Source organism: Vidua chalybeata, chromosome 25 (assembly GCF_026979565.1).
Source record: "Vidua chalybeata isolate OUT-0048 chromosome 25, bVidCha1 merged haplotype, whole genome shotgun sequence".
NCBI lineage: Eukaryota > Metazoa > Chordata > Aves > Passeriformes > Viduidae > Vidua > Vidua chalybeata.
Window position 1 is genome coordinate 3255947 of NC_071554.1, and position 273353 is coordinate 3529299.

The 273353-nt window shown below is 57.0% G+C and overlaps 12 protein-coding genes and 2 long non-coding RNA genes across 29 annotated transcripts; 7 read left to right on the forward strand and 7 right to left on the reverse strand.

Moving 5' to 3' along the window:
- Nucleotides 1-18271: 18271 nt before the first annotated feature.
- Nucleotides 18272-25003, reverse strand: TENT5B (terminal nucleotidyltransferase 5B). Its single transcript, XM_053964559.1, has 2 exons — nucleotides 24588-25003; nucleotides 18272-20844 (listed from the first exon to the last, which is right to left on the reverse strand). Exons 1-2 carry the CDS (start codon nucleotides 24762-24764, stop codon nucleotides 19825-19827), a joined length of 1197 nt encoding a protein of 398 aa, XP_053820534.1. The 5' UTR covers nucleotides 24765-25003; the 3' UTR covers nucleotides 18272-19824.
- Nucleotides 25004-30822: 5819 nt separating this feature from the next.
- On the reverse strand, nucleotides 30823-57210 carry SLC9A1 (solute carrier family 9 member A1). Its single transcript, XM_053964685.1, has 12 exons — nucleotides 56871-57210; nucleotides 38788-39248; nucleotides 37035-37285; nucleotides 36345-36562; nucleotides 35703-35905; nucleotides 35394-35483; nucleotides 34962-35032; nucleotides 34376-34549; nucleotides 34142-34256; nucleotides 33601-33702; nucleotides 33222-33294; nucleotides 30823-32553 (listed from the first exon to the last, which is right to left on the reverse strand). Exons 1-12 carry the CDS (start codon nucleotides 57196-57198, stop codon nucleotides 32231-32233), a joined length of 2409 nt encoding a protein of 802 aa, XP_053820660.1. The 5' UTR covers nucleotides 57199-57210; the 3' UTR covers nucleotides 30823-32230.
- A 623-nt stretch (nucleotides 57211-57833) lies between these two features.
- LOC128799836 (uncharacterized) lies at nucleotides 57834-60024 on the forward strand. Its single transcript, XR_008434846.1, has 2 exons — nucleotides 57834-58966; nucleotides 59172-60024. It is a non-coding gene; the product is annotated as an uncharacterized LOC128799836 (long non-coding RNA).
- A 2214-nt stretch (nucleotides 60025-62238) lies between these two features.
- Nucleotides 62239-86604, forward strand: WDTC1 (WD and tetratricopeptide repeats 1). 3 transcript variants are annotated; one of them, XM_053964351.1, is made up of 17 exons: nucleotides 62470-62605; nucleotides 63275-63392; nucleotides 67957-68104; nucleotides 70460-70543; nucleotides 71580-71626; nucleotides 72761-72872; nucleotides 73297-73484; nucleotides 73873-74055; nucleotides 74339-74433; nucleotides 75568-75683; nucleotides 76761-76836; nucleotides 77433-77529; nucleotides 78803-78976; nucleotides 82254-82489; nucleotides 82863-83031; nucleotides 83438-83630; nucleotides 83751-86604. In XM_053964351.1, the coding sequence occupies exons 3-17, from the start codon at nucleotides 67997-67999 to the stop codon at nucleotides 83946-83948; spliced, it is 2076 nt and encodes a 691-aa protein (XP_053820326.1). In that variant the 5' UTR covers nucleotides 62470-62605; nucleotides 63275-63392; nucleotides 67957-67996; the 3' UTR covers nucleotides 83949-86604. The 3 variants fall into 3 exon arrangements, with proteins under 3 accessions (XP_053820324.1, XP_053820326.1, XP_053820325.1); XM_053964349.1 differs by lacking the exons at nucleotides 62470-62605; nucleotides 63275-63392 and adding an exon at nucleotides 62239-62415; XM_053964350.1 differs by having other exon boundaries at nucleotides 62470-63392.
- Nucleotides 86605-91352: 4748 nt separating this feature from the next.
- On the forward strand, nucleotides 91353-98162 carry TMEM222 (transmembrane protein 222). The gene is made up of 6 exons (XM_053964704.1): nucleotides 91353-91479; nucleotides 93021-93105; nucleotides 93763-93794; nucleotides 94480-94576; nucleotides 94865-94995; nucleotides 95873-98162. The coding sequence occupies exons 1-6, from the start codon at nucleotides 91364-91366 to the stop codon at nucleotides 95958-95960; spliced, it is 549 nt and encodes a 182-aa protein (XP_053820679.1). The 5' UTR covers nucleotides 91353-91363; the 3' UTR covers nucleotides 95961-98162.
- Nucleotides 98163-101586: 3424 nt separating this feature from the next.
- On the forward strand, nucleotides 101587-107676 carry SYTL1 (synaptotagmin like 1). Of its 3 annotated transcripts, none has more exons than XM_053964672.1 (15): nucleotides 101592-101827; nucleotides 103530-103800; nucleotides 104119-104264; nucleotides 104341-104440; nucleotides 104762-104801; nucleotides 105054-105153; nucleotides 105336-105436; nucleotides 105708-105827; nucleotides 106102-106268; nucleotides 106351-106453; nucleotides 106552-106713; nucleotides 106779-106857; nucleotides 106928-107027; nucleotides 107105-107310; nucleotides 107384-107676. In XM_053964672.1, exons 2-15 carry the CDS (start codon nucleotides 103580-103582, stop codon nucleotides 107521-107523), a joined length of 1785 nt encoding a protein of 594 aa, XP_053820647.1. In that variant the 5' UTR covers nucleotides 101592-101827; nucleotides 103530-103579; the 3' UTR covers nucleotides 107524-107676. The 3 variants fall into 3 exon arrangements, with proteins under 3 accessions (XP_053820649.1, XP_053820647.1, XP_053820648.1); XM_053964673.1 differs by having other exon boundaries at nucleotides 105111-105153; XM_053964674.1 differs by lacking the exon at nucleotides 106552-106713 and having other exon boundaries at nucleotides 101587-101827.
- A 401-nt stretch (nucleotides 107677-108077) lies between these two features.
- CD164L2 (CD164 molecule like 2) lies at nucleotides 108078-113239 on the reverse strand. 2 transcript variants are annotated; one of them, XM_053964679.1, is made up of 6 exons: nucleotides 113058-113239; nucleotides 111335-111439; nucleotides 110900-110977; nucleotides 110653-110718; nucleotides 109848-110013; nucleotides 108078-108523 (listed from the first exon to the last, which is right to left on the reverse strand). In XM_053964679.1, exons 1-6 carry the CDS (start codon nucleotides 113140-113142, stop codon nucleotides 108517-108519), a joined length of 507 nt encoding a protein of 168 aa, XP_053820654.1. In that variant the 5' UTR covers nucleotides 113143-113239; the 3' UTR covers nucleotides 108078-108516. The 2 variants fall into 2 exon arrangements, with proteins under 2 accessions (XP_053820654.1, XP_053820653.1); XM_053964678.1 differs by lacking the exon at nucleotides 108078-108523 and adding an exon at nucleotides 109363-109453.
- A 1756-nt stretch (nucleotides 113240-114995) lies between these two features.
- GPR3 (G protein-coupled receptor 3) lies at nucleotides 114996-117547 on the forward strand. 2 transcript variants are annotated; one of them, XM_053964676.1, is made up of 2 exons: nucleotides 114996-115084; nucleotides 115692-117547. In XM_053964676.1, the coding sequence occupies exon 2, from the start codon at nucleotides 115708-115710 to the stop codon at nucleotides 116692-116694; it is 987 nt and encodes a 328-aa protein (XP_053820651.1). In that variant the 5' UTR covers nucleotides 114996-115084; nucleotides 115692-115707; the 3' UTR covers nucleotides 116695-117547. The 2 variants fall into 2 exon arrangements, with proteins under 2 accessions (XP_053820651.1, XP_053820650.1); XM_053964675.1 differs by having other exon boundaries at nucleotides 115002-115084; nucleotides 115537-117547.
- Nucleotides 117548-122882: 5335 nt separating this feature from the next.
- WASF2 (WASP family member 2) lies at nucleotides 122883-155809 on the reverse strand. The gene is made up of 9 exons (XM_053964650.1): nucleotides 155738-155809; nucleotides 138947-139100; nucleotides 134194-134328; nucleotides 133565-133718; nucleotides 132379-132496; nucleotides 131495-131625; nucleotides 129978-130133; nucleotides 127663-128183; nucleotides 122883-127239 (listed from the first exon to the last, which is right to left on the reverse strand). Exons 2-9 carry the CDS (start codon nucleotides 139074-139076, stop codon nucleotides 127082-127084), a joined length of 1503 nt encoding a protein of 500 aa, XP_053820625.1. The 5' UTR covers nucleotides 139077-139100; nucleotides 155738-155809; the 3' UTR covers nucleotides 122883-127081.
- A 9031-nt stretch (nucleotides 155810-164840) lies between these two features.
- AHDC1 (AT-hook DNA binding motif containing 1) lies at nucleotides 164841-215354 on the reverse strand. Of its 3 annotated transcripts, none has more exons than XM_053964657.1 (6): nucleotides 215184-215354; nucleotides 173910-174072; nucleotides 173106-173146; nucleotides 167666-172723; nucleotides 166947-167556; nucleotides 164841-166229 (listed from the first exon to the last, which is right to left on the reverse strand). In XM_053964657.1, the coding sequence occupies exons 1-4, from the start codon at nucleotides 215317-215319 to the stop codon at nucleotides 167709-167711; spliced, it is 5355 nt and encodes a 1784-aa protein (XP_053820632.1). In that variant the 5' UTR covers nucleotides 215320-215354; the 3' UTR covers nucleotides 164841-166229; nucleotides 166947-167556; nucleotides 167666-167708. The 3 variants fall into 3 exon arrangements, with proteins under 3 accessions (XP_053820632.1, XP_053820635.1, XP_053820634.1); XM_053964660.1 differs by lacking the exon at nucleotides 215184-215354 and adding an exon at nucleotides 173240-173332 and having other exon boundaries at nucleotides 173910-173951; XM_053964659.1 differs by lacking the exons at nucleotides 173910-174072; nucleotides 215184-215354 and adding an exon at nucleotides 173240-173365.
- LOC128799844 (uncharacterized) lies at nucleotides 184278-191503 on the reverse strand. Its single transcript, XR_008434847.1, has 3 exons — nucleotides 191238-191503; nucleotides 186559-186668; nucleotides 184278-184381 (listed from the first exon to the last, which is right to left on the reverse strand). It is a non-coding gene; the product is annotated as an uncharacterized LOC128799844 (long non-coding RNA).
- Nucleotides 215355-222093: 6739 nt separating the features above from the next.
- FGR (FGR proto-oncogene, Src family tyrosine kinase) lies at nucleotides 222094-232620 on the reverse strand. Of its 4 annotated transcripts, XM_053964700.1 has the most exons (13): nucleotides 232459-232620; nucleotides 227822-227882; nucleotides 227341-227593; nucleotides 227159-227261; nucleotides 226783-226881; nucleotides 226524-226627; nucleotides 226304-226453; nucleotides 225718-225882; nucleotides 224617-224796; nucleotides 224429-224505; nucleotides 224199-224352; nucleotides 223497-223628; nucleotides 222094-223265 (listed from the first exon to the last, which is right to left on the reverse strand). In XM_053964700.1, exons 3-13 carry the CDS (start codon nucleotides 227579-227581, stop codon nucleotides 223057-223059), a joined length of 1614 nt encoding a protein of 537 aa, XP_053820675.1. In that variant the 5' UTR covers nucleotides 227582-227593; nucleotides 227822-227882; nucleotides 232459-232620; the 3' UTR covers nucleotides 222094-223056. The 4 variants fall into 4 exon arrangements, with proteins under 4 accessions (XP_053820675.1, XP_053820674.1, XP_053820673.1 ...); XM_053964699.1 differs by lacking the exons at nucleotides 225718-225882; nucleotides 227822-227882; nucleotides 232459-232620 and adding an exon at nucleotides 225201-225356 and having other exon boundaries at nucleotides 227341-227789; XM_053964698.1 differs by lacking the exons at nucleotides 227822-227882; nucleotides 232459-232620 and having other exon boundaries at nucleotides 227341-227789.
- A 1297-nt stretch (nucleotides 232621-233917) lies between these two features.
- On the forward strand, nucleotides 233918-239837 carry LOC128799831 (digestive cysteine proteinase 1-like). Of its 2 annotated transcripts, XM_053964630.1 has the most exons (11): nucleotides 233918-234187; nucleotides 235288-235347; nucleotides 235579-235671; nucleotides 235750-235922; nucleotides 236631-236874; nucleotides 236946-237138; nucleotides 237237-237430; nucleotides 238043-238134; nucleotides 238219-238380; nucleotides 238955-239144; nucleotides 239482-239837. In XM_053964630.1, exons 1-11 carry the CDS (start codon nucleotides 234136-234138, stop codon nucleotides 239667-239669), a joined length of 1641 nt encoding a protein of 546 aa, XP_053820605.1. In that variant the 5' UTR covers nucleotides 233918-234135; the 3' UTR covers nucleotides 239670-239837. The 2 variants fall into 2 exon arrangements, with proteins under 2 accessions (XP_053820605.1, XP_053820606.1); XM_053964631.1 differs by lacking the exon at nucleotides 238955-239144.
- A 6209-nt stretch (nucleotides 239838-246046) lies between these two features.
- LOC128799968 (protein FAM76A) lies at nucleotides 246047-271844 on the forward strand. Of its 4 annotated transcripts, XM_053964851.1 has the most exons (18): nucleotides 246047-246147; nucleotides 247244-247308; nucleotides 248107-248161; nucleotides 248720-248872; nucleotides 249794-249951; nucleotides 250353-250439; nucleotides 251261-251392; nucleotides 256608-256743; nucleotides 257201-257302; nucleotides 266574-266639; nucleotides 267425-267619; nucleotides 267978-268160; nucleotides 268434-268643; nucleotides 268813-268963; nucleotides 269132-269247; nucleotides 270009-270199; nucleotides 270624-270768; nucleotides 270842-271844. In XM_053964851.1, the coding sequence occupies exons 1-18, from the start codon at nucleotides 246067-246069 to the stop codon at nucleotides 270926-270928; spliced, it is 2313 nt and encodes a 770-aa protein (XP_053820826.1). In that variant the 5' UTR covers nucleotides 246047-246066; the 3' UTR covers nucleotides 270929-271844. The 4 variants fall into 4 exon arrangements, with proteins under 4 accessions (XP_053820826.1, XP_053820828.1, XP_053820829.1 ...); XM_053964853.1 differs by lacking the exons at nucleotides 266574-266639; nucleotides 267425-267619; nucleotides 267978-268160; ... (4 more) ...; nucleotides 270624-270768; nucleotides 270842-271844 and adding an exon at nucleotides 258653-260534; XM_053964852.1 differs by lacking the exons at nucleotides 246047-246147; nucleotides 247244-247308; nucleotides 248107-248161; ... (4 more) ...; nucleotides 256608-256743; nucleotides 257201-257302 and adding an exon at nucleotides 264311-264403.
- Nucleotides 271845-273353: the final 1509 nt, after the last annotated feature.

Genomic DNA, 273353 nt, shown 5'->3' on the forward strand with positions numbered 1-273353 from the left:
GGGAGGTTTGAGGAGCTGGAGGGGTCTGGGGCACTTGAGGGGGTTTGAGCCGTGAGGACCCAGGGGGTTTGGGGGCTCTGAAAGTGGTGGGACACCTTGTTGGGCTCACTGAGGGAACTGTGGGACCCAGTGCTGTGGGGGGGTCCACTAGGCCCTGGGTCGTTCAGGGAGTCCTGGGGAGTCCGTTGGGATGGGACCTGGTGGGTTTGGGAGTCCTGGGGCCAGGGGCACCTTGGTGAGTGTGAGGGGCCTTGGGGACCCTGCAGGATCTGGGGGACCACCTGGTGTGGGCTAACCCAATGGGGTCTGGGGTCCTTTAGAGGAGTCTGGTGGGTTTGGAACTGGTGGGTTTGAGGGTTACAGTTGAATTCTGCAGAGTGTGAAGGGTCCAGGGGACCCTTCCAGGGGTGGCGAGACCCAGCAGGGTCTGGGGAATCCAATGGGCTGGAACCCAATGGATTTGGGGGTCCCAGAGGGATCCTGCGGGGTGGGGGAGGTCTGGGGACATGTCTTGGAGTTGGTCTGAGGGGTCCACTGGGATGGGACCCATTAGGCTGGAAGGGCTTAAGCATCCTTGAGGGTGCCAGGGAGATCCTGCAGGGTCCTGGGGACTCTATGGGGTGGGGGTACCCAGCAGGGCCTGGGGACCCCAGCAGTGGCCCAAGGGGTCTGATGGGGGGAGACTTTGGGGTATTTGGGGTTCCATAGGGGACCTTGTGGTATTAGGGCATTCCAGGGGACCCAGCAGGGTCTGGGGACCTTGGGGTGCCCTGAGGGGTTTGGTGGGGAGAGCACCCCTGAGGATTGTGGTGCTCGAAGGACCCTGCAGGGTCAGGGTCCGGGTGTGCAGTGAACTGACAGGCTGGGGGGACACAATGAGGCTGGGGGACCCAGCAGGTTCTGGGAACCTCCCTGGGGGCTGGGAGACCCTTCAGAGTCTGGGATCCCTGGAGGATCTTGCCAGGTTTGGGGGTGTTTATAGAGGAGTCTGCTGCCAGCACCCCCAGCTCGGTCTGGGGTCGCCTCCTCCCTGAAGGCAGCAGGTTTCGGGGCAGGGCCCCTTCCCCGCCTGAGCAGCACGGCCCCAGGAGGGGACCCCAGCTCTTGGGACACTGCTGGGACTGTGACTCACACGGGGCAGCCCTGACGTGTCCCCTGCAAGCCTCCGCGGAGAGTCGAGCGGGATCGGGGCCACCGCGCCTGCAGCACCCCTGGGCAGCGGTTCGGGCTCCAGCCCGCGCGGGGACAGAGCGGGAAGAGACCGGGGCTCGGGATCCGCTGGCACCGGTCACTCCCAGCGAGCGGAGTTTGGGACTGCTCCGTGACTGACCAAACCAAGCAGGGACATTGAAGGCTCCCGGTGCTTCCGTCAAGCGTCCTTGGGGACACCCAATGTCACCTGGTGGCAGAGCCGGTGGCTGCGGGCTGGCAGGAAGGCGCGAGGAGGCGGAGATGGGCTCGGGATGAAGGATCCCCCTCCGGGATGAAGGATCCCTCTCCGGGATGAAGGATCTCCCTCCGGACTGAAAGCCTGCGCAGGGCCTTGGTGCCGCTGTCCCCGTCGCTGTCCCACAGCCCTGAGCCGGCCTCAGGACGGACGCTCGGTCCGGATGGAATCAGCCCGTCCCCGCCGGGAATTGCAGAAGTTCAGGTGGCAAGGCCCGCGATCCTGCTCCTCCTCCTTCCCCTGCCGCCACCCCCAGGGTGACCGTCCCTCACCCGAGCCAGCGGCTCCCGCTCCGCCGTGCCAAGCTTCCGCAATGGCGCTCCCCAGAAGCTGCATGAATCCCCCGGAAAACCTAAGTCCCTCCGCTATTTATTTATTTAAATTTTAAAAACCAAAAAACAGGGTTTGGGCTGGGGTGGGGGCGGGGATTTCACTGACCCCCTGCTATTTATTTCTTTATTTATTTAAATTAAAAAACCAAAACACCGGGTTTGGGCTGGGGTGGGGGGGATTTCACTGACCCCTCGCTATTTATTTAAATTTTAAAAAGCCAAAACCCCGGGTTTGGGCTGGGGTGGGGGCGATTTCACTGACGTCCGAATGTGCCGCGCCTCCACTGGTGTGACAGCAGGTCTGTTGTGTAACCCTGGCTGCGCTGCCCGCACTGTGCTGCCCGTGCTCTGGAATAAACTTTGATATATATTTTATTCATGACGTGCAGTGTCCTGAAGTGCTAGTTGAAATATAACCGGGAGGGTGATTAGAATGGGGATTAGCAAATAAGCCCTGGTAATGGCATGTAATTAATACCAGAGTGGATTTCTCTGATTATCAACCTCTTCCCTCCTCTGAGTGTGTGGGGAGATGCGGAAGACTATGTTCAGAATTTTTGCAGCAGAATGTCACTGTGTATATATATATATATATATATATACATATATATATATATATATATATATATCCATATCTGCAGATATGGTCTGTCCTGAAAAACTCACATAAGGTGGCAAACAAGGCAAACTTGGGTGACAAACAAGACACAGCTTGCACATAAATATCTGCAGAAAATAGGTGGCAGGGAAATATTTAAGTTCCCCTCCTGCCTTTGCTCCAGAGCTCTGCCTTTCCCCTGTTAATCCCAGGTTTCAAACAGCTCTTGCTTTTGTGCTGCCTGGTGCAGAGCTGTGAGTACTCTGACACCTCTCGGTGCTCCCCAGCTCCTGCCCTTTCCCTCCACAGTGCCAGGGGAGATTTTTCCATGTGTAATCCCAGCCGGAAGGTGATTCCCAGAGCCAAGAGCAGAGTTTGCTGCTAAGAGCAGCTTAGGGGTCTCAGCCAGGAGAAGAGACACATTATCTCTCCTGGCTTTCAATTAATAGTATGGAATGCACAGCTTGGCCTTAAATCCCTTGATTTTTTTCCCTTTCTCTGGTGATTATTTGCAAATCAGCTTTTGACCTGATTAGAGTGGAACCGACTTAGAGGAAATGCAGGGAAAGACCTTAAATGTATAATAAATCAACTCCATTAAACCAGAAAGGCCAAAATCATTAAAAATCCCTCTGTGTGATGGTTGCTCCCCACCCTTCAGTAAGGATAGAGTCTCATCCCACTTTGTATTCCTGGAGTATCTTCAGCTGGAACATGACATCCATTACAATTCTGACACTTATTCCCATTTTCCTCCAGGACGGGGGAGGCTGATGCAGTCCGTGAGCACAGGAGGGTTGGTGGACGGTGAGGAGAGCCCAAGGCTCCTCACCACCCTCCAAAGGGCTGAGATGAGGATACCTGTCTGCCCCAGGTGCCCAGGGAATGCCACCCCCAGGAGTTCAAAGGATAGGAAAGGCAGGGGCACATCCATCTCCATCCCCCGGGGACTGGGGTGTCCCCGTGTCCAGCAGGAGGGGCAGAAAGGGCAGCTGAGTTGCACCAGGGAAGGGGAAGGCAGCTGTGGTCACGGGTTTTGGACTGGAGCAGCTCCTCAGGCTGATGCTGGAGTGAGAAGTCTCAGGAACAGGAACTGAAAGGAAATAGAAGCTGGCCCGGGGTTGCATTCCTCGGTGGGAGCAGCCAGGACACCCTGCAGGGAATCTCCAGCTGACACCATCATTGCCGGGGGGTTCTGGGCCAGTCTGGGGCACCCATCAGGGGACAGCAAACACAGAGCAGCTCTAGCACAAGGACAGGAGCCACATCCCTCGGTGGCTCTGGGACAGCCCCAGGCTGGGGAGCAGAGGGATTTACATAACCCCGAGCCTCCCTGCCCTCCTGCCAGCACCGTTACATAAACGGCACCCACACTTGTTGGGTTTATGGGATTATTCTGTTACAGACTTTCTGGGAAAAATAAAATTAACGTGTTAATACCTAAGCCTGGCTTCTCCCCTTTCTGCTGATAATTCCTCCGGGCTGGGCCTGACGGAGTGAGTTGGTGTGAGGGGGACACAGGGGCACGGGCACCCACGGGCAGGGACAGAAAGTGCCCAGGGCTGAAATGACTCCAGGAGCTTGGTGTGGCAGAGGGGGAAGGCAGGGAATGTGGGAGGCCGGTGGAGAGGGGACAGGGACAACGGGAGGGTGATCAGAAGGGACAGAGACCACGTGAGAGTGATAGAGTGGAACAGGGACAGTGGGGAGGTGACAGAAGAGGGATAGAGATGGTACAAGAGTGATGCAGAGGGGACAGGGACAGCGGGAGGGTGATGCAGAGGGGACAGAGGTAGTGCAGAAGTGATGAAGGGCAGTAAAGGGACAGGGCGAGGGTGATGGAGAGGGTCGGACAGGGACGGGGCCAGGGGACAGGGCACAGGGGACAGGGGACTGGGGAGAGCAGACAGGGGACAGGGGACAAGGGACAGGGGACAGTAGACAGTGGACTGGGTGCAGGGGACAGGGGACAGCAGACAGGGTGCAGGGGACAAGGGACAAGGGACAAGGGACCGGGGGACAGGAGACAGGGGACAGGGGACAGCGGACAGGGCGCAGGGGACAGGGGACAGGGGACAGCGCACAGTGGACAGGAGACAGGGGACACGGGACAGAGACAGGGCACAGGGCACAGTGGACAAGGGACAGGGGACACGGGACAAGGGACAGGGGACAGAGGCAGGAGCCGGTCCCGCCCCGCTGCGGTCACGAGAGGGCGCTGCGGGAGCCGCCGCCGCCGCAGCCCCGGCACGGCCGGACCCGCCGGTCCCGCTCCAGCCCTTCCTCCTCTAAGAGGCGATCACAGCCCCAGACAGTGCCAGAGGGTGGGAATTGCCCCCCTGGCCTCTGATTAATCCCTTCCAGCCCTGAGTCTGGGCTCCCCTCGAGCCTCGTGTGGGGTTGGAAGTCCCACCCAGGGACTTTGAATCCTGTTCCTCGACCAGGGCAGTTGCATCTAGAAGGGTCTGCAGGGGCTGGGATTGTGACCTGGACCTGGGAACCCACCTGGCCGTATTTCTGTCTCCTTTTAAGCCACGGTATTTCCATCTTCCCACTCCTTCACCTCTGGGACCAGCAGCCTTGTGCTTCATCCCCATTCAGGGGAGCTGAGAAATGCCCATAAATCCTTTATTTTCAGTTCTGTCCCCTGGGCCTGCCAGGTGGGGGATGCTGCCCAGGGCCTGAACGTGGGCACCTTGTCCTCACCACCTTATCACCCCCTGCCCCAGAGCTCCAGGAGTCTTGCTGTGGCTCTGGGAAGCTTCCAGGCCTCGGAAGCCATTCCCATGGCACCTGGATGCCCTGTGCTCACCTTACTGTGTTAAGCTCCTCTTGGTCCACTTCTCTCTTCCCCACTAAAGCTCTTTAAGTCACTGATCTCGTTAAACCTCAGCAATCGGGTTGTTTTGCCCTGCAAGTTAATGTGCCTAATTCCTGCTCCGCCGACTCCTGACGCCCAGCCCAAGTCCCCGTACCCTCACCGGACTCACCGGCCCAGCACAGGGCTCCCCCTGCTCGTGTCCTGCCTGCTCTGACCACGGAAGCCCCCGTGGATCAGAATCCCAGGGGATCCCTGAGGGATGGGTGGCAGGCTGTGGACAGTGCCATGCCCCTGTGCTGGCAGCAGGATGAGCAGGGATGGGTCGGGGGTGCTGCAGAGCTGGGCAGGGTTGGAGCAGGATGCAAAGCTGTGCCACGGGGTCCCTGTGAGCCTGGTGGGTGCCCCAGCACCAGCCTGGTCTGCCACCTCTCCTGGGGTCTGCCCCGTGCCCTCCATGGCCTGGCAGAGCTGGGATGAGGCTCGGCCGTGGTGCCCACCCTGGCACAGCTGCACCATGGTGTCCCCCCACAGACCCTCTGCTTTTGGGTGATGAACAGTAGAAAATGTCTCAGTCAGCCTCACCCCCCTCCTCACAGCCCTTTTCCAAGCATTTGGGTACTCAGAGCAGATTTGTCCAGGCATTTGAGCCCCTTTGCCAAGGAATCCTTTAAGGGAAATGCAGTTATTAATTAAACAGGGTAATTAATGCCACCACATGTGGGTTCTTAAGGCCTTTCTCCCTCCAGGAAGGCCAGGCTGCAGCTGGGCACAGCCAGGACTGCCCAAGCCACGATTTTCCAAGGTTCAGGTATCCCTGCCTGTCACCTCCACCCCAGGCCTGCCTGGATCACCCCTGAGTTTCCCACCACGCAGCAACGTCTCTGTTTTCAGTCCTGGCTGCCCTAATCTGATCACACGCCTCTGCCCGTGCCACAGCTGCTCCTTCCCAAGGCCCACAGGTGCTCCACGTTCTCAGCTCGGGCAGGATCCGGCGCCTCCTCCAGGGGCTGTGTCCCCTGCAGAGGGGAATTTTCCTCCTGCTCCTCCCCAGAATGGATCCCAAGCACCCCGGGACCTGCACCTGCCCCTTCCCTTCAGCACCAGGGCTTCCCTACAGCCACAGCAGCCAAATCTGTGGATTGGCAAGTCCTGGGAAGGGCAGAGCAGTGAGGAATGGCCCCCAAAATAGCTCCATGATGTGTACAGCAAAGGGCAAGGTGCTGGTGGGTGGTTTTACCTTGCTCACTGTCCCATCTCACGCTGGGGGAGTGGGACAGATTCCCCCTGCAACCTTGATGCTCTAATTTATAATGAATATATAAAATTGAATATATGAAGTGGAATAGGTAGGTATTAAGCCCAACTCCCAGCCCTGCAGCAGGGATGCCCCCTCCCCTGCCTGCTTCATTCCCTGCCCCCGCTAATCCCCAGCACTCTGAGAAGACGGGAGCCCTGTAACCTGATCACGGTTCATTAAGAGGTTTAATGAGACTAATTGCCAAAAGCACCAGTTATTGCTCGCAGCCCTTCCCTCGGGAGGATCCAGAGATCCCTGAGCGCTGGACTGCAGGTGAAGATTTCCTAAAAACTGCAGCAGCATAATCCTCAAAATGGACACATTTGGGGTTTGGGTTTCCCTTCCAGAGACAGCTCCAGGTTTCCACACGTCCCAGTTCCATCGTGTGGTGCTCATCCTCCCCTGGGCTGATGGACACCAGGACCCCGGGCCTGGCTGGGTGGGAACAACCCCGGGCACAGCCCTGTGCCCACCGCCCCCACTTGACCCCTGGGCACCACGAGTGCCACCGTCAGGTCCCAGCGATATCCCCGGGCCGTGCCAACCCCGCGCCTACCCAGTGGCCCGGCCAGGCTGACGCTGGGGACTAAATCGGTCAGTGACAGGCAGGAAAGGAATCCAGGGAGCAGAGCCAGGCACAGGCTCCTCTCGGTTCTCCCCGTCTCGCCTCTTATGGAGAGGAGCAGGAGGGAGAGGGCCGGGAGCAGCTCCCGTTATGGAGAAGCCCTGGGGAAGCCCTGGCTCAGCCGTGTCAGCCCAGCAGGGCACGGGGGGAACAACGTGCTTGGGACACGCCACCACCCCTGGGGACAGCCGAGAGACACGGGTTCCAGCCGTGCTGCTGAGGGGGTGTGGGGGGTTTCCTGGAGGTGCAGCAGGCACCCCCGGGTTTTGGCAGCTGCCAGAGGCTCTGTGATCCCCGCACGGGCAGAGGGACGCGTTGCAATAAAGCACAGAGGGACAGGGACTGGCATCCAGCGGGACCACAAGCAGGCCACACTTCCACCTTACAGCTGATGCTCTTGGAGAGGAGAAGGAGGAGGAAGAGCTCTCACTGGGCACTGGTGGGAGCAGCCAGGCATCACCCTGGCCTCACCCTGGGGTTTCCGTGCCTCAATCCCCAGTGAGCTCTGACCCTCGGTGCTCCAGGTCAGGAGCAGAAGGAGCTGGGGAGCCCCGGAGCTGTTGGGTGTTCCAACACCTCAGGGCTGCCAGTGCACATCCCTGCTCAGCTTCACACACAGGAGGATTTGGGGGGAGATTTGGGCTCTTTGAGATTCTTTAACACAGAGGGCAGGGCAGAGCCAAGCATGGTGCAGTCCCAGCTCTCCCTCAACACCCCCTCCCTCATGTCCAGAAGGATTTTCTGAGTCCATCCAAGAGAGATTTCCCCTCTGGGTTGCAAATCAAAACCCATTTTGTGCAAACCCACGGAGCATAAAGAGGCTCAAAAGCTGAGCAGTTCAGCTCAGTGACAGGTCAGGGCACAGCTGAACCCCACGGCCGAGTCCAGCTCCCTGGGAACCTCCCCCTGGAGCCGGGGAAGTAAATCCTCCTGCTCTTTCCCATGTGTTGTTGTGCTGGACAAATATTTGTTTTGGAAAGCACTGCCTTGCCCCAAGCCCTGCAGCCAAGGCCGGCCCTGGCACCAAGGCTGCTTGCAGGGACGGATCCTGCTCTGACCAAAGCTCTTGATTGCAGGGGACCGACCCCGGGGCTGGATTCCAGGGGATGATCTCTGCCTGTCTGCACCTTGCTCAGAGCAGGAGGTGCTTCCACAGCCCGTGGGGTCTGTGGGCTCTGACGAGGGGATCCCCTTCCCCAGCGAGAAATCACCCGGGAAGGGCAGACGGGAGGTCAGCCCCCCATCTGCAGCACCCCGGCCGTGGGGGACGGGCACGGGGTGCTCAGGGCTCTTTAATGTCCACACCAGGCTCGCAGCCCCCCAAAATCCTAGGAGACAGGCTGGGGATACACCTGCAGAGGTAGAAACCCTGAGAAGCCGCTTGAAAACCTCGGAGGGAAATCTCGCCTTTCTGTGCTCTTTTACAGCCTCTCTTTGCTTCTGGAAATGCGCTTTTGGCCGGCGGGAGCAGCAGAGGGGGCTGTGGCGGGGCCCGGGGGGGTCACCGGGACAGGAATTCGGGGCATGGACCCCGCGGCGCTCCCCGGCGCCGGCCCCCGCACGGCCGGGAGCGGCAGCAGCGCCCGGCGCCGGGATACTGCCCTTTGTTTCGGAGAATAAAGTTAGCGTTGTTACTCAGCCTGTCGCTATTCCAGCAATTCCTGCCTCCACTTTCGCTCGGCGGCGGGAAACATTCCTGCCCGGGGGCTGCCAAGAAAAATACGCACCGGAGGGACACGCAGGGACGGGGACTGGCAGCACCGTGGTGGCAGGGATGGCTGTGGGGCCGTGGCTTCCCGGGGTGGGCACCATACCCGGCTCTGGGATACCGCCCCTTTTACATCACATAAAAACCCATTCCCGTGGGGAGCACCAGCATCCCATCCATCAACAAAGCTTTGGTCTCTTGGGTGACCGAACAGCGGCCAGAGGATGCGGGGACAAGGTGTGTCCCCTCCGTGTGTCCCGGAGGTGAAGCTTTGTCCCCGAGCGCCACCGATTTCCATGGAAAGTTTTGCTGATGCCAGCGAGGCTCCCACACGGAGCCCTGGGTTTATTTTCCCTGCCTGTTTTCAGCTCTTTCCTTGTGATAGGCAAAGCCAGGAGCCTGTCCCCGAGGTCCCTGTGTCCCCAGGAGTGTCCTTGTGCTATCGCTGCCAGCGGAGAGCTCTGATAACTCCGCTCTGAGGGGGGAAGCAGCTGCCTGGAGGAGAAGCTGTGGGCAAATCCCACACAGCAGCACCCTCCTCCTGTGGCCATTCCCTCATCCCAGTGCTCCCAGCTCCCTTCCTGGCCAGCATCCCCTGCCCACAGTGGGCTGGGGCCATGGGACACACAGAGCCTTGTGAGAGCCGGGAGTGGATCCTTTTCTGGGGAAGGCGCTCTCCCCTCTGCTCCCAGGGAGATGCTGGCATTGCATCCCCAGCCCCTCCTGTGGAGACCCCAGAGAACGGCCACCCCCAGCACCTGCACAGTCCTGAAGCTCCCTGAAAATCCTGGTGAGCACCAAAATCCAGCAGCTCCAAGCTGGCTGCCAGAGGAAAAGGTGGAGAGACCGGGGCAGCACAGCCCCTGCTGGGGCTCTGCGCTACAATGCCCGGCCCAGGAACAAAGGGAGGACAGGAGCAAGGCTGGGAACGTCCTTTCCCAGCCCCAGTGACATTAAACAAACCCCGAAAGTCCATTCTCCCTGTGTCAGCCCCACAGGTCACCCAAGGTTTGATCTACAGCCCAGTGCAGCAGATGGAAAAATTCCCAGTGAGGGTTTTGGATCAGGTCCTGGTGTTTCTTCCCGCTGCTGGGACACTCTGTGCCGTGGTGAGCCCCGAAGAGCTCTGCTCATCCTCCAAAGCCCTCCAAAGGGGATCAACAGAGATGTGTTCTCCCCACTCCCCTCTTCCTGAAAGCTGATAAATCCTTCCTGTGACTGGGACTCAAAGTCTGAAGGCTGAGCCACAGATCTGCTCACCAGCCTGGAAACATCCTATATTTAAACCTCAGCTGCACTGTGAGCTCCCAGAATCTCAACCCTCTGAGCTCCCACCACCTGCTCTGCTTTCAGCCCAGGATTTTAACCCAAATCCCCACTTTCTGCCAGAATTTCAGCCAAGCTGAAGCTGTATTTCCACTCAAGAAGAGCTGCTGAGAGCTTTGCAGCAAAAGAAGACAAGGACAAGTGGCAGAAAGGGGAGTGGCTTTAAACTGAGTAGGTTTAGATGGGATTTTAGAAGAAAATACTCCCTGTGAGGGTGGTGAGGCCCTGGCACAGGATACCAATGGCAGGGGGTGGAATGAAAAGGTCTTCAAGGTCCCTTCCAACCCAAACCATTCCATGATTCTGTGAAAACAGCCCAGCCTGGGACATGCAGGGATCCATCTGGGGGGGAAACAGCCACGTTATTTTCCTCCTGCTGCCCTGGCTTTTCAAAGCAGGCAGCAAAATTCCCCCAAGGTCAGTTTAAAAGCCTCACTTGGCTTTGCACAAGTGCAGGGTTGGCTGGGGCCAACCTGAGTAAAGCCCATCCCAGGTGAAGCAGAGCACCATATTCACACTCACGGTGGCTCGTGGGCTCGAGGAACCCACCCATTCCCCCAGCTTGTAACTGCATTTTAACCCAAAGCCATTTTCACGTGGCTCTGTCCCCTGCTGGGCTCTGATAACCCCAAAGCCATGAACAAAAATGGCCCCAAAGGGCTGCAGCCTCCTGCTCTGCACACAGAGCCAGCCTGGGAGAAAACAAAGGTTCATGTAATCCTGAAATACCCGAAAAACAGGGCATGGCAAGGGGGATTTATTACTGCTCCAGCTGGGGCTGTCCAAGCCATGGAGTCACTGGGAGAAATTCCAACAGTGCCTCTGAGAGCAAATATCCCGTTCCTGCTTTGGCTTTTGGGCTGGTTTGGGGCTGTTTGGTGGTGCAGGGGTGCTGCACTGCTGGGCTGGGGCTCAGAGGGGTTGGAAAGGAATTTCTAGGCTCAGCTCACCCCACCATGCAGCAGGGGCAAAGCACTGGGCACACGAAGCAGGGATGGCATGAGGCAGGACCGAGCTCGGGCACCAGGATGGGCCAGCACAGGATGGCCACAGGGGCTGTGGCAGTGGGGATCCAGGGGACAGCTGTGGGCACAGCTGGAAACAGGGAAAGGCTGGGTCAGACCCCCATGCTGGGGCCAGGGAGCTGGAGCACAGCGCAGGGACACCCGTGTCCTTATCTCAGCTGTCCTTATCACGCTGGGGACACATCAAGAGCTGTGCAGGGGATAGGCACACACTGACCACACACTGACCACATGCTGATCGCACACTGACCACACGCTGACCACATGCTGACCACATGCTGACCACACACAGTTCCAGGGATTTGGGCTGGAGCAGAGGGGTCAGGCAGGTGGGCAGCACAAAGGCCCCAGCGCCTCCTCCCCAGGGGACAGTTAAAAGGTCTTCCCTGTGTGTGACATACACGTGGGGACTCCCAGAGCAGCCCTGTCCGGTTCCCCCACAGCCCTCTCCAGGCTGTCCTGCTGCAGGGGTGGCCCTGTCCTGCCCAGCTGTGACACCAGGCTGGTGGCAGCTGCATTCCCCAGCCCCTCTGGCAAGGTGAGAAGGCAATTCCCACTGGGATGATGCATCTCCACGAGGATGAGGAGTAGGGGGCACCTTGTGGATCCAGGGGTGCTGGTGGTGCCAGCCCCGAGGGTGTGCTGAGCTCTGCTGGGCTCCGTGTCCCTTCCCAATGCCCAAACCCTTGTGCTGGCATTTAGGCTCTGCCATGTGGCACCTCCTGGCAGCCCTTTACACCAGAACACATCCCCCACGCCACAGTGGGACACTGAACCACGTCCTGGGGCAGAGCAGGGTGCTCCCCCCAGGCCGAGGCTTTTCCTGCGCTGGCTGTGCTGCAGCACCTCCTGTCACCCCCTGAATCCTGGCATGCACTGGGATTCTGTGCTGCCCGAGCTCCTTGGTTATCTCAGCCTCCTCCTCCTCCTCCTCCTCAGGGCCATGCTGGAGCCAGGGCAGGGACAGGGACAGGGACAGGGACAGGGACAGGGACAGGGACAGGGACAGGGACAGGCTCAGCAGTGACCACAGGCTCCTGCTGGCAGCTCCACCAAGGAGAAAACCGGGAGCAGAAGATGAAGCTTCACCCCCAGCAGTCAGGAACAAACACAGGCAGCTCCTCCCTGAGAGCAGAGAGGGAAAAACCATCCCAACACCTCTGATCCCACAGCCCTCAGGGGCCTGAGCTGGGAGCTGGGACAAGTCCCGTGGCCACCGCAGAGCTATTGGGTTCCCAGACCCACTCGGGGCTGGTGGTGTCTTTGGAGAGGTCCAGGGTACAGGGGAGCAGTGGGGACCCCCGCCCCGAGCAGGAAGAAGGGGAGGGAAGAGGCTGCAGCCAGTGAGGGGCTAATGAGAGGGGGATTTCCTCAATTACGGGACAATGCCGGTAATCCCGGCTTTCCAAGGTTTAGGGAGCGCCAGCCGCGGGATGAGCCGCCTTCCTCCCACACACGTGATGGTGGGTGAGAAGCCGCTGAGCTGGCTGCCCACAGATACGAGCCCTGGCACCCAGAGCCCTGAGCCTCCCCTAAAGCCCACCAGCCTCTGCCATCACCTGCCCTGGGGGCAGGCGCTGGCTCCGCCCAGCTGCCAGTGGGTTTGGCCCTCACCTGGGGCTGTGGGGAGCTGCCAGGGGACCCTCACAGGGGAGAATTTATCCCTCATACCCAACCCAACCCTTCCCTCTGTCAGTTTGAAGCCATTCCCCGTGTCCTGGCACGCCAGGCCCTTGTCCCCAGGACACTGCTGCATTTCTGGGCTGCACAATCCCGGGCCTTGCTGAGCTTCTCACCCCTCAGCAGCCCCAAGCCCTCCTCACCAGGGCTGCTGCCCCTCCACCCCCTAGCCCGTGCTTGTGCCATCCCCGGGTCTCTCCTGGCTCTCTGCACACCCGGGATGGCCTCGGGGCTGATGGGGTAACTCAGCCCGCCTGGATAAAACAAATCATCGGCTCAATAACCACCGGGCAGTTACTGCCATTAGCAGTGCCACCATCTCCGATTCCCTGGGCGTTCGTGGGGGCGGAGGGCCCTGGTCCCTCCCGGCTGAGCTCAGCTCTGACGTGGGCTCTTGCTGAGGATGCTCTTACTCACTGCACCCCTCCGGCACGGCACGAGCGGAGCGGCAGCGCCCTGCCCAAACGAGCAGGCTGTCTTCAAAGGCTCCCCTCTTCTCTGGAAGGGCACGTTCCCAAAGCCCAGAGCTGCTGGTGCTGGGAGCAGCCCCGGCCGGGAGAAGGCCACACACGTGCCCAGCCCTCACTGTCACCCTAGGGAAGGGCTGGGTCTGCCCTTCCCTTCCCACCGTCCACGGTTTGGGGTTTTTAGTCTCTGATCTCAGCTCAAACACCCCCGGGCAGACCAGCATCTTTTGAGGGACCGGTTACTCCCGAGCCCTGCTAGCAAACCCCTCTGCGAAGGGGGGTCCCAGCCCGGGTGCATCGGCCATCGGAGCGTGCCAGCGCCATCCAGGGAAGGAGGAGCAGAGGCAGGAACTGGCTGAACTCGTTACACTGGTGACATTTGGGAAGGGTGACTGTGAGTGGCATGCTAACCATTATGTCCAGTCTTTAAGGAATGCATCCAGGATCCATCAGGGGAGCAGTCGTTAGGTGAGTCACGGCACGGACACGCGGATTCAGCCGGGATTTCAGCCCAAGCCTCCTGTAATTGCATATTAGTAGAGGGATGCTTAAAGTAATCAGCTGTTCCAGCCACGCCGGCTGCGGGGGGAAGGGAGGAGGGCTGGAGGGGTGTCCGTACCTCCAACCCCTCCTTGGATTACAAGGCAGAAATATAGGGCACGCAAACAGCCCGGGAGCGCTGCTTCCCCTTTGAAGGCAGGGTGACACTGCTCCAGCCGAGCCCGGGCTTTGATAGCGGCAAGATAAGGAGGGTAAACACACCGCGGTGGTGGAGAGGGCAAGGATCAACCATCCCAGCCAGCCGGGGCTGTGTCCCCATCCCGTCCCCATCTGCCAGCAAAGGGAGGGTGGGAACGGCCGCGGCGCTGGGAAAGGACCGAGCTGCTGGCAGTGAAAATCTGAGCTCTGTGCTGGCAGCGAAAATGCGAGTTCTCACCTGCATAGGGAGAGATAACACATCTCACACCGCCCGGCGCCTCCCTGGGCTCCTCTCCAACCTCTCGCCCGCTCCAGGGCCACCGTCCCACCCTCCAGCCCTCGTCCATCCCGGGAATGTCACTGTTTCCCCCTGGCATCGCAGGTGGGATGGGGAAAGGAGTGCAAGGACAACCCGTCCTTGGCTTCTCTTGGCTCCCTTGTGCAATTTCTCGAGGTTGCAGTGACAAGGCAATTGATTTATTTTCCTCCTTTCCTCAGGAAACGCCTCTGCCATGGCTGTCAATCATTCCCCTGAGCAACTCGGGATGCCAGCAGAGGATTTCAATCAAATTTGTCAGAGCCATCGTGTTTCTACAAGCTGGAATGTGTGTCTGGGCCGGGGATCCACCCAGGTGAGGGAGCAGCAAACCAACAGCACCTTCCAGCCCAGCAGCAGCTCGGCCACGTGTGGGTCATTCCCCAGAGAAAAGGAGCAGGGAAGAGCAGGCATCTGGCACGCTGGGAGTTTGGGGGAAGCTGGAATGCTGTGGAGTAGGCAAGAGGCTCTGCAGGAGCTGATCTCTTCTTGTGATGGCTCAGGAAGGACGGGAATGCCTGAGCTGCTCATTCCAGGCTGGATCCAAGAAGCCAGAGGTGAGAGAAGGTGGTTGTCAGGGAAATCATGGAGCTGTTAGCCAAGAAGTCTGTGGCAACCTGTGTTTAGAGCTGAACAGAACAAATACTCCATGTAAAAAGGGGAAGAAAGCTTTTTAAAGGTTCCTCTGCTGGTGCACACAAAATATTCTACACCCAGAGGGGGCTGGACCCTGGAACAGGCTCCCCAGGGAAGTGGTTATGACACCGAGTCTGCCAGAGGTCAGGAAGAGTTTGGACAACTCTCAGAAGCACACTTGGGGTTGTCCTCGAAGCTCTGTGTGTCTGTTCCAAGCCAGGGTATTGCACAGCTCCAGCAGGAGCTTAAACCCTCCTTGGAACAGGAAAAGCTGAGCCCGGTCTGGCAGCAGGGCCGGGAGATGGGGTCGGGTCGGTGACAGAGCAGAGGCCTGCCCAGCTGTCAGCTCCCCCGGGCCCGGGGCAGGCAGCGGGGCTGTGACATCCCTGGGCAGCTCAGTCCGGCCCAGGAGCCGTCGAGGAAGGGACACATCAATGGAGCGTTTGTCCCGTGCTTGGCAGCAGGCGCAGCAGCCCCGAGTGCGGCTATAAATGGCCAGAGGAGCCACACAGACAGGCTGTTCTCTCCTCTGCAGCAGCTCCAGGAGCGGCCTTCACACCCAGGGATGAGGAGGAGGAGGAGGAGGGCAGCCAGGGAGAAACACTGGCACACTGCAAGGAAAAAGCTAAATAGAGAGATTAAAATAAAATTTAAATGCCATGCTGGGTCTAGCAAGCCGCCTGCACAGAGCTGGTGCCAGCAGATTAGGGACGGCTGGAAGCAGAAGGGCTGCAGCAAGATGCTTCTTGCATGCTGGAGTCAAGACAAATTCCTGCCATTTCAGTGAGCTTGGAGCACGGCCAGATGTCCTTCCAGGAGAAAAAGCTGCATCCAGCCCCAGGAGTGATCCTGCTCCGCAAGGCTGAGTATTTTTGGATGCTTCCACAGCCTGGAGCAGGCACAGCCCTGTGCAGAGGGGCTGTGGGCACGTGCAGCACTGTGCCACCGTGCCACCCTCCCTGCTCCCAGCACCAGTTACCGAGGTGGGCACTGCATTTACAGACAGCTGCTTGGAAGGAACAGCTGCCACACACGCCTGAGCTCAGAGCCATGCTGAGGGAAGTACTGCAGCAGCACCTGAGTCTGAATTTCACCCAGCAGAGCCTCGGGCACATCCTGACTTACCCATCACCCGCTCTGCTCAAAGAGGAAAATAATGACAGGCTACAGGCTGTGAGAAAATATATCGGGTTTTTTTTTATTTGACAATTAACAAAAGAGGGATCGGAATCTCAGCCGTAAACATTGATAGCTCCTTTCTGATCACAACGAGCACTTTCCACCAACATCCCTTTGTATGGTGTGATCCAGCCAACAATGCTGAGCCAACTCTGTCAGGGCTTTTGTTGCTCTGCTCACGGTCACAAATCCGGCGGCAGCTTATTCACCACACATCCACAGCAGGGCCAGCCACCCACACAGAAGACAGCTGAGGGACTAAGATGCTTCAGAGCTGCTTCCATACGTGAGACACACTTGGAAAAGGCAGGAGATCATGCTGGGTTTGGGCCAGAAAGAGGGAAACCTCCCAAACCCAGCAGGTCTGGAGAGAAATGAGCCCTGCAAAAGGCAGAGCCTACTCAAGCAGGGACAGGGACTGTGACAGTGCCAGCCCAGCCTGAACATCCCAGCCCTGTTGTCAGAGGGAAGCTTTGGCCCAGGACTGTGAAAATTTGGAGATGCAGAGCCAACAAGTTTGTCCCGAAGAGGGACTGGCACATTGTCAGCTCCATTGTGGCAGTGGAACCAGAACTGCCTGGAGCTTGACAGGGGGAAGTGAAACTTCATCTTGGGCTGGAGGGCAGCCAGGGCTGGAGAAGCTGCACCTGGCTGCCAGCTGTGCCACCCGCAGCACACGGCTTTTCCTGGGACAGGACCCTCCCAGCCCTCAGCCTCTCCTCCTCCAGGAGGAAGCAGCCTGCAGGTGGGTCAGCTGCACACCAGAACCCAGCCCGAGGGCTTCAGGCACCTCTTGCTGCTCACAGCAGCAGGGATGGAGCTGTGGAAAGCCAGCAGGGAGGGTCCTGGTGCCACCCCCACCACAGGCACGAGGCTGCCACCCCAGACACCCTCCCCCCCTCCAGCAAAGAACACCAAAGAACAGTGTTTAAAACAGAAACATCCCTGGGCTGCAGGAGGGACCTGACGACAGACATGGCGCTTCCCAAGGCTTAGAGCTGCTCTGGGCTGGGGGAGCACCAGGCAGACCCAGAGCCAGGGGTTCAACCTGCCCCTTTCGAGGTGCCCAGTTGGTTCTGAGCCTGGATTTTGGTGGAAACAGGGTCAGGTCATCTCCTCGTCACACCACCCAGATGGACAAGCAAAAATAATCCAACAAATTTGAATACACTGTATTTATTTGTAACAGATTCTAAAGAATCTAGTGAGTCTATGTCAAGCCCATCGCATGACAAGTGATACAGGTGTAGGAAAAAAAAAAGACATTTAAAACAAACAAAACAACAACAACAAAAAAAAAGAAATCAAGTGCCATTCAAGCTACTGGAATCTCCCAATTGCCCCCTCACAGGAGGGGGCAGCACAGTATCACTGCAAGGTCTAGAAAAATTCAGGTTCAAGCCACTCACGAGAGTCCCACCACACACACTCCATAAAGCCAAAGTGCAATCTCAATGGTAGGTCACCCTGTCGAGCTGTTGGCTGTAGGGGATCTGCTTGGACATCTCAAAGGGAAGGAGGGAATCTCAGTTTAGTGTGTCTGTGGGTAGGAGCAGCCTGTAAAAAACATGCTACATGGCATCTATGTTCAGTTTCAAATGCAAGAAAAAAAAAATCTCATCTTCCTCGAAGCCACAGAAGTGGCACAGTTAGGCTCTCAAAAGCAGCCCCAAACCAGTTTTACCTTGCATGGGAAATCCCAAGCTCCCAGCACAGGGATGAGGCTCCGGGGAGTTGGGGAGTGCCATGAAGGCAGAGCTGAGCTGCAGGGAGGCAGCTAAAACCTGCAATCAGCACAGGGTCAGTGCCACTCCCCCAGCTCCAGCCCTGCAGGGAGCAGAGCTGGGCCAGCTCCAGCCACGCTAGCTCATGCCAAGTGGAAGCGCCACCCCCCCTTACTCCCCGTCCACATTACCCCTACCCCAAAAAAGGTACCAATCTGGCTACGCACATTCCAAGGATCTAGTCTTTATTTCAATCTGCCCGGCTATTACAGTTTTGTCACCAAAAAAAAAAAAAAACCCAAAAAACACCCCAAAACAAAACAAAAAAAAACCCCACCCCCCCCCCAAAAAACAAACAAACAAACAAACAAAAAAAAAACCCCAAAAAAAAAACCCAAAAAAAACAGAAGTTAGTAAAGATACTTGAGTAGGTCAGACTGGGAGGCAGCACCAGGAAGCCGTGGTGCTCCCGGAGCAGCATCCCTAGGGAATGCCTGCTGCCTGCCCGGAGCTCTGCGGGCGCAGCAGCCCAGGCACCTCCGTGAAAAACTTCTGTGCTCCAGACACTCAACAGCTTCAAAGCCACATTGGACTGAGAGAGCCAAAACCCTCAAAACACCAGAAGGTCTGTTTAGAAGACATTTTTTCCCTAAGGCCAACTAACTTCACCCCCCTTTCCGCCCCCAGGCTCCATTTCTAGCTAGAGAATGAATTTCAAATGCTATCAGTGGCTCACACAGGGAATCACAGAGCTGGGAATAGGCTGCTTTGGAGATAGGACCTGCCCAAGGGATGATCTCCAGCATGGAAAAGGCCTGTCCACCTCCCTGGAGGACAGAGCCACAGCTGGAAATGACTGACCAGTGACCTGGATGGTTTGTACTTCAAAGGACAAGCCTCACCTTTCCCGATGGCCCAGCTGGCCTGTGGCTTTGTGCATTAAAATCACACTGCATGTCAAAAAAATTGTAAAAAAAAAAAAATTGGAAGAGCAGCATTTCAAATTCCCCTAGAAAATACAGGATTAGGTATGGCAGCCTGGGGCAAGCTTCTGGACAAATCACCTGCCTCATCATTTAGGAACTCTACTATATTTTGGCACTGCAGACTTAGGAGCTTGAAGAAATCCAAATGTAGGTCCCTGCTGCCTTTTTTTCCAGCAAGCCCTGCACAGCATTTTCCACCTTGCACTCCCCCCCTCCCCAGTGCTCCCAGTTTCAGGCATTTCCATGCAGCCATTCCAATCCCCCCCGGGTTATGCAGCCCCACTTTGGCAGCTCTTTGCTCCAGCTGGTCCTTCACAGGCAGCAAGTGATGCCCAAACCCCTCAGCAACACAGAACCTGCTCTGGCCTCAGCCAGGATAAGAAATGATCTTGCGACCCTCCCCACCCACAACAGAAACATTTTCCTCTTCAGACATTCCCCACTCAAGCTCTGGGCCATCAGCCCCTGCAAAAAATAATAAAGGTTTACAGTACAGTTGTGTTTATATTGTTACAGGCACTTAAACAGGATTCTTTGGTCCTTCAAAGGAATTAGCCACCCTGGCTTCTCTTGGCAGAAACCACAAGTTTGCACACCCATAACACCTCCTGCACTAAAAAAAAAAAAACAAACCACAATTCAGATCCATTTCAGGGCAGTGCAGCTCTACCTTAGCGTAATTCTACAGTCTCCCCTCACACACCCCACCTGCCCCATTGCCTCCACAATTCCATAAGGAGTCATTTCCATAACACTGCACTTCCCATCACAGTGTACAGCAGACAAGGCTCGTCCCAACAATCCCAGGATCAAGAAACTCAAGCAAGAGTCCAGGAAGTTTCCTTTCATTGCAGTTCTAGGAAGGTTGGTAGGTTTTATTTTGTTTCCCCTCCCTACCCTCCCGACCCCCCAAGGCAAAGAAATACCTTGGAGGACAGACCCTGGAGTTTGTCCTGGCTCAGTTACAGGGAAGCCACGTGGGGTAAGACTGATTGCAAGGCAGGAAGGGCTGCACGTGGGTCACATAGTAGTTGAAGTTTATTTCACTGACGTAAGGGGCTGGCTGGTAGTAGCAGGTAACGTTTGTGACGGTGGGGATGATGTTCTGCTCAGCCAGGACCTTCACAGCCAGCATGGCAATGAGGTTCAGGGTCTGCCTCCTCTCGTGTCCCATGAGGCAGACCGTGCTCTCGTTGACCACCCTGTGCAGGGTCATCAAATAGTCATATCTGTTGCTCTCCATGCCCACAAAGTGGCTCTGCAGGTAGCACTCCAGCTTCCTCAGCTGCTCGCCGATGTCAGAGAAATCTATGAAAAACCTGGAGCACATGTACCTCTGCAGCGCCTTCATATCCACCTCGGACTTGGGCTTGAAGCCCCTGACCAGGAGGTTGCAGTACTTGAGGAGCCCCCCGCCCCGGATCTCCTCGGGGTTCCTGGTGGCAATGATGCGGTGGCGCAGGTGCTCCATGGCCTCCTCAAAGTTCCCGTACATGCTCTCCCCGGTGACCGTGGGGTGGAAGTTCTCAGCCATGGGGTTCTCCGAGCATTCCCCGAAGAGCAGGAGCGAGTCCAGGATGATCTGGAAGGAGTCCACGCTGAACTCGAACTGGCGCCGCAGGGAGTCCACGAACTTGAGCTCCACGTTCTTGCCGCTGTTGTTGGAGAGCGAGATGAGGCTCCAGCGGTCGGTCTCGTTGCACACCTTCACCAGCTTCTGCACATAAGCCTCCTTCAGGGTCATGGGTGTGATCTTGTCCTTGTTGACACCTTCAGGGAGGAAGTCCAGCAGGCAATCCATGACCACATCTTTAACCAGCTGGAAAACGTCTTCAGTCTTCAGATCCACCCCAAAAATGAGGTCCAGGTCCTTGTACCCCAAGCCGCTGTCCTGGTGTAGGACGTGACTGGCTGCTGAGCCGTTCAGCCTGACATTGTGGACCGGGATTCCCTTCTTCTCCAGGCGGCTACGGACAACCTGAGACAGAGACAGAGTCAGTAAGAGGTAGGAGGGAGCTCCTGGAGCAGCCTGGGGACAGCAGGAGCACTCCCAGCGCTTACACGGGTCACTCCAGTGCAAGACAGTAAAATAAAAAGCTAATCCATTGGAAATAGGTCACTTTGGAAAAGCATCCTGAGAGCACCTGAGGGGTGGCTCTCCTTTACTTATTCCCTGGCATTAGAGATCTGACTGCACATGATCAGCTGTTCTGCCTCCAGTGCAGTGTCTGCTCTCCCTGCCTTCCCCACTCTGGCCTGGAGAGCCTTCCTGACCCCATTTTTTGGGCTGGTCTCTGCCCTCTACATCCCCTCCCAGTTCCAGTGACCAAGCAAAGACCAGCCGACCCCAAAGAGGAGGTGGCAGCACAGTCTGCAGCAGTCCCTGTGAATTTAATCAGGGTGGCTCACCCCTTTTAGCCATCCCTTTGGCCTGTCAAGATTCATTAAAGGCAAATCAAGATGCCAGAGCAGCTCAGCCAGGCGTATGCAAGTTCATGTCCCAACTAGTAAGTGTATCCTAACAATTTCCAGTGTGTCAGAGCTTCATGCTGAGCTTGGCGTGCTATCAAGCACAAGAGGCAGCTTTCATCTTACGGGTGTTACTCCCGTGATTTTAATGCTGCCTGCTCAGTCCTGGCACACCCAGCAGCCCCTCCAAAGCTTTGTTCATTTACAGGAAAGCTGAATCACCTGCCTGATTACTTAACAAGAAGGAGGCTAAAATAACCCCCAAGACCATAAAATAAACTACCTGGACACCAGCTTATAATTTGAGTTTAACTCAGCTCAGAGATCCCAGGAAGATTAGGTTTGCACCTTCCAGCAGAAGCTCTTCCCACGTCTCATCCTACTTTTGTGTTCCCCTCCAGCCATTCCCCATTTCCCTGGAGTCCCAACCAGCCAGCCTAGAGCAAGGCCATGGCTTGAAAGAGCCAAAGCTTGGGACACAAATGGACAAATTGGCTCACCAAGAGCCAGTCTGACTGGGCCCTGCAGCCCTGTGAGCCTGCCCTAGTTTGAGAGGCCCCACAAACTCTGTGTTTTGGCTGCCCAAAACATGAATTTCAGTTCAAAGCTGTATCACAACATACTCTTGGCTGCCCTGGGCCTGAGCAGTTCTGGGGGAGATGAGAAGCACTGCAGGTCTGGTCTCAGCAGTAAAACTGCCCCTCCATAGGTCTTGTTTGGAAGGAAGAACACACAAAAGGTCAGGGACTGCAGCACAGAGCCCTCGTCACATCCCTGACCCTCAGTGACCACGCCAAGGGCCAGCAGCAAGTTCTGCTGCCTTCCCAAAAACATCCCAGAACAAACCCACCGCTGTTTGCACACTTGGGAGGTTGTCAAGGCTCACAAGGCAGCTTCCCTGGTGGTGCTTCCCCTCTCTCCCTGACATGAGCCATCCCCGCTCTGGCTGGAAACGCAGCCGGGCTCCTCGCCAAGCCGGTGGTGACAGTCACATGTCAGGCAACATTTAACCAGGGACTGCTCAGCACCAGGAGCCCAGGCCACACCAGCATGGCCAGTGAAAAAGCTGTTTTCCAAGGCAGACAGTTTGACAAGAGGAGTGTGCTCCTAGAAGACACACAGGGCTGTTCCCCCAAACCAAGCAAACGTCACACAGGGGAACTGCTGGCCTGCCCTCGCTGCCAGCTGGAGTCACTCACCCGGGGCATGGCTCCAGCTCGTGCAGTTAAAGGGTTCTGTGCTCTCGGGCTTAGAGAGACAAGATATAGGTCACAAAGTCTTAGATGCGGAGCTGGGCCCGGTGCTTGGAGAAGATCTTGTTCCAGATTAATTTCCTAACCCCAAAGAACATCTGCTTAACCCCTTTCTGGGCACAGCTCAGGACCTGCAGCATTCCAGACCCACAGGCTCCAAGCTCACTCAAGTTCCTCTGTCTGTGTAAGATTTATTCAGAAAACAGGGAAAAAACCCAATTGCTCCAGTCAGCGCTGTCCCAAATAATCCCGGAAGTCTCCAACCTGCAGAGCAGCAGGGAGTAGAGCACTTTGCCATTCCCTGGGAGCTTCCACCCACCAACCTTCACCTGGAGCTCGTCCCCCCCGGCTGCAGGCAGTGGGTTCAGGGCCACATTTTCTCCCAGAGGGTTGGATAGTTCCAGGGTTAGGCAGCTGCTGACCTGCTTCCCAAAACAGCAGCTCACCTTCTGTGTGGTTGGGATAATTGACTGTGACAGCCAGGCAGGAGCAAATCCTGCTGCGTCCTGACCTGCGCTTCCCACCTCTCACAACAACAACAACAGGATAAATAACTGCCTTTTGGGTTACTTGTTCCAGCTTAGTCAGCCCTAAACACAGGCTCTGCCAGCACAGCCGGGCACAATTACAGCCCTCAGCTATGCCGTGTTTGAAGCTGCTGCTGGCAGCATCCCCTGGGCAGCAAGAACTGCTGCAAGGTTTGGTGCTGCTCAGGGCCGTGGCAGGGCAGCGTCCTGCCTGCAGCTCTCAGCTCAGCCCAGAGCAGCCAAACCCAGCGCTCCTGCCCCCCACAGATGCAGCAGCAACTCAAGGAATTCCAAGCCAGCCTTTCAAATGCCATCTTTCCATCTCCCAGGCTTAACTCTTAACTATTTCTCAAGCAGCTGAAGCTCCAAAATCCTGGTTATTGTGAAAGCCAGTTGGGTCTTAGCGCTGTGAATAGGCTTTTTAATTAGAAGCCAACATGCCCGATTTTATATTTGATGAGTCATTACTGAGGAATGAAGTCACCTCCCAAATATGAATACGCATCAGCTCATTCGAACTACATTGCTAGTTTAATATTAAACACAGTTATTACTTGATGGTTAAACTAAGAGGAGCTCGTGAACAAGCCAAAGTCTCAGGCAGGCTCTGGAGAATTCAGCCAGGGGTGCCCAGAAATCAAAGGACATGGACATTTGATCCGGCCTTTCAATTAATAACTCTGCCTCTTCCAACACCAGCCCAACATGTCCACCAGCACAAAGCCATTTCATGGACGCAGCTCCAAAAAAAGCCACTTTTGCCCTGGCCACACACATTTCGCTGCTTTTTAGGGCAATAAATTAACTCAAAAAGAGTAGGAACAACCTAAGAGGGAAGGAAGCTAAGCAGGATCAATGGCACAAGCTGCAGCAGTTCCAGGGATGGGGTGAGCTGTTCAGGAGGGTCCTTCCAGCTTTTGGCATTCCTGCTGTGGCTGCTGGCAGGGGCCAGTCCCACCAGGACCCCCAGGAATGGGAACTGGGGCCAGCTGACCACCCCCGGGATGATGGGGGCCAGCCCCCCCAAAACTCTAAACTCCCCCTTGAGCAACCAGGCCAGCCTGGACAGGACTCGGGGCAACCTGCTCCAGTGGAAGGTGTCCCTGCCCATGGTGGAGCAAGAGGCTTTTCCCGAATTCCAAGCCCAGCAGGAGTCAAGCAGCATTCGGACAACGCTTCAAGACACTCAGCGGCATTTCTGGTGTGTCCCGTGTAGAGCCATGCCCGGGCTCCCTGCACTCCCTCCAGCCGAGGGCATTCCCCGATTTTCAGGTCCCTTCCCACCCGATCCGTTCAGCGGCCCCGCGCTCCCGGGGACCCGCACGGGCCAGGCCGAGGTGCCCGGCCGGGCTGGCTCGGGGCCCGCCGGGCCGTGGATCGCCGCCTCAGCACTTTTATTTTCTCCCTGAGTCCCGCAGGAGCGGGGTAGAGTCCAACGGGGCGGCGGAGCCCGGCCCGCGGCCCCCGCTCACCTGCACGATGGTGCGCGGCCGCACCGACAGCGTGGGGAAGTTGCCGCGGCCGTGGATGGGCACGGCCTCGCCCAGGATCTGGTCCAGCCGCTGCACCTGCTCCCACGTCAGGACGCTGAAGCGGCTCCCGTGCTGCTCCGCGCCGCCCGGAGCGGCCCCCGCCGCCGCCTCCAGCATCGCCCCCGCCACCGACGGAGCCACTCACCCGGAACCCGCCCGGAAACCAGCCGGAAGTGCCGGTGCGGAGGGAAAGCGGCAGGAAAATTTAAAAATAGGGGGGAAGCAAAAAAAAAAAAAACACAAAAAACAACCCCCCGAGTGGCGCCGGCGAGGAGCGGCTGCGCGGGGCGCGGCGGGAGCGCGGTCGGTGCCCGCAGGGACTCGCACAGAACCAGCCCCGGCCGCCCCCCGCCCGCCACCGGCTCCGCCGAGCGCTGCGCCCGCCCGCGCCCCGCAGCGCCTTTTATGGACCCGCGCCGCGCCCCATTGGCCCGGCCCCCCGCCAATCCTGGCCCGAGCCCGGACCCAGGGGGAGGAGCGCGGCTGGACCGGGACCAATCGAAGCGGCGATGAGAGGGAAAGGGGCGGGGAGAGAGGCGGGGAGAGAGGCGGGGAGAGGGCGGGGCGGCCCCGTCCCCGCGGCGCGCGGGAATCCCGGCCGTGATTGCCGGGGCGGGCGCGCGCCCGGGGGACAGCGGGGACAGGACCAGCCCCGGTGGCACCGTCCTGGGGTGCCCGGGGCTGGGACTGTCCGGTGGGACCCCGGCCATGGCCCTAGGTGACCCTGAGTCACACTCGTGCCACACCAGTGCCCTTTGATGTCCTGTTGGTGCCCGTTGGTGCCCTTCGAGAGGTCTTTGGTGCCCTTGGATACCCCACTGGTGCCCCATCGATGCCCGTGATGCCCCATGACCTGATGGCCCAGTGATGCCCCACTGACACCCTGGTGCCCCACAGATGCCCCGTGATCTGATGCTCCATCGATGCTCTACAGGCTGGCACCCCACTGATTCTCCCTGGAGTGATGCCCCACAGGCTGGCACCCCACAGATACCCTACAGTCTGTCACTCCACAGCTTGGTGTCCCCATCCTGACACGCCCAGCTGCCCCAGGCCCTTGTCCCTGGCCAAAAGGGCCCCCCTGTGCTAGCTCTGGCAGCCAGGAGTCGCAGGGTCACCCCCCGGGGAGATGGAGCTCCAGGAGCTCAGACCCATCCCCTAAATCCCAGTGCGTGGCCCAGCTCTCAGCTGAGCCACCACCTCCCCCTGGGGCCAGACGTGTCCCCAGCCTCTGACCGCCCATTTCCTTTCATCCCAACAATTCCCGTCCCTTTGCAGTGCTCATTTCTCCAGCGTTTCACCCTGCAGACATTTCCAGCAGGGCCCTCCCTGCTGAGCTGGTGCCCTGCGGTCCCGGGGACGGACAGAGTGACTCCAGCTCCACACCTGCCCTGGCCACTCCCATTTCCCCGGTTCCTGCTTGGAGCTGGGATCCATCCTTAGAAGCCAAGGGCCCTGCTAAGAGATGAGCCAGTGCCGATTTTTTTTTTTACACCCTCACAAGGTTTATTGCAAGAACTCGCCTGAAAACTCCCGAACATCTGCCTTGGGACTTTCCACCTCAGGGAAGGCACTGTAGAGCTCTTCTGAGATGCAAAGTCTGTCTCGGAAGATCTGCCACATCCCAAGGGTTTGCTGCTGGAAGCTGAAGGTGGCTGCAGAAGGAGGAACCGGGGGAATTGGGGTGTTCAGGAGCATCCACAGCTGGGGTTGGAGGGGAGAGAAGGGAAGTGGTGTCCCGAGCCCTGATTCCCTCTGAAACCCTCCCCATTCCCTGGTGCGCTGACAGCCAGAGGGGCTCCCAGGGGGGCTAGAGTCCCCTCTGCTGGGGTCCCCACTGGGATGCTCCTCCTGCTGTGGTGTTTTGCTCCCTGTGACTCCCCCAGGCTTCTCCACCGGGATGAAAAGCTGCTCCCGGGTGCTCCCTGTGAGGCTCCCAACTGGGCCACGGGACAAGGGGGAGCCCTGCTGGAAAGTGATTTCCCAAGGAACTTGATTAAAAAATCAGGCAGCTGCCTCTCATTGCAAAACCCTTCTGATGTTTTGGAGCGAAACTCAAAAAGAGTTTCCAGTGAAAAAGCTGGATCAGGGAGCGTTTCCCAAGAGGCTGAGAGGGGCCAAATGGCTTTAGGGATGAGGATCCATCCAGTCGGGGGACCTAGCGGGAGGAAGGGCTGATCGGGCTGAGCACCCCACGGCCGCGGGGCCTGGGGGACCGCAGCGGTGGCCGCCCGGGGCGGTGCCGCAGGATCCAGGCAGGGACAAGGCGCTGCAGATCCCGCCGGGATGAGCTGGGCTGGACTCTGGTGCTGCCCGGGCCCCAGGGGACAGAGGTGCTGCTGGCTCCGGGGGAAACCTCGGCCCACTGGAGAGAGCTGAGGCGCTCGGGCCGGGCCGGCCGAGCCGCTCGTTACCGTCCATCCCCACTCGATCATCCCCGAGAGCCGCCGGCAGCGAGCCCGGCGCTGCGAATGGCACCCGGGCCGTTTCCTTCCAGCTCAGCAAGGGCCGGGCCGGCCGAGCCGCTCGTTACCGTCCATCCCCACTCGATCATCCCCGAGAGCCGCCGGCAGCGAGCCCGGCGCTGCGAATGGCACCCGGGCCGTTTCCTTCCAGCTCAGCAAGGGCCAGCCCGGCCTTTATTCGTTTGTTTTGTTGGCAGTTAAGGAATAATCATCGTCTTGGGGTGAAACGCGGGCGGATCCTGCCTCCCGGGGGTGGCACGAGGGTGGCAGAGCCCCTTTGGCGATACGGGGGTGGGACAGGGGCTGGGCAGGGGGAAGGCGGCTCGGGACGCCGTGACCCCGCTTGCCCCACGGGTCTGGGGTCGGCAGCACCCCGGGGCTGCCCGACGGACCCTGCTCCGGCCCCTGGAAATCGGCCCGGGCGGGGCCGGAACGCGGCACCGTGGGGAGGAGCGGGACACCACAGTGCCCGGGCACGGCAAGGAGAGGCTGGGGGCAGAGCTGGGACCCCCCAGCTTGAGCTGAGCCCCTCAGGGCGCTGGGGACCCTGGGCAGCCCCGCGAGCCCGGCCAGTGGGGAACTGGGGCTGGGAGCGGCCGGGAGTGGGGCAGTGGGTGAAAATCTCTTCAGCCTGCAGGGGAAGGGACCTCGGGGACTCCGTGACTCGCGTGGGACGGCTCCGTCCCACTCGGCATTAAGCAGGGCGTGTGCCAACTCCCTGAGCAAGCAGGAGGGACCAAGCCCTGCTCCCGGAGCCACCAACGTCACGTAGCCGCCCCGGGGCAGCAGCAGCGCTGCTGTCGGGGTGGGGGCACTCCGGTTCCCGCTCCCACGGCAGCGCCCTGGCACCGCCGCTGTGCTCACGTCAGCCGTGTCCTGGGCTGGCCCTGTCCCCGTGCCCGCAGCAGCTGTCACCGTGCGGGCACCGCTGTGCGTGGCTGCCCTGCGCAGACACAAACTGTCCCCAGGCAGATTCCAGCCATCCCCATGCACAAAAGCCACCATCGCCGGGCAAACCCCCACTGTCCCCAGCACAGCTGCTGCTCTCGTCACTGTCCCCACGCCCACGCTGCCATCCCCACGCACATGCCCGTCTCCACGTGCCCGCTGTGGGTTTAGGAGGTGGAGTCCGTCTCCATGGCCTTGTCCAAATCCTCCCTCGGCAAACACAGTTCCTGGACACCTCCCAGGCACTCGAGCTCACTGTCTAGCCCCGCTCACTCCCACAGCCCGTCCCAGAGGTGCCACCACTCCTGGCTGGCCAACCGTGTCCCTGGGGCAGTGGCACCAGCTGCTGCGGTGGCTGCAGCTGTCCAAAGAGGAGTTTTCCCCGTGCTGGATTTGGCATAAGGGGCATTGTAAGCACCCACTGCATGGCATGAGGGGTGTCACTCTCCTGCCACTCTCTGATCTCAGCCTGGGGCCCCTGTGTCACCGCCCTGGACCCCCAGACTTGGCCACATCCCATCCTGGAAGGGATGATGAGTGATGCTGCTGGAGAGGGGCCACCCAGGAGGCCCTGAGATGAAAGGGAGCGCAGGGTGTCATTACTGAAGGTGACACAGAGCTCGGGAATGGCACCTGTCACCTCCCCCGGCTGCTGCAAAATGCTGCCTGGGGAGTGGGGGGGGACACGGCACCACCAGGCTGCGGGGACAGGGACACAGCAACAGCGTGGCCCCAGCACTGATGTGCCCTCCCTTGAATCTCCCCTAGGGTGTCACTGGCCGGGGACATCCCTGTCCCCGGGCAGTGTGACCTGTGTGTCCCCAGGCTCGGTGGCTTCCCGGTGACACCACGTGCTGTTTTCCTTGGCATGACTTGTGCCTTTACAGCCGTGGCAGAGGATGACCCATCTCAGTGCCACTAATTTGGGCCTGGCAAGGAGCACAGCTGTTCCCTTCGCTTTGGGTTTTTGGGCCCCGGGTAACACCTGAGCGCAGCTGCGGGTGGTGGCAGCTCCTTGTGCCCACGCTGGTCCGGCTGCTCCTCTCGGGAAAGCTGGGAGCTCCGCTCCGGGGGCTGCTGGGCCTGCAGCCAGTGACTCGGGCAGTGATTTCAGGGGCGCTTTGAGGGCTCTCGGTCCTTGCTGGGCCATGGGGACAGTCACTCCTGTCCTCCTGCCACCCGCTGCACCCCAGGCTTCGTTCTGGACCACAGAGGGAAACTGAGGCACGGGAAAGCCCATCTCCTGGCTGGGGCAGTTTCCAGCTGCTGCAGAGGCAGCAGATCTTTAACCCTCATGGATGGGGGCTGTGGAAGTGGCATAAACACGGTGGAATACACGTGAAAGTACAAGGTCATCCTGCTCAGAGTCCCTTTTCTCCCTGCTCTTGGTGCCACCAGCAGTGTCCAAACATGCTTTGGGAGGGAGAGGGGAATATGGGGCACGGGGGGCGCACACAGGGAAAAGACATCACTGCCAGGACCATGGGGCTGGGGGGACATGCTGGGGCCCCTCCAGCCCCAGCCTCAGCACGGCGTGTGCTTTGGCAGTGGCTCAGTGGTGACAGCACAGCCCTGGAGGGATCATTAGTCCTCCTTCATTAAAACAAGTTACTCACCCTTTGAGACAGAAACAAGAATATCCTGGAAATGCCTTGGTTTGGGGAGTTCTCGCTCTAAAGGTATGACTGAAATCAGGCTGCAGGTGATGCTCCCCAGCACGTGGGCAGGTGAGTTACCTGGGCACTGCCCAGGGCTGCTGTGCTCCTGCTGCTCCCTCCGTGTCTGGGATGAGCAGTGTCAGGTGTGGGCATTGTCCAGGGTGGGCAGTATCCAGGGTGGGCAGTGTCTGGGATAAGCAGTGTCCAGGGTGGGCAGTATCAGGTGTGGGCAGTGTCCAGGGTGGGCAGTGTCCAGCACCTCTTGTGCTCCCATCCCTGGAACTGGGATTGCAAAGCTGCTGCTCTCCCCCAGGATGAGCCATGGCCTGGCTTTGCCTTTTCCTGCCAAATCCCCCTGTTTTGGTGTCCCCTGCCCTGGGGACAAACTACCTCAGACCCTGCGTGGGATGCAAGGGTGGCACCCACCAAACTGGCACCACCATGGGCCTCATAGCACCGCCTGCCCCACATCTCTGGCCACCTCATCCTGCCCAGGAACCCCTCGGGTCACCCCTGCAGTGGGGTGACCCAGCCGAGTCCCGCCCCAGGCCAGGGGGACCCCGGCGTTCAGGTATTTTGGGCAGGTGAGCAAGCCAGCGCTGCCGCGCTGCGGGATGGCCGCAGGCTGAGTCATGGCTCCCGGCTCAGGTTTGCAGCCATGGAATGCATTCCCATCACAACCGCCCAGAGCGAGCGGCTCTGGCTGCCCCGGGACACCCCTGGCCCTTGGGCGGGGACTCCTGCTGAGGCTGGAATGATCCCGTGCTGGGACACCTGGCCGGCATCCCGGGGCTGTGCCAGGTGAGCCATGCCCCTGGAAAAGGACCTTCCCCCGGGAGACCCTCCCTACACACCCTCACACCTCACGCAGCTCCAGGATTTGGGAGCCCGGGCTCTGTTGAGCCTCTTTGCCGAAGCTGGGAATGGCTTAAAATGTCCCCCTTGGAGGGGGCTCCAGCTGTCCCTGAGTCAGGCAGGAGGGTGAGAGGCAAACCCTCCATCCCAGCGATGGGGACGAAGCGTCACAGCCACCTTGTTCCTCTGAGACAGCCGGGACCATGTGGCAGGAGCAGCAGGAGTCCGAACAGCTGGAAAAACCCCCACTAAAAATTAACATTAATTTATTAGAATACTTATGATAAAAACCAAGAATCTCTTTACATGTGGGTTTGGTTTTTTTTTTTTCCTTTTTATACAAGAGAATTTCCATTGCTTTTTTTCCTCCTGGAAACAGAGCAGGGCAGCAGGCAGGCGCAGGCAGCGATGTGGGCGCTCGCCCCGGTGACGGAGCCCCGCGGACGCCAGATCTGGGCGTCCCAGCGGGATGTGGAGCGGGTGGGATGTGGGACAGGTGCCCACCAAGGCAGCAGGGCAGAGCGTGGCAAGGCACGGCACAGGGAGGGGACAGCAGTCGGGGTCCCCGGGGAGGGGGTGGTGAGCACCCCGTGGTACCCATGGCAAAGGTGGCACATGGCAGGAGCTGGTTGGCACGTGGGGGACAAGGTGACAGACAAAGGACACCCCTGAGCCTGGGGAGGGCTGCAAATCACCAGAACACCCAGTGATCCCTCACAAGCCTTGGGGAAAGATGGGTCCTTCCAGGACTCCCAGCACCCCCAGTTGTCCCCTTGGTGCCAACCTTCCGTATCCAATGTGTCCCCACGCTGGGGGAGCTGGCACTCGGCTCCCCCCAGCTCCTCTCACTTGCAGGGGGACAAATAATCCCCCTGGCACACCCCGGGCCCCATCTTTGGTTGAGGAGCAGCCGCTGCCGCGCTGGCACAGGGCAAGGGGCCGAGGCTGGCGGAGGGTGCCCATGGGGACAAGTGACAGCAGTTCCAGGAGGGATGGAGAGGCTGCTCAAAGCAAGGGGGGTCCCAGCTTCCCCCCTGCATGGCTCTAGAATATTTCTTTGAAAAGACCTGTGATGAAATGTGAGGCCAGGAGGGAGGACCCCAGGCACAGCCGGTCCCACAGGGAAGTTGCCAAGGTGGGGGAGCAGCGGCAGGAGCCCGAGGTGCCTGGGAGGGTGCAGGGGGAGCATGTGTGTGCCAGCCCCGCTGACAGCTCCTGCTGTCCTATCTCTCCGCTCCGGAGCAAGGCCAGGGGGCAATAAAGCACAACAGGGGAGAGGGGAAGCTGTGTCATGGGGACTGACTGTGGAGACCCCCTGGTCAGAGCCAGCCGCAGGTCCTGAGTGGGTGGGCACCTCTGGGAGAGCCCCGTGGGGGCTGTGAGGCACCTGCAAATCCCAATCCTGGGCGGAAAATTGTCCGTCACCCCCAGGCCACGCAGCCCAAGGAGCCCAGGGCATCCCAGGGCTCCTTCCCTGCTCACTGGGGCCAGCCCAGGGCTTGTTGGGCAGAGCTGTCCTGGCAATCCCAGTCCATCGAGGACAGTCTCCCCTTCCTGAACCCAGTGTGTAGTGACAAGAAACCAAAAACCAAAACGGAGAGCAAAGAACGAATGAATGAAGAGAGAGAGAAACGATTTGGAGGCTTTGTGCCAGCAGCTATTGCCCCTTGGGGATGAAGGGCTCCCCCTCCTCGGGCTCCGGCCGTGGGCCGGGGTCGCTCAGGCACCGCAGCATCCGCTGGTTGCTGGGGCTGTCACTGGTCCCCGGGGTGAAGACGTCGTCAGTCCCTGGGGAGGAAGGCTCCTTCACCCGCATCACCAGCCCCTCCTCATCCTCCTCGGGTGAGGGTGGGAGGCCACTGCAGCCCTTGGGTTCCTCGCTCATCAGGTCCACGGACTCGGGGGACTGTGGCGAGGCCGGGTCGATAGTGATGATGGGCAGGTTCTCCGAGTCCTCCTTGGGCTCGTAGGCCAGCGGGTCTGGGAGGCACAGAGGGGTCAGGCAGGGAAGGGGGGGTCTCAGGGGCCCCCGGTGATGCACCCCAGATGTTTGTTTGGGGCTGGGGTGCCTGGGCTGTCTCGCTTATTTCCAATTCAGCTGTGTAATTCCTTTTCCCGATTCCCACACCCCAGCTGGAGCTGCCGGCAGCCCGGCTCCATCGGGAAGGGCGAAGCTGCCCTCTGCTGATGAACCGCCGTCTCCGCAGCCGCGTCACACCCCGACACCCGACACCCTGTCCCCGGAGCGGGAGGGGACAGACGGGACAGGAGGAACCGAGGGTGCCAAAGCGAATGTGCGATGGACAAAGTGGGAATCCAATGGCAACAGGTTTGGGGGCTAAGTGCTCCTGATGCCCTCCCCTGAGGAGGGCTGGGAGGGGCACGGACAGAGACATGGCTGCGTGGATGGAGCGAGCCGAGCTCCGAAGGGACTGCCCAACCTGACTTCCCAGTGAGAATTGTGCTGGGGAGCCAGCTGGGTGCTTCTGCTCGGAACAGCAACCCTCTGGGGCTCGGCCAGATGGGTGTGGGATGGGGACGGTCGGGGCTTGGCAGCCACAGGGAGCTGAGGAGGTGCAGGACAGCGCAAGCTCCAAGGGCTCCAGGTGCCGGCAGTGCCGCTCCTTGTGCAGCTCCCTCCCACCTACCTGAGCCGATGCGAGCCCGGGACATGGTAGGCGAGTCCACCCTGTGCGCTGGCACCGTCAGGTAGTTGTTCATCTGCAACGGGAGCAAGGCACCGTCAGCGGCATGGCCAGGGCAGGCGAGGAAGGCAGGCAGGGAACTGGCCACAGGGATGGGCAGGGAGTGGCAGCGGAACGCAGAGGACACGGGCACAGATCCTCCCAGCCATGCTCCAGGGACTAGCCTGGGGCCTGGGGCAATCACAGGACCCCCAAGGCTTGGGGTCACACTCTGGCATTTGAACCTCAGCCCCCTCCCTGTGCCCACCCAGGCTGGGAAGCCCCCCTGGCCCCTGTCCTGCCCAGCCCTGGCAGCATTCCCGCCCTGGTGTTCCCCCAACACCTTCTGTTCCAGCTGCCGGGCCTTCTGCCTCCGCAGGAGCATCTGGTTCCAGGCTTCCTCGTAGGGGTCAGCCACCAGCGTGTGCCGGTTGTAGGATCGCAGCTGGGAAGAGATCCCGAGAAAAGGAGACGGGTTAAAATCCCACACGGAGAGGGAAAGAAAGGTCACAGCCCCATTCTTCCTGGAGATGGATGAACAGCCACCAGTGGGCAGAGCAGGTCCAGGCAGGCTCGTGGCTCATCCCTTGTGTGACACCACGGGATGCCTGATCCTGACCCATCCTGACCCACCCTGGCCCAACGAGGGTTTAAAGGCTGGGTTCAGCCACTGACCAAATCAGCCTGCCCCTCAGACTATCCCAGCACCATGCCAAGAAGAAAAGCCTCCTGGGGAAGAAGAGTCAGGCCAGGAGCACAAGGCACAGCAGGGCAGGGACAGCAGGGGTGAAGGCCCAGCTGAGGGCGTCTGGGGAGCAGTGTCCCTGCCCCTGCCAGCGAGGCAAAGGGGACACACACAGGGGACACACCAGGGGACACCTCACCCTCTGCCTGGTTTTCTGCAGGTTCGTGCGAAGGATTTTCCGGATCTCCTCCTCCTTGTCCTTGGACAGGGCTGGAAGGACACGCTCTAAAGGGAGGGTCTGGGGGTTGATGTTCCTGCACGGATAGACAGGATTCAGAGCCACACCACCATGGCCACGCAGCACCCAAGGGCTGCTTGCCCTGTGGCCACCAGCAGGGAGCACTCAGGGTGCCACGGGAGGCAGGGAACTCACTGGATGGAGACGGTGGAGACGGCAGAGGGGATCTTGCCGATGCCCCCGCTCTCCACCAGCTCGATCGCCTGCTTCATCTCCATCTTGTGGTAGAAGGCGATGAGCTGGGGCTCCTTGGAGCGCTCCCCCGCGATCAGGCACTTCTTCACATACTTCTTGTTGAAGCGGTTCAGCCTTCCCGGGAACGTGGGAGAGGAGGAGCAGTCACAGGTCAGCCCTGGCCCTGCCCCAGTCCCCAGTCCCAGGACAGCACTGCTGGGCTCAGTGCTGGGTCCAGTTCCACCAGCATGGCTCAGGCCAGGTTTCCCTGAATCCTTCCCAAGCCAGGATGTCTCCACAACACCCAGCACCTGCTGGTACCCACTAGGGATGGTCCTGAGCTCCTGCAGGGACTGCCCACTGGCAGCTCCCACCCTGCCATGGAGTGGGTGCAAGGGTGCAGCCCTGCAGCCCCACTTGTTCCCAATCCAGGGCCATAATTCCCCACAGTGAGTCTGCGTGTGGATGTTAAAGCCTGGCACAGAGCTGTGAAACCTTCTGGGTGGTGACTGAAACCCTTCCCCAGCCACCAAACCTCCCCACTCACTTGTCCTTCCAGTGGTGATGCCCATAGTGACCACAGATATCCTCGATCCCTGTCAGAAGGTGATCCAAGAACTGGAAGAGATGGTCCAAGGTGTGAGCAGCTCGGAGGGCTCTTGCTCAGCCTCTCCCTCCCCTGCCACCCACAGTGACACATGGGGAGGGCACTCAAGGTGTGTAAAATCAGGGCTGTGGGTCCAGGATGGGCTTTGGGAGGGCAGGATGGACCCACACAACCAGGCTTGGCTCTACAGGCACTGGGGGGTCTGGGTCAGAGCGGGCACCGGACGACACAGACAGGGGAGAGCCCTTGCTCTGCCCCCCCTTACCTTGGGCTCTGGTTTAGGGGCAGGTCCCAGTGACAGAGGTGGAGTGGCAGAAGCAGAGAGAGCAGAGGGCTAAGGCAGCACATGGGGCAGCCGGAGCAGCGCATTACCTGCGTGTGGATCTCCTCGTTGATGGAGCGCTTCGTCTCCTGCTTCTTCTTCACAGCCAGCAGATCCACCAGGGGCCGGATGGTCATGCCCTGGGGAGGGGGAGGGGGGTTACATCTCTGCCTGAGGCAAGCGGTGGGAGTGGGATGGGCTCAGCAAAGCCAAACCGCTGTCAGTGTCACTGTGCAGCATTTTGGGGACGTGGGACAGTGACGGGGTCAGGGATGGAGGCTGGGGATGGGCTCCCCGGTCTCCACACGGACATGAAGAGCCCCTTTTCCCTCTGAAAGCACAGCCTGAGTGCCACCAACCTGCACGAAAACAGTGAAGAAGATGACAGTGATGATGGCTGTGAGGAACATGTCCCTCATGCCGAAGTGTTTGTAGTCTAGGAGGTAGCCGAGGGAGAAGGCGATGGCTCCCCGGAGGCCCCCGTAGGCGATGATGAACTGGTCCTTCGGCGTCAGCTTCACAATTCGGAACTTGTTGATGAACCAGGTGAGGACAAGGACACCTGGGGGAGCAGCACAGTCCTGTGTGAATGGTCAAGGATCCCCTCCAGTCCCCAAGAGCCCACCCTGTAGCCCCTCAGGGCTGTGGGTGAAGGTAAGAGTTGTCTGCTCATCTCAACATCCCTGAGCAGCTTCCACCCCATGTCTGGCACAACCACGGCCTCAGCCCCATCTCCCCACAGCACCAACCACCAGCATGGGTGATGCCCACGGTGGAGCAGTGCCACCCAGCCATCTCCAGCCTCCCCACCAAGGCAAACCATCATGGCCCAGAGGGCTGCTCAAGGCCAGGTTGAACAGGGCTTGGAGCAACCTGGTATGGGGGAAGGAGTCCCTGCCCATGGCAGCTGGAACGAGATGGGCTTTAAGGTCCCTTCCAACCCAAAAAATGCCATGATTCTTTTACCACCCCGAGGGCTTTGCCACCACACTGACACTCACCCAACACTCTGGCGATGAGGCAGAAGAACAGCGTGCTGATAACGAAGGTCCAGTTCCAGTAGTGGTGACCAGCCACGGTGGAGACACCGAGGAAGATGAAGATGAGGGTCTCGCTCACACTGCTCCACATCTTGAGGAAATACTTGATGGTGGTGTGGGACTTGTGGGAGATGTTGGCTTCCACATAGGGCCGCATGACCACACCAGCAGCGATGAGCCTGGGGGTGAGGTTGGGGCCCTCAGCAGCCATGGGGACATGGGGACAGCCTCAAGCCCTGGCCCTGCAGCAGCATTTTGTGTTGTGACACCAAGCTCCAGGGCAGGATGGGCCTTGTGAACCACCAGCAAATATTCAGGGCCTCCAGAGAAGGCAACGTGAGGTTTCTTCTTCCCTTGGCAGGGCAGGAGTGAGCACTGGAGCACAAACCCATGGTGTCCTGAGCGCTCAGCCGGCCCTGCCTGCTCCTGTGTGCCCGGGAGAACAACAACAGGCTGCCAGCACCCCGGGATGTGTGGGACAACTCCCCAGACTCACTCCTCTTTTGTGCCTCCTTGCATATCCCAGCCTCACTGGGCCTCACTGGGCATGTACTGACCACACTGGGCCAGCCAGAAGACTGTGGTTACACCCCATAAATCCCCCAGGGGTCCTGGGGACAGGAGGGCACCTCCTCCCCATTGCCAACTCACGCCATGATGCCGGACAGGTGGAAGAGCTCGGCAGACAGATAGGCCATGTAGCTGTAGAGGAACACGAAGAGGGGCTCGATGACACGGATGTGCGAGGTGAAGCGGGACGTGAAGGCAGCGATCACCCCGTAAATGACGCCCACCAAGACCCCGCCCAGCGACACCACGAAGAAGCTGAGGAAGCCGAGGATGATGTCGAGGATGGTCACCTGCTCGAAGCTGGCAAACTCCTCAAAGAGGTGGTAGAGGACCTGGCAGGGAGAAATGAGAGCGGGGTTCAAACTGTCCCTCTGGTAAGGGACAGCCTCACCTCGGAGAAGACCTACCCAGGGACCTCCCTTGGGAGTGTGGCACACCTGAGCTGAGCTGGGTCACTGCTTGGTGACCCTGAGCTGGGTCCTGTGCTTGACCAAGGCTCACTCAAAACCAGCTGCTGGTGCTTTGCTGTGCCAGACACAGAGCCAAGGGGACTGGCTCCCTGTCCTCTGTGCCCACAGGGACACGGTGCCACCAAAGATGTGTCTGGGACAACTCTGCTCTCCAGCTGTGCCAGGAGGGCCTTTGGTCACCAGCCAGAGGCTGTTCCTGTTTACCCAATGAGCAGGTCAGGACAAATCCATGCTGGGGAGCTCCTGACAGATGCAGGGAGATAGAAGAGAAGAGCCCTGCACAGCCCAGAGAAGAACCCAAACCCTTGAGCCAGCTTCTGCAGCTGAGGGAAACCTGAGGGAAAGACTCTGGGCTGTGCTGCCTTCTCCCACCCCCAGACACTGCAGAGATGTTAAAGCACATGTCAGGATGGGAAACAGGATTTAGAGCATCCTGCAGGAATAGCAGCACCTGCAGGCAGGGAGAGGGGCCAGCTCCTGCCTGCTGGGGCCAGGCCCTGGGGCAGGGGCAGACAAAAGCATTCCCCAGGGATGAGAGTGGGGACACAGACCCTGCAGGCACCCCTCAGCTGAAAAATGGGGGAGAAGTGCCTGGAAAAAGCCCCGTGGTGGGACAGAGTGTTCTTTGTCACTAGGAACCTTGTCAGCAGGGGCTGAGCAGCCAGCTCCGGAATGGACAGCTGGGATATGGGAAAAGAGCCAGGAAAAAGCAGTGCGTTAGGAGTCAGTTTAGAGGTCAGCTCTGCAGAGAGGAGAAGGCCATGCTGATGGCCAAGCCAGCACCTGGACAATGATGTCCTTTGGAAAGGGAGCAGGCCTGGCCCCACCTCCCAAAGGTCCCTGCAAAGCTGTGCTGCTTGGAGTGGGGCTCAGGGGTGATCCAGGTGGGATGCTTGCCTGGCTTCAGCCCCTCCAGTTCTCCCCTTTGCCATGGCTGATGTGCTGCTCTCCCACCTCCTGGGAGCTGGAGGACAGCAAGGGTGACCACATGAAAGGAGACAGAGGGAGCAGCAGCTACATGGCTGTGCTGCCTGACCCAGGGTCAGCCCCTCATGCTTCCCCTGGCAGGACAGGCACAGGCACAGCAACTCCAGCCAGGAGAGCAGATTCCCAGAGCCCATGGCACCAAGAGGCTGACTGGGCACATGCCCTCAGCCTCCCCGGCCCACCAAGAGAAAGACTTCACCTCAACCCAACTCTGCAGTGTTTTAAGCCTCTATTTTTAGCTTTGCACATGGACAAGGTTTGGTCCAAGTGGAGCTGCCAGGAGGCACCTGGCAGCTTGGAATGGCCCTGACAGCTGCCACCACCCTGAGATGCTCCTGCACCGAAGCAAACCCCCTTCCCCGGGCCGAGCCACTCACAACGGTGACGGCGTCGTTGAGCAGGGACTCCCCGAAGACCAGGATGTGCAGCAGCTCGTTGATGTGGATCTCCTCGAAGACGGCCAGCACAGCCACCGGGTCCACGGCCGAGATGATGCTGCCGAAGAGCAGGTTGGCCAGGAGGCCGATGTGGTTGAGGCCGGGCCCACCCAGCTGGCACACGGCATACATGAGCCCCCCCAGGAAAAAGGCATTCCAGAGCGTGCCCACCACGGCAAAGATGAGGATGGTGCCCAGGTTCTCCGTGAACGGGCGCAGGGGCAGGAAGTAGCCGGCATCCAGGATGATGGGGGGGAGGAGGAAGAGGAAGAAGATGTCCGACTTGAGGATGGGGGGCTTTTCACCCACCCCTTTGATGAGCCCCCCAACCAGAAGGCCCACCACAATGAGCAGGCAGCTCTCGGGAACGATGCTGGACACTGATGGGATCACATGGAAGCCTGGAGAGAAGGAGAGAGGAGGAGACACATTGGCTACAGGAATGGAGGATGCTGTCTGCAGGGGGACACCCCTGCCAGAGTCGGACCAGTTCCCAGCCCTCCTTGCACTCCTCGTGACCTGTCACTCCTCGTGTGCCTCAGTTTCCCCTCCTGCCCTGCTCTGTCAAGTGGAAACTGCAACTTAACCAGTACTGCTGGTCTCAGGCCAGAACCCTGGGAGTCCCAGCAGCAGGTGACAGTCACCCTTGGGACACCCCAGGGTCTCTCTGTGGACCCCAGGCCAGTGACAGCCCTGCAGCACAGGCAGCTCTCTCCACACGAACAGTCCCTGGCTCCAGCCCTTCCCACTGCAGCACTGATCCTGAGTACATGCAGGCAGTGGCATTTCCCTCCCATCAGACAGCAGCCTGCCCACCAGTGCCACTATTCCCAGTGTGCCAGGCACAGTGCCCATCCCCAGGCATCCCTGGCATGAGGCACTGTGGGATGTAGATGCGAGCGGCTGCTTGGTGGATTTTAGGATGCAATTCTCCTTCCTGGAGGTTTTACATGGCTGGTTGCAGCAGGGACAGGATGCATCCTTGGGGTGCAAGGTAACAGGGAACACATTTCCCCCTTTTCCAATCACAGCACAACTCCAAATGCAGGTGCCTGAGCCAGCCCTGACCCGCTGGGATGACATTCCCACCAAACACCCCCAGCCGGGCATCTGCCAGCACACCAACACCCACAGAAAGATTTTGGGTTCCCTGGATCTCTTCCCAGGCTTTATAATTATTATTTTGAAGCGAGGCATATTTGTTCCCTGGCAAGGGAAGCAGTTTAAAATAAGGAACCCTGCCTTGGCATGCCGTGTTCCTCCGCTCCTTCTGGCCGTGCCATCTGCAGCAATTCCACAACAGATTAAATCCCCTCCAGAACAAGCCAGATCCCCCCGAGCCCGCAGGGCCACATCTGTGCCACGGCCGGCTCATCGCTCCTCCACCTGCACAGAGACACCCCAGCTCCCACGGGAAAAGGCCTCACTTCCACAGGCCCTCCCTAAGGACCAGCAGCCCCCAGCCCAGCCCCTGGGGGGAGGATTAGCCCCCAAATTTCACCTGAGCTGCAGAACAGGCTCCAGCATGGGCGAGCCCAGAGGATTCATCACACCCAAGACTCCAGGAACCATTCCAGCTGCTCCAGAGGGTCCCTGGTGCTGCAGTGATGCTGGAAGGAGTCTGGCTCCTGCCTTGGCTTTGCCCAGCAGCACCAACCCCAGCAAACAGCTCGATGGCCGCAGGCTCGAGGGGAGGCAGGAGGAGCTGGGAACATCCAAACTCTGTCCCAAGGCACCCCCAGCACCCAGGCACCTGCATTCAGGAACTTCCCAGCCCGGATGCGGCTCCTGATTTACCCCCATGGGATTTTTCTTCTTCCTTGGATCCCCTGGAGCCCACACAAGCTCTGAGCACCCCAAGGCAGCCCTGGCATGGAGCTCCCTATGGGAGGGGAGGTGATAATCCCTTTTCCATGCACAGCTCATGCAAACCCTGGGAACCACCGACCCTTCCAGCACACCGGGCAATTTCTGACTCAAATAAGGCTTAAAGCCACACAAGCAGCGAGAAGCCAACAGCAGATCAGTTTTTGCTTGCTAAGTCTGTTCAATCATGAATAAAACACAAACACTGACAATTAAGCATCTCTCACTTCTTCCCCACAGGCCCCAGGATTCCATTAAACTGGAACATTCGTGTGCTGATGGGAATTCAATGGTTTACAGCTTTTTTGTAGGGCCCTAAAAATACACTTACATGGGCTGCATTTTAATTATGCCTTTGATTTCACTGAATCTCAGCCATTTTTTGCTCCCTGCTTGCTCTGCTCAGTATTTTTAGAGCATTCCAGAGCTCATTGGTGCCAGTCTGTTGGTGGGAGCCAGCATCCCACTTTGGGATGGGGGTGACTGATGGGAAGGAATGCCCTCACTGTGGGGATGAGGCCAGGCAAAGGTGAGCTGCTTTTATCCCAGCCCTGTGCCTGAACTTCCCTCCTGGAAAATGAGGAAGGCTGTGGCAGGATGCTGGGAGATGAGGATGCCCAGCCACGGGCACATGCAGGGGCAGCAGAAAGGGGAACAAGCCTTGATAATGGCTTTAAAGATGATTACTATGATAATAATAATAATAATAATAATAATAATAATAATAATAATAATGTGACCCCAGATCTCTAAATCCCCAGCACAGGGCACACACAGTCACCCAAGCTTCCTCTTTTGGAAAACAAACTCCATGGGAGCAGCTCCCTCTCACCAGCACCAAATACCACCAGAACCATTAAAAGAGACACAGCTGAGTTAAACATGAACCCCAGGAGCTTGAGCAAAAACAGACAAGGAAATCCAGGAGATACAGTTCCTATGAAAACAGCTCCTTGCCTACATCAGCTCCCACGTGCCCAGCAAAGCACACACAGGGATCGCTCACTGGTGAACAGCAGTTCCTTGGGTTGGGCAGAAAGAACCAGGGACAGGAATCCCAGTTTTAACCACAGACTGGTTAGATCCCATCCTTCAAATGAAAGAGATTGCAGGCAAGGAGAGCTGGCTCTGACAAAGTTTGTTCTGCAGCTTCTAAGCATTTCTGGTGTTTATTCTGGGGTCAGTGGATTTGCTGGATGGGGAGGGAGGAGGGAAGGGAGCACAGGGCATGGCTGGAAGGGCCCAGCACCTTCATGGTTAAGCTGGATGCTCCTGAGGCTTCAGCCCACATTCCCAAGCACCCACGCAGGGACACAGCCTCGGAGAGCCTGGATGCTTCCAGGATGATCCTGTCAGCCAAGAGGAGGCACGAGAAAGGAGAGTGGTTACACAAACCCCCCGTCCTCCCAGGCTGCCCAGGTTTATTGGAGCAGCTGCAGGCTCCAGCAGGCAAACTCAGAGGAATCACTCAATTATTAACCAGGGTTAGGAGCTCTCCCACCCCCAGGGATTCTGTTCTAGAAGGAGGTGGCAGATGAAGGGTCAGTCTGGGCAAGGGGGCAGTGAAGCCCCCCGGGTGATGCTCTCTGCAGCCCTGGGGACCCCAGACTGGTTGCTGTTTGGGCTGCAGGGTGGCTGGGAGCGGCACAGGGTCTGGGAAGGAGGCACGAGGGGGAGCAGGCATGCTCAGAAGGGCTGCCCTTCTGAAGGACACTGCAGAGAGCAGGGCTGGAAGAGACACGAGTCTCTGACAGCACTGGGCCCCTCCGAGGGCCACTTTAACCCCTTAGGACACCAGGCTGGCAGGGGCCGGGTGGGCCCTGCAGAGGGGCAGCAGCAATCCCAGGTGAGGGATGCAGGCAGGTGTGCACACCTTCCCACATTCCCGTGTGACACAGGCACCACGGAGAGCCCCAGCACGTTGACACTTTGCTGGCTGAGCCCCAAAATCACAGATGTGTCACCAGCCCTGGGGACAAGTGATCCACGAAGCCATGACTCAGCAGCATGCCCTTCTTTCTCCTGTTGAAGGAGCAGCAGGGAGGGAAGGGAAGGAGGGCTGGGCTGGGCTCCAGGGTCTGCAGAGCTCCAAACCCCTGGGATCTGGCTTTCCCACGCTGTGTTTTGGGCAGGTCGAGGATGGGGGTAAGACCCCAGCAGGGTTAAAGCCCTGCGAGGATGGCAGTGACAGAACATTTCGCAACTGGCTCCCAGGGGAAAATCCATCCCAGTCCTCCAGAGTTTGGCTGCAGCTTCTTCCATTTATCCTTCCTCAGAAAAAAAACACAGTGGATTTCTCTGTTCCCTCGCCTGACCAGCAGTTGGCCAAAGATCAGCCAGGCTCTGCTGATTGCTGTGGCCTCCAGCAGGGCCATCAGGGATGTTGGGATGTCTCTGCTGTGCTTCTCCCTTGGAAAATGGAGCCAGATCCAGCGGCTCCCTGCAAAGACAGGGAACAAGGAGAGCAGAGAGAGCTGCACCAGATGTAATGGGGAAGCCTCGAGGGAAGGGGATGAAAATTGAACTTGCTCAAAAGGAATTAAATAGCTGGTGATTTACACCTATAAATAGAGTGAGGCCACGGCTGGTGTCACCCTGCCAGGAGAGGGGGTAAAACCACTGTACTTAAATTACACTCATTGCCTCTCACAAGCTCCAACGTCACCATGTGCCCTGAAATTCCAGCCCCACAGAGCTCCAAGCTGGCTTATTCCCACAGCCATCTCACTGGGAGGGCACATGTGGGGCCATGACGCAGTTTGGGCTTTGCCAAACCCTTTTCTGTTTCACCAGGGAGCAGGCAGAGTTTTAAAGCAGGTCTGGGTCACCCCAGTGCTCCCCTGCAGCTATTTTTGAGTTGGTTTCAGCAGCTTGGGTTGATTTGGGCAATCTTTTAAGCACCCAGTGGCTTCAATGTCCAGAACGGAAAAGCGTTGATTTTCCACCCCAAAATGCCATTTCCTGGTGAGAAGTTGACTTCTTGTTTTTTGTGTTAAGGCACAGGTACAGAAAGTGCTTCTAAGCAAAACAATTTCCTCCAGAACAAAACAAATGTTTCATTCAAGCCTCATTATTTTGTTGTCACTAATTACGAAGCAAAGCCAAGAACCAGGAAGGTAATTAATTTATGCTGCTTTTTGTGAGTCACTGAGTGAATGCAGATCCCACACGAGGGCCACAGAGCCACCCTCCAAACCTCGCCATGGGCACAGCGTGCAAAGCCAGCACACAGAGAAGGGAAAAGCAAAACATCCAGCCCTGATTTCGGGGTCACTACTGAACCCCAAACTCGGGTGGGCAGGGGCTGCAACCAGGCTGGTGCTCAGCACTGGTTAAAAACCATCAGCATCCAGCAGTGCTCCATAGCCTCCAGGCATTTTCAGGAGTCAGGATCAGCTTCCTCCACATGGGATGGGATGAAACCCTGTGGGACCCCAAGGTGCCCAGCACAGCCTGGCTGTGACCCTGCCCAGCTGGATTGCACACAACGTCCCCAAAAGCCATGCTGTCACAGCCCATAGCCATTAGGACCCCTTGCCAGACGAGGAAGGGACTGTTTTATTTCCCCTTGTTGTGACATTATCACCCCTGTGCCTACAGACCTTGCTCGCCCAGCTTGGCCCCACCCTGCAGCCATCCAGCTGCCCCTGGTTTTACCCCTCTTTCCCACCCAGTGCAAACAGCCCCGGGCACACGGAAGGAGCTCCTTCAATAGGAGCCCGAGGGCTGCCTGGTAGAGCCCCAGCCCCCAGCGAGGCAGGTGTGTGTGGGAAGGTGACAGCCGGACCCTGCCTGCTTTGCAGAAGATAAGAACAGGGCTGATAGCATCAGGCCAGCCCTAGGGTGACTCCCAGCCTGAAAGCCACAGGACAAAAAGCAGACTCTGCCAGGTACCAGCCTTGCTGCAGCTCAGCCAAGCAGCCACAACCCATAACTTGAGCTGGCTCCACACAGGAAGACTCGTGAGAAATGGCTTGGTCGAGGCCTCAAGGTACAGGCACATCAGCCAAAGCAGGAGGCCTGGCTAGTGCAGCCCCAGGCAAGAGCCCTTCATCCCTGAGAAACAACAGATGCTCCCCTGCATCACTGTGAGATCACTGAGAAGGGCTGGCGGGCAGGTGCAGCAGGGCTGTGATGTCTGACAGCTTCACTGTCCTCCTGCAGCAGCAGCTCCCAGGAAATTCCCACTGGCAGGCCCTGAATAAATTCTCTGATGGAAAAGGAGACAAGTGCAGACACCTCATCTGAGGCAGCTGGAGGGAGCAGCAGTGCACTTGCCTTTCCCAAATCTCACTGTTCCCTAGAGGCCTCTGGGGAGCAAAGCCTGCACCCCAGGGCAGGATAAACACAGAATAAGCTGCAGCCAGAGCCTCTCTCCTTGGAAGGATGCTGAGAGCTTCCCATGCTCCAGGCACAGAGGGGATGGATGCCAGGGCACCAGCAGGAGCAATGCTGGTATGTCTCTCTGCAAGGTCCAGGTGCCAAGGACAGTTAAGAGATGGTCTGGGGGAGAAGCCTAGGTTGTTCTGTGCATGGAGCCTGTTGGAGAGCAGCTCTTTAGAGCCATTTCATGCATTGCAGCTGCTAATGGTGATAATGGGATGGGGTCTGGTGTGCTGTCAAAGCAGCTGTTTGGGGCAGGGCACGGAGAGAGGAGGGTGAGCAGGGGAGGGGGGGTACAGCTCCTTCCCACCCAGCACCAGCCACTGGCATGACACACCTGGGGACAGGAAAAGCAGCTGAGCCCTGGCACAGACAGCAACAGCAGGGCAAGGGCAAAGCTTCTTCTGGCGACTGAGTGCAAGGACAAAGTCTCTTCTGGTACCTCAGTGCCTGCAACAACATCATGCAGCAATGTGCCTCTGAGCCCAGGCCAGCCACAGCAGGCACTGCCACGGTCCAGAAGGATGCAGGGAGTGCCAAACTGCAAACCCTGGTGATGCAGCCCCCTCCCAGCCATGGGCACCAGCAGAGAAATTCATCCCAAGGATGATGATGGCACTACCATGAGCTTGTCCTTCCCATGTCGGGCTGGACCTGGAGATGCAGAAAGGTCCCCAAAAAGCTGAGCAGCCTGGGGAACAGGACCAGAGGCGTCCCTGCATCCTGCAGCAGTCAGAGCCATGAGCTGCATGCAGATGAGCCCAGCTCCCCACTGCCCCGACCCCCTCCAGGAGCAGCACACTGTCTCTGCGAAGGCAAATCCTGTGTTCCTACACCAGCACACTCCTGGAGGGGTGCAGGGTACAGTGTGTGAGTGCTGCAGGTGCGCTGGGACCCCGTGGCAGCGCTGCAGTGCTGCAGAGCGGGAGAGGACGCAGCAATCCCAGCTCTGAATCATCCGCAGGCACCCTGGATTTCAGCCTGCCAGGATGGGCGGCCCCCCTGCCAGAACCCACTGTGTACACTCAGAAATGAGCTGTTTACACAGGGAATCGACGATAGCACGGACATCTCCTCCCTGGCCCTGATCCAGGCTCAGCACCCACTCTTTCCCCCAGCACAGGGATGGGTGGCTGCTCCTTGATTTGCTGCACCCCTCTTTCCAAACACCGTGGGACAGCTCTGAGAAGCCTGGTGAGCCTCTGGTGTGATCCAACACCCGGCATTCCTCACAGAGCACACACTGCTCAGCCTGCAGCCAAAGAACTGCCAGCCATCTCTCCCAGTTAAACCTCATTGCCCTGACTCTGGGAAGGACTGGGAAGACCTGGAGCAGCAGCCTCCCCAGAGGGGAAGGTGCCCACACACAACCACAACATGCTCTGAGAACAATCCATGGACAGAGGCCTTTAGCACAAACACTTGAACACATTTTTTTTTGAGAGCAGCAAGAGCACGTACCCTGGTTTTATCTTGAAGCACTCACAAGAAATTAACAGATCAATTGGGAGTCTTTTACAGAGCTGGTATTAATTTCCTCCCAGCTGTAAAAAGGAAATGAGAGACAAAAGACATTAAATGGACTTGCCGAGTCCCCAAGTGAATGGTGTGAGAGCTGGCATGAGAACCCAGAAGCTCCCAGTTTCCAGTCCTGTGTTTAGATAACGCTTCTCCTTCACACCAGAAGGGAAGGCAAGGACACTCTGCAAGAAAAGCACATATTAAGAAAGACCTAATTGCCATTAAAGACTGAGAGACCCAGGGCCCTTGGACTGTCACCCCATGGCTGCAGTATTCCAAGTAGGGAGGAAAACACAGAACCAATGAGCAGCGATGGCTTGGGAGACTCCAAGGCTTGGTGCCACCACATCTCGAAAAGTCCTCTTCCAGCCCCAGCTGTGCACAGCTGTGCATGGAGCAGCTCTCCTCCACCTCTCTCCAGGTCTAGAGCTGCCCCATGACAAGATGCCAAACCCACCCTTCCTGCTGAGCTTTGGGACACCAGTCAAGGGTTTGGTGCTCCGGTAACCCCGATCCTGCTGACTGCATTCCTCTAACGGGCATGTTCCAGAGCCGCTCCCAACCCACAGTCTGCAATCACCAAACCTGTTCGGAGCCTCTGGGCAGGCTTCACACAGCTTTCTAGGGCGGGACCGCAAATCTTTACCAACCCATGGCATTCACCCAGGAGAAGCTGGGCACGGAGGCACACGGGACAAACTACCACCCAGATTTCTGCTGCAGTTGTTTCAAGACTCATTTTGACTTTTCCCCACCAGCTCTGGATGGGCGCAGCTCACAGCCAGGCCTGCAAGGCTGGGATCTTCCTGGCACGGCCCATTTACCCTGGAAAAGTGAGTTCTCTATAGGGCAACAGCATCCTCATCCAGGTTTATATCAGCAGCTGGAGTTGCACATTTTGAAGAGGTTTAAGGTCTAGAAAAACTTCTTTAGCTCCAGGGAAAGGGACAGGGAGTTAAACATAACTCACTCTCACCAGCCATGCTCTTTCCAGATTCCTTCAGCTGCTACAAGGCGCTGGATGCCATGAATAGCTGGGTTAGAGGGGTCAGTGCCAGGGGATTTCTGGAATAGAATCCTCCCAGTTAACATCTGCGTGGTGCAAAGGGAGCCTTCACACTGTTGGATGCAGATGGATGCTCTGGAGCAGAAGGGACTCAAGGTGATGCAAAGTGCCTGGTCACCCAAAATAAGGCTCCAGTTGCTCTCCCAGCTCCTTACCCTCGACCGCAGGACACAGCATTTAATTCCCAGTTCCTGCTGACCCTCAAAGCCTTGGGGAGAGTTAAACCTGAGCCAGCCTGAGGTGACCACAGACAAACTCCCCAGGCAGAGCGATGCCAATCGCCCTTCCCAGGAAGGGCAGATTTCCTACCCGGAACACGGGCAGGAAAGACAAACAAAAGCTTTTCAGGAAATAACCTGTTGGTCTCCACTCGGACAGCAGGGAGGAGGTAATTGCAATTAGCACTGATTACTACCAGGCTTTGCAAGCCCAGACAAAGTGACACCACTCTCAGCACATGCCAGCAGTGCGTCCGGAGCCAGCACAAGCACCCAGCCACTGTCACCTCTTCCCCAGCACACAGAGACACCATTGCTGCCTTCCAGCACCATCCCCAGCCACGATGCTTCTCACACCCAGCCCAGGTCCTGGAGCAGCTGCTCTCCCTCCACGCAGCAGCTGAGACAGGAGAGGAGCTGTTCCTTGCAAACTCACCCCCAGGGACCAAGGCTGCTGTGGGAAAAGCGTTCCCAAGGGAAACTGAGGCACTAACAGGGCTGGAAACACCAGCTCTTCTCTTTAAAGGCCTGTGTGTGCTTAAATCTGTGCCCCTGGTGTGTCTGCTGTTAAATCTCCAGCAGTGGGGTGGGAAGCTGCCTTCTCTCCAAATCCGTGATTAAGATTTAGCATGTTGTGACTCCAAAATGCAGAATAATTCCAGGCACTGGAAATAAACTGCTGCCACGGGGTGTCTGCTCTGCAAGTGTGTGTCTTGCACAAGAGAGGGAATTATTTCCGTAGCAGCACCCTCTGTTAAGTGGGATTTAAGTGCTGTCCCTGGAGGTCGATTGTATTGCAACTTTCTGGAGACAAAGACCTCGGATGCTGAGATGTTTGTGAGTCACTCCTGGGCAACCCAAGAAAATGGGTTAGTTCTCTTCTGACTAAAAAAGTACTTTGCATTCTTCAACTTTCCACTCAAAACACCACCCCAGCTTCAAATGAGCCTTAGTCGTGCCCTTCTTTCGCAGGCAGGTTCTGGGAAGGAACCCCAAGAGACGTGGGGTGATGTAATAGCAGATTTTTTACCACCAGAGGTGACACACCACCAGATTCATTCTCACTGCTCCACTCCAAGCAAAGCTCAGCCTTGGATCTTGCCTTTTCCAACAAACAGGCAGCAACGAGTGTGTGCACGCCCGTCTGCTGAGCTTTTAATTTGGTTTCTTCCTTCCCAAGCAGAAACACCTGAGTTCTGCGGCCCTAGAAATGAGCCAAAGAACAGAACACGACAAGATTTAACACACAATTGGAAGACATTGTAAAATCAGAGCAGTCCGTGAGATATCCAACACCATGGGGAACAGATGCTGGGACCTCACTGGAGTGAGAGGATCAACCACCAATATTGGTTCAACTCAAACCATCCCCTGCTCCTCTGCTGCTCCCTTGGAAGCTGTCTGGCCCTAATCTCAGAACACTGAGGTTTGCATCAAACCTACGCTGGCAGTTTTGAGCCCCAAAAGGTGAGAAAAAGCTGCTACTGACTCAGGCAGTCCAGTGAAGATGGGAGGGGATGAGGTGTAACCCAGCTCCAGCTCCACTCAGCAAGGCTGTGTTTTCACAGAGTATTCCATGTGGATTTCGGGTTTTATTTGAACAAATTAGGCCTTGGGGACCCAAATCAGAAGGAAAAAAAAAAAAAAAAAAGAGAAACCAAATGTTTACAAGGCAGCTGCAGTAATTCATCCCCATTATTGCCACAGCTCCAATGATGTTCTACAAAGGACCAAAGGACCAAGCCCTGCATGATCCTGGGACAGGCTCAGAGCCCCCACCACCTCTGCACCTACAGCCAAAACCAGGGCTTGCAGGAGGGAAAAGGGGAAGGACTGTGTTCTGTGTTACAGAAGTATTTATTTGCAAGCCTAATGAGCATCTGGTTTGTACAAGTGCTAGGGAGATATCTGTGTCTCTTCTGCACAAGAGGGACTGCAGTCCCTCTGTGCCACAGGATTGTTGTCACCCCAAGAACAACCCTCTGCCCTCCACCACCACCTGGTTTTCCCTTCTCCCATGTGTAACTCTCAAACCCCAAAGGAGACTACTTAGCTACATTAATTGCAGACAAAAGACTTGTCCTCTACCCCACTAATTCCCAAGGGAACTCCAGCATCTCTGGGGATCATGGGCAAACTGTGGTTGGGTGATTGGGCAATTTGGGAGAAAGGATGTAAACCAAACAGGCCAAATATTGACACGTTCTGCTGTTCCCCCACAAACCATCCCAGGTCACCTGCAGGTCTCAGGGGAGGAACAATTCCACAGCATCTCCCTGAAAGCCAGGCCAGCACCAGTCTGGGCTCTGGCTGCCACAGCACTTGCAACACCCACATCCCAAATTCCACCCGCAGCCTGTGTGGGAAGCCAGCCCATCCCTGACCCCAGCATCAGGTCTCCAAGCCTTTGTTGATAAATGGGATGCAACAAAAGCTTTGGTTCCTGAGGGCCTTGAGGTCCAGAAGCTGCCACAGGCAACAGGGTCCCTGCAGGGAGCAAAGCCAAGGCTGCAACAGAGTGTAATCCTGCCTTAATGGACATTAGGGCTCACCAGGGAGGAATGGCTGTGATTACAGACCTGTTCTGCTTTTCCCACTCCATCACCATCCTGTATTTCACAGCAGGGATCTTTCACTCTTCCAACCATAATTAAACTAATGGTTTTCTCAGATCCATGGAGGGAACAGTTTGGATGTTTTTTAGCTCAGACACCAGCAATGGGCAGATCAGGGAGGAAAAAATAAATGCTGTGGCTGTTCTTTCTGAGATGGCAAAGCAGGGGAAAAGGGAGCCAGAGCATGTGTTTAGGTCATTCCCAATAAGGAAATGGGAATGCAACAAGTCTGCATTGGAAGAGACTGTTTAAATTCATTATCCTGACAATTTACACTTCTGTGACACCAGCTGCAGCAGCACTTCAAAATCCTTTCTGAACAGTCACTCCCCAAGGCCCAGCTCCTCTGAACAGCTCCCTGGGACAAGTGGGGACACTGGGGCGATCTCCGAGCTCTCACCACCACCGTGTCTGCAGCCAGCAGTGATAAGCCAGGTTGTAAGACAAACATTCCTGCCAGGAACGAGACAAACATTTCCCTCTGGCCCAGTGAGGAACCCACCTCAGCCAGTGCTGGATCCAGCAGGAACAGCCCCTTCCCCCTGCCCGGCTCTGCAGATGGCCATCCCAGCAAAGCTGGCCCAGCACGGCCATCTTGGTGCCCAGGGAAGTCACACCTGGGTGGCAGAAGGGCCACAGAGATAACCCCAGCACGCTCATCCTGCACGTCAGACACACGTATCACCAACAAAGCACTTCTGGGAATGTTTCTTTGCTGTGCCATTCCCACCCTTGCAGGTGGCGCTGGCAGAGGCGTCCCCACGCCAGTGGCTTTGCTCTGGGGTGTTTCTGCTGTGTCTGGTCTCAAGATCCAGCTCTTCCATTCAGTGCCACCACCACAGCAGGTTTCCTACCCTGCTTATCAACCCTCGCCCACAGGAATCCTCAAGTTCCTCAACTTGCAGGGCTCTGTAAGACCTCGGAGTGGCCCCTCCAAAAGCCACGATTTCAGAGCAGGGATGTGGGCTGATAAAAACATTTGAAAAGCACCCAAGTGTTTTAGCACCCAAGTGTTTTAGCACCCAAGAGTTTTAGCACCCAAAGCTCACTGTCAGCCAGCAGCCACCAAACGTTCTACAAACGTTTCTCTCGCAATTTTGAAATTGTCTTGTCTCCTCCAGGCGCAGAAGCCACCCCCCATGCCCTGAGCCTCTGTGGGACTCCACAACCCCACCTGCACCCATCAGGTTCTGCCCTTCTTCTCCCAGCTCCTATCACCAGCTCACAGGCCTCGAGAGCTTCCCTAATCTTGCTCCTCTGCAGGTGCAGCAGTGCTGGGGGACCACTGGTACTCTCCAAAGCAGTATCACCAAGCACTGGCGCTGCGCTGGCACGGCAGGCTGAGATGTGATACCAAAACTCCCCAAGGCACCAGCGTGTCCCCACATAACCCGCCCCGGCACAGCTCTGGGCTCTGCTCGCTGAGCAAAGGCTCCGTCCCCAGCTCGTTTTACACCAGCCCAACAGGGACACGGTGGGGACAGTTCCGCGAGTGCCAGGCTGGCGCTGGCAGCCGTCACTCGGTCTGGAGGGGCAAGGAACACCCCAGACAGCAGTGCTGCCAAGGGGGAAGGAGAGACAGAGCAGTGACTCAGTGACAGCCACAGGCTCCAAAGGCAGTGAGCAGTGTCTGGCACACGGCGAGCAAAGGAGCTCAGCTGCAAGCGCTGCCTCATGGGGACCCCCAGCACTGTCACTGGTGTGGGGACACAGGGAGTGATGTCCCCACGCCCTGGGTCTGTTTGAGCTGGAGCTCATCTGCCCCACAGCAGCCCTCAGAGTGCAGAGCCTCTGTGGTGGCTGGAAGGGGGTTGGTAACACCCTGTGCTCTGGCTGCTGCTCACAGCATCACAGCTGCCCCCACACTCACCTCTCACCAGGAGCTGGGGGTGGGCAGCAGTCTGGGAGGGGACACTGCTGGGACTGTCCCAAACTGACCAAAGGGATATTCCACACCACACAAAGCAATGAGTAAAGAGGAAGAGAGGGTGGGCAGTTCCAATTAGGACATTTGCTTTCTGGAGCAGCCACTATGTTCCTGAAGGTACTTCCCAGGAAGTGGCTGGACATCATCTGCTGATGGGAAGTAGAGAATAAATCTTTTGTTTCCCTTTGTTTTCGCACGTGACCTTTGCTTTTTCTTTATTAAACCACCTTTATCTTGAGCCATGAGGATTTTTCCATCCCAGTTTCTCCTGCAGAGGAGGGAAGTGATGGAGCAGCTTGGTGGGCACCACAAGTCACAGAATCATGGAATGGTTTAGGTTGGAAGGGACCTTAAAGCCCATCCAGCTCCTCACCCCCCACCCTGGGCAGGGACACCTTCCACTCTCCCAGGTTGCTCCAAGCCCCGTCCAACCTGGTCTTGGACACTTCCAGGGATGGGGCAGCCACAGCTTCTCTGGGCAAGCTGTGCCAGGGCCTTAGTGCCTTCTGAGTCTGTTATTTCTTTCTCATATCTAATCTAAACCTGCCTTCACAGAACCACTTCCCCCTGTCCTGTTAGGACAGGCCCTGGTATGAAGACTCTCTCCATCTGGGGGAGAGGGACTCCCAGACAAAAGAAGGAAAGGCACAACCCAACTTTCAAACCTTGGACTCAAAACATAAATTTTAGGTTACTTTCTAGTCAAGGTGAAGCCACCACACCCTGCAATCTCCTTGAGCTGGTGGTGGAATGGCCAGGATGCTCCAGGGAGGCTGGGAAGCCATTTGGTGCAGACAGACAACAGGGCATGCCTCAGTGGAAGGTGGCTAATGGAGTATGACTCTCTGCTTTCTGGCTTTAGAAGGAAGGGCCAGCATAGGCTTTGGAGATGCAGGTAGCCCCAGCTCTTCCCCAAGGTTGGTAAGAGCTGGTGCTCACCACAAAGCTCTGCCTGCTGAGCACAGCCAGCAAAGGCACTGCTGACCACAATCTGTTATTTACATTCCTGACTCACTCCTTCCCTTTCCCCTGAAATGAGGACGTATTTACAGTCAAACTAAACATCTCTGGGAGCCACGTGAGCTGAAAGGTCAGCCGTCAGCGTGAGGAAACCAGGTTCTCCTGCTGGGAAATCCCTCAGCTTCCCAACCACTCCCTGGGCACAGTGTGAGGGAACCCTTAGGATACCCCAGCAAAACCTTGGAGAAGGGTACAGAGAGCTCCTGACTGGGGTGTTTTGTGAAGATCTGACCTTCTGCAACAACACAACAGGTTGAGACAATGTCTGGTTGCAACTTGCAGCTGCAAAGGCTTCTCCTGGCAAAGTCAGGCCACCACCAGACATGATCTGCATATAGCTGTAGCTGCCCCTCACTCTTCCTCTACACAGCCTTAAAATATCATGTGAGTATTAAGTAAAGCAGCCAGCACCAGCTTCCCCTTCTCCATGGGGATTAACAAAGCAGGAACAGCCCATGCCTGCAGGACATACTGGGCAGACACATCCCTCTGCACCCTGTCAGGTGAGGAATCCTCCAGAAACCAACATCTCTGAGGCATTTTACAAAATCTGCAGCAAGAGGGGAAGGGCTCAACTCACACCTTTGATCCCCCAAACAAACTCACAGTGAGAGCTGCTGGAGAAAGGACAAATCCCCTGGATGGGACAACGGGAGGCTGCATTTAAGTCTGAAGAGCTGTATAAAGCATCAAGAGCAACAGGGGGAAACTGAGCAACAGGAACAAGGTCAGGTTGCATCTCCTGGCCTGGAGCAGAGCCCTGTATTTCTGAGCTCCTCAACATGGTCACCCTGCACTACCCCAGGGTGACACCCTGAAATGACTCACAGGGTTGAAGACTCAGTTTTGTAGCAACCTGTGTCTCAGTCACCAGCTTCAGCCCAGCAAGGAGGCCTGTGGAGCTGGGGAGAGGCAGGCAGGAGGTGCCGAGCTATCATGCACAGCCCGCACCGCAGGAATTGCTGTTCTTGGAAAAAGAAGATGTTGGTCCCCTCAGGATCACCCTGATGCATCAATAAATGCACACTGACAGTGTGGGGAGAAAGAGGAAGCACTGCAACTCCCGTTCCATTTATCAGTCCCCTTCTCCTCGTCCTGGAAATGGGATGCTGCAGACCCTGTCTGGTTTAGGGAGCCTGGAGCTGTGTGAGCCTCATCCTGCCATTCCAGGTTGTGCTGCCAGCAGTGCCCAACTGTGTAAGAGCTATCCCTTTGTGGAAAAAAGCCTGTTTTTCTGCTGCTGAACAACGCCCCATGGTCCAGGGGGGGATAGATGGGGCTGGGATATGGACATAGAGCAGTGAGATGTTTTTTGCTGCTCACGAGCACAGGGAGCTGTACCTGCAACTTGGGAACTACCTGCCAAGGCAGCACAGACAAGAAACTCAAAACGCTGGAAAGGAGGCCAAGGAAAAGGGTGTCCCAGGACTGCCCTGCTGTCAAGGCCCTGTCACTGCTGTAGGTAAGCTAAGGTGTGGATTTTGGCATAATCAACATCTCCGGAGCTCTGCAGAGCACCTGCCACCTCCAAAGACCTTTGCCAAACTTGCAGGGCAGCCTCTCCTAAAATACACCCCTTAAAACACGCAGTCTTGCATAGTATGTGTAGCATCAAACACCTGACAGTCGGCAGCCACAACTTTTTCTGCAGCACAAACGAGCCCTGACTGCAGGCAAGGGCGGCAGGAGCAGCTTCCCACAGCACCAGTGACGGAGAGTCTGGTGGGTGTCCCCACCACGTCCGTCCATCCCCCCGAGCCGCTGCCCACTCGGGTGTTTGCCAGCAGTTTCCCCGCGCACCCCAGCAGGGCCGCAGGCCATTGGCCCCTCCTTTCTCCTCCAGCTTCCGCACAGATACTCCTGATTTCATCACTGCTCTCCGAGCAGCGCTGAGGGCGCAGTGCAACAGCGGAGCCCTACAAAAGGAGATTTGCGTTCCCTAGGGAGAGGCACCTTCCAGCTGAACGGGCCCGAGGTCATTTTGGGAAATGCCAGGAAGGCAGAAACCCCATGATTCCCACCTGGTTCCACCCTGTCCTGACTGCTTGTCTCCCAGACAAGCCTCCAGGTCTGAGGTGTTCTCACTCCTCTGCCTCCACGTAAATAAAGCACTCAGGAGGATTGTGGAAATGGGGCTGCACCTGCCTACGCACACTCGCAGCGGGCTGGGAAGGGGATGGGATATTTTGAGGAGTAGCTGAGCAGGAACTATCTGAACTCCTGGGGGTCTCTCAGACCCCTCCAGACCAGAACAGGGCATGGTTTACAACAGGAACCAGCTTTTAAAAGCTCCCAAAGCAAGATTTCCCTCAGCAAGCTGGAGCGCCCCATTTATTAAACCAGTGATGGTAACTGAGGAGCAAAATGAAGGAGTGCAGAGCTCCCATCCCTCCTCACCTCACCTGCTCCAAAGCAAACATTTCATCTGTCCCCCTGGCTTTATTACCAGGGATGGGACTGGGGCCAGCTCAACCTCTGCACTGCCAGAGGCTGGGGACAGCACAGCAGGTTACATCATGTCACAGGTTTGGGCTAATTCGGCTGGTATTGATCCAGCTGCAGAAGTTTGGAAAACACTTTGTCAACAACCCCAGCCCTGGCAGAGTGATGCTTTCCAGAGTGGGTCATCCCAGCGGGTGACTTTTCTAGTCCTGAGCCGCTCTCTTTAATGCGGGAATCTCAGGATGCTTTGCAGCAGAGGCAAACCCACCCTGGTTTGCTGTGGAGGGGGAGGAAGGGGAGGCTGAAGCACCGGGAGGTTTTTGAGTGACTTCTCCAAGGTTACAAAAAGCATCTGTGGTTTAGAGAGGAAGTGAGCAAACTGGGTGCTTCCGCCCTGAGTGTCAAAGGGAGGAAAGCAAACCTGGTCCAAGCAGGGGTCAGGAGCATCTCCAGGCACGGAGATGAGAAGTCTGTGGGAGCAGAGGGACTGGGATGCCGCTGTCCACCAGGCCCAGGACAGAGACCCAAGGTCGTGGGGAGAGCAGTGCCCACCCCGGCCCAGCCAGCCTGGGAGGCTCGCAGGTGTGCAGATTTTGCCCTGGGATGTTTGGGGTGGTCCCACCCTGGAATGTTCAGAGGGGTCTCTCCCTAGGATGCTCGAAAGGATCCCTCTGTGAGATGTTCACAGGAGTCACTCACTCCTTGCGGTGACTGGGGGTGTCTGTCCCACCCAGCTGGGGGGTCCTGCCCTGGCTTGCCCAGGGGGTCCCACCCCCGGATGCTCGGCGTGTCCCTTGTGGCAGATGCTCACGAGGGTCACTCTTTGTGATGACTGTGGGTGTCTGTCCCATTTGCCCGGGGCATCCCGCTCTGTGCTGCTCCGGGGGTCCCTCCTTCTCCAGGCCACCGGCGGCCCCTTCCCAGGCCCTCTCCCACGGACTCCCCTCACAACGCCGCCCACCTACCCAGCTTCATGAGGCAGGCCAGGAGGATCCAGAGGGAGATCTCGAAGGGGATGCGGACGTGCGTGTAATCGATGCCGATGACCGGGAAGGCTTTGCGGGGCTTGGTGTGCCCCTCTCCCGAGCCGTTGGCCGGCTGCTCCTTGAGCGGGTGGATCTCCTCGGGGGCGGCGGGGGGCGCGGGGGTGAAGCCCGGCACGTCGCCGCCGGGCAGCGGCGCGGGCTGGCCCTCGGAGGTGAGCATGGGGTTGGCCTGCAGGACCTGCCCGGGCAGCAGCGGCCCCAGCAGCAGCAGCGCCCAGGGCAGGGCGCGCAGGGCCGCGGCGCCCATGGCGGCAGGCGAGGGGCGCGGGCGGGCGGGGGGCGGCGGGGCCGCCGCGGCCGCGAGGGCTGGAGCCGCCCCGCCACAGCCCGAGCGGAGCTGGGGCGGCCGCGGCGCCGGGCACGGCCCACAGAGCGGGCGGGAGGGACCGGCGGGAGGGACCAGCGGGGCGGGGGCGGCGCCGGCGGCGGGAGGCGGGAGCGGGGCGGGGAGCGGGACGAGAGGGAGGGGAGGGGAGGGGAGGGGAGGGGAGAAGGGAGAGGAGTGAGGGGAAAGGGAGGGGATGGGGATGGGAGCGGAGTGAGGGGAGAGGGAGAGGATGGGGATGGGGCCGGGGCCGGGGCCGGGGCCGGGGCCGTGGCCGTGCTCGTGCTCGTGCTCGTGCTCGGGGAGCGGACAGGGGGAGAAGAGGGGGAGAACGGGAGCTGGGGTGCTGACGGCAGAGGGAGGGAAGGGGAAGGGGAGATCGTGGGAGGGGGCGGAAGGCAGCGTGCAGGGGAAGGGGATGCGGTGTGTGCGTGTGGGAGAGGGGGGTGCTGCTGAAGGAGGGGGTGCAGGGGCGGGGGTGCTCTGCAAGGCTGGCTCGGGGGCAGCAAGAGGGGCTGCACAGGGAGGGGAACTGTGCGGGAATCAAAGGCCCCAAAGCAAGGGTGGGGGTGCCAGAGGACAGGAGGAAAGCGGGATCTGCGAGCAGGTGGCTGCTGCTGCAGGGGAGCAGAGGGGAGCTCTGCGCTGTGCCCGGCAGCGTGGGACTAGCAGGGACATGGGGGTGCCCAGCCACCCTGTGGGGACCAGCCAGGCCACGGGGGACTGGCATAGCTCCCTGGGCTCTTAGGCATGGCTGAGCAGCCACTGCCTCCTGTGTTTGCTCCTTGCAGAGCCACAGCGTGCTCTGCTTGTCCTCAGTGTGCAGCAGGAGAGCTCTGGGGTGGGGGGCTCTGGGGGGACGGAGGGGCCTGGTGGCCACTGGCTGCTGTTCTGGACCACCGTGGGGCTGTAACCCCATCTCTGCTTGCTGCTGTGGCCATGCCCTTCTCCCCGGTGACCGCTTGCTCTGAGTCACCAGGAAATCTGATAAGGCTCCAGTAAAACCGCTGGAGCAGTGTGTGTGTGGGGGGGGTGTCACTTGGCACTGCAGCCAGGCTCAGCCACCCTGATTTCTTGGCTCGTCTCCAGCATCCTGACTGCCACATGTGTGTGACCAGAGCAACCCAAAGCTGGGTTTGCCAAACCTAAACTTTAGGCACCAAGGGGCCTTTTGGTAAAGATGCAGCCCCTAATTCTGGGGAGAACTGCATGTGGGGAAGGCATGGGCCCTTTCCATGACATGTGGCAGCTGAGCCTCGAGCTTTGAAGGTGACGTTTGCTGGTTTGCATCAGTTACATTCTTGATTTAAGCCTCCCAAAGCGTTAGCGGTTAGAAGGCAGGAGGGGAGCCTGTTGCAGCTTACGGGATGGAAAATCATCCCCAGACGTGACCCATCAATTAAAGCAGATGATCAGCCCCAGCAGGAACCCGCTAGGTGTGTCAATTCCTCTTTTCCGTTTGGCTGTGTGCTGGGTAGTCAAATTTATCTGTTTTAGCAATTAAGCAAGAAACCCTGAGCGTTTCTCATTCTGAAGGGCTTAGTCATATCTGGGTGAGAAGCCTGGGCCGGTGATGCAGCTGGTGATGTTTGGGTTGAGGCAGGACTGTGCTTTGGCAGCGGGAGACTCCTTGAGGCAAAAACACGGGGGCCGCTTGGCTTTCAGAAACAGTTCCTAGAAGCTAGAACAGGTACAATGTTCCTGTGAAATAACTGGGTTGTGTTTTGCTCCCTCCTCGTGCCTGGATCAGCCGGAGCTGTGGTGGAGGGCATTGGCCAGGGGGGATGCAACATCCAGGGGAGGCCTCATGGCTCTGGCAGCAGGATCCTGCTTGTCTTGGTTGGACAAGGGCCTGTCAGCCTGTTGAGCTCTGCAAAGGATTTTGGTTGGTGCAGATTCTTGGCCAAGAGGAAATCTCCTTGCTCCAGCCTGACCATTTTAACCTGCAAACAAATCCTAGTCCAGCTCCAGGTGTTTGCAGGACAAGCCACTTACAGAGTAAGATCCGTGTCTGTGAAACTGCATTTGCACCCTGGGACATCCTAACTATGCCACAGGGTGTAAAATTGAACTTTATGTGCGTGTTGTGGGGTTTTTACACTGAATTTCCTTTTTTTTTCTGTGTAGCATAGGTTGCGGATAGAAAAGGAGACAGGTATTTATTTAAATGCCTTTTAAAATTAATAATAATTTAAAATGTCTTTTGTATGACTTAAATTGTTTTCCCTTCAACTGTAAGAAGGGCAAGCTCTCAGGCAGATTTATTCCTTGCTCCCTGTCCCTTTCTTGGAACAGCCACAGCCCTGTTCCACAAGGATCCTCTCCAAGGTGTGGTTCTCCTGCAGGAGCTGTGCTGCTGGGAGAACACCTTGTTTGCATTCCCCAGCTTTCAAGACTGCATCATGAAGCTCCAGGTCTGACAGTCGGAACCAGCAAGTCCTCCTTGGCTCCAGCTCTGGCATTCCTGTCACCAGCTTGAGAAAAAATCAAGCTCCCATGCCCCAATTTTCTCTCCACCAGCGAGGAAAACTTCCATGTCAAGGACATCTGAAGCCTGCCTGATTTTCTGCGTGGAGCTTTGGGTCCCCATGGAGATGGCATCTGAGAAAAGAAGATAAAACCCTTTTGTGAGGATGGATCACGATTATTATTTGTTTAATTAGAGTCTGGACTGATGCAGAGGCAACAATTAACAATTACCTTCTGTAAAGGACTTTGACAACAGCTGAATAGGTTAATGACTTGCAAGATGAAGACAAATTATTGTAGCTGTCATTTATGAGGCTGGAGGTGCAAGGAAGAGTCCTGATGTCTCTGATTTAAGGGGCTTTTCCTCCTTCTTTTGGAATAATCAAGTAGGAATTTTCTTCTGCCATGCAGCTGGGATTATCTGGGAGCCAGGGAATTAAGTTCCAAATGAAAATTTAAACTATTCTAGCAGACTTTAGGAATGTTTAATTTTGATAATAAATTATAGGGAGGTGAATTGGTAAGTTTTGCTTTCTTTTACACACCTCCCCCTTTTGGGAGGGTTCTGTGAAAGATGCCAATCACTTGTTTTACAATTTTAAAAGTTTAATAGTAATAAAATGGTTATAAAAATAGAGTAATAAGAATTTGGACAATCAGAGTTAGGACAACAAAGGACAATAAAAAACAAAGAAATATGGATGGTCTGGGTGCCTTCCTTGGGCAATTAAGCCCCGAAAGCACACAGACTAACAAAGGATTAACCCTTAAAAGCAGCAGCCTGTTGCATATTCATATATCTCATACATGATGCATAAATTCTTTTCAAACAAAGGGTGTTCTCTGGTTATTGTCAACTTCTTCCCCTTAATCAAAGATGGAGAGGAGTTGTAAGAATGTTTGTCTTTTCCAATAAGGAGGCTGTAACTCTTTTCTGGAGGATTTAGGTGTCTTATTGTTGTTATCTCTGTGTGAAGAATTTCTTTATTATCTCATCCCTTTCTTGAGCTAGTTAAAAAAATATCTTACATTACATAGTTTCTATTATAACATTATGTTATAACCTAAAACTATATCTACCACAGTACTTAAAAAAAGGTTAATACAGTAATACTAATTAATACAACATAACACATAGAGTATTCCTTTGCAAAGAGCCAGTCATATAATATCACCTCAATATGATATATTCATGTATGAGATATATGAATATGCAACAGGCTGCTGCTTTTGAGGGTTAATCCTGTGTTAGTGTGTGTGCTTTTGGGGCTTAAATGCCCGAGGAAGGGACCCAGACTGTCTGTATTTCTTTGGTTTTTATTGTCCTAACTCTGATTGTCCAAATTCTTATTACTCCATTTTTTGTAACCATTTTATTACTATCAAACTTTTAAAATTGTAAAACAAGTGATTGGTGTTTTTCACAGAACCCTCCCAAAAAGGGGAGGTGTGTAAAAGAAAGGCATTAGTTCAACGTGGACTTTCCACAGTTCCTTCGGAGGACGCGGACTGGAGGGGACGCCCTTGTCCTCAGTGTCCCCAGGGCCGGTGACCAGGCGAAGGGAAGGGTTTTGCAAACACTGCCACCGCCTGGCTCTTAGCTCTCGATGGCAGTTTTGTTTTTCGAGCACAGCTCGGTGCTGCTGGCAGCCGGGCTGGGCGGTCCCGCAGGCCTCCGGCTCCGGGGGGCTCCGGAGGCACACACGGCCCGGGCAGGCCCCGCAGGGCCCCGCAGCACCAGGGGTACCCAGAGGAAAGGCTGGCAGGGAGGCTTCGGGGTGGCCCAGCTGCGGCTTTCCAGCACCTGAAGGAGCCAGCAAGGAAGAGGGAAAGGGATTGTTTAAAAGGGTCTGGAGTGACAGGACGAGGAGGAATAGCCTTGAGCTGGTGGAGTGTAAGTTTAGATTGGATTTTGGGAAGAAGTCCTTCCCTGTGAGGGTAGGCAGGCCCTGGCACAGGATGCCCAGAGCAGCTGTGGCTACCCCTGGATCCCTGGCAGTGCCCAAGGCCAGGCTGGAGCAGCCTGGGACAGTGGAAGGTGTCCCTGCCATGGCAGGGGTGGGACGGGGCCCTTCCAGGGACAGGAACAGGACGCTCAGTCCCCTCTTCTCCAGGCTGGACAAACTGAGTGATCTCAGCCTATGCCTCCCTGGCTTCCCCTCCCGGCCCTTCACCATCCTCGCCGCTGTGGAGCGGTCCGAGCTCAGGGGGCTTTAACCCTCAGGTTTGGGGAAGGGGAGCCGGCGGCCATCACTCCCCCTCCTTGACTACATCTCCCAGCAGTCCCTTCGCTACGCTCCCGCCTCCTCAGCGCCGATTGGCGGATCTCCCATGATCAGTTTCCTCCCTTTCCATTGGCTCCATGAGCTGTCAGTCCCGGCGTGGCGGCAGGCAGGAAGGGGCGGAATTCACGAACGGGGTTTACGCATTTTGCGCGGGGCGGGGCGCGGCGGCGCGCCGGGGGGGCGGTTGCGCAGTTGGCGTGGCGCATGCGCAGCGTGCGGCGGCGGGGGGCGCAGCGCAGCCCCGGAGAGCTGGCGGGGGTGCCAGGGGCGGGGGGCACGGCCGGGGCCCCGCCGCAGCCCCTGCGCTGCGTCCCGCTCTGCCTTGCATGGATGGAGCCTCGCCACCTTCCGTGCCCGCTGCGCTCGCGCCCGGGAGGCCTGACAGGTAACGGGCCCCCGCGGGCCGGACGGGCCCCGCCGCCCTGACACACACCCCCCCACCCCGATCCCTTCCCTGCCCGCCGCCCCTCGATGCCCCCTTCCCTGGCAGCTGCACCCTGCACCCGCTTCGCTCGCAGCTGCATCTGCCGTGCCCCTTGTCTGTCAGCCGGCCCCGGTGCCCCGTTCCCTGGCAGGTCTCTCTTCCCCCGGTGTCCCCTTCCCTGGCAGCCGCATCCCCCGTTCCCTCCCCAGTCCAGCACACCTCGTCCCCCTTCCCTGTCAGCCGGCTTTCCTTTCCTGTCAGCTGTGCCCCTGTACCCTCTTCCCTGTCAGCTGCCCGCCCTGTAGGCCCCAAACCCTTCCCTGACAGCTACATCCCCACGTACCCCTTCCCTCTCAGCTGTCCCCCCTCACCTCCCTTTTCTGACATTTCCCCCCACCCCTGTCTTTCCCATCAGTTCCCCCCACCCCAGGCTCTGTCAGGTGTCCCCTTATTTCCCCGAGGTGTCACCCCCTTCCCTTTACCAGGAGTCTGACTGCCTTTAAGGATCTCTCCTTTATCCATCCTCCCACCCCAGCCCCTGACCCCTGTTTTCCCCAGGCCCTCTTCCCCCCAGCCCTGCATCATCTGCTGGTGCCCCCCCTGCCAGGAACAGCTCCTGCTTTCTGGCTTCCTTTCCCTGTCCCAGCCCTGGCACTGCCCTGTCCTCACATTCCTCTCCCCTTTCCTGGGTGTGACCGTGCCCTGCTCCCTCCTCTGCTCGCTGTCCCCTGGCTAAAGCCTTCACAGAAGCGTTCCCTGCCCTGTGGGTGTCCTGCAGCCCCTCTCCTTGGAGAGGGGACCAGCCTCTCCTCCTTTGCAGTTAAACTCCTTCCTGGAGCTCCACGTGGGACTTGGCACTGGAGTGTTGCCTGTGCGGGGCTGAGGGGTTGCCTGGCGTCTTCGCTTTTTCCCGTGGACGTGCCAGCTGGGGGTCAGGGGTGAGGCAGGATTGCAGTGGGAGGGCTGGGCTGCGAGCACCGTGTGGCCTGAGCGTGTCAGAGTTTCCCTGAGAGTCCCCTGTGCTGGCTCTGTCAGGGCTCCCACCTCAGACCCTCTTCTTCTGGCTCCCTACTCCAGCCATCTGTCCTGGGGAGCCACTGCTGCTCCTGACAACTCCTTCAGCTGGAGAAAAACCTTCTTTTAACAAGGTGTTTGCTGATAGCCAGGACATTCCCTCTTGGTTTTTCAGGTTTCCTAAAAAAAAAAAATATTCCTATCTACACTTAAGCCTCTCAGGGTGGATTCTGGGTGGTGTTTGGATCGGTGAAATAATTTATAGGTGCTGAAGGGAAGGCTCTAAGGAATCCTCCCTTGGGATGAGCCATGTATCCAGAGGCTCGTGGTGTGCAGAGTGCTGCTTTTTTCCACTGACCTTGAGTTTGGAGCCTGAGACACTTGGGCTCATCCAAGCAGTTAGGAATGGGATTGCTTGTTTAAAAGTGCTGATTTCAGGAGTCCTGCTGCTCTGTGGGGTTCCTTGGGGTGGATGGAGCTTTCCCAAAGAGTGCTGGTGCCAAGGCTGGGGCTCAGCCCCCTCAGTGCAGAGCCCATCGCTGTCGTTGTGTTGCTGTGGGTGGGAGGTGCTCAGGTGGTTCCATGAGAGGGAAATACAAAGCAAAGGAGCCATCCCCCAAATCCAGGCTGTGTTGGAAGCGTTTGATGTTAAGTTGATGGAATTATTTGTGTTATCAGTGTCAAGGTTTTGTTTCCAGGCTTGGAGTGAGTGTTCCTCTCCATGCCCTGGAGTACCCTTTGGAAGTGTACTTTCCCAGGAGCTTAAGGGGCTTTTAAGTGACTGTCAGTGTAAACAGAGCCTGCCAGATTTGGAGCCCACGGAAATCTGTGCCTTGTTAATTTTTGACTGTGGATTTAAGCGTTGCGAAAGTTCCGTTTGTGCCCTGGAGTTCTGTGTGGCAGCGGCTGGAGAGTCCAGGGGAAAGTGCAGGAGCTGCAGGTGGGCTGATCCTCTGTGTGCTCCAGGGAGCAGCTTGAGGAGAGCTTGTCACTGGGGGAGGTGACAGCAGTTACCGGATCCCAGGTTTTTAGTCCTGTCTGGGGTGTCCCAGGCAGGTTTGGAGCAGTGAGGGATGAGGGAAAGTTGTCCTTGAAGGGTGATAGAGAAATGTGCCCTGGTGTCATCCAAGAAATAACCACAAAGAGGTCACGGGATCATGGAATGGTGTGGTTGGAAGGGACCTTATGGATGATTTTGTTGCAGTGGCAGGAGCACCTTCCATATTGTTCCAAAGCCTGTCCAGCCTGGCCTGGAACAGAGAGAAGGAGGGATGAGGTTATCTCTTACGTGTAGCAAAAGTGAAGCTACTTGTGGAGCCAGCCCTAGTAGCAGCAGTGCAGATTTGTCCTAAATTGTCCCTCACTCTGGGACTTAATCCCTCATTCCACCAGGGGCTGGTTGTGCCGGGTTAGTTGAAAGCCAGAAGCTGCAAGAATGGGTTAGAGCAGAATTTGCACGGTGGTTTTGCCTAAAGAGGAACATTCTTTGCCAATTTCCATGGTGGAAGTTTCCAAGGAATTTCCAATTCCTTTAGTGGTGACAAAGACTCTTTGGAGGGGCTTCATGTTTGGAAGCCTTTGTGTCTTAAGAAATTGGGAGGCACAGTTGATTTTTGTCTTAATTTTTTTTTATTACATATATTTTGCAGGAGATCTACAAATCTAGGGAGATTTTGTTTTAATCCAGTTTGACATTGGAGGCTGGATCTACCTGTACAGTGGTGGGGTCAATAATATTTAGTGTTAAGAACACTTAATATTTATTTTATTTGTTTATTTTTAATTTATTTAATATTTGAATGAGGTCACTGTCATATCCATGGGAACTGGAAGTCTGGGATTGTGATCAGTTGTGGCTAATGCTCAAAATGTGATCTGGAATGAGATTTTGGGCTTCTTAATCCTTTGTCTGTGTTTCCATGATAATTTAAAGGTTGCCAGAGCTTTTGTAGTTGTGGAATACCTGCTGAATAACAAAAAAATAGCAAAGGGAAAGGAGGAAAGGCTCTTGGAGCCTTCTTGGCCAAGCAAAGGCACAAGATCTGGGAGGCCTTTGAGCATTTTATTCCATCCAGTTGCCAAATCAAGCACTTTCCTGGAAAGAGAGACACCTTAGACTCCTGCATTCCTGTTGGACTGGGTTTTATCCAAGCCTGTTACCCAAGGTCTGATCTCTTGGCTGATTTTCCTCGCCTGTATTTTTTAAGAAGTAAAGTTAAGATGTGCTGATCTCCTGAGACCTGGGCCACCTCTGAGTTACCACAGCTGGCAGTGACTTGTCCAGAGAGTTGGGAAGCTCCGCAACACATCAGTAATCCCAAAAGCCCTCCCAGAAATAGCCAGCTCCTCTATATTGCTGCTCCCACCCAGGCAGGGTGGGTGTCAGGGCTCCACAAGGTAGAAAATGCTGGCACAGAGGAGTCTTTGTTGAAACACCAGGGAATTTGGGTCTGTTAAGGAGTGGTGGTTTTGGGAGGTTTGGATAATCCTTCTGTCTGTTTGTACAGAGGGGTTATAGGGTGTTAATGGTTTTGCAGTGACTTATTTAGCTCTAAACTGGCCTCTTGGTGTGGGTTATTTATGGCTGTGTATGGGAGATCTGGATCTTTCCATGCACATGCGTTTTTCCACGTGTGTCCTTGAGGTTGTTTGGTGCTGTTGGAGGAGAAAGGAGCTGATTAGAAATTAGCCATAACTAGAGGTAGGAAATGTGACAAAAATGCTCCCAAAAGAGCAGTGGGGTGTTTGTCAGTCGGGAGGTGACAGCCTGCCTGGCACTGGCATAGCGGGGTCCTAAGAGCCAAATCCAATTGCTCTCATAGAGGAAGACAAGAAATCTGCCTGGCAGGGAAGAAGAGGAGGAAGCTGGATGTTGTTTGGAGAGGGGAGACTGTGGACAGAGCCTGGGAATGTTGTAGGGAGGCTCTAAGAAGAGTGGAAGGCACTGAGGTGCTGAGGTGTGCTGGGATATTGTCCCTGTGTCTTTTGAGGATGGTCTTGGTAACAGCTTGAAGCTGTTCCCTCTTCTCCTGTTCTGTTTCCTGGAGCTGAGCCCAACCCCCCAGCTGGCCCCTCCTGTCAGGAGTTGTGCAGAGCCAGAAGGGCCCCCCTGATCCCCCTTTTCTCCAGGCTGAGCCCCTTTCCCATTCCCTCAGCCACTCCTGGGACTCCAGCTCCTTCCCAGCTCCATTCCCTTCCCTGGACACTCTCCTGCTCCTCAGTCTCTCTCCTGAAGTTTGGGGAAGCAGCTCAGAAACCCCTCAGGAGCTGCAAAGTCAGCAGATCCACCTGCCCTTGTGCTCAGATGCTGCTGCTTCCTCCCCTTCCTGTCCTTGGGAACCATTCCTGAGGAAGTTGTTGTGGCTGCCCCGTCCCTGGAAGCGTCCAGGGCCAGGCTGGACAGGGCTTGGAGCACCCTGGGAGAGTGGAAGGTGTCCTTGCCTGTGGCAGGGTGGGACAGAAGGGCCAGTGGAAGCCCTCCCGTGACTGCAGAGAATCAGATGAGGTTTGCCAGGGCTCCTGTTTGTTGCGGCATTCCTGTGAAATGCTCTTGTTTCAATGAATCAGCATTTCCTCATTTAGAAGAGGAAAAATTTGGCTTGTTCTGCTTGAAAATGTTTTTAAGATAGAAGGTTACATAGGACAAAATGGGTGTTTGAAAATTAATTTTCATTCTTTTTGTTATTTTAAGGAGAACTGTAGAAATGCCTAAATGGGCCGGGCTGTGGGATGGAAACTGGGGGAATTGCAGCATTTCTCAGGGACTGACTGATCCTTTGCTAGGCAGCCTGTCCAGCTCAGGGTTGTGACCATCAGTCTGCAATTTGAATGTTTTTTTAGCAGATGTAGCCAATTCCATGGGGTTTCAATTATTTAGGTTAGTACATTAAACTCCATTAAGAGTGTGCAAAACTCTTTAATTTCTCCTGGAAATTCAATTTTAACTGGTCACCTCTTTTCTCTTGCTGAGGTAATTAGGTGTTCAGTTCTGACCTCATGGTTGGCTGTTGTGATTTCCAAGGAATGTCCTTTTGGATATTTTAGGGGTGTTTTGCTGATAATCCAATGTAGTAAATGAGAGAGAAGATGTGGCCAAAAGCATCAGTGCTGTGTTTATTCACGGCATAGTATAATCTTTGTTGGTTGTAGAGTTTGGGAAACATGACATTGGACATGAGTGGTCATGGAATGGTGGGAGGGAAGCCTGGGACAGGAAACTGCTTCTGACTCATAGGGTCTCTGCTGGGATAGAAACATGGATTTTCCAGGCTGATATAGTCCTGGAATTCTGCTCATCATGAATTTTTCCACAAACTGGGAACGGCCTTGAGCCAGACATTCATTCTCCCATTGTTCCTTCCTTGAGTTTCTTCAGGAGCCTTTATTCCAAACTTTCCAGCTCTTAGCCACCACTGTTTCTGGGAGCCTGGCACTGTGTGAGCGGCCTAACGTGTGGTGTCCCTGCCCTGTCCCCCGTGCTGCCCTCAGGTAACTGAACGCCCTCGGTGTGGATCCTGGCCCAGCTGGAATGCTTGGATGCACAGCAGCTCTTCCCACAGCTTCTCTTCGTCTGCCCCACTGCAAGAAGATGGCAAAAGCCAACATCACCAGGGACATCATCCACAGGCAGATCAAGGTACGTGTGACCCTGTGTTCACTGGTGTTGGTAGAGAGGGGAGAGTCAGTGCTGGAGTGGGAAAAACTGGTGTTGCCTTTACTCAGGAACGAGATCTCTGTTACTTACATGTTGATAAGCCCTGTAAGGAGCTTAGGGGAACAACCACACAGGACCTGTCACTGTCCTTAATGGAGAGCTGGGATGAAGTCTGGCATGACAGGAGCACAGTTCCTCTCCCTGGGCTGGTTTGCCATCAGCAGCTCTGTTCCTTCTGAGTTGAAGAGAGAAATAGAGCTGCTTATGTTAGGGCACCACAAAGGCCCTTAGCCAGCTTCCCTCTCTGCTTTCTGTGTTCTCCCCGTGTGATCTTGCCATCAGAGGTATTTCTGACTGTAGTAAAGCTAATGATCTCTGTCACAGCCTCTCTGTCTCCTTTTCTTTAGAGAGTGCTGTGTTACTTCCTTTGTGTAGGGAAAAAAAAACTTGTGCAGTGGTGGGATCAGTCATCTGATGGCTGCTTTGGTGGAATATCAACGTGAAAGGACTGGCTGCAGCAGACACAATAGGCAATTATTGCTGGGACTCAGAGGCCTGAAATCATTTGCAGCTTTGCTGATAATCAGCATTCAGGAAAGGGATCTGTGAGTGGCCAGAATAAGGAACTGGGAGCTCGAGTGCTCGCTTTGCAGTTTGGTACCGTTATAAACTCTGTTATAAGCTTGTAATTCAATCCATGTGCAAAGATTTGTTTTGCTGCCCTAACAAGGAAGGGCTGGTTCTGTGGTTTGAGTCTTAGCCTGGGACTGTCTCAGACTGTCTGCATGTCAGACTTTGACATGTGACCTTGGGAAGATTGCTAAGTCAGGCAGTTCCTTGTAGGAAAAGCAGTATCCTACCCCACAGCCCTCACAAAGCCACTGAGGCTGCAGTAGCACAGAATTATGCCTACAGCACCTTGCATGGGCCTTGCAGTGCTTTAGGAATGCTCTCCACAGAAGTACATCATGGGGTCTGAAGTCTGTCATGGAAGCTCCTACAAAAAGCCTGGTTTGTTTTGCCTCCAATGCTTTTATGTCTGTCTCCATTTTGTCTTCAAATAGCTTTTGGTGTGTGGAGTTCATTACTGAGCATTGGGCTGGGAAGGGAATTCAGCACTTCTGTGTCTGCTCTGGGACTGCTGATGTGCTCCAAGCACCACCAGGGTGATTTCTTGGGCACCACCAGGGTGATTTTGACATTGGTGTTCCCATCTCTAAATGCTGATGACAAAGGATTACGTTGACGAGTGTAGCATGGAGTGAGACCACAGCTAGGTCAAGTCCTAGGGAAGAATCTTCATTTAGATGTCCCATCCAAAATCTGACTGGCATTCTCTCTCCTCCATTCCTGCCTCTGCAGTTGGCCTTCTTTCATCAGAGCCATCTGCTGATGCATCTGTGAGCCCTGTGAGATCACAGGGGAAACAACTGTCCTGCTTTCCTTCACCTTCATTTGTACTGACGCAGTTCTGTGGCAGCTGTTCCCATCCCTCTGGAACAGCCTGTGTGCTGCAGCTCTGCTCCCTGCCGGAGGAATAACCTATCACTGAGGGCAGCTGGCCAGTTCCACTCCCCAGCTCTTCACCCTATGCTGCTGGTGCCTTAGGACAGGCTCTGCAGTGGCACAGTTCTCCTGGGCAGCTCTGGTCCAGGACTGCTGTGCTCAGGATGGAGGTCCTGCTGAAGTCCTTGCCAAGGGATAATAGCAGGCATTCCCAAGTTCTTCCATATCTTCTCTTTCAGGCCCCAGTTAGGGTCCACTCACTCTGCCTCAGTGTGGGCTTCCCAGAGCTGGTTTTGGCTCCTCAGCTGGAGCCTGGCACTGAGTTACACAGCGTTTTAAATCAGTTCAGGGGCAAAGATTAAGATCTGCCCACCTGGAGATGTTCAGAGGATGAGAAGGATGGAGAGAGACTTGTAACAAGAATGTGTAGTGATGGGACAAGGGGGAATGGCCTTGAGCTGAAGGACAGGGTTAGATGGGATATTGAGAAGAAATTCTTTCTTGTGGGGGTGGGCAGGCCCTGGCACAGGGTGCCCAGAGCAGCTGTGGCTGCCCCTGGATCCCTGGCAGTGTCCAAGACCAGGCTGGACGGGGCTTGGAGCAGCCTGGGACAGTGGAAGGTATCCCTGCCATGGCAGGGGTGGTGCTGGAGGGGCTTTGAGGTCCCTTCCCACCCAAACCATTCTGGGATTCTGTGACTCCCTACTACAGTACAGGACCTGTGGATGCCCCAATACCTGGTGTGATTTTTAAAGTTGAAGAATGTTCTCTGAGAGGGCAGGAGGAGTGTTGTGTTTGCCGTGCTCAGTGTGGTGCCCGTTGCTCCTGCAGGAGAGGGGAGCGCTGGGCTTCGAGCGCCACTACCATGTCACCGACCCCTTCATCCGCCGCCTGGGGCTGGAGGCTGAACTGCAGGTGAGTGTCCTGAGAGCAAACCAGCTCCTTGGAGTGCCCCTTGCTGCAGGAGTGTATGAACTGCTCTGTTTTATGAGGTCAGTGCTGATTTCTTGGTCCCCGAAACTGCATTAGAGCCAGGAGTAGCCCAGTGAGAGCTTGCATGAGCTTTCTGCACTACCTGGTGCACCTGCAGGAGAACCTCTAACAGGGTGGGCACACCTAATCTCAGCACTGATGCCTGAAGAAGACAGCTGTCATCTGTTCAATGTGCCCAGCTCTAATGGGATCCCTAAGGAACAGGTTGTAGTGCACTCTGACACACCTTAGAAAAGATTGTAAGAGTATACAGAATATTCTGAGTTGGAAGGGACCCACAGGGATCATTGAAGTCTTAAGTGAAGAGCCCCATCTGGGGGTCAAACCCACAACCTTGGCATTATCAACTGCTCCATTATACCCTGCTCCACCCAACTGAGCCAACCTCTAACACATCAATTACCTTGGTTTGGGGGAGAAAAGGATTCTTTTGTCCCCCTTTTCAGTCACATCTTCCACATCAAATGCTGCTCAACATTCCCCCGCTTCCTGGTGCAGTTGTTGGTTAATGTGGATGAAGATGGATGATATAGTCACCCAGCAGCAAGGTGCTTCTAACAGAGCTATCAAAAGTGTATTTTCCCTGTGTTCCCAGAGTGCCTGTACATGTAATTTGTCAGCCTAGCCAAGGGCTTTGGAAGGAAAGTCACCTTTCTGTGTGTACAGCAGGATTTCAGCTGTAGCCTCTGAGACTAAACTGCCATTTTATTCAACGCTACCTCTTTCTATTTGTTTCATTTTGCCTTTTCTACCCCAACTGCTCTAGCATGTCTGTCTTTTCTGGAGGTGCTTATCTACTGAGCATGTGGAGTTCGTTGCAGGGTTGGAATTAAAAAAAACCTACTTTTATTGGAAGAAGTTATTTGTGAGGAGCTCACTGTGTCCTTGTCTTAGGACAGCTCTGTTTGATACATCTGAAGTTTGAGTAATGCCATCTTCCCTTGCCTCCTTCCCTCAGGGTCACTCTGGGTGTGTCAACTGTCTGGAATGGAATGAAAAAGGAGAGTAAGTATGTGGCTTAATTTGGGGAATCAGCAAAGCCATAACCCCAGGTTTTCCCAAGAGTAGGATGTAGGTCATGTTATCATAAGCAGCTGCTTCCCATTTCTAGTAAAGTAGAGCTCAAGCTCAAATTTTGAGCTGTAGTAGAGCTCACGCTTCAAAAGAAGCTTTATTTTGTTAAATATATCTGGGTATTATTAGAAATGGCCCTTTAGTTGGTTCAGAAGGGAAATGGTCAGACTAAGAAGTGGAGATTGAAGTCTGCTTCTCTTCTCTTCTCTTAAGTGGTATTATGGATTATAATGAATCTTTAGGATTTGCCCAGTGGTGGTGACATTTCCCCACCCCCTTCACCATGCTGTTAAAAGCTGCTGCTGGTGGACAGATATCCAAGGAAGGAGGTAGAGAATTAGCCCCTGTGCAATTTTAGAGGGACTCTAAAGAGCAACTTCCAGTAACCAAGTGAAATGAAGAGTTTCTGTGTGAGAAATGAGTGCACTGGAGGAAGAGTGGGTATTTCTGCACATGCCTCTTACAACATCCAAAGTCTGCCCTCTGATACTCTTCAGAATTATTTACCAGTGAAAATTTCATGTGCTTGAAAGAGAATGGCTATGAAAAAATCTAAGTTTAAAAGACCAGAGAGTTGCAGATGTCAGATTCCTTTGGTCCAGATGCAGATGGATGGACAAGGCCAAGAGCACCTTGCAATGACTTTAAAAGCAGTTTGTGGTTCACCCCCTGAGCCCTGGGACTGCCTGGGCACCTCTGGAGCCTGGGAGTGAATGCCTTGGCTGGGCTTCAGAGATGATGTGGAGCAGTTAACACAGCCAGGGTGGTAGGGAAGGTGGAGACCCTGCATTTTGCTGTTGACCAAACACTCCTGCTTTCCCATCACAATGTGGTGAGATCCCTCAGTCAACTGTGTTTCCTGTGGAGCTGCTATTTGTCTGCTTTAGCTTCTAGACTTGGCTGAAGGGATGAGCAGCAAGAACAGAGAGCTGAGGGAAGAGAGGAAATGGGCTGGTTAGGGCTGAATTAATTTAATGGATGTCTGTGGTCAAACAGCTCCACAGACCCGGGCACGGTGTGGAACAGAAGAATTTATGGTGCATATTTGTCTCCTGTTCCTTTTAGCTTGTTGGCCTCTGGCTCTGATGACCAGCATACCATTGTGTGGGATCCTCTGCACCACAAGAAACTCCTTTCTATGCACACAGGACACACTGCAAACATCTTTTCTGTCAAGGTATGTGCTTAGAAGGAAAGAGCAGCTAACAGAAACAGCAACCTGAGCAGTAAAAGGATAAATCCTTGCTGGGAAACATTTTCCTGCAAGCACTTCCACCTCCCGCAAAAAAAAAAAATTAATATTTCTAATTATGGGGAAAAGGATTAAATCTAATATTGCACTTAGTTTATGCAGATCCCAAGCTTATTCTCTCAGTGAGTTGGAAGGAAATTGTTGTAGCAGATTGGGATGTGGGATGAAGACACTCTTTTATGTCCTGCTATAGCTGGTGACTCTTGAGTGTGCATACTGACCTGTGTAATAGGGAATAACATGGGTTGGCCCACATTCCTGAAGCAGAGTTCCTGCTCTGTGACTGCCAGGGTGTCCATGTGAGCAGCCCCAGTGCTTCTCCAGCTGAGTGTCCAATCCCTCTCTGCAGTTCTTGCCGCACTCGGGGGATCGGATCCTCATCACGGGAGCTGCAGATTCCAAGGTGCACGTCCATGACTTGACTGTCAAGGAGACTGTGCACATGTTTGGAGATCACACCAACAGAGTGAAGCGCATTGCCACGGCTCCCATGTGGCCAAACACTTTCTGGAGTGCAGCAGAAGATGGCTTAATCAGGTACAGAATTCCGGTTGGTTTGGTTTTGGGAACCATTACAATGTGTGCTGTGCACAGACCTGAAGGGAGGCTGTCTCTGTACTAAACAGCTTAAGCTCATCTCTCCCTTTCCTAAAACTGGAAAGATGTATCTTGTAGAGTCATAAAGACTCTCCTCAGCTCCTCCATTTTCCTCACTGCTGGAAAGGGAGGCCAGAAAAGGAGCAGGTCATGACTTGGGAGTTTCATTTGGAATGTGAATAAATCTCTGCACATTATAGATCTGTTTTTAATGATTATCCTGGTACTGAGGCCTAGTGTGTGGTCCCAGCTCAGGACATCGCATGAGTCTCTTCCTGCTGCTTCTGTTCCCCCGTGATATGTCTGCCTCACTCCCACCCCTTTGCAGGCAGTATGACCTGCGGGAGAACAGCAAACGTTCTGAGGTGCTGATAGACCTGACTGAGTACTGTGGGCAGCTGGTGGAGGCCAAGTGCCTGACAGTGAACCCCCAGGACAACAATTACCTGGCCGTGGGGGCCAGCGGGCCCTTTGTGCGGCTCTATGACATCCGCATGATCCACAACCACAGGTAACAGCACCTGGCTGTTGGGGATTTCCTGGTGCAGGGATCTGGTGGGAAGAGGGACTTGCAGGGGTCCAGCACTCGCCTCTTTCTGGGAAGTTTCCCTCCATTTTTTCTGTCACCCAAAGTCTTTTAGCTGAGCACACCGGGGTGGTGTGAGGCTGGTGACCCCATTGCTGTGTTGGCAGCAGGCCTTGTCCTCGTGGGTGGACAAGAAAAGCTGGTGTATATGAGGCTTCCAGCAGCTGAATGCTGGAGTTATCATAAGGCTGTTCCTCTCTCTGGGTAGGAAGAGCATGAAGCAGAGTTCCTCAGCTGGAGTGCACACGTTCTGTGACCGGCAGAAGCCCCTCCCGGACGGGGCGGCTCAGTACTATGTGGCAGGTACGGGCCTCGCTCTGGGCGGCATGGGGGTGACCGGGGACTCCACTGCCTGCAGAGACAGAGTTCTGCCCATCACACAAACCCCTGCTCAGGGGAGCTCTGCCATGGGATGTTCCATGGAATTGCAGGTCATTTCACTGGGGTGGTGAGCTAGCCTTGCTGCTTTTTGTCCAGCATAACTGTGTTTTTGTCACTCCTACTGCACAGTGAAGGATTGGATATAACCTGGGCTCTATAGGCTTTCCTGGAACTGGTCCCAGCAAAGCTGCTGCTCAAAATCTTTTTGGCACAGAAGTGACTTGTCCTCATCCTGCAGATGAAGAATCAGTGATGCAGTATCTGAGCAATCTAGATGACATTTTTCTCCAGTGCTCATTATTTACTCTCTTTTACCCCAAAATGTTTGGGGTTTTTTTTTTGTTTTTTTTTTTTTACAATATCTCAGACCAGCATGTTCAGCAGACCAGTTCTGACAGTCCTGCTCCTGATGATTCCCACTAGAGGATTCCTCAGGTCCCCTGAATTGGTCATGCAACACATCTGCTGTCTGAAGAACAGAACCTGTGTGTGAGCTGAATATTTAGGAGCTTTGGTTTCCTTGTGCTGAGGGCTTTATTAAGGAAACCTAATTAGGGGGTTGAGGATGGAGGTATTTGCAGATGGCCACAAATCACAAAAGCCAAATCCTAGTGAATCCCCAAAACTGAGATTTGCTGGGTTCTGGAGGCTCATTGTTAACAAGGCAGTTATGATTCCTGTCTTCAAGTGGGGTTGCTGTGCAAAATTGGAATCATGGAATCACGGAACGGTTTAGGTTGGAAGGGACCTTAAAACACACCTTGTTCCACCCGTGCTGTGGGCAGGGACACCTTCCACTAGACCAGGTTGCTCCAAGCCCCATCCAGCCAGGCCTTGGACACTTCCAGAGATGGGGCATCAATTCCCAGAACCTGTGAAAAGGCCTCTGTGCATGGTTTGGTTCCTCGTGGAAGGATCCTGTAAACAGCGGGAAATGGAAAATCCCATGGGTGCTTGTGCTCCATGGCTTTGCTCTTGTAAAAGGGAGCAGCTGGGGTAGGACAAAGACAACAGTTAAGAGTTAAGCCAATAATTCTGGACTTGTCCTCTCCACAGGGCACCTCCCAGTGAAGCTTCCAGACTACAACAACCGGCTGAGGGTCCTAGTGGCCACGTACGTCACCTTCAGCCCTGATGGCACCGAGCTGTTGGTCAACATGGGAGGGGAGCAGGTAAGGAGGCAGAAAAGCTTCACATTGGGTCAGTGGACATTGTTGTGTGCTACTGAAAATAGGTACAGCAACTTCTCTGTGGGTAATGTGATTGATTTTAAACTGCTTTCTGATTAATTCAGACTAAATACTTGGGATTAGGGATATATTTGTTACGCTGTCACTGATCAAAGTTAAACCACGTTCTGTTGTGGTTTTCCAATTCACGTTTCACTCTCTGGAAGAGGGGAAAGAAAATAAACAAAACCAGTTCTGGAACTGACCTTTGTTGACCTAGAAAGGATTTCATAACTCATTCTTGAAACATCAAACTGCTTCTATAATAGAATGTAGTTAATGAGGAACTTGGAGAAGCAAAAGCCTTCACCTGGAATATTGATTGCTTTAATTTTAAGCTCTGGGTGATATTCATGGATCTTTTGTAAAGCCTATCAATGGAATGAGAAAATCCTCCTGACAGCATTAATCAGCGTGGATTAAACAGGACCTTTGCTTGTGGGCAGGTTGCACTGTGCTTGTCCTCTCCAGCTCTTTCTCACACGTGCACTCACTCCCTTTAGGAGAGGGTGAACCGTGGGACTGGCCTGGGCTGTCCATTCCTGTCCCAGTACAGCTGTAAATTAGGATTTCACAGAGCTGCCCTGGGAGTTTCTCGGGAAATACTGGTTTCACCTTAGGGAGACTTTTCCTCAGTGTCCTGCCTCTTCTTTGTCAATAGGTGTTTGGTTTCTTCATTATCATGGTGTTAATTGAAATATCTCAGTTGCTTAATTGAAATATGAAGCTTTCTGAGCAGGTAGGTCAGTGGTCAGGTCATCTTTTTAATTCTGCAGGTGTGGAGTAAGACCAGGTTCCTGTTAGTCAGTGTTGTTCTCTCTGAACTGGGCTGGACTGAGACACACCCCAATTACTGCTGCCATCCCTTGTGTGTCTATCTATAAAAAAGATTCCCAGTGAGAAAATTGGAAGTAGCAAACACAAACACGGATCTATGTACCTACTGAGCCCTCTTTTTATTTCTGACCTGAGCATCTCTGTTTTGCAGATTTGTCTCATGCTCTTTTTTCCTTTCCTCAGGTCTATTTGTTTGATCTGACATACAAGCAGCGACCATACACTTTTCTCCTCCCAAAGAAGTGCCACGCTTCAGGGGGTAAGTGTGATGCAGTCACAAAGGGAGCAAACAGCAGAGGGGAGTTCTGTACTGCACAGTTCATTTTCAGGGTGCAGGAGGAGAATGAAGCAGGCTGTGGGTGTTGCTAGGCTGCTTCTGCAGTGCAGTTCATACCCTGGTGCTAAAATCCTTCTGCAGTGGGACAAAACATGAGGGCAGACGTGCCATGTGGAGAGGGTGGGGGGTGTGTGAGTTGAGAGTGCCTGAAGCTGTGCTCAGGGATTAAGTAGACTGTTCAGTGGTTGAGGTCCTGGTATCCTCCCAGACCATTCCAGGATTCCATGATACTCCAACCATGGCCTGAAATTGGTCAAAAGTAATTCCCTTAGCACTTAGTTCTCTGTGTGTCTGGTTTTCTGATCTAGAATTGTATTACAAAGGACACTGCAGAGATTTCTAAATATAAGAGGAAAAATCAAATCCAGGTGGCTGGAGCAGGTGGAATCATGGAAGTTTTGTTTCTGCTCTGAATGGAGCAGTCGTGTTGGGTTGGCCCTGCTGTAAAATAAACCCTGAGCTTGTATAATCTACATTGATACTTAGCATGGCTGTATATATCTTTCTCTAACTTTCAGAAGTGCAGAATGGAAAAACCTCTACCAATGGAGTGTCCAATGGGATCCATCTCCACAGCAATGGCTTCCGCTTGGCCGAGGGAAGGGCACACGTGAGGTGAGGGCACAGCTGCCTCTCCAGGTGGTTCTGTGGCTTTGTCCTTTGCCTCTCTCAGGGTGAGGTGCTGCCAGAAAGGTGTGAGCTTCAAATCCCTTGCCCTGTTCCTGGATTGCCAAGTGGCCTCTGTCCTTGGGGCTGTGTTGGCCACTTGTGCCTGGGCTGGGAGGAATTGTCTGTGAGGATATTTCCTCTTATGATGAATTAAGGTGGACAAAACCAAGAAATGATTTTTCAGGCCTGGAAGCAAAGTGTCCTGAGTGGTAGTTGCTTCCTGGCCTGCAGGAACTGTGTGTTGATAGTGGCGGAGGCTGGCAGGTGAAGGAACCTTGCTTCCCTCTGCCATTTTTTGGGCACTTGCCTGCTGCAAACTTAACTGAAGCAGCCAGAATTGTTCTGTGACAACACTGGAACACTAGTGCCATTCTGCACATGGGAGCTAGGACTGGATGGAGCCTCTTCTATTGCTCCTGCTGATTTCTTTCTTTAGGAGCAAAATGCAGTTGGGGTGAAGGAGCAGCAGCACATCTTGGTGGCTGTTTTTCTTCCAGCTGCTGAGACTTGGTTCAAAGTCAAGACACTTATTTAATACCATATATGGGTAGTCTGGGTTCCTCCGAAGTCACTTTGTGGGCTGTTTCAGCTCCTCTCCTCTAGATGGCCCCTCCACCGCGGCAGCAGGAATGGGGCTGGAATTTTGGGTTGTGGAGCATGGGCCTGGTGAGCTCAGATGCTTCTGCATGCGCATGGTTGTGCATTTCTAAAAGAGCAGTGGAAACGTTGTTTATGCAGTCGAAACAAAGACGTATTGGTGAAGTCTGATGCTTAAAATACCCACTGCTCAATTTGGAGTGTGTCTGTAGATGAAGAAAAATTGGAAACAGTCAAATGATGTAGTGAGACTGCCAGAGGGTGGGGGGCCCTGGCACAGGGTGCCCACAGAAGCTCTGGCTGCCCTGGAAGTGTCCAAGGCCAGGTTGGATGGGGCTTGGAGCAACCTGGGGTGGTGGAAGGCGTCCCTGCCATGGCAGGGGGTGGGATGGGATGGGCTTTACATTCTCTTCCAACCCAGACTATTCTGGGATTCTGTGGTCAAAACCAAACTTTCCTCTTAAACTCCAGTTCTTCAGGTCCAGAATCCCTTCTGCCTTTTCCTGAATCTTTTTTTAGGAAGTCTAGCAAATATTAGCTAAGCTGGAACTAAACACTGCAGACTCTAACCTGGAGCAAAGGACATACAACTTACCTGTGCTGCTCCCTTCTTCTCCTGCAGCCCCCAGGTGGAGTTGCCCCCATACCTGGAGAGGATCAAGCAACAAGCCAACGAGGCCTTTGCCTGCCAGCTGTGGACGCAGGCCATCCAGCTGTACAGCAAAGCTGTGCAGAAGGCCCCCAACAATGCCATGCTCTATGGGAACAGAGCTGCTGCCTACATGAAGCGCAAGTGGTAAGGGGGCAGTGTCACTGCAGGTGACTCCCAGGGGCCACCTTGGTCCCTCTGGCAGGCAGGGTTGGGGTTGTCACACTGAAACATAACTGGGCACCTCTGGCACACAGGGGTGGTGCAGCAGTCTGTGCTGGACAAATTCTGGGGAGGCACAGCCCACCTACTGATGTGCTGTGTGAAATCCTGATCCTTTCCTGTTTAAAAAGAAACCCAAAATCCACATATGATTCACAGCATTCTGGATGTCTCCAAGGATGTCTGTGTTTCTTTGGATGGTTTGGATTTGCATTAAATAAGGGCTCTTAAATCTGCTCTCAACACATGATGTAATGGTGACTGTGCTTTATAATATCCCATGACAAGAAGTTGCTTTAGGGCTACTGGGGTGGCTTTGGTTACTGCTTTATCCAAGAACCTCACACTGCAGACACTCAGACCTAGTGGTTCCTGTGTTACCCCAGTTAACCCACACTCCTTTGACTGGAAACAAACCTCTGGGGGAGTCTGGGGAGGTGGTGGATCCTTGCAGTCCGGAGAGGATTCTGCCCTGCTGCTTGCAAAACACCCTGTCAGCCTCTGCAGTAGGTAATGTCTGCTCTGACCAGTGGCCAGAGCTGCATCTGCAAGATACAGCTGAATTATTTTAGTGCCTGTCCCCTTGAGTAGAGCAAGACTGAGTACCATGACTTGCCATTAACATATTTAAAATAGCTGTGGTCCTTCATCTCCATTTGCTTTGTGAGGATATCCTTCTCCTCTCCCTGCTGAAATCCCCAGTATGAATTCTCCTCTCTTCTTGCCAAGATAAAGAGCAGCCAGCAGTTGTTGTGACTGTTGGTAACTGGCCTACTGGCTGTTTTGCAATAGCGGAGATTTGGGAGCTGCCTCAAAAAGACCTCAGTGTTCAGAAGGAGAAGAACAATAGGTTGAGATTAAGGGATGGAACACAGAAGCTGAGTGCTGATCTCATGAATGACAGTTTTCTTATAGGAATCATTTTTCCCGAAGGGTGCTGGCACATCTGAACCTTTCAGTGTGTCAGCTACTGCTTTGCCACAGTTTTGGGTAGCAGGAAGATGTGGAAAACATACACAGTGGGTTTCTGTGGCATGCAGGGGCTAGGATTTCAATAGCACTGAGGTGATACCTGCCAGGTGCAGAAAAGGGGCACTTTTCTGCTAGGAACAGTTTGTGGAGTGTGGGGAAGGTGGCTGGGATGTCACTGAGCAGGGGGAGAGGCAGACAGTGACCCAGGCTGAACCACTATGTGTCTCTGAGGTGTTCTTGATGTCTGGAGCAGGTACAGGTACAGGCCACCCTCAGAACCCTGCAGGTTCTGCTTTGGCCTCATTCTCTGAATAACAGAGCAAGGAAAAAAGGAAGGTCTGTAATTTCCTAACCTCCCCTTGTTCATCTCCCTTAAGATGCTGCTCATATTTTCCAGCACTTCTAAGGCTGTCCTTTGAAATTTTGCTCCTAAAAGCCAACTGCATCCCCCTCTGGATTGCTTTCAGCAGTCCACGTTGGCAGTACTGAGCTGATTTCTAGTTTTGCACAAGCTGAGTCAATCCTGTAACAAAGGGAGAAGTCAGAGCCTGCTTTACCATGTCCATTTTCACACCAGTCTGTTGGGCTGCCAATGCTGGTAGTTGAGCTTGAAGGATGTTTGAGGGTGGCAAAGCAGTTTAAAAGCCCAGTCATGTGTGCAAGTGTGGGACACCTGTCTGTCACCCTAACAGGTAACTTGCATTCCCTCTTTCTCTGACTAAAAATGGCCTGTTGCTGCGTGTCCTGAATTAACCCTGGCAGTGCTGCAGAGGTACCGGAGAGCCATGTTCCTGCTGCAGATCTCATGGGCAGGGCTGTGCTGGGGAGTGTCCAGGACCCACCTGGACAGGAGGGAGCTGCAGCGTGCATGGATTGCAAAACAAGCTCCTGCAAGATTTGGAGCTCCCCTTAATAAGTCCAGACACTGAGACGCCGCTTCCCTGTTCCACCTGTGCATGAGGAAGAGCTTCTTCACTATGAGGGTGACAGAGCACTGGGACAGGCTGCCCACAGAGGGTGTGGAGTCTCCTTTACTCGAGATAATCAAAAACTGGACACAGTCCTGAGGAATGTGCTGTAGGGAGCCCTGTTTGTACAGGGAAGGGGTCCTGCATGACTTTCAGTGCTCCCTTCCAACCTGAGCCTACCTGTGGTCCCCTGACAGAGGTTTCACGTGATCTAAAATTGCTGCTCTGTGAATTCATCCTCTCCTTGGGAGTGTTTTGGACCTTGGTGGGTGCAGTGCACAGAATCTTGGAATGGTTTGGGTTGGAAGGGGCTTTAAAGCCCGTCTCATTCCATTCCCTGCCACGGGCAGGGACAACTTCCACTATCCCAGGCTGCTGCAAGAACTGTCCAGCCTGGCCTTGGACACTTCCAGGGATGGGTCAGTCACAGTGGGGCATGCAGGTTACAGATATGAAACATTATCATTATTATTACTATTATTAACCATCAAATGGAGCCTTGGCACTCTGTTTAGGCAGCTTGTGGTGTCTGAGCAGTTGAGGTACCCCAGGTGTGTCTGCCCTGCCAGCCTGAGCTGGGCACCACACAGGGCTCACCAAGTCCATCCTGCTTCCAGAACACATCCACAGACAGCCTCACTGCCAGAGCCCTGAGCTTGGGAAATCAGGCTGTAAACGGGATACAAATACCCAGAACAGTCCATCTGCTGTAACGCTCACTTCTAAAACTCTGCCGTTTTTTCCTGTAAAGGTGAGAAAAGGTTCCTGCTCGAGACGTTTGTCCCTTGGTGGTGGGAGGTCCTGCAGCTGCTGGCCGGGGCTCCGTGGGCTGGAGCTGTGCCGTGTGTCCACACAGGGGCACGATTGAGCTGTGACAGGGAGCCCGCCTGGCACGGGAGGGCTGCGCTGCCTGGCCAGAGGGCTGCTGCATCCTCCATCTTCAAAGGACTTCCCGAAATGTGCTGCAGCAGGGAGCTCTGCTCTCTTGGATTTAAAATGGCAGGTCAGGCTGGCGGGGCAGCCTGGTGTGGTCACATCCCAGAGCTGCCTGTGGGCGTCTGCTGAGGCCTTGGGGAGGCTGGGCTGGGTCAGGTGGTGCCCCCGAGTCACAGCAAATGCTGTTAGTGAGCTCCTGGGGTGTGGGATTGTGTAGAGAGCTGGAAACAACAAGCTGTGCAGTGAAATGAGGGCTGGGAAACAGCAGTGGAAAATGTTTGCTGTTGCTGCCTGGGCTGGCTGATCCACCGCTCTGCTTTCCTCAGGGATGGGGACCATTACGATGCTCTGAGGGACTGCTTGAAGGCCATATCCCTAAATCCATGCCACCTGAAGGCCCACTTCCGCCTCGCCCGCTGTCTCTTTGAACTCAAGTACGTGGCAGAAGCACTGGAGTGTCTGGATGACTTTAAAGGGAAGTTTCCAGAACAAGCACACAGCAGTGCCTGCGATGCACTAGACAGGGACATCAATGCTGCCCTCTTCTCCAAGAGTGATAACGGTGAGTGCTGCTCCTCCTGGGCTTCTCCAAGGTTACAGTGAAATCTAATGAGCACACAAGGACTTTCCTCCTTAAACTGCCCCTCTGAAGTAAAGCTCCAACTTCTGAGAGAGATTGATTGTTGCTGTGCACAAAAACTGGCCCGAGCCTGTTCTTTCCTTGTGCCTGGTCCTGGTTTGCTCTTGAGTGAGAGTGTGATAAAAGGAGTCTGATGTAGCCAGGAGATAATCTGGAAGGAAGGAAGCTCATGCTCTGAGCCCTGCTTCCTGCTGGAATTGCCCTTAACTCTTCTCTAAGGCTGCTGGGGTCTCCTGGGGTGTGTTTTGCTTAGAACTCCCCCAGGGGTGCTGAGGGAAACGTGTTGTCCTTGCAGCTGAAGACAAGAAGGGGGGTGGCCCCATCCGGCTGCGAGCCACGGGCCGCAAGGACTCCATCTCTGAGGATGAGATGGTGCTGAGGGAGCGCAGCTACGACTACAAGTTCCGGTACTGCGGCCACTGTAACACCACGACAGACATCAAGGAGGCCAATTTCTTTGGCAGGTATGCTGGCAGATGGTAGCAAGGGTGCAGGACAGGAGTGAACAGCAGCAGGATTATCTGTTCCATGGAAGCCTCGCGTATAGCCCCATGTTACTGTTCATAAAATGACATGGACACACTGGTTTGGAGGGTTGGGAGGAGCTGACAGGAACCCTCCTCCCACGTTGCTGCATGAGCAGCTGATGAGGAGCAGATCCACAGAGGACCTGGTTGGGCTAGCAATTCAGAAATCCACTTGGGATTGAAAACAGGGCTCCTGGGGATGCAGGGAACCAGCATGGGGAGCTTTATCTGGATACGTAAGTGTGAGGGATGTCAACCTGCTGATGACAAGCCATGTGAAATTCTCAGCCTGCTGGAGCCTGGCTCTTGAGTGTGACCCCCAGGCTTTGCTCCTCTGCCCTAGCAACGCCCAGTACATCGTCAGCGGCTCGGACGATGGCTCCTTCTTCATCTGGGAGAAGGAAACCACCAACCTGGTGCGTGTGCTGCAGGGAGACGAGTCCATTGTGAACTGTCTCCAGCCTCATCCCAGCTACTGCTTCCTGGCCACCAGTGGCATCGACCCGGTCGTGCGACTCTGGAACCCCAGGCCGGAGGTAAGAGCTGTAGCCAGAGCCTCCCTCTTTTCCTGCTGTCTTTTCCCACTGGGATCTCCCATTGCAGCAGCAGGAGCAGCCCCTCCTTGGTCCTGAGTGCTCTCCCCTGGTGTCTTGCAGAGTGAGACCCTCAACGGCCGCGTGGTCGTGGACATGGAAGGTGCTTCCCAAGCCAACCAGCGGCGGATGAACGCGGACCCACTGGAGGTGATGTTGCTCAACATGGGCTACCGGATCACAGGACTGACCAGTGGTGGGGCTGGAGGCTCAGATGATGAAGACAGTTCAGAGGGGCAAGTCCAATGCCGGCCCAGCTAAAACAGAGCTGCCTCTCCTTCCTCTAAATGTTTGGCTGAAAGGGAACCGAGTTTCCTTGGTCCTGAACTTTATCTGGTGAATGACTGCACTGTTTCGCACTATGCACAGGGTAGGACAAGCTGGCAGGGACAGGAGCGGCCGTCTCTAAATTATCACCACCTCCTCCTCTTCCATGGCAGTGCAGTCCGGGGTCTGCCTTTAGTGGAATTTAGTCCCAGCAGGGGTCTTTGAGTTGTCTGTGAGCAGTGTAACTGGTGATTATTTTTCCAGAGCTGCTGTATGATCTGGTACAGGGGCTGTTGCCTGCATTGCAGGGGGGATGTTAAATTCCTGAATAAAATACAAACCTAGGGCAGGGGTTATGGAATGAATTTACTGCAGTGATGTTGAAAGCTTGACTGTGCTACCAGCCTGTCTAGAGGCCCCTGGTTTACGGTTGTTGGCCATGAAACACCTGTTTTGTCCCAGAACACCTTTCTTCTGGCTTCCATCTCAGACACGTCAGCAGATGTAGCTGTGCTGTATTGAGGACTGGAGGCTGCCTGTCTTGTCCCCCTGTCATAGCTGAGGGATCAGTGAAGGCACTGGGTGTGTGCAGCTCCACGGGGCAAAACGAGCTTGCCCAGTTCTGATACTCCCTCCTGTGGTCTCTGAGTCCTTGCAGGGAGGTGACAGCAATGGGCACAGGCTAGATCAGAGGCCCAGGACTTGTGTAGCTAAAGCTGCTGAGGAAAAGGGCAGGTGACAGCACCTCTCCATTGCCCAAGGTGTGTAGCTGTGTTCGCTTCCTCTTCTCCATGTCACCTGTGCAGGAGCTGAGGATGTTGTTGCCGTGTGAATGATACAGCTACAGTCTGGAGCTGTCAGAAGCAGCATTTTTGTGCAGGTGGCTGCTCTGTCTTGGCCAAGGTGGGCCTTCCCTGCCTCTTCGTTGGTGTAACATCAGATGGATTCGTGGTCCTCTCAGGAACTCTCCTTCCTGTTCCCAGTCCCCACGGCCTGGCTGGCTGCACAGCCAGGAGCACACCTGGAAACACAGCACTGTACTTCCATTCCTTCCCCCTCCTGTAACACACAGCCCTGTTTTCCCCTCTTGCAGTTGCCAAACACTAAATACCCCACAGATCTTACACAGCTGTGCTACAACCACCTCTGGAGGTTGTTTTTTCTAGGACTATCAACTAAGACCAAAGAGCCCCTGGAGATCTGAACCGCTCTGCGCTGTCTCGTGTCTCTTCCTGCCGAAGGTCTGAACATGTTAGCCTTGGTCCCAGGGGTGTGAAGTGTGTGTCTGGGAGTGTGTGCACATGTGTGTGTGCTGTTCTTCCACGTGGTGCAATCCCTGGTCTTCCTGTTGCTGCTGTGGAAAGATGAGAGGCCTCTCTTTCCTCCCCTGGCTGCCTCTGGCTGCCAGGCACTGCTGAGCGCAGCTGCGTGGGGCTGCCTGAGCCAGGGCTGCCTCTGCCTTCCAGAACAATCCTGGAGATGAGGAGCGAGAGAGGTCAGCTGGCAGCATCTCTCTGTTCCTGCAGAGGGAGGGCTGAGAGCCGAGGGTGCCCCTCGGACAGACTCTCCTGCTCTGTCCCGGGGTGAAGCCCGCGCTCGCCCCGCTGCTGCGGGAGCCCCTCAAAGGGACCAGCTCCCCGTGCTCTGCCTGGCTGTGAGGGCAGGATCGGCCTCCCCTCTCGTGCTGAGGGTGAGTTCACCTGGCTGGGGGCGTGGCCAGGTGCACCCCCGGCATTTGCTGCTCTTCCAAACCCAGAGGCAGCAGAAAATTCTCTTCACTTGGGTGGCTTTCTGACATAGTCTGCCCTTTTCTTTTTTTGCTTAAGGCTTCCTACTAGATGTAGCCTCTTTTTTTTTTTTTTTTTCCTATTCTCCTCCCACTCAAACTTTTTTTTCAGCTTTCAGTAGACAACGTCTGCAGACTTTGATTTTTAAACTGAGAGACTGAGATGGAAAGCTCTGAAGAGAACAGACCTCTCCCTCCCCATTCACCTTTTGCTGTGGCAGCTATTTTTTGGTTTTTTTTTACCCTTGTGAGACAGTGCAGCTCTTTTACCTGCCAGTTGCAGTGTGAAAGCAACCAGATTCCCTGCCTCTGCAGTGGGTTGCTGTTTTTAATGGCTGCTTTGGTTAAAAAAAAAAGGAAGATTAATAATAATAGGAGAGAAGGGGAGAGGAAAATCTTTCTGCCTCTAGCCCCTTTTCCCCTTGCTGTGGGCAGATTACCTGCTTGTCGCTTGTTAACGAGGAATTTGTATTTATTCATGAAGGAAAAAAAACACACTGGGGAAGTCAGGAGAAGATGTTGCTTTATTGACCTCTGCTGTTTACTTCAACCCCCTCTTTGGGAAAGCTTCTTCCTGCTCTTTCTGGTTAACTCTTTCTAGCCTGGGATATGCAGGGATGCCTCCTTTATTTTTGTATTCTAGCAATGGGCTCTCCGTTAGGAGACTCTAGGATTCTCTTAGTGTTGCAGTGACCATTGCTTCTCGCTTTTTTGAGTACTAAAGACGATCATCTCATAAACTTTGCCCCTGCAGTTGTAGAGGTAACACACGAGCCTTACTGCCCTCATTAGAAGGAGCAGAAAACTTGTTTCTCTGGTCCCTGGAAGAGAAAGGGTTAAGCGATTAAACAATTCTTTGTTCTAGTTCTTTCTTGGTGTCTTTTTGTTCAGGGGATCCTTGTGGTTTTGTTCTACCTTTCTCCTCTGTGAGGGTGGGTGGAGGGTGGCCTGGTTGGACCAGGTGCTGTCAGTTCTTCAGAGAACAGAGGCTCCAAACACTTGCGTGGGAAGGGGGCTGGGGAACCCAAAATGTGGCCCTTAAATTGTGATGGCCACGGAGTCAGCGCTGAGTTAATTTATCCAGGTTTAGGAACTCGGAGGTGTCGGTGGAGTGAGGGTTTGGAGCTGCCAGCACTGGGGTGGGGATGGGAGGAGGGGAGGGAGCACATCCTGCAGAGCTGCTCCAGCAGTCCCTGTGTCTGCTCTCAGAGACAGCAGAACTCTGAAATCCTGGGGAGGCCCCTGCTGAGCCCAGGAGCCCGAGGGAAGTGTGGAGGCACGGAGCTGCATGAGCCCATCCTGGCTTGGAGCTGCTCCCAGGGGAGTCCCTTGGCCCGGGCTGGGGGCTCAGGAAGACATGGGGTCACCTGCCCGAATCACCCTTCCTGAGGGAGCTCCCGAGGGGTTCCGGTGTCAGCAGCAGCACATTCCCTGCCGTACATGCTGTGCCCTTTGCACACAGAGCTCTTCCTTTGCTAAAGGATTTCACAAACTCACTTCTTCCTCCGGATTCCTGCTGCAAAACCTCCCAAGTATTTCCTTGCTGTCCAATCTGCAGGCCTTAAGGGAGAGTTAGAAAACCAGGCTGTTATTCTCAGAATCCATTTGAACTCTTCTCTTAAAAATTCCTGTTGGACACCTTTCAGCCGAAGGTCTTTTGAGACCTCTTCATTTCAAATCCTGTCTGATATAAATTATTGCTTTAAAAGGCAGCTCTGCTGTAACAAAGCAATGAGCATCCATAGCTGGAATTGGCAATCAGCTAATTGGGTCAGCTCTTGGAGTGAGTGGTTGGAAGCTGAGTGTTTGAATTGTGGGTGGAAATGGGTAGAAGGACCCAGAAAATGAGTTGTATTTGTCATTTGGATGAGAGGATTGGGTTGAGGAGGGATATGCTCCGGGATGTGGGGGGAGGAACATATTTGCAGCCTGACTGACAAATTCACTTTTCTCTGATGGAACTGTTGGCAGTGCCAGCGACAAAACTGCAGAGGGCTCAAGATGGGCCCTTCGTATGAGCAAAATGGGAGCAGGGTGTCGGAATGTGCCTGCTGTGGGTGCTGGGAGTAGCTCAGCCCTTGAGGCTGCTCAAGCCTTGCCGTGCAGGACAGGAGGCTGGTGGGGACCCCCTTGGGCTGGCCTGGAGGGGAGCTGGGTTCTGTCCTGGATTTCATGGCAGCGTAACCAGCACTCGGCTCTGGGAGCGCTTCCACGTGTGCCCCTTGTCCCTGAGAAACTGGTGGCTTTTCCTTTAGCCAGGGAAGCCGCCCTGTGGGTTGGCTGCGTGGGTTGGAGAGGGAGGAGGAAATGCAGCTTCCAAGTGAGGGGAGAGAGAAAAGCCCTGAAGGCTGGAGCTGAGGGCCGGGGTGGCTCAGGGCCACTTTTGGGGAGGGTGGCTGAGCCTGGCGTGTCCCATGGCAGGGTGTGAGTGGCACAGCAGAGCCCCGAGGGGCGTTTGGGCTCTCACTGAGCCAGGAGAGGCTCTCAGGCTGCACAGACCACAGCAGGGGAACAGCAAAAGCCAGCCCAGCGCACGCTCCCCTGCGGGCCGGGAAGGACGCGGGGCTGGTGTCCTCCAGCGGCCCCAGCCTCGGTGACATTTCCAGTCAGCTCCTGCTGCCGCCTGGGCTGCCAATGTCAGGAGGGGGAGGGGATCTCCTCCTGGAGTGCTTTGGCTCTGGCAGTCCCTCTCCAGTGCTGGAGCTGTCACAACAGTGAAGGTTCCCAAGGAAGCGCTGCCGAGCAGGAGCTGGCCGGGCGCCCGCTGCTCCTGGGTTCTGCCCGAGTCCGGCCGGGCCGGGCTCCAGGCTGCGCTGGGACAAACCCACGGCGCTCCATCGCCCCATGGCTCCCCTCAGGAAGGCTCTGAGCCCGGGGAGCCCGCTGGCACAGCTGGGAGCGGGGACATAGCCCCGTTGTCCTGCGCGTGTCTGGCTGAGGGCAGGCAGAGAAGCCATCGGTGGCAAGTCCTTGGCAAACCCTTTTGTTTCTCCTGAAATGGGAGCTTGCACAAACAATGATGGCACCATTCCTGCTCTGCACATCGATCCAGTGCTGTAGTCAGGCAAGAAAGCTGCAATAAAACCCTGGCCTTTAATTTTATGCATGGAGAACTTCTTACCTGCTCTCCCCTCCCTGTCGTTCCCCCCACCCCCCCACAGTTCCTTTTCCAACTGCAGCTATTTTTCCCTGCTGACTTCAGGTGTTTTGTATTCTGCTTAGATCAATAGCAGCACAACAGCAGCAGCTTTCCAGTTGTCACTAGGAAGACCCTGCTGTCAGCTCCAGCTCAGCCGTGCTCTGCCGGGGCTGGAGAGCCCTTGTGCTTCCCCGACAGACACAAAGAGCTGCACAGCAAACCAGTGCTCTATTGATTTGGGTTTTAATTATTATTTTTTAATCCAGCCTGGGGAAACCTGTGTTCTTCCCGAGCTCCGGCAGCGGGCTTTGCCTTCCTGCACTTGGCTCCCGAGGGAGTGAAGAGTCCGAGCTGCCCCTTGCCCAGGCTGGAGGTGGCACTGCGGAGACACGTCCTGTCAGAACTGTCCCTGCTCTGCGCCTTTGCCAAGGAGCTGCTCCCTGGTGATATCCTGCTTAGCAGCCTCCCAGCCATGAGCAGGAAGAGCAAATCCATTGCCTAATCCGACAGACGTGCCAGGACCACATTTGCTGATGTGAACATTGGCCCTCATTTGTGGCTTTTTCACAATCTCCGATATTTATGTTGGCCTGGAGCAAATCAATGCCAGGGCTTTTTTTTCTTTGTCGAACAAAAAGTGTTCACTGAAACACAACCTTTGTGTGCATCTCCCATCCCCCGTGCCAAAATGGAATCATAGAACGTTAAGGGTTGGAAGGGACCTCAGAGAGCATCTCACTCCAACCCCTGCCAGGGCAGGGACACCTTGCCTTGGTTGCTCCCAGCCCCAATGTCCAGCCTGGCCTTGGACACTCCCAGGGATCCAGGGGCAGCCCCAGCTGCTCTGGGCACCTGTGCCAGGGCCTCCCCACCCTGCCAGGGAGGGATTTCTTCCTCTTATCCAATCTGATTTCCCTCTTTCAGTTTGTAGCCATTACTCTTTGTCCTGAAAGAGGAAAGCAGAAACCAAAGCACCAGCCATGGCTTCACTCTCACGTGTTTGATTTCCTCAGCTTTCTGTCTTTTGGAGACAGACTATTTTGTGTATACCTTTCCCATCAGACAGCTGAACACTCAAGGGGAGTTGCTGTGGCTTGAGGGGGAGAGGCCACCCTGACAGGAAACTTCAGTCACATTTTCTGCTGCCCCGGTGGCCCCTCCAAAGGGAAGGACCCCAGGTGATGGCCCCTCCGAGGCGGGTGGAGGTCACCCATCTCCCGAGCCTTCCCCTGGAGGCCTCAGGGCTCTAAAGCTCGGTGTGAAGTGCTGTTCTGTCCTGAAACACAGAACATCCGTGGCCAGATTCAGCCTAACAGGTGGGACAAGGCAGGGAAGGGAAAGCAGGGCACAAAGCAGGGAGAAGCCTTTGGTGAAGGAGAGAAATGTCAGTAAAAAGTGGGAGCTGAAGGTTTGTGATGAGTGTTGGGAACGGGGTTTGTCCGTCCCCAAATCCACCCAAATCCTCCCCTGTGCCACGTGCAGGAAGGGGCCAGGCCTGTTTATTTTGATTCCCAGGCCCTAGCAGGGCAGCGTGACACCCCAGCTCTCCTGGAGAGCCCTGGCTGCTGCGTGCCTGGACCGCCTGGACAGGAAGCACGGCCACAGCCCCTGGGCAAGGAGGAAACGAGCGGCTTCCGAGGAAAACGGGGAAAGGTGCAGAGCTGGAAGGTGGACACTGGCAGTTCTCCTGCACCCCTGGGGCACAACAGCCCCATCCTGGCTGGGCTGGGGCAGCCCAGGCCCCCCTGTGCCTCCCCCAGCCCCGAGGGTCTCTCTGTGCTCCGAGTGTGTCGTGGTGGGTGGAAATCTGGAATAATCATATTTCTCCAGCTTCCTCGTGTAGTTCCAATTTAACTTCCTAATAAAGCAGTTGTTATTTTTCTAACCCTCTGCAAATGCTGTTGCTGCTCTGGCAGTTCCTCCCCTGTCCCGGGAGGTTCCGTGGGATGATGATTTCTGATTACTTCTGCTCCCGCGCTTCCCTCGGGGGCTTTACGGGGGGGCTCCTCCAGCTCCTGGCCTCGGGCACAGCCCCGGGCTCGTGGTTGCACCAGTGAGGGGTGCAGGGAGCAGGAGGGGTCGTCCCGGGGGCCCAGGCCGGGGGTTCTGGGGCGCTGGGTTCGGGCTTTGGGGTCCAGAGCCGGACCTGGGGTTTGGTCCTGGGGCTGGGGCCCCGGCCCGGGCCCCTTCCCAGTGCAGTCCCGTTCCCGTTCCTGTCCTGTTCCCGGCCCATTCCTGTTCCCGTTCCCGGTCCCATTCCCAGTGCGGTCCCGGTCCCGGTCCGTTCCCGGTCCCATTCCCGTTCCCGTTCTCATTCCCCTTCCCGGTCCGGGCCCGTTCCCAGTCCCATTCCCGTTCCTGTCCTGTTCCCGTTCCCGTTCCCATTCCCCTTCCCGGTCCGGGCCCATTCCCGTTCCCGGTTCCCCGGTTGCCGGAAGCGCGCGCGGCCCGCCGGAAGTGACGCGCTGCGGGCGCGCCCCGGGCATGGCGGCGGCGGAGCCCGGGATGAAGCAGTTCAATGGCGGCGCTGGCGCTGCGCCGGACGCGGAGCGCGGCCGCTTCCCGCACTGCGTGGTGTGGACCCCGATCCCCGTCCTGACGTGAGCGAGGCGCCGGGGCCGCACCGGGGGCGGGCGGCACGGCGGGGGCCGGGCCCGGGACGGGACCCCCTCGCCTCCGCCGCGGCCTCCCCTCGCCTGTCCCGGCAGCCCCGCGCTTCTCCCGGGGCCCCCTTGCCCCTCCGGGTCCCCCCTCGCCTCTGTCGGGACCTTCTCCCGGACCGAGTCCCGCTTGCCCTTCCCGGGGTGCTCGGCCGCCGTGGGACCCCGGCCCGGGGACGGGCTCGTTCTCGCAGCGCTGGCGGGTGTGGGACGGCTCCATGCTGAACGGGCTTGTCCCTGCGGGAGCGGTCCAGGGGAAGGTGGGGAGCGTTTTTGGAGCACGGGTTTGGTCGCCGGGGTCTGGGGGCGGCCCGTGCCCCCGGCGGGACTCGGTGCGCTCCTTTGCACGAGCGGGACCGGCTTTGCCTTGCCGGGCTCGCCAGCCAAGCGTGGGCAGGCGCCAGGGCGAGCCCGGGAGTTGGCTCTGGTCGTGAGAAGGTGCAAGGCTGTGGGGGCTGTCCGGGCACAGCGAGGCTGGTGTTCTTGTTTTCGCACCTGCCTCTTCCCCCGGCATTGCGTCAGGTGATGTTTGCTCTTGTACCTGAGTCAGGTACAAGCTGCGGTGTGGGGCGTGCCGGCATCGGGATCGGCATCGGGAACAGCCCGCCCGGGAGAGGCTGCACTTCGCCTCCTGCTGTCTCTTTTTTCTTTTTGAATCTATTTTCTTTTTTGACTGCTTAAAATTTTCACCTCAGCCTTTTGCTAGAGGATTTTCCCAGAGCTTTTTAACATTCCTAACCCCAGCTGGGAGTGCTGAGGGGAGCTGCCAGAGGCACTCAGGCCCTCAGGGAGAGAGGAGAGGGAAATCAGGGAGATGAGAGGGCTGCAACGGGACCTGGAGTATTCACTCCTGCATGATAGTTGTGGAGGAGGCTGGCACACAGGTCTGACAGGGAAAGGGTTTGGGATATAGATGTGGAGAGGGAAGGGGGCTGGGATATAGGTCTGACAGGGAAAGGGTTTGGGGTACAGATCTGGGGAGGGAAGGGGGCTGGGATATAGGTCTGCTGCTCCCTGGGGCTGTAAACATCCATCAGGGAGAAGGTCTGTGACACAGTGGGATCTCTTAGAGGAGGGAATGCTCTTCCTGGAGCCGGGAGTTCTGTTTTCTGTCTGGAGAGCTTGAATCTGGGTTGCTGTGGGAAGCTGCAGCGTGATGGGAAGGCGGGCAGGGTGACCTGGTTTTTGGTTGCTGGAGTGGAAAGTCCAGTTTTCTGCCGAGGCAGTGCCTGCAGGATCTGGTCTTCGTGCTTGGCTGCACAGAGAGGTTTGGCTGGGGCTGGGGCTGGGGCTGGCCCGTGCCTGCCCTGTGCAGGGCGCTCGGGGTGTGGTGTTCCCTTCCAGCCTCCCGCCAGGGTGGCTGGGGCTGCTCTCCTGGTGTTTTCCCTAGGTCCCTTCCAGCCCCTGCTTGGCTTTGTGTCCCGGCTCCCTACAGTGTGGGCAGGGCCAGGTGCCATCTGACAGGTCCCTGTCCCCCGCAGGTGGCTGTTCCCCATCATTGGCCACATGGGCATCTGCACCTCGGCTGGCGTCATCCGCGACTTTGCGGGGCCCTACTTTGTGTCCGTGAGTACCCCTGTATCCAGGGCTCCTGTACAACTCCTGCCCTGCCCTCTCTTGCTCAAATAACACCTCCAGGGGCTTTCCAGGGGCTGGGATCCTTGCTGTTGCTCCACTGGAGCTCATTTGGGGGCCTGATAAATAACAGCTGGTTGGGTGAGGAGAAGGGGGAAAAACATCTTGTGTTCCAGGCTCTAAATTAGGACTCTAGGACTTAAATTCTCTTAATTCTGAGTAGCAGAAGTGCCTTCAGCTGCCTCAGCGTGGTTGTTTCTGTCATGCTGCTCAGCATCAGGTGTGTGCCAGGCCTCTTAGGCTGCTGAGGGTCCAGGGCATTCTGAAAGTAAAGAGAGTTTTAATTTGGGATAATTAATGCTCCTAATAGATTGAGACATTTGCAACCAAGAGTTAATAAAATATTAACACTTAAAAGGGGGGGAGGGGAACAAGGCACTTGTAGGTAAGTGATGTCACTGTGTGTGGAGTGTAAAGGTGCCCATGCCCAGAGCAGGAGTGTGGAAACAACAGGACTCCTCAGCCAGGCACACCGGAACTGGTGTCTGGGCAGTTGGGTCACTCAGCCAGCTGACTGTGAGACCTCCAGCACCACCCATGCCCTGGATATTGGCTTCAACCTCCTGAGACAGTTCTTTTTTTTTTTAGGAAGACAACATGGCATTTGGGAAACCTGTGAAGTAAGTGCTGCCTGTTTGTATTAAACTGACCAACTGCCCTGCAGTTCCTGGGGACAGACGTGCTGTGACATTGCTTTTCCTGGTGCTCAGCTGCCCTCATGCACCTTGGTGGCCACTGTGTCTCTGCTTTTCGGGAAACCACATTAAATCTTTTTAGCAGCATGACAGCAGCGTGGTGGTGTTAATAACCAGAGCTGTGTGGAGCCTTTGTTAGAGAAAAGGAAAAGAGAAGGCTAAACCGTTCTAGGATGGTGTTAACAAGTGCTCTGAGTAAACACTGTGCTGATGAGCTGAGGTCACTCCCATCCTGCCAGTGCTGGGGCAGGAGAAGGGCCAGGGTTGTGTCTCCCAGGTCAGCTTTGTGTTCGGAATGGCTGAGAGGCTCCTTCGGGAGGTGGGAGCAGCTCAGGCTGTCCCTGAGCTCTGTGATTTCTGTCTGGGGTGCTTGGGGTGCTGAGCAGCCCTTCTGCTGCCTCTGCTCGTCTCCCAGAGCTGGGCTCCGTGCGTGTCAGAGGCAGTGGGTTTACCCAAGTCCTCCAAGCCTATGCAGAGCGAGGAGTTGGACTCGATGATGCTCGTGGCTCCTTTGAGACTGTGATTCCACCATCTTCCTACTGGGAGGAGCAGGCACTGGGGGAGGTGCAGCAGTGGAGCAATGCAAAGGAAACTCTTCTCATCCTTGTAGGTACTGGAAACTGGATCCCAGCAAAGTCTATGCCACTGGTCCCAACGCCTGGGACACGGCCGTGCATGACGCGTCCGAGGAGTACAAGCACCGCATGGTACAGCTCCTGTGCTGGCTGGGAGGGAGGGAGGATCCCCCAGAGGCTCCAGGGAGTTCCCAGAGACATTCTGGATACCCCATCCCTGGAAATGTTCAAGGCTAGGTTGGAGCAAGGAGCTTTAAAGTCCATCCAACCCAAGCCATTCCACAATTCCATATCTCTGCAGTGGTTGGAAGGGATCCCTCCCCAGTATTTGGCTCCTTGCCACAGGGGTGGGACCTGTGGCTCTTCACCAGGACTGGGAGACCTCGGGGACAGGATTTCTAATCCCTTTTTGTGTTCCAGCACAACCTTTGCTGTGACAACTGCCATTCCCACGTGGCTCTGGCCTTAAACTTGATGAGATACGATAACAGCACCTCCTGGAACATGGTGAAACTGTGCTTCTTTACACTCCTCTATGGGAAATATGTCAGGTGAGCTGAGGCACAGCCTGCATTTGGCAGCAGAAGGGGCTCTTTCCTTCTCCTGAGCCCTCTGAAGCATCACCTGGCCCATGGAGAAGGGAGAAACATCCCCCAAACCATGGGTGTCTTGCTGGTGGGTGGGGCTGTCACTGCCTGTGCTCAGCAAGAGGAGTGCTTGCTGGGTTGCGCTAGATGCTGTTCCCAAAATACTGTTTCTGGCTGCTAATTTGGAGTGCCTGGAATTTGGGAAATGCTGGCTAAAGCAAATCTCACTCTGTGTTGTCTTCTGACTGGGTTAGGTCAGAACATAAGGTCGCAGGATGGCTTCTCTCCAAGGATTACTGGTTTCCCTCCCCTCTCTTGAATTTGTTTACATAAAAACTGGTCTGATTTCCAGCTGCTGTGGAGCTTCCCACTGGAGTGGAGAGGGAAACCCTGAGCTTTCTTTAAGGAAAGGCTTATGAAGCTCCACTTCTGTGGAGTCTTCCCTTTTCTGGAAGAGCTTCTTTACCTGCTTTTGGGCAAGGATAACTCCAGCTGTCTTGGTTAAATCCACCAGCAGCTGGAATGACAAGCCCTGTGGTAATGAGGTTTCATTTTTTGGGCCTCCTGTCACCATTCCTGTCTGTGCAGGTATGAAATGGGCTTGTCTTTGACTTAATTTAAGCTGGAAGGAGACTCCAGCCCTGTTGTTTGTGGTATATTTATTGTGGTCCTGACTGAGTCTCAGTTTTTAACACCAAATTTCCAGGCTGGGGTGTGTGGCAGTGCCAGCAGCAGGTAACAGTCAGGCATCTGTCTCCCTCTGATTCCTCCAGTTACTCTCCCATCCTTTTGTCTCTGTTGGTTTCTCACATTTAAACCTTCTTCCCTTTCCCTCCTGCAGCATAGGGGGGTTTGTGAAGACCTGGCTGCCCTTTGTCCTCTTCCTGGGGGTGATTGTGACCATGGTTCTCACCCTCCACCTGCGGTGATGGCAGCCCTGACCCCCCAGTGCCTGAGCACACAAAGGAAGAAACTGTGACTGATCCAGCAGGATGGAGGCGAGGGACTCTGGGAGCCTTTTCCAGGGAAGGTGGCAGCCCCACTCCATCGTGACAGCTCATCTTCGTCTCCTGGAGCTGGCTTCTTTTCCTCCTGTTTCTGTTCTGTCGATGGTCTCTCCCAGTGTCAGGGGTCTGGAAGCTTCTGCCCTCTCCCTTTCTGCAGTTGGGGAGGTGGGAATGGGATCAGGAAAGGAGAGGGATGGGCACCTTTGCTTTCAGTGCCAAGAAAAGCCTCAAGGCAAACTCTGCCTCCTGCAGTGGCACAGGCAGATACACCTTGGGAGGGTCTCTCTGATCACCTGCTTTCCTCTTCACCAGATGCTTCCTCAGATTCCCTGGGTCTCCAGTTAGGAGTCGCTGTTTTCCCTGTGGCACATTTCTCCAGCAGCACACATTCCAAAGGGGAAGTGTGGGGGTCTTCCTGGGAGGGTGGGGTGCCCCAGTGCTCAGCGATGGCCCCCCCCGCAGCGGCAGGAGGCTGTTGAGGTGGGACACTCCTGAGGGACGCTCTGTGGCTGGGCCGGCTCCCCTGGTCCTGCTGGTGAGCCTGGAAATGCAGGAAAGCTGAAGGGCTGCCTTGGGAGTGGCTCATGGCAGGGTGCACCCTTCAGGAGCCTGCTGCAGCTTTGGGAGGCAGCCCCTGGTCCCTTTTAGCTTGTGCCAGAGAAAATATCACTTCCTGCTTCTCCCTGGGCTCTCTGTTGCTAAATCTGCAATCCTCACAAGCCACTTGTTTCCCTTTGATCCCCATGCTCCCAGCAGGCAGCAGCTGGGACAGAGAGCCTGAGCCTGGGGCTGGAAAACCTCTGTGGAGCAGCACCTGAGCCTAGAGCTGGAGAGAGGAGGTGAAGGCACTGGAAGTTGCCTGTCTGGCTGGGCTTTGCAGCAGCAAACTGGGGCAGTGGCTTTCTCCTGGCTGGTCCTGAGTGGTAACTGAGGAATGGTTTAGGGAGCTTTGGGGAGCACACCTGGGCACAGGTACTGTGCAGGGATTGGTGTGAGGAGCACAGCTCGGGCAGGATGGGCCATGGGGCGGGGGGGGTTGTCCCTGAGTTCCAGGCAGGAAGGGAGTTTGGATGTGACCTGGAACCCCTTCTTTGTAGAAGAACCTGAATCTGCTCTGCAGGTGCTGATTTTGGAGGGCTCTGAGCCAGGGGAATTTGAAACCCCAGCCTGGCTGAAGGGTCATGTGCAGCTGAGCAGGTCCCTGCTGACTGCAGAGGGGGGAGAAGAGCTTTTCCACTCACACCTTTACTCCAGTACCTGATGGATTCCAAGGAATCCATTTCAAGGAGTGCTTGTGGCCAGCAGGAAAGCTTTTCTGGGGTCCCTCTGACTGCAGAGCCCACTCACTGTCAGCCCACTAGTTTTCAGGCCCCTCCCCACGTGCCTCTGCCACTTCCCCGACTCCTCCAGCCACGTGGGAGGCTTGGACCCTCCTCTTGAGCTCGTTTGTGTGTTTCCCCCTTTTCCTCAGTCACTTTTAAATCGCCCCTTACACCTCCTGGTCACTGTTGTCCCTCTGTCAGCCGGTGGTGGTCTTCCCCGTCAGCCTGGAGCTGAAGCATTGCTCTGTGCAGTCCCTCCCTTCCTGTGTGGAGAGCCTGGGATGGAGGCTGCTGGGGCTGCTGGGCCGCCGAAATCCCAATCAGAGAGAGCCTGGATGAAAGGACGGAGTGTTCCGAGCTCTGTTCTCCGCCCAGGAGCCGTTGCCCAGTGTGCCCATGGCGAGGCAGCCAGCTGGGAGAGGGGAATGCTTTCCCTGGTTGTTGAGTTCAGTGTGATTCCTTGGAGTGCCGGCCCCGGGGCTGGATCCACCCTCAGCAATAACCTCGAGCCCCTCCGCCCATCGCAGCCATGTTTTAGCCACGAGCTCTGCAAGAATTGCCAAAGCTGAGACTTGGGGGTGTCAGGGGGCCCCTGGACTTCCAAAACCCCACTGTGAAATTCCCTCTCGTTTGCTCCTGATGCTTTTTACCAGAGCGGAGTTTGCAATGGCGAGGGCGAGCCCCCATCCCTCATCCTTTGTTCCCTTCATCTCTGCGGGGCGCTGGATTTCTTTGTAAATATTTAAACTGCTTCTGTGGTTTCATAATCCCGATGGCAGGGAAATAAACTGATTTCTGTGGATATCTCCAAGTGCTGTATCTCTTCCCTGCTCCCAGCCCTCAGCCAAGAGCGGGGTTGGGATCGGGATCTCCCTGCCCCACTGAGCGCTGGCCCCTCTCCTGCCCAAAGGAGCCGTATCCTGAAGCTCCCACACCTTTGGATTTATGAACTCGCCCTTTTCCCTCCTGCAGGGAAAACTCACAACCCTGCTGCTGGGAAGGAGGTTTGGGGGGCAGGAGAATTCCCCGTCCCTGCAGTGCAGGAAGAGTTTGTGGGATTTAATGCGGGGTCTCGACGCCTGGGCAGGGGCAGCCAAGTGTTCTGGGGTGGGAGATGCTTTTCTCCAAGGTTGATTCCCTTCAGCTGTGAACAGCTTCCCTTTTGTCTGTGCTGTGTCCTTTTTTCCAGGAGGCACTGCTTTCCCAGTTCCTTTCCCTTCCCAGCCCGGAGCCCCCATCTTCCCAGGGGAGGGTTTGCCTGTCCTGGCCCTGGGGCTGCCAGAAGCAAAGAGCCAGACTCATTTTCCCCTCTCCCAGCAGGATCTGCTGCCTGAACTGGGAGCAGGGAAAGCTCTGCCTGCTGACTGTGGATGTAGCCACTGATTTTCTGTTCCATCTGATATCCAGAGGCTGGAGCTGTGGGGAGGGACTGCATCAGCCTTAAAATTAGGTTGTGTCCGAGGCCAGGGGATTTCATGGTGCAGCCATTTCATGGAAAACCACCTGGATCCTCCTGCTCAGCCCTTCCAGGCAAGCAAGCTCAGCTCCTGCGGGCTGGCAGGCGGCTCCGCGGGCTTTGTCCCGCACACGTCTGTCGCTGGAAGGTGAGGTGAGGATGCCAAGCCCCCGGCACCACAGGGATCCCTTCCCAAGCCTGGCAGGATTTTCCAAACAATCTCCTTCCTTCTGCTGGGAGCTCGGGGGATCCGAGTGGGATGCGTGGGGTGAGCCGCGTGCCTCAGGTCACAGAATGTGGGCACTGGAGGGAAGCAGCCGGGCCGGGTGTGCCGGGCAGTCCCACTCAGATGCTCCAGGCAGGCTGCTGTGCCAGCCCTGCTCCCCTCGCTTTCCTCTCCGAGCTCCCAGTGCGGCCAGCGCAGTCCCGGGAGCCAGGGGTGCTGCAGAATGGAATGTCAGGATCCGTCCCAGCTGCCACATGGCCTGAGCCCTCCTCCCGGAGCGACCCCGCTGCTCCCCCCACAGCCCTCCTCGCCTGGGGTGGCCGCGTGTGACCGACCCCGGCAGCAGCGGGGCTGGAAATGTCCCCGCGGGGAGCCGGGAATGTCACCGCCAGGGAGCCGCCTTTGAAGTGGGGTCACTTTTCGGCAGCTGGCCGGAGGGGAGGGGTCCCAGGGGTCACCCCCTTTGGGGGGTGCATCAAAGAGCTCCCCCAGGAGCGATATCAGTTGCACTGGGGCACACTGGGAGCTTTGGAAGCTGCCGGGGGCTACGGTGCCTCCCCGGCTGTGCATCCCTCCTTGTCCTCAGCCGCTGTTTCCCAGGCAGGGAGGGAAGGGGGTGTGAGAGCCAGCGCTGGCCTCCCAGCCAGGCCTTGAATGTCATTCCCAGCCAGAGGCACAGCTGGAAACGCTGTGAGGTCCCTGCTCTGGTATGGGGATTTGAAATAAAAAATTAAAAGTAGGTGGAAGCAAAGGGCCCCCAGTCCCAGGGAGTTGGGGTCTGTCACTGTGAGACCTGGGGTCCGTCCCTGTGGGAACTGGGATCTGTCCCAGGGGGATGTGGCACCATTCCTGTGTGTCCAGGGAGCGCTGAATGCCACATCAACGGGCCTGGGAGGGCAGAGGGCACGGGAGGCTGAGATCCCAGCAGAAGAATGGCCCAGGTAGCCCCATGCCTTTGGGGGGACACACAGCAGTGTCAAAGCCAGGGTGCTGTGCTGCAAGGGCTTCCCCACCGCCCAAAAACCCACTGCTGAGTCTCTGCCCAGGCTCCTGCCTCAGTTTCCTGACGGGGAGAACCAGACTTGCCTGTTCCTCCCGGACCTGAGGAGCAAGTCCTGCGGGGGGGGGGGGGGGGGAGGGCTGGGGGCAGGCCGGGACTCGCCCCTGGCCAGCGCTGGCTCGGGGCTGCCCATGCGGCGCCGAAGTGAGACAACCTGTGCCGTGCCTGTGGCACTGGGGCTGCTCCACGACCTGCCTGCAAGGAAAACCATCCCCGAGGGCTGGCTCGGCACCTGGCTCAGGTGTGCCGGTGGCCAGGGTGTTCCTGGGGGTCATCGGGTTGGGGCAGCCTCCGTCCCCAACACCCGAGGCTGTGGCTGAGGCCCAGCAAACTCGCTGCACCTCTGGGCCACCAGGGATGGGGTGGGACACACAGCAGGATGTGTCCCACTTCTCCCCACGCTCTTCTCCGTCTCAGAAGTGTTCCTCACTCTGGATGTTGCAGGAGCAAAGGGTCCAGGATGCCCAGGAAGGGGCTTTGTGCCCACCCCGGGTGACCCCCCACCCCCCCCCCCCCCAGAGCTGAGCCCCCAGCCCAGGAGAAGCCCTGTGGGGACTCAGGTGTCCTCACAGCATTGTCCCTCTGCAGAGGCCTGGCTGCATTCCCAGGACACCCCTGGGATCACAGGGATCCCATTCCTCTGGGACCCCCCTACCAGAGCTGAGCAGCGAGCACCCTGCAAGGGGAGGAGGGGAGTGGCCCACGAACAGACATACGAAGCCACTGCTGAAGTCTCATTTCCTGAGAAACCAGGCTAAAAATAATCCCCTTTTCTTGCGGTCCTCTGCTCGTTAAGTGCTGCCATCTCACATTAAAAAATGGGGGGGAGCCTATCCCCCACCCCCAGCCAGCTGCTCTCCCTCTGGCATCGGGGGAAACTGAGGCACAGGGCCCGCTGTGGTGCTCCTGCCCGGGCTGTATCCCTGCCTGGCACTGCTGGGTGCCCAGGGTGGTGCTGGGTGCTCAGGACCCCCGGCCGTTCAGAGCAAGAGGGGATTGCTGCCGGCAGGATGGGGGGTGTGGGGCTGGATGTATCCGTGGGATAGGGAATGTGGGGCTGGGGGAGCCGTGGGGTGGGGGTGGGAGGGGATGGGGGGGGGAACCACGGTTTGAGGAGGGGGCTGGGGCCATCCCGTGGGCTGGGAATGCATTATGGGATGGGGGCTGTGGAGCCGAGGACACCCTGCGGGATGGGGTCCTGCAAAGCCCCAGAGACCTGATGTTGCTCCATCAGGTCTCTGGGGCTTTTGGGGTGGGGGGCTTCAGGGCGCTGCAGGGGGCAGGTGTACTGCTTCCCCATGCCCAGCACAGACCAGTCCCACCAGTTCCCCCAGGGCAGCCCAGGCGCCAGAGCCACATCCTGCCCCCAGCCCTGCGTGTGACACCGGGGTGGGACAACTCCCACCCATCCCCTTTTCCACACCCTTGGCTTGGAGTCTCCACCAGGCTTGGGGTCCCCGTATCCCGGGGCGCATCCCCACTGCGCCACCCCTTCCCAGGCGCTGACGCCTCCCAGTTCAGCCCAGTTCAGTCCCGTCCGGCGGGTGCTGCTGGCTCCAGTCCCTGCTTTCGTGCCGCCGGGCGCGGAGGCGCTCGCAGGGCTGCGGTTGAGTCACCCCGGGAACAGCACCCAGCCAGGGCCGGGGGCACCGCGCACCCGCCAGGGTCCCCGTGGGGTGCTGGGGGGGGGGGCGCCGAGCCACGGAGACCCCACCACCTGGGCAGGTAAGCGGGGACGTGGGGCTGAGCCCACCGCGGGGGGCGGCACCGGCGGCCCGGGGGGGCTGGCCCGGCCCCTCTCGCCCCGCTTGCGGGGCTGCACACCCCCACACCCCCTCCTCCCTCTGCTCCCCGGAGAGAGGAGCGTGGGCTGGGGGCTCTGGGTCACGCCTTTGGGGTGATTTTTCTTGTCCCCACGCTGTGGCAGTGGCCGGGGTCTGGCCAGGGTCTGATGGGGTCCCTGCTGCTGGGAGGAGGCGAGGGGGTCCGGGCAGCCCTGGGCTGTTCTCCAGGCGACCGGAACCTGTCTGGGGGCTATGGGGGTCACCCAGGAGGGGCTGGCTGTAGGTGTATTTTGGGGAGGGGGTGTGGGGTGTGTTTTACGTCGTCTGAACCTCCCCTCCATCTTGTCGGGCTGCCTGCAATGAAAAAGGGGGGGATGTGCAACCCCCAGCTGCGGCTTGTTGGGGAGGTTTAACTGGTTTGACTGGTCCCCCGTGTAGGGTGCGGGGCTGGGTGCCCAGCACCCCTCTGCACCCTGGAGGGGCTGTGCTGCTTCTTCACGGCTCGGTTTTGGGGACCCCGCAGGGAACTGGGCACCACAGCAGCACCTGGCTCAGACTTCGGTGACATTTTTAGGTGGTGGCTCTGTTCCGGGGTGGGGGGACCTCCCCGTGTGCCAGCAGTAAACAGGATACAAGCGGCTGCGGCGGGGAGACAGCGGCAGCATCACCCCAGCCCCCGGCCGAGCCGATTCGTGGCCTCCAAGACCCCTCCCGGCCCCGGGCAGAGCCGGTTCATGTTCCCGTAGACACCTCCCAGAGCGATGTCGGGGGCAGGGGGCTGGTGGGTGTCCCAGGTTGCCCCGAGGGGGGCAGGGGGTGTTGGGGTTCCCCTGTGTGTGGTGGGGGTTCCCTGGTGCTGGTTTGCTGTGGGCTGTGGCAGGGTTGGCACCCACCGTGCTCAGGTCCTGGGCTGGGGTCCCCAACCCTGGGGGGTATCTGACACCCCCGGGGTTGGGACAGGGGCACCTGTGAGGCAGGGATGGGACCCTTCGAGGGGCTGGGGACAGGCTGGGACAAGGCCACCCGGGGGCGGGGTCAGAGTCCCCTTTGGGGCTGGGGACAGGGCCGCTGGTGGAGGTGGGGCACCCCAGGGCTTGGCTCTGTGGCTGCCCAGGAGTCTGGGGTGTGCCCGGGAGGTGCCCGGACGGGTTCGGGCTGATCCTGCCCCACAGCTGCTGCAATTTCCTGCCCTCGGTGTCACCAGGCAGCGCTTTCCCAACACCGGGGACAGGAAGGGCCGTGGTGAGGCAGCGCTGGGCATGGGGCAAGACCCCTCTGGGAGATGTGATGAGCTGAGTACAGTCTCAGACTGGTTCGGGCTCGGCCCATCGTGGGGGCAGCCAAGCCCCTTTTGCCATCTGTCCGTGTGCCCTGGCAGCCGGTGAATCCCTGGGAAAGCGGGGAGGGGCAGAGCCAGCCCTGAGCAAACACGCTGGGCAAACAGCGGCCGCGGGCAGGGCTGGCCTGGCACGGAGGCGGCAGCGGGAGGAGCGGCGCGGGGTCCCCGAGCCCGGCCTCGGGCTGCCTGTGCCCTTCTCTGGGCTCCGTCGGCATCGTCCCGCTCCTCGTTTGTCGCCGGTGGGGGTCGCGGGGGTGTTCAGGGTGTGGGTGTGGGCTGAGCTCCTCCCCGCTTGTCCTTTCAGCGGGATGACCGGGGGGGATCCTGCCCAGCGGCGCCGAGCTGCCCCTCCAGATGTTGGCATCGCTGGTGCACGCCCGGCACGCTGAGCACTCCGCGTCCCCAGCCGGGCCAGCCCCGCGGGGTGTCCCCGGGCTGTCCTCGCAGCTCGCCATGACGCTGGAGCCCGAGGCGCTGCTGGACCTGAGCTTCCTGACGGAAGAGGAGCGGAGCTCCATCGCCCGGGTGCTGCACCGGGACTGGCAGCTCCGCCGCCGAGAGGAGGGCCGCATCAGGTGGGCTGGGGTCCCTGTCGGCGTCACCCCTGGGGACAGCGTGGAGCCCCCAGGAGCAGTCAGCCTGGGGTCTGTCCCCCCTGGGGACAGAGCAGCCAGGCCGAGGGTCCCTTGTTCCCCCGGGGATGGGGTTACCGCTGAGCTCAGCCGGGTTTGTCGCAGCAGCACCGAGGGTCCCAGAGGCCCGGGGGGCTGCGGCTGGTGTCCCCCAGGCCCTGCTGGGGTGGCTCCATCCACTGCGAGGGCTCTGGGGCAGTGGCACAGGGGCCGATGGCAGTGCCAGTGTGGGGGTCCCAACGTCCCCCTCCCGCCCACCAGCAAACTCCGCAAGTCGGTGTCGGACCCGGCGCGGCTGCGGAGCCTCACCGGGGACTGGTTCTGCGACGCCCGGGCCCAGCGCCACCAGCACCGCCTGGGCTCCGACCTGGTCCGAGCCTCCATCCGCCACAGGAGGCGGCCCCGGGGTAGGCGAGCGGCGGCGCGGGGGCGCAGGGACCGCGGGGCCGGGGCTTGGCCCGCTGAGCTCCCTGGTGTCCCCAGGAACGGGGGACCTGGAATGCGGCCCCAGCCTGGAGGCCACTGATGAGCCGCTGGCAGAGGAGAAGGAGGATGAGGATGGTGCGTTGGAGACAGATGAGAGGTGAGGGAAGGGAGGGTGTCACCCCACAGGTGCCCCGGGGCTGGTGGCATCTCCCAGGTACCCACTGGGGATGGCACAAGGGGGCTGGAGGGGGGCAGAACCCCTGGTGGAGGGGATGGTGCAGTCAGGGCTGGTGTCTGCCCATCATCCCATCATTCCAGGTCTGGCTTTCCACCATCTGTCCACCACTGCCTCCCACCATCCCAGCATCTGTCTGCCCACCATCCCAGTGTCCATCTGTCCATTATCCCAGTGTCTCCCACTGCCCTGTGTCTGGCTGTCCACCATCTAGACCAAACTAATGGTGGTCTCTTCCCACAGTTCCCCCCCAGAGGAGGTGCAGGAGGCCACTGAGCCCCAGGTGGGTCCCTGGTGGGGGGTTGAGCAGTACCTGAACCCCGGTGATGGGTGGGGTTCACCCTGCAGCACCCCCAGTGCCATCCCAAGATTGTGCTGCACTTGGAGTGATGGGAAATGTCCCACAAAATGTCCCATGGGGTGTCCCACGGGTCATCCCTCATCCTGTCCCCAGGAATGCGGAGGGCTGGGCTGGGGGGAGCATCTGGGGGAGGAGGGGGTGCCCAGGGTCCCCTTCTCAGCCTTTTCCTCCCAGCCCAGCCCCCCCGCCCCAGCTGTGGAGGGAACCCCGAGGTCACAGCCTGTACTGCAGGGTGACGTCCCAGCGAGGGAGCAGGAGAGCCCGGCCCAGCCAGGTGAGTGGGGTGGGGGTCGGTGCTGTGGAGGGCTGGGGGCTGGAGTCCCCCAGCACTGCTCACCAGCCTCCTCTTGCCCCCCGCCACTGCAGCCCTTCACCTTGCTGCTCTGGCCAAAAACGGGATCCCCCTCCTGCCCAGCCCTGCTGGCTCGGACCTCCACCCAGCCCTTGTCCTTGCAGGTGACACGGGAGGTGGGACCTCCTTCGGCTCATCCAGCACGGAGGAGGATGAGGATGAGGAGGAGCCGGACTCGGCGCACAGCAGCCACGACGCTGGGCAGGTGGGATGGGGGCTGGGGGTGCTGTGGGGTTAGTGGGGCTGTATAGAATTGGGGTTGCTATATGGAACTGGGGGGGCTGGAGAGGGTTGTAAGGAGTTTTGGAGGGGGTGTGTGGGGTTTTGGGGATCTGGAGGTGTCAGTATGGGGTTTTGGTGACCTGGGGGACTGAACAAAGCCAGCACAGCATGGGCAGTACCCAAGCACCAGCACTGCTGGGAGCTGGGTGTCCTCAGTGGGTCTGGGGGGTGCTGACCCCTCTTTGCATTTCCAGAGATCAGAGACCCCCCAGATGGATCAGAACCCCCCAGACCCACTGTCCTCACAGAATGGCCATGCGCCCCCGAGCCTGCTGAGCACCAGCTCCTCTGTGTCCAGCCTCAGCTCCTCCACGGTATGGGGCTGGGGCTGGGACTGGAATTGAGGCTGGGGCTGCAACTGGGGCTGGAATTGGGACTGGAATTAGGACTGGGACTGGAATTGGGACTGGAATTGGGACTGGATTTGGGCCTGGGACTGTGGGCCTGGGACTCTGGTACTGGGACTGGGACTGTAATTGGGACTGGGGCTGGGACTGGGACTGGAACTGGGACTGGGGCTGGGGCTGTGGCTGGGGCAGGGTGGGCAGGGGGCGCCTCCCCAGTGGCCCTGCCTGTGTCCCCCCGCAGCTGAGTGGGAGCCTGATGAGCCTGTACAGCGAGGGGGAGCTGGGCAGGGTGGCCGTGCGGGGCTGCGTGCAGTTCTCCCTATGCTACCAGCCGGCCGAGAAGGAGCTGCAGGTGCACGTCCTGCGCTGCCGGGAGCTGGCCGAGGCCAAGAAGCAGCGCTCAGACCCGTGAGTGTCCCAGCCCCCGGTGGCGCTGCCCAGGGGATGCCCCCCCTGGCCCCACTGCCCCCACCTCGTTTTTTGGCCCCAGGTACATCAAGACCTACCTGCTGCCGGACAAGTCCAACCGCAGCAAGCGCAAGACCGCGGTGAGGAAGAGGAGCTTGGATCCCGTCTTCAATGAGACCCTCAAGGTTTCTAACCCTCATTTGGGGTGGGTTTGGAGGGTCCCCGTGGTTCCAGTGGGATGGGTGGGGGTGGGTCATCTCACCCTGTGTCCCCTCCCCACCAGTACAAGCTGGAGAAGAGGGACCTGCAGGGCCGGACCCTGAACCTCTCCGTGTGGCACCATGACAGCCTGGGCAGAAACCTCTTCCTGGGGGAGGTGGAGGTGGCACTGGGCACCTGGGACTGGGCCAACACACGCCCCGAGTGGTTCAGTCTCCAGCCACGGGTGAGCTCCTCACCTCCCCAGCCCCCTGTTCGTGCACTGCCCCCATAACCCCCTGTCCTTCTCAGATGCCCATCCCCTCGGATGGCCTCGCCAGCCGTGGCAACCTCAACCTGGCGCTGAAGTTCATCCCCGCCGGCTCGGAAGGTGAGAGGGGCCTGTGGGCAGCCAGGGGGGTCTGGCGTGGCAGGGTGCCCCTGACCCTTCTGGCCCGCAGGAAGGGGGATGCCACCCACGGGCGAGCTGCACATCTGGGTGAAGGATGCTCAGAACCTCATCCCACTGCAGAGCGGCACTGTGGATGCCTTCGTGCAGTGGTAAGGGTGGGGGTGACACCTGGGGGCACCCGGAGGGGCAGCTGGGGTGTCTCCCCCTCACCCCAGTGTCACCCCAGCTACGTGCTGCCGGATGACAGCAAGGCGAGCCGGCAGAAGACGCGGGTGGTGAAGCGGAGCCTGAACCCCCTCTTCAACCACACCATGGTGTATGACGGCTTCCAGGCCAAGGACTTGGCCGAGGCCTGCGCCGAGTTCACCCTCTGGCACCGTGAAGCCTTTTCCAAGCGCCAGCTGGGCGGCATCCGGCTCAGCCTGGGCACTGGTGAGGAGCAGGGCCCGGCTCCCCAGGGTGTCCCCATTGTCCTCGTCGGGGCTGACAGGTGCTCTCTCCACAGGCAGTAGCTATGGGCTGCCCGTGGGCTGGATGGACTCAACGGCCGAGGAGAAGCGCATGTGGAAGCAGCTGCTGCAGCAACCCGGGCACTGGGTGGAGGCGCTGCTCCCCCTGCGGACCAACCTGGTGCCCCGGGCGTAGCCCCCAGGACCAGCTGGTGCCGGCAGGACTGTGGGATCTGAGGGGTGGGGACCTGGGATCACTGTGCGAGCTGGGGTCTGTGCCCTCCCCTTCCAGCAGCAATGAAGTGGCACCAGAGGGCACATCTGACAGCTTTTTATTGCTGTGGGCACAGCTGGTGGCTGTTTATTGCACTGGCCACCATACCCTGACTTGTCCCTCTGCTGTGGGGCTGGAGCTGCTGCATCCCAGTGCTCCCAGTGTGGGGCTGTGCCCTCCATCACCATCCTTCCAGCCCCTAGGCGTGGCCTTGTCGCAGCCCTAGGGGTGGAGGGGCACTGCTCTACTAGGATGTTCCTTTTCTTACTGGGATAGCCCACACTGGGCTGCCCTGTCCCACCGGGACACCCACACTGGTTCCCGGTCACTGGGAGGACTGGAGTCACCTGGGGCCACCCACCAGTCACACCCTGTGGGCAGAGCAGCCAAATCCCCAAAGGTTTTTTGCAACCAGAATCTCCCGGGACAGCCCCACTGCTGGGGCTGCGGGGTGACAATGACACGGACACCAGGAATTACAGGAAAATCCTTTACTGTTTTCTGCCCCCCTGTTCCAGCTCGGGCTCTGCCCGGTGTGGGGCTGGGGCCAGCAAAGGGTCCCCCACTGCCACCTAGGGCCACGTGTCTTCTGATTCCTGGATGCGCCGGGTCCCCTGGGCGTCTGGCAAGCACAGGGTGGGGCCGAAGGTGGAATTCAGGGCTGGATAGCCCCCCCTGCCCAGCTGCACCCCCTGGGAGCAGCCGGGGGGCGCAAAGCCCCGGAGCATCCCCAGCACCCGCGGGGGTGGGGACGGGCGACCCGGGGTGTCCCACCCTGGTGTCCTGGCTTTGCATAGTGCTGGTGGGAGGGGGGGACGGGGGACAGTCTGGCCGCGGGCAGGGTGACACCAGCAGTGGCCTCTTCACCTGGGGAGGACGGGGACAGCCACCTCCCAGCCTGGGGGCGCGGGGACCTCAGATCCTGGTGCGTTGGACAGAGAGGAGATGTAACAGGAAAGGTCCTGGGGGCTTCACCCTGGGGGTCCCAGCCCCTCGCTGCCCCACAGGGAGGGGGTGCTTTTGGGGTCCCAGTGCCCACCCACACCATGGGGGAGGGTTGGACTGCCCTGGAGGGAGAGGGGATCCCCTGCACCCCCCCAGCCACAGCAACCCCCGGACACAACACAGACACCACCTGGCAGAGTTTAATGGGGGGCAGCCTGAGCTACAAGTGTCACCCCACAGCACACGACATGCAGCCCCCTCCCCAGAACAGCACACAGAAAGAGGGTGGGGGAGAGGGAACCGCCCCCGGCCCCCCCAGAGCACACAGAGGCACAGCAAAAGCACACAGCAAGGCCCTGGCTCCGCTCCTCTGGCGGGCACCGGGGGCTAGGGGGCACGGGGGATGTCCCCCAGAACATGGTTGCGTGCTCCAGCCAAAATGCTAGAGCGAAAATTACCCAGCCAAGTCCATGAGGGGAAGAGGGGACCCCCAGGCCCCATGAGCCTCAAGGCTGTGGGGAGGCAGTGGAACAGGGGTGCTGAGAGTGGGAAGGGGGCTGCTGGGGCCAAACTGGGAGCCCTGCAGTCCCCGTGCTGTCAAGGAGGCTCAGGGTGAGGCTGGGGGCACTGGGGACACCTCACCCGGTGGCAGAAGGGGCTGTAAGGGGCTGTCCCCCTGAGGGGCTTCATGCCAGAAAGGGGGCAAGGGGGGACCCCTTCCTTTCCATCCCTAACAACTCACAGGAAACAGCAAAACCAGTTGGGAAACACCCGTCATGCAAACCAGGCGGGAGGGCCCACGCCCCCTCTGCCCGGGGAGGTGCGAGGCAGGGGTGAAGCCCTGGGGGTGCAGGGGGACACTCCCTCCCCAGTGCCGCCGGCACCCAGAACCTACTGGTTGTCCTCTCTGGCAGCGTGGAAGGAAAGAGAGAGGGGGCACGGCCCCCACATCAGACACAGCGATCCCGGGCCGCGGGGACAGCACCGAGCAGCATGGGCCAGCTCCGAGGGACAGACCTGGGTCCCCCCGCCCCCTGCGGGGCTCAGAGTCAGGATCCAGCCAGACAGCGACAGACAGAGCAGGCAGGACAGCCGGACAGCGGCGAGGGGACAGGCAGGGGGGCGTGAACCCCTCCATCTCCTAGATCATCCCCTGCAGCGTGGGGACAGACTGGCACAAAGAGCCACGGGACACGACACAGCGGGGGACAGGACACACCCCAGGGCTACCCCAGGCTTGACTGTAGGGTGGGATTGGCCCGGGTCCCCCCTCCATCCCGGATCCCATGCAGGGCCCTTACAGCGTTTGGTAGGTGCTGTCCTTCGACTTGATGAACTTGATGATGAAGAAGGCGACGGCCTGGATGCACAGCACCAGCACGATGCCCCCAATGAAACTCGCGGTGTCGAAGCCGGGCGGGCGGAACTCGGGGCTGCCCGTCAGCGGGGCACTGGTGGTGGTGGTCCCTGGTGGCCAGGGAAAATGGGAGGTTTGGGGAGTCATGGGTGCTGTTGGCATCCCTGAGTACAGATGTGTCCACCAAAGAGGGGAGATTTGGGGTCCTGAAGAAAACCAGGCTGCTCAGGGAGGAATGGCAGCTCCCAGCTTGGGTCCCCACCAATACGTGGCTGTTGGGATGGGCTCAGCCCCTTCCCGTGCCAGAGCAGCTGGAGCTGCAGGAAAGGAGCCAGCAGCAAGAAGATCCCAGTGGGATCAATAATTCAGCAGTCTCCAGGCTCCGGTTTCCCGCTGTAATGAGCCCAGCGCTCTCCAGTTCCCCCTTACTGGAAGAGGCTCCTGCTCCATTCCCAGCCAGGCTGGAGGTGGCAGTTCCCAGCAAGGATGGAATCAGGGCTTGTTCCTGGAGGGCTGATGGGTGCCATGAGCCACTGCATTGCCCAGTGCAGAGAGAAGGGACAGGGACAGGGCTGTGACAGAGGGGACAGCGGGCACATCCATGGGCCAACACCGAGGTCAGCTTCGCACATCCCTCCCAAAGAGATGTGAACTAGAGAGGGAAGTGCCTTGTTGGGACAAGTCACTGATCCCTGGGGCATCCAGGACCCCCATCCCACTGCCTCCCACCCCTCCCCAGACCCACTCACTTGTGGAGTGTGTCACTTGCTCCTTGCTATGGGATCGTGGAGGCTCTTCCGTGTGAGATTTCAGTGCTAGAGAGGGCAGGGACAGAGGGAAGGGGGTAAAAGGGGTGACAGGGGACATTGCCACACACCCCTGCAACCCCATGTCCCTGTCCCAGTGTTGGGATTTCGTTCCCATGGCCCTGGCACTCGCAGCAGCACCCCTGTCCCGAAGGCCAGAGGGTCTGGGGGCTTTGGGGTCTGGGGTTACCTCGGCACAGGATGCTGCTGTTGTAGAGTGCACAGGTCTCCCGCACTGCTGAGCCTCTCTGCACGCAGCTCCCTGCTCCTGCGGGAAGAGGGAGCAGAGTTTTCCCGGGGATCCCAAACCAGGGCAGCCAGCGGTGTCCAGGCCCAGGGCTGCCCTGGGCACCTGAGGGGGTGAGATGAACAGGTTTCATTCCCAGGGGTGGGCATCCACCTGAGGGTCTGGGAGTGGGGGCTCAGACCTGCACCCCGCAGGGCACAGCCCCGAGCAGGGGCTTTGTGAACAGCTGAGATGGACCCTGATGGTGAAAGCAGCTGGGACTGAGCATCCAAGGGTGCTGAGTGCTGACACCACCCGGGCATGGCCCCGCTCCAGTGACAGGGGCTAGGGAGGGTTGATGAGAGCCCCTCTCTGTGCCCACCCAGCCGAGCCCCTCACCTGGGTCCTCGGGGGTCCCGCAGCCCACCCAGACGCAGTCGGTGCCGTTGTGGGAGTGGCTGCTGGCTGTACACACCTCGCAGGACCTCAGCTTGCCACACTCTCCTGCCAAAACCAGGGAAAGGCGATGAGGGCAGGGCCAGCACCCATCCCTGCGGCAGTGGGGTGGGGCTGGACCCGCTGCCCCATGGTGGGGCAATTCTGATGATGCAGCAGGAGGAACGAAGGCACATCCCACAGCACCAAACCCAACAGCCCCGTCCCAATGGGGTGTTCGTAGCATCACCGGCCCTCCAGAGAGGGGACACCCACAGCCGCCAGCACCCACTCAGCTCACACAGGGCTCCCCCATCACCCACAACGCAGGAAACATCCCCTGGCCCCGGCACAGGGTCTGGGATCTTTTGGTGGAGGTTGAAATGAGCTGAGGCGGCAGCACCACCCTGGGGAGGGTTACCCGAGCAGTGTTGCCCCTCTGCCCACCCAGGTCACCCCGCAGGACCCCCCGTTCCCATCGGCCCGGTGCGGCGGTGAGTCACTGTGGTGTTTGCGGAGCTGCTCTTCCCCCACACACGCTCATCATTAATTTACAGCGCTGGCTGTCGGCGAGGGAGGCTGCGCCGAGCTGCGGCCGGGCCCTGCCTGCACCGCGTTGCGTTCCACGCCCGCGTTTGCTCCATCCCGGGAAAGAGCCGGGAGCCGTTCCCCACGCTGGATGTGTTTCCAGGCTCAGGGCAAACCCTCCTGGCAGGGCTCGCAGGAGGCTGCTGCAAGCTGGCATTCACCCGGGTTCTCTCCCCAGGGGACGGAACAGGCACAAGGCACCCCTGCCGGCAGTGCTTCCCATCGCACCACTTCCCTTTGGAGAGACCACTGAGCCCCCCAGCTTTTAGGGGTCCCTAAAAACCATGCGCGCCTGATAGAAAAGCCCCTTTCCTTCTTTCCCAGGAAAAGCCAAGGGGCAACTGGTGGCGTAAGGCAGGACGTGGAGATGCTGCAGCCCCATTGTCATGGCTACGAGAGGGGGAGGTGGGCACGCCGCTGGCCCCCCCTTCCAGCATTTGGAGACCTGCCGGGAGCCAATGGGAAAGTAGGACTTTGTTCGCGAGGGTTTAGGCAGGTTTGTAATTTATTTTTATCGCGGCAGGCGCAGGAACAGACGTTTAAACACAACGTTGTCAACTCCCGCTCCTGCCGTCAGGTGTGGGGAGGGAGGGGAAGGAAGGGGGGCAGCGGGGCCGGCCGAGGGCAGCCCCACTCCCAGGGGTGCTCTGGGAACACGCGTGGGTCCCGCTGGGATAAGTCAGGGTAGAAACGTCTCCCTTCAGCAGCAGCAGGGGGATGGGAGAGGGGGAGCAGAAGGAAGCCTGGGGTTTGCATAATTAACGCCCGGAGTTGCATCGCCTCGGGAAGGAGGTGACGGCTCCGTTCCCCTCTCCCCACCACGGTCCACGGGATCCCCACACTTTTTGGGGAGGAGCCTGGACCCTGCACGCCGCTCATCCCGCTGTAGCCCAGCGCACCCGCCTGGCCCTTGGGGGTCCCAGCCCCCCGGAGCACGGCTGCGAGCGGGAGCGGGGTCCCTCTCCCCCAAACCAAGGTCGGGCGACCGAGTCCCGTGGGGGCGAGAGGAACCCCTGGGAAAAAAAACAACCCCCGCAAAAAAGTTCAGCTGGCCCAAAGCTGCAAAGCCCCGAGTTCCCCCCCGCGCCCCCCGCCGTACCTGCGCGGGTGGGAGCGGGTCCCTGCGCGCAGAGCAGCGCGCACAGGAGCGCACAGCGCAGCGCCCCGGGGCCCTGCGGGGCCATGGCCCGGCCCGGCTCGGCACGGTCCCAGCGGGAGGTGTGTCCGCGGATCTCCCGGGAGAGCGGAGCGGAGCAGATGCGCGCCCGCGGGAGGCGGCCCTGGCGGCGGCGGCGGGGGAGGGGGGGCGGCCCCGCCTCATCCCGCCCCGCCCCGGCAGGCGCGGCCCGGGGGTGTGGGGGTCTCCCACGAGGTGCGTCCCCCCCATCACACACCCACACACATCCATCGGCCGTGGGAAAGCCGGGGCTGCACGGGCTGCACACGCTGCACACCTGTGCACACCTGCTCACACCTGTACGCACCTGCACACACTGCACCCCCTGTGCACAGATGCGCACACCTGCGCACACCTGTGCACAGCTGTACACACCTGCGCACACTGCACACCTGCACACACCTGAACACACCTGTGCGCAGCTGTACACACCTGCACACACTGCACACCTGCACACACCTGAACACACCTGTGCGCAGCTGTACACACCTGCGCACACTGCACACCTGCACACAACTGAACACACCTGTGCACAGCTGTACACACCTGTGCACACTGCACACCTGCACACACCTGAACACACCTGTGCACAGCTGTACACACTTGCGCACACTGCACACCTGCACACACCTGAACACACCTGTGCACAGCTGTACACACTTGCGCACACTGCACACCTGCACACACGTGAACACACCTGCGCACAGCTGTACACACCTGTACACAAGTGAACACAGCTGTCCACAGCTGTACACACCTGCACACGCTGTATACACTTGTACACAAGTGAACACACCTGCACACACCTGTACACAGATGTACACACTTGCACACACTGAATACAGTGCACACAGCGCACACCTGCACATCCTGCACGCCCTGTACACACCTGCATGCACCGTGTGCCTGCATCCGGCTGTGCCCAGCGCACCGCACTCACTGCCCGCTCTCCCGCGCACCCTGCCCGCTCCTGTCCCGTGCCCGGGACACTCCGGCCCTTTCCGGGGCCGCGGCCGATCCCCCGGGGCCGGGTCCCGGGTCCTGCCGTTCAGCACCGCGAAAAGCTCCAGTCAGGCTGGGCCGAACCGAACCGGACCGAGCCGAGCCGAGCCGAACCCCCGCCCGGGCTCCGAGGGGCGGCCGCAGCCGCGTCCGGAACCACCGGGGTCTCCCGACTCCCGCGGGGTCCCAGCAGAGCCGCACCCCGGCCCGGGCTCTCCGGGACCCCCTCTCTCCTCGGCGCGGACAGATCGCCGGGGAAGAGTCTCGAGGCGCGCAGCCTTCTCCTTCCTCCTCTCCTCCTCCTCTCGGGGGGAGAGCTCCCCTCAGCCTCCCCAGCCCGGCATTCCCGGTTCTCCGGGCCGTGAATTATTCAGCCCGCTATGGGAAAGTCCCACGGGGACCCACGGCGAGAGGGGAGGGCGCTGCGCAGCCCTGGCCGTGCGGGGGCAGGACAGGACTCATCCTCGACCACCCCCCCATCCTCGACCACCCCCCATCCCTCCAAACTGCAGGCCGCCCCCTCCACCGCGGAACCCCCGAAACTCCGCATTGCGGGGAGAGGGGCGAGTCCACACCGCGTCCCCTCCCCGCAGCACGGCCTGCTGCTGCCCCGGGCTGGTGGGGGTTCCCACGGGGGGCGTGGGGGTTTTGGGGGGCCTTGCGGCGGGCGTGGGCCGGCGCGGGCGGGGGGGGGGTGGGGTGGGTTTTTTTTATGAATGAGCTGCGATTACTATGCGGCGCGCGCGCTCCCGCGCTGCCCGCGCGGGCGCTGATTGGCTCCGGCGCGCCACTGACGTCACGGCAGGGCGAGCGGGGCCGGGGGGGCCGTGAGTCACCGCCGAGCCCCGGCCCCCCCGGCCCCGCTCGGCGCTATAACTCGGCGGCGCCCATGGCAGCGGCGCCCCGGCCGGGCAGCCCAGCGCAGCCCGGGCCCGGCATCCCGACAGGTGAGTGCCCGGCACCACCGGGGGCACCGGCGGAGGGGGGAGCCCGCTCTGGCAGAGCGCCGCGCTAGGGGGAGGGTGGCGAGGGGCGGCCGGGCCCCCCAGAGCCCGTCCAGGGGCTGTGCTGCCCGCCCGGGGAGAGGCAGACCCCCCAGGGTAAAAAGGCCATGGTGGGGATAGGAGGGTGTCTGCTCCCGCTAGGGTGCTGATTGCGGGGGTAGGGTCACCCCTTTTACCTGCTGCTTGGGATCCCCTCACTTTGGCCCCGAACTCCTCGAGGGGGAGGGTGTTTTCCACTGCCAGTCCTGCTCCCCTGGATTTACCCATCAAAATCTTGCAATGCCCAACCCCCAGCAGCTAAGGCAGGCAGGAGCAGGGGTGGTGTGTGTGTGTGTGTGTTCCTTCCCCTTTATTCACCTATTTATTTTATTTTAAAACTAAAACATCTCATCCAGAAAAATCCCCTCGGAGCAAACAGCCAGCACGCCCTCAACCTCCACTGCTCTGCCCACCCTCCTGAAGACAACTTCTGGGGGCAGGCAGTACTGCCCAGTCTGGGTGGCACAGGGGCAGCTGGTGGACAGCAGGTGCTGAGGGGCTGCTCTTGCAGGTCACCCTCCGCCATCATGATGGAGAAAGGGCCCCGCAACTCCAGCGAAGGCCAGCAAGGCTGGTTCTCAGCCAGGAATGGCAGTGGCAGCTCCTTGGATCTGGAGTCTATGGTGCAACCCCTTGCCTTGAACCCATGGGACGTTGTCCTCTGCATCTCGGGGACCATCATCTCCTGTGAGAACGCCATTGTGGTGGTGGTCATTTTCTACACCCCGGCTTTCCGCGCCCCGATGTTCCTCCTGATCGGCAGCTTGGCCACAGCCGACCTCCTGGCAGGTGTGGGGTTGATCCTACACTTTGCCTTCGTGTACTTCATCCCGTCGGAAGCGGTCAACCTGCTCACCGTGGGGCTCCTGGTCACCTCCTTCACGGCCAGCATCAGCAGCCTGCTGACCATCACCATCGACCGCTACCTGTCCCTCTACAACGCCCTAACCTACTACTCGGAGAGGACGGTCACCAGGACTTACATCATGCTGATCCTCACCTGGGGAGCCTCCATCTGCTACGGGCTGCTGCCCGTCATGGGCTGGAACTGCCTGAAGGAGCCCTCCGCCTGCAGCATCGTCAAACCACTGACCAAGAACCACCTCATCATCCTCTCCGCCTCCTTCCTCACGGTGTTCGCGGTGATGCTCCAGCTGTACGTGCAGATCTGTAGGATTGTGTGCCGGCACGCCCACCAGATCGCCGTCCAGCGGCACTTCCTGGCCAGCTCCCACTACGTCACCACCCGCAAGGGCATCGCCACCCTGGCCGTCATGCTGGGCACCTTCGCGTCCTGCTGGCTGCCCTTCGCCATGTACGGGCTGCTGGGGGACTGCAGCTCCCCGGCCCTCTACACCTATGCCACCTTGCTCCCTGCCACCTACAACTCCATGCTGAACCCCATCATCTATGCCTTCAGGAACCAGGAGATCCAGAAAATGCTGTGGGCAGTGTGCTGCGGCTGCTTCTCCTCCATGCTGCCTTTCCGCTCCCGCTCCCCCAGTGACGTCTGATGTGCCCCCCCCCGGCATCTTTTACTTACCAATTCCAGCTGGGGGATTTGCTTTGATTCCCCCTTTTCATTCCCAGAGGCACATTGCAGGAGCTCTTGGAATCAAGCAGCTCTTCCCAGCCTCATCCTTTTTGGGCACAACCCCTTCTTTTCCTCTATTTTTCCACTTTTTGAATGTAGAGAAAGACGTATTTTTTATCTGTAATATAATCTATATTTATGAGTGAGAGAGAGGGGGCTGATCCTCATATTTCTTTAAAACTATTTATGATGCTTTATTTTTTTAAGGGTGGGGAAACACCAGGAATGTTCATCCCCCTCTTGTTTTTTTTTACAACCTTTTCATTTACCTCAGATAGTCAAAATATATTTTATACATTTGGAGAAGGGGAGGAGAGATTCGTTGCCAGAGGAGGAGGGACTCAACCCCCTCCCCCCCTTCTCCCAACGATCCATTTATTTATTTATTGGTATTTGAATTGTTATTTAATTTGATTTCCATGCCTCCCTCCCGCCGCCCAGCACTGGGCCCTGCTGCCCTCTAGTGCTTGCTGCCTTCAGGAGGGGGGCTGCCGGAGGCTCTGCACCCCCAAACCCACAAGTTTTGGGGTCCTCTGTGTGCTGCCACCCCACCTCATGGCACCCAGGGCTCCCCCTGCCAATGCCTTTCTTTGCACTGGGATTGGATTTGCACATTTCTGGGCTGGAGAGATGGATGTGAAGGGGGCCCCTTGTGAAGGGGACCCCTGGGATGGGGATCCCCTGGGATGGGGACCCCCTGGGATGGGGACCCCTCTGGACGGGGACTTCTCAATGGGTCAGGGTGGGGGGCTGCTTCTTGTTTACAACTCTGGCAGGGGAATAAATTAATTTGTGGTATGAGGTGCGGCTGTTTGATGCTGGGGAGGGGCTGGGATGGTGTTTCCCGAGGGGGCAGAGAAGGCTGAGCTTCCCGAGTCTCACCAGGGCCATCCCCCTGCTCTGTTTCCCTGCTGCCGGGTAAGAGATGCCGAGTGACAGCGCTTCCCGCATCCATCACATCCTGTTAGTAGGAGCTGGCCTGGGGGGAGCAGCACTGAGGCCCCTGACCATCCTCATCCTCACAGCCCCAGCAGGCACAGGGGCTGCATCCAGCTCTGCTGGTGATGTGTGACATGTCCCCGCACCCAGGGATGGCGAGGACTCATTCCCACTGTGGCCGTCCATTCGAGGGAACGGTGTCTGTGCCTCCATCTCTGCCCCCCAGTCCCTCTCCTGGTGAAGGGGGCACAGGGGGACCGTGCCCAGCACCCCCACACTGAAAGTCACTGCTCAAACAGGATCTGAACACCCATCCCTGCTGCCCCGGCTGCCTGCTGGTCGCGGGGAAGGCGGGGTTAATGATGGCAGAGCTAATTAGGGCAGCTTAGCCCCTCCGGTAGCAGCCTCTGCGCCCCCAGAGCCCCCTGTGCCCCTGCCCGCCCCCCTCGGGGAGCAGCAGGTTTCTCGCAGGCGTTTGTGCATCCACAGACGCGCCGGGATGCGGCAGAGCCCCGGGCTGGGAGCAGCCGGGCCCGGCTCGGTGCTGAGTGATGTGTGCGGCCCCCGAGGCTCCGCTTCACCTTGGGCTCGGGGAGTTGGTGGCAGCCCCGAGGGCTGGGGCTTTTTATTGCAAAGGAAATGAAGATTTCCCTCGGCTGAGCACTGGCAAAGGGCTGTGCTAGCAGGTGATGAGGGGAGATGGGGCTGGGAGGGCTGAAGGACCCACAGATTGTCCCCTGCTCTCCCTGGACTGGGCTCAGCGCTGGGGATGGGGAATTTCGGGCTCCTCCTGTCCCCAGTGAGGTTAAGCTGGAGGTGTTCATTCTACCCCAGAGCTCAGCTGAGATCCCTCAGGAAATAATTCCCAAGCCTACCTCCCCGAGCAGTGAAAAATCCCATAATTCCCAGCTCTGCTGTGTTCACGGGCAGTTTTTACCTGGTGATTCTTATGTCAACATCACATGGCAGCTGAAACTGCTTTTCTCTCCCTCGTGCCTCCCCTGCTGATGTCTTCAGAGGGAGCTTCTCCACGGTGTGCAAGCCCATCTAAGTTCCTCCCACTCTCTGGGGTCCCTGTCACTTCCCCTGGGGACAGGGTGACACACCAGAGGGTGCAAGGCACAAAGGCAGCACCATTCAGGTCTGCTGGAAGCCCTCCTCAGGCTCCCACCCACCACAGCCGGCAGTGGGGGTGGGCACAGGGCTACAGCCCCCCCTTCCCAGCTCCTGGCAGGGCTGTGCCGCTGCTGGTGAGCTCCCCAGACTGACTGGGGGCATGCAGAGGGCTCAGGAGCTGCGGTGACCCACAGTGACAGCGTGGCATCAAAAGCCATCACAGCTCAGGCCCAGGTGTTTCCCCAGGACCAGAAATTTGGGAGCTGTGGGAGCTGAGCCCTCACTGAATCCTTGTCACCACCACCCCAAGAATGTCACCCTCAGCCCCGTCCCCTGCTGCCACCACGGTGGCCATGGCCCAGCTCCGTGTGTCCCCTTCCCAGGTGGGAGAGGCACCCTTTGGCTCCTACCTGTGTCCGGTTCCCTGCAGGATGGATGAGGGAAGTCCGGGTGGAGCACGGGCTGGAGGAAGGCACGGCCCAACCTTCCCAGCACTCCAGCGAGCCCAGAGCCATTCCTGGCTGCTCCGGGCCTTTGGGGGATGATGGAGCAGGCACAGGGTGGGGAGATACAGCAGGGCCCAGCCTGCTCCCTTTTTGAGTGAAGAAAGATGCAGAAAGTGAAGCTATAAAAAAGAGTCAAATCCATCCAAGAAGGTGCCAGAGTGCTGAGCAGCCACCCCCATGCCAGGGATGTGCAGGAGAGGCTCGGGAAGGACCAACAGCCCGACTTTGGGGTTAAAATATGAGCTAAGAGACGTGGGCACGGCCTCACCCCAGCTGTGCTCGCACATCTGGCAGGGCCAGCCCTTCCCAGGCTCCCAGCAGATGCTGCAAGCACAGGCAGCTTTTGCCTCCAAGGGCTGCCCGTGCTGCAGTGCAGGCAGGGGGGCGGGTTGGGGTTTACTCCCCGTCTCTGGTGTGAGCAGCCCTGGTCCTGCTGGCAGCAGTGGGGCTCAGATCTGGCTCCAAGCACTTGCCCTTGGAAACCATGCAGGTGAGAAAGCTGGCAGCACCCACAACAGAGCCAGGGCTGGTCCTAAACCACCCTGCTCCAGCCCTGTTGCCAAAACCACCGGGGTTTTGCCAGATGGGAGGAGGGAAGGAGGTTGCTGCTACTGCAAAACCTCCCCCTGGCACCCTGAACCCCAAGTGCCCTGCCTGGGACACAGCCAAGAGCTGCCCTTCCCCACACCCCATCCCAGGGATGGGTCTCTGCTCTCAGTGCCTTGCTGGAGTGCCCATGATGGGACCACGAGTCCTGACGTACCTCCTCCTGCACCACCCTGGGACCCCCGGGCCATGGGGATGGCTGGCAGCTCCAGTTATGGGCCTGGGTTACATTTAAATGAGAAACCTCAGCCCTAGCTTGGGGGATTTTGTTTCCTTGGAAGCGGCAGCAGGCAGGAAATGAAGAAAACATGGCCCTGCTGTAAGTGTTTTACCAAATGCCGGAGGCAGCAGGAGGCATTTCCCGGCACAGCTCGGCCTCGAGCATTGTCCCCGGCTACCACCACAGCCATGGCTCTGGAGGCAGCCGATGGTACTTCCCAGGGAGGGAAGTCTGTCTGAAAGGGCTGTGCTTGGTGGGAAACAGCAGAGTTCAAGGAGAGGGGGTCAGCAGCCTCCTGTTTTATCCCTGTCACCCAATGCGATGCAGAAGGCGGCTTCGTGCCACAAACCCACGGCTGCGCAGGGACCCGGGGCCAGCAGGACCCTCTGCTCTCCACAGGAAGCTCCCAGAGGACCAGGCTACCATGCTGGCTCAGAGCTGGGGCTTTGTCTGACTGGATGGGGAGAGTAATTCAGCCCTGGCCACCTCCCCAGTTCCTGCCTTAAGCCCTGGCCATGCCGGCACTGGCCTTTGCAGAGCGGCTGAGCCCGGCGCAGAGCTGCTGCCCTGCCAGACTGCAGAAACTTGAGCTCCAAATAACATAATTCCTCTGGCACCCCGTGGTTATTTGTGAGCTGCTGTGAGCAGATGGAAGAGTTACAGATAAAGCCATCCGCAGCACGGGAGCCGATTGCCTTCCCCACACAACCGCGTAGGCAACGGCAAAGGCAGGGAGGAGGAGAGAAAAACCCACCAGGCAGCAACAGCGCGAGAGAGGAGTCAGCCATTTCTGAGGGGCTGAGCTGCCATCTCAGCACACCTACGTGTGAGGAACAGGGACTTTCTGCTGGCACTGGGCCCTTCCCAGGATGCTGGAAGAGGGTAGTGCTCTCCCACCACCCATGGCTGCTTGGCCAGGGACAGCAGCGTGAGTCGGGGGTGACATTGGCACAGTGGAGCGCTGCCACACACTGGGAGAGCAGGCTGTTAACGCTGATCCGAGCTGGCAGCGCCTGCACTTGCTTCGGTCCCAGAGGGGGAATTAAGGGAGAGAAGCTGACGTCAGTGGTGGAAAGGACACACAGCCCACTCGTCCAAGGCAGCCAGCAGCATCTTCTGGGTGTTGCTAACACCACCTTGAAGGAGAAAATTAAATAGGTCTTTGGAGACGGGGGCTCCTGTGAAGCTGCAGCCTGGCCAGCTGTGATCCTGTGCCGAGTCATGTGGAAGAGACAGACGGGCACGGAGAGGGATCAAAGGCCGGGGCCAAGGTGGGTGTGCCAAGGCTGCGGAGCTGTGGAGACACTGCCCCACCTGCGGCAGCAAAGTGCTGCTCACGGACAGGGCTGGGGCTCACACAATCAATCACTCCTGGCCTTCTCCTCCCTGCACCCAGCTAAACCTCAGTCTCCAGGAGCTTCCCAGCTCCCAGCTCTATCTCCCTGGAGGGTGGAAGCACAGGGTAACCCTGTGGGTTACCCAGGAAGGCAGATCTGGAACGATGATTTCCCTGTTGTTTAGGGAGTTAAACCAGCACAAAACTCACCAACACCCTCCAAATTCTGACAACGACTTCCAAGGGCTGTCGCTCCAAAAGCACAAGGCTACCTGTTGTCCTGCACCCCAGAAAAGCAAAGGTACCACCTGGCCACAGCCACGCCCATCCAAAGGCAGCCAGGAGCTCCAGTTGCTCCTCCTCGGCTCCAGATGGAGCCAAGAGCTGGGACATGCAGCTCGAGGGAGTGTGGAAGCCCCAGAGCTCCCTCCTTCCCCTGCCCTCTGCGCCCCTGCACGACTAAAGGCCTTGCCTGTTCAGGAGCTGGCAAGGCCAATTAATCTAATGAGGTTTTGCAGCCAGGGACCATTGTCAGCCAAGAAAGGCACAGTGCTGCGGAGCGAGGCACCGGTGTCTCCTAAAGCCAAGGGAATTTGGCAGAGCAAAGCCGGCAGTAAAAACAGGGACGAGGAGCAGCAGGGACAGAGCCTTTTGTTGCTTTTCACCAACCAGCAAGAAAACAGAGCCCCACAGAGCGAGGCCAGACGAGGCACCTGAGCTCGGGGCCAGCAGCCACCACTGCCAGGCACATTCACTGCACAAGGGAGCTGGAGCTGTGAAATGGAGGCAAAAAGCTGCTGCAGCCCCTTCCCGGCCCAGCTGCAGCAACTCTGCTCTGCAAGATGGAGCCCGGGTTCATTTCCTATGGCAGGGAGGGCTGCAGGGAGTCTGCTCCTTGGTGGGGCTTCCTTGGTGCTGTGACCCTCAAATTCCCACTGGTAATAGCCCTCAGCCCACCTCGGCATGGAAAAGGTGTCTGTGTCTATGGTGTTTGCCGGACAGCTTGGGATGCACCAGCATTCCTTGGCCTCTGCCTGGGCAGCTCCACGGACACTGCGTTTCCCAAGGGACACCCTGGTAGCTGCACTGAGGACACAAGGACAGGCACGACTGGCTCAGGTAGCCCTGCACCTCCCACACTCCCAGGAATGAGCTAGGCTTGCCCAGAGCACCTGTGGCTGCCCCATCCCTGGAGTGTCCAAGGCCAGGATGGACACGGCTTGGAGCAGCCTGGGATAGTGGAAGGTGTCCCTGCCCGTGGAATGAGATGAGCTTTAAGGTCCCTTCCAGCCCAAACCTTTCCATGACTCCAAGTCACACACAAAGCCACAGCAGCCCCTGTGCCAGGCCCAGGCTCACACCCCCCAGTAACACACACAGGCACCGACGGGATAGAAAGATTTTATCAAGTTTTTAAAAAGAATCAAAAAAATTATTACTTTTTTTTTTTTTATATACGTACATTACAAAATATTTGCAGTTGGGATCTTCATCCAGGGGTTACTGAGCTGATTATTAAAAACAACAAAACAAAGCAGCAGGAAATCTGGCTTATACAGCAACCGACAGGGGAAAGCACAGACATTACACGGGAATACAGAAGGCAGGGAGTCTGCACTGGGATGTGCAAGGATGGACCAGGGGTGGGCTGTGATCCCCCACACCCACTGCCTCCCTGCAGAGTCCGGCCATCAGTGTTTATTTTGCAGGGGTAAAAAAAAAATCCTGAAAAATCGACAGTATTTTTCTCACATATTTGGGGTTTTTCATCCTTTTTTCGTCTTTCTAAGCAGAGTTTCACTGCTGAAACTCCTTTGGTCTGAAGTGAGGAACCCCCTGCACCCTGAGAGTATCCATCAAACGTTGCCCTTCCGACCTTCAGCCTGGCTGGATCTGTGGAGGGCATTTTCCATCCCTCCGCTCCCACCTTATCTCCTGCTCAGCAATAAACCCCTAATATATAAGTGGAATAATTACTCTTATAAATATATTTATATCATGTAGGAAAATAAGGCACTTCAGGAGGGGTTACAGCTTGTCTAATTCTATGACATTCTAACCAGGAAGAAAAATGGGTTAAGTTTCTGAAGTGAATTAAAATGAATTTTTATGTTAATACAGTAATAAAAACATCGGATCCACTTCCACTTCAAGGCTTTGTTTAAAAAGGAAGAGAAAGCACCCCCGAAATCCAACAGCAGTGAAATCTGGCCCAGGGTAGCATCATCTGCCCTGCCAGGCAGCTCCATTCCAGAACCCCTCCAGGGCAGGGACTTCCAAAAGAAACACGTTAAATAAGTTGACGTTCTGAAAAAAAAATATATAAAATCCAATCTACCCTTTCCCTGAAATGACATTCCGCACCATTCCTCAGCCATCTGGGACCTCCAGGAGTCCCCTCCCCGGCGCTGGCCTGGTGCTCTGGCTCTGATAAGGAGAGGAGAAGCGGTGAAGGTCACCGGCTGCGGCTCCGGGCTGAGCCCGGGGAGCCAGGACGAGGCTTTCCCAGCGAGGGGAAGGGGGGTGGTGGGGGAGAGGCTGCCGGCGGCAGCAGCCAAGCACTGCAGGCGAGGACACCGGGAGAATGTTTAACCAGGGAAGGGAAGGCAGCCGTGCCTGCCCGGACCTGCAGCCCCGAGCCAGCAGCTCCCAGGATGGGCAGAATGGCTGCTCGGGGGAGCAGGAGACTGCTTGGGGGGAGCACAGCTCGGGGGGAGCACAGTTCGTGCCCTGGGCTTCGGGAAATGCCTGAGGTTCACCCCAGCCCCACGAAAGGGGAGGAAGGAGTGAGAGCCCCCAACACGAGGGCAAAGGTGGTAGGACAGCCCTGCACTTCCAGCACAGCTGCTCTGTCTTGCAAAGGTTGGTTTTGGCACCTCTCCTCCTCCCCTACTGCTTTCAGAAACATCGAGCTCATTTGGTGGCCCAGAGCTCTGCGATTTTGCAAGGATACTCAGAGATGGTCCCTCTGTAGAGCAGCTGTTTCTCAGGGATCCCCACACAGGCTAAGGCAAGCAAAGATTTAGTGTGAAAAAAAAAAAAAAAAAAAAAAAAAGCATGGATCAAAGGAGATTTAAAAAAACATTCCAACAACCAACCTCCCCCACCTGTCCACAACCCCTCTCTTTAGGATCCTGCAGTTTTGATGCCTGCCCTGGGATGGGATTTGGGAGCAGAGGGTGTTTCCAGCAGGCTTGCAGGGACAAGGCAGTGTCCCTCCCGCTGCCTGGAGGCCAGAGGAACCACCTCCACCCGCGGCCCTGCCCACACAGCAGCATCCTTGTGCAATAGGCAGTGTGAGGGATGTGTCCCCAGTGCTCCAGGCATGGCCCTGCCTGACACACCATCCATCGGGGCTCAGGGAATATGGCACTTCTTGGTATTTCAGGTGACAGGAAGACTCGCCTCCCCTCTCCCAACAAGGGCTAAGTCTAGTTAATGCAATCTCAAATTTAGCCAGGTTTGGCATTTGCAGGCTCCTCACTCCCGTGTGTGATCCTGCTGTCAGCCCGGGTTAGCTCAGGGCCTGTTTTTCCTGGGAACCTGTCTCTCAGAGCAGCCGGAGGAGGATGCTCTCAGAAAGAGCAGCAGAATGAGGCAGTGCCTCTCTCATCCCCTCACCCAGCTTGCAGCAACCATCCCTTTGCATTTCCAAGTCTCTCCACTGCACCATGGCTCACCTGCACTCCAGGGGTTTGTTCCCTCTTCCAGAACCTGGCACTGTGCTGCTCAGATGCTCCCAGTCCATGGGGATGCCCGGCTGCCCACACCCCCTGCAACCTGCCTGCTGACAAAACCCGATGGCACTGCCACCCAGGGAATCTCTGGGGCCCCACTGGGTCCCAGCTTGATCTGCACCCCTGAGCCCATCCTCCAGGCCACCTCTGCCCTGGCCAAGATCAACATATACACACACACAAACACACAAGGAATCAGCAAGAACTCGATGGCACAAGCTGAAGCCATCAATCAACTCCCAAGCAGGATTTCCAGCCAGCCTCGGGCAGGGCCCAGCGTTCCAGGTATCAGTAACATCATTAAAGGAGGCGAGGCAGGGAAGAGAGACAGGCACAGGCTGGTGAAATACTTTAGGAAAGGCAAAAAGATGGGAGAGTTGGTCTTAGTGGGACACACATCCCACAACAGCTGGACCCATAACCTCAAAAAGGCTTTGAAATTGTTTTTTGCATGACCCTTACTGAGTCATGTCCAAATTAAAATACACATAGGGTATCTGGGTTAGATTTCCAAGATATGCTCATATTCTATGTAAGGTAACATAAAACAGCAATAAAACCGAGGTCAGCTAGTTCAAATTCCCCATTTTCCCCTGCCAGTACTGGATCTATAGTGAGCAGCCTGGGAATTAATTCACAGGGTTAGTGAGGAGAAAAAACGTTCTCTTAAAATTAACGAATGAATTATAATAACAAAATTAGGGTAGGTTAGGTCTGATGTAACTGATGGGCAACTCAGTTCACACACACCATGTTATTAGGCACACAAACTCCCCTCCCTAGGGGGAAGGGAGAAGAAGCAAAGGCAATACCAGCATTTAAGTCCCTGTGTTAAAAATACAGTCACCCCACTAAAAAAAAGCACCTCTCAAACTGCCCTGGTAGGCCAAAGACCACCACAGTGCCTGGTGTTCAGAGAACCCCTCCCCACCCCACCTCCCTGTCTTAGGCACTGGATTTGGAATTTTAAAACACAATCTCAGCATGAATTGGAGAAAATCAGCCTGGCGAGGCCTGGCCACTGCTCAGAGCTGACTACGGATGTGTCTCAGTGGGGCAGTGGCTCTGCTTTCCCAAGAGTGGGAAGCTGAGCAAGCATCCTGCCCCAGTTTTACATCCCTCTGTGCAAGTCTCCTCTTGGCAAAGCAGTCCAGGAGATTTATGGAAGGTAAAGGCAGCTTCTAAAATAAAAAATTCCCTCCTTACACTGCACCCAAGGCACTCAGCAGCCTTGGAGCTGGGAAGCGCACCCCACACAGGGTGATCTGGAATTAATACTCAGGGGTCGGGGGGAAAGAATTGTGCACTATTGCCAAAAACCTGATTCTTTGACAGTGGGATGCAGCAGAGAACTGACATTTAAAGCCCATTTTCTTGCAGCACTACCAGTATTCACTGGCAAGGAAGAGCCATCAGATCAACTGTCTGCTGTTGCACTGAGAAAACCAGCTGAAAATGTCCTTCATCCAAAAGGCCACATGGCCACAACAGGATCATCCATCTTTACTTTAAAAATCCCTCAGGATGGAGGGCTTATATGCGCTCTGCCTGGTGGCATCAAAAATCTGGAGGTTTAGCTCTCTTTTAAATAAGCAACCGTTACACCCCCTCCAGCTAAATCCCAGCGCCGCATCCTCAGTGTCCGTGAGGAGACCTTTTGGAAAGGCAGAGCACGAAGTCCTGCCAAAGTTGGAGGGGGAGAGAGAGGGGAGATATGCTGCTGGTTGTCTGAAAACCCTTGGCACATCTTTGGTTACAGGGTGAAAAGGATGTGGTGTGAGGTTTGGCCACCTGATTCTGTAAGAAGCAAACCCAGGAGAGAAGGGAAGGAGGGGGTGGGAGCGTGGCTAATCCGACCATTCGTCCTCATCGAACTCGGAGGAGTCGTCCTCGGAGTCGCTGTATTCCACTGCGATGCGGCGGGACAGGATAGTGGCCACGTCGTTGCCCACAACATCCCGCTTCTCCTGCTCCCGCTGCTCTTCCACCTTGCGCAGCTGGAAGCCTGTTGGGGAGAAGGGAACAGAGGGGATCATGCTGAGGGCTTGGTCACACTGAAATCCCCCTTTGTCACAGTGCTCTGAGTGAGGCAGGCTGGGTGTGTTGGGGTAACGCCATTGGTGACAGCCAGGACAGGCTGGGTGGGGAGGTGGAATGGGAAGCAAATCCTTTCTGTGCCCCTCCACAGGCTAACCCCAGTGCTGCACCTTCCCCCACAAACCTGGATCACACCAATTCCGACACTGCCATCTCCAGAAGTGCTGAGGGAAGCGTAAAACCCAGCAAGGTGCTCATGAGGGTGGGGAGACAAGGAGGGACCACAAGGGACAAGCCTTGAGCAGCAAGGCAGTCACACTGCTCCTAGGAGACAGCTCCCAAGGGTTTTCCAGAGGCAAAGGAGAGCGCTGGCCTGGAAACACAGCCTTACCTTGCCGAATAGCCGAAAGCAGATCACTCCTGGCATCGCTCACCGCAGGCAAGGATGACTTGAGCTTGGATGTGGAAGTGTCAGAGGGTGGAGGGGGGGGTGGGGGGCCATCCAGGCCGCTGGAAGCCAGGGGGGGTGGGCCCGGAGGAGGTGGGGGCGGCGGCGGGGGCGGCGCAATCCCAGTGCCCGGCTGCGGCAGCGGAGCTGGGAGAACACTGGAATAGTCGACTGCTGGGGGAGGTGGGGGAGGTGGAGGGGCAGCAAACTCAGGGTGAGGGGGGAAAGAGGGGGGCGAGGGTGGCGGGGGGGTTCCCGGGGAGGGGAAGCCCATGGGAGGTGGTGGAGGGGGGGTGTTTTCCATTAGTGGTGGTGGTGGAGGAGGAGCTGGAGGGGGAGCAAAGCCTGGCCTGGCTGCGGAGGGCGATCCGATCGGAGGAGCTGGTGGTGGGTGGCTTGGGCTAACCAGGCTGGATCGTTTGGGCCCTCCAGAACCAGAACCTCTTTGGTTGTCTACAGGATAGCTGTGGCAACAGAATGAGAGAGAGAGGGAATCAGCCCTGGGGCCAGATCAGACTGTACAGTCTCCATGTTAATGGAAATCATGTGTGTTTGCTGCAGTCCAGACAAAAAAATCCAAGTTCCAGCTTTAAGTGATGTTTCCATAAGACCTCACTCCTTGGTTTTAGTTCCCTTGCACTGTTTCTTTTGGCCTACACCTCCAGAAAACAGAAAGCTTCTAGGGATGGCAGGAATGTTGTCCTCCATCCCATCTCCGAGGCTGACAAGAACATGAGCCACCTCACCTCTGTCAGAGGCCAGGCAGGCACGTCCGAGCTCGGAGTAGCTCCAGAGCCCCTGCCATCGCCCCTCCTCGCCGAGGTCAGGCCCGTGACACGCCAGGCAGGGATCAGGGATGTCTGCCGGAATAAACTGCACGAGGAGGGTGGGGGTGCCAGGAAAGTGTACGCTCAGAACACCTGCTGGGAATGGATCTCCTCCCTGGATTCCACAGCTCGGAGTTGGAGCGCAACAGCCATGTCTCAGAGCTTGCCGTGGGGAGTGAAGGGGAGGACATGGGAACCCAACACACTCTTATTGAAAACACCAAGGCATGAGGGACTGAATATCCCATTATGGAGGCTCTGTTCATTCCACAGGACTCCACTGCCCATGTGACAGTGTGACATCCTGTGCAAGGGAAGCCCAAACTGAGACCTCCTTCCATGGCAAGACAGAAAAATAAGGCATATTTGCCACAAAAACATCAGCATTTTTAACAGTGCTGATCCAAAACAGACTCCCGGAGATCAAATCTACCTCCCAGGGTTCCTTAAAAACAACCATCAAAACAAAACCACAAGAGGGGAGATCTGTGGCGTTGGGCAGAGATCTAAGCAACTGCATAAGGCAGTGAGAGCTTCATCTGAGAGCTCATGTCTGCTCTGCCCAAGAGGCACAGGCTGCAGAGTGCAGTGCTGGGTCTCTCTGACACATCAGAAGAGCCTTTGCTGCAGCCTTGCTGCCTTTGGATAAGATGGAGTGAAGCCAAGCAGCCCTGTCTATCAGACAGACTTTCTCTTGTTCCTCTTGACTCTGTTCTAATGTCTTAAAAAAAAAGAAAAAGTCCACTCTTGTTTCGCCCTTTGCGTCTTGAGCCACTGCTGGACCGTAACTCTCATCTCTGGAGGTGCCTGGGAGTCACCATTTCATTCAATCCAAAGTAAATGACCTGAACTTGCACCCAAGTCTCTGGGAAGGAGGCAGCTGCTGTGCTCAAGTCCTTGAAACTTAAATACGTCTCCATCTCCAGTGCCCACATCGTGCATTTCTCACAGATCAGAGCAAAAGAGGTTAAAGAAGCTGTTCTTTGCAAAGCTCTGTCATGGAATATCCTGAGTAGGAAGGGACTCACAAGGATCATCATATTCAAAGCCTGAGCCTACACAGGACACCCCCAGGAATTCCACTATGTGCCTGAGAGCGTTGTGCAAATGGAACGTAAGGAACATGCTATGGAACAACCATTGGAAAACCATGGCAATGGGGCCAAGCCATTCACTGGGACACTGCTGTGGAATAAATCCACTCTAGTTCTCCCCTTCTGCCTGGGAATGGTGATGGTGGCTGGGATCCATGGAGAGCTGTGCTGCCTGTGCCTCTGTCCCTGCCTGCAGTTGCACTTCCCTTCCAGACAGGAGCATTCTGGTTCCCCAACACCCATTAGGAAGTTCTGCTGAACTATCTCAGCCTGTCTCATGTCATCCTTTTACACCACCTACTACTCCTTGGTGACAGAAGGGATCCCGTAGGCTTACCTAAATTCCACCGGGGGTGGAGGCAGGCTGTCATCTGGGAAAGAGGGAGGTGGTGGCACAATAGAGTCAGTCTGTGGCGGTGGCGGGTAGCAGTTCCCATCCATGCTTTCGTTGGAGCCGATGCTGCCGTTCTGATACACCATGTTGGAGGGGTACCTGGGAAAAGCAAGATAAAGAGTTTGTTTATAGAACTCAAGGCAATGTCTAAAGCTCAATTTTTCCCCAGAGAGTTGTCCAGAGAGGTTCGCTGCCCCTGGATCCCTGGAGTGTCCAAGGCCAGGTTGGACGGGGCTTGGAACTACCTGGTCTAGTGGAAGGCGTCCCTGCCCATGGCAGTGGGTGGAACTGGATGGACTTTAAGGCCCTTTCCAACCCAAATCAATCCATGATTTTACATCATTAAAAAAAACCCTTTACTTCTCAGAGACTGCTATATTGAGAACCACATACACCTGTATGTATTTGCTCGATGTAATTCTGTGGCTAAAATTTGCTCAGGTGCTGCCCTGTTTATGTCTGCTGCACACCAGAATAGCAGGAGTATGTGTTTTAATAAACAAGCAAACACCTGAATAAATGCATTTTTCTTTAACACTTGATTTTGTAAAAGCACTTAAGAGTGTTTTGACCAACTTGGACGTAAAGAAGTTGCAGTTACACCGAGTATCATCAGTGGCAAAAACAGGAGATACTCAAAGATGCCAAAAAATAAGCTCGAGAATAGAGTATCAAAATGGAAACCGCAATGCCATTAAAATAAGTATTCAAAGCTGGAATAGTACCAAAAAGAGATTCTCATGCTTTCAGCAGACTCATTTCACTGTGGGGAGGGGGAACCACCCTATTTTTGGGGGCACTGGACCCCAAGTGAATCTAAATGCAAGAACACACTCACATGAGAAAAGAGAGGAGCAAGAAAATGGTGCTGTTGTGCTGCTCGATTCCCCTGCTAGAAACCAAACCTGTTCTCTTATTAAACTAAAAGCAAGTTTTATTTTTAGCTGGAGAGTGTGATTTAAAGAGAGATTTTTTTTCTTATATGAAAGGAAGCTGCAAGGAAGAAGAGCATTGTGGGGAATTCGGTCTGCTTCCAGCCTTGCTGGTGTCAAAAGTTAAATGAATTCCCAAGCCAGAAGTGCTAAAGAGAGATCTGTAGCTTGAAATACGTGGATGGGGACAGCCCCCGCTTCAACTTTAGGGTGTGAAGAGCCATTTGTGAAATGTAACAAAGCCATCACACAATGGCACCTAGATGCCACCCTCGGCTGGGTGTGAGGGAAGGGCATTGCCCTGGGGCAGAGCCAAAGCTCCCAACACCTCTGTGCCCACAGGCAGCGAGAGCAGCCAGAGCCACCTTGTTCCAACCGTGCAGCTCCCTGATTTATTTGGCAAATTTTAGATCAGCAGGCGGATTTACTTTGGAGAATCTGATTAGTGGCAGTATTGATCTGTGAATCTGGAGGAGCTGCAGCGCAGGGTGAACTGCATCCCAATCACCCAGTCCCCGACCTGCTTACCCAGCAGGACCATGTTTGTCCTTTGACTCGACAAATTCTTGTCCCATTTTCAGCTTCTCCCACTCCTCTTTCCGGGTTTTGATTTTCCGCGGATTCACATTTCCTCGGTTCGGATTCTCCTTTTTCTCTTTCTAAGAGAGGAGGAATCAAACACAAGCTTTATTTTGCTTTAAATTCACTGGGAATAGAGAGGAACAGGACAGACCTGGAGCAATTACAACAAGACACAGTCTCAAAGAGGATTTTTAGTTTACTTTCCTGATTGCTGCACTCTCCAAAGATCTTCCATATAAAAAAGCTAGAGCACAGATAACATAAAAAATGCCAGACAACATCAGGTTGCCCAGAGCAGCCCAGACACGATGCCATCATCACCCCCTGGCATAAGCAGCTTGAGGGCAGGGTAAAAGCTCGGTTTCCCAAATCTATTTAGGTTTTGGCCTCTGTGTTGAGACGTCCAAATTTCACCTTCGCCCTCATGGTGGTCAGTGTTCTGGGCTGCAATATGGGCACTTGCCCACAGAGAACTGGGCTTTAGATGAGCTCACTCAGAATTCTAACACACCCTACATCTCTCCTTTGTTATTTTTCATTGAGGAATCACAATCTCTTTTCATGCTTAATACTCCAGTTGCTCAAAAGCTACGTTAAGACTACATCTCTTATACTATGATATAATTTAAGGCCCAAAGACAGTGGCATTTGGAAAAACCAATTAGAGGTATCTTCTCTTTTTTTTAATTAACAAGGATGTGGATAAACCAGATAAAACTTCACTGAATTGATCCCATAGGAGTCCAAAAGTGCAAACCTGAGTTTTGGACAGCAAATTTGGAGTCCAAAATTTATTAACACTTCCCACTTCCTCCTCCTCCCTTCCTCACCCTATGTTTCCGCTTTTCCTTCATGATATCCTTGGTGTCCTGAAGCATTTTCTCCTTCCAAAGGTCGAAGAAATATGAAGGATCTGTGTAGAATTTAAGTGCCTCTTTGCCATCATCCCTGGAACAGGGGGAGGAAAAAACCACACAGACAAGGATCAGGTCACACGTTTCTTGGAAGGAAACACAAGGCACTATCTCAGATGAGAGTTTAGAAGTGCAGTGAGATGGTCACAAGTGCTGCTCTTGCCTCTGCCCCCCATTTCAGAACAGGAAGAGACCCCCATCTCAGTCATCCCATCTCTCCCACATCCCACTCCTTCTGCCCTCACACAAACCCTCCATTACTCAGCATCTGAAGAGCTTAACTGCTATGAACAATCACCAGGAGAGCAGCAGGTCTCTCACTTCAACTCCCTTTTGTTTGTGCTGTATTTTGGTGTGAAAAAACCTCCTCCTCCAGCTCAGTAACCCTAAATCAGACCAGCAGCATCCTTGAAGCTCCTGAGTGAGCGCACACAGACTCCCTCTCCTCCCACTTTGCAGTGCAGCCGCGTCTAGCAGGAGACAGCTGCCTCCAGCTATCTGTAATTACTTTTTACCTGCTCAGAAGATATTTATGGATGTGGGATAAGTCTCTGGATTCTGACCCCCTTTACTTCTACTACCTACAAGATGGAATCAGAGTGGGACTGCTCAGAACTGGTTACACAGCCAGTGTAGGTCCCACCAGATGTCTCAGAACAGGCAGTGGAGGCCACAGGAAGCATCACAGCAGCCTGCTGCACACACCTGGGTGAGAGCCACCTCCAGGTGAATGCTCTGCATCTCACACTGTTTCTTTGGAAAGGAGCCATTGGGCTACGGAGGAGCACAAGAAAAATGCCTCATCTGCAGCACACCCAGCATGGTTCTGCAGAGCCAGCCACGCCTGGCCCCAAGGCACTCACAAAAGTGACAGCAGAAAACCAAAGAGATCATTTTCTAGCTACGTTCATTTGTTTGACCTCAAAGGCAAAGTTTCACATAATCCAAAGGACAGAGATTTCCTGGCGGGTTTGTTTAGCGACTCAGTTTCCCAGTGGAAACAGCTACTTCAGTCCAGCACAGCATGGGGAGGGACCTCCCCGGCAGGTTGGGAGGAAGAGGTTTTTCTCTGCAAAGGAACAAGGAGGTATTGGAGCCCTACCTGTAAGGTGAGAGGATGTTGAGAGGTGGAGGGGTATTGCAGGTCCTGTAGGTTTCGAGGACAGGTACAGGGAGAGAATCTCTGTCAAAGAGCTTCTGGTCCTGAGTGGTGGAGCTTTTGAAGGCCTTCCTGGTGTTAATGCCTTGCAAGGAGACTGTAAGGAAGAGGAGAGAACAAGTGAAGAGCAGCTTGTCCCAGGCCAACTACACTGAAGCCCAAGCAGTGAACATCTGATTTCAGTTGGAATTCTTGGCATGCTTTGCAGTTCTTAAGGTCAGGTTCCTTTTCCCAGAGATCCCTTGGGAAACCCATCAAATCTCCAGCGTGCTGCCAAGATCTACTGCTCCATCAACAGAGCTCTCCCTCGAGTGGCCCATGGGCTTTGGAAGCCCTGTGACCAAGTTCAAGCAATTCATCCACTGCCACCCAACTGCTGGAGAGTCACTGAAGAGCAAAGCCGAAACAGCTGTCCAAGTGCTCTATTGGGAGGCAGGGAAACAGTCCCTCTCAGCTCCAGAGAACACACTCCAACACCCATGGCAGTGTCATGCTGGGCTCATGGTGCTGAACCAACCATGCTGACTCAACGAGAACCTTCACCATGCTCAGCCTGTGCTCCACTCCATTACCTTCCTCCTCTTTGGGATCCAGCTGAGTGACTTTGACTTGCAAGCGGTCAACTCTCTCGACGAGAATGCTCACCCGAGAGGCAAAGGTGTTGGCTTGAGTAAACAACTCTCCAAATATGTCTTCTGCAGATTTACCTGCAATATTAAAATGTCCACATTACCCTTATGAACCACATCAGACCATACTCAGTCTCCCAGCTTCTTTTCATGAAGAAAGAGAGAAAGAGAGAGAGAAAGAAAGAAAAAAAGGAAGAAAAAAAGGAAGGAAGGAAGGAAGGAAGGAAGGAAGGAAGGAAGGAAGGAAGGAAGGAAGGAAGGAAGGAAGGAAGGAAGGAAGGAAGGAAGGAAGGAAGGAAGGAAGGAAGGAAGGAAGGAAGGAAGGAAGGAAGGAAGGAAGGAAGGAAGGAAGGAAGGAAGGAAGGAAGGAAGGAAGGAAGGAAGGAAGGAAGGAAGGAAGGAAGGAAGGAAGGAAGGAAGGAAGGAAGGAAGGAAGGAAGGAAGGAAGGAAGGAAGGAAGGAAGGAAGGAAGGAAGGAAGGAAGGAAGGAAGGAAGGAAGGAAGGAAGGAAGGAAGGAAGGAAGGAAGGAAGGAAGGAAGGAAGGAAGGAAGGAAGGAAGGAAGGAAGGAAGGAAGGAAGGAAGGAAGGAAGGAAGGAAGGAAGGAAGGAAGGAAGGAAGGAAGGAAGGAAGGAAGGAAGGAAGGAAGGAAGGAAGGAAGGAAGGAAGGAAGGAAGGAAGGAAGGAAGGAAGGAAGGAAGGAAGGAAGGAAGGAAGGAAGGAAGGAAGGAAGGAAGGAAGGAAGGAAGGAAGGAAGGAAGGAAGGAAGGAAGGAAGGAAGGAAGGAAGGAAGGAAGGAAGGAAGGAAGGAAGGAAGGAAGGAAGGAAGGAAGGAAGGAAGGAAGGAAGGAAGGAAGGAAGGAAGGAAGGAAGAAGGAAAGAAAGAAAGAAAGAAAGAAAGAAAGAAAGAAAGAAAGAAAGAAAGAAAGAAAGAAAGAAAGAAAGAAAGAAAGAAAGAAAGAAAGAAAGAAAGAAAGAAAGAAAGAAAGAAAGAAAGAAAGAAAGAAAGAAAGAAAGAAAGAACCATTCTTCTTTTCAAGTTTGTCAGGGCTGAGTTTAACAACCAAGAAGAAAGCGCTTTGTTCCACCAAAACCTGACATTTCCAAGGGATCTTCAAGCAATAAGGAAACAATTGAGACACACTTTAAAGTCTATTAAAGTAACAAACTAAAGAGGGCTGACAACGCTACACTGGTCTGAATGTGGATGGATCTAAAGGTCCTGTAAGATTCTTTGCTGTTCTGTTTATTAGACAAGGAAATACAGTTAGATTTTTATTGCTCTGGAGAATCTCAAAGGCTCTCAGTCTCCAGCAGGCCTGCCTCCAGGGGAGCTGGCACACATTTACAAGCTCAAAGTACTCTGGAAGTAGAGAGCAGACCCAGTCCTGGATTCTAAAGCTGGAGCTGAAACCACAGCTGACAGCACTGACCCTGCTGTTCCTTCAGGTGGCAGTGTCTGAAAAATTGATGCATTTACATTGATTCTAAATCATAACCAAAGAGGAACTTCTCAATCAGGGACATTCTCTCTGGAACACCCTGGAATACCCAGTGGGCTGCTATGACAAGCACCATCCATGGTTTGGGCCATGAGAGCACCCAGGGCTCAGATCAGGAACTGCATCACTCACAGGAGCAACAAGAACATGGCCCCGTCCTTAGGAGTTTAATACCTACAGTGCAACAAGAGACAGTAGACAGAGGTGGGAGACCTGGAAGAAACCCAAGAACTTTCACTGAGTCCTGCTTTTTTGTTCTGCTCCCAGGCACAACCCAAGACAGGGAGCCCCCACCACTGAGGACAGCGTGGAGCAGAGCAGACTTGGCACGGACTGCAGACATGGGCCCGTGGTGTTCCCACTGATGGGAAACATTTCCAGCCATGGCAGCTGAGTACAAGGCTGCTCCCAATAAGCAGTCTGGTTTTGAAGTGCATCATCATATGGTCAACAGTTTGTTCTGGAATCTGTTACTCCTAAAGATCCTCTCCGACACTCAGGAAAGAAAAACCAGTTGGAAGTCTAATTTCAACAACAATTTTGGAAAATGTGGTTGTCTACAGAGTCAGAGAGACAAAACACCCCTTGCACAAGGCAAGGCGAGGGCATCCCCCAAAGCCCAGCTGCACAAACACACCCAGCTATCTAACCTGACATATCAACTCCTTGTTCCTGCCAAGCACAGGGAACAATCCAGGTTAAAATTCAACCTTCTCCACCCCTTTTGGTGGCAATGCCAGGTCCAAGTGTTTGTAGAAAGCAAATGCTGAAGGTTAACTTCAACTGACCTCATTCTTCCACCCTTCTAGACAATGCAGACTCCGCATATGCTCAATTAACAAACCCAAAATCATGAGAAGGATTTTATGATTGGAGATCTAAGGCCAGGTAGCTCTCGTTGTAGCCATGTTTCATGAAGCAATCTCCATTTTCAACATCAGCACAGACCAGCTCTCCTATTTGACCAAAGAGAGTAAAAATTTATCTGTGGGAAAATGCGAAACCTTCCAGCAACAGCTCAAAAAAAGAAAAGTTGAAATTTTGTTTGTACTTTCACAAGAAATGAAAATCAATTCTGAATTTCACAAGGAACTGCAACAAGCACTAGGGGAAAATTAAGTCTTTGGTTTGCAAAGTATATTTCAAGTATAAAATAATATATAACAGCATTTTCTATACTGGTTTTGACCCTGAAGAGAGAAGAAGAGATGGTCTGTGTTCACTTGCCTGTGTAAGTGCACCTGGAGTTACCACCCAGCATCTCACACATCGCCTGAGCTTCACAAACACTTTTAGATGGGGTAAAACGGAGATTAATTTTTTAGTTTAGTTACTTTGACTGCAAAAGTGCAGCTTACAATCAGAATTATCTTTGTCATGCACTGGCAGGAAGACAGACGGCATGATTTAATAGGTCCTTCCATCTTTAGCTTGTGGATTCTGTAAAATCACACAAAACCGTGCAGTCGACTTATACAAAGTGCTCCCAGCTGCGATAGTAACGAAGGGTAAACTCACTGGAATATGAAAGTTTGACAAGATTTATGTTTGTATCTTTGTAAAGAGACTGTGGTGCACCAGGCATGGCTGATTATTCACTTGACAGGGCTGTCACAGCCTACTGAACCTGCTCTACGTTCCTGTAATAGTCAAGGTACAAGGAGAGCGAGAATTTGTTTTTTGGAGAGAGGAAAGGGCGGGGGGCAGGAGTTTGGTCATTTGGGTGCAAGCGTAGTCTAAACATTGCTTTATTTAAAATACTGCTGACCCTGGGGAAGTGGAGGGTGCTCAGCATTTCCCTCCCACCTGCCCTGCTCTCACACCAAGTGTCAGCAGGAGGCACCTCTCCTCAGTTTCCCCCCCAGGTACCTGTGACTGGTCCAGCAGCTCACACCTTTTCCCCACATCCCCACATCCCAGCTCCCAGGGTACCTTCCCAAAGAAGAAACCAGGCTGTGATTTGGCTCCCAGTGCTTCAGAAGCAGAGCAGCTTTGAGTACCTGTGCAAAGAAGGTCTAAACCTGTGGGATCTGGCCAGGGCTGTCACACTAACCCAGAGCGTGTCTCTGAACAGGGATGAGCCTTCCCCGCAGCTGGGCTTTGCACAGCTTTACTGCCTCCTTCCTCACCATTTCACATGCACGAGATGGATTTCACTCACACTGCACAACCATCTTGGCTACCAGACCTAACAAATGAACAACGAGGGCCAGTTGAACGCGAGCAGAGAGCCTGGTCTCGCCTGTGCAGTGACATTTCTCCAACCCAACAAAATGTGACACCGACTGGCAGCAAACACGGGCCCAGATTTCAGTGTCAGCCATGGTTTGCACTGCTGGAAAGAGGCTGCACCCAAACTTTGCCTGCCACATGGCGGAAGACAAGGGCTTGCTTTGCAGAGCAAGCAGAAGGGCTTGCAAACACCCCAGAGAAGCTAAACAATAGATTAATTTGATTATCAAAGTCTCGCTTCAAGGACAAAGGTGGTTAATCAGAACCCAGAGCATTTCAACAGAGTATGGAGTAATCCCGGAGAGACCACAATTAACTCTTCGTTTCTCCTATGGCATGTAGGCCTGTGTTCTCCCTCCAGCTTTTCCAAGGCTATGGGTCAGCCCACTGGAGAGCTGAGCCAGGCATCGCTCCAGCTCATGCTGCCATTTGAGTGAGCAGCCCCAAAGTACCGATGCTCTGGAGGCACCACTTGGCTCAGACAGGTCTTTGGGTCTCACAACGCAGCAAATAGCAGCAGGGGCAAAGTGGAGCTTCTGCGTGGGGGCTTTAATTATCTTTCATTAAAAATAAGACTACTGACATGGTGTAGATTCAACAGAGTCAAGCTCCATTTAGTAGTGCATGCAATTAGAGGCACGTTCTCTGACATAAGATCCTGCCTGCTCCAAGAGCCTCCCATTTTACAAGCCTGAGTTGTGCTCCATCCTTCCATCTGCAGTTGCACTGCAGCCTCTCACATGCACACACACATACACACACCTCCCTCCCCATTTTCTCTTAGATAGGAAGGCAGTGGGACCAGGGATATGAAATTAGCATCAGATTTCTTTAGGAAAACATTTTAGCATTACCCAGGGAAGGCAGATGGGGGAGAAATAGGAACACGGGAGTAGAAAGGGAGCTAAATAAAGAGCAGTAGCGACTCCTGAGGGCAACGCGCAGGCTCGCCATGGTACTCACTCAGGCTGCCCAGCTGTCGAATGACATTTGCCAGGGTGATGTTGGTCACGCATTCCAGCTCGCTCGGAACGCTAGGCAACGTCTGACGGCACAGGTGCCTTGGCTCAATGTTCCTCGTTACTAACGGCATGGTGGACCTGCTTCAGGCACTGTTCTGAAAGATGAAAAACAACCCAAAAAAGAAACAGGAAAGGATTACTCAACCGCAAATTCCAGGCACACCAGAGCCATGGTGTTCGTTTTTCCTGCTTTCAAACGGCTTTACTTATAAGCCTTCTTTCTCCCGCTCCCCACCCTGCGAAAACTGGTTCATCAGAAATAAAGATCCTCCTGTTCTCAGACTTGCAGTGGCAGCAGAGCCCCACCAGCCCAGGTACAGAGGCAGAGATGGAGAACTCCACATCTTCGCCCACACTGCCAGTGCTGCCGCAGCCGTTGTTCCCTTCCTACCTGCCCGGAGCCTGGACAGGGCTCCTGCCTCCCGCGCTCACACAGCGCCTGGCACGACTCTTATGAGCTCCTCTTCGGAAACATTTCCAACTTGCAATCAATAGTTGCTTAAACCATGGAGGTGAAGACAGATGTTATTACACAAAAAAAGAAAGAACAAAACAGGCTTCTCCCAGCTTGCCAAAGCACATGTCGTGCCTCCCTCCTGGAGCAGCACAAGGGGCTCTCCTGGAACAACAGGAAGCTCTTGCAGCTGACCAGGAAACTTTCTGGTGACTGTTCCTTATCCTGCAGGCTGCACCCCTCTTCCCTTGGTAAATCCCCCGGGGATGAGGTTTACACTGGACCGTTGTTTTCGTGCTAGAGCAGTTAAAGGTTGAGGGAGCTCTAATCAGGATGCAGGACTGGAGTGTGCTCAGAGGCAAGTCAGGACTGATTGTACAACAGGCAGGACAAACTTCCAGTTCTTTAAAAAACTAATAAAATAAAAAACCTGGAGAAAACCTAAGTGTCTGGAAGTTATGCTTTGGACACTTTTATGTGCAGGTCAGTGTCTTGAACTAACAAAAATCTCCTTTGCTAACAGGCCCAAATGTTTAAGCATCAAACAGCTCCAGCTCCAAGAAGGAGAAGGAAAGCTGCATGACCAGCTCACTAGAAGGAGCATCATACATGCCTGAAATCTTTAGGACTAAGTGAAAGCAAATACATCCCAAGTTCTTGATTAATTTAGAAGGGAAAAGAATCACTTTTCTAGGTCAGCTGAGGAACAACCCAAGAGAAGCAGGCAGCTCCCATGTGATAGGCATGCGGATCTGCTCGGGTTGGGTGTAAAAATAAAACAGGAAGCGAACAGCTTGGGGAACATGGCTTCCTGTCACCACCAGCAAAAACCCAAGAACCATAAAAAATCAGCTGTTTGCTCTTGACTTTGAGCCACCCTTTGATAGTCTCTGTGGCAGCTGGCAGCTTATCTTTGAGGTCCAGGAGTCCTTCCTGGATGCTTTTCTATCAGGGTGTTAAGAGGAAGAAGTGGGCATTATCCCTCCTAATTACCTGAGAAGCCAGATTTTGAATTGTTAAATTTGACCCATTAAGGCAGAGGAGTTCAAGAGCCTCACCACTGGGCACTGGGATATCTCCCAGACAAGCAGATGTAGGTTGCTGCCATTTTGCAACGCCTCTACATGAGGGATTTCACAGCATCTCAGAATGCCAGGATGGTTTGGGTTGGAAGGGACCTTAGAGCTCATCCTATTCCAACCTCCTGCCACAAGACCAGGCTGCACAAAAAGGGTCCCCAAAACGGAACACCTTATTGAACAGGGGAGCTGGATCTGCATCCAAATAAATAAAAGCAAGACCCTTTGAGAATCGAGTCTGTGTTGTTTTTCCCCGTGTCCACTGCTGCCATCAGTAACTGCTGGGATATTTAAAGAACAGGGTGAACTAAGGAAGGGCTCTGACCTTCCCTTCCCAACACTCTGTGTTTTATCGATTCCAGCCCAAGCCCTACAATCTTTTGTCAGCTTTAGTGCTTCATGCCAGACAAACTTTCCCAGCTCCCCCCAGACTGCAGTCTGCACCAACAAGCAGCTCTCATAAACAAGGCAGCATTTGCAGGCTGCCTGCATCCAGCTTCTCCCCTGTGCTTCCCCAGGGCTTGGCCAGGGAGCACACACGGTGGGATCTGCAGAGCTGACTGGACAGCCTGGCTGGAAACCTTCCAAGGTGGAGGACAGACAGAAGGAAAACAGCAACAGGAAAAATAAGCCTGGAAGTGGGGGATGAGATGTGAGTGTTCTGTATAAAAGGAGAGTAGAAAAGCCCCCAGGATGATGGGTAGCATGGTTGGATAAATGCAGGTAACACCGATCTCTGCAAAGATGGAGAAAACAGGGCAGAAAATGAGAGCAGTGCCTCCAATACCAAAAAAAAAAAAAAAAAAAAAAAAAAAAAAAAAAAAAAAAAGGCTCTGAATACATTGCCTGTATAGAGACACCCCAAAAGTGTTTGCCTTCAAAGCATGTTTTGAAAGTAAAAGCAAGGAGTAGTGGTGAGAACTGCTTTTCTTAAAATAAAAACTAAGACAGAGCACACCTACAGCACAAATTTGCACTGGCGCAAGACAGCAGAGATAAAGGCTAAGAAAAAGGCTCCCTTTATAGCCCAGCTCATCCTGCCAGCCACCCCCAGCCTCCCAGCCACACTCCATTGCAGAAGGAGAGTTTTGCCCTCATGATCACAGCAGCGTTTCCCGAGGCCATGGGGACAGCTCTGCAGCCCCTAAACCCAGCCAGGATCCAGCAAACAAAGGGATTAAATTAACCCTGTGGAGCATCAGAGATGATCAAGGCAGGAAGGGCAGGATGGGCTGTGGACAACCATCCTGTTCTCCCAGCTTTTGGGTAAGAGCCATTTTAAAGCAAAAATTCCTCTCTTCCGAGCAGAAGGATGAGGAGCTTCAAGATTTTACGAAGGAAATCTGGGACCTGCAAAAAGAGCGGGTGATGCCCCTACAAGAAGACTGTTAAGACCTTGCATTTTCCTGGAGTGTTTGGAGGGTAGGGATAGAGATAACACCTAATGGGCTCCTGTAAAACCTTCATGCCTCCTGAGTAGGTGGGACAAAGATTAATAGTGTGGATTGGAAAATAAGTGGTGTATTTCAAAAGCAGGAGTCAGGTAGGGTAGAAAACCAGGTGTGGAGAAGGGGCAAGGTATGAGAGCAAAGGGGAAGAGGAAGCAAAACACTGGAGGCAGCACAAGGCATGAGCTGGGGGCAGGGAGGGAGGAGATACAGTAAATAAAAGAAGGGAGAGAGCTAAAAAAGCTTTCTGGGAGGCTCATGCTCTTATTCTTTAAGAGAGTCATTAGGGAGGTGACTGACAGCACAGTGCCAAGCACGGGCCATCCAGAACTGCTTCACTTTCCGTGCTCAGGGCATGACAGCACAGCAGAATTGCACCCCGACTGGCCAGCTTGGTCATCAAGCATTAGTCACTGCCACACAACGACTACAGACCATATATTATAACTAAATCCTACCATTCAGATGCAACTTAAATGAATTGCAAGGCCAAAAATCCTTATCTTTGGGGCAAAGATTAGCATTTCTATTTGCTTATGAATGCTGGAGATTAGGTTTCTTTCAGGAATGTAGAGTTTTGGGGTGCAGAAACTGTTTTTAAAGAAGCTGCAAGAATGACATGGGCACAGAGGAGTTGCCCTGATCCCAGTGTAACAGGAGAGGAGATCAAGTATATTAGAAGTAAAAGGAAACTGCCTCTAGAAACAGAAAACTCTGCAACAGATTTCTAATGAATATGGAAAACAAAGAAAGGCATCAAATTGAAACATGGTGAGAGGAAAGAAGTTCAGTGATCTCTGTTAGCTGGAAGAGCCCTAAGGAAAATCCACAAACCCTGCTGCATCAATCCATGTTCAAAAGACTCATCCTCCCAACCACTGTGCTTCACACCTTCTTAAAAACAAGGTAACAAATTATTTTCCTCTCCCGCTTGAACCAGACCCTTCCTACCTGTTCCCAAGCACTTCCTCTGAAGCCTCCAAGTTATGACTTGAATCACAGAAAGCTCCAAGAGCCTGGATGATGTTGTGAGAGCAGTGACTAAAAGCCAAACCATCTGAAAAGGCCCAGCTCTTCGCCCTGCAGCTCCTTTCCCCTTGCTGCCCCACCTACAGCTGGGCATTGCCAGGATGCCTCATAATTTCCCCTCTCCCAAAATGCTTATGCAGGCTCTGCCGAGCCCTGGCCTGCTCTAGCCCAGAAAAAAGTTTGCTGAGCACAAAAAATCCCTGGAAGCTGAATTCACTGCTCCTACATTCCTACTGATCTTCCAGCCTCAACTGGCACCTTATTTCCAGGATTCATCAGGTTTTTGCTCCCCATCATCCTTCCCAACAACTCCTGTCCTTTCTCACTGCACACATCGTGGTCTTGGATGCCTCATGTTTTTCCAGGAAAGCAGGATCCATGAGTAGAGAGCTTCTTCCCGTGGCTGCTGATCTGACACCCTGCTCCTGCCACAATATGCTCTCACCTTGAACGTCCTGCTCACCAGCTTTTAAGAGGATTCTGACTTTGGCAATTAGTTCTGTAAATACTCTTGGGCACTGGGGAACAAGCATGGCCCAGCACAGGCTCAAAAAGGGGGAAAAATGTGTGACTTGCAATTCTTGCCTTTCCGAATCCAGCACTTTAAGCAAAGCCAAGGTAAAACCAAGATAAGCGTGCTGCTCCAAGATTTCTTATCAGCAAGCCATCGACCGCTCTCCCCATGAGCTCTGCTGCAGCAGATCACTCAGGAATCCCAGTTTTGGATTAGAATCAAGTACAATTGGTTTGTTTCAAACAAAACTGCCAGTCCATAAACCGCTTGCACAAAGCTGTGTCTTATTGACTATTTTTAATAAATAGGGCTGGCACAGTAAAATTGAACAATTGCTCGGAACAATAAAGGAGACAGACTTTGATTACAACTACTGAGAAGCAATACAGGGATGTTTTAGCATTGAGTACTTGCTTTCCAAGGTGAGTTCTGTCAACTGAAAACAGTGACTCGGAGCAAATACTCCTTAAAAAGTGGTTTGGAGCACAGCAGAAAACAGCACTGCACAGCAAGAGAGGAACCAGACCTGGTTTCTGGGGTTTTTTTTTGTAGAGCAGGCAGATAGCACAGTCACTGTGGTGGTGCAGAGAAGGCAGGCAGGACTCCAAGGCGAGCCCTGCGGATGCAACGCACACAAAGAGCTGTAAATAACAGGTGAGGTGGAGGGAGAGATCTGGCAAGGTTCTCCTCATTGGTATTTGACCAGTTAGCATAGCGTTACTGGGAGTCACCTGGGTAATTCCCCGCTCAATGTGACACACAACCTCTTAGATCAGGGACCATCTGCAAATAAATCTGGACCCCAGCAGTGAGATCATCTGTCATAGTGTCTGGTGTAGCACAAAGCACCTAAGGAGGGCAGAGCGCCTTTTTTGGGAAAGGGAAGGGAATTTAGGCTTGATTTCCAAGTACGTCAGGGTGACCAACCACCCTGCCCTCGGCAGGGCTTACAAAATCCTCTGCCTGGACACAAACAGGCAGCACAGTCAAGGAGACCAAGCCTTCAGCTAAGTGCTTCGGAGAGCCGCCTCTAGGAGTGCCCATCAGGGGACTAGGCACACCAGCAGGTCTGGGAATGAGGGGGAAAGGAGATAATCAGATCTGAAATTCCCATCAGTATGAAATAAGACTTAACTCAGTAGCTTGCCAACGCAGACCGACTGTTCTTTCTAATGTCTGTGACAACTCTGCTTCAAATTTCAAGCTTCTCTCAGCAGTAACTACTCCCCCATGTAGCTGTAATGGCCAGAAAGAGACTGGCTTTTATGTAACCCCAAAAGACTTGCAGAAAGGGAAGCAGCAGCCACACACACAGGGAGAACTGAGGGGGGAAAAAATCAGCAGAAGGCTCTGCTGAGTGCTCAGGGCTATATCCAAGCTCACAATGCAGCCACAGAGAAGTGGGATGTGGCAATCAGAAATGCTCCAGTTCCATGCTCTGAGAGAGACCCAGCAATCAGTGCTGCATCCGAGCAATAGGGAGCGAAATTATAGAGCAAACTGCCATGTGATGCCACAAACTACTCCATCCTGCCAGCTGTAACAAGTATTCATTCCCAAAAATGCATCACAGGCTCATCTGTCATTACCAGCCCAGCCTGCCAGCAGCTGAGCAGGAGTCAGCAGTGAAGGGCAGCTGCAGGGCTGCTTCCTTTCACAGTGGTCTATTCTCCCAAAAAACCATGGGGGAGATGGACGGGTAAAATTCCCCCCAGGCGCAGCGGAAAACATCGCCCACCATCTCTCAGCAGCCGGTGGGATGGGATGGGAAGCACACGCTGTGTTTTCACCCACCACCACACAAAAGCTCTCCTAAAGCAGGATCTACTGAAAATCCAGAACCTTTGGGAGAACACACTTAGCTGATCACAAAAATCCACATCTGCAACCCCTCCGTGTACTAATAACGCACTTCAATCACCAAATGGAGAACTCTGCGGGCCTGATGTGCCGGTGTTATGAAAGAGGATGTTTGGGCAATAACGTGGGGCAAGAGCAGTGCTGCCCTTTTCCACAGCCCTGCTCCGACAGTGGGAACGTCAGCCCTGCTCCCGCAGCATAACCAGGACTGTACAGCGTGCAGTCCTTGACACACCGAACATCCAGCCCGCTCCAATCCCAGAGTAAAAATAAACCTTTTCTTTTCTTCCCCTGCCTTTCCCCCCCCCCCTCCAGTCTGCTGGCTCTGAAAAATGCAAAAGAGGCTCAGAAAGCCATTTTCTGCGGGTTTTTTTGTCTGGCTCATGCATTATCATCATCATTTACTGCCCTCAAGGGGATTGCACAGGTGTGACTGAAAATTTGGCTCTTCCTTTTAAACTTTTTGTTATCAGCTTTGCTGAAGATGATCTTGCTGGAATAAATACCAGGCTGCTCTCCTGGAGAGGGACTCGCTCAGAGCTGTTGTCAGAAATCTGCCTGGGGGTGGAAGGATGGGGGTGTCACTAATGGGGAACATACAGATCCTCCTGGCTTCTGCTGGAGTGCTAATAGAGCCAGTAGTTTGACCTAGACTTTTATTTTTTAATTCCTAAGAAACAAACCATTGCACTAATTAATGTTTCCATTCATTTAGCTGAAAAACAAGTTAAACAAAGAGGGTCACCTGGTGTTCCTATCAATACCTGATTAGGATACAGGGAGAACAAATGCATTTAAATAAAACTCTAGAAGAGACGTGACAAGAGAAAGGCAGTTTAGCTCAATTAAAGAGAGCTGTCACAGGGACTTGATTCTCAGAATATAGAACTATTGATTAAACAGGAATTAAAGCTCCAGAACAGAAAGGTTTCAAGGTCTTTGCTGTGAGGGTATACATCAGGAGAGAGAGGCAGGACTCCTTCAGCGCCACAAGAGCTCTGGCTTTGTTGCTTCCTAGGAAACAGGAGCAGCAAAGGGAGCAGAATGCTCTCTGCTAAACCTGTGAATAATTTGGGCAAGGATACAAGGTCAGTGACAACACAGAGCGGCATCACGAGCATCAATCAACAAGTAGCTTTGGTGTACTTGGGTATTGAAAGCACACAATAGGTTCTAAAACATTTCAGGAGTATGTAGGGAGAGGCCTGGGCAGGTTTCAGTCCTAGAATCCCACAATCCTAGAATGGTATGGGTTGGAAAGGGCCTTAAAGCCCATCCCATCCAACCCCCTGCCATGGGCAGGGGCACCTCCCACTGTCCCAGGCTGCTCCAAGCCCTGTCCAACCTGGCCTTGGGCACTGCCAGGGATCCAGAGGCAGCCCCAGCTGTTCTGGGCACCCTGTGCCAGAGCCTGCCACCCTGACAGGGAAAGATTCCTTCCCAATTTCCCACCTAACCCTGCCCTCTGGTAGTGGGAAGCCTTTCCCCTTGCCGATGTCCCCCTTCAGCTCTCTGGGAGCCCCTTTAGGCACTGGAATGGGCTTTAAGGTCTCCCTGGGGCCTTCTCCAGGCTGAACATTCCCAGCTCTCCCAGCCTATCCCCAGAGCAGAGGGGCTCCAGCCTTCGAAGCATCTCTGGACTCGCTCCAACAGGTCCCCATCCTTCCTGTGCAGAGCACCCCAGAGCCGGAGGCAGCACTAGAGGTCACCAGGGTGCAACAGAGGGGCAGGATTTTCCAAGCCTCACAGTCAATAACAGTGCTGAGTTCACTTCAAAGGGTCTTGACTAGAAGAGACACCATGTAGGTAGGAAGGCCAGCAGTGCCCCTGCCCATAGCTGCCCGTGCAGGTCCAGCAGGAGCCCCTGGCTGCGGGGATGCCTGCGCAGAAGCCCAGTCCCACTGCCAGAACGGCAGTGCTGCTGCCTCCCTCCATCCCGGCCTGAACTCCCACTAATGAGCACAGCGCCTCTGCTCCCTCACTGCCCAGCAGCTCCTCAGCCAGAGGAAAGGTTTGTGTCTGTCGTGCTAACAAAGCCCAACTCACAATACAGCAGCACATTCTCATTCCTGGGCAGCGCTCGGTAATTAATATGGAAAGAGAGGGTGTGCTTTTTTCCCCCTAAATGACTTATTCGTTAAGTTCGAGCATATTTTAACCTTCCTTTTCAGCAGATAAACTCTGTCTCATTTGCAGCTAAGCTCAGCCTTCCCTTCTTTGCCACACGCTAAAGTATTTTGATTAATGAAAGAGTAGGAACAAACCAGTTCCAAGTGTTTTCTATAGAGCTCAACTGCTCTTTCAGTTTCAACTCACGCCTAGATAATTATATCACAGCTCTGAGTGCCCCCCACCCTTCTGCTGCACTTGGGGAATACTGGAAAGATAAGTCTTTTCTTAATTATTAAATGTAAATAGCTCATTAAATATAATCCAATTACTTTAATTGTAAGAAAAAGGAAGTAATTACAATATGTACATGTATTCTTGCCTGAACAGTTTTAATATCTTAAATGAATCTTTGCAGCATTAATATTTTAAGTCAATCTTTGACATGAGGGGAGGAAAAAAACAAGGACATTGACTCCCTGATATTTTCCAGAAGTGTTGGATCTGCAGGGATTTTGGTCACAAAAAACCGAGAGAACAGCCATGAGCATCTAAGTCAAAATGGTTTATAAACAGCATCTTAATAAAGTCAAAATAATACACAAGCTTTCCATTGTGGAGGGAAAAAAATGAATATATAAACACGATGCCACGTGAAGAGCCTGAATATGCTTTTGGGATCTCAGGAGCCCAGCAAGATGGGCACTGGTGCGAATGCAGGAGAACAGACAGGATCCCATCACACCAGTACGAAAAGCCTTCATGTATCTGGGATTTTCCAGGCGGTTTTTCCCCACACCTATGGTTTGTCCTGTTCAAGAGTGGGGAGAAGAACCAGGGCTGGGGGAGAGGGGCCTCCTCCACATCTGGGATTACCCTGCTCTTCCACGGTAGTCTCCAGTGAGGTGATCCCACAGAAATGCTGAATGCAGCGTTTGTGTGTGCACAAGCCATCTGTGCAAGGCACAGGCACGGCCCAGGATCCCAGGCTGCCATTTGGGATTTGCAGGCAGAGCTGCAGAAAGCTGTGAGGAGCAGTCCTCTGGTTTTGCTCAACAGCATGACAATCCCTGGACTCACTTTCTCCACCCCTGCAGCCAGCAGGGACCAAACAACCTTCCAGCAGACTCCAGCAAGGCCCCACTGTTTCGATCAGCCCCCCTGGTCTGACAGAGTGGGGTCAGGTTTCAGCTTGGCTGTGGTGACAGATGCCTGTGAAATCTCCTTGGGACAGGCAGAAAAATATTCAGTTTAAACTGTAGTTGTTTCCATTTTGCATGTTCTGAGCCCAGCAGTGATCTCACCTTACATAATCTCCAGTGCAAACTCCAGGCTCTGGACCATCCAAACCTATTCAAGGGTGTTTGAAACCATAAAATCCCAGAACGGAAAGGGTCTTAAAGATCATCTCGTTCCACCCCCTGCCATGGGCAGGGACACCCTCCACTAGTCCAGCTTGCTCCAAAGCCCTGTCCAGCCTGGCCTTGGGCACTTTCACAGATGGGGGCTACTCTGGGCAGCCTGTGCCACAGCATCACCACCCTCACAGGGAAGGATTTCTTCCCAAAATCTAACCTAAACCTGCTCTTTCAGTTTGAAGCCACTCCCCCTCGTACCATCCTCCTGGCCCTTCTCCCCAGTCCCTCTCCAGCTCTCCTGGAGCCCCTTTAGGCACTGGAAGGGGCTCTAAGGGCCCCCTGGGAGCCTTCTCTTCTCCAGGTGAGCACCCCCAGCTCTCCCAGCCTGGCTTCAGCCCTCAGAGCATCTCTATGGCCTCCTCTGGACTCTCTCCAGCAGCTCCATGTCCTTGTGTTGGCGGCCCAGAGCTGGATGCAATACATCAGGTACTGGAGTACATGGGGAATCACCACTTTATTGAACTGATCTTTTTGGGAAAAGAGAGATTAGACCATATTTGGGATGCTAAGGATGCAGGCCTTTCTAGCCAAGCTTACCACAAGGTCTATAATAAGCTGCTTTATGGAAACCTCTCATGTGAAGCCAGCCCCTAGATGTAACCTCCTTGATACAATATTGAATTCTCAATAGCAACCAAAAGACTATTTTGTATAAGTTAATTACAGCCGTTTTTAATTTAGCTTGCAGAAGGGAAACGGCCAGTGATTTCATGCTGCCCTAGACAGAAGGTAAAGGTTTTCCACAAGCTGTGTTTATAGCTCTATGCTTTCCTCCAGCAAAGCACCGGCTCTGCAGCTGCTGGTATTGAAAGAACAGGATCTGGGTGTGTGCATGGTTCTCTCTCGCCTGGTTGGGTTTTTTTGCAGCTGCAAGGCCAAACCCATACGAGTGCGTGTATGCTTTTTCTTACGGTGACAAAGGAAGGGTGGCTGAAAGGGAACTCGCTTCCGCTCTGGCAAGCACTCAACCATTTGCTGGGCTAAGGGGTGGTCGGGGAACTTTCACCCATCCATTCAGCCAAGGCCGCTATTCCCCCTCCCTCCCAATTAAATCCCATTTTTTGCACTCCATGCATGAACTGCAGCCACACCAATACATCAGATATTGTGGCTGATAGCCTCCTCTGAATGCCACTTAAAGCCCTCCAGTGCGGAGCGCTCTGAAAGCAAAGCTCATTCTTTGAGTGACAGAAAGAGACTTTTGCTATAGAGAGACCTGAAGTAAGACTCTAAGTAGTAGGAAAAGGGCATCCAGAGAAAGAGGAAATGAGAAATTAAAACCACATTCAATCTTATAAGTGGTAATACAATAGGTCAACAAGAGTACTTTGCACAACTCCCACAGCATGGGAACAATTTATGCAGAACTTGGAGCAGTGACACCAGCAAGTTTGGAGTTTACCAAAATCATCAAATTTTGTCAGCACTATCTTAAAGCACCCAGCTGGAAGGGGAGAGGGCTGGAGGGGGATAGTGCCTCTATGCCTTGCAGGGGAGTGTGCTTAGGAGATGAGAATGTGAGGAATACTCACGCTCCTCTTTTTCCATCTGAAACATTTTCTCTCTCAAGGGATTTCCAGCATCTTATGAGCACAGCCTCTTTGAAGTGCTGCAAAGTGGCATTGCTCATCATTTCAGTAATGACAGTAAATAAGCTCCAGTATTTTGTTGATCCTTTTCCTTTTGCTTTACAAACAAAAGGTCAGAGTCATTAGCCCAGTTTGATGAGCAGGAAGAAATGGAGGCTTGGAAGAGGCAGTTTGCTCTGGAACATCGTTGGAAACATCCGTGAATGAAGAAGACAAGCCACAGAACTTTGGATCAGCCATGCTGAATCACCCAGCCTCCAGATACCCCATGTACTCTCTCCATCATGGCCAGGCATCAAATGCAGCAAGAAAAAGAGCATAGGAACAAGGCCAGCACAGAGCTAGAGCTCTCCATGCTGCAGCACCCCATTGAACCTTAAGACGATGTGGAAACAAACACAATCATTTAACTGTCCCTCATGGATTTCACTTCCCTAAACTGGTCTGATCAGTTCCTTAACTCATCTGAAGAGTGTATCCATGAGATCATGGGGCAGCAAATCCCATATTTATTATGTTAGGTGAAAAGATACCTTTTATGCCCTTCACAATTCGGGGATTTCAATCTCAAATCTATGTGTGGCTTTGCTTCACAAAGGAGCTGTTCAAATAAATTTGTCACCATTCACATAAAACAAACCCCTTCTGAGTAGAGGGTCTGCAGGCTCCATCTTCAAGACAGGCCTTGGAGCAACCTGTTCTATGGAAGCTGTCCCTGCCCATTGCACAGCAATGAGATGAGCTTTAAGCTCCCTTCCAACCCAAACTGTTCTGGGTTCTATGATCCAACACAAGAGAAGTGCTCAGCTCTTAGGGAGCACTTTCAGTAGGAACCAAACTCATGGTTTAAGTTTGATTTACAGCAGCGGTGAGAACAAACCACATTTAGCGGCCGGCTCTGTGTCTGACCCATTCTGGTCTGTGCACTGCTTCCAAGAGTAATGCAAGAGAACCCACACCTCACAAACAATTCAACAGCAAGCTGAGAACAGCTCACCTGAAGCAGTGACACAGCAACAACCTCCCAGGCAGAACTTCCAGCCCTCAAGAACCAATGCCAACTGCTGCTGCCTCATGGGCATCTCCCGCCTTCCTCTCTCAGCATCACCAGCATCCCTTAGAGTGCCACTTCTCCCCAAAAAGTGTCTGGGATACTGCAGTGGAGAGGAGTTGACAGAGCAGACACTGAAGGAACAGAGCAGGTCACCACTGACCCATTTGTGAGAGATCCATCGAGCTTCCTGGTGCTTTGAATTCCTTCATCAAAGCCCCTGGCAGAAGCATAGTTGAGATATCTGAGCTCCATCACTTCTCCAGCAGCAACCTAACACCAGAGAGCTTTCCTGCAATTTCAGGAATTAGGGTAGGAACTAGATGAACTATTTCCCAGGCCCATTACGGGGAAAGAGGTGGGATGGAGAATGCGATTAACAGCTCACGCTGCTTGCTCGAGAAAATAATGTGGAAGTTCATATTTAAGTTCTTCTGGAAAGAGACCTCCCCTCCTACTGCCTCCCAGGCAGGGAAAAAAATATCCTGCAAACCTTCAGATGGAAAAAGAAATGTCATATAAATGAGAATTAGGCCTGAATCTGATCACCTTCTACCAAGCACTCCCTCCACAGTGAAGCCTGATCTGCCTCCCGACCTCAAAAAAGAACCAACACATCTTTTTATTACACAGAGTTGCAAAAATACAAAAGGAAGTAAATGTCACCAGGGTAGTTCTGTTCTGAGCAGTCATTTGCTTATTACCCAGAAGCCATTGCTACATGCCTTTTTTAATCCCATGTTTATAAATACCTAAAGTATTTAAATAAATGTTAATCTGCAGTAACTAAGGCCCTGATCTCACAAATATTTATCCTTGCACAGTGAGAATAAACACTCAAATACACAAATTTCTTACTACAGATCCCATTTCAGCCAGAGTGTTGTTGAAAACAGTAACACAGCAGAAGACAGGCTGGGAAAATAGCTGTATTTTGCCTTCCTGGGTTTTCAGAGTGTGTCACTTTTGGGTTGTTTCCTGTGCATTTGTTGTAGAAACTGTAGAAAGGAGCAAGGGCAGAGCTGAGCCAGCGGACAGGGCTGGTTGTGGCTGTTGGAATCCTCAGAAAGAGCTTTTGGCAGTTTTTTTTCCTGGTGTCCCATTCTGCATGAGGACAACAGAAACTTTATCCACAGCACATGCAAACACAATCGCTATTCAATCCCTTTCCTGGTTTGTGACTGACTCATGAGCAACGTATTTTGCTCAGCTGAATGACCAAGGGCTCAGTATTATCATCAAACCAAACAGAGGCAAACCCAAAACCTTGCATCTAAAGTTATTAGATATTTTGAGTCCAGAAAACCCACTGAGAGAAACTATCTAGACAGCTTAAAGCCAAGTCTTAACACTTGCTGAAATCTTCTTTATTACAATCTGTCAAAGAAAACTTGAATTTTTGAAAAACACTAATCCTACCAACCTTTGTTCTTCTATCACCACAAAAATAGAAAAAAATAAACCCAGGAAAGGGATTTGTTGCTGTGACTTTATGCACATGAGGCAATCACTGAAGTTTTAACCCCCCCACCCACACACTGTGATTATCTAACATTGGTGAATGAAATCAACTTTTCCTACACCAGCGCTGAAGAATGAGATATATTCAAAGCACGCTGAGAAACTGGGTGGGGACTGATCAGAAGGGTTGTATTCCTTGTCATGAATCACTGTCTGCAAATACCTTCTGAGTTGTAACTCACAAAAATATACCATTTCTGTGTGGTGTGTCACATTAGTCATAGGGAAGCCAGTTTTGTACTGGCAGGAGCCATCAGAAAGGTTTTATTTCTTTGAATTAAAATAATGGAATTTGGGACATTTCGTTTTTGATCTCATTACCAGACAAGACAAAAAAATATCACAGTTCTTTTTAAAACCAGTGGAAAAATATATAGTTTAGGGAAAAGTTTACACTGAGTTCACCGCTAGAAGTTTATCCTCTTACAATCCACACTTAGAAGGCACAGCAAGGCTTCACCTCATGTCAGGTGGGCTACAAGGGAGTGGCTATACTCACTCCTCCAGGCTTTAAATCGTGCAGAAATCGAGGCTTTGGAAGGTAAATCCCAGAAAGTCTGATCCCAGCATCACCAACACACCCAGGGATAACAGTGACAATTGCAGCTTGAGCCAAGATCAGTGTCAGGCCGCTCTTGCAAGCTCAGGTCACGCTCTGTCACTCAGACCTCATGTTCTGAAGCACATTCCTTAAGCAGAAATAAAACCCCCAAAGTGCCCAGAACGTTGTGTGTACCTTTACCCCACTGCTGGGGTAATGCTCCTGCTTGGCTCTGGATGCGAGGGGGATTCAAAGTCACTCTCTGGACATGCTGGCTGTGCTCTTGTGGGGAGATCTTGGCTCTGGTTTGTTTTTAACTCACTTTGGGATTCAACCACGAGTTGGTTTCTATGGCAAAACCCACTCAAGGTCAGAAAGGGACAAATCAGAATGAAAAGTGTCATAACGCAGCATTCCGAATTCCTGCAGCATAAATTCCTGTTTAGCAGCAGCTGATTCTGCGGACGTTGAAAATGGGTGGAAAACATAACTACTGCCCTTCCTCACGTGACCGAGTGCGCAAGACTCGGTACTTCCCATAAAGCGGGACTTCCCAGGGCTGGGAAGGTGTCCCTGCCCGTGGCAGGGGTGGAATCACAGACTTTAAGGTCCCTTCCAATCCAAACCATTCCATGATTCTATAAAAGCAACATTATCACATCGGTTTTGTCTCAGGGAAACACATCCATACCCCTCAGCTGGCTTTCAGCATCTTTTAATTTCAACTTCTCCCTCTCATGAGTCTTCAGGAAGGATACTAAAGTGTGAGGGTTACAGAGGGCTCCATCAATTATGACTCTGCCTGCAGCTGATGTATTTAACACAAGTTTTTTTAAGCATTATTAATAGAATTTCATGTCCACCAACATCTGCAGTGCTGAAAGATTTAAGACTTTCCGTGCTTCCTAGTGCTGAACTCCCAGCATCAGCACATCCCTCAGCACCATCAGTGCTCTGATCTATGGAGAGGTGCCGAATTCTGTTGCTCCTTCTAAAGAAAGCAAAATAGCAAGGCCAAATGTGAAATTCTGACAGGGAAATAAAAAGTCCTACCACAGGAAGGTCCGTGAAGTCAAGTGACAGCCAACAGGGAGAAGCTGCAACCCTCACCTTTCTCCAGACTACCTGCATCCCAAAGTAACCCCAACACTAATCTGAACGCTGGTGAAGTACAACCACAAGGACATTCCCTAGCAACTTACTTCTTCTCTGGAAGAAATACGGTCTGAGGCCACCAGGAGGTCAGTGCACTAACCCGAACTATCCAACCATACCCCAAGCTTTTTTCTCAGGGAAAGAAAAAAAAACCAACCCATTTCCCTAAGCACGCTCCAGCACCCACAGGGGGTCACATCAAGTAGCTCTAGATTTTATGTGCTGTGGATGGTTCATAGACAAGGGAGTGACACACATACCCAGAAGTGTTCCTGGACAGATTGAGGGGTGCACCCAGGAGCGGGGCTGGAACACAGGCAGGACAGAGAGGTGTCCCCCAATGAGGGCACCCAGCTCCCACCCAGACAGACTCTGGACACGGACACAGACAGGTTTTCACAAGTCCCAATGTCAAACTCAGGCGGCAAATGCCTGGAAAGGGAGGGATTCCCTCTGCTCCCCCCTCAAAGGGACCCTGCAACACCCCCTTGTTTCCTGAGTCCCCCAGCGTTCCCCACTACGCCAGACCGCCGGGACAGCCCCAGGACAGCAGACACCGGCCAGGCCTCGGGAGAGCCCCGCATGCGACATTTCCTTCGCCCAGCACGGGGCTCTGAGCACCCCCGGGGCTCTGAGCATCCCCGGGCAGCCCGTCCCTACGCCCCGATTCCCCACGGCCAGCCCAGCCCGGGTACACACCCCGCACCGAACCTCGGCCTCCGGGAGGGGCTGGACAAGTGTCAGGCCGGGGATGGAGTCCCGGGCCGGGACAGAGCCCCCAGACCTCCACCCAGGACCGCGGCAGAACCGGCTCACTATGTGGCAGGAAACACCGCCCGCCTCATCCCCACAATTCAATATTTGGCAAGGGCCTTGCGGCCCACTCCAGCGCCTCTGCCTCTCTCTCCCGGGATGAGACGGCCCGGCGGGGCTGGGGAGGCCCGCTCGCCCCTCTCGCACTCACCCCGTCCGCGGCTGTCCCCTCCGCGCCCCTGGTCTCACGTCCACCGGGGCGGGCCGGCCCGCCCGTCCGCCATTCCACGGCTCCCCCTCCCTGCCCCGCCGGGCTCTCGCCCCGCCTTCCCCGGCCGCCGTGCCGCCGCGCCATTGGCTGCCCGCTCGCAGATGCTGCCGCGTCATTGGCTGCGCTCGCTGTCCATCAAAGCCATCCTACGCCATTTTCGTACGGACCTGGCGCAGCGGAAGAACCGCACCCAAGCCGGCCGCGCAAAGAGAGTAAATATGGAGGAGTGTACCATGAGGGGAGATAGACGGGGGGAACCCTGGGCGGTCTGGGGACAGATTACAGGGACAGAGGGGAGAACCGCGCCACCAGTCACAATTGCGACATCTTTTAAATATTTTTGTTTGTTTATGAAAGCTAGAACTTGACATTCTTCCAAGTGGCATTGGAGGAAAGGGGTCTCTGTCACTTCCGCACCTCCCCCGGAGAGTTCCGCTTTGGTGTTGACTTTCGCCTCTATGGTTCCACCTGGGGGAGCGGGGGTGTCAAACCAGGGCGGGGCGGCGGCCCGGGGTCTGGGTTTTGGGGTGTGGGAGCTGGGGTGTGAAGTGTAGGAGCTGGGATGTGGGAGGTGGGGTTTGGGGGCTAGGATTTGGGGTGTGGGGGCTGGGAGCTGGGATTTGGGATGTGGGATGTGGGATGTGGGAGCTGGGGTCTGGGGTGGGAGTTGTGGGACAAGGCGTGCGGTGTGGGGGGTTAGGGGACAGGCCTGCAGGAGAAGGGCTGGAGGGACGGGGGCCTTGGGGAGAGGCGAGGAATGGCAGGCGGTGCAGGTGACAGGGACAGTGTTGGGCTGCCACTGAGACCGGAGCCTGCAGCTGCCAGTCCTGCCGTGAATCGCAGGACCCCCAGCCCATCTCCAGCCCCTCCTGAGGAGGGTGTCCCCAGCCCCCAGAGCAAGTTCCCATCACGGGGATCCCCGAGCTGGGCCCTGGGGACAGCCCCCCACCCTCCTGGCTGGCCACCCAGGGGTGATGGCCACTGGAATTTTCTGGGTGATGCTGGCTTCGGCTCCCACCTGGATTTCTCCCCATGACTTGATGAGGCTGGGAACGAGTCAGGGATTAGAGCCAGGAGTAGCGAATAGCGCTGTTGCGGACACGGGGACAGGCCCTGCTGGGTGGGCACAGGGACATGGAGAACGTGGGGGTCACTCCAGGGCTCGGAAAAGCCCTGTTCCCTGCCCGCTGTCAGGCACAGCAAAGGGGCAGAGTCCTGGCATGGCTTGGGCTGGAAGGGTCTTTAAATCTCATGGGCCAGGACACCTTTGACTAGACCAGGTTGCTGCGAGCCCTATCCAGTGTGGCGTCCAGGGGTGGGGCCAGCATCCTGCAACTCATCCTGGTCCTCGGCAGAGCTGGGGTGATGCTAATGCCCTGCAGAAACTGCAGGAGCAGAGATCTAATGAGAAATTCCCCACATGGCATGCCATGTTTCTGCTGGCACACCTGGATATTAAATCCTGCCTCCCTGCCTGATGATCAAACCGAGCCTGTGGGCTTGATGGGGAAGAGGGAGCGGGATGAAGGGCACTGGCACAGACATCCATCTCTTCCCTGCTCTGTGCTCCTGCTTTAAACCAAACCACAGGGAGTAAATCACCAGCACTCCCGCTAGGAAGCAAACAAATCCTGAGTCGTGATGGCAGAGCCAGCACCCAGGGTCACTCTGGTGTGAGCCATGCCTGTCCCTCGTGTCCGTGCCTCCTCCACCCTGTGACACAGACTGTGCCTGCCCCGGGGTCCCTCCAGATCTTGCTGGGAGAGATGGACACACAGACAGACTGAAACAGCCATTTCTTGCCTGTTTTTTGCATTGCTTTCCTCCATGAGTCCCACCTCTGTAGGATGGTCAGCACTTCCTGGTCCTCCCCGTGTGCATCCTGGCAGAATGAAAAGGGGTACACGGGGTGGATGGGGTGCACAGGGTACCTGGGGTGCATGGGGTACCTGGGGTGCAAGGACACATGGGGTACCTGGGGTGCACAGGGTACCTGGGGTGCACGGGCACATGGGGTACCTGGGGTGCACGGGATGCACATGACACAAAGCATGCCCAGGGGTACCATGCAGTGGGGTACATGGGATTCTGCCCCAGTACCCCCATCCTGCCCTAGCACCTCCAGTTCCCATCTGAGGGTGTGGGCCAGGAGCTGGGGTGCTGCTGGAGGCCACTCAGCTCCATGTTTTCCAAGCTGCCAGCGAGCCGTTCCCTTGAAGATCTGCCTCTATCTCAAGGTGTCACAGCCTCAAGGGACCTACCTAATCTGTATCTGCACTGCAACCTTTATCTCTCCTGCTCTGTTTATAGCTGCTGAATAAAACCTGCTAAACTGCAGGATCCAGCCCACCCTGCCCCTGCTGCTGTGCCCCCTGACACTTTTTGCCTGGTGCTCTTGCCTGCCAGGTGCTTTCCTGTGTTCTGCTGGAGGTAAATGATGCTCCAGGAGATGGGCAAGGGCAGCCAGGCTGCTCCTGCCTCCCACCTCTCTCCCAGGTGGGCTCCAGCCATGTCCAAGCCCTTGATAACCCCAGGCAGACCCTGGCACAAATCAGTGCCTCATCCCTGCCTTGATTCCCTCAGCGTGGGCTTGGATTCTGCTGAAAATCAGGTGGGATCCAGGAGGTCCAGCCTCATGCTTTCTCTGCATGCTTCAGGGACTGGGAAAGGGGACATTCTCCATGGGAGGGAGGAGATGGCAGCTTGTTGAAGCCTCAGATGTCTCTTCCCTGGCCAACTGCCCCTATCCCAGCAGGCACAGCTGCATCCCTGCTCCCTGTGGGAAAGGAGCCAGGGCTGCGAGCACCAGAGCTGTGAGGATGCTTTGGAAATGTGCACCAGGGCTTCTCCTGCATCCCTGATTCCCATGGACCTGGGATGCACAAGGACACATGGCATACCAGGGGTGGAATGGGGCTCACAGGATGGACAGGATGCCTGGGATGCAGAGGACACCTGGGGTGCACAGGGTGCCTTGGATGCAGGGAATAACGAGGATTAAGCAATGCACACGGGGTGGATGGGCTGCCAGGGATGCAAGGACACACACAGCACCTGTGGTGCACAGGACACCTGGGATGCACGGGGTGGAAGGGGTGCATGGGATAGCTGGGGGACCCATGATGCCACGGGCACACAGGACAGACAGGATGCATGGGAAGCCCTGGGGTGTCCAGGACGCTCAGGAGCTGCCCAGGGTGTCCGGGACGCTCAGGAGGTGCCCGAGGTGTCCGGGATGCAGAGGAGGTGCCCGGGATGCCTGGGACGGATAGGAGCTGCCCAGGATGTCCAGGATGCAGAGGAGCTGCCCGGGGTGTCCGGGATGCCTGGGACGCTCAGGAGGTGCCTGGTGTGGGGTGCCCAGCGCATCCCCATGCTAGAGTGGCGCGGGCAGTGGCTGTGCCGCTGACATTTACTAATCAGCTCTCACCCAGCGCACACCCGCTCCCTTCTCTTGCTGTCTTGTCTCCATGGAGACTCCGCAACCTTTGCTCACTCGTTAATGGTATCTCAGCAAAAGAAACTCCAACGCCACCCAGCCTTCCCCTCCCGGCCCCGGGAGAAATCCTCGCCTCTCACCTCCATCCCCATCCCCTCCTGCCGCTGGGGATAAAAGGGACGAGTCCTTGTTAGCGAAGGACCCAGCCACGGGGGCAAGTTCTGATGGTGGCGCAGGGAGGAGGGAGAGCCACCATCATCCTCCTCGCCGCCAAAAAAACAAGGCCGGAGGATTTTATTGCTGTGGCAGCAAGGACAGGCTCCATTCATGTGGGATTCTGGCCAGCCGCCCCTTTCCTGCCTGATTTATTGAGCCACAAGGCTTGGCATGTGGTTCTGCCTGCGTTTCTGTGTTCCCCCATCCCAAACCCACACCCCAACATCCACAAAGCCACCCAAAAACCATCCAAAGGGAGTGGCTGGTGCTGGGAACACGCTCCATCCCCGGTGTCCTGCTCTCGCTGATTCTGTTTTCAAATTAACATGGGAAAGATGCCCATTACCTGCTTCCAGATAATGACTATGATTAGGCAGAGCTCTGCTGCCAGCCGAGATCTGAAGGATTTCTGTGCTCTCCAGCAGCGCTTTGCCAGTGCAAAAACAAGAGCAATAAAGTGTAAATAAAAGACTAAAGGAAATTGTGGGTCCATCAGTGGATGGGGTGTGTGGAAGGGGCTCTAATAATGGACTCTCTGCAGTGGGGTGCTGGCTGCAGGCTACAGGCAAGGGAAAATTGGAGAGGGGCTGTCCCAGTGCCTGCACCCTGCACGTGAACCTGGCTTGGCCCCTCCTTGCTGGGAACTAGGGATTTGGGGGAGGAAAATTCAAGATGTGCCTGTGTAGGGCTGTTCTGGGGGGACTCCTGGCCCTGCAGATAGAGCTGGGGGCTTAAACAGGGGGGAAGAAAGCTGGAACTCCTGAGATGACTGCACCAGCTCCTGGAGCACCCAGGGTGGTCCCACACCTCCTCTGCCTTGCGGTGTGACACTCTGCACCCATGGAGCAGGACAAGGGACCCCTCTGTGCCAGGTGCCCAGGGGCATCTCCATTCCCAGGCCACCAGAGACCCCTGGGCAGGGGATGCTCAGGATGCACAGGGAGCAGCACAGGACCCATCAGGGCTGAGCTTGTCCCCATCCTCTGGGGATGCTGGGATGTCACTGGGGGCTCTCGCCCTCATCCCACTGCTGAGGGAGGCACAAATCCCCTGCCTGTGCTGCCAAGCTGAGCTCCAGCTGCCTCTGAGCCTGCCAAGATTCCTCCCCCCAAACCGTCCAATATCTCCCCACCATGGCCAGAGGAGCTGGAAAACCTTGGCTGTGGCCTTGAGCTCACCCTCCCTGAGAGCCTTGGAGGTGGCTCTCATCACCCTGGGGCAGAGTGTTCCTCCTGCCTGGCCCTGCACTGACCCGTGGGGATGCTCTCAGGACAGAGTGTCACCATGCCTGGAGGAGGGTGATGGTCCCCACAATCCTGGGGGAAGCTGCAAGGAGCTGCCATTCCCTCTGACAACTGCTTCGAGCAGTAACTGGCAGGTCCAAAAACCAGTCCCATGTGTGGCTCGAAGGCAAGGCAGACCCCTGGGGACCCCATGACCCCGTGTCACCCCACTGGGCTCCCACTGCCCGTGGGATGGGCGCAGGGGAGCCCATCCCAGCCGGTCGGAGGCAGGAAGCTAATCTGTGCACAGATTAGGCAGAGTTCCCAGCAATGGAGGTTTCTTCTTTTTACTCCCCCCCTCAGTGATAACAAATAATAATATAATCCCCTTAATCCCTCCCCGAGGAGCCGGCGTGAACTCCCGGCCGGGAAGCACCGTGCTTCTGCTGCTGCTGATAACTCACACCCAGGGCCCCCAGAAAAACAAACGCTTTGGCTCTCACGTTGCCCCCCAGAATTCCATGTGCTGCCCTGTGGCTCCCTCTCCCAACATCCCCAGACCCCCCCATCCAGCCCCACTGCCATCCTGGGAGGATCCAGCACCACTCCTGGTTCCTTCCCTCTCGGCGAGGCCATCATGACCCTGCAGAGCCCCCAAACTCAGCCAAAGGGGGCCCATTCAAGACCCCCATGGAGGCTCTGCCCCCTCAGCTCCTACTTCCTTTGCAGCAGGGAAGTGGCAAAGCCCCAGGAAGCTTAGTTAAGCACCCCAGGTGCCCCTGTACCTTCTGCTGCCCAGGGACAGTGCCATGGGTGTCCCCTCTGCACCCTCCTTGTCCCCAGGGAGACACCCTGGGGGGTCCTGCAGCCCCCATGACGCTCCAGCTGAGCCCCAGTGCTTTGTTTTAGGGATGTTGGTGTGGGGAGCATCACCTCCTGCCCCAGCTGAGTCCCCAGGAGTGCTGGCACGGATCCTGCACCCTCCCCCCGCCCCCCATCACTGGGGTGCTGGGAAGGCACCCACGTACCCAGCCTGCCTTCCCCTCCCTTCCCAGGGACCCCAGCCTGCTATTTCCTCCCTGGTGCCGAGCCCTCCCTCCGTCACCATCCAGCAAATATTAATAACAACCCTGCAACCGCCTGGGCTTTTATTCTCTGGCTTTGCTGGCCCTGGCTCTGCTGAGCTCAGCTCCTCTGGCTCCAAAATGCCTTTTAAAATTACCAGAGAGTGGAGACCCCTGCGAACACCTTGCCCCCGGCTGCCACCCCGGGGTCAGCAGCACCCATGTGCCATGCGGGGAACTGGGTGCCATCCACCCCACTTATTTAAGAGGCGCCAGGCTGGGCTTGATTAAAATCCGAGTGAAAGCCAGAGCCAGGGCAGAGAGGGGGATTAGATCGCTCCGGGGAATGTTAATGGACTCCAGAGTTTTCTGCCCGGCTGGCGGCTGGGATGGATCCAGCCCTGGATGGACAGGCGGGCGCAGGGCTCGGCTGGACCCTGGAGCACGCGGAGGGTGGCGGGGGACAGACAAACGGGGCTTGGAAGTATTTTCCAAGGGCCTGGGCGCTCTCCTCTGGGAAAAGCAGGGGTGGTCTGGTGCTCCAGCCGGGCTCTGCCGCCCCCGCTGCCGGCGCAGGGGCCGAATTGTGGCACAGCACGGGCTGCCCATGGCGGGGTGGCACCGCCGTCACCCACACACCCAACCCGGCTCTGCCGAGCTGGGGGACCACAGCAGTGCGGGGTGACACCGGCCATGGGGGCTCCAGTGGGGCTGAAGGGGCTGTTAGCTGGGGTGTTGATGCCGGGAAGGGCCGGGGCGGGGCAGAGGTGCCGCTGTTGGGGCGCCGGTGCCCCCGGCAAGGAGCCGCTCCCCACCCGGCTTCGCTGGATTGCAGGTCTGACGTGGGAAATCGCCTCCCTCCCTCGTTAGCTGTGATTAGCATGTCAAGTGGTTGAAGTTGGTGGGTATAAAGGATGCGAGCGAAGAATAATGGCTTCAATTTTCTTCACGGCACAGCCATTAATTTGAAGGAGAAGGGGGTGTCCAAAGCTCCCGGCAGCTCCAGCCCTGCGGGTTGAGGGCGGCTCCTGCTGCTGCCCTGCCTGACGTGGGGGACACGACCCTGGCGGAGAGCCTAGCACCGGCACAGGCGTCCCATGTGCTTCCCGTGCCAGTGTGATGGTGCACATGGATGTGCAACACGTGTGCATCCATGCACACCATCCCGGGAATGAGGAATTCCCCCGGCTCCAGCCGCAGGTGATGGGCAGGAGGGGAAGGCAGGGGCAGGGGGGCAAATTACTGCCGTCTTTCCAAGGGGATGGGAAAAAGTGGAAATGGAGGCAGAGCTGCCTTTGCCAGGTGGGTGCCGGGTCCTGGCACAGCCCTCGGAACATCCTTACATCCTTCTTCCCCATGGATCGAGCGGCCAGTGCTCTGGCTCCGTACTGGCCCAGCCCTAGACCCCTCTGACGTGGAGCATCCCTCATCCCATGGTCCTGCAGCATCCCTGGCCTCCAAGCTCCAGCGTCCTGAGAGGCCAGAACCCTCCTCCCAGCAGAGCTGCTTAATTAAAACCATCATTTCCATCCCGAGGCACAGCCAGGCACCAGGACCTGGCTCACCCCACATCCCTGCACACCACGTTGCCATGCTGGACTCACCCTGGGTGCTCTCAAATGCAGCTCCCAGAAACCTTCAAAAAATCCACACTAAACAAATAAAAAAATAGCAAAGCAATCATTCCCCCCAAATTTTGAGCTTTTTCCTCCTTTCCCCCAGCAAACCCAGGTGATGCTGGGCTGTGCTGATCAATCCCCAACAATCAGCCCCATCACAAGGTTTTTCAGGCTCCAGACTGGCTCATGCTGCTTGAGAGATATAATTGAGGCTTTAAAAAAAGACAGAAAATAATAAAATAAGTGAAATCCAGCTGTGGTCCAAGCAGCCAGTCATACCCAGTGAGGCTCTGGTGTGCCAGCTGATGCTTCCTCGTGGGATTTACCTACTGGGGGGGGAATTTTATCATCTTTCAGTGCTGCTTGTGTGAGCTGAAATGGGAGAGAGGAAAAATGGGGCGGGAAGAAGTAAATTTGATGCTCGTCGGAAGCATCATATTGGAGCCAAGCTGGGAATGAAGGGCCATGGACCCCCAAGAGACCTGCCATGAGGGGTCGTGGAGAAGCCAGAGGGGGGGGGTCCAGCACCTTGGAATGGGTGCTGGATGCAGGCACAGCATCAGGGATGGCTGGAACCCCCAGCCTGCTCCCGTGCCTCAGTTTCCCCCTGTTATGTCACAGTCAGGGGACATTTGCTGCCCGCCAGGGTGGAAGCACAACCTCGGGGTGCCCCCCGATGTTGTCCCGTGTCCCCCCAGCCCTGTCACCCTGTGTGAGGACGGTGGGAAGGAGGGGCTACAACCCTCGTCCCACCCTCGCCAGCAGCACCCCCTCCTCCCAGCAAAGAGGGGGTCCTTCAGCATCCCCCCACCCCCTCAAGCACCTCCGCAGGCTGAGGTGGCACTGACAACCCTGACACCCCTGCTCCCCCATCCATCAGCATGCGCCGCATGCTCCTCTCCATGGCAACCCCTGCTCCCCCGGCCCCCCCAAACCCCCCGTGCCGCAGCCCCGACCCCGCCCGCGCCGCTCACCCTGCGCCCCCCACCCCGACCCCCCCTCTCCTCGCCCGGAGGACGCTGCCACCTTCATCTTCCCAGGCTGGAAGTTGGTGAAGTCCTGAATTTTATTGGTTTTATCCTTCTTTTCCTCCTTTTTTTGCTCCTTCCTGGCATTGACGCTTCTCCCATCCATCACCGCGGAGTCGCCTGGATTCCTGTGCCCCCTTCCCCTCCGGCAGTGCCAGGGCCGGGTGGGCACCCCTCCTGCCTGCAGAGCCCCCGCGGGTCCCCAGAGTGCCACCGGGCCCCTGGCACTGTCCCCAGGCCCGCGGTGCCCCCCATCCCCAGAGAGCAGCACTGGGCCCTGGGTGGCACCGCATCCCGACCTGTACCAAAATTCCGCTTTCTTGGTGCAGTTCCACCACATCCTGGCACGCCCCCCCCAAATCCAGGGAGGGTGAGCATCCCTCCAACACCCGCCCTCGGCACAGCCAGGCCGTGCTCCCCCAAAAACGAGAAGCAAGAAAGCAGCGGGCATCGCTCAATATATAGGTTTCTTTTTAATATAAAAAAAGTGCCTATTAAAAATTCCTTCCTAAATAACACAAAAAGACCGTTTGAGGGGTAAAGCGGGGGCCGAGGGGGCTCACAGGGGGGCCCCTCTGGCCAGGGCAGCACAAGCACTGCACAGGGCAGCTGGGGGGTGGGGGAAGGAGGGGGTATTTTGACCAAATTTGGGTAGTTTTCTCTTTTTTTTTTTTTTTCTTTTTTGTGAATTTTGCTTTTTTTATCCATTTCAGGGTGGTTTTCTTCTCTTTATGTGTGTGTGTGTGTTTTCTCTTTTTTTGCACAACCCACAAAGCTGTACAGAGATTGCCAAACTCTTGGGGGCGGGGGGGACACACAGGGAATTTGTGGGAGGAGAGGACCCCAAAGCCCACCTGGCACCCACACACGCACCCACACCCTGAGCTCGCCACCGCCACTGCCTAGGGGACCCTGGGAAAGGGACCCCCCTTTACCCCAGCCCCCCCCCAACTCCCCCTCCCCACCAAGAGGGTCTGTGATTGATTGACTTCTTCTTTTTTTAAAGTTTTTTTCTTCCTTTTTTTTTTTTAACTCCTTTTTGTTTTTATACAAATTTGGATCTTTGGGTGTGTACTGCCAAAAAAAAAAAAACAACCAAAAACCCAACAAAAAATCAAAAACCCGCCTTCGTTCTTCAGAATAATAATAAAAATAAAACTCAAATCATCATTGAATCATTAAAAAAAAGGCAACGGAAACCCAAGGAACCCATGCGGAAGTTGCACACCACAAAACCACAGCAGATGTACAGAATGCAATATACAAGACACGATTTATAATAAAACATTATATACAATAAATAGGTTATTGTTACTTTTTTCTTTTTTTTTCTTTTTTTTTTTTTTTTTGTTGCTCGATCTGTAAATAAATTTTTTCTCAGTGCATACTGGGGGGGGGGTTTTGCTGTTTTCTGCTGCATATTCACCTCTTGGATGCTTTAGGCCTGTTCTCCATAATTTTTGGATTCTCCCTCTGGTGCATGATTCTCTCTTTTTTTTTTTTCTGTGATTTTTCAGCTTTTTAATTTTTTTTTTTATCCTTAAACATTTTTTTTAACTTCTTTTCTTCAAAAGTATTTACAATTGCTGGTTTTGTGCAGAAAATGAAAATTAATCAAATAAAAAATAAAACTTAAAGAGTCCCTCTGCTTCTGGCTGGGAGGAGAAAGAGAACGCGGCGCCGGCGCCACGGCCGAGGCGGGGGCCGGGGACGAAGCGGGGGCAGCGGGGCGGGGTCCCCTCCGGAGGCGGCCCCCTCCTCTCCTCTCCTCTCCTCTCCTCTCCTCTCCTCTCTGCTCCGGCGGCCGGGATGGGCGGGGGGCGCAGGGCTGGGGGTGCTGTGGCTGGGGGGAGAGGGAGAGAGGAGTGAGGGTCCCACCCTGGGGTGCCTGTCCAGCCCCACCCAGCACCCGTGGACCTGGGGTCTGGCACACACATACCCTGGGGTCTGGGTCCTGCCCCCCCAGAGTGGCACCCACACACCTGGGGCCTGGGGACTTGCCCCCCTCCCATTCAGCCCCCACATACCCATGAATCTGGCACCCAGGCACCTGGGTCCTGCTCACCCCAGTCTGGCACCCAGACCCCCAGGGGCTGGGATCCTGCCCACCTCCTTCATCTGGCACCCCAGCACTCAGGGGTCCAAGGTCCTGTTCATCCCAGTCTGCCACCCGTGTCCTAGGGGATCTGGGGTCCTTCCCACCCACCTCTGCAGTCTGGAGTCCTGCTCATCCTTGTCTGGCACCCACAGACCCGGGGCTCTTGGGTCCTGCTCCCCCCCTCTGGCACTCGAACAGGGGGTCTGGGGCATCCCACACCCCTCAGCTCTGCACACCCGGCCTGCTGCACCCCACAGCCCAGGCTCCAGCTATCCCTGGACACTGGGGAGCCAGTTTGACGCCTGGTTGGACAGCACCCGGGCCAACTGCTCACAGCCCAGAAGGGGCCGGGGGCACCCAGAGCATGGGTGCAGGCAGGTCAGAGAACCCACCAGAGCCTGGAGCACCCAGCACAGCCTGCTGGGGGACCACTGCTGGGTGGGGAACACAGCTGGCATTTACCTGGTGATGGTGGCGTCTCCAAGCCCTGCTGGCGACGCTGCCAGAGCCTGGTGGGGGTCAGCACTTCACCAACACCCATCACTGTCCATCCGGCAAGAGCAACTCCCGCGGCGAGTGAGTGGACGGGGAGGGACAAGAAAAATAAAAGAATCCCCAAACAGCCTCCCCCGGGGCGGCCGAGGGGTCCCCAGACGGGCTGTGGGCAGGGGGCACCCAGCGCTGACGCCCAGATCCCCTCCTGCCCTCCCTGCCCGTGCCCCTGTGCCGGGCCTGGCGGGTCCGTCCGTCTGTCCGTCCGTCCATCCATCCGATTGTCCTGCTGCGGGGCGGGGGGGGCGGCAGTCCGGAAAGCAGAGCAGGAGGTTGGCAGGTGGAGCGGGTTTGAGTGCGGCGGGGGAAAAACGGGGGTTTTCTCTCTTCATCCATTATTATTAATTTTTTCCTTTTCTTTAACTTATTTTTTATCTTTTTTTCCTCCTTTTTTTCTCCTTTTTTTCTTTCTTTTTTTTTTTTTTTTTTTTTTTTTTAAGAAAACAAACAAACAGTTCCAATCCCAGTTAAATACAGAACTTGAAAAGTGTTCCAGAAAAAAGTGCTGGCTAAATTACCTCTGAAAGAGAAACACAACATGGAGAGAGAGGGGAACACAATGAGAAGGGCCCTGAGGGTCCCCTGTGTCCCCCTCTGCCACCCTCACTCCCAGGTTCTCCCCCACCTACCCTGTAACAAAACCTCGTTGTCCCGTTGGCACGTCAGCAGACACTACAATGAGGTGACCGTAAAAGTGTCCTCAGGGTGTTGTTGCTCTACCATGGGTCCCAAAAACCCGCTCTTCTGGGTGGGGGCCATGACGGGGTGCCCTTGGGGTGCAAAACTGGGGTACCTGTAGTTGTCCTGCAGCTGCAACATTGAGTCTCTTGGTACTGGGGAGATGTTCAAGTCATTGATCAAGGGACAAGCGTAGGGTCCTCGGTGGTGAGCCCGGGACATCTCCAAGGGCTCCTTCTCGCCCTTGGAGGGGTGGGTGCTGCTTGGGCTGCTCAAGTGGGGGTTCAGACACGGGGGGTCCGTCCTGCCCATGAAGTCTACCAGCATCCCAGCCCCCGCCTTGCTGTCGTACGAAGGGCTACGGGTGCTGGCGTTGGGGGAATACCAGTACGGGGGATTTTTGCAACTGGGGGAGTCATAGTGCGGTTGAGGCATGGGGAGGTCGCGGCAAGCCAGGTGTGGGGCGTGTGGCAGGGCCCCCCCCTGCATGCTGTGTTTGAGCGAGTCGCAGGCGGGCAACTTTCGGATGCTGCCTGCCCGGAGGTCCTCCTTGAAGGCTAAGGTCGGGGAGCAGTTGGGCGAGAAGGCTTTCTGCAAACCGGCCTCGAACACAGTCTGCTGGCCGGGGGCTGCCAGCTGGTGTGGGAGGGCAGGGAAGTGCTTGCTCTCCAAATCTGGCTGCCCCAAACCAGGGGAGTCGCTCTGGAACCCCTGGACAAAGGTCCCATCTGAGGGGGTGGAGGGGTTCATGGAGTAGGGGCCAGTGTAGTCACAGGGGTCCCGCTCCCCCACCCCGAAGCCCCGGGACTGGGAGGGCAGGGGGGACATGCTGCTGTCCCCGCTGTAGTAGTCCAAGCCCAGGTCCGTGCTGTCCTGGAAGAGGGGATTCACTGCCTGTGACTTGGTGGGGAACTTGGCTTTGCCTGTCCCCCTCTCCTTCTTGGAGGCACAAGCCCCTCGGGAGCCCCGGGGCTGCCGGGGTCCCGTGTTCCTCTTGGAGGGGTACACGGAGGAAGAAGAGGAAGAGGAGGAGAAACTCAGGTGGGAGGTGTCGAACATATCCACCTTCTTCCGTCGGCCTCGACCGGGCTTAGAGTTGCTCTGGAAGAGGACGCTCTGGTTCCAGTTGTAGCCAGGGGCAGAGGATGCCTCGTTCCAGTCCATCATCAGCTTCTCCAGGCTGGAGAGGCTGGACTGGCCCTCGCTGGAGGACGCCTCGCTGTTGGCGCGCCGGTAACCAGCCGGCTGGTTGAACTGGGTGCTGTCAGAGGAGGACTCAGAGAAGGTCTCAGAGACCGTCTGCTGCTTGGCTTTCTGTGGGGTGTAGTTGGAGATGTCCAGGATGACATTGGGTTCATTGAGGTGGCACTCAAAGCCTGGGTTGTAGAGCTGGCTGAAGGCTTCTGAGCTCCAATCCAACCCACCATAGCCTTGCCGGAAGGCCCACGGCGCGGTGCTGGGGAACTGCCGGCAGTTTTCAGGTGAGGGCTGGAAGGATGCTGACCCCTTGGGCACCATGTAGCCGCCAGGCGAGACGGTGCTGGCCCGGCTGTCGCAACGCAGGGGAGTGTGCGCGGCGCTGGAGAACTGCCCCCCCTGCTCAGCACTGTTGAAGAAGGCGGCTTTTCCCAGTGGCAAACTGGGACCAGCTGTCGGTGGCGCGTAGCCGGCACTGTGGGCACTGCTGGGTGAGGACGGGAGGCTGCTGCCACTGCCGTAGGCGAAGCTGCAGTCCTTGCTGTTGGGGCAGTCCTGTGCTGATGGGTACTGCTTTCCCGGTGGGAACACGCTGGCGGGTGCTACACTCTGCCCGGCGCTGCCGTAGCTGCCGTACGGGGAGTAGCCGGGGGTGCCACTGGCCGCTGGGTGAGCCGTGGGTGACCGGGACACGGCTGATGGCGGGGCCAGTTTGGGGAAGGACTCGGTGCCCCGGCACTCTGACGAGCCTTGGGTCACCCCATAGGCGCTGGAGGTGCGGCCGGGTGGGAATGCTGGCCGGCCCTGCATGGCCGCGTGGAAGGCGGCTTCGGCACCGGGGTTGGCCGCCGCCACTTTGCCGCCACGGGCGGTGTAGGCGGCCATGCCCCGCTGGCCGGGCAGTGCGGCCGGGGGGGCCGTGTAGGCAGCCGCTGATTTACGGGACTCGGAGCGGGACGCGGAGAGGCCAAAGTCCAGCAGGTCGGAGGAGTCGTCGGAGTCCAGCAAGGAGCGGAAGTAGCCAGTGAAGAGGCTGTGCCGCTCTGGACCGGTCTCTGTCTGCGAGGACGGTGCGCTGCTGGCGTAGAAACCAGCGCGGCTGGAGGAGCCCGAGTCCAACCCTGCAGCATGGAAGGGTCTCGCCTCAGCCCCTTGGTAGCCACCGTTACGTCCAGCCTGGCCGCCGGGGTGGCCATGGTGGGGGGCCCAGGGGCTGCCCTTCTCCCCCCCGCCCCACTCTGCGGCGGGGCCGTCCCCAAAGCTCTGCCCAGAGTTGGGTTCGGGAAACAGTGCCCCGTTCTTGCGCGCCCGTCGCTTCCGCTTGGGCTTTCCCACGGGATCGGGCTCCAGCCGGCCACGCTTGCGGGGGTGCACGGGGTCAGCGTGGAGGGCAGTGGGGGCTTTCTTCTTCTTCCCGATGCCCTCAAAGAAATCGCTGAAGGAGCAGCGTGTGGCGCGGGCAGCGTGGCTCCCCCCACGCCCACCGAAGCCCCCTGCCTTGCCGCCGCGCCGGCGGAAGCCCTGGACACGGTGCAGGAAGTGGGAGATGCTCTGGGTGTCGGGGGCTTGGTGGATGGACTCGGGCTCGCTGGGAGTCCAGCAGCGGGGCGGTGAGCAGCGCCCCGAGCACTGGCTCTGTCGGTTGAGGAAGGCCAGCTTGGCCAACACATCTGAGTAGTCGGCTTTGCTGTCATTGGTGTCGGCAATGTAGGAGGGCTGGGGCGAGGCCAGCTTCTGCTTCCTCCTCCTCCTCTTCTTCACTTCCGGGGTGGGCTCCTTGGGCTTGGCTTGGCCCAGCAGCAGGTTTTTTGGAGGCCGGCCCCGCTTGCGCTTCAGGATAATGGGCATCTCTCCGGGAGGGAACACCACAACCACGTTGCGCCCATTGTTCTTCATCTTGAGCAGCGGCGTGGGCTCCACGGAGCTGCTGGCTGCCAGCTCCTTCCCCTCCAGGTTCAAGTTGCTGCTGAGCGATGACACCTTGTAGGTGGTCTTGTTCCTCCTCCCCAGGGACACCGGGATCTTGGCCATCTTCACCACCATCTTCCTTACCCCCCGGCACTTGCTCTTCTTCCCTGCTGTGGGGACTTTGGGCATCTCGTTGGGGTCCAGCGTAGTGGGAGGCGGTGGCGGTGGGGGGCTCAGCACTGGGGTGTCAGGCTCCTCAGGCCCGGGGGGCATCTCAGCAGGCAGGGTGAGAGGGGACAGGACGTGGCTCTCAGGGGTGATGTCCACCCGGCGCCCACGCCCCGCCCTCCTCCGGCGGCACAGCATCTTTGGCTTATCTGTCCGGCGCAGGGCGTACTTGCGGTGGTCTTCGCCACACCGCCCGACCCCCCGGCCCCCACAGGGGCCCCGCTTCACCATAGTGCTCAGAGGACATCCCCCGAGCCGGGGCTGCAGCCCATGGGGCCGCAGAGGGTCCCCAGTGCCCGGCTGTGCCTCCAGCAGCTCCGAGACAGTTCCCAGTGGCTGTGGCTCCAGCAGCGAGGGCTCAGTGGGCAGCAGTGGGGGCTCCAGCGCTCCGGGCAATGGCTCCAGGGTCTGCAGCCCCAGAGGCTCCGCCAGTGGCTCCAGGGACTGCAGCTCCAGCGACTCGGACAGAGGCTCCAGCGACTGCAGCTCCAGTGATTCAGAGAGTGGCTCCAGTGACTGCAGCCCCAACGGCTCCAGGTTTTGCAGCTCCAGTGACTCTGGCAGTGGATCCAGGCTCTGTGAATCAAGCAGCTGGGGCTGTGACTCCAGGGACTGGGAATCCAACAGCCGGGATTGGGAGTCCAGCTCTTGGGCTGGCAGCAACTGGGGCTGTGGCTCCATCGCTTGCGACTCCAGCAGCTGCGTCCCTGGGCAAGCCAGGGAGGCCAGCTCGTTCAGGATGTCTGCCTCGGCCAGTTCCGAGTAATCGCTGGCATCGGGCTGGGAGCAGCCAGCTTCATCCGCCGCAGCTTTGGACACATCCCCCACACTCACACTGTGTCCTGGGGGCTGCGGGGTGCTCCCCCCGCCTCTGTCAGCTTCTCCCTCACGTGCTGGGGGCTGGGGATGCCGCGATGGGTCGGATTTGAGGAGCACCCCCCGCTCCTCAGGGCTGCGGATGCTGTTGGCCAGGGAGGGTGAGGAGAAGAAGCTGTACTGGAGGTCACGGTCAGCAGGCAGGAGGCGGCTATCCTCGTGAGCCCCACCGCCACCACGGAGGCTGCCACAGTCCAGGTGCACCCCACTGTTTTTGAGGTCCTCAGAGAGGCGGTTGAGGTCCTTCATGATGTCGATGAGCTGCACCACAGGGTGGAGGTTGATGTGCCCGTTGCCACACTTGCTTCGGAGCAAGGCAAGGATGCTGTCTATGTTGCAGCGGCCCGAGGCCAGTGTCGCGCTGGGGAAGGTTTTGGGCACCTGATCGTGGGCAGATGCCTCCTCTGCACTGCCCCCCAGGATCCGGGGCTCCCCGGCACAGCCCAGCAGGTCCTCGGCTGCCTTGGTGCCCCTGTGGACGCTCTGGCAGCGGTCAGCTGGGTCGCCGTGCAGCAGCGAGCCTGCCTGGTGTTCCCGGCCGAGTGCAGGGCACGACCCCTCAGGGAAGCTGAGCACGCTGCAGGATAACGCCTTCTCGGCCGGGCAGGCGGGGGGCCGCTGCCCCGGGTGTCCCGGCGGGTAGAATTTGGGCTCTCGAACGTAGTCGGGCGAGCCACGCACAACGCTGGTCGTTACCACTGGGCCCGGGGGCTTCACGCGCATCCTGACCTCCTCCTCCCCCGCGTGCCGCTTGGCCAAGCAGTTGCTGACATGGGGGTCAGGGAAGGTGACACCAGGACCTAAGGGCAGCAGAGAGAGGGACACTGAGGCTCCGCAGGCACTGCCAGCCTAAAACAGCCAGCAGAGCCTCACTCCACTCCCCTGTTCCCAGGGATGAGGTCCCCATATCCATTCCCCAGCTCCCTATGCCCTGTCACCAGCAAGGACCCAACTGGCACTGCAGGAACATGACAGCCCTGCTCACAGCTGGGAAAATGGGGTCTTCCCCCGCTCAGGAGCAGGGGCTGGATGTCCTCCCCACACCAGGACTACTCGTGCCAGACTCCGGCACAGAGCCTCCTCCCAGGTGAAGAGGGTTAGCTGCTTCCTGTGAGGGTCTGGATTTTCCCACCCCACCCTAGGGGCAGAGTTTGGGTGTCTGCAGGGAGGGCTGGAACTTACCCTCGGCTTTGCTGCTGCTCCTGCTATTGCACTTGAGCTCTCTGCAAAGGAAGGGGTGTGCAGGGTCAGCCCCACACAGGGGGAACTCATTTAAGTGCCCACCACCCCTGTGCCAGTCCCTCCACGGGACATACCAGGGACTGATCCTCCCGAGCTCCCACGGCCGCCCATCACCGTGGCGTCGGGGCTGCGGGGGGATGGGCAAAGAGGGAAAGGCTGCCTCTGATCTGGGGGACAGAGGGGACAGATTTACGCCCCCCTCCCATCCCCAGCAGCACCAGCACCCCCTCCGTGAGGCGGGGGCTGGCGGGGGTCCTTCGGCGGCGCTGCCACTAGGTGTCCCCGGCGAGCCGCGCTCCGGACACGCGGGGGGGTCCTCGCCCGAGGAGGTGCTCAGCACATCCCACCCCCCACATCCCCCCGGCTCCCACCCACCCGCGGATACCCCGCGCACAGTTCCGCACCCCACCCGCGGTGACACTGCCCGGTGCCACCCCTCCACTCGCCGGGACGCCCCTCTGTGGCACCTGCCTCAGTTTCCCCTCTCGGGAAGGGGGTATAGCGAGGGTTGTGGTGGAGGGGCTAGGGCACTCACGGATGGGTGCCGGGCACCACGTGCCCACTGCACAGGAGCTGCAGCCCCTCTGTTCACCCCAAAATCCCAAGCCGGGAGGCTGTGCAGAGTCAGGGATGCCCCCTCACCCTGTATCTCCCAGACAGGGATGGACAGAACATCGGCAGCAAGATGTGCCGCCAACCCCCAGTTGGTGCCGCACCCCATTTTTGGGGTGAGGCCCCAGCTACCTGTTCCGGGGGTGCTTGCAGTGCAGGTTCACTCGGAAGCTCCTGCTGTCGCCGTTGCTGCCGGGCTGGTGGGGGCCGGAGCCCTGGGCACACGGGAACCACTCGGCTGGCGGGTTGGCACCGTTCTCCAGTGCGAGGGGCTGGCAGGCGACCGAGCTCCCATCTGCTCGAGAGAGACACCTGCACATCAGCCCAGCGGCCCCCTCCCCTGGAAGTACCACTTGCCCCGGCCACCTTGGGTGCCCGCAGGGCTGGGCACACCGTGTGCCACCCGTTGACGCCTCCCCCTCGAAGCCACAGCCCATGGGGACACCCACATTGTGCCCTTAGCCCCGTCACAGGATGCCTGGGGTGGCGTTTTGGGGCAGGACAACCCTTTCCTCCCCACCGTGTCCATGCCTTGAACCGGGGGCTGCCCATATGAGGGGGAGCATCTCCCCACCAGGCCGTAGGCACACGTGTGCTCATCCACATGGATGTGCACATTGCACATGCGTGTGCAGAAAGCTCTGGCCACCCACTCTTCTGCAGGAGGTCGAGGCACTCACAGCCGCTGCCTGTGTGGCACAGGGGTGCACGGTGGAGCCCTTCAGCCCCTCGCAATCCCCCCGTGCCAGCATGTCCGCCTGTTTTCCCTCCCCAGCGCCGCGTGTGAATCCCTGCCGGTTGGCTCCCTCCCCCAGCACACACCCGCAGACACACACACACAGCCGCTCGGCGTGATCCAGGCTCTTCCCGATGTCTGGATTAGCGTGACAACTTATCAACAAGGCAGGGGAAGAGAATTCAAACCTGCCAGTCCATCCGCGTCCCCCCCTTTCCCCGTCTCCCCGCCAGCCTTTGGGTGCAGCGCTGGCACCGCGGAGCTGTGGGCACCTCGGTGTAAAGTTACAACGAGGGCTGTGTGGAGCAGGAAAATATGTGCTAGAAAGACCGGTCTCGTCTCTGCTGAGGCTGCTGGTGTGCCCAGGGAGCTGTCGGAGGGGAGGCAGGCAGGAAGGAAACAAACGGGACGTTTTCCAGAGCAGCCGCCGAGAGCTGGTCCCGGCTGCACACGCTGCGCGCGGCTCGACGGGGAGGTTCGGGGTGTCAGGGGTGTCGGGATGCACCCCCCAGCTCTCCGCCGCCGTCCTCCGGTGTGGCGCACGGAGCTGCGGCTGCTACCGCAAACACTGCGGGACACCCGTGGGGTCCCCACGGGGTGTGGGGGGGTCTCTGGACACGCCATCGCCCATGTTCTGCGTGTTCGCCGTTGCCCACGTTCATCCCCAGGTGCCACGTCGGGTGCCACAGGGCTCTTACCCCACACCGCCAGTGTCCGGCTCCTGCTCTCGGTCCCACGGGGGGCCACGTGTCCCGTGACACGCGGGGGAACCTCCGTCCGCCGCGACTCCGCCCTCGCCCCGTCCAAACCGCCCTCCATAGTGGGGACCACCTGCACCCCCCCGAACATCTCCACACCGCGGAGTGGGCAGCACCAGCTTGGTGGTAGCGCAGGTGGGAGCCCGGCAGCGGCGGTGGGGAGGGGGCTGCGGGGCGGAGGGAGCTGCGCGGGGGCAGCGGGGCGCACCGGGATGTTCGCCGCGTCGCCGCGCTCACTTTCACCTCCTCGTTCAGCCCCAGGCAGCCGCCACATGTTTCCCATTAGGCTTTCTGGACCTCGCCATTCCTGGCTTCCTCGCCAGGGGTAGGGCCTTTTTCCTTATTTTTTTAAATTTTATTTCCCCCCCCCCCTTTTTTTTTTTTTTTTAATTTATTTTAATTTTTTTTCTCCTCCCTGGTTACAAAACACCAGCCGAGACCACACAAGCGAAGAGGGACGGAGGGAGAAGGAGAGATAGAGATGGGCGCCGCGGGCGGGGAGAGCCGGCCAGACCGGGTGCTGCGGCGGGGCCGGGGGGGGGGGGGTGAGGATGAAGAGCGGGGGGATGAAGCGGGCGAGATTGCAGTCACCTCCGCTTCCCACCTCCTGACCCCGCAGCCCTGCAAAGATAACAGCCCCCGAAGACTGCTGACTCGCCTCGCAGAAATCCAATATCCTCGCCTGGTGAACTAATCGACTACCTGGGCTCCCACCTCCCCTGCCCGAGCTTAATCCTGCTGCTGCAAAGCTTTAATTAGTTTAACGGTTTCAGGCTTGACGGAGGTTGGCGGCGAGAGGAATCAGAATCATGGAATGGTTTGGGTTGGAAGGAGATGAGCTTTACGGTCCCTTCCAACCCCCTGCCACGGGCAGGGACCTCTTCCACTAGACCAGGTTGCTCCAAGCCCCGTCCAACCCGGCAGGATGTCCCCCCACCTCCACCACTCCACCCAGACAGGGTTCCCCTTTGGTGGAAAGGGTGCCGTGGGGTGGCAGCCTGAGTGTGCAGGGGGCTGCAGGCGCCCCCAAGCCCCCCTATGCTCCCCGAGGCTGCTGGCACCCAGCCCCGACCCACAGCGCTGGCACAGGGCGGGCACGGAGAGGCCGTCTTGGCACCAGCGTGGCGGCGGGGGGATGGAGGGGTGGCCCGGCAGGACACGGACGTGGTTTGGTGCCCGGCTCCGAGGCCACCCAGACGTCAGGGTGGGGCCGGAGATGCCACCGGGAGACAGGCAGGCGGCAGGGACACAGCCGCCACACAGATGGGGACACGCTGGCCCGACGCCTCCCACCCCGCCGGGGCGCCGTGCCCAGCCGCCCGCGGCGGCAGCGCTGGGGACGGGGCGTCCTCCCTTACTGCCCCGCCGCCTCGGGGGTCTTTGGGCACCGCGGGGTGCTGCGAAGGTTTGGGGTGGCCCCAAGTACCCCCACATGGGCGTAGGGGCGTGTCCGGTTCCTGCTGCCACCCGTGTCCTGTGGGCACAGTTGGCCTTCCTCTGCAGGGGTGCCCTACTTGACCCCCTCGCACCCCCCCCCGAGTGGCAGGGGGGGTGTCCCACTCGTGTGGCACACGGGGACGCCGTGGCGGCGCCTCTCCCGTGCACACTTGCACTCACACATCCTACTGGTGTTCCTCCCCCTTTTCTGCGCACCTTGGGGCACCACGGGGGTGCAACTCCCCCGCGCACCAACCCCCCACACCCCTGGGCCATCGGGGAGCTTTTCCCCTCCGCGCCCCGTCCCTCGCCTCCCCCCGGTCCCCTCTCAGGCGCCCCCAACCCCCGCCCCACGAGTTCCCCCCAGCCCGTCCTGCGCCTGCTGACACCAATGGAAAATCCCCTCCAGTGACAGCTTCCTGGCAGGCGCTCGCCAAGGGTTTCCGTGTTCCCCAGCCAGCCCCCACTGGCCACCTCCTCCCTGAGCCACGCGGGGGGTCTCTCTGCCTTCACCCCCTCCACGCCGACCTCCACATCCCCTCTAATTCAGCATCACAGACCCCAAAGCACGCGGGTCCTGCTCCCTCCTCCTCCTCACCACACCTCATCCCCTGCCAGCACCCTGCCCTCTGAAGTGGGGCACCCCTCAGTGCCAGGGGTGTTTGGGGTCCTCTCTGGGTACCACTGGCAGCTCCCAGAGCACCCACCTGCCTTGGGGACCCAGCACCCTGTGACTGAGAGCAGAGCAAGATCTGGGGGCTCAGAAGGGTGGGCACAGATGGGTGCTGGGGCATGCAGTGCCTGCAGGCAGCCCTGACCCTTCCTTCAGTTGTCACCCCATGGCTGGAACCCCACTGTCACATCCCCCCTGCTGTCACCACGTCTTCCTGCTGCCCTGACTCCTCTGCCATGCTCTTAATTAGGAGATGGAGCAGATGGCGCCTGGGTTTCATCTTAGGTAACGGGTCCAGACGAGCTGCTTGGCCGCCAGTTCCCTTTGTGGGGCTATGAGAGGTTTTTTTGGGGTGCCCCCCAAGCAGGGAGCTGGTGAGGGGACCTGTCCCTCCAATGCACTACAGGGATGCTGCAGGGACTGCAGTGCCAGGAGGGATTGGCTGGCATGTGGGGCAAACATACCTGGGTTCTGCCCTCTCACATCATCCCAGGGTGTCACATCCCCAGGGCAGGCTCAGACACCCGCCCTGGCACTGGGAGGAGGGCCTAGGACCACTGGGCTATAAACAAGGAGTGCCAAAGGTCTTGACATCTCCTCATAACCCAGAGCTGCAGGAAGGTGGCTGGGGAGTTCATTTCCCTGCAATCCCCCTGGTCCTGGCAGCAGGGACCCCAGGGACACCCCCATGCTGTTGGGGACGGTGCTGAGTCAGGGGACACAGCCCTTCTCCTGGGCCTGGCTCTGGATGTGCCACTGGGGTCTCCTGGAGCACACCTCCACCTGCCTGGCAGTATCCTCCAGGTCTGGGCATCCTGGAGCTGGTGACACCCTTGATAGGTTCAGCCCTCAGCACCAGAACATGGCACGATGCCCTTGAGGCGGGCAGGGGTGGAGAGGCCTGGTCAGGCTCCTATTGCTGCTGCTGCAAGAAACCATCTCCCCTGCGAGGACCATCTCCCATCTCCCCCTTAATGACCATTTCCCCTTCAGTGACTATTACCCCTCAAAGACCATCTTCCCACAACAACCACTCCCCCTCCAGCGACCACCTCGCCCAGCAATCATCCCGCCAGTCAGGAGCCCCTTCCCTTAGTCAAGGACCCTCCCCTACCACCTCACAAACGTGGGTACCCCGCTGCCCCCACATGCTGAGGGGTGCCCAGCATGGATGCAGCCCCCAACTCCCTTGGTCGTGGAGGGGTCTGACCCCCCTCACGGGCTTGGGGGTGCTCGAGAGGGCTGGGGAACGGCTCGACAGATGGACCGCAGCGATGGTGGCACCTCGGCCGGCTGGAGCCCAGCGCCGCAGTTCAGAGCTAGCAGGGAAACGGGCTAAATTTAGCTCTTCCCTCGGTGCCAGCTTTGTTCCCCTGCCCCGTCGAGCCGGCGCGGGAGGCGAGCAGCCTCCGGGCCTCCTCCTCTGCCCTCTCCCTGCCTGCGGGAGGATATGGGACGCACCAACACTCCTCCCTCGGGGTGCCGGCTCGGGGTACCAGGGGCTCCCCGGGGTGCCGGGCGTGTTTGCCCGCGCATCTCCGTGCGCCGGCTGCTCCCGGCGGTGCCACGGGGTGCTGTGCCCCGGCGTAGGGAGCGCACCCCAGGGCCCTCGCAGTGTGCTGGCAGCCCTGAGGCTGTGCAGATGGTCGCGGCCCCCCTCCCCGGGCTCCCTGTTATAGCCACAGCATGAGTCACAGCCCCGGTGTGTCCCTGCCCAGCGCCGGCCACGCCAGGTCATGTAACACCCGCGGCCGCGCTGGCGCGGAGGGGGCTCCGCTGGCTGCCCATGCCACCCCCCAGCCCCAGCACCTTGGGCAGCTGCAGAGCCCCCCGACACCCTACTGGAGGCCCCAGGGGGTCACAGCCCAGCTCCCCCCACTCCCCGCCGGTGCGCTGCGGGTTAACGCAAGTGGAGCCGGGATCCTGCAAGGCCAGTAACATTTGGAAGGCGCCAGATGGACGCGTGCCCATGCCGAAAGCTCGCTCGGCACAGCCATGCTCCCCCGGCACTGGGGCTGGGGGGCTGCCCAGGGCAGCAAAGGGGCGCCTGCTGGGATGGGAGGATGCTGACAGTGTGCCCACCGGGGTCCTGGATCTGCTGGTGCCCACCCACACCCCATGCCGGGCACCAGAGCCACCTGGTCGCAGCCCCATCATGCAGGCAATGGGATGACGGGGTCCAGGTGCTGACACCGCGCCGTGGGGACCAGGTGGGGACCGAGGGGGGGGTCTGAGTGGGGGGAGATCAGCCAGTTGCCTCCCTTGGCCAATTTTAGAAACTGGCTAGACAAGAAAAGCAGAATGAGCCGGGCAGGATTAACGGCCGTGCTGGTGTGCTGGTGTCAGGGTGGGTTTTTTTCTTTTTTTTCTTTTTTTTTTTTTTTTTTTTTCTGTGGGAGGCACACACGAGTTGAGCGGAAACTCCTGGCTGTGGATCCTGTTTCCTGGGAGATGTGGCCGGTTGGGGCCGAGCTGGGGTGTGGGAGCCACTGGGAACGATGCCAACACCAGCGTGATGGGGCAGGGCTGTGGGGAGGTGGGGGCAACCCCTGCCCCATCACGCTGGCGGCATGGCACCCCAAAATATGCGGGTATGGAGGTGGTGGCCCCACTGACAGACCTAAATGTGCACAAGATGGTCGTGCACATGCAGGTGTATGCACAGGTACACGCATGGGGGAGGATTTGCACACACATGTGCAGACAGGCCTCGTACAGGTGCACCCACACACACCCACAGTGGCGTGGGTGCACACACAGGTACAGGAACATATGTGGGCACCAACGGGTGGGTCGCACGTGTGGCAAGCGTGTACAGGTACACACAGACAGGTAGAGGAACACGCACAGGCACTGGTGAGCGCAGTGATGGGTGCACACCTGTGTTACAGGTACACAGACAGGTCTGCCGGCACCTGGAGGTGCAACACCCACTTCTGTGGACACAGGATCACACCTGCTTGGAGGTACAGCTTCCTGTGGCAGCACGCACGAGCTCCAGAGACACCCCAGGCACCAAAGCCCTGCACACCCCCATCCCATACCCTGGTGGTGGCAGTAGAAGCCAATGGGGTTTGACCCCAAAACACAATTCACCCTCCCCCTTGAGAGGCCACGGTGGTCCAGCAAAATCTGGGGGTGTGAAGAAGGGGTCTGCCAGTGCCATGCAGCAGGGACATGGATAGCAATGGGGAAACTGAGGCAGGAGCAGGGTGGGCAGTGCCCGGGGTGCTGATGGAAACAGGGAGCTGCAGCCAACTATTCCAGAGGACCCAGGTGTCCTGTAGTGCCCCAGCCCCAGGCTCGGCTCCCACCCAGCTGCCCCCATCTCCGGTTACACCGCGACTCAGGCTCCCCAGGGAGGGGATTGGAGCACCCAGGTCTCTGCACCCACCCATGCCACACTGGCAGCACCGACCCAGCCCCTCGGAGCACACACACCCACAGACACACCAGTGTTTGCTCTCCCCCCTCGCCGGGGAGCTTTCCATTAAAATTGGAGGAGCACAACTTGCCGGCAGAGCCCCGGCGCGGATCGTACACAGACTGTCACTCACACATCACTTTGTAGATGCCCATAAATTGCTTCATTACCTCTTCTAATTGAGGAGAACGCAGCTGCTGTGGGGCGGTGATGGAGCGCCTTCCCTTTGAAGGATGCCTCGCTCGCCAAAGACGGGTCCGGCAGAGCCGCAGAGCCCCACCAACATCCCAATAATAATAATAATAATAGTAATAATAACCATAATGACAGTATCCAAGCAAAATCCCCTGGAAAAGGGCAGTGGGACTCACATGTGATGGAGCCTGCTTGAAGGAGGGGGCTGAGGGGGCTTGGTGGCCCTATACTGGTGGGGAAACTGAGGCACAGGGAAGGATGCACTAGGCACATGGTTGCACTGGGACCCTGAAGGGGAATATGGTGGTGACAACATTTAGGGAAAACCCAAACTCAGGGGATTGAGCATCTCCCCACCCGCAGATTTGGGGGGCCAGGAGAATGCACAGCACCACCCAAAACTCCCTGGAGAACTTCCCACCCTGCTCAAGGGTTTCATTCTCCCATCCTTGCCGGCACAACACCAGGGGTCCTGCCACCCTCTGGTGCCCTCATCCCCTGCGCCCCATCCCCGCGGGGGCCCCCCGTCTTTGTCTGGCGGCGGCGGGCGGCTGCGGCTGGGCTCGGTCCCCTTGCAGGATACTGCAGAAGGATTTACTGTATTGCAGCTTGTGCTGGCTGCAGCCCAGCGCACAATAGATTAGCTGTAGCCCAGGGCAGCACGTTGCGGGGGAAGGAAGGTGGGATTCATCCGGCTGCAGATTGCAGGGCATTTGCTGCAGTATCCTGCAGGATCTGGACACTGGCTCTGGAGACCCCATCACCCTGCTCCAGCTTGGTACAGGGACCTCGAGGGACTCATGCAGCCCCCTCCTCATCCCCTCCACCAAATTCTATGGCAGGAATGTTCCTCGTGGCCACATGGGCTGGGGAACACCCTGCTTGTTCCCTGTCCCCATTTGGAGGTCCGGAGGGGCTGCAGTCCCTGATGGCACACAGGTGCTGCGGGGGACACTGGGGCCCCCCTCGCTGGGTGCAACGGCACAAAGCTGGTGCAGGGAGGGAGCCAGGGACTGCAAGCAGCACTAATTGATCGCGATTAATTCAGCTCCTACCTCCTCGGGTGGCAGGAGAGATGCTGAGACACAAGCGCAGCCCACAGAGCTCCCCAAACGGGCTCTGCTCTCCCCTGTGCCCACCCCTTCCCCCCGTGGGGGACCCACGCTGACGGTCCCTGCAGGTGTGGGGGTCTCTGGTGGGTGTCCAGCTCCTGCTGCTGCCTCAGAGCTGCTGGGGATGGGTCCTTGGTGTGGACCCACATTCCCGGGGGGCTGTTTGAGGGTGAGGGTCCTGCTAGCACAGCACCCTCTCCCCCTGAGATGCAGGGATGACACACAGGGAGATGATACTCAGGCAAAGGCACAAGGGAGTAGATGGGCCAGGGGTCACTGATGGCCTCGTGGTGACACCCTGACATCTACAGCAGTGTCACCAGCCAGTGGGTGCAAACCAGGGGACGCAGGAGTGCTGCTGCCACCTCCTCCAGTACACAGATGCCACCCCACTGGGGATATCAGGCACCCTGTGGGCACCCCGCAGGCACCGCGGGCGGGGGGACCCCGGTGACCGTCTGGATTTGGAGGGGTTTGGAGCCTGCAGATTCCGGCTCCATAATCCTACGTGGGATGCAGTTTCCACAGCAACAGCGGGTCAGAGGGCAGTGAGGGGAGCCGGCTGCTCCGCTTGGGATTGCAATCCTGCCACCGCTGCCGAGCGCCGCCGGGCGAGGTGTCGGGGCGCGGTGCCAGGGTGCGGTGCCGGGGTGCGGTGCCGGCTGGACCACGGGGGCGAAGGCAGGCGGCGGAGAGAGACCGCGTGGGGCGCGGGGGCTGCCGGGCTGGTGCTGCCGGGGAGGCGGCAGAGGCTCAGTGTGGCGTTGTCAGCAAAGATGTCACTAATTGTCTGCAGGAGCAGCAAACTCTCGTTAACCCTTGGGCAGCCGGCAGCGGGAGCGCTGGCGGGGCCGGGGGCACCCGGGGACCCACGGCCGAGTGTCCTGGGGCTGCCCCACCTTTTCCACCGCCCTGCTTGCATCTCTCTGGGAGAGTGACTGTACCCACCTCGCCCCAGCTTGGCTGCTGGGACACCAGCGTGTCCCACTTGGTGACCACAGGCAGCCCACTTGTCCCACGGGCTCTGTCTTTGTCCCCATTGCTGTGGCTGTGGCTGTGCTGCACTTGGGCGAGCAAGAGCACAGAGGCAAATGCTGTGCCAGGGCCACTGGGCAGGGTCACCTCCATCCCTGGTCACTTCCATTCCTGGCCACCTCTATCCATCTCTATTCCCAGCCACTGTCCCCACAGGCACACCCAGTGAGCGCAGTGGGGTGCAGAGGGGTACCTGGCACCCATGGCCACCACCCAGCTCATACCACATGCCACACCTCACCACGGCTCCATCCTCATGGGAAAAGCACGCACGACCCCAGGGTGACACTTGGGCACAGGGCATGAGCACCAACCCTGCCCTGGGAGGCTTTGGCCAGGGCTGGCACAGGTGCAAGCACCGGGGCAGAGGCAGAAATGGCTTTTACACCTCTCAGCCAGCTCCAGGTAGACCTGGAAGCGCTGCCGGGAAGCGCTGACGTCGGCAGGAGCGGGTGGGGGCGGCGGGGGGAGGCCGGGTCCGGGGCCGCCGGAGCGGGGTCAGCAGAATGCCTCCGGCTCCGCTCGCCCCTGCCAGCCGTTCCGCGGACCTTTTGTTCCCATTCTGCACCTTTCCCAGCACCTCCTGACTCCTGGGGCTCCTATCCGGGGGGCCAGGGCAGGGGCCCCCCCAGTACTGTGGATTTTGGCGAGCAGGATGTAGCCAGCAGGATGTGCCCAGTGTGTGGCTCATGGCACAGGGACCCAAATGATGAAGGGGACACGGGCACATCCAGCCCCAAGGCGAGGTGACTGAAGGAGGTCGTGGGGGCTCTGTGTGGGGGATCTGAACCCAAACCTAAAAACCTGACCCCCACCTCCCTGACAGCCCTGGCGGGGTTAAGGGGAGGAAGGTAGCATGGCTCGGCATCCCAGTGTCCCAGGGCATCCCCTGGAGCCCGTCCCAAAGTACAGCCAGCCTGGTGAGCTCAGTGAAGGGGATGGATCCTGCACGGCAGTAGAAAATGTGTACAAAACCAGTGCTCCCACTGCAGGCAGCCACTGGGACTGGAAAAATGCCCCCCTTCCTGGTATCCCAACACCCCGCAGCACACAGGGACACAAAACTGCAGACTGGAGCTCATCCTGTATGGTGACAGCAGTGGGGACCCCAGGACAGAGCCCAGCTCTCCCCGTCCCCCACAGCCGCCACTGGTGCCTGGGAGGAGCCGGGCTGAGCAGGTCTGGACACGTCCAAGGACTCTCCCAGCCTCCAAGGACTTTTGGCTGGGATTTCCTGTGAGGGATGCAGGTTTGCAGATGTCACAACACTCCAAGATTTCTGCTCTATGAGCTCCTTGGACCCACACTCGCGTCAGCCTCATGGGTGCCCACTGCTGGGGAATCCTTTTGCCAAAGCTCCCAGGGTAGCACTGTCAGACTGGGACAGCAGCACCCTGCCCAGTATGGCTTGCGGCTCCTATGGGGCATCCTGCAGCTGGCACTGGCTCCAAACAGCTCCTCAGTGCAGCACTGCCTGGGGGCCTCCTGGTCCCTGACATTCCTTCCATCCCTTCCAGCTGGAGTGCAAACACTCCCCTGGATGCAAATTCATCCCACTGCAGGGTGCAAACTCATAGCTGGGTGAACCCCTCTCCTGGATACGAACCCATCTCCAGATACAAACCCACCCCTAGATACAAACCCATCCCTGGGTGACTATTCATCCCCGTATGCAAACACATCCCTGGGTGCAAATTCCTCCCACTACTACAGGGTGCAAACGCACACCTGGGTGCAAATTCATCCTGGAGTGATAATTTATCCCTAGATGCAAACTCATCCCTGGGCCCAAATCCACCCTGGATGCGAATCCAGCCCCAGGGTGCTGCACCCCTTTCCACTGCCTTTCCACCAGCACCCCTCTCCTTCCCCAGCTGCCCCAGCCCAGCGCGACTCTGTCCCCCCAGCACTGCCACCAGTATCCTGCTGCCAGCCGCGCCCTCCGGATCTGGCAGACAGGTCTCTCCCCCCCAGGCTCCCTGCTCGGTGTCTGGCTGAGCTAAGCGTATTTAGTGCTTTTAATTGTTCTTAATAAATCAATCCCGCCAGCCCCTTAAATCATTTTTGTGGCTTCCCTCACAGCCGTCCCTGCGGCCGTGCTGGTGTGGAGCCTGCTGTCTGCAGCGCTGCTGGGGAACATGGCCGGGCTGGGGTCATCGGGGCGCACCCTGCCCACCCCAGCAGCCACCCCGCTTCTCCTCAGCCCCGGTAGCTGCGTGAGAGGGGCTCTGCCTGCCGGGGTAGGGGCCCCATGCCTCAGTTTCCCTCCCTGCGTGGAGTGTTTTGGGGATGCACCAGCTGCTCGCTTTCTCCCTGCTGTGTGGGTTCAGTCACCCCAATATCACACAGTTTTTGGGGACACCGAGGGACCACAAGTCCCTTCTCTCACTTGCTCCTCCCCTCAGGGCCAGGTGCTGTGGGAACAGAGATGGTGACAGCGGATGCCACCCATGTGGTGCTGTCCCAGCCTGGTGTGTGGTGGTGCCTGGGCAGATGTGCCTTGTCCTTCAAGCCCCCGGTGCCACCGTGGACCCCAGGGACACGCACCATCCCCTGCCCATGCCCAGCCAAGTGCTGAGCCCCTGCGGGTACAGGATGAGGCCAATCCAGCTTGTGACACCCAAGTGGGCTCAGTGCAGGCCCCAGTCCAGGTGACTTGCCAGGTGAGGCTGGGATGATGCCAACACCCAGCTGGATGACAGCACTCCTGCGCTGGGGGTCGTGTTACGTACCCCACAGCACCCTGAACACCCTGCAGCAGCTCCCAGCCCTACCTCCTGCTCCATCCCACCATCCAGCAGTGCATCCTCATCCATCCCACCAGCCAAGGTGCATCCCACTCCACTGCACTACTCAACCCTGCATCCTTCATCCCACCATCTAATCCCGCATCCTGCACCATCCCACCACACAACTCCACATCCCATCCATCACCATCCCACCAACCACTCCAGCCCTGCTGACATTTTTCATGGAAAGGATGAACACCCGGCACCCAAGTGGGATCAGCGCAGCCCCCAGCCCTCTCCAGGTTCTCAGGGCTCAGAGTTGCACAGGGCTGACAGTGACACTCAACTAGATGGCAATGGTTCTATTTTTGGGGACACATTTTGCACCCCACCCCAACACCAACACCCTGCAGCATCCCCCAGGGCATCCTACCCCGCATCCTGCTCCATCCCACCACCCAAACCCACACCCTGAACGATCCCATCACCTAAACCCTCATCACATCCACCACCCAACCCCACAACCACCATCCCATCAACCACTCCAGCCCCGCTGGCATTTTCCATGGCAGAGTTGAACACCCAACACCCAGGACGGTTGCCGGGGGACATGTCACTGAACAGACTGTGCTGGCTTTGGGCAAAAAACAAACCCGGCAGGGCTTGGAGGGAGAGAGCTAACCTTGACACAGTTGCAGCAGTCACTAATAGCAGGCAATATGCCTGTTCTTGGGGGACTGTTGCAGTTGCTAAGATACTGGCAGCCGTGTGAATGGAAATGGGTCAGTAAACCTGTGGAGAGATAGTGTGACACTGTAACCGGCACAGCTGTTGCAGCCTACATCGAAATCCCACCCTTTCAATATTTATCACTCTCCGCCTTCGGTTCCTTCCTCCCAGCAATTTTTTCCACGTTGGTTTTGCCCGGGGTTGGTGAAATCACCCCGAAGACTTTAATGAGATGAGAGGTAGTGGAGCAATGGGATGGGGTGGAAAAGGCGCAGTGCAGGGGGATGAGGAGGGAAATTAAAGCCCCCACTTTGGGTGGGTGTCTGTTCCCCCCTCCCCACCCCACTCCGTGAGCAGGATGGAGCCAGTTCTTGGAGAGATTTAACAGGAAACAGGCTATAATCCCCCTGGTAGGAAAACGGGTGAAAAGGTCAATTTACTTCTGTCCCTCGTTTAGGCACTGTGGTGAAATTACACACTTGCAGGAGCCTCTGCGCATGGCTGGGAGCGGAGGGAGCAGTGTCTGTGTCCGTCCTCAGCTGTTTGTGTGTCCACCCCGCCTGCTGTGTGCCCTGAGCCTTCCCACGGCACCCCAACCACGAGCAGAACTCACATGGCCCAGGAGCAGCACCCAGGAGCCCCAGGAGCAGCATCCAAGAACCCCATGGCAGCACCCATGTGGCCCCACAAGCGCTATCCATACATGCCAGCATCCCGCCCCATGCCTCACCACGCTGCATGCCCACAGATGCCCAGACCTCAGTGCTCCAGCATCTCCCCATGTCCTCCACACTTCCCCAAATGCTCCAGCAACCCTAAAATGCTCCAGCACTGCCCTCATGCTCCAAATGTTCCAGCAGTCTCCTCAGTGCTCCAGCATTTCTCCAAGTCCCCCAGCATCCATTCAGTACTTCAGTATCCCCACCCTAAGTACTCCAACATCCCTCCAGTGTTCCGGCACCCCCACGACAAATGCTCCAGTGTCTCTGTAAATGCTTTAGCATCTGCCAAATAGTCCAGCATCCTCACCCCAAAAGCTCCAGCATCTCCCCAGATACTCCAAAATCTCACCAAATACTCCAGTGTCTCCCCAAACATTCCAGCACCCCCAAAAGGCTCCAGCACCCCTACAACACCAAGGCCTGATTCCACCACCCCCTGCCCTGCAATGGGCTCAGCTCCCCACTGCCTTTGGTGCTGCCAAAACTCAACTGGGGCGGGAAGGGTTGGGCTCTCCCTCCCAACTGGGCCGTGGGAGCCGGGACAGAGCCACGGAAGGACGCTAGGAAGTGTCCCTTGTCCCCTGCCCCCAGGCGCTGTCCAGGTGCACGGCAGGCAGCTGCTGTCCCGGCTCTGGCCGGGACCCTGCTGCAGGGAGGAGGGCGAGAACATCTGGTTGCAGGAAAGAGGGACAAGTCCAGGGAAAAATGCCGAGCTCCTGGAAGAGCCCCTCACCGCCGCGGCTGGGGTGGAACAAGCCCCAGAATCCCTCCTGCGCCACAGCTGCACCGGGGAAGGGAAACTGAGGCACGGTGGAGCCAGACATTGTGATGTGGGGTCACAAAGCCGCGAGCGCCGGGGTCACCCCCAGCTCCCTGGCTGGAGGAGCATTGCCCATGATTTATAGCCCAGGGTCTGGCATCCAGGGGGCAGCAGGGAAGGAAAGGGAGGCTGCAGGGAGTGAGGGGAGCGGGAGATCTCCTCCTCCCAAAGACGCTCCCTGTCACCCCCCCGCAGGTGGCTGGAGCAGAACGGTTGATATGGAGACAGGGAAGCACAGACTGTCTGGGTAAGGTGACATTCGACAGATGCCAGGTTCAGACTTGCTCCAGCCAGTATTCCCACCCCCCTCACTGCCTGCCTCCAGCCCCCACGCAAAGGCATGTGCAGGGGGGGCAGGCTGGGCAGGGGTAAGTGGGGGAGTGGGGCACCCTGCGATCTGCTGGGAGGTGAAATGCCACCTTGTCCCCATCCTGAGATACCAACACCCTGAGTGTCCCTTGCCAGGGCAGATTTGGAGCCCTGGATCCCCAACCCTGGAGCCCATGGTGCAAGCGAAGGAACACCCACCCAAAATGATGGGGAACCTTGCCCTGTGCCAGGCAAGCAGAACTGGAAGATTTGGGGGACACATCTGGGGAAAGGATCGCCCCCCACCCCCCCCCACCCCAATTGCAGAGAGGGCAATTAGCTGATGCCTAAGAAGAAATGGCCCAACTCTGGGGGGAGCACTGGCATCGCATCTCCCACCCAGGTAGGTGGACACTGGGCATGACAGCCCCTTGTCCCCAGGTTTATTGCCCAGGGAGGGGTCCCAGGCTGCCAGACCTGCCCCCCCCTGGCTGCAGTCCTGTCTCTCTGCACCTCTCGTGCCCTCTTACCCCTCCAGTCTGGAGATCAAAGGGATGCTGAAGGGATTCCTGGCATGCAACCAGCGGAGACCCTGCTGCATGGGAGCAGGGAGGGACAGGGCAGTGGCACGGGATGGGCACCCCCTGCGCCCAGAACAAGGCTCATGGTCTGCAGTGAAAGCAATGGGGTGATTTGGCAGAGAGGGGAAGGAACAAACACAGCAGGCACAGCACTGGGTGGGGGGAGCCCTCCAGCACCCTCCTGCCAGATCCCCTTCTGGCAATACTGCACCCCCAGACCCCCGAGAGCTGGAATGGCTCCCGGGGTCCATTGAGCAGGATGACAGGGGCTGCCAGCCCACACAAAGCCCCTCCAGCCTCTCCCCGTGCCCCCAGCTGCTGCTCCCTGACCCCCTGTGCGGGGAGGTTGGAAACTGCTAATAAGCTTGGCCCTTCCCAGCATCCCGGTCCCGGGTGGCCCTGGCAGGTGTGGGTCAGCGCTCAGGGACTCAGTAGTCTGGATTGGCAGAAACGGGAGGCGCCTGGTGAGGGGCTGCAAAGCCTTCAGTGTCGGCGGGATGGGCTCCAGCACTCGCTTGGGCTCTTCTGTCTCCTCTTCATCACCCTCTGTCTCCCAAATATCCCCAATCTGCTCTGTAGTGATGCTTGGCACAGCCCCAGCTGGGACATGGGACTAACCTGGGGACACCCCGCACCCCAAGATGAGGGGACACAGCCCCTCTCCTTCCTGCTCCCTTCACTGCATCTACCTCCTTGTTCCTTCTCCTCTCTGCCCTAAAGCCAGACGGATTTCACCGCTCTGCTGAGCTCCAAACTCCACTTCCAGATTTTCAGTGCGACCTTCTGGCTACCTGGATCCGGCACTGCAAGATGCCCTCTCTGATCCCCCCTCCCCTCCGGCCCCCCAGCATCCCCGGGGGAGACAGGGCTAGATGCAGCCAGGAGCAGGATGCAGGGGGAAGCCAGGGGTGGCTGAGGTGGAGGAGGAGGAGGAGGAGTAGGAGAAAGAGGAGGAGGGAGAGGTCGGGCTGCACCTGGATGCAAAACCAGCCTCAGGAGGCTTGGGTTGTTGTGTTTAATCTAGCCTGGCCCAGGGAAAAGCAGGAGCGTGGTCAGAGAGAGACTGGCAAACCCGCTGCACGTGTAGGAGGTGCTGCTGTGGCTCCTGGGGCAGCCTTTGACCTTGCTGTCTACACGGAGGGTCCCCCAAAAGGGCCCCCGCTCTCCTTGGGACACAGTTCTGCAGGGATGTGCTCAGTTCCCAGTCTGCTCTTGGCTCCCCAAGCCCGGATCCTGCCCCAGGGGGCAGGCAGGGGTCCACGGGTCCCCTGTGTCTGGCTATCACTGATCACAGATAACCAGGGGGAAGAGGGAGAAAAGAAGGGAGGAAAGACATAAAACTCACAAAATATCCCAAACCCCCATTCAGGCACATGAGGCACCATGGGGTGTAGAAAAGCAGGAAAAAAAAAAAATCCATGGAAACAGCTGGGAAAAGCCCCAAAGCCCCAGGTCACCCCCACACACTGCCCCCTGCCCTCCCTGCTCTCCCCGCCGGTTATTTCCAGCCCTCTGCATCCCCCCTCCTCCTCCTCCCCATTCCCTCCCGGCACCCTGCTCTCCTCCGCTCGCTCTTGCATTCTGGTATTTGGTGTGTTCCTCAGCTGCAGGAAATTCCTGATGCTCTCCATCATGCAGCCTGCACTTGCATCCCCCGCCCTGCCCGGCTCCCCTCCAAAGGACAGCCATGTGCCGGACAGCCAGCGCCGCCGCCATCGCTCCCCTCCCAAAACAGGATTTACTTCTCTCTCTTTGCCTTCTCTTTCTCCTTTGGTTTTTTTCCCCTTCAATTATTTTCAACTCTAACCCTGCAGAACACCGCCTCTCCATCTGCGCCAAGGGCTGAAGCCGCCTAGCTCCGGCCATTCCCCTGCCTGGCTTTTCCCTCTTCGTCTTCCTCTCTTTGCGAGACTGCTCCTGATCTTATTTTAATTCGTCTCAGACGGTGTTGGAGTGTTATTTTAAGAGAGAGGATATGCACAGACATTGTGTTTTCTGCTTTTTCCTGGCCCCAAGCCAGGCTCTCTGGGCTGTCAGCTACCCACTGTGTTGCAGTCACGTGTGGGAAGAGGCAGCCAGAGCCAGCCTCACAACTCCTGGTAGCAACATGGAAATCAAGTGTGCACTTTCTTCCCTCTGTATGTGTCTGTATTATTAATAGTGTCTCTCTCTGTGAGTTATCCATAATGTATCTTAATACCTGTCCGTGGGTAAATGATGTATCACGGAGCACTCGCGCCCATGGCTCCGTGCGCCACCGAGGGGGAACAGGCATCATGGCGGTGCCACCATCACCCCTGAGGTGTGGCATGGGGATGGGGGACAGGACAGAGGGATGGGGTGGAATCTGGCAGCCACGAGCTGTGCTGGTGTGTCCCAGCCTGCTGGCACCTTGGTGAAATGGGCATGTGGGGAGCAGTGGGGTGCTGCAGGGAGGATGGGCCAGCTGGCACTGGGGTGGCACTGAGCGATCCCTGTCACTGGCCAGGAGGTGCCGGGAGACACCAATGTCCCACGCTGTGGGTGCTGATGCTGGCTGCTACGAGCTCACAAAGGAATGGGACATGTCACTGCACACCTGAGGGACTGCAGGCGGCCAGTGGGTAGCAGGGAAGGTGCAGGATAGATCGTCATCACATGGCACGGGTTGGATGGACGTGGCATGGGTTGGATGGATGGACGCAGCACAGCACAGAGCTCAGAGCTTGACTTTGCAGGACACAGATGTGTCCCAAGAGGCTCCACTTCGGCAGGAGATGCCCAGAAGAGTCCAGGGGGCTCCCAGCCCCAGGAGGCTGAGCAGGACTCCCCCCGGGTCATACACATACACCCAGAACTGGGGCAGCACCCAGGCCCCTGCATGCAATGGCAGCTGGTGCTGCCCCTCTCCAGGCTGTGGGGTCCCCTCTGCATCCTGGGGATGGAGACACCAGGGCAGGTAAACAACCTGGGGCTGGGGTCTTCCCAGTGCTAACCAGCAATATAGAGACCACATATTGATGCACACTGTGTCTACACCCCCATTACACCTATAAAGTAGATGTGCATGCAAGAGCACATGGGCACGTACATCCCCCCCCTGTGCAGCACCTTGACACACAGATGTGTCCAGGTGTTGTTTGAACGTGTCAGTATGTGGGGCTGCCAGCAGCGTCCCCAGCCAGCAACGTCCCTGCCTGCAGTGTACCGTTCTCACAGTACCCCCTGCACATCCCTGCTGGGACACCATGCCCATCCCCACACACCATGCCCAGGATGCTGCAGCGTGCACGGACAGAGGAGCACCCCAACCCCAGGGGGTGCCCAGGCTGGGCAGCCCTGCCCCCTGACACACAGCGGGAGTAGTGTGGGTGCCAGCACCCAGCTGGGGTCATGGGGAACAGGAATCCAGGAAGGCGAACTGGAGCTCAAAGCTTCACATTTCTGGATTCTGGTTCCCGTTTCTGCTCCCGGCTGTTTCCATGGAAACTGGCGTCGGACCTGGGAAAATAAGGTTAGGGTTTGCAGTGGAGGCCCACTGCCAGCCTGCCTGCCTCTGCGTCCCTCTGGCCCTGCTGCCTCACTGGGGCACATGCCTGGATACCCCCATGCCTGTACCCACATCATGCTCAAGGTCTGGGGGCTGAGCCACACTGGCACCCCCTGGCATCTTGCAGCACCCTCCGTCGTTCCACCTGGTGACCCCTGGGAGCCCGGCACACACTGGGTAATTTGGGAACTGGAACCACCATGCTGCTCCCTGGCATGCTGGTGAGGGTGGTGAGTTGGCGGTGGCACCCACTGGACCCACAGCCCTTTCCTGCCCTCCCACTCTCTTCCCTGGTGCTCCAAATATGGCACAGCTCAGCCTCCATGGAAACTTCCCAACAATGCTCATGTGGCCATAACACCCCAGCAGCCCCACTGGGACAGGGGACACTGAGGCTGCCCCCACTGCTGACACCCCATTTGCAGGTTTTACAAGGACCCAGATGCAACAGTAACATCATCCTCCCCTTCCCCAGCTCAGGATCCCCAGTTGCTCCAGGGAAGGTGGGGAGTTGGAGGGGGGAAGAGAACCAGGACATGACACCTCGGGGGAGCTGTGAAGACTAATGAATGGAGGCTTTTAAAAAGCACTTTGACTGAGAAGTGCTATAGTAGGAACTAATTATCCCTCCTGCCTGCGCACACCCTCGCACGCCGGCACAGCCATGTCCTGCTCCCTCCTGGAGCCACAGCTGCAAAATCGCAGCCAACCCCGGCACCGAGTACCATGGCAGCCACGCCAACCGGCATTGCCCTGGTCGGGGAAGCTTCCCTCTGAGACTCCACCACCCCTCCTGTGCCTCCTGTGTGCCTGTGCCCCCCACTTTGCTGCCATGGCACCCCTGGCAAAGCTGGCAGCAGCAGGCTGGGGGCACAGGGTGGTGCTCACCCCCCTCCTTGCACTGGGGTTTTGGGGAATGTTTTCTTTTTAATTGAAATCCGCCATTTTACAGTGATGGCAGGTAGGCTGGGTAGTCAGTCCCTGTGGATGCTCAGGGATGGACGGCACCTGGCACGGCAGGGTGGGCGGCGGAGCCGGCACAGACCCCTGTCCCCTTGCAGCTGTGACCCTGCCCAGCAGCCCAGCCAAGGGAACCAGCCCTTCTCCCTGCTGCCCAGCTCTCAGCAGCAGCCAAGGGCAGCAGGGAGACACAGGGAGACGCCCCAAATGTTCACCCCGCTCAACCGAGCAGGTCCCCACGCCGCCACCCTACAGCACACAGAGTTTTGGGGAGGTGCCGGCAGTGCTCCCTGTCCCTCGACGCCCCTGGAGTGGGATCTGGCGCAATCCCATCCTGCCGTCCCAGCACTGCCCGCTGCCCCATTTCGCATTCCAGTGTGGGCCGGCCCCGCTGCCCTCTCACTCCCACCCCCACCCCGGTCTGCGTTTCAGCTGTTGTTGAATTCTGTCCAGGCTGGATTCATCACAAGAGCCCTCAAGCGGCTGCAAACAAACAGAAAAAACAGGGAGCAGGAGCACGCAGAGCGATCGATTGGCGCTGGGGGGGCCTGAGGCCCTTTGGCAACGCCAGACCAGCCTCAAATTCCACATTTCCAAGAGAAAAGGAGCTGGGGATGAGCGGCAGGAAGAGGGGGATGGAAAGCACAACAGCCACCAGCCGCTGGACCGTGGCAGTGAAGCTCCCGGGCACGGTGCTGCGGAGATGGGCACAGAGTGGTGCTGCCTCTCCCTTCCTCGTAGAGATGGGCTCGTACCACTCTGAAACTTCCCTCTTGTGGTTACTGCAGTTAAAAAAGCAAACAAGAGACTTGGGTGCATTAAAAAAGAAATAGGAAATGGCACAAAGGGTGGGAGCACCCGCAGGGAGGGGGTTTGCCCAGCAGCAGTGGCACTGGGGTGGGTGTTGGGTCAGGGTGCTGGTCCCTGGGGCAGGGAGGAGAGACCCCTCCCCTTGGCACTGCAGAGGGGACCGGGAACATGTGGCATGTGATGGGCAGCTGTGGCCCCAGATCCCAGGGATGGATGGTAATGGCAGGGGAAGCAAACAGCAACACCGCTCCAGTGGGAATTGCCACCACTGGAGCTGTGGGGTCAGGTTGCTGCGCCTGGGTTTTTAAGAGGGGCTGGATAATTTTTACCACCACTAACGATCCCATCTGTGCCTGACACGCTTCAGCTCCGAGCCCAGCATTCCGGCAGGGCTCCCACACCTCCCTGCCAAGCCGCTCCAACTCACTTCCCCCTGCCTTGACTGCTGACGGCACAGGGCCCGTGCACAGTGCTGCTGGCACAGGGGGCAGCCATGCTCCTGGCGTCTCCTGGTGCCACCACTGTACCCACCCACGGTGTTCTGGAGCACTGGGGCTGACAACCATGGGGTGGCCAATGCGGAGACGTGGCAATGACGGGGATGCTGCACAGCCCAAGGACACAGAGGAGCCTCTCCAGCTTCAAGGAGAATTTAGCAGGGCTTTTTTTTGGCGGTGGTCACCAGGGTGACACTGTCCTCTCTGCGGAAGGACAAGGACCTGGGATATGCTGGCACCATTTGCCCTCTTCCTGGCTCCAAACAAAGACCTACTAGAGGATGCTGCTTTTTGAGAAGGGGGTTTGCAGCATCTTGCCTGCAGAACTCCCTGCCAAATCCCATCCAGTCAAGAGCTGAGGGGCACAGCACCAGTGCCTGCAGCACAAGGCTCCTCTCCCTGCAATGTCAACCTGCTGCTCCACATCCAAGGCTGCCCTTGGAAAAGCTGTTGGCTGCACTGGCTGGTTTGCCAAGCCCAGGACAAGCTCTTTAGCTCAGCTCTGCCAGAACAGATGCCTGGGCGACTGTAATTCTTCCTAGCATGGATGCAGGGGGGGATGTGTGGAAAAAAACCCAACCTCATTTAAGCATTGCAGTGGCTGCTCCTCCTTTCCCCAGCATCCACAGCATTGTAGCCCCACAGAGAATCCCCCAAAATCTGAGAGGTGAAGCGGGGAGAGGCTGGGTGATGCCAGGGGAGAAGTCAATGCCCAGAGGGAGGATGGCATGGCCCAGCACATGCTGGAGCTGAACATGGCTCTGCTGCCAGCTGGGGAGGAGAGAGCGACCCGCTGCAAGGACAAGTGGGAAGCGTGAGCTCGGCGTGCCACTGGTGTCCTTGCAAATGCTTGCCTGCTCTGTCTTGATGCTCCCCACAAAACAAGCCTGTTCTCATGGCAATGTCCTCTCCAAAGAGCACAGGGAAGGGAGCACGGTGACATGCTCTGGAGGGGTTCCTTCTCCCCCCAGAACAGCATGGCTGTGGGGCAGGAGCTCCAGCCCGGCTGTTGCACTGCTGGAAGAGGCCGGCAGCGTTTCCACATGGATATTTTCTTCCACTGGCTGTAGTTTGGGGCTGCCAAAAGCCAAAACAAGAATGGAAACATCCCATTTTGTTGGCAAAAATTCAAGGCAGGGTTGGGTTTTTTTTTTCTTTGGTTTCGGCTTTTTCCTTTTTTTTTTGTTCTTGTCTTTGGTTACAAACGGAAATTCCCTGCCATGAAATCATGACGAAACCCTAAACCAAAACACAGCTTGGACTGAAACCTTCACCCGATTCCCTGTGGATCCCATGTGGGGCTGGTCCCAGGGCTGGGAACACCCCCACACAGCCCTGGGACACGGGACCGAGCCCAGACTCCACTGCCAGCCCCAGCCCTGTGGGAGATGAGGGGATGTTGTGCTTTGGGGATCCCTCCAGGGACCCAATGTAATTCCAGCCTTGGAATGTACCACTTCCCAGCCCTGGTCTACACCACCCTGCCTTGGTGATGGCACCTGGCAGCTGGCACCAGGCCTGACAAAACAGAGATTTGTCCAAAGGGAAACTGGTCCCTACGGATGGGGCCAAGCAGAGACCAGGACTGGGGTGCCAATGGCTCCAAGGGTATCATTAGAGCAGTGTTTGCTCCCAGGAAGGTGGTTTGCAAGAGCAGTTGCTGGGAATGGCCTCATCCAGCCCATCCCAGGGAGTCTGGATGTGGCCAAGCCCTGGGGCTCACCCCTGCAGCCTGCCCAGCATTCTCTCCTCCCATCCCCTCTTTCCACCAGATGTTGGGGCTGGAGGATGAAGCAGCTCTTCCCACCCCAGTCCCCACTGCATCTCTCTCCAGCTCCCGTTCCAGAGCCTGGATCCAGCCACGCAGGCTGAATAAGGCTGAACCTTTGTCCGGCTCCCCCCGCCGTGCTTCCCTTATCTGGTCCAGCTGCCTTGCCAAGAGCCAGCAGAGGATGGCAGCAGCCCCGGGCTGGTGGGGCCCTTCTCTCTTCCTCCTCCTGCCCTAAAGCCCCTGCACCCACTGTCACCCCCTGCTAAGTACTGCCAGTATCTCTCCTCCATCCCTGCTTGTCCCCAAAACTGGGAGACCCCCTCATTGGTCAGAGCTGCACCCCAAACTATGCACTGGGCACAGCATCACAGTATCACTGTCCTGCACCCCCAGTCTGCTCCTCCCTGGGGCTGGGAGCATCCCTCGGGGACTGCGGCCAAGGCAGGGCTGGGTGCGGTGGGGGTCGGGGGCAGCGTGGAGCCGGGTTATCTGTCTGCAGAGCTCCGTGCGCAGCAATTAACCTCAAGAGAGCAGCCGCGGCTCCTGCCAAGAACCACATTAGGTGTGTGTGGCAGCGTCTAGACATGTGAGAGACCAGAGGCCTTGATCTGGAGGAAGGCGGCTCCATCCCTTCCCCCACTCCTTGCCCGCCGCCCCACAGGGACCCCCTCGTTGGGGTCTGGCCAACATCGAGGACAGAACACTAGGAGGGATGCGGGGATGGGAGTGGGAGGCTAGCCTGAGCATCCCTCTGTGTGGGTGTGGTTCCAAAGAGCTCCATGCTGGGCTGTTAAACCAGGACTCTCCTGCTTGGCACATAGCATGGCACGGCATGGCACGGTATCCTCATGGATGCACACCCCCAGGTCCCCAGCCATAGGGGGGAGGAGGAGGAGAAAGGTGGTTGCGAGCACTACCTGAGCCATCTCCCACCAGGAGATGTGACAAACATCCCACAGAGCCAGCAGCAAACCCTGTGATGAGCCCTGGAGTAGGGATGGTGGGAAGAGACCCAGCTCGCTGCTCGCCCATGCCAACCCTGTCACCTGGGGCAGGTGGGATGGAGCCAGGTGGGCACCGTGGGGGCTGGGCACCCTCCCTGTCAGTGCACCTCACACCCATGACACCCCCTTGCTCTCACCTCCCGGGTGCAGCCACCCCAGACGGCTGCAGGATGCTGGGGAGAAGAGATTTTCCCGACGTTAATTAATTAAAATAAACAGCAAATTAAATACAGCAAAATTAAAATAGCTCCGGAAATTAATTTTCAACAAAACCCACCTGGAAAGGCTGGATATTTAAAGAATTAATGGAGCCCTCTGAGACCATAAAGAACCGCTGAGCTCCCAGCATCCACCAGCCCCCTCCGAGCCCGCCCGGGGATGCAGTGCTGCGGGCAAGCTGGGATGGGACCTTGGGAAGGGACCCAGGATGGGACCCGCACCTCCTGGCAGCTCTTACCTCGCAGCTGCCTGCACATGCCTGCTGCTGCCACACTGGGACAGAAGGACGCTGGAGAAGGATGCAGGGATGCTCCACATCATCCCAGTGGGAAGCACCAGCCCCAGCTCTGGCTTGGCTTGACACAGGGCTCTGCAGGGGCACTGAGCTCCTGCCGGTTTTGCCCGGTGGCTGGGGGCAAAACCCACTCAGGCACAAGGATGTCCCCGTCACCCTCCTGGCCAGAACCCGCTGCACTGAGGGAAACCTTGACCTCCAAACCCCATCTGCCTGGGTACTCCGGGCCCCCCACAGCTCTTCCCACGCATAATCCCCTGGCCAAGGCGGGATTACTGTGCAAACTGGCTGCGCAGCCGGACAAAGCTCCTTACCAGGCACGGCGGGCAGGTCGATGGAGTCCCGAGGGGCCCGGTGGGGCGTGGGCCCAGCTCCGGGCGGGCAGCGGACGGGGCCAGGTGCCGGGGAGCATCCTCGCGCCCGGCCGGGCTCCGGCCTGACACCGGCCTGACACCAGGCACAACTCGTCACACGCTTGGGGTGTGCCAAACCGCCCAGGGCTGGGAAGCCCATCCGGCGCCAGCCCTCCCACGGCCAAGGCGGCGTTTCCTCTCCCTGCGCCCAGCGTGCGCACAGGCACAGCGGCACAGGCACCGGCGGGCGAGAAAAGGCTCCGGAAGGAAATGGAGAAAGCAAGACTAGGCTGGCAGATGGAGAGCAGGAGGGGCCGCGGTCACCTCCGCCCCGGTGCGGGGTGCCAAGGGGCATCTGGGGGTCCCCACCTCGCTGGGGTGCCCGGCTGCGCTGCCACCGCTGGGCTGCTCTACTTCATCATCCGGGGAAACTGAGGCACGGCGGCCGCGGCTTCATGCGGAGCCCCTCGCTCTCCCGGGGAGGGAACCGCTCCCCCCCGCCGCGGCCGGGATGACACCAGCTCCCCATCCTCCTCCCGCTCCACCCTGTTCCTGCAGGAACCCGGGAGTCCGGGCTCCGGGCAGGCAGCCAGGGCCTCCCTCCTGCCTGCACCTCCCGCCCTGCCTGCTCCGGCGCCCGCGGCCGGCTCCGGCCCTCGCTCCCGCATCCATGCCCGGTTCACGCCGGCACACACCTTCCTACCGCGTGTCAGGGCGACCTTGGAGCGCTGCCGCGGCCGCTCCGTGCCAAACTTCGCGGCGATGCCCACGGCACAGCCGGGGGTGACGGATCGGCAGGAAGGGAGATTTTTTCCCCCGTTTGTTTATTCGTTGGGTGGGTTTTTTCCCTTGCTGGAGACAAAGGCAGGCTGTGTGCCCAGGCTCAGGGTCCGGGGAGTGCCGGCGGTGCCGGGACCCTGTGGCGATGCCGGGCCAGCCGCGCCGGGGGCTCTGGGTGGCCGGTTTCCTCCGCACACAGATGGCTGTTTCGACTCAGTCGAGCGCTTGACCTAAATCTCCTCCTGATCCACGAGAGCTGCAGTCCCTCAGCAGCACAGCTCAAGGCAAGGAGGAGGAGGAGGATGAAGGGGGGGACCGCGGCCAGCTGCGGACTGGCGGGAGGGTCGTGCCGGAGGGCCCCCACCCCGGGTTTGGCAGCAGGGCCGGCGGAGGCGGCAGTGGAGGGAAGGAGGGAGGGAAAGGGGGGGTGGAAAAAAAAAAAGTCTCCCACGCTCCGAGCTCCAGCGCTGGCCACCCGCGCCTGCGTGCTGCACCCACCGGGACGGGGCAACCGCCCCGCCGGGCTCGACGCCCCGGCAGACCACTTCCTCGGAGAGGGGCCCGGCGGAGGAAGCTCCAACGGCTCGAAAGTTTCGCCTGTGACTCAACCGCTGGCTGGGGTGACGGAGCCGACCCTGCAAAGGGGGGCCTCTGGGATCCCAGGGGTTCGGGGCATCGGGGTGGGGGATTTTTTTGGGTTCCCCAGACGAGGGTTGTCTGCGAGGCATGGCGCTCCACCCCCAGTGTCGGAGCAGCCCAAACCGGCTTCCCAGCGACAGCAGAAAGCTTTTAAAATCCCCTACGCGCGGCATGACTCACTCCAGAGCCAGTGCCCAAAACAAGCTCCGACACGGAGAGGAATGGCGAGAGCAGGGATGCTGGGGGCGGGCAGTAGGGGCTGGGGAGGGCCGGGGAGGGGGAAAGGGGGAGACAGAAGGAGGGAGAGAAAAGAGAAGAGGCAGAAATAACAGCATCTGAAACTCTGCCTGCTGGAGGCTAATTGGTTCCGGCACAGCCTGGTTTGTTTGGCAATGTTTCCTCTAATCCTTCAGGCTCCGCGCTCCCGGCCCCAGGGACATGGGGACATCTCGACACCCGGCCAGCGCCACTGCGGCACTCCCAGCTTGGACCCCCTCCCACTCGCGGATGCAGGAGGATGATGCTGTGACCGGCTCTACCCACCCTGGGGTGCCCCCGAATCCTCCAAGGCTCTGCACTCCCAGCCCCAGGGACATGGAGACATCTCAACAGCCCCAGGGACATGGAGACATCTCAACACCCAGCCAATGCCTCTGTGGCACTACTGGCTTGGATCCCTCTCCCACGCTGGGCTGCTGAGGGGTGATGCTGGGACCATCCTGAAGTCCTCCTGGGGCTGCACCCTGCCGTGGTGACATCCTGGGAATGGGATCTGTGGTGACACCCTGGGGATGGGGTCCCCTTCCGCAGCGCTGGGCACAGGGATGCTCAGAGGGCTGGGCAGCAGAGGGAAGGGAGGGAAGGGAGGGGAAGGGAGGGGAAAGGAGGGGGGGCCCCCACAGCCCAGCATGGCCGAGCCAGAGCACTAGCCAAGAGTCGGCAGCTTTGTTCCAGGTGCCGGCTCCCTTTTTTTCATTAGGCTAATGGGATGCGGATGCATTATTCCATTCCACATGCTGCTAATGAACCACTCAGGCCAGTGCATTTGCATTAATGTGCAAAGCACTGGAGGAGGGTGGAGTGGCTGCATCTGGCCAAGGCTGACCTTCTCTGCACCGCCCAGCCTCCCCAAGCCACACTGCACTTCCACCACTCTCAGACCACCCCACCAGACCCAGGAACTCCTCGGGATGGCTCCGATCCACATTCCAGGACACCATAACCAGCCCTGAGCCACCTCATACTTGCTGCCCATGTTGTCCTCTTGTCCGTACTGTGCCCGGCCAACTCCACCACTCCTCCCCATATGGATCATGGATGACGCCCCCCTGCCAGTGCCCCACTCTGTGCCCAGTCCCCAATGCACGTGACCACAGCATTCCTCCTGCACTCTTCACTGCTCCCAAAAAGCGATCACTCCCACCTCCTGCATGGAAACCTGCTCGGCATGTCCCTCCTCCTTGGTTACTTTCACTGGGACCTCCCAGCACCACCCCAGAGCTCCCTTCCAACACCCCAGGGGAGCAGGGGGCCCTCTCCCAAGCCCCCCCACCCCAGAGCTGGCAGGCAGCGCTGAGCGCGGGCGTCACTGGAGCCCTTGGGTTGTTTGTTACGGCTCCCAACTGCCTCTGTCCCCGGAGAGGTTTCAAAGGCGAGTGACCCACGAACTGGAATGTGCAAAGCCTCCAGCAAACAGAGCCAGCTGCCTGCGCCCGCGCAGGGGGGGTTGATGAGGGGAGAGCAGCCAGCCCCAGCACGGCACAGCACAGCCCCGACACAACTGCAGGGCCCTGATGTCCTCCCAAAGTGGGCAACCACCTGGCTGAGGTGAGATAAGAGCAGCCCATTGGTCTTGTCAAGTCCCCAGTGTCATCAGCTATCGTCAAGGTCCCCAAGCCCCCATGTCCCACTTCTTCCTTCCTCCCAGCCTGTTATTTGGCAGCACACGGCCTCCCAGAGCTGTGCTGGGATCATGCTTCGCCCCTCACCTGTCTGCAAGACAGGAGTCCTTGGGTGGCTGAAGGACCTTTAGGACACGGGACAATACAGTGGCAGTGCCAGCCCCCTGGCCTTGGTCTTTGCCACCTCCCCAGGTGCTGGAGGGCTCCCTGCTGGAATCAGTGTGATGAGCACAGCTCTGCTTGCCCCGAGTGGGCATGGCAGGGTCTCAGCAGCTCCATGCCTGGCAAGTGCGCGAAGCCCCCTGCACTCGAGCACGTGCATGCGGGTGTCTGGGTTTGTCACAGCCCGGTGAGCAAGTTAATCTCAGGCTCCCTGACACGTGGAATAAAACTGCGATCCCATAATGGAATTCATTCGTCTTCCTGTCCAGGCAAAGAACAAGCCCTCCACTGCCCGCTGGGGCTGGGGCTGGGCCAGGCCAAGGTGGCCAGTGCCCAGCTCCCAGCTGGGGGTTCCTGCCTGCACCCACCCTCCTCCCTGCCATGGGACCAGACTGGCACTGGAGCGGTGTTCCTGTGAGAGCAAACCCAGAAAGGTGCCAAACACTGGGTGCCACAAAGTGTTCTCTTCCCAGGGGACGTCAGCCATGTCTGTGGGGGCAGCTGGGGTCACCAAGGAGGGTTGAACTCCCTCAAGGTAATCTGGGGTCCTGTTGTGCTGGAGGGCAGGCATAGCACTCATGAGGGGGGGAAAGAGAAACTGAGGCAGGCGGTGGTTTTGGAAAAGGGCAATCCAGGTGGCATGAAGGGGACAGGGGAAGATGTCCCTCTGTCCTTGTGTCTTTCTGTCCCTGCAGCTCCTTCTCCACTGCAAATGCCTTGGCCAGGCCTGGAACAGAGGACCCATCCCAGGGACTCTTCAGGGATGGCAGCAGTTGGGGTAGCCATGGGGGATCCCAGCACATCCCCAGGGACTGCCTCGTCCACAGCCATGGGTACAAGTAATGGGGAAAATCTCAGGAGTCTGAGCAGGGTAGGAGGCCACAGGGTTGACATGCTGCTCTGTGCCTCATTTTCCCTCTGGCACCCATGTTGAGGCCACCCCCAGGCAGGAAAGTAGCCCCATGGCCAGTAGAAGAGGAGGAGGAGAAGGAGGAGAAGGAAGAGAAGGAGGAGAAGGAGAAGGAGAAGGAGAAGGAGAAGGAGAAGGAGAAGGAGAAGGAGAAGGAGAAGGAGAAGGAGAAGGAGAAGGAGAAGGAGAAGGAGAAGGAGAAGGAGAAGGAGAAGGAGAAGGAGAAGGAGAAGGAGAAGGAGAAGGAGAAGAAGAAGGAGAAGGAGAAGGAGAAGGAGTGGGAGAAGGAGAAGGAGAAGGAGAAGGAGAAGGAGAAGGAGAAGGAGAAGGAGAAGGAGAAGGAGAAGGAGGAGAAGGAAGGAGAAGGAGGAGAAGGAAGAGGAGGAGAGGAGAAGGAGGAGGAGGAGGAGGAGGAGGAGGAGGAGGAGAGGAGGAGGAGGAGGCGGAGGGCTGCTCCTTCTTGGGCACACAAAGCCCCTTTCATAGGGGCTGAGTTTGGATTTCCTCTGCCAGCCCAGCACCTCGCTCCCTCCTGCCCTGCTAGCAACACTGTGGTCAGAGTGGAAAGCTGGCGGGTGGGACACCTGGGGGGACACAGGGACCTTCAGGTGGCTTCATCCCTCACCCTGACCATCCCCATGATTTTCGCCTCCTGTCAGCTTTTAATTATACCCCTAATAAAAGTCGTTTTGCAGGGGAAAAGGAGCTTTGTTGCTCAGGAGCTCATCTGCTCCTGCTGCTCCTTTCCTGCTTTAAACAGTAATCCTCAGCTGGGGACACTGCAATTAGCCACCACGGAGCTGGGCACCGTGTCACCGAGGATTAGGGCTCCCTTTGGTGGGGAGCTGGGGGACTGAGCCCTGGTGTGGGTCGATGGCTCTTTGCAGGATGGGGTCTCCCCACTACAGCCCCCAAAAGAGGGGCACAAGCTTAAGAGCCCCTCTGAGCCAGGCATCCCCCAGCTGACCTCCTCTGGGCACCCCCTTCCCTGCATGGCATCAGTGCCACTGGGTTGTTTTTGGGGTGCACGGGGCCCACACAGCCCCTCTGACAAACCCCCTGGAGTCCCCCGTGCAGACAGACCCAAGCAGGTCACCCTTCCAGGGGTTGGGTGGCTTTGTAGAGTGTGACTCCGGGGACAACAATGGGGCTGGGAAGACCAACAGGAGCCTCAACCTGCACCTCTGCATGTCTGCGAACACTGGTGCCCATCCCCAAGGCCTTGTGTCCCCGAGCGGGGGTGAAGGGGGGAAACTGAGGCACAGGGCACCAGGTGCCCACGATGCACACACAGGTGGAGACAGCTTCAGTGACACTGGTGACTGATGTGACACCAGTGCAGTTTTGGTGACGTGGGACCCTCGTGCACGGTGCAAAGGCCACGTCTACAGCATGGCAAAGGGGTCGCTGGAGCCCTCGAAGCCCCTGAAAGGAGCCCGCACGTCGCTCCCGGGTGCCTCTCGCCAATCAGCCTCCTCCCGGGGCTGCAAGGGGAGCGCGGGCGCTCGTTAGCAGCCGCTCATTAAGAGCCCTCCGGGAGGATGAAGGTACCGGGGGCACCTGCACCTCCGTTTAATGAGCTGCAGCACCATTAAATGTTGGAGGGGACCTCGGGCACGGTGGGGGTGCTGGTGCGGGGGCTGCCCCCACCCCGACCCCCACCCAAAGCAGGGTGTGGGTCCCTGTGCCGGCGTGGCCGTGGGAAAGGAGGAACGCGGGGAGTTGAGTCATGGTGACGACTGCGACGGCAGTGGCAGCTGCTGCCGGGAACACCCCGAGGTCCCCACCAGCGCCGAGGGGCACCCTGGGGACTCAACCCCCCTCCAAGCCAGCACCCACGGGCGCTGCACAGAGAGGGTGACCGTGGCCAGAGCAGGATGGCAGTGCCGGGGCACGACAGTACCTCTGGAACCTCAAGGTGGGGACCTTCCCACTCTGGGTGCCCCTGAACTGAGAAGGGGACTGACATCCTGCCCCCAATGACCTCACCCAGCACCCAGAGCTCCCAGTCTAACCATTAAACCACAGCCTCACACAGCACTCAGAGGGGACCACCCGGGGGGGATCTCCCGGGGGCGCCCCACACGGGGACGATGTGTGCCCACCGCAGCGCCAGCCCCGCAGGACGCCTGGGTCCCCACGCTCCGCACCCACCCGCGTGGGGCTCTCCCTCGTTAATGTTTACTCGGGTTCGTTAGCGCCAGCATATCGCCATGGCAACGCTGCAAGCTGCGCGTCGCCATCCGCGCCACTGTCGTGAGGCTTGGGGACGTCCCCACGCGTGGGGTCACCGCGGGCATCCACCACCGCCACCCCCCCCCCCCCCCCGGAGATGTGGAGCTGGGGGACAGGGTGGAGAGCAAGGGGAGGGGGGACACACCAGGGTTCGTCATCTCCCTGCCGGGATGACATGGCTCGGTGTCACCCTGCCGGGGTGACAGCACCCGTTACTCACCCCCAAAGCGCCGCCGCCACGCCAGGGCTGCAGGTGTGTGCGGGCACTGCCAACATGCCTCGGTGCTGCATTATTTATAAACTGGAGGAGCAGAGGGTTCGGCAACAGCTGCAGAGCCCTCGCGGGCCACCCTGCCTGGCGTCACGCAGCCACTGAGCCCACTGGCACGGTGGCACCGCAGCCCCGGCAGCCACGAGGGACGATAGGGACAAGGCTGCCTGTGGGGCTGGCAGAACCACAGGGCACTCAGATGTCATCCTGGTGTCCCCTTGCATGTTGCAGGTGGCTGGGGCAGCACATGGGGATGTCTGGCGTGTCCCTGTGTCCCCTGCGCTGGCACAGCACCCCAACCTGCCTCCTGCCACTTCAACCTGCTCTTAACTACCCCAGCCTGCCTCCTGCCACTTCAGCCTTCCTCCTGCCACTCCAACCTGCTCCTGTCACGACCTCCCTCTTGCCACCTCAACCTCCTTCTTGTCACCCCAACCTGCCCGCTGTCACCCCAGCCTGCTCCTGCCTCTGCGTGACCTCACTGTGGATGAGCTGGGTGATGGCAGCAAAGGGGTGTCCCCGTGCCAGCCCCCCGTGGCACATGGGCGAGCCCCGGCTGCTCCGTGCACTGGGAGCAGGATGTGGCCCCAGCATTTTCCCCCACCATGGGCTCTGTTGGCTACGGCAAACAGGTTTTCCTTAAGCTTTGCAGAATCCACCCACCTCCTCCCCCCTACGAGTCCCACCTCCAGGCTGATGGGGAGAAGGAAGGAGGGGGGGTGAAAGGCTGAATTGGGGCTTTTAATTTTTCATTATTAATTTCCCATTGACACCGAGAGGCACCAGGGCTCTCTCAGCCGCCCCCAGCATCGCCCCCCGCGCTCCCGCGCGCTCTCCCGGAGCTCTGCACCGGCTGAAGCCGAGCCAGGCTGCCGATAGGATTAATTCTGCATGACTGCCCATCTCCGCGGGGGGATCTAAGACCCTCAGGCCTGCAGCAATCTTTAAAATTCCTCCAGCCCAACTTAATTCCCTCTTCCTGCAGAGCTGGCGCATCTGCTGCAGTCAGGCACGGAGAGGAGACGGAGGGAGAGGGGGGGACAACGGGCACCCAGCACCGCCGTCGACTCCGGCGCCAGGCGGTGGCCCTGCTATGGTGGTCGTGGTCCTGCATTGTCACTGTGGGGTCACCAAAGCCATGCCAGTCACCCATCCCATCCCTGTGGGTGGTTTGTACTGGGGATGGGGGAAACTGAGTCAGAGTGGGGCAGCCCTGGATGCAGGGTTCCCCCGCTTCCCCCTAGACAGGGGATAGACACAGCCCCCTAAACTGTTGTCACCTCCCTGTCCCTGCTGGGACTTCTCAAAGCAGGAGATTGATGTAAAAATGGGGTTTTTCATCACCTATGAGCTCTGCCTCTCCAAGCGGGTCTCATTCAGTCCCCCATCCCACTCTCACCTTCTGCTGTCCCAAAGGACACGCTCTCAGGGTCAAACATCCTCTGGGAGCATTCAGGACTCAAGATTCCCTGGATCTTGGGATGGTTCATTAGAAACAGAGCTACTGCTTGGGAAAAGCAGCACGGGGGAAAAGCCTCCCCTCCTCAGTCTCTCTTCCAGAGGACAAGCACCCAGTGTTGCCCGGAGGCCGCCCACACCCGTCCTCATGCCCAGGGGACACCCTGCCCGTCCGGCCACCTCCAAGCAGTGTCAGGACAAGGAGCCCGGCCGAGCTGGGGGTACTCCCCCCCAGGGCCCCGCCATGCACCACGGCAGCCTGGGGACGGTGGCATGTCCCCATGCTTTGAAGGCTCAGCCGCCGCCACACCAAGGCTGGCAGCCAGCGGGCAGAGCTAACCTTCAGGGGGTGATGGGGAGAGGCTATGGCAGGATGCAGGGATGGATGCAGGGATGGATGGATACAGCCACCGTGTTCCAAAGCCTGCTGCACCCACCATCCACCCAGCACCATGGCTGCCTTCCCGAGGTGTTGGCGTGGCCGGGTCCAGGAGAACCATCCCTTTTGCCTTCTTGCCTCCAAGTTGCCCAGCTCACTAGGCAGCTGAGGAGCGCAGCCCAGCCCAGCTGCTGGCGGAGCTGCGGATACATGCATTTAAATCACTTATATCTTTACTTTCTCCTGCACTGGCTGTGAGATGGGCTTTTTTTTTGCATGCGTAATTAGGGGGTGGAACAGATGGCGGAGGGTTCGTTTAAAGTAATGCATCCATTAAAATAACCTTCGCTGTCGGGGACTGCGCTCCGACAGGGGCCTGTTTCACCGGGGGTGGTGGGGAGGGTGGGGGGGCTTTGTTTGGTGAGGAGGGGTTGTTGGACATTGGGAAGGGGGACGGAGCGCACATTCCCTGTGGGATGCATCAACCTGGATCATGGGATGAAGGATACACCAACCCGTGTTGTCACAGGTTGGGAAGAGAGCTGGGGCCAAACTACGATCAAACTGGGGGCAAACTGGAATTGAACTGGTACTCTTCAGGGCTCAGTTTCCATGGCAATATGATGGCAGTGAGATGGTGGGGACGAAAAACCCAGGTTGGGGAGAATGCCAACAGTTCTTGAGGCTGGCATAGTGCTCGTGGGTACCCTGGGGTACCCTGTCCAGAGCTGCCCCCCGTGGGGACTGTGCCCACCTCTGCACCCCACCCACCACAGAACCCAAATTATGCCTGAGGAGGGCATTGCCATGCAGCACCAGCCATCTCTCCTGTTTCAAACCCCAGGTTCCTGGGAGAGGCAAGGAAGGCTTTGTTCAGGCACCGGAGGCGCGGAGGCCAGAGAAAGCAGGAGTGCCCTGCCAGCTCTTGTGTTTCACTCCCAAGGAATGCTGGGGAAGGGAGGGGAACACTGCTCCCTGCCTTCCCGCCCCGTTGGGCGCCCAGCCCGGCTGCAGGGTGCTGAGGCTGGGAGGAAGAGGAGGGATGAAGGATGGGGAGGCGGGTGTCGTGCAGATGCCGTGGTACCACCACGTGCAGCCGGGGCTGGCAGTGGGTGGGCTGGGGAGGGGGGGACATGCGATGACACACACCCGGGGTGACATGGTGATGCCAAGCACTGCCTTGGCTGGAGCAAATAATTCTGAGCAAGAGCTGCTGAGCAAATATCACACCCCTCTCTGGAAGGAAAGGAGGAGTACCCACTAAAGGAATGGAGGGGTACCCACTAAATTTGGGGAGTCCAGAGAGGCCAGGGAAGAGTATGGGGAAGGGTGAGAGCAGCAGTGGCGCCAGAGCCACCCAAGCATGTTCAAATATTTAGTGTGGACTTGCAAAGGTGCTTCTGCTGCCTTTAGGGCATTGCTGCGTTGGAAACATCAGAGAGGTGGGAACTGGGGGGATGGGGAGCAAATGCCAGGGATGTGCTGTAGGGGGGGTCTTTCTTTTCCAGCTGGGCTGGGAGGGCCAAGGCACAGGAGCCCAGGAAAGGCTGGGGTAAGCTCAGCTTTGCCCTGAGCCTGATTCCTGCCTCGTTGCCCCCTCCCTGGCCACAGCTCCCAGAGCCCTTGGGACTGCCTATCCCTCCATTCTCCTCCTCCTCCTCTTCCTCCAGCCTCATGAGCCTCACTGGTTCCTCACATTCCTGCTCACTGGCACCCTGGGGTGTCCCCAAGCACTGTCATGGCCTGGGGAACAGCCGGTGGCTCTGGCAACGTGGTGCGTGACATCTACAGCAGCGGTGAAGCGCCGAGGTTGGCGATGTCAGGTGCTGGGGCAAGGGACCAAAGGGACATGTGGGATAGCAGGGCCTAATGGGGACCACTGCAGAGGTGCCAGCAGCCAAGAGGGGATCAAGGCAGGATGTGAATCCTGGGGTGACAGAGGTCCCCAGGCCAGCAAGGTCCCCAGACTCTCGGTTTTGACCTCCCGCGCCCCACACATGCATCAAGGAGGAGCTGCTGTGCTGGCAGAATGAGGGACACTGGGTTTTGCCCCACTCCCACATCATCCTCCGGCCACCCAGCCCCTGCCCCACCACCCCCACTCCGCTCACTGATATGAAATTCCCCCTACTCACCCCTGTCCTCTCACCTGCCATCACCTCATCAAATGCCAGAGTCTCCCTTTGCCTCTCTGGGTGTTTCGTGAGCTCCCTTTGGTGCACCCCAGCACAGTGAGCTCTTCTCACTCCCCAGCCAGCAATCCGCCGGGAAAAACCGGTCCCAAAAACCTTCCCCACATCCGCGCCAGCTCTGCGGGTCTGGGGGGGCCGCGGCTGGCCCCCTGCTCGCCAAGAACAATAGCGCCTTGTTCCAGCCCGGCTCCGTCCTCTCCTCCCCGGGCAAAGCCCTGGCCACTCTCACCTCTACGTTCCTCTCGCTGTTTCCCGGCTCCCTCCTGCCAAATCCCTGTTCCCGAGTGCTTCTCCTCCCCGTGGGTCCATATTAAGCTACATTCTCCTTTCAGCTGGGTGGAAAACAGCAGTAATAACCATGTGGAGAGAGCCGTGCCCCCCACCTCCACTTCCCTCCCACTTTGGGGTTCAAATTTCATTTCAGCAAAAAAGCTTCCCCCGCCTCCAATTTCTTCCCCCAAACCGAGTCGCTGTCGTCGCGTCTGATCTCGGCAGGGGCCGTATGGATGCTCAGCTCCTCCTGGTTCAGGATCTGCTGCCAATCTGGACCTCGCAAACTGGTTCTCACACAGCTCCCGCGTAGCACCTCCCTCTCAGCAGTTATTGTCCCTCCTCAGCCACCCCAACTCAGCTCACTCTCCTGCCACCCTGCTCTCTTGTCACCCTTCCATCCTGTTTCACTGCCACCTTGCTCCTCTGTCACCCTGTTCCTCTGTCACCCTGCTCCACTACCATCCTAGTTCCCTGCCACCCTACTCTCTGCCACCCCTCTCCCATGGCACCCTGCTGGCCTGTTCCCCCGTGACCCTCTTCTCCCTGTCCCCCTGTTTTGTTGTCACCACACTCCATGCCACCCCGCCTTTCTGTCACCCCACTCCCAACACCATCCCCGCTCCCTGTGCCACTCATCTGGTGTTCCACAGGGTGCTCGTGCCCCTGCTTCTGGCTGGGCACATCCAAACCAAACTAAACCAAACCAAACTAAACCAAACCAAACCAAACCAAACTGCGACTTCACCAGGCAAGATTTATTCCTGGCATTTTCCCGGGGGGCCAGTGGGGCTGGCAGCTGGCAGGGAGCAGAGTGTCCCTGCTGCCTCCAGCCCAGCAGCCTCCCTCTTTCCTGCAGCTGAGGAGCTCATCTCCCTCGCCCAAGGCACTCCATCCTCCTCCAGATATTTTAGGCCCAGGTTTTGCAAGGAATGTTCAGGCGCTGAGCCCAAGCCGATGCGCTGAAGTCAGCAGGAGGCGAAGAGGGAAGAGGAAAGAGGGAAGAGAGAAGAAGGGAGAGTGTGCGTGGGGCTTGAGGCCCTGGAGGTGGCAGCGGCAGCTGAGGGATGGGATGGGATGGGATGGGATGGGATGGGATGGCATGGCATGGCATGGCATGGCATGGCATGGCATGGCATGGCATGGCATGGCATGGCATGGCATGGTGCTCCCTCTGCCTGGAGCTGGTTTAGCAGTGGGAAGGGCAGAGGATTGGAGCTGGAGGATACCAGAACTGCTTCCCTCTCCGTCTGAGAGGATCAATACCACATTCTGCCTCTCCTCTGTCTCCCCACATTGTGCCAGGCCAGGCTGCACCAACGCTCTCCCTCTGGCATGTCATGGGATTTGGAATGGGAAGGGGGATCCCCAACACTGTCAGTCCCCTTCACTTGGGAGGGGAAGGAGATATTTTTGCCAGGGTGGTGTGCCCCCTGCCAGCACCTGCCCAGACCCATCTTAGTACCCAGGCTCTCCAAGCCAGCCTCATCCCTGTACATCAATCTTTGCCTGCACACCAAACTCTCCCTGCGCACATCAATTCCTGCCTCTATACCAAACCCTGCCTGCTAACTAAACTCTGCCCATGCACACCAATCCCTGCCTGCACCCCCATCTTGTACACCAAATTACCTGCACAGCAAACCCTGCCAGCACACCAAGCTCTACCTGCACACCAAACCCTTCCTGCATGCCAGTGTTGCACCAAACCCTGTCCACACACCCTACCTGCACACCAAACCCTGCCTGCACAGCCAACACTCCCGACACTGCCCATGCACGTGCTGACACCTCCCACTCACACTCCCTTTCCTGCCTGCACCCCACTGACCCCCGGCATGGCCCCAAACACCCATACCCTACCCACCCTACCTGGTGCCATGCCGGCACCGGGACAGCTCATCACCCCTCTGAGCCCGGCTCAGCGGCCGGGGGGTTTCTCGCAGTGCCGAGGGAGTCCCCGGCACACGCCGGCCCCTGTCACGGCCCCGCTGGCAGGCTGCGGCCGACGTGCTCCGACAGGTGAGCCCCCGGGGCAGGGTTCCTGCCTGGGCCGGCAACTGTCCCCACCGGGCAGCCGGTTTGCCGGCATGTTCCTTCCCAGCACGTCCCTCCCTCCTTCCCTCCATATCCAGCCTCTCTCGGCCGGCGAAAGGGGGGAGCCGACAGATTTTAATGAGCTCCCCGGAGGCATCGCTCTGCACCCCCCATCCTCCCGCCTCTTCCCGCGCCCGGGAACCGATGCTCTGAAACACAACCCTCGGTGGCAAGCCTGGAAAAAAACCACAGGGCACATTTCCCCCCCGCCTTTTCCCTTCCCTCCTCGCCTCCCCCAGCTTTTTTTTTGCTCTCCTGCCGATGCCAAAGACCCAGCCGGGCTCTTGTGCTTTCACTCGCAGCTGCAGCTGCCGATTTTCGCTGTAAGCCCTTGTGCCTAGAAGGCCCAGAGCGAGGGATTCTGGGACGCGGTGATTGAAGACAGCACCAGCACGGAGACCATTGCTCAGACTTTCCCTGTCTGTCGCCCCAACGCTCAACCCACAGAGAGGGAGGGAAAAAAAAAAAAAAAAAAAGAAAGAAAAAAGGAGGAAAAAAAAAAAAAAGAAAGAAAGATGGAGAAGGAAAAAAAGCCCCACTGGACTGGCGCTCGCCCCTTCCCACCCACGCCATGAACACACTCCACCGTGCTGGCACTGAACACCCAAGCAGGGGCAGGCAGCACACGGGGATGGGGTGGGCCCCCCAGCCCTGTGACACCCTGGTGAACTCCAAATCCAACACCAAATCCCACCAGAAGTGCGCTGGATCCCTCCCACTGTTCAGCCCACTGTACATCACCCTAAAAACTCCCAGTGGGGAGCTAAGCACAGCCCAGTTATTTCCCTTTTGTGTTATTTTTAAGGAAAATAATAACAAGTCATCTTTCAAGCCACTGTCTGCAGCACAAGGTGAATATTGGGGTGTGGGTGCGAGGGGTGGTGGCAAATGAGCACAATGCCAGGTCCTCGTGGGAAGCTGAATGCTCACCACAGCACTGGGGCTGCCAGGATGTGCCCCAGAGCCAAGCAAACACCCTGGGAACATGTCACCATGTTCCCACTGCATGCAGAACCCCCGGAGGAATAAGGTTCCCAGCACCCTGGGTGTCCAGACATGCCTGGGAAGGTCCCGTGGGATCAAATCCTTGCCCTCCAGCAGGAGCACGGGGCCAAGGCATCGCTCAGCATGTGCCCTGAGGCAGAGCGGGAACAACTCCAGCCAGCATGGACGGATGGATGGACACGCGGTGGGGAGAGAGGGAACCAGGCTGTGACCCCATGCACCCCTGTGCCGGCCAGAGGAGGGGGTGTGCTGAGCATCTCCTGACCAGCTGAGCCCACACATCCCAAAAACCTCTCCCAGCATCACCGGCTCCCCAAGGACCGTGACCGGAGCACACGGCGCATCCCAGCGCCGAAGTTTGGCAGGCAGTGGGGTGGGGAGGGGACGGCAGTGGGGGAGGACACACATCTGCGGCGCATTCAGGGGCCATCCCGCATCCGGGCAGTCCGGCCACAGCCCAGCATCCAGCCGGCCGGCCCCAGGGGGGGAACGCTGCCATATCACCAGGCAAAAATCCCCCCCACATCCCTCCCACTCCTGTTACCGAGCCCGGAAGAAGGAAACAGCCCTCCCCACCGCTGCCCTGTTTACCAAGAGCTGGTTCCAAGCACTCGGGAGAATAGCAGGAGCATTTCAAGGCCCTGTTTCCACTCGGCTGACACACACTATTTATAGAAGCCCACAATTCTCCCAGAGCTTTCCTCGGGATCTCAGCAGAAATAGCCTGCCCCGGGTCTCTGCTGCCTCCTCTAAGGAGGCCAGGGCAGCGTCAGCCCCCCCAGGCTTCCCGTAACCTTCCACGGGCTTCCATGGCTTCTCCCCTGCCGGCCGCCCCGCGCCGGGGATGTCCTTGGCTACCCCGTCACCGCCACGGTGCCAACCCCTCTCCCCAAACCATCTCCACCTCCTGCCCGGCCGCCTCCCGGCGGGCACGCGGTAGCTCCGGCCGGTGTCCGGGAGGGAACGGGACTGGGGCTGGTGGGCTACAGGGGGGACACGCCAACAGCCGAGCGAAAGCCACCTCCCGCCTGACTGCATCGGAGCGCGGCAGAGCCCCGGGGGACTCGCACCGGGGATGGAGTTGGCCTATTCAGGTTACAGAGACATGGCAGAGCGGAATTTGGCGCCGCGCCATCCCTTCTCCAGCCCCCCCCCTCCGCCCTCCTCTTCCACCCCCCGCTCCCCACCACCACCACCACCCTCCCCTGCAAATTCCACAGCCCAGCGGGAGAAGCCAGTGTAAGGGGACACCTGGGGGGGCGAGGAAAGGGGGAGAGGCTTGGGAGGGGAGCCTCGATTCAGACCACGGGGCCCCAGTTTGGACCACGCGCCCCCGACTCAGACCATGCCGGCACCAGGGTGGGAAAGAGAGTGGGGCAGGGTCTGTGCCCGTCACCCCGGGGGTTCGCTTCTGCTCTCTGTCACGCCAGGATAAACCTGGAGTGACTCCACCGCACGCTGTGGCACACAATGAGCTCACTCTGCTGCTTTTGGGGAGCTCTCCTGGCAGCCACGGGCAGACGGGCTGGATGCACGAGGCCACCTGGTCGTGGGCACAGCCACGTTGTCCCCCCAGCACATAAACAAACGGGGACTCAGGTGTCTCCACCTGCGTCGGCCTTGGGGACATCAAACATTGAGGGTCTGGCGTCAGCGTGACCCTGTGGGGTGACTCCAGCCCCCGCCAAAGCCATCGCGGTCCCCCGTGGTCCCTGTCACAAGCACCGAGGGTCCGTGCGGGGCGGGGGGGGGGGGCGGGGGGAATAAATCAGCTGATCGATAAAAACAAATCAGAGGGGGGATGACAGGTACGGGAGTAACAACCGCTCGCCGAGCCCCGCGCCACGGACCACGCAACTTCACCGACAGGGCTGGGGGGAGCCTCCCGCACGCCCCTCACCCCGCAGCCTCCCGGGAGTGCCCCCCGCAGGGCAGCCCGCCGCTCCCCCGAGCCAGCCTGCCAGGGGAAGGGGGTGGGATGCTGTGCCCCGGGGGGTCCCCATGCTCTCCGGGGAGCCCCCCTAGCCCCCCGCGCTGTTGACAGGCTCTGCCTTCTAGTGGCCGGAGTCGGGTCTGACAGCTGTCACTCACCGCACGCACCCGGGGGGGGCAGAGCTGGGGGGGTGTCCAGGGGGAGGTGGCCGAACTGGCGGCGATGGCAGCCCCCGCGCAATGGGGGGCTCGCCCCGGGCCCCCCGCGCCCGCACGCCCCTCCCCACCACAAGTGCCATTAAACTCCGGCAATTTGGCACCAACTCGCCGCGCAACTTCAGCGGAGGGGACGGCGCGGGGGGGGAAACATGCACGCGACACGCCGCCTCCTCCCCCCCCGCTCTGCCCAAAGGGGGTGTCCCGTGTGTCCTCCCCCCATCCCAGCCCCACACAAAGGCGGGGGTCCCCGGTACTCACCCACCGGCTCCTGCGCTCCGCGCCCCTCGGAGCCCGCCCGCTTGGGGAGGCTCCTGCCGCCCGCCGGGGCTGCGTCCTGACCGGCCGCGGGGGTCCCGGAGCCCTCGGCACCGCTCGCCACCTTCAACGAGAGCATTTCCAGCGCCTCCTGCTCACATTCTCCCCAGGCAACTCCGCTCCTGCCAGCCCGCCCCCTCCTCCGTCCCCTGCCTGCTCTTTCCTCCTTCCCTCTCCCCCCCTCCACCCCTCTATTTTATTTTTTCCGGGATTTTCTCTCCCCTCTACCGCTTAGCTTATTTTTTTCCCCTTTTTTTCCTTTTTTTTTTTCTCCCCCTTTTTTTTCACCTTTTTTTCCCCCTTTTTCTCCTCCTCTTTTTTCTCCCCCCCCCCTTCGCCTCTCACACACACACAAAAGGCAGCGGAGCGGGAGGCGGAGGGGAACCGACCTCCCCTCTGCGCCTCCGCCGCTCGCCGCCTGCGGAAAGCAAAGAAAGACACAGCGCAGCAGAGCCCTGGCTTGCCGCTGCCTCCCCCCTTCCTCCTCCTCCTCCTCCTCCTCCTCCTCCTCCTCCTCCTCCTCCTCCTCCTCCTCCCTCCTCCTCCCTCCTCCTCCTCCTCCTCCTCCTCCTTCTCCAGCACCACCACCACCTCCCTCTCTCTTGCCTTCTGCCGCTCCCGGCTTTGTGGGGGCTGGGATAAAAGGGGGGGAGCAGAGCCGGCGGCCAGGCGCGCCCAGCCCCTCGCTTCTCTCTCCGTGCGCGGCAGGGACCGCGGCTCCGCTTCGCTCCGCTGTCAGCGGCACGGCCAGCATCCGGCACCCCGGGGAGCCGTGCAGCACCGCCGGGGCATGCCGGGCCTTGTAGTCCTTCCTTTCCCCCCCCTCTTTTTTTTCCCCTCCTTCCTTCCTCCCCCCCGCTTTTTTCTCCTCCCAGTCGCTGCGAAGCGCGCAGGGAGGGGCGCAAATGGGCGCGCGGCCGTTGAGCGCCGCTTTGGGAGGGGGGGATACTTACAGAGGGGGGATACCTTGGGGGGACACCCCGGGGGCAGGGTAACCCCCCCCACCCGCTGCTCCCACTCCCCGAGGTCCCAGTGGGATGTGCGGGGCATTGCTGCCCTCTCCCGGGTTGCACCCGCACTGCCCACCCCCTCCTTAGGGAGGCAGGATTTGGGCACACACGCCCCTCTCTGCAGCCCCCCTCCCCACAATCTGGGGTGCACGGGTTCATCGCCGTCTCCAAATCAGCAGCCCTTCGCCCTCACACACCCCCACGGAGCCAAGGGTGCCCATGGAGCCAATCACCTCCTTTTTTCCTTCCCCCCCCCACCTCCCCCCAACTTTTAACTTTTTTTTTTTTCTTAATCAAAAGCTCTATCTGAAACCAGGCAATATCCCTGCTGTTTGCTAACACCCTGCTCCTCCAATTTTTTTGTGTCTCCTCTTGGCCATGTGATAAAGGTAATGCCAGGAGGAAAGGTGGTGAACAAGGCCCCTCGGGACAGTGGTGGCACAGCAAGGAGCTGCCTCCCAACTTCCTGAGCATCTCAAAACCTCCCTCCCTGCAGCTCCATGGAGCATCTCCCCAGCACCAAGTCGCCGTCGCTGTTAATCTTCCTGGAGCTGGGTAGATTCAATATAATTAAAATAGATAATACCAGTGATGTTTGTTATGACATCGTGGTTTTGTGAGTGACGAGTGAAGGGTTAACTCCAGGGAATTGGGAATATTGCTTGGCTGCTAATAACACGTGAGTCATCGATGGAATAACACATGGGTGCAGGGAGAGACACAGCACCTGGCTTTACAGCAGCCCTTTGCCTGGCCTGTGAGGGGCACATTGGGGTTTCACGCGTGTTTTTGGATCAATGGGCAGCAAGGAAGGAATCTGAGCTCCAGATACACACTGGTCACCCCAGCTTCACTGCTAAACTGGGATGAACTGGTGAGCTGGGGTCATGCTTGAGAGCTGCCTTCCAGCTGGGACCTATTGGAACTGGAAAGGTGTCAGCTCCGTCCCCTCCGTGCACCCCATCAGGATCAGCGGGGCTGGATTTGGGACTGGTTGGATCTGCACACCCTGGATGAGGATGAGGAGCAGGCTGCCTTGCTCCTGGAAGCAGAGCAGAGTGGAGGCCTGGGCTCCAGCCCGGTCAGCAGAGGAATCTGCACACGCAGACAGGATCGCTGCAATTGCTGGTGGCTGAGTGAGCAACTTTGCAGGCTTCCTCGTCCCCTCACCCTGAATGTCAGCTATGAATTTTCTTGCTATTTTTAGGGATGGTTCAAAAAAAAAACAACCAACCACCGAGGAGTATCCCCTCCCTTCTCGCTTTGCAGGGCTCTGTGCCCCATGAATATTGCAAGGCTGTGGATTACTGTACCTGTGCAGGGACAGGGCAGGGAAGAGAGAGAGGTCATGCAAAACCCACGACATTGCAAGCAGAATGGGTTAGAATGTAAAAGATTTATTAATTTAATCCAAAGCATTAAAAGGTCATGTATTAATCAAAGAGATGCTTAAAACTGTCAAAGTCCTTTGTCAGGTTTGAAGTGCATCTCTATAGTTATCATAAAATATATATATCAGTCTGGCATGCAGCCCCAGGCAGGGCTGGAGGAGGATGAGGAGTTAAATGAGGTGTTTTCCAGTGGGGTGGACACCCCCACCTGGCCCTGCCAGATTCCCGTGGGTGCCCAGCACCCCCACACTGAACTGGGTGCCTTGTGGGTCATCCTGCTTATCCCCAGGCCTGGGTTTGACCCCTCTCACATCAGGCTCGTGCCCAGTGGTGGTTTGGGGGGTGTGTTTGGAGTCTGAGTTTGGGGTAGAAGTGAATTTGGGATTTGGGGGTTTGGGAGCGGAGTCCCCCATTTGTCCCCGTGGGCACAGGTGGCTCCAGCCATGGCAGTGGACATTGGGGCGGGTAAGCTGTGCCCATGCCACTCATGTCACAGCTCCGCGAGCGCTCAGCCCTGCCAGGATTTCTTTTTAGCTGGGGAGGTGGGTGGCGAAGGCGGGTCCCCGGGGCCACCCGGGTCACCCGGGCACTCTCTCCCAGCCAAGTGCTGTGTCAGCAGCGTTGGCGTGGACTTACGCTACCATCTAGTGGCTGCTTTGCCACCGCTGTCCCCGGCTCAGTCCGTGTCCCCGTAACCCACCCCCACCCACGCCCGTAAAGCCACCCTCGTGAGCAGGGCCAGGGCGAGCTGCCTGCGTTTGGCCCCGGAAAGCTGCAGCTGGCTGGGCTGGGGGGGTGGTGGCAGCTGTCACCCCGAAAACCACCAAACCCGGGGTGGGAGCAGGGGGTCAGGAGGCAGTGGGGTGCTGTGGGGGAGATCTGGAGGCACGGGGGTAGAGAGCCGAGGAGACAGAGAGAGGGGTTTGATGCTTTGCTGGGATACAGGAGTTGCCGTTGTGAGGAGCACAGTCCAGAGACCCTGATGGGGTTGGGGGGGGGGGGGGCTGCCCTTCCAACGTCTCTGGAGGGTTGTGACCAGCCAGATTTTGTCTCCATAAACGTAACTGAGGCAGAAAAGCACAATTCTTCCCCAAATTCCAGCACCGGTCTGCCCTGGAGCAGCAGCAAAATCATTCCCAATTTGTCCCAATAAAACCATTTCCAAGCAGCCCGTGGCCAGCAGAGCAAGGCTCCCACTGTGCCCCCTCCCCACTGCCTGAGTTTGCTCTGTCACTCGAGCAAACGCCCAGGAAACCTCCGTCCCCAAATCCTGCTGCTCCCCCACAGGTTGCTGTCACAGATGCTGCTGTTGTCAGTGCACAGCTCTTCCCAATTATCTGTTGTTTTTCCACGGAAAAAAGTGTCCCCTCACAGTGACTGGTGCTGAGCTGTTGGGTGATTGCAGATAAATCCATCTGTGCCTCAGTTTCCCCTCTGAGGGGACAGTGCCTGCAGGCCTGGACCAGCAGGCTCAAGCCTGGTCAAGTCTAAACCCACATTTTTGGCCATTTTCCACTGTTGTCTGGCCATTGCTGCCGCGGAGACCCACGCATGGCTCCGGTCCACGACCCAGGACTCTGTGGGTTCTGCCAGTCCCTGGGGAGCTGGGGCCAGGGGGCACAGGGACAAACCCCTGTCCTGCTGTGGGTGGGGATGGCTCCTTCCCAGCGACGAGGGCCCCCAGCAGCATCTGGGGGCAAGGGGGCCGCCGGGGAGGGCAGCAATGCTGCGGCTGCCTCGTGCCAGGGTCTGCAGCGCCGGCCATCTGCAGCGTCCTCACACCTGTACCCTGGCACCGGCTGGGCTCACTGGCTCCAGACCCCCCTGCCGTGTGTGGCCCAGGCTGGCCCAGCACTGGCAGAGCAGCCAGCCAGAGCTGGGCCACATGGGCTGGGCAGGGGGTGTGGGCAGGAGCGGGGCGAGCAGGGCTCAGCACGAGGGGGATGAGGGTCCCGTGGAGCATCGGGGGGACCTGGTGGCGCTGGAGTGACCCTGGGGTGCAGGGCAGGGCTGGGGCAGTGGTGCTGAGCTGCTCTCTCCCCTCTGGAGGTGCTGCAGCTGCAACGCTGCCTGCGGTGCTGCAGGGACCAGCCAGCCGGGAGGGGAAGGGGCCAGAGCACGGCCCCCAGCTCTGAGCTTTGCTCTTCCCTTCAAGCCCCCAGCGCAAGCTCTGAAGCAAAAACAAGCCTGCGGCACCTCTGGAGGGGTCCTAACTTCCTTCCCCACCTCCCCATCGCTGCTGGCCCCAGGGTGGGCTCTGCTGGGAGCTGCAGCAGCTCTGTGAAGGGCGATCCTGGGTGCGGGGCTGGCTGTGCCCACTCTCAGTCCTCCCTCCACCCCTGATCAATACCGCTCAGCATTAACATAAAATCGATGCCCCTCCCCTGCCCAGCCTGTGGTCACCCCGCAGCAAAATCCTTTCAGCCCCTCACCACTCCTGCGGGCACCAGGGCTGGGAGAGGGGGAGAACGGAAGGATGGGGACCAGGACGGACCCCCCCCTTCAGCCTCTTCACACAGGCACCTGCAGTCTCGGGCCCCACTCCCTATCCCCAGGAGCTTTCACAGTAATGACAGCAAAATGGGGGACGCACTCTGCTGACATGAGTGGTGCACAGGGATTACCGTGGCACAGCCACGTGGAAAAGCACGTGGGAAATCCACACGGCTCTTGACCCACTCCTGCCACTGGCACTGCTGGGGACAAGGGGCCTTGGCTGGGGACGTGGAAGGGTGGCATCCTTTCAAGTTGGGAGCTGGACAGAGAACAGTGGGATCAGCCCCTCTGAAGGCATGAGCAGGCAGGAATGGGCAGGAAAGGGAAAGAACAGGGCAGGAATGGGCAGGAACAGGGATGGAGCTGGGGCTGGCATAGCTGGAGCTCAGCACACCAGGGCCCATCCAGAAGCACCTCTCAGTCCATTGCTCCCTGGATGGGTTTGGGGTCCCCATGGCCCCCCAGGCCAGCCCTGGTCTATGAAACCTCCAGCTGTGGTTAAATAGAGACTTTAATTACTGGGGATGAATCACAAATGGACCCTGCCCAGCACCAGTGGGCACAGACTGGGGACTCCGACCCTGCTTTGTCCCAGTGTTGTGCCTGGGCTTGGACTGGGGTGCTCCCCTTGTCTGAAGGGCTTTTTGTCCCCCACCCAGTGGTGGAGGAGGACAGCATACATCCCCGTGGCCGTGGGGACAAGGGACACATTGCATGGGTGAGATGTGTGTGCCCCGCCCAGAGGGAGAGTGTGTTTGGGGCGCTGGGTGGGTGCCAGAGCCTGTGTGTGCCAAATCTCAGGGGATGACAGTGACAGTGCCGTGGCGTGCTGCCTCAGGGTCCAGCCCCAGGCGTGGATGGCCAGAGCCCACGGCCACAATCAGGCAGGCACCAGGGCTGTGCCTGGGGCTGCCTGGTGCCAACCACCTCCTCTCCACGGCTGTCCCTGCCACACAATCTGCTCTGTCCCCCAGCCCTGGGCAGCCTGCCACCCTGCCTGGTTGAGGGCCTGGCCCTTCCCTGGGGATTTTTCCCTGGAATGGGGAAGCAGGGGCACACCCAGCCCTGCTCCACTCCACCTCCATGCGCCCGGGGGATCGAATGCCCTTGTAGGAGGTGGGGTGAAGCAGGAGCTCTGAAGATGCCTGGGGGTACCGAGGGATGGTGGCATGTTCCCAATACTCCGTGTATGTCCCCAAACACCTTGGCCTAAGCCCCTGGTATGTCCTCAAACCCACTGGCATTGGCACCTGCCCCCCTCCCCCTATGCCCAGCATTTTCCCCATAGCCTGAGCCCCCCTGACTGGGGTGGGGGCCAGTCCCTCCTTCCCATCAGTGCAGAGGAATTCATTACCGGCACAGCTGGGCCCTGCTGGGGAGGCCAAGCTACAAGGAAAATTAACCTCTTCGTCCCCAACCTGCCAGCACAGGGCCCCTCCCTGTCACAGCTGGCTGGAAGGGACAGTCCCCTCTTGGGGAGTGCTGGGGGGCTGCAGGGTGCTCTGCATGGAGGCAGCTTTGCAAACCCAAATGCTTCCCAACCCAGAGTTTTCAGGCTTTCATTCGCAAGGGAAGTTGGTGTGTCCCCTTCCCACATGGCCTTGGGGGCAGGGGGGATTTTCTCTGCTCACCCCCTTGGAAGAGGCCCCCCAAACCTGTGCCCTGGGACTGGGGGGGGGTGAGGGGGCATCACTCAGTCCTGGTTTGGCTGAACTTGGAAGCCCCCCACCCCCTTCCGGGATGGGTGTTCCCACCCCAAATCCTCAGTGTTGCCCCCCAGTTCTAACCACCCCCCCAGTGCTTATGCCCATCTGGGGCAGCTCGTCTCTCTTGGGGCGGGGCAGGGGCAGAAGGACCCGGGCTGCCCCCCGTTTGTTAGAAAGGTTTTATTTCTCTGTATTTACAATTTCATTAAAAAAAATAAACAACAAATCCCTCCCCTGCCCTTCCCTCCCCCCCCCATGGCACTGTCCACCCACAGCCCTGCCCTAGGGGTGCAGGGGCGTTACTGGCCATGGGGCACAGGACTGGGACCCCACTCAAGAACGGCAGTGCCTGGAGGGGCAGCAGGCAGGGTGGCACCCTACATTCACATTGGCACATGCTCCCCCCAGTGCCCCCTTAATTCCTGCTGCAGAGGGCTGAGCCAAGCTGCAGCTACAACCTCCCCAAGTGCTGTGGGGCTGAGCCCACCCCGTACCCTCGTCCTGCCCCCCCAGGGCAGGAAGGAACAGCCCCTGGGGCAGAGCTGCCCCCAGCCTGCCTGGCCCCCCCAGGACTCCTTGTGTCCCCCCGTCAGTACGCCCTGTCCCCCCAGTGCAATCTGAGGTGGGTGTATGGCTTTCAGGACGTGGCTCTACTATAAAGCAGAGGAGATAAGGCCGTGGACAAAGGGGTCCCCCAAATACTGGGATCCCTTGGTGGGGTCGATGGCTGCTTGGGGGAGGCATATAAAATCTTATAAATTAAAGGAGCTAAAAGGGAGGGAGGGTTGAGATGACCTCCCACTGGTCAGTGCCAGGACTTTGGGGGGCTGAACCCTACCCAGTTGTGCTCCCAGAAGAGATTGGGGCTGGAATGGGGAGCTCCCCCAAGCCCTCTGCTACTCTGTGGGTCTGGGGGTGTCTGGGGGGTTCACGGGGGTTCCCCACAGTCCCCCCTGCAGCCAAAGCCCTTCTCAGGTTCAAAGCTGGGTGTGAAGGCAATAAAGGGAGTGGGGGAAGGGGGGAATGGGGTGCACAGTTTTGTCTTCTCTCTGAGTCCAGTATCCTTGTGCAAAGCCCTGTGTCTGCCCTGGGCACCCTGAGCATTCTGGGGGGGGGGGTGGGGGCAGAGACAAAGGAAGCAATCACCTCTCAAAAATAAAAAGAGATTCACCCCAAAGTCACCCCAGAGCTTCCTGGGAGTGCCAGCACTGGGTCACTGGTTGTCCCCGGGCTGGTACTGGGGCTCGGTGGCAGTGAAATAGTCCTCGAGGAAGGACTGGAGGTACTCGAAGGTGGGGCGTTCCTCAGGGTCCCTCTTCCAGCACTGCACCATCACCTCATGCAGGGATGGAGGGCAGCTCCCCGGGCACTGCATGCGGTACCCCCGCTCCACCTGCTCCAGCACCTCTCGGTTGTTCATCCCTGCGTGACAAGGACTCTCCTGCTCAGTGACAGCACCCCCATGGGACAAGCCAGTGTGGAAACTGAGGCACACAGTGGCATTGGCCTGTGGTTTGGGTAGGTGCCCAGTTTAGCACTGGTCCCTCTGATGGGGGAACTGAGGCACAGGACAAGCCTTGCTGAGAAGGGTCAGCCCCTGTCTGTGCCCTGCCCAGCCCACCTCAGGGGTGCGCCTGCCCCAGTGGGCCATACCTGGATAGGGCACACGGCCTTTGGTCACCAGCTCAGTCAGGAGGATGCCAAAGGACCAGACATCCGACTTGATGGTGAACCTCCCAAAAAGTGCAGCCTCCGGAGCCGTCCACTTGATGGGGAACTTGGCACCTGGAAAGGGACACAGGTGAGCCATGGCTGGGGCTGCACCTACACCTAGAGTACCCTGCACCTGGTGCACCCACACCTGGGGACAGCCCACATCTGGGACATCCCACACCGGAGGCACTGTCACCTGAATCGCCCCGTACTCAGGGTGTCCTGCACCTGGGGTACCCTGAACGGGGGGCACCCTGCATCAGGGGCATCCACCACCCATGACACCCTCTGCCTGGGGCAGCTCATACATGAGACACCCAGCACCCAAGGCACCCTGCACTGGGGATACGCTGCACCTGGGGTACCCATCAGTCAAAACACCCACGCCCTGGGGCACCTGTCTCCTGGGGGTACCCATTCCCTGGGGCACCTATCCTCTGGGACACCCACACCCTGGAGTGATCCAAGGTATCCATCACCTAAAATACCCATGAATTTGGGGTGCCCGTCACTAGGATACCCATGCCCTGGCGCGCCATCATTTGGGGCATGCACCACCCAGGTCACTCAACCCCAGGGATGAGTGATGACCATCTCCAGCCTAAGGGACACAAGAGAGGGATGCAGAGCTGGCGTTCCCACCCTGCCGCGCTGTGTACTCATCATCCTCGATGAGGCGAGCGAGGCCGAAGTCAGCGATCTTGCACACGAGGTTGTCTCCCACCAGGATGTTGGCAGCGCGGAGATCCCGGTGGATGTAGTTCATCCGCTCAATGTACGCCATGCCCGCCGCAATCTGAGGTGGACGGAGCAGTGAAGACCCCTCAGTACACCCCGGAGTGCACCCCCTCCCTGTACCAGGCCACCAGTACCTGGGCAGCCATGTCCACCAGCTGGGGCAGCTTCAGGTAGCGACCATCCCCATCCTTCAGGAAATCCAACAAGCTGCCTGCAGGCAGAAGGAGTCGAGTTGCCATCAAAGACCTCCAAAACCCAGGGGTGCCCTCCTCTGCGAGCGCTCCTGCCCTGGCACCATGCCCACGCAGTGCCCCCCGCTCACCCTGGCTCATGAACTCGGTGACGATGTAGATGGGCTCCTCCGACACCACGGCGTAGAGCTGCACCAGCTTGTCGTGCCGCAGCCGCTTCATGATCTGAGCCTCCTCCAGGAAGGCCTCAGGGGACATGGTCCCTGGCTTCAGTGTCTTCACTGCCACCTTGGTGGTGCCATTCCATGTCCCTGGGTTGGGGACACAGAGTCACCATGAGCCCAGGGGACAGCCAGCCCAGGATAGAGGGGTGTGTGGATGGAGAAGTGTGTGGGTGCATGCTTGCATGCTTGTGTGATGGATGGATGGATGGATGGATGGATGGATGGGCGGGCAAGGAATCAGGGCAGGGCAAGGAAGGGATCCCTTGGTGGGGATTGTGATCCCACTGCATCCCGCCCAGGACAAGGAGCTCCCCTCACTCCACTACCAACCTCATCCCATTCCCAAACCCTTCATGGATTCTCTGCCAAGTTTCAACCTCCCCCACACAAGCAGGTACCACCTGGCACCCTGTGATGCTCCCTGCCAGGACAGAACAAAACTTCTCCTGCCCCCTCTGCTCCCCACCCCTGGCCGGCTGGGCCAGCCTTACCCATCCACACGTCTCCGAAACATCCCATGCCAAGTTTCCTGTTGAGGGTGACGGATTCCCGTGCTATCTCCCAGGCGTCCTTAGCTAATCCCAGGGTCTGGGGCTTCACAGCAGGGCACGGGTGGGTGAGCAGATGGCACAACCCGTCATTGTACTCTGCGGGGGATGGGGGGCAGGCAGGGAAGAGGAGGGAGGGGATGTGATGGGATGAAGGCAGCATGCATGAGTAGAGGAAGCAGGGGATGCTGGAGGAAGAGGATGACGAAGGTGGGACCCCCTGGCCTGGTCCTGTGATCCCATCTACAGTGGGGGTCTGCTTGCCCATGCAGAAGTGACATGGGGCATCTTGGGAGACCCATTGTGAACCCAGAGCAGGACGTGGGATAATTCCTCATGCCAGCAAATCAGTGTTGCTCAGCCTGTCCTGGCAGGCATGAGCTTTCCCAGTGGGCTGCCAGGCCTGGGGGTACCCCCATGTCCCCCTGCCTCTTGCCCTGGCTTGCCCACCAGGCCCTACCCATCCAGACTTCCCCGAACTGCCCATTTCCCAGCTTCTTGAGGAGCTGGAGGGACTCGCGGGGGATCTCCCACACGTCTTTGGTTTTGACTGAGAGGTCGGCCAGTTTGGGGGTTCCCTTGTGGCACGGCACAGCCAGGCGGCAGCACAGCCCAGCCGCCCGCTCTGCAGCACGGGAGCAGGGGGACAGGGGTCAATGTGGGCACGGACCCTCAGCAGCCCTTTGCTCCCCTCCCACCACCCCAGGCATCACCAAGGCTCCCATATCACCCCGTCACCCCCAACATACAAATGCACCCCCCTCCACCTGCCCCAGGGACAACTCTGCACCCCCTCGGCTGGGCTGGACCCCCAGTCCCCCCAGCACATCCAGGGAGTGGGTCATGCCCACCCACCGGAGACAACGGGAACTCCCTGCACCCTGGACATGGAAAAGGGGCGACTCTCAGGGAGTGCCCTAATGCCACCACAGAACAGCCCCCTCCTTCCCCAGTTCAACCCTGTCAGCCCAGTCTCTTACCAAAGGGTCTTCTGAGCATTCCCTACCCCTCCTATTGCCCCCCTTGTGCCCCTCACCCCACCCTACCTATATAGTGCTGGACCAGCTGCTGGACGGTGTTGAACTGGGCCCGGGTGGTGATGTAGTACCCCCCGCTATCCAGTTTCCGAATCTTATAGTGCTTCACGTGGTCTCCCTTGGCCTCATCCCAGTCCCGGATGGAGAGGGAGTAGGCACCTACGTGGGGATGTTGGTCAGGGAGGGATGTGGGGCACAACCCCTGGTGTCCCCACCCCTGTCCCTGTACCTTTCGTTGTCTCACTCTCCCGAATGAGGAAGGTGCCTCTAGAGTTGCCGTGGCACAGGAGCTGCCGCTCTGCATCTTTGCGCCCAATCTTCCCAAAGTACCACCTGCCACGGTGATGGGCTCAGAGCCAGGAAGGCACAGGAGGGGACCACGGAACCCCCATGCCATCATTGCGGCACTGCTGGGGCTCACAAGGACACCTGGGCCTGAGGCAGGTGGGGTTGGGGTTTGTCTCCATCCCTTTTCCCCTGCTACTCACTCTTCTGCCTGGATGGAGTCCACAGGGGCCACGTAGTTGCTGGGGATGTAGCCCGTGGCTCCTGAGCTCAGTGACCTGGCCTCCCACCAGTCCCCCTCCCTGGGCAGGGAAAGACAGAACGTGGAGGAGGAGGAACAGGCAGGCCCGCCCACCGTGAGACCCTCCTCACCCTGCAGGCAGCACCGCCGGACCCTGCTCTGCCCCACCCATCTCTGCTGAGACCACTCAACTCATGACACGTGGCCCTGGTACTGAGTGAGGGAGCCCAGACAGAGATGGGTCCCCAGCCTGGGTCCTGCAGGGGCTATCCAAGGCACCTCCCCGGGGTGGTATGTGGGTGCTGAGGGTGGCAGGAGGTCCGGGGGGGGGGGCTCACGTGTTGTTGATGATGTGGAATTTCTCCCCTTTCTGGAATGTCAGGTCATCCTCCGTCCTGGCCTCATAGTCGTACAGGGCGATGAAGAGTGTCACCCCCCCACCTGTGGCACATGGTGACCCCAGAGTCAGGCCGGGGGTGCGGCTGGACACCCCTCCCCATCATCCAGCCTCCCTTCTGACCTGTGATGGCCCTGCTCCGCGTTGGCAGCACGTTGGAGGTGAAGCCCCCCGGCTCGGCAAAGGACGGGGCAACGGGCACTACTGGCCCCTGGAAGTTGTTGAAGTCGGGGATGTGGGTGAAGACGGCCCCTGGCTGCGTGGGGTCGGGGTCGTACTGGGAGGCAGGGGGCTGGAGGGAGCCCCCCTCGCCCCCTGCCTGCCCTTTGCCAGCCCCCCTCTCTTTGCAGGGCACACAGCCCATCCTGGCCACCGCCTGTGGGACAAGAGGGTCCATGAGCCCTGTGCCCCCCTGGCAGGGGGCACACATGGGCACCGGAGCACACATGGGGAGAGGCACTGGGGTGCACCCCGCAGCTCAGCACACTGCACAACAGGGGACACTGGGGTCCACACGGGCACTGCCAGTGTCACTGCTGCAAGGAGGGCTGTGCTGCCCAGGGGACCCCACGGCACCCCTGGCACCCATGGGGGCTCCACTCACTGCGACGGCTCTTCAGATCACTTCAGCTGCTCCATGTCACTCCAGGGAGGAGAAGAGTCGCCTGTGGACACCAGGGAGGGCGTCAAGTGGGGGGCTGTCGGAACCCAAGGTGTCCCTCAGACACTCTTGGATGTTCCGGGTCCAGGTCATAAGCCTCTGAGACCCTGGCAGGCAGCCAGAAACCCCTGTGGTTTTGAATTTGACCCATGGAACAATTTACTGACTTTGCAGGAAGAACAAGAAATCACAAAAGTTTAGATATTATAATAGAAGTAATCACAAAGTAAAAGGTAGGATTTTTGAGTGCTGTACAGGGGGGTTTTAGGCCTTGTACAGAGGGGTCTGAGTTTTGTACATGGGGGTCAGAAGTTCTAAGATGGAGGGATCTGGGCGTGCCCTGTCCTCCTTCTTTCTCCTTCCTAACCCCCATGTTCTTGGTGATGTTGTCACTCACAGATTGGTTTAGAGTAGAAAGTCACTGTTCAATATAGGTGATAGGCATTGGGGAAAAACTATAAACATTTAATACATAATGTGCGACATAAAAGATGGCACCAGCCCTTGGGCAGAGGAGACGGAGAGAGACACAGAGGGAGAAGGAGTCAGAGAGAATGCCAGGGAGTCTGTGTGCCTTGAGATATCATGCAATGAACTGCCTTGAGACCAGATGACTGAAGACTACTGAGTCTTTCTTTGAAGGCATGGGTTGGAGGAGAGACTTTACCACCACCCGGGGTCACCCCAATCTGGGGGTGACTCCGACAGGGAGCAACACCCTTACATGGGTTGAAACACCCTTGCTATGGGCTGTAACAACCCTCTGTGGGATAAAACACCCCTGTATAGGCTGTAACACCTCTGCATGGACCGAAGCACCCCTTACAGGGCTGATATGCCCTGCACATGCTGAAACACTTCTGCTGAGGGCTAAAACACCCCTGAATAGATCGAAACATCCCATAACAGGATGCAACAACCCTGCCATGGGCTACAACACCTCTACACGGGCTGCCACACCAAGGATGTGGACTGCAACACCACTTGCATCGGCTGTAACACCCCTGCATGAGTTACAACACCCCTGCACAGACTGAAGCACCCGTGCACAGGCTGTGATACCCCTGCATGAGCCATAACACCCCTGCATGGGCTACAACATCCCTTCACAGGCTGCAGCCCCCCAGCATGAGCTAAATTGATCTGCATGATCTGCAACACCCCCACAAAGCTGCAACATTCCTCTGAGGGCTGCAACACCCCGGTGTGGGCTGAAACCACATCCTCAAGTGGGTTTTTCTCTCAGTGTATCCTCACCACACTGCTCACGTCCTTTCAGGGCATCTCACGCCTTTCAGGGCGTCCCCAAGGCTGAAGGGGAGCCAGACCCGGTGGGAAGGAGCCCCCAAAGCATCCCCATCCCCACACCTCTGCTTGGTAGGGAGTGGGTGTTCTGGGGAGGAAGGTCCCTGCTCACATCGCTGTGGTCAGGACAGGCTCTTCCGGCCACATGTGGTGAGAAGGTGTCACAGAGGAGGAGGAGGAGGAAATCAGACCTCTCCTGTCATGGCTATATGGAGACGTCCTTCCCCAGCCCTGTTATTGACCTGGCTGCTGGGCAACCACCCACACCAGTCTGCCCAGTTTGCACCGGGCAGAGCACTCCAGTCTGCAACATGCCTCTGTCTCCAGCTGAGAGCAGAGGGAAGGAGCAGGAAGGTGTCCTGTCCTCTGCACTCCAGTGAGCAGGAGGAGACAAAGGTTTTCAGGCAGATTTTCCCAATCATGGTTATTGATTCCCTTGATGTTGGAACCCAGGACACAGGGAATGTTTCTCTCTAAAACTTAGCTTTGTTTGCAGCAGTCTGTTTCTTCTCTCTCAGTAAGGGTGGAAAGAGCCCAGCTCTCCCCTTCCATCTCTGCTTTCCACACTGGTGGTGTGGCAAGGCCACAACCATTGCTGACAGGGCAGCATTGCCAAATCTGAGGAAACCCGGCTGGTTGGGGATTTTATTCCTGATGATAATTAGTGGCTGTTTAAACTGATGAACAATCTTGGCTCTCACAAACCCTGTCCCTCCCGGGTGGCAATCACCCCTCACCACATTAAGAAACTTCCCACTTTGCTGAATTTCAGTGGTGACCAAGCAGTGGAGCTGCCACAGGTGCCAGCAGGGATGGGGATGGCAAGGAGCATCTTCCAGGCAAGAGGAACCTCCCTGTACCACAGCATCAAGGGTTTAGGTGATGTGCAGCAGCATTGCACCCAGGCTTCCCCTTCCCTGTGCACCCAAGAGCCCCCTGAGCTCCTCCCAGGGTGCAGAGCCATTCCCTCACACCGTCCGTGGGAAGGGGCCGCGGCTGGTGCCGCGTCCGATGGTTGTGCAGTGGTGTCTGGCTCCAGCTTTCCCAAAAGGAGCTACTTGGAGCCGGGGAGCAGATGGCAACTGAGCCCTTCCTGCCCTTGCTCCCCCGGCACCAGTCCCGGACGAGCTGCCAGGTCCCGCCCCGTGCTGAGACCTGGCCAATTCATCACCCCTGTCCTGCCGGGCACGGCTGGGCACGGAGCAGCCACAGCCCCGACTGCCCATCCATCTGTTCCCCAGGCCCCTGGGACACGGGGCAGCTCAGCCCCATCCCCAGCTGCTAGACAGGGCACAATATCCCTTGCACACCCAATTGTCACCCCACATGTCACCTACAGTGCTGAGGTACCCCTGGGGTCACCTCCATCTCCTGCATCCACTCCCCTCATGGGAACAACAGCAGTGGAGGAATCAGGCTCTTGGGGGATGCAGCCACATGGAGCCATGTGGGGGCGCTGGGAATGCCACACCCGTGTTGTGGGGACAAGCCATGGTGGCATTTGCCAGGCTGAGGGGGCCACGATGCCCTGGGCAGGAGGTGGCTGCCAGAGGAACTCACACAGCAGCTACGCAGTGGGAAGAGGAAGCAGCGGGAGCACGGTGTGGGGTGGGGGGGAGGAAGAGGATGGTGCTGTGGCCATCAAGGGGCCACAGGACTGGCAGGACCTCACACCCTGGGGATGGTGACAGCTGGGAGGGTCAGGCAGGGATGGCAGCAGGGCTGCAGCCCCCTGGGTATCCTGGATCCCTCCATGTCTTGTCCCACACTGTCATCCTGCATTGCCCCGTGGTGACCCGGCTCCTGCTCCTTGGGAGGAGGAACCAAGAGGGCTGCACAGCCCAGCCTGGTGCCACCGAGGTTCCTCTGTCACCCTGTGGCTCTGGAGACCCTGGTCCCAGCAGGAAAACTTAGGCACGAGGCACTGCAGTGCAGAAGGGGAGGATGGCTCATTAGGACACAGGACCTGGGGCTGTGTCACCATCTCAAGTCCAGGACACCACAGACCTGGGGAGGGGACAAGAGGCCACAACTGCCTGCCCCATCTGCTCCTTGTTCCAGCTCTGTGGCAGGTGGTGGCATGTCTCTGCCCCTTCCCCACTGCCCCCAGCCCCAAGGCCACCTCGATGATACCTGGAGATGGAGCCCTGCTCCAGCTCCAGTCCTCCCAGTTCACCCAGTGCCTGGTGAGTCCCCTGTGGCTCCCAGTGGGAGTAGGTTCCTCCAGAACAAGGGGTGCAAGGAGGGATGACACCCCATCCCCTGCATGCCCACAAGCAGGGCTATTCCCTGGGATGAAAAATGAAGGACTTGCCAACCCCCAAAATTGATCTCTGCAAGCCCATCTGTCAGCCACCAGACCCATGACAGAGGGGTGCCCTTGCCCCCCTCCCTGGCACAAGATGCTCAGTAGAGAGGGAGCCCCCCTTCCCCAGGCTTCCAGTCCCATCGCTGGCTGGGAAAGCAGGATTTCCGCTGGAAGAAGAGCAATTCCCGGATCCAAGAGGCTGCAGGGGCGGAGGGAGGGAGCCAGCCAGGGCTCCAAATACAATGTCCCGGGAGGAGTGGGGTGGGGAGGGAATTGTGCAGGGCAGGAAGCAGCGAGTTCCTGTCCCTCCTTGGGACACACCAAGGATCAGGGACGAAGCAAAGCTGCAGGGACCGGGGGGGAACATCCGCTCTGGCCAGGGCCTGAGGCCCCTGCAGTTCCCGCAGCCTCAGCCACGGAGAACTCAGCCTGCAACATCGGCCCGGAGCGCTGCCTGGGCTCGGAGCCCCTGGGCACCTGCAGGGCTGGAGGGCGCAGGTGTGTATGTGTCCCCCAGGGTCCCCCAGCCGTGTGCTGTCCCCTCCCCAGCCTGCAGGTCCCGCACGGTGAGGGCACCATGGCTCTGCAGGCTCCCCGACGTGGTGTCACCAGCAGTTAGTGCCGGGATGGTGAGCTGTAGCTGGTGGGTGCCCCCAGATCGTCACACACACACCGCAGCCCCCCGTTACCTGCTACCCCCCAGGATGGCGAGGACGGGGGTCTCCTCCCAGCCTCCCGCATTTCCCAGGGAAGCAGTGAGGGCACAGTGAGAGCAGGCGACCCCACCAGTGTCACGGGACTCTCTGTCCCCACAGCTCAGTGGCTGTCTCAGCCGGGATCCAGAGCCACCCCACACATGGAGGGGGCATCTCTCAGCAGAGCATGGCAAGAGGATTAAGAGATTCCCCCCCCCCGCTGTTACAGGGGTGAGCCCCCCACCACCCTGCACCACACAGCGCACACGTACCTCCTGCCGTCAGCCCTCCTGCTCCGGCTGGCATGGACCCCCCGCTCGCACGGAGCTCCCGACGAGACCACCGGCTGGGCAGCCACGGCAGACCCCGCTTCGGCCAGCGCTGGGGGTGCCGGGGCGGCAGCCGTGGGAGAGCGGGAGCGCCCGGCCGTGAGCTTCCCCTGTCTCCTCGGCGGCTCTGGCAGCCGAGCAAGAGCTTCCCCTCCCCTCGCCCCCCCTTCCTCCCCGCGCTCGCAGCAATGGTTCATTGTACCAGCCATCCCAGCCGCTTGCTGATCACCCTCCGGATCACCCTCCGGGTCACCCTCCGGGTCACCTCGGCACGCTGCGGGGACCACAGCTTGCCCGTGGAGGTGGTACAGCAGGGAACAGGCATCAGGGGGTCTCTGGTGCCCAGCAGCACCAGGAGACACTGGCGTGGATTGCCGGGCTCTGCCTGCTGGGATTTACGGGGGAGTGTGTGGGTCCAGCCCGTGCCACGGCGGGGGCTGCCTGCGCCCGTCCCCAGAGCCTGGCAGCGCCTCCCTGAGACCCCCGAAGGAGCTCCCTAGGCAGGGGACAACAAAGGGACATCAAATTGCGCACAGAGCGCTGTGGCCCTGCAAGGGACAGGAACAAGGGGCCCGTCTGGTGGCAGGACACACACAGCAGCCACCCGTCCTGCTGGCACAGGCTCTCAGGGGCAGGGCAGATCCGTGGAGGGGCAGTGAACAGCCCACCATGCTTGGGGAATAGCAGGTAGCTCTGGGTTATGTTCCAAGGGTGTCTCACACGTCCCCCCAAGATGAGGTGAAGCTTTTATGTGGGTCAAGCCAGTCCTGTGTCCATGGATTGCCCACTAGACATCAAACCCCTTATTCACCCCCTGTTCGGATAAAATTGCTGGTGGGATGACCCCAAGATTTGGCATCGGTCACACTAACCCACAAACTTCAGTGAGCTCTGGGATTGGGGTAAACCACCCAGACTCCTGTCTAAGTGCCCCTGCACCCCGCCTGAGCCCCCCACATCCTGTGTGATCCCCCTGCACCCTCTCAGAGCCTCCCCAGCACTGTCTCAGCCCCCCGCATCCTCCCCGAGCCCTCCTGGAGCTGGCTCTGTCCCGGCTCTGCCACACTGTCCTCCCACACAGCTGGGCTGGAGCGGGATCTTTCCCATCTCTCCAGAGCCTTCCTTCTGCTCCTGGCCCTGCAGTTAGCCCTCCCGAGTTAATCCTCTTTCCTCTGCGGCAGTGGGTGCGACTTCAACGTTTCCTCCAATGTTCTCACGGGAGTGCCAGGGCTGGTGCAGGCTGGGGACCTGATCCCCAGTGCTGCCACCCTTAACTTGGCACCTCCCGACACATCCTGAGAGGGAAGGAAGCCTGGCTGACCCCAGCCTGGGGGGTGCACCCACCCGAATGCTGCTTGAGGCATTTTGGGGCTCATCCCGCACCTCCCGTCCCCCGCAGAGCCCGGCGTTGCTCCATCTCCCTCGGCGGGGGACCTGCCGAGACACGCTCTCCCCGCCGAGCGCCCAGGGGTGCCCGGCCCCCGGCAGGCACCACATGATGCCGGTTGCTTCCCTCCTCCGGGGAGGGCCCTGACTTCTGCATTGGCTCCGCTGGTTTCGCCGCCGCTGGCTCCAGCTTAAAGCTGCGAAGCCGGTGCCGGGCGAGCCGGGGCGGCCAGGATGGGTGCTCTCCGCTGGCTCGTGGCCTCTGCACTCTGCATCGCCGTCCGGGGTGAGTCTGTCCCCCACCCTGGCACTGTCACCGCTGGGGACACCCCGGGCATGGGAGGGAGATGGGGGGCAGCCCGGCAGATCTCCTCCCGCTGCACTGCAGGGCAGGTTTGAGTCTGGGGAAGTGGCTTTATTGCTTGTCGGGCCCCAAAATTTGCAGTTCCTCCAAGACACAGCTGAGATGGGTGGCAAAGAGGGCGGGGGGGGTGTGTCTCGAGGGTTTGGTGGGGCTGGGGGCGTGAAAATAAAACTAAATTGAGGCTTTAACCCAAGGGGTTTAATTCAACCAGGCAGGACAGCCAAGTGTGAGGGGATAGGGGTGGCAGGGCGACCGTGTCCCCATGGGACCCCCTTTCTGGGTCTTGATAAAGCCGAGCAGGCCTGGGAGGTGGCTGCACCCGTTGCTGCCTGTGGGTGCCCCGAGATGGCATGTGATGGGTACCCATGGCACAGCCTGGGGTGCAGCTGGGGGTCTGCTCATTCCCGCCTCCCCCAGGGCTGGTAGGCAGGGCAGCTGCCGGCTGTCTTAGGGTAGGGCAGGCGCTGTCTGGGTCTGGGCAGGTGCTGCCGGTCGCTCCTGGCGAGGAGGAAGATGCTGAGGGAGGGAAGGGCTCGTTCCCAGCAGTTGTGTTGGCGTGGGGTTGCACAAGCTGGGAGCCCGGAGGGAGGCTGGGGAGGTCACTGGAAGATGCCAGGCAGAACCAGTAAAGTCCCTGGCACCCCTCAGCCATGCCCTGTGTGTTGGGGACAGCTTGGCTGGGTCCCACCCTGGAAATGTTCAAGGCCAGGGCCACCAGTGCTGGGGGTGACACTGGGGCACCACTCCAATATCACCCAGGAACTGGGGTTCCCTGGGGGTGCAACAGTGCAGGGCTTGCTGCAGTCACGGCAGGTTGCGGCATGGTGCTGACCTTGGGAAGGTGTCAGTGCCTCAGTGTCCCTTGGATGTGCCTTTGGATGAGTTCAGGAAGCTCTTTTGGCCAAGAAGGGAAGCCCCAGGCTGCCGGGAAGGGGAGCACTGGCTTGGCAGCCTCCCATCCCCATCTCAGCTGGGGGGGACACACAGAAGCCCCCCTGACCCTGCCCCTCTCTGCCTTTCAGGACAGGACTATGGGCCCGCCCGTCCACCCCCTCAGTTCGGCTCCATCTACCATGTCCGAGGTAACGGGACCCCGCAGCGCCCTGTGGTGAGGGGAGCAGCCTGGGTCGGGCCAGTTTGTCCCAGTGCCAAACTGGGGCAGGTTCCCACAGCTGAGTGCCCCTTCCTAACCCATCACTCATGGGGCACTGTCTTGGTCAGCTGTGGGTCTGCAGACTCTGGGGGGCTCAGGGAGGGATGTTGGGGTGCAGAGGCTTTGGGGCTGACCTGTGTCCTGTGCCGGGGTCTCGCAGGGCTCATTAAGCTGCCCTATGCGGAGATTGAGGAGCCCTTTGAAGCCTGGTACAACCTGACAGGGAACAAGAGCCGGATCCAGTATTACGGAGGTAAGAGGTGGGCACCCAGCTGCGCCCACCCTGCACCAGCAGGGCTCCTGTGCCTCAGTTTCCCTTTCCCTGGCACAGGGCAGGTGATAACTTACCAACTGGCAGCGGTGAAGCCCTATGGGATGAGGTACAAGATCACACCAGAGACGACTGAGAAGGAGGTGAACACCAGGAAGTGCTTCCAGCTGCCTGGCTCCAAGGAGGACGTGGTCACGGCTCAGAGCGTCTTCCCCAGCATGAGGGGCTTTAAGGTGGGAAACCTCAGAGCCCAGACCTGACCTGCCTCCCAAGGCATCTCCAGGCTGTGGGAGGGGGTGCTGGGAGATGCTCCTCTCTGTCCAAGGGCTGCAGGGTGCTGGGACCGGCCAGGACATGTCCCCACACCCCAGGGTGCAGGGAGGGCCACTTCCCCACCCGGATTGGGGCTGGACTCCTTGCTCCTTTCCCAACTCCAGCAGCCGTGTTGGGACGTGTCACATCCCACACAAACGCTGACATTTCGGCATGGTTTGGGCAAGCCTCTGCATGGCAGTTCAGCTCCTGGTGGCCCCAGCCTGCGTCAGGGCTGGGCACAGCACGTGAGCAGTGGGGACAGCAGGTTGTCACTGAGCTGGACACACACCTGCATGGCAAGAGCTTGGAAACACACAGCAAACCTGAAATCTTTTCAGGTTTTTGGAGAAATGGTGCAGCCAGACCCCCTGCTATGGGTGCACAGATTGCTGTGCACAGTGGAGTGTCCCCAGGGCACCGCTGAGCCAGACAGGGGGGGTCTGCCCTGTGTTGCACCCTTTATCCTTGCCCAATTTCCATCCCGCACATGGCTGCGTGCCAACAGCTGTGGAGCCACTGGATCCAGCCGGAGAGCCCGGGTGTGTGCACTGGGCTGTGCAAAGGGGTGGGCAGCAGGTGGCCTGGGGGAGGTTGGGGTCCCCTCCCTGAGGCCATGTCCCCCCCAGTTCCTGCGGGAGGAGTACTTCGAAGGCCGCTACTGTGCCGTGTGGCAGAACGTCACCCACTGGGCGCAGAAGAAGAATATCTACACCCTGTGGGTGACCAACTCCAGCTGTGGGGTGGCCCCCGTGCACTATGAGATGCAGGGGTACAACAGCCTGCTGGGCTCCCACTATGACAAGTACGAAATCGCCTACACTGACTTCGACAACAGCTACCCCCCCTCCATCTTCGACCTCCCCGTCAATGGTGAGCCAGGGAGGGCCCCCCCATCCTGCCCATGGGGCTCGGGCTGACAGTGTCCTCTCTTTGGTCCCCAGAGACCAAGTGTGGGGTGCTGCCGGGGAATGTGGCGGAGCACCGTGTGCTGGCAAACCCCATGGAGGACCTGGTGGGACAGCACCGGCCATGGGCACACCGGGTTTTCCATGACTACCGCCGGCAGATGGGGCGGCGCTACAGCTCCGTGCGGGAGCTGGAGCACAGGCAGAGCATCTTCGTGCACAACATGAGGTACGGGCAGGTGGGGGGATGACGGCCTTCTGGGGGTGCTGCTCACGCCGAGGAGGCGCTGGCAGTGCCAGCTGGAGCTGTCTCCACCACGGTGGCAGGTTTGTGCACTCGCGGAACCGCGCTGCGCTCTCCTACACGCTGTCCCTAAACCACCTGGCCGACCGCATGCCGCAGGAGCTGGCAGCCCTGCGGGGCCGCCGCCGCAGTGGGACCCCCAACAACGGGCTGCCCTTCCCCACTGAGCTCTACACCGGCATCATCCTGCCCGAGAGCCTTGACTGGCGCATGTACGGTATGTGCAGGGTCGGGGGACGCCAGGGTGCTTTGGGAGGAAGTGCTCCTCACCCAGGCCTGCGCTGAGTCCCACAGAGCTCCCCTGCTCCCCATCACCACAGCCTGTGGGATATGCTGTCCCTTGGGGGCACATCTGTGAGGCTGGTGAGACACTGGCACAAGCTGTATGGAGAACCTGGGTCTGTCCAAGGCCAGGATGGATGGGGCTTGGAGCAACCTGCTCTAGTGGAAGGTGTCCCTGCTTATGGGTGGAATGAGATGGTATTTGAGGTCCCTTCCAACTGAAACCATTCTGTGTTTCTATAATTAAAGGCAGCTGGGACAGCACTTGGCCCTCAATTCAGTCTGGTGTCCCAGGGACAGATGTGACATCTGAAGCAACATCTGGCTTCACCCATGTCCCCATCAGCTGGAAGTGACACCCCCAGAGCTTGTCCCTAGCCAAGGGTGGGGGTCCCAGGTTTGCTAAGTGCATTTTCCCCCTTCTCAGTTAGCACCAAGATCTAGCTGTGCTGCCTCTGGACCTCAACTCCTGCCTCAGTTTCCCTTCCACCTTCCTCCATCCCTCAGTGTCAACCCAGTTTCTCATCCCCTGCCCCATTGTCCCCAGGTGCTGTCACCCCCGTGAAGGATCAGGCTGTCTGTGGGTCGTGCTGGAGCTTTGCTACAACGGGAGCCATGGAAGGTGCCCTCTTCCTCAAGGTGGGAGCAGGGCTGTGCCCCACACTGTGGATGGGGTGCCTACAGGGTGCCTGTCCCCATCCCTGAACTGTGTCCCCCCCGCAGACCGGCATGCTGACCCCCCTGTCCCAACAAGTGCTCATTGACTGCTCCTGGGGCTTTGGGAACTACGCCTGTGACGGGGGTGAGGAGTGGCGAGCGTACGAGTGGATCAAAAAGCATGGGGGCATTGCCAGCACCGAGTCCTACGGTACCTACAAGGGGCAGGTGAGCAGGCCCTTGTCCCTGGTGGCCTCCCCAACATCTTGGGGCTTTAAAGCCATGGTGGGACCCACCTGGACGTGTCAGAGGCACTAACAGTCTCTTGAGATGAGGATGCCACCTCATCCACAAGGCACCAGGCTTCTGTGGTTCACAGTACTGTCAAAGCCAAGCCCCAGGGCTCATCCAGGCTGTTTTGTCACCGTGTTCCTCAGTTTCTCTTCTTGCAAAACAGGGACAAGGTGCCTTCACCTGTGCGTGGTGCCATGAGTCACTCCATACCCCGGGGTACCCAGGGACGGAGCAAAGCTGCCTGGGGTTGGAGATGTGGCAGCAAGATGCAGGCAACAGCCCTCCAGGGCTTTGGGTGCAGAGCCAGCTCCCCGCGTTGTGTCCTTGAGCAACTGGGAAAACATCCCCACCACCCTGGGCTTGGGAGGACAGTGGGGTCAGAGCCAGGATGCTCTCACAGCCCAAATTCCAGATCACTGCCTGCATCTGCAGGGTCAGGCAGTGGGGCAGGGTCCCAGCGAGGGATCCTGGGGGTCCTGATGACAGTGTGTGTCCCCTGGGTGTGTAGAATGGCCTGTGCCACTACAACCAGTCTGAGATGCTGGCCAAGATCACGGGTTACGTCAACATCACCTCAGGCAACATCACAGCGGTCAAAGCTGCCATCTACAAGCACGGCCCCGTGGCCGTCAGCATCGACGCCTCGCACAAGACCTTCTCCTTCTACTCCAACGGCATCTACTACGAGCCCAAGTGCGGTGAGACAAGCAGCACACGGGGCATGGGAGGTCCTGGGTGTCCAAGGAGATGCCAGAGCACCTAGGTCCCATCTTTTTGGTCAAGGGAGGGTGGAGGGGATGAGCCCTGAAGTCCTCTGCAGCACTGAGGGTAGCCCTGGGAGCAGGGATGCTGCCCGGACTGGGATGTCCTCTGGACAGGGATTACTGGACAGGTATCTTCTCCAGGCAGGGATGGTCTCCAGAAAGGAATGGTCCCTGGAAAGGGATACTCTCTGGGCAAGGATGCTCACCAGACAGATAGTCTCCAGACAGGGGTACTCTTCAAGTGAGCCCTCTGCCATGTCATTCCCTGCAGACAACACACCGGGATCACTGGACCATGCGGTGCTGGCTGTGGGCTATGGAATCCTGCAGGGAGAGACCTACTGGCTCATCAAGAACTCCTGGTCCACATACTGGGGCAATGACGGCTACATCCTTATGGCCATGAAGGACAACAACTGTGGTGTGGCCACTGAGGCCACCTACCCCATCCTGGCCTGAGCCACCCTGGCTCTGCAGGGAGAGCCCTGGGCAGCATTCTCAGCACTCAGCCCCACATCAGGCCCTTCAGTGGAACCATCAGGAAGCCAGGGACACAATGGGACAGCCCCGTTCAATGCTGGACACAGGGCGGGACGGGGACACAGCACTGGGCGTGCCAATAAAGACACTGGAAAAATACTGCATGGCTTCTGCAGGAGGGATTCAATTGCTGCCCACACAGCTGTGCCCCCTGTGCCCCAGGGACACATCCTGTACGGATCCCTGTCCCCAGCCTGGTTTTCTTGGTCCTGTGGGACCCTAGGGGCCTCCTGGGGAGGGAACAATCCCACCTGGCAGAGCCAGCTGGCTCTCACAGCCAGTCCCAGACACCCGGGGCGAGGGGAGTGGCTCTTCCAGCTCTGAGGTGGAGCACAAAGAACCCCTGGGATTTCTGCTGAGATGAGAAATTCCTGGTGTGGGGTGTTGGGGAGGGGGTAGGCCTCCACCCTGTGCCCCCCTGCCAGAGTGCCTATTGTGGCTAGGGGTGGGGATTTTGTCACCGGGGTGTGTGCCAATGCCCCCAGCCAGGCACCTTCACTCCCTGGGGCTGCTCCCCTTTTACACCGTGGCTGTGGCTCAGCTGGCTGCTCTTCTTTTGGGCTCAAGCCATTCTGGAGAGCAGGATCAGTGCACAAGGATACTAAAACAGGGTGGGAAGTTCTCCCTACCCTGATCCTGGTAGTCTCCCATCTTTTTATGTGGGATGCACAGGGGGTTTTGGGGTGCTCCTGAGCTGGTCACACCCCAGAGCTATCATGCTCCTTCCATCTTGCTCCAGAGCTTCACCCCAAAACCTCACAGCCATGGAGAAGCCTCACCACGAGCTGAGGGTCTGGTGCTGTTCTTGGGGTGTCCAGGCCACAGGTCAGCACAGTTCTGAAGGTTCATTGTGGGGGTTCTGGTGCCATTCTGGTAATGTCCACCCTGGGGATGGAGCTGGGTTGGCAGCTACAGTGGGCAGCCCAGGGCTCCCAGTGAGAGCTGCTGGCACTGCCAGGCTCTGCTTCCCAATTCAAGAGCCCAGTCAGCAGCAGGCAGCTGGGAAGGGAAACCTAGAAGAAGGGAAATGTCATTCCTGACTTGTAGCTGCAGCTGCACAGGCTCTACCTTCCCCCAAAATGGGGTTTTGATAGTTAAGAAGTGACATCCCCCACGGCTACACCCCAATTTTGTACAGCAAACCACTGGCAGCACCTAGGGAGCTGCACTTCCCTCCAGGTGACACAACTGCTCTCATCAGTGGTGGCAGGTCATCATATTCCCTTGTTTTCTTTCACTTGTTCACCTGCTTATTTGACAATTTGCTGATTGTTGAAGGGGTCTTAAATCATTCCCAGCAGGGAGGCTGGCTGGAATTCATATCTGGGAGAGGAATGATCACTGCACAGGAATAATGTGATTTATTCCATGGGAGTCCAGGTCTCCAGATCTTTGATTCTCTTGACTGCAGTCAATAAAACACGCTTTGACTTTCAGGGAACCGTGCCTTTCAGGCTCCCTTTGGATCGGTGATGTCCTGAATTTGCTGCTGAACACAGAGGTGGCTTCAAGAGCTGGAAGTTTTGTATCCCCTGGATGCATTTACTGAAATTCTGGATTCACAGCATTAGGCATATCACAGTCCTGAGCGTGGGTAGCTCAGATGGCTGGGAACTTAAAAAACTATCTATTTATTAGATTTGGAAAAGGAAACAATAAGGAAGGATATACCTGAAGGAGGGTTTGCTGTTTGCAGAGCCAGATGTAGGTTCTGGCTCCCAGCCCAGCTGAGCTGTGACCTCCAGACTTCCCTGGACACCCAAACCTCAGAGTGGCTCCAAGTTTTGCAAAGCACAGTAAAGCACAGGCACTCTGAACCCTGCTATTTATTGGAAGCAAAGCTGGCCTGAAACTCTGCATTTAGAGTTTCCTTTGGGAGAGGCATCTTGCAGGAAACTCCCCAAATCTGATACATTGGTGGTAGAATATTAGTTGAGGTTGGTGTTTAATGGAGTGAGCACTGTTCAGAGTTCAGGGAGCACTGTTCACTGTTCAGGGAGCTGAGAGGATTTGGGACCCACCTTCCATATCCCACCGCAAGAACCCCATCTCCTCCTTAGTCTGTGGGGTGGTTTGGGAAATCTCCTGAGGTCAGGACTGGTGGTAGCCCTCAGTGGTTGGTTTCCAATCCTGCCCCCGTCCTCTATTAGGTGTTTGTCATGGTCTCCACTCCTTCAAGGCCTCCTCCTTGTTCAGCTGCTCCTTTTTGGCATCTGCCAACTTAGACTGGGCATAGGTGACATCTGCCTGCACACTGAGCCCTTTCGAGACTGTCCAAGCCAGTGGTGGCTCATGCTGGAGGTGGAAGCCTGCCTGGCCACCTCCAGGGCTTTCCTGAGCCTGCAAGCAAGTTGTTAGTCCTGCCTTATGCTCTCCTGAAGCTTCTTTAGAAATTGATCCATGAAGATGCTCATCAAATGCCAGTATCACCACCCAGGTGAGTGACTTCACCTCAACAATATCCTGGTTCATGACGAGATGGAGATGATGACAGTCCTCATGACCCATGTTAAAGGTGAGGACACTGTGCTCCCCATCAGGGTCGTGCAGGCTGTGGAACAGGGCTGTGACATCTCATTCTTCACTGAAAGGGTGGTCAGATGTTGGAAGGGGCTGTCCAGGGAGGTGGTGGAGTTCCCACCCCTGGAGGAGTCCAAGGAATGACAGGACATGGCACTGGTCTGTGTGACAAGCCAAAGGGTGCACATGATGATCTCAGAGGTCTTTTTCAGCCTCAGTGACTCTGAGATGCTGTGACTGGAGCCCCTGAGTGCAGCGATGCCAGCAATTACCCCGGGTTTGGGAGCTGCTGAGATAAGCTGACGCAGGGATGATCCTTTCTCCTCCAGCCCTGCATCAACTCAACCCTGGGATGGCAACCTCGGGGTGATCTTAGCTCCATGCTGGGCTCCAACCCACCCACCCAAGGCCAGGCAGGACATGGGGAGTGAGGCAAGACAGAGGTCACCACCACAAACAGCTCCTGGGAGGAACTTTGTTTCCAGTGAAACAGCTCCTCTGTGAGTGAGAGCATCCAGATCTGTGGGACCAATCTGTCCACACATCCAGAAACTCAGGGTGGGCTGAGTTTGCCAAGCTAAATTATTCTCCGAGGAAGGGCGGCTGGGATTTCATCTGGGTTTGGTTTTTCGCCCTGCCCTCGGCTGTCCTGGATACAGCATTTCCCTCCGGAGGCAGCTGTGCTCCGGCACAGACCTCTGTGCAGCAATGCCAGGTGGCCAGAAAATGTGCTCCAGCCCAAAATCTGGCTGCCTTTCCCTGCTGGATGAATTATCTGTGAAAACCTCTCACGGCTTGCACAAAACAAGGTAATTATTCAGCAGGCAGGGGATACGCAGAGCCAGAGTATGAAATTATTATCTGTTAGTGATTTACAGAGAACCACAGACGGTGTCAAGGAACAGCAGCTGAATCAAACTTGCTTTGGCAACCTTGTGGCTCCCAAACACTCCAGGCGACCCAGAGGGGCTGATGGAGAGCTCACATAGTACTGCTGTGCTGGGGGAAGGGGCTCCTGGGGTCTCAGTCTCCCCAGGAGAGAGCCAGGTGCTCCATAAAGGGGGAGGATGTGCTTCACATAAAACCCTGAGATCTTAGGATGGCAAAGACCATGATCCAGGGGAGACTTCTGCTGTCTTACACAGTGACCAGAGGTTTTTGGGGCACAAATAGAAGATGTCCCTGCCCACTGCAGGGCATTAGAGAGAGATAATCTTTACAGTTTCTTTCAACCCAAACCATTCCACAGTGAAAGGGTGCATCTGATAGATCTGAACAGCCTTCTAAACTCTGAAGGCTTTAAACTGCTTTGCTGCCAGTGCAGCTCTGCTGGAAAATCACCGAGGCAGTGGCTTTCCAAGCGTTTCTTCTCACACTTCCTTCAGTAGCAGCTTTACAAACTCTCTTCCTCAGCCAAATGCTTCTCCCTTGGCACCCGTGACTGCTCTGGCAGGTTTGTTGTTCACATTCTCAAACCAAACCATTCCTTTTCCTTCAGCCCCAGGTATTTGCCACTCCATATCCCCCACACCCTGATTTTTAGGTTTTAATTGATAGGATAAGGGAGGAATGGATTCAGACTAGAAAAGGGTAGGGTTAAATTTTATGTTAGGAAAAAACTCTTCCCTGTGATGGTGGTAAGGGCCTGACACAGGGTGTCCAGAACAGCTGTGACTGCCTTATCCCTGGAAATGCCCAAGGCCAGGCTGGACCAGGCTTGGAGCAGCCTGGGACAGTGGAAGGTGTCCCTGCCCATGGCAGGGGTTGCACTGGGTGGTCTTTAAGGTCCATTCCAACTCAAACCATTTCAGGATTCCACGATTTACTGTAGCAGAGTGCAGGCGGCATTGCCCTTCCCCAGGTGTGCTGTCAAATCCCAAAATCTGAGCATCCCCAGTTCTCCACCCCCTCATCCTGCAAAACCCTCCCCGGAGCACGGCAGCCCCCGAGCAGCGAGGAGGGGTTTGTTCCCAGCCAGCCGCCGGCGCTGCCAAGCTCTGCCTACTGCTTCCCATCGACGGACATTTCCCAATCACAGACCAGCATCCAGCACAATGCAACTCATGTCATGAAATTAAGTATTTCTCCTACACACAGCACATTTGCCCGGTGATTAAAACGAGTCCCCGAGGTAGCCAAGCACAGCAGAATTCCGGTTCATTATGCACACCCACGCAGCCAAGCTAAAAACCCAGGACTCCCCCAGTCCTTCTTGGGAAAGCCTGAGCAGCTCAGATTTCAGTTTCACCACTTGCACCAGCCGCGACCGGGAATACTCTGTGATCTGGTGTAAGAAAAAAGGTAAGGATAGAAGTTTCTCAAAGATTTCAAGGTATCCCTTAAGGTCTGAGAAAGAGGGAAGGGTGTAGGAGCACAGGAACGTTGAGCAAATGGAGCAGATCACACAACTGTGAGTAGTTACTACCTTTTGCTCCTTCCATCTTGGATTTAGAATGAACTTTTAACATAAAAATGCCTTAAATTCCCCCATTTCTCAAAGCACCTGTTGTGTGTCACGTTGTACAAAATGACAACATCTTGATGAAAAAAAAAACCCAAACAATTATTGCATATGTGCAGTGTATGGTCTGTCCTTGCTGCAGCAGCTTGAGTCCAACCTCATTCCCAAAATGAAACGGGGCCAAATCTTTTCCGTATTCCCACCTGGAGCTGCTCCCAAACTGCGGTGTAAGCACAGGGAGCTGCAGTTTGCCCTGACCCTGCTGCCCATTAAGGCTGATCCAGCCGTGAAATCAGCCATGGCTGTGCCGGGGACTTGTGGATGAGCAGCTGCAGCTGCTGGAGTCGGAGTAAAGAGGAAGCACGTTCACATGAAGGCTTTCCTTTCCCTGCAGACACAACCTCCTGCCTCTTTCTCTCAAGCCTCCAGCCACAATATTCCCACTACCCTTGCCCTGCTGGTGTCTCCAGCCCTTCCCAGAGTGGGTAGCTCTGCTCCTTCTCACCTCCATATCAAGGCGGAGTCGCCTTCTCCTCCTTCTCCCTACATTCCTCTGCTCTCTTCCTTCCTCCCTCCAGGGTTGACCCTCCTTACCCACCTCAACAGAGACCTTCCCTCCCTGCAGCTGCTCATATGCCCAGCCCAGCCCTAACCCAGCCTCCCATCCTCCTCCCCAGCCCTAACCCAGCTCCCCTCCCCTGTCACAGGCCAGCCACGGATCTCCCTTTCACCTTGTTCTGATCCAGCCCTGCTACCACCCCTTCACCCTGCCCTCAGCCCTTTCTTCGTCCCAGCTCAGCTCAGCCTGCCCAGCCCTGCTTAGCTCAGCTCAGCCCCTTCTCCCAGCACTGTCCGGGCTGGGACAGCCCCATCCCAGCCTGGCCTGGCCCAGCCCAACTCAGCCTCCTTTCTCAGCCTTGGCCCACTTCAGCCCAGCCCGTTCCCCCGGCCCGGTCCGGTCCGGCCCGGCCCAATCCGGTCCGGCCCGGCCCAATCCGACCCAGGTTTCCCGGCCCGCTCCCTCCCCGGTTCCCCACCCCCGGCCATGTCCCGCCCCTTTTCCCAGTCCCCGCCCCCTTCTCCACGAGCGATCTCGCGCGACCTCCCTCGCGCGCCGCGTCACGCGGGGCTGAGAGGCTGCGTCACCGCGCCCCTCCCGTGATGTTACCGCTTCCCCGGTGCGCCCCGCCCCGCAGCTGTGAGTGACGGCGCATTCACCAATAAGAAGCGGCCGAGGCGTGATTGATGCAGCGCGCGGCCAATGGGCGGCGGGAGGGGGCGGTGCCGCGCGGGCCGGGCGGCCGGGCGGGCCGCGCCTGTCAGCGGGGCGGCGGGATGGCGGCGCTGTACGCCTGCACCAAGTGCCACCAGCGCTTCCCCTTCGAGGCGCTCAGCCAGGGCCAGCAGCTCTGCAAGGTCCAGGAGAGGGGCTGGGGGTGGGCTGTGAGGGGGCTAGGGGGGAAGGGCTGCGAGGGAGCTTATGGGGGCTAATTTGGGAGGAGGCTGATGGGAGAGGAGTCTGAGGGGGGCTATGAGGGAAATGGGGGGTGATCTGTGAGGAGACTTGAGGGGGGTGGTCTGTGAGAGGTTTTGTGGGGTCTAAGGGGTAAAGGGCCTCCTGGAGCATTGTGAGGGAGAGCAAGCAAGGGAGTGTTTTTAAGGGGTCTGGAGGCTCTTAGAGGAACTGAGGATAACTGGGGGGCTGTTTGTGGGGAGATCTTGGGAGTATTTATGAAGACTGGGCCTTGAGGTGTCTGGGGTCTGTGAGTGAGCAGTGGGAGGGTGTGGGTGAACACCTGGGAACTTTGGGGAGGTTTTGAGGGGCTGGAGCATGGGGCTAAAGCCTAGGGGCTGTTAGGGGGATATGCTGAAGGACTGTTTAGGGACGCTGTTTGTCAGGGGGACCTGAGGGCACTGAAGGCAGTTTGGGGGTGCTGGGGGTGTTTGGAGGGTGTTGGAGTGGAAGTCGTGGGGTTGTTGAGGGGAATAGAGGGGAGGTGGGAGCTGGTCCTGAGCCTGGGAGGATCTGGGGACGTCTGTAGGAGGTCTGATGGTATCTTGAAAGGAGTAAGGTGGGTTTTGGGGTGGGGGAGAACAAGATCAGGGATGAAATAGGGAACACGGGGCAGGAACTGGAGTAGCCTGGGATCATTGAGGCTGGGAAAAGGCAGGCGAATGTAGGGGAAGCTGGGATGAGAGGAGAGTGTGGCCAGATATACAGGAAAGTGGTGAATACCTGAGGCAGAGCTGTGTGTGCCTGCCCTGGGAGCTGGGGCCGCCGTGACCCTGCTCTGTGGGTGTGAGGCACAGATGAGCCCTGGTGGTGGATCTCGGTTCATGCCTGGCTCACCTGTGACACCTGGCATTCCCATCACCCTTCCTCTTCTCTCAGCGTGACTGTACAGGGAGGAAATGTTTGCAAGTGTGTGGATGTGGTGGGAGTGGAGGGCAGCAGGAGATCTGGGAGTTGGGGAGCAGCACTGCACCTCATGAAACACCTCTGTTGTTGCAGGAGTGCCGGATTGCTCATCCCATTGTTAAATGCACTTACTGCAGGACTGAATTCCAACAGGAAAGGTAAATGCTTGCTGAACTGGGGAGGTCCAGGTTTCATGTAGAATGATCACACTTCGGGAGCTGTAATGCTTCTACACCTTCAGTAACTGAGCCTTAACCTGTAGATTGTTGCTGTGGAGGACTTGGGAGACCTTTGGCCACCTCCAAAGATCTGCGGGGCGAGTTGGAGTGTCTGAAGTGCACTTGGATTGCACTTTTTGCTTGGGTTTTTTTTTTCAGTCAGAGCTCAGATGCATCTTCCCATGAGTTTTCCTCTTGCCTGATGTCTGGCATCCAACATTTATCTCCTGCTGTGTGTCCTTTAGCTGAGCTCTTGTCTTTTTGCATTTTGACAAGCTGTGTAGCTGTCAGAGGGAGGACTGGTAAACCCAGAGCTGTGTGTGGCCGCTGTGTGAGGTGTTCCTTCCTGTGTTTGTTGCACAAATACACCTCTGCCCTCTCCTGCCATGACCTCCAGAGTGGAGCCTGCCCTGATGCTGAATCACTCATGCTGCCAATTAGTCAGTGATCAAATCCTGTGTTTGTATGGACAAAAACTGGGTGTCATCTGGGGATGCCTTAATTAAAAGACACCTCCTAGTAATCTTTCGTCATCTATCCTCAGCCCAATGAGGATAGGAAAAGCATTTTGGTGTCTGAGTTGCTAGAGAGGTTGAATCCAGCCCCATCACCAGAGACAGAGCCGAGGGGAGGCTGGGATCCTAAGCAGGGATCCTGGGATCTGAACCAGGCATCCTAAACACAGAGTTTTCATTTCTGTTGGAATGTGTTAATAGAATGATCTGTCCTTCTTAACAGCAAAACCAACACGATATGCAAGAAGTGTGCTCAGAATGTGAAGCTCTATGGCACAGTAAGTGAGGGGGGCTCAGCCTCCCCAGCCTCTCTTCCTTTCATCTCTCTTGTCTTTATCCTGCTGAAATCTTAGAGCAGTTTATGGACTGGCTCAGCTGTAAGAGCATGACTGATCAATAATATGGGTCACTCAAGTGTAAAGCTTTGACTTCTTCTATTCTTTTAGCACAAAAAGAGCTTTGCATCATTTGAGACCAGGAAATGATCTGTTTGATACCCAGTAAAGACAAGACTGTGCTTACACGGATTGAGATTGCTGCAGGAAGCAGTGATAAATCTTTATTTCCTGCTTGTCTGAAATCTGAACTAGACATTTTGATTGGTTCTATTTTGTTGTTTTTTCTAAAGATTTCACAATACTTGATAAATGGTCTGAGTGCCATGGCTAAATACACTTAGCTGGAGACCAGGGATCCAAATAGAGTTTTGTCTCCTGGATCAGCATTATACTCTGTGTAGAATAAGGAAATAAAAGTTTGAAATTATGGGGAGGATGGAAACGAGCAGTGTACTATTGTAGTTAGAAGGCTGTAGCAGTTGTTCTTGTTTTTTAAAGCCAAAACCCTGCCAGTACTGCAACATCATAGCAGCATTTATTGGAAACAAGTGCCAGCGTTGCACCAATTCAGAGAAGAAGTATGGCCCTCCTCACTCATGTGAGCAGTGCAAGCAGCAGTGTGCATTTGACCGCAAGGATGACAGGAAGAAGGTCAGTATTTGTGTTCAAGAAGGCTGAAAAGGTAAAAGGGCTAATCACAGTGATCCTCTGTCCATCTTCTTTACATCTTCTGCAGCATTTCTGACAGGACAAGGAGGAAAGGCTTCCCACTGCCAGATGGCAGGGTAAGATGGAATACTGGGAAGAAATTACTCCCTGTGAGGGTGGTGAGGCCCTGGCACAGGGTACCCAGAGAAGCTGTGGCTGCCCCTGGATCCCTGGAAGTGTCCAAGGCCAGGCTGGACAGGGCTTGGAGCAGCCTGGGACAGTGGAAGGTGTCCCTGCCCATGGGGGGGACATGGCAGGGACTGGATGAGCTTTAAGGTCGCTTTCAACCCAAACCATTCCATGATCCATGTCTCTTGGTTATGAAGTGTTTTCTAGAATTGAGCTTTGCTCTGGTGTAGAACTCTTTAATCTTTGAACCCCTGTGTGCCTCTGCCAGATCTTCTAAGAAAGATCTCTTGAATTTGGCCCAAGAGCTGGCAGAGGAGCAGAGACCTCTGAATGAAGTGTGAGGTGCTGTCTGGGGAGAGGGATGGGGAATGGTATTTGTTCCATAGCCTGAGGAGCTACAAGTGTCACACCTCCACCAGGAAACCCCTTCCATGGCTTCTGTACACCCTTTGCTTAAACACCCTGAGTGCTCTGTAGGAGGTGTGTCTTCTGGAGGCAAACTGTAAACACCTGTTGTTTGGAATGCTGCACCCATAATCGGTGCCTTGCTGAGCCTCCTGGAGCAGACACCCTTGCTGTTTTGATCTCCAGTGACTGCCTGTCCATTCAGAGGATTCTTTTTGAGTCCCTGCTTGTTCATATGTAACCCTAAGCTTGAAAGTGCTTCTTGTCTATTCTGTATTTGCTTTGTGGGCAGGAAAAAAGAACAAATCTTCTTTCTGTCTCCCCTTCCAGGTGGATGGAAAGCTGCTGTGCTGGTTGTGCACACTGTCCTATAAGCGAGTCTTGCAGAAGACCAAAGAGCAGTGCAAACATCTGAGCAGTTCTTCCCGAGCCAGCCTGCAGGAGAAGGAGCAGTTCAGTAGGCTCAGCAGTGGCAGCCACTATAACAGGTAACCTTGGGGAGGGTTTTGGGCAGGGTTTGAGTTCAGGACAATCTGGCTAAGTCACACTTTGCTGGTTTGCAGACCTCACTGTGCTGGTACAACCTTGTGCTTCTTGTGCTTCCAACTTACTGAACTTGTACAATATGAAAATGAAGTTGCATTTGTAAAATTTAATGATTAAAATGCAGATTTTAAGCAGGAGTTCTTCACCTACATGCTGCTCTGACTCATTGTTTTCTGTTTATTTTTAGTCTCCAGCTACTCTTCAAGGAATGATTTTTTTTATCATTTTAGCACTGAGAAATACTGTTTTAATAGGATCAAAGTAGGTGGGAATATTTATCTGCCTCTCTGTCGTAGACTGAAAGTCATTCAGGTTCTGACATACAATTTCCTCCTTTTTCTAGCCAGAAAACCTTATCCACGTCTTCCATTCAGAATGAAATCCCAAAGAAGAAAGCCAAGTTTGATGCCATATCTGCCAATGGTGACAGGTGAGCCTGTTACATGGGGAAATTGTAGCTTGGTTGTTTTTTTTTTTTTTTTTTTTTTGCTGAGTTTATATAAGACAGAGTTGTGTGTGAATAACAGGAAGCTCTTATGCTAGAGCAGGGCCTTGGGCTTTGAGACCTTGAGGGGCTGCCCTAGAACCTGGCAGGCCAGTGCTACCTGGAATCTAGACATAGATTTGAAGAGGAAAAGAATACTGAGCACCTGTCCCTGCTTGGATGGAGCAGGATCGAGTTGATGTTGGCTGAACTCCCCAACAGTCAGGAAACTGCAGCCAGACCAACTTTATTATCCCTCCTGCAGCCACAGGGAGAGAGGGGCTGGTGAGGTCTGCAGGTTTTGTGCTTTGAGGTCTGTCAGACTGATCTGCAGGGAGAGCCTCAGAGGACAGGAGAGAAGATCCAGACCCACTTCCCATGTCCCCTCCTGCTTTTGGGGTAGAGACAAGCAATCAAACAGCTTTGCTTGAAAGGTTGTGGACTCCCCATCCTGGAAGTGTTCCAGGCCAGGTTGGATGGGTCGTGGAGCAACTTGGTCTAGTGAAAGGTGTCCCTTCCCATGGCAAGGGGATGGAACAAGATGCTCTTTAAGATTCATTCCCGCCCAAACCATTCCATGGTTCTCTGATTCTAGGAAAGCATCGACCCCATTCTGTTGTCACACTTGATGCTGGGTCATGTTGATGCCGGCTGCCTGTGCAGCGGAATGGGAGTCACTAGCAGAAACAGGAGATTGAGATGGATTTGTATTTTTATGGTTTTGTGCATGCATATTTTCATTCCTGCCTTTCCTCTCTGATTCTCAGCATTCCTTCCTCTCCCGAGATGCTTTGCCCCCTTATCCAGAGGGCCCCGTCCACGTTGGTGCAGTGGGCTGCTTCCCAACAGACTCTTGGGGCCCACCATTGTCCTGTTGCTCAAGGCATTGACATCCTGAAGTGAGATCACCTATTGTTTTCTCCCCTCCCTCCCTGGGAACTGCCTCATACATGGGAACTCTCCCTCTCAATGGGTCTCTTTCTAAACAGCAGGGATTTGGGAGCGTGGACCAGAGCATAGTTAGTGCCAAAGGGTTTATTAAAGACACTGGTAATTAATCAATCACTACCTGCCTTCAGTGTCTCTGAGATCACAGATCTCTCCTATGGATACTCCTATGGATACAAGTTGACACCTTGTCACTGTAAAATGCTCCCTTGGGAAATGCCCATCCCTGGAAGTGTTCATGGCCAGGTTGGATGGGGCTTAGGGCAACCTCATCTTGTGGAAGGTGACACTGCCCATGGCAGGGGGCAGAATGAGATGAGCTTTAAGGTCCCTTCTGACCCAAACCATTCTGGGATTCTGTGATTCTGTGAAATAGAACTTTAATAATTTTATAGGGCAGTGGCACCCACAGAGTGGTCTGAAAGACCTTTTATCATTAAACAGCATTTTCAGTTAAAAGCTGGAAAAATTTAAGGACTAATTGTGACTTAGGAGCCGTGGCTGAGTGTGGAGGGGTTAGAATTCCGCTGCCTTCAGTGCTGGTGGAGCCAAAGGAGAGACTAGAAACAGGGCTCTGGTAGAACTGGTGCAGCCCTTCAGTACTGGTGCAGCTTTCCCTCCAGAGAGGCAGCTGGTCTGGGCTGTGGGACAGCACCAACTGTCTTTATCTCCTCATTAAATCCTGGGCTGAGATCTCACAACTCATTGTAACAGCCCTGCTGGCTTAAAAATGCCCAAAAAGCAAAATGACCTGTGCTCTGGGTAGCTCAGCCATTTGTTTGGAAAACAGGAGCATGTATTGAAGGAATCAATGGCCTTCCTTTTGCTCTCATGTCAGATATTGTCAGTCTGGCTCCTGCCAAGGCTGTAGGCCTTGCCATAGGCTTTTTTTGATGAGTTCCAGTAACAAACCAAATGTAAATTTAGCAACTAAAGAGCTTCAGCGACATGCAGCAGAAAAGGCAAGCTGCAGCTGCCTTAAATAGACAAATGGCTGCATGTCTTCAGAAGAATAATAATGGGGGTTCCTTAAGTGTGAGTTTGGAGCTGCTGAGAGTTCTTTTATGAGGGTGAACCCCCAAATCCCTCCTTTTTATACAACTACCGGATTGTCCCTCCCAGAGTCACGTTGGTGTCTGGGGCACAGCCTGAGCATGGAGTTAACGTCTGCTGCAGCACAAGGGTGTTTGCAGCAGCAGCAAAGTCTGGAGTAAACTGACAGAACCAGCACTTCCTCCCAGCTGAGATCAGCCCCAACATCCTGTACCCTGGCTCCAGCCAAACCTCTGGTATAGCCCTCAACTGGGCAAAATTTGGGCTTGCTTGAGCTCAGTTGACTTTGGCAACACCTTCAGTCAGGGTCCAGTTCATCTGAAATTACTGCTTCTTCTTGGATATGGTAGAAATTCCTTTACTGTGTCGTACTGAATTCCCTCGGTTTTGGTTTACATATTTCAGGGTGGTTGTTGCTCACAATGGCTCTGATATGTGGACAGGATGATTTCCAACAGTCATTTAAAGGGTGGTGTTGAATGGTTTGTTCTGGGTGACTCCTGGGAGGAGCAAACAGCTCTGTTGCTGCTGCACTGGGAGTAGTTTTCTCTCCCAGTGACTCGCAGCACATCTTGCAGCAGACCTGGCCTTACTAATCCTTCTGTGCTGCCAGTGCCACATGGTCTTGTGTTGCCCAGCTTCACCTCCAGCTCCTGTGCTGGTCCTAACTGGGGCAGTCTTGGTGTTCCCATCATCTTCTGCCAATGCTGGCAAAGTGTTTTTATGCTGCAGACTCTGCAGATGAACACACTGCGGTCCCTTCTCCTGTCACTGCAGACAAGGTGCTAAATTCTGCCTGTAACACCAGGCAGTGACAGCACTGCTGGCAGGGGGAAGGCAGCGGTGCCTCAGCAGTGAAGTTCATTTGTAAAAAGATTCTTATTTGCATAGGAAAGTCCTGGCATAGTTTAAAGCTCTGTGACTTCGGCTGTACTGCACTGAGTGGAGGATGTTTTTTCATAGAATCCCAGAATGGTTTGGGTTGGAAGGGACCTTAAAGCTCATCTCATTCTAACCCCTTCCATGGGCAGGGACATCTTCCACTATCCCAGGTTGCTCCAAGGCCCCTCCAACCTGGCCTTGGACACTTGCAGGGATCCAGGGGCAGTTACAGCTGCTCTGGGCAAACTCTGCCAGGGCTTCACCACCTTCACAGGGAAGAATTCCTTTCCAAGGAATCTATCTCTCCCTTTTGTCAGTGGGAAGCCATTCCCCCTTGTCCTGGCACTTCAGGCCCTTGTCCCGAGTCCCTCTCCAGCTCTCCTGGAGCCCCTTTAGGCTCTGGAGTGGGCTCTAAGGTTTCCCCAGAGCCTTCTCTTCTCCAGGCTGAACACCTTCAGCTCTCCCAGCCTAGGTTCAGAGCAGAGGGGTTCTAGCTCTTGGAGCATCTCCGTGGCCTCCACTGGGCTCGTTCCAGCAGCTCCACGTCCTTCTGATGTTGGAGGCCCAGAGCTGGAGGCCGTTCTGTAGGTGGTTTTTGTCTAAGGTGAAATGTGAATGCTGGTTTAGTGCCTGGTCTGTGCCTCTTCATGCCAGCTTGACTTGAATAGCAAAATCTTTAAGCTTGGCATTTGCCTTGCCTAATTTCTGCCATTTAACAGGTGTGGAGTTTCAGGCAGTCAATTTGGTTTCTGTTCCAATCAATAGAGAGAAGCAGGTGCCTTGGGAACAGCTCCATTTTTGTCCTCAGTGTCTGCTGAAAACAACAGGAGCTCATAATTTCCCTTTAATTACTGGTGTGCCTTTTAGGCTGTTTAGACATGGAGAGCTCATCCCCCCCCGACCTATCCCAAGGGGCTGGATCTTGAATTTATTTGTAGAGGATATGGCTTTTTTTTCTTTTTTTTTTTTTTCTTTTTTTTTTTGGTTGGTTGGTTGTTTTAATTAAGTTCGTTAAAGTAAAGGACTGACTTGTGTTAAGGAGTTTTCCTTCAGATTTTGGAGTCTCAGGCTGCTTCTGTAACATGGGGTTTAAGACAGAGGACCTTTCATTACTATCTTGTTAGTCTTTAAAAAAATACAAAGGAAGAGGAAAAAATATCTGCTTTTTTATTTAACACCTTAACACATTTGAAGGGGCGTTTTGCAGCAACTGGACAGAAAAGTACCTGTCTGGTATTTTATACCCCTCCAGGAAGAGATCTCAGGCCGGCTGTTCCCCACTGGTGGATGCAGAACCCTTGGAGCCCCAGGGATGGGTGCTCTGTGCAAGGCTGGTGGCCCTCCTGTCCCTTCCTTATCCCCACTGAGTGGCAGGGCTGGCTCTCACCTTCCTGGCTTCATTCGCAGTGTGCTGGGCAGCAGCAGTTCCCAGGCAGGGAATTTTCATGCTGGAGCTGCTCAGGGAAATGTGGACATCCCCTGGCATTCTTTATCATCCCAGGACACGGCAGGAGGGAAGCATGCCTGGGCAAAGGAATGGTGTGTCAAGGGATTGTTTCCAGTCAGAGGGAATTAGTGAGGAAGCTTTTCTTCTCTCTGTGCTATTGGTTATTGTTGTTTGTTGTTGTTTTTTCAAATTTATTTCTCTCCTCCCCAGCATATTTGCACTGAGTGGGAAATTAAAGCTGCTGTTAATAACGTGCTTGCACACAGAAAGGTGCTGGAGCACACACCATCATCTTGCATAGCCTCCACTTGGGGAAACGATTGGGAAAGTTTAAAAATGGAGTTATTCTGTGCTATTGTGTGGGTATGAGCCTCTCTGCCTAGCACAGAGCTGGATCCAGTGTGCCCAGAGGGCTGCCACATCTTAGTGTGGACTCTGCTGTCAGCATGTTTTAGCCATGCAGGGCTCCTCCGCTCCAGGCTGTCTCCTGCAGACACTCAGTTCTGAGTTTTCCTCTGCCAGGTTTTCTCTCCCAGTGCCTCAGGGCCATCCTCTGACTCAGATCTGGGAAGCTGCCTCTGCTTAGTTTCCCTCTGTAGATCTCCAGCACAGTGGGGGAGCGAGCCTTTTCCCCTGCCACATCCTTACTAATGAGTCCTGTCAAAGCAGACTGTAGTGCTTTTAATTAGAAAATGGATCATTTCCAGGTGCTAAAGGAGACCCCGTGTGAAGTAAGCAGCAAGTACTCTCTGCCTTAGGGTACAGGTTGGGGACTGGAAGCTCAGAAGTAGAAACATCCTTTAAGAGAGAGAGGCAGAATTTTGGGTTGAGGCCATGCTTTTCCCACTCTGCTGCAGCTCCCAGTTTTAAAGCTGAGTGTTGACCTACTCTGGAGGCTTTAAAAAAAAAAAGTCAGGCTTTGGGTGACCCTGACGATTTATTTTTATTTATCTGATAACAGCCAGACTTGAAGTAATCTTTTAGGTGAAGCTTTGTTGTCTTACTAGTGTTCAATTTTTATACAGCAGTTTCAGGTGTGTGTGGCTGGGAGTGTGCTGCCCACTTAGCACGAGGAGATAAAAATCGGCTTTAGGGATGGAACAGAAGGCAGGGAAAAATCAGGTGGGCTCCTTGGGCCTTGTGGCTACAGCTTGTTGTATCTTATGATCTGGCATATTCCTGTAGCACAGGACTGCATGTGCCTGCCTGGGTTACCAGGTGTCTCGTAGGGAGGTTTGTGATTTACCAGTGCAGCAGTGACTCATGCACAGATAACTCTGCTGATGGTTGCTTAGAGTACCTGGTGGTGTACAGGTGAAGTGCTCAGCTATTTCTCTGTCTTCCTGGAGAGTTTTTTGTACTCTGGAATAATGAAGCTTCTTCCTAAATTGCTTTATCGTGGCAGAATCATATTACAAGGTCCAGTATGTTTTTTATCCCTTTTCCTTGCTCAGGACAATTTAGCTGTTTCCTTTTGCTCTGTTTGTTGAACTTGGAGGTTATTTGTTTCTCTTTCATGTCCCCTCCTTGCCAGAATGTTTGCTTACATTCAGTGGGAAGTTTTGCAGTGCATCCAAGGACTGCTTGTGAGCAAAGAGATTTCCAAAGGGATGCATAAAGTTTAATTATCTCTCTGATTGCTGTCTTCAACTCTCTGGTTTGCAAAAGGATCATGAATGATCATGAAATTATTCCCATTCTCCTTTGAGTGCATCCGTGGGAGTTTTCCTGCCACAGTGAAGAGGAGGGTTTTGTTGAGGGCCTCTCCCTGTTCTTTGCTGCAGTTTTTCTCCGGACCTCGCCCTGGACTCCCCTGGCACCGACCACTTCGTCATCATTGCCCAGCTGAAGGAGGAAGTGGCTACTTTAAAAAAGATGCTTCACCAGAAGGATCAGATGATTTTGGAGAAGGAGAAGAAGGTACAGTCCCTGGCTTGCTTCCCCCACAACAGGCTGACATGTTCTCACAGATCACACTCTGACACAGCCTGGCTTTTTATCTTGGCATTAACATGTCTGGCTGTTTCCAGGCTGCCTCCTTTCCAAAGCCAAAGAGGCTCTCTGGACCCACCTAGGGGATCTCATTTCATAAAGGGTCATTTCCTGACTACTTTCTTGGAGACCTCTGTGTGTGGGCAAGAGTGGGAACAAACATGCTGTTGCTTGGAGAAGTGCAGTGCTGGCCCTTGCTGTTGCTCTGTGCTCTCAGTGACACAGTTCTGGTCTCATTGCAGTCCCTCAGCACCACCAGCATGTCTGTGACCTCAGCCAGTCTCACACACCTTCTGTAGAGACACTTTCCATGGCAGGGGGGGTCTGTGGTGAGGGCAGTTGTTGCCTCTTCCAGCTCACTTGCTCCTTCTTGGTTTCTGCACAGATCACAGAGCTGAAAGCCGACCTGCAGTACCAGGAATCACAGATGAGGGCAAAGATGAACCAAATGGAGAAGACACACAAGGAGGTCATGGAGCAGTTACAGGTAAGAGCATTGTTAGTTTAATTTGCTGAGCTGTGTTGTATCCAAGGAGTGACTGAGGACATTCCTGAGCTGTGTCCAGGAGGGACTGAGGACACTCCTGATAAGAACACCCTGTGAGCTCCTGCACACAGAGCTCTGCTAATGTTTCTCAACCCTGTCCTACAGCCTCTATGCTGCCAGGCAAGCCCCTCCTCAGCTCTGCATTGCATCCCAACCACCATTTACACCTACCTTGCTGCTCTCTACTCAGGCTCACATTTACTGTGCTGTAAAGTGCTATGTTGTGTCCCTTATACACTAGACAGGAGCCATCAAACTCATTTTACTTATTGCCAAAATCAAGTTTGAACCTGTTTCTCCAGTCTGCAGAACCTTTGTCAGCTCCCTGAACTTCTAAATCACCTCCCTGTGATTTGTGTGAGTAGTAACCAGAGAGAACAAAGGAACAATTGGCAGTTCTTTTTGCCCTGTATCTCTAGTCCAAATAAAGAAGTCTCTGAGCTGATGGAAGCAGGGAGAGCAGGATTCTTGTCATGGCTGTGGAAACACAGCAGACTATCAGCATGAATAGCTTGAGCCACTGAAGGGATCAGGTCAAAGGGGAAGAAATCAGACACAGAAATGAACTTTGCACCATTTAATTACTTTGGGTATATAAAGATCTAAAGCCCCAGCAATGAGAAGTGGGAGGGGATAAACAAAAGGCCTCTGTTGCCCCTGAGGAAACAGCCCCTCCTCCATCCACACCCACTCTCAGGAATTATCCCAGTGGAAGGCAGGTTTGAGGCCTCCAGCTGCTGTCAGAGTGGTGGTGCCTGCGAGAATCCCTTCACAGGATATGTGCTTCTGCCTGGCTGAAGGCTGGAATGTTGGAATGTGGTGTGGAGAGGGCTGGATGTGCTGTTTCTGAAGGTAAAGGAGCATCAGATCCAGGAGCAGGTGTGCACCAGCCACCTCCCTCTCTTGGGGCTTTCCATGTCTGTGCTCAGCTCGGGCTGGGACTGCCCAGAGCTCTCTGGTGTCCAGACGTTTTATTTCTGCTGGTATTGGTTGAGTCTCTGAAAACCTTTTTCAATGACTGCAAAATCAAAGTTCAGATCCTCTCAGTGTATTGTAGGTGCTTTGAACTCTTCATATGATTAATTTTGGAACAGTCTCGTGGGTTCTGTCATTTTGTCTTTGTCTTTTCCTGTGGGGCTGGGATGGGAGACCCCTCTCTAGGAGGTTAGAGGTGAGCTCAACATCTGCCCCCCTTTCCACCTGTGTGCAGGATGTCAGCAGCTTCTGCACAGGGATCCCAAGAGCTAATGGTGATCCATGCCACTAAACACCCATTTTGCCTGTTTCCAGGCCAAGAACAGAGAACTCCTGAAGCAAGCAGCTGCCCTGTCAAAAGGCAAAAAGCCTGAGAAGTCAGGAGCAATAACCTCCCCTTAAAGCCAAACCCCCAGCCTGGGAGCTTTCCCCAGCATTAGCTGAGGAGTGTGGGAGACCTGCTGGATCGCTGGAAGCCCAAACCTCTGTGTTCTGGACTCCATGGGAATTCCTGGTGCGTGTTACCTTCTGACAGCATGCTTGAGTGGGGCCGGTTTCGATCCATGGGAAGAGGTCCCAGCCTTCCTAAATCCCCCCTGAAGTACTGTTTTCTGGAAGAAATCCTAACCAGTTGCTACCACTGCCAGCCCTTTCCTTGAGCAAACAGGAACCTGCTGCATTAGTGGTTCCCAGCCTGCTGCTGAGAGGGAATTGCCATGGCCAGTTGTTCTGCAGATAAAATGGGAGCTGCATGTAGTGGGAGGTGGATTTTTTTTTTTTTTTCCTTGAACTGTTCCTTCTTCAAAAGAGAGCTGAGAACTCACCAGGCCAACCAGTGTTCCTGGAAGGTTGTGCCACTGCTGACAACAGTTGATCCAGCTTTTTGAAGATGCTTCCAAAATGGGGGCCATCTTATTTATCTTGGAAGATTTTTGTGATTTTGTTTTGTTTTTTTCATATTTTCTCTGTCAACTTGGCAAACCAAACTGCCTGGTTTTGTGTTCCCATGTTTTTCTGATCAGAGAGCTTTTGGGTTGGGAGCCAAAGTGGAATGATACAGCCCCCAACCCACCCAGAATTCTCCCCCCCCCCCCCCCCCCAGTGCCCTGGTTATGTGGTGACCTCTGGGATTTTGATGATTTTTGCAGCTTAGTGTGATCAAGTGTCTCTTACTCCATTTCTTTACACAGAGAGTAAGGATATTCCCTCTCTTCCCCCTTTCCCTACCCCTTCCAGATGCAGGGGCCAGGTTGGCTCCAGAAAAGCACTTACTCAGGCAGCGACCTGAGCCAGGGAGTGTTTTTTGGGGCACTCCAGGGATTTTTCTCACTGCTGATTCCAAACCAGCAGGATCAAAGGGCTATGAGAGTTCCCTGTACCAGGGATGTGCTGCCCCAAAACAGCACAGCTGCCACTGGCCCTTACAGCCAGACCAGCTGGGATAGGTCCCCCCCAGGCACCTGGTTTGGGATGATGGTGGTGGATAAAAAGCACTTGGAGGGGGAGCACCACACAGCTCCGGGCTGGCAGGAGCTCCTCAACATCCCGAACGCCAGTCAGGGAGTGGAGAAACATCTCAGGGCTTGGAGACCCCGAGCAGGGGCTGAAGGTAGGTAAGAGAACTCATGCTTTTGCTGCAGGGCGGCTGCTCCATCAGGGCTTTGATGAAGCTTTTAACTAGAGCTTGTGATTACTTTTTTCATCCTTTTGTTTCCTATTTGTTACTAAAGTTGATTTTACTCAAAGGCACTTTTTTGGGATGATGTTGGCTTCTGGCATGGAAGGAGCGCATTTCATCAGACACTGCCATGTGTTTGTTTTTGGTTTTTCTAAGAGACTTTTGATGTGAAAACAAGCAAAACCAGAAATTGTTACACTATGCCTGAGTGTGGCAAAAACTCACCCAGTTTTATACTTTAAAAAAATGAAGTGCATTGGTGGGAGTTTTTTTAACTGTGGGCTTTGCTTTTTATTCCTTCCCTCAACATACAGAAATAAAAAGAGGGAGAAAGGCCCTGTAAATATTGTTCAGTAGGGTTTTTAATCGTGATAAATTGCTCCAGCCGTTGCATAGCTGATTTGTAGCACCAACATCGTTTCTTTGTATGTTTGTAATGATGAGATTTTCAAGGGAAGCTTTGATTTGTACAAATGACACCTGTAAAAGTGGTTTAAAAAAATCCTCATCTGTGACTGATACTTTGTTTGCTTTGAAAAGGGAAAAAAACAAAACAACCGAAGTACCTCTCCCTGCCTGGAGCTGATTTATCTCCTGCTCTAGGGTTGGGAGTTTGGGGAATGAGACAATATTTTCCCCGTGTTTCCTTTGCTCCTACTTTTTTTTTTTTCTATCTTTAAATCCTCCCATCAAGCCTGTTGCTAGGATCCTGGTTACTTGGTTACATCCAGCTTCCCAGGACTCATCCGGCTGTATCTGATGAGATGTATTCCTGATCTAGGCAAGGGAATACAACTAGGGGATACTCTTTGGCATGGAGGTTTTCCCTTTTCGCATGAGATTTCCATGAAGAAAATTCGGCTGCCCCTCATCTTTTTCCAAAGAAATCTCCAGAGGTCCGTGAGTCTAAAGGGGTTTTAGCTTTGACCATTTTCCTTATTCATATACAGTCTCCTGGAGCACATGGGATAGCAGCTCCCTCCTGCTGCTACTCCCAGAGCAATGAGGATCACTGACCTGTACAAACCACAGTTTCTAATGCTTTTTTTGTTGAAGCCACATCCATCTGCCTGCAGTGCAGAAATCCTGATGGAGCACTGGCAGCTCCTGTGGGCCAGGATCACCTTGGGAACCACCTTCCCTCCACGCCTCTGAATAGTGCAGCTGCAGAGGAAATGAGAGGAAAACAGCCTCAAGGTTGCCAGGGAAGGTTTAGATTGGATATTAGGGAAAAATTTTCCATGGAAAGAGCTGTCTAGGCCTGGCACAGACTGCCCAGTGAAGTTGGGGAGTCCCCATCCCTGGAGGAATTTGAAAGCCATGTGGATGTAATGTATGGGGACAAGAGTTAGATGGTGGCCCCCAGTGCTAGGGGAACAGTTGGACTGGATGCTCTTAAAGATCTTTTCCAACCTGAATGATTTCATGATTATAATTCCCTTCTCCACCCCACAAATGCTCTGGGCTTCCTTCTTCCAGCCCACAGAGCCCTAATGCCACAGGTTTTCCCACTCTAGTCTGTAGTGACCAGCCACAGTGACAATCCAGCTCCTGATCTTTGAGCAGAGCATGTAAGGACAGGAGACACTGTAACAATATTCAATGTGTTACCTGCCCCAGGTGTTCCCTCAGAGTGTCCCTGTGTGGTCTCTGCTGTTTCCCTTCTTCAGAATCTGGGCTGCCCCAAACCACCAGCTGGTGAAAAAGGCAAGAGTTGTCCCCAGCCAACCTCCTTCTAAGGTAACACACCTTGAGCAATTGGCCTTCCCTTGCTGTTTAGCTTTCCTGGAACACCAGACTTGTCCAGTCAGCAGGATGGTAACCAGGGCACTGTCAATCCCAAAATAATTACCCACTATTGTTTGTTTTTATATCCCTGGAGAGATTTAAAAGCCACGTGGATGTGGCACTTGGGGCCATGGATTAGTGGTGGCCTTGGCCGTGCTGGGGTAATAGTTAAACTTGATGATCTGAGAGGGCTTTTCTGAAGGGAACAATTCCATGATTCTCTGGGATGCTGAAGCTGTTTTGCACTGCCCAGCATGGCCTGCTCATGGCTCCCAGCATGGGAGGGTCTGAGCCTCGCTGGTGGTGGCCGCTCCCTGAGCCCGGCTGCTGTGACAGGAGGGAGATGCTGCTGACAGCCCGAGCCAGCTGCTGCGGGAGCAGGAGCAGCGGGAGCCAGCTGGGGAAAGTGCTGGAGCTGCAGGTAACCTAGTGCTCACCAGATGGGCTGACAGGGATGAGGAACAGATTGGGGATCCCATGCTGCCCCAAAACCTAGAACTCTGTGCCCACCCAGCAGTGCTTGGCCCCTCCTACCCCTGCTCGACATGCAGGATTTCTGTGGGACAAATGTCCTCCTGGCACAGCCCTTCGTGTCTTCTGATGGGATATTTTTATATTAAATATTTGGCAGCATCTCTAACCCATCCCTCCAGCTGGATCATTGCCTGATGCACCCACACCCTGTCCCTCTAATATCCAGAGCTTTTTGGGGAGCAGAAAGGGGAGAACAGAGGTAGCCTCCCCCTCTCTGCCACCCCCACTTTGCTTGCTCTGTGTTGCCTTTACTGATGGAAAGGAAGAGATGTGTTTTCCCCTCCAGGCTGATACATTCAGCCAGAGCAAACACAGAGCTCATGGCCTCAGGTGGAACCGTAGAGTCGTCATGGAATGGTTTGGGTTAGAAGAGACCTTAAAGCTCATCTTGTTCCGCCCCCTGCCATGGGCAGGGACACCTTCCGCTAGATCAGGTTGCTCCAAGCCCTGTCCAGCCTGGCCTTGGACACTTGCAGCCGCAGCTTCTTTCTTCTTGGCTGGCTGGTGAGCAGCAGCACCTCTGCTTGTGCCCCGTGTCCAGCAGCTCTGTGGGCTGTGACAGTGCCGAAGGAGCAGGTGAGGGAGCTGGACTGGGGTGACAGCGGCTAAACCAGCGCCTCTGACCCCTGCTCAGTGAAGGGCCACATTCCCTTGGATCAGATGAAATGAAGCCCCCAAACTCTGCCTCTGAAATGACACAAATGGAAATACAGAAGTGGAAACCTTGAGGTGGCTAGAGGCACCCAGACCCCACAGCCTTAGCACAGAGCTGTGTTTGCAAAACACCCTAAAAATAGCCCCAGGAAGGGACAAGGACAAGGAGCAATGACCAGGGACGTTTCAAACTGGCTGTGCCCTCCTCCGTGCAGAGGCTGGGCCTGTGGGCTGTGCTGATGGTGCTGTTGCAGCCGTGGGCTGGTACTGCCGTGCCAGGAGCACTGACGTTCCCCAGCTGGCAGGAGCCCAGCCCGGAGCCAGAGGAGGCTGCTGCCAGGCAAATCCCGAGTTGTTTGTGCAGTGACTCCTGTTTGCTGGACTTGGCTGTGTTGGGCTGTCAGGCAGCACCACATTGATACCAGTGCTGTGTCTGGGACAGCCTGTGGTTGTGAGGGTGGGTTTTTATCCCTTCTTTTCACCTTTTTATTTTTTCTCCCGTCCCTTTGGAGAAACAGCAAACCCAGTAAAAGAGTCAGAGAATCCCAGACCATTTTGGTTGGAAGGGATCTTAAAGCTCATCTCATTCTGCCCCCGTCTGATGGGCAAGGACACCTTCCACTATTCCAGGTTGCTCCAAGCCCTGTCCAGCCTGACCTTGGACACTCCCAGGGATCCAGGGGCAGCCAAGGCTGCTCTGGGCATCCTGTGCCAGGGCCTCCCCACTGTCACAGGAAATGTGTGATTTCCCAATATCCCATCTATCCCTCCCTTCTGGCAGCAGGAAGCCATTCCCCCATGTCCTGGCACTTCAGGCCCTTGTCCCAAGTCTCTCTCCAGCTCTGGAATGGGCTCTAAGGTTTCCCCAGAGCCTTCTCCAGGCTGAACATCTTCAGCTCTCCCTGTCTTTCTCTAGTGCAGAGGGTCTCCAGCCCTCTTTGGAGCATTTTGGCCTCCTGTGGGCTCTCTCCAGCAGTTCCATATCCGTCTGATGTTGGTGGCCCGGGGCTGGGGCCAGCTGAGCAGAGCAGAGGTGCTTTCCCTCAGGCTGGATTTCCCTTCTGGCCGAGACACGCTTCCAGCGCTCCCGGAGAGCAAGGGTCGAGAGAGAGGGGCTTCCTCCGGGTGCGCCTGATGTCTGTGCCTTGGCCACGCCCCCGCCTTGTCATTGGTCTGCTTGTTGCTAGGTGTCTGCTTGCGGTCACGCCCGCAAGCTCCCATTGGTCGAGACGGGCCGGGGGCGTGTCTCATTTCATACTATGTAAGGTGGCGGGCGCGGGTCCCGGGGGCGACCTGGGGCGACCGGGCTGTCCCCACCGCCCGGCCCCAACGCCATGCTGCTCGCCGGCTCGCCGTGCAGCCCCGCGGGGCCGGAGGGGCACCGGGGCTGCGGGGCCCGGCGGGGCGGCCAGGTAAGGGTCCCGGGCTGTATCTCCTCGTCCCCGGGCGCACACGAGGCGCAGCCCGCATGGGCGTCCCTCGGAGAGGCGCTGGGGGTGTGCCCCTGGTCCGCGGCCGCTGCCCGGGGCTGCCCGCCCGCCCGGCTGCAGGGAGGGGAGCAACCGGGACAGGAGCAGCCCTTGGGCGCGTCCTCTTTGCAGCAGGCTGAAACTGGGGGTGCTGAGGAGCAGGCTGGGCGCTGGGGCTCCCGCAGGCTCCTGGGCATGGGGCGGCCCTGCCCAGGCAGGGCGAACTTGGAACTTGTGGAAGGCGAGACCTCTGGGTCTCCCAACCTTGCAGGAGCTGGCATGTGTGGGAGCCCGGCAGAGCTTACGGGTATGGCCTGCACAAAGGGATGCGATGGGATGTGCCTGTGGGGTAGGTGAGGAAGGCTTGGGGGTCTCCAGGGGCTCTGTCCTCCAGTTTGGCTCATGCTGCTGTTCCCAGCATGAACCTCACCTTATCAGGGATGGTTTCCCCACACCTGCCTAAGCCCTGGCACCAGTGGGATTATTCCTCATCACACCCATCTTCTCGCTCACAGGGCATTATCACCTTCCCCTGGTCCCTCTGTTGAGACTCAGCCTGCCTAGTGCCCACTGGAGCTGGGGGCAGATTGTGTCAGTCACAGCATCTCAGTGCCTCAGTTTCCCCTCAGTTTGATAGGACAAGAGGAAGCAGCCTCAAGTTCCACCAGGGAAGGTTGAGGTTGGATATTAAGGGAAAATTTCTCATTGAAAGGGTTGTCCAGGCCTCGCACAGGCTGCCCAGGGAGTGGAGTCCACATCCCTGGAAGGATTTAAAAGAAGTGGATGAGGCACTTGGGGACATGGGTTAGTGGTGGCTTTGGCAGTCCTGGGATAACAGCTGGACTTTATGGTCTCAGAGGGCTTTTCCAATCTGAACTATTCCGTGCTTCTGATTCCCCATCAGTGGAAGCAGGAGGGGATACTTTATCCGCTGGTGGCACAGCAAGGGTTAAGCACAGCACTCCAAGGATTCCTCAGTGCTGCAAGACACGAGGAGCCTCTTGCAGGAATGATTAAATTCACCTTCCAAGGTCACCCTGAGATGTGCTGTAAAGCAGTGGCTGGGCTGGGACCCTGGTTCCTGCTGGAACCCTGGTTCCAGCCAGCTGGAAGTCCTCCTGTCTGTCCCATGGATTTGCCTTGCCAGGGCCCATTGCTGTCCCCTCCCAAGGAGTCTTTTGGCCCATCAGACAGTTATTTCTTCTCAAACCCTGAGTCAGCACAGAACCAAGGAGCCAGCTCAGCAGCAGGAGCCTGAGCCCGCCGTCACCCTAGTGCTTCCATGGTGACTCAAGGCAGGAGCATCCCATGGGAGCCATTGGATGAGGGCATTCCTGGTTTGCCCTGGCTCTATCCCAGTGCCATCCGCCGCATGGGGAGTGCGTGGCTGCACTGACAGCTGCTCTGGTCACTTCATGCCATCCCACACCCCTTTCCTGCTCAGGAGAGGGTGCCAGGCTGCAACTTTCGCCTCCACAGGGATTTGAATGATGCTGTGATGTCCCCCTCTGTGGGTCTGTGGAAGCAGCTTGTCCACTTCACCCAGTAACTCACTGGGTGCTGTGGGAGTGCAGCTGCCCACTTCCAGCCCTGAGGAGTGTGAGGCAGAAAGGACCTGAATCCCGAGTTTGGAGCAGGGGCAGCCCCTGCGAGTAAGGGCTATTTCTGGATTAACTGTGTTAATTAATTTGGAGGAGGGTGTGGGGAAATCGTCATGTTTAGTGGCATTTTGTGCCCAGGGAGAGCTTAGTGGGACCCCCGGAGGAGGCTGTAACCACAGTGCCGTGGCTGTGCTGCTCCTAATCCCCACTGCGGGATCCCTGCATCCCGTTCCTCCCTGCTTTCCCATGGAGGTGGTGACCCACGGCTCGGGAGCGGTGTCGCCGCCGTGACCCGCGGGGCCGCGGCTGTCGTGTCCCGGTGTGTCACACGCGTCCGGGAGCGGAGCAACTTCCCAGCCCGGTTTCATCAGGCGCTGCCAGCCTGACGCAGAGGGTGTGGGGGAGATGGCCCCGTGGCCCGTGCCGGGTGTCGGCCTGAGTCACCCCTTCCGGTGACGCCGACGGGGATGTGCCGTGGCTCCGGTGACTCCCGGCTGTGCCTTCCTTCCTAGGAAAGAGGAATCGAGGCTACCCGGGAGCTGGCGAGGGGCCCCAGCGCCTTCATTCCCCTGGGAGAGGTAAAGCGATGAGGATTGGCTTGAGTGGGGTCTCCTCCCTGCTGGGGGTCTCCTTCACCCTTCCCTGCTGCATGTGGGGGACGGGAAGGATTCCCAGCCTCCCATTTCCTAGTGCCTGGTGGGGGCGGGATGCTGAGGATGGGGTGGAGAGGGGTCACCCACCCCAGTCGGGTCCTTGTGGCATTGTGGGGGGGTCGTTCTGGAGATTAGGGGAACAGCTGTATTTCACTCTGGTGTTTGCTTGCCCTGCCTGTGCCTCAGTTTCCCCACTCAGCCAGACACATCTGTCTTTCCCCTGCGATGCAAAGACCCACACCTTTGCCCTGCCTGCGCCCCCAGCATTCTGCCCTGAAAATCCCCAGGGCACCTAAGCCCTATCTCAGCACCCACATTCACTCTTCCAGATGTTCCTCCTCAGGCAGAGATAGCACCGTGGTTTCGTCACTGCGCTGGGGGCTGAGCCCCATCTCCTCCCCTGCACTCCGGAGCCCAAACAAACAACCCAGCCCACAGGTTGAGCGGGACGGGCTCTGTGGGCTCTGTCATGGAGACCCCCAAGCAGCCTCTGCCCCCCAGGGCTGGGAGCGGGGAGACAGGCAGTGGGGGCCAGCGGCGGTGTCCATTCCGCAGGCGGGGCGCTTGCAGTGGGGTGAGGATCCAGCCTTGGTGCTCTTGGGTTCCCGGGTCCTGCTTGTTGGGGGGGTCTCCGTTTAGGTTAGGGGATATTGGGAGGAGTGGGGGCCTATAGCTCGCAGCTTCATTTCCCTCCCCTGCTCATTCTGCAGGTCCTGCAGGAAGGAGGGGAGAGCAGCCTGCACCAGCTCCTCGAGGCCTTTGTCTCAGCAGGCAGGGTGGACCACGTCGCCATGGTCATGGGGCTGCACCCCCAGTACCTCAGCAGCTTCTGGAAGACCCAGTACCTCCTCCTGCGCATGGATGGGCCCCTGCCCTACCACAAGCGCCACTACATCGCCATAATGGTGAGCAGCGGGGCCCTGGGGGCGTGGGGACACAGAGGTCTCTGTGAGGTCCCAGCACTGCTGCTCAGGAGGCATTTGGGACCCCACAGGTGGGCCCCTCTCTGATCTGATATCCCAAAAGCTTAGAAACCCCTTTGAGATTGGTGCCCACCCAGGGTACCCCAACAACCTCCCTCCAGGACCCCTGGGGACTGTCACTGATAGTGAGGGGGGACATCTGGAACTCATATCCCCACAGAAAATCCTCCCGGAGTGACATGGGGACCAGTGGGCTCCCTGCCTTGGCTTCTTCATGGGCGTGTAGCCGGGTGGGGGCCCGCAGCCAGTGCTGGGGGCTGACTGCTGGCTCTCCCTGCAGGCAGCAGCCCGGCACCGCTGCTCCTACCTGGTGGGGTTGCACATGGGGGAGTTCCTGCAGGTGGGGGGCAACCCTGCGTGGCTGCAGGGGCTTCACTGTGCCCCCCAAAAGCTCAGGAACCTCAGCGAGATCAACAAGCTGCTGGCGCACCGGCCCTGGCTCATCACCAAGGAGCACATCGAGGTGAGAGCTGATGCTGCCGGCACAGATCCCCCCCAAAAACACACTGTTTGACCCCGGGGCCACCTCCTGTGAGCACAGCCCCCACGGTTTAACCCTTCCAGGGCTGAGGGAGTCAGTGGTATGGGAAGGGGTGCCTTGTCCCTGATGGGTCTGTGGGTGAGGCCCTTCCCGAACACTCCTGTGTCCCTGCCGTTGGCTTGCCCCAGCACTGGGCTGTGGTGGGGGTACAGCTGCGGGCTAGGGGGTCTCTCCAAGCCCTGTTGTGTGTTGCAGGCTCTGCTGAAGCCAGGGCAGGACAGCTGGTCACTGGCAGAGCTGGTGCAGGCGCTGGTGCTCCTCACCCACTACCACTCGCTGGCATCCTTTGTCTTCGGCTGTGGCATCAAGCCCGAGGAGGAGCAGGATGTGGGGAGCAGCTGCTGGGCCCCCTCACCCCACAGCGACAGCAGCCCTGCCTCTGGTGACAGCGTGGGGGGCTCTGGAGTAAGAGGGGCTTTGCCTTGCAGGAGTGTGAATGTACCCTGGGATGCTTTATGGGGCTGCCCCTGGGAATCACAAATTGGCTTAGATTGGAAGGGACCTTAACCCTCTTGGGGTTGGGGGCCCCTCTGGTCGACCAGGGGCAGAGTTGACCCTGCCCTGTGCTTCCCAGAGCACAGATGCCATGCAGGGCCTGGAGGTGCTGATGGAAAGGATGAAGCTGCTGCAGGAAAACCAGCTGGAGGAGGAAGGAGTCACACAGGAGGAGATGGCGACACGCTTCGAGCTGGAGAAGACAGAGAGTTTGCTGGTCCCTTCCTCAGGTGAGGAAGTGTAAGGGGCAACTGCCTGGGGGCAGGAGGTCCTCATGGGCCAGGGGAGCCCGAGGAGGGGAAAAGGAGCCGGAATCTGCCTGAGGGAGAGCAGGATCAGCTCCCCAGTGCAGCACTGACTCCATCTGGGCTCATGGCCACTGCTTTGGTCCCTTGTAGATATTTTGGATCCCTCCCTGCAGTCCAACATCCGCTGCTTCCTGGAGGATCCTGAATTCGGATACAAGGACTTCACACGGAGGGGAGAGCAGGCCCCTCCCACGTTCCGTGCACAGGCGAGTGCTCAGCAGTGGCTCAGATCTGGGGGTGCCTCCCCTTCATGTCGGGGTTGTTCCCAGGATTGTGGACAGTGGGTGAACGGCTGGAGCTGAGCAACCAGGTGCTGAGAACTGGGAGGAGGTGTCAGCTTAGGGGGAGATCCCACCTTATGTCCCTGGCTTGGGGGTGTTGTGGTTTAAGGCCAGCTGGAGATGAAACATGACACAGCTGCTCACTCAGCCTGCACTTTCTTCCCCCCAGCCCAGGGAGGAAAATCAAAATAAAACTTGCATGTTGAGATATGAACAGTTTAATAATTGAAAATAAAGTAAAATACAATGATAATGGTAAATAATGATAATAATGACAATGAAAGGGAAAAAACAAGTGATGCACAATGCAATTGCTCAGCACCTGCTGACTGATGCCAGACCCCCCTTCCCAAACCCAGATTAGCCCCTTTTGGATAACTCCCTCCAGTTTATATACCGGGCATGACGTTCTCTGGTGTGGAAGTTCAGGTCACCTGTCCTGGCTATGCTCCCTCCCATTGGCAGAGCCTGAAACAAGAGGAATAAAATTCTTGACTCAGGATAAACCCAACTTAGCAAAAAAAACAGACCACCAGTGTGTTACCAACACCCTTGTTATTCCAAATCCAAAACACAGCACTTGCACAGCTACTGAGAAGAAATCAACTGTACCCTTCCTGAAACCAGGACAGAGGGACCCCACCTTTCCCCACTAAACCCCTAGCCCAGCATCCTTTCTCCATCAGGATTACACCTGGGAGGACCACGGCTACTCGCTGATCAACCGCCTGTACCCAGATGTGGGGCAGCTCCTGGATGAGAAGTTCCAGGTGGTTTACAACCTGACCTACCACACCATTGCCATGCACTGTGGTGTGGACACCTCCGTGTTGCGCCGAGCCATCTGGAACTACGTCCACTGCGTCTTCGGCATCCGGTATTGCCCCAGAACGGGGCTGGGCTTCCTGCTCTGCCTCGGGAAGAGCCCAGGAGTAGCTCCAGGGACTTGGTCTTGGTTAGGGTGTTGCTGCTGCTGCTTCCCTAAAGCAAAGTGATGCTTGTGGTGGGCTTGGCTGAGGTTCAGCACAACCCTGGGAAAGGAGAATTTAGTAAAATGTTACAATAAGGGTGGTGAGGCTCTGGCAGACTTTGCCCAAAGAGGTGGTGGAATCCTGATCCCTGGAAGTGTCCAAGGCCAGGTTGGAAGGGGCTTGGAGCTACCTGGGACGGTGGAAGGTGTCGCTGCCCCTGGCAGGGGGTGAGACTGGATGGGCTTTAAGGTCCCTTCCCACCCAAACCATTGTGGGATTCTATGAATGCACAAGGTTTGTGTCTGGAATAACACATCCTCCTCCCTCCAGCTATGATGACTACGACTACGGGGAGGTGAACCAGCTCCTGGAGCGCAACCTAAAGGTCTACATCAAGACAGTGGCTTGCTACCCGGAGAGGACGACCAAGCAGATCTACGCACAGTTCTGGAGGCACTTCAGGCACTCAGAGAAGGTGCTGCCCTGTCCCTTTCCCCCTGGCAGGGTGCTTGGGGTGACCCTGTGCCCTGATCCCGCTCTCGCCACAGGTGCACATCAACCTGCTCCTGCTGGAGGCACGGATGCAGGCGGCTCTGCTCTACGCCCTCAGGGCTGTCACCCGCTACATGACCTGAGCTCCCTCTTTCTCCTCCTGCTCTGGCTGTGTGGGAAAGGCCCAGCTGGCACCCTGAAAATTCATCTGGGGTATTGTCTCCCTGCTTCATGGGCTCAGAGCTGTGGAAGTCAAGTGGGAGCTTCCCTGCGCTTTCTTCCAGGAAAGGGGAGCCCCAGGAAGCTGTCGGTGCTGGGAAGGCCCCAAAGTGCTGCCCTGGACTTGACAGAGCTGCGAGGGCTCTACTGCTCCATGCCTTTTTGGGGTTGGCCTGAGTGAAGCCAGACTGGGGTTGTGGCTGCAGTGCTAGTATTACACCCTGTGACATGTCCTGGCACCAAGGCTGCCACCAAAGAGGACTGTCCCCCTGCCAGGGATAGCCAGAGGATATCATGGGCTTCATCCCTGCTTTTTGGGTCCTGCTGTGCTGGGAGACGTAGCTGCCGGTGGGGGTCCTGCCCAGGCACCCCCTCCCCACCTTTCTGCCTCATCCCCTGCAGTTTGGGATGCGAAGTGCCTTTAACCTAAGTGCCAGGGCAGGAGCAGGGAAAGGGTAGGAATACCTGAGTGTGTTTTACACCTTTTTGCATTGTTTTCCAACCACTGGCACATCTCCACTGCCTCAGCTTCAGGGGCTGAGGTAGGGAGCTGTGCTGGGGCATGAGGCTCCCTCAGCCCCTCTCCTGCTGTGAGGGTGGGATGGGGTGGCCATGGATTTATCCAGATATGCCAAAGCATTCCCAGCAGCACATGGAGGTGCCTGTTGGGGAGCAGGATCCAGGGCCAGCAGCATCACCACCCTTGGTTTGGCTGTTGAATGATAGCTCCAGCTAAGTTATTTCTAATTTTTTTTTGATATATTAATTCCTGATGAGGCATGGAAATGCCTCTGTAACTAATCTTGTTTGAAAAAAATAAAATAATTATTTTTAAATTATTTTTATTTTTTCATTTTCCCCTTGGTCAGCCCAGGGGCTATTCCTCTATGGCAGGTAAAGAATGCAGGGTCTTGCTGCTCTGGGAGTATCCAGGAGCATCGCGGAGTTGTCCAAGGAAGCATGTGGGAGGTCTGAGTACTCTCCATTTGCCTGAGGGGGATGGGTTTGACTTCGGTAAACTCCTTGTGGTGACTGTTTCCAGTCTTTCCTGACTGTAGCATCTTCCTGGGAAGCCAGGATTTAGACGTGACACTCATCCCACTGTGTGTGTGCCACGGGATGCTCTGATGCACTGCTGGCACGGAGCTGAGCTGCAGTGGTGCTGGGGGGCACAGCAGGACACCCCAAGCCCATGATGTGGAGCCCAGCACTTATCAGGGTGTGGGCAGGAGCCCCTGGAAGCTGCTGATAAGATCCCTGGGGAGGGGCCAGCTCTGCATGGAAGGTGCTTCCCTGCGTGCCTGAGGAGGCAGATCCTGACTCTGGGGTTGGTTGGGACCCTCTGGCCCCGCAGCCACGGAGGACCTGCTGTGCTGACCCTCTGAGCAGGCATGTGGAGGGGCTGGAAGGGAGGCTTGGTGGGAGTTTGCTGGGGATTTATAGGGCAGAGTCTCTATTTTGTGGAAAGAAGTTTGAGGGCAGCTTTTCTTGGGAAACTGAGGCAGGAGGACAGGGCTCCCTGGGCTTTGCTGGTTGTGCCAAAGTTCCTGGTGGAGATAACAGCAGAGCTCCCACAAAGTGCTGTACTTCCAGGGTGTCACTTGTAGCACCAGAGAACACTCTGTGGGGACCTCGGGGGCTTGGGGAGCTGAGCCAGCCCTTGGGTCTCCTTTAGCTCACAACCTGGCTCATTGCATCACTTCAACTCCCTTTGCTTTTTCAGTTGGTCACAATTATAAACCAATAAATTCCTCGTCCAGTGTGTAACTAAAGCCTGCAATTTGTGTACATGTCTATAAGTTATCTGCAGCTTTCACTGTTGCCTTGCGGGGCAGGTGTGTTAATAATCTCCCTACCTGTAGCTGATAGTTATGATACAAATAGATTTTTTTTTCCACTACAACTGCCCTCTATTTAAAAACATAATGTGCTATTGGTGCTTAACACACATCAAAGCAACAGGAAATAATAGTAGTGGTACTACTACTACTACTACTACTACTACTAATAATAATAATAATAATAATCTGTGCTGAAGGAACACTTTAAGACTGATGGAGCCCAAAGAGCTTTGCAAAGTCGGCATTCCTGGGGCTGAGCTGCCCTCGCTGTTCCGGGGTTCATGCGGGGCTGGAGATGAGAAATACCCGTGCCCTGAGTGTGGACAGCTCATTCCCGACAGATGCAAGCAGACCTGGATCCGCTACATGGCTGGAATGGATGATCACAGAACCCCGGGGGGACCGGCCCGGGCTGGGCTTCGAGACCCGTGGGTCCCCCCGGGCCCCCCGCCCCCTCCCCGCCACTCCGCGGCTTTCCCGGGGCGGCAGCGCCGCTCGCTGGAAGCCA

Excerpts from the sequence above, each read along its gene's own strand:
- GPR3 (XM_053964676.1), top strand. The coding sequence starts at position 115,708 with ATGATGGAGAAAGGGCCCCGCAACTCCAGCGAAGGCCAGCAAGGCTGG.
- WASF2 (XM_053964650.1), bottom strand. The coding sequence starts at position 139,076 with ATGCCGTTAGTAACGAGGAACATTGAGCCAAGGCACCTGTGCCGTCAG. Across the intron at positions 133,719-134,193 it reads GGATCCCAAAGAGGAGGAAG|TCTCCTTGCAAGGCATTAAC; the intron begins GTAATGGAGTGG and ends TCTTCCTTACAG. Across the intron at positions 131,626-132,378 it reads AGGAAAAGCGGAAACATAGG|AAAGAGAAAAAGGAGAATCC; the intron begins GTGAGGAAGGGA and ends CTCCTCTCTTAG.
- SLC9A1 (XM_053964685.1), bottom strand. The coding sequence starts at position 57,198 with ATGGGCGCCGCGGCCCTGCGCGCCCTGCCCTGGGCGCTGCTGCTGCTG. Across the intron at positions 34,550-34,961 it reads CATCACCACTGGAAGGACAA|GCTGAACCGCTTCAACAAGA; the intron begins GTGAGTGGGGAG and ends GTTCCCGGGAAG. Across the intron at positions 34,257-34,375 it reads GTCTCCACCGTCTCCATCCA|GAACATCAACCCCCAGACCC; the intron begins GTGAGTTCCCTG and ends CTATCCGTGCAG.
- TENT5B (XM_053964559.1), bottom strand. The coding sequence starts at position 24,764 with ATGCTGGAGGCGGCGGCGGGGGCCGCTCCGGGCGGCGCGGAGCAGCAC. Across the intron at positions 20,845-24,587 it reads GGCCGCGCACCATCGTGCAG|GTTGTCCGTAGCCGCCTGGA; the intron begins GTGAGCGGGGGC and ends TCTCTGTCTCAG.
- TMEM222 (XM_053964704.1), top strand. The coding sequence starts at position 91,364 with ATGGCGGCGGCGGAGCCCGGGATGAAGCAGTTCAATGGCGGCGCTGGC. Across the intron at positions 93,106-93,762 it reads CGGGGCCCTACTTTGTGTCC|GAAGACAACATGGCATTTGG; the intron begins GTGAGTACCCCT and ends TTTTTTTTTTAG. Across the intron at positions 94,996-95,872 it reads CTCTATGGGAAATATGTCAG|CATAGGGGGGTTTGTGAAGA; the intron begins GTGAGCTGAGGC and ends TCCCTCCTGCAG.
- AHDC1 (XM_053964657.1), bottom strand. The coding sequence starts at position 215,319 with ATGCTCTCGTTGAAGGTGGCGAGCGGTGCCGAGGGCTCCGGGACCCCC. Across the intron at positions 173,147-173,909 it reads TGCAAGCACCCCCGGAACAG|AGAGCTCAAGTGCAATAGCA; the intron begins GTAGCTGGGGCC and ends CTTCCTTTGCAG. Across the intron at positions 172,724-173,105 it reads GAGCAGCAGCAAAGCCGAGG|GTCCTGGTGTCACCTTCCCT; the intron begins GTAAGTTCCAGC and ends TGCTGCCCTTAG.
- LOC128799968 (XM_053964851.1), top strand. The coding sequence starts at position 246,067 with ATGGCGGCGCTGTACGCCTGCACCAAGTGCCACCAGCGCTTCCCCTTC. Across the intron at positions 267,620-267,977 it reads GCCACTACATCGCCATAATG|GCAGCAGCCCGGCACCGCTG; the intron begins GTGAGCAGCGGG and ends CTCTCCCTGCAG. Across the intron at positions 269,248-270,008 it reads CTCCCACGTTCCGTGCACAG|GATTACACCTGGGAGGACCA; the intron begins GCGAGTGCTCAG and ends TTTCTCCATCAG.
- CD164L2 (XM_053964678.1), bottom strand. The coding sequence starts at position 113,142 with ATGGCCCCGCAGGGCCCCGGGGCGCTGCGCTGTGCGCTCCTGTGCGCG. Across the intron at positions 111,440-113,057 it reads ACCCGCTCCCACCCGCGCAG|GAGAGTGTGGCAAGCTGAGG; the intron begins GTACGGCGGGGG and ends TGGTTTTGGCAG. Across the intron at positions 110,978-111,334 it reads CGGGACCCCCGAGGACCCAG|GAGCAGGGAGCTGCGTGCAG; the intron begins GTGAGGGGCTCG and ends CTCTTCCCGCAG.
- LOC128799831 (XM_053964630.1), top strand. The coding sequence starts at position 234,136 with ATGGGTGCTCTCCGCTGGCTCGTGGCCTCTGCACTCTGCATCGCCGTC. Across the intron at positions 235,672-235,749 it reads CCGGATCCAGTATTACGGAG|GGCAGGTGATAACTTACCAA; the intron begins GTAAGAGGTGGG and ends TCCCTGGCACAG. Across the intron at positions 238,135-238,218 it reads AAGGTGCCCTCTTCCTCAAG|ACCGGCATGCTGACCCCCCT; the intron begins GTGGGAGCAGGG and ends TCCCCCCCGCAG.
- SYTL1 (XM_053964672.1), top strand. The coding sequence starts at position 103,580 with ATGTTGGCATCGCTGGTGCACGCCCGGCACGCTGAGCACTCCGCGTCC. Across the intron at positions 105,154-105,335 it reads GGAGAGCCCGGCCCAGCCAG|GTGACACGGGAGGTGGGACC; the intron begins GTGAGTGGGGTG and ends TTGTCCTTGCAG. Across the intron at positions 107,028-107,104 it reads GTGGATGCCTTCGTGCAGTG|CTACGTGCTGCCGGATGACA; the intron begins GTAAGGGTGGGG and ends GTGTCACCCCAG.
- WDTC1 (XM_053964349.1), top strand. The coding sequence starts at position 67,997 with ATGCTTGGATGCACAGCAGCTCTTCCCACAGCTTCTCTTCGTCTGCCC. Across the intron at positions 68,105-70,459 it reads TCATCCACAGGCAGATCAAG|GAGAGGGGAGCGCTGGGCTT; the intron begins GTACGTGTGACC and ends TTGCTCCTGCAG. Across the intron at positions 71,627-72,760 it reads GAATGGAATGAAAAAGGAGA|CTTGTTGGCCTCTGGCTCTG; the intron begins GTAAGTATGTGG and ends TGTTCCTTTTAG.
- FGR (XM_053964698.1), bottom strand. The coding sequence starts at position 227,665 with ATGTGTGCTCCGGTGCCCATGTGTGCCCCCTGCCAGGGGGGCACAGGG. Across the intron at positions 226,454-226,523 it reads GGAGAGTGAGACAACGAAAG|GTGCCTACTCCCTCTCCATC; the intron begins GTACAGGGACAG and ends ATCCCCACGTAG. Across the intron at positions 224,506-224,616 it reads CACCGAGTTCATGAGCCAGG|GCAGCTTGTTGGATTTCCTG; the intron begins GTGAGCGGGGGG and ends TTCTGCCTGCAG.